Raw genomic sequence first — 273,826 nt, 5'->3', positions numbered from 1 at the left:
ATATCATGCTATAGCACCAGCCGTAAACTTTGATTTCCACAGAGAATGTATGGCCATTTTAAAAAGCCATGAAACATTTTACGATTGATATTTTCTTTAACCTAATTCACTTATTATGATACCCTTGAGCCTAGCTTTTTAAGTCGTCTTTATTGTTTTTGAGCAATAAGCCATAGCAATATTAACCACAAACAGTGCAAATCTAGTTGGAGGTAAGAGACATACGATAAAATTAGTTACAAATTAGGACACTGGCTCACATTTGCATTTTAAATCAATACTAATAAAGCAGTTCTAGACGAGATAATTGCATCAGCCCTGACGTTGTGGACTATTTTAACGATACAAGTTAACATTTCCTTTTAAAATAGCAGTACTTAAAAGTACTCTAGGCAGGTCGAGATTCACAGGAGTCCTGTTGCTATACACAATTGGGGGACACAGGACTGGACTACGCTGATATTTACTAGGGTTTTTTTGGTAAGAACCCACCTCCCATCCTTTGTTACTGGATAACCAATATCAGCCCCATTCTTGCTAATAGGTATCTGGAGCAAATCATGGCCTAGGTCTTAAATCAGTAACAAGGTGCAAGTGCGATGCTCCAAGTAAGCGGGGAAGTCTTTCAGTGGGACTACACTGAGTGGCCTGAACTAGTCTTCTCATCATACTCCAAATCGAGCAGAGATATATTGATAGATTCATGAAAATAGGGAGGGGGGGAATCATCAGTTCTGTAACATGTAGCAATGCACCTGTACTTTGTTAAAGTATAAATGCATTGCTACATGTTGACACTGAGAACAACTTAAATAAAGACACTAACCATTTACAGAGCAGAGTTTTGGTGCACAATAATAAAACACGTGTAGTGAATCGCAACCCATGGTAATGACTCACGACCCCCAATCTCACAGTCACATAGGTCGCTGAACAAATTGATTACGTGAAAACTGTGCTATGTACACTCTGTTAGAGAACACATCCAGTCTAAATGTTAAGGTATTATTGTGACATGCCTGTAATAAGATGTAATCGAGAACTCTCAAACACCTACAGTGCTTAATAAAGAGGTAACTTACAGTCAGTTGTGAAGTTTCTGCAGATGCAATGTGTGATTTAAGTTTTAACAGAGAAAAATGAATCCTTGAGCTTGGACATGGAATCAGAGGTAATTGTTGCGGGATCAGCCCAGAGAAGGTTCTATCCCAGATCAGTTAAAGACTTTTTCACAAAATATGCTCATGCATTACTGGAAAGCTTGGTAGGCTCAGATACAGCTCTTAAGTTGAAACCGCCAAATCGGTTTCTGTTCAGTCCGAGCCAATATATCGCAGGAGTATAGACATCTACAATGTGTCAAATATCATACTAAAAAAACAGAGGTGGGGGGGTGGCGGGGATTGGAGTGTAAGCGGTATCCCAGAACCTAGTTTTAGGAGCACTCCTAAAAAGTATTTTCTATGATTTTGAGCTGTTTATTATCGCTATAGTCCCATAGTTAAGCATCATAAATCGCCAGTTCAATTTCTTTCTGTGTGTGTACTTGTAGAATAACACTTGGAGAGTGACTGCCGATTTTGTTTTTGAGGCATAGGATGGAATTTGATGCACATTTTAATGTGGCAGCTGCTTTGCCCAAAATTATCATGGATGTTATTATATTTATAAGAATGCCTTCACTCTGTACTGTCTGTGTGCACTACCTAGTGAATAGCACCTTGATTTTGATAGTACTAATCAAGTAGCTGCTCTCTTTATAACAAAAAAATTATCAAAACACTAGACTCGATTATAACTGTATGATCATAAAATTCACAATTGCAGCGAATTATTAAGCATCATTTAAATCCGCATAAAACTACTATGAAGCACAACTGATTTTAAAAGCAATCCTATGGCAAGACAGACATCATAACACAATAACGTTTGTAAATAATATAATGCCAGTCTACATCTGCAAAATTTGTTTTTAAGTACTGGAATTAAGAACATTTTGCTATAATACAACTACCAAAAAAAGTAAAGTGCAAGAGCATCTGACATGGAAAATTCATTTCAAGGACATGGGTATATTAGATCTCAAGTAATAAAGCTATAGATTTGCATCCTAAATTTGAGGAAAGGTTAAACACAGCTCCTGTCGCCTAAAATAATTTTGACACCAAACTGTAAGACATGATTCCAAGAATTGACAGAATCAAACACAACCCGAAGATAAGGGAATTGTTGAACTTTCTCCAAGACTTTGCCTTTGACAAAGAAGATGTGTGATCTTGATCTTTTAGATCTACAAGACATTACATGACGTTTCATAAAATGAATCTCGATATTGTGGTACTCTATGAAAGATACAAAGGCATCAACCAGAGCTTTCAAGCCATTGGGTGTATTGGCTAGCAGGGCAGCATCATCCACATATAAGTACAAAAATAGGACTAGAAGTGACACTGATTAAGTCCCGGCCTCATTTAATAAAAACAAGAATTATGACTATTAATATAAAAGAAAACAAATCTGGACCAGAGTGCATCTCTGCCTCTCGCTCATCAAGGTGTAAGGAGCACATATACTCCTCATTATTACCATACCTGACTTTAGCGTAGTAGAGATAAGAAGCAAATTAGAGGAGTACCCTGGCCAATTTGTCTAAGCTCTTGTCATATCTTAGATCTGTTAACATATTTGAAAGCACTAGTTAAGTCATTGAAGACCAGGTACAAAAGACAGCCTTTTATATTTGCCAATAAGATGACAATCAAGGCATTGATCCATTGTATCCATGGCCTCACGGAATCCGTACTGACTTTTGCATGGGATTTTACTTTCAGTAGCTCAGTCAAAGGTTCTTTTATGTACAAGTCTGCTGATGTCTTTGACAATTAAGTCTAACAGTGGCCCAATTTATTCCCTTTTTTTTTTTAAAGACAGGAACTATGACATACGTAGCTCAAGAACTGCGCAGTGTGGATTTATAAGCATTATTTAAAACATTATAAGTAGGTGTGCTTAGAGATCTATATTAGATTTGCAGAGCTCCATGGGCACATCATCCTGCTCAAGAGCCTTGCCAGAAAGACTGCTTGCAGAGCTAAGGCAACCTAATGATGAAAATAATACACATCAAGTTCCCCATCATGTTAAGATTTGAAAAAGCAACATTAGAACAAACAGTGGATTTGGGGTGATAGAGGATATTAAATTGGCATACCCTTTGCTCAGAAGTAACCTGTGCCCCCTGAATGGCCATTGGACCTCTGTTCACTTTAATGGAATTGACCGTTCACCAGAACGATTTGGGGGCATATTTATACTCTGTTTGCACCGAATTAGTGTCATTTTATTTTTGTACTCTAATTCGGTGCAAAACTAACTCCATATTTATAATTTGGTGCTAAACACCTCTAGTGCCAAATTTATGGAGTTAGTAATTTTTTGAAAGTGGAGACCTACCTTGCCTTAATGAGATGCAAGGTAGGCATTCCTGTGCAAATAATGACTATGGCCTTAACGCTATATTTAGGGGTATATTTATACTCTGCAGCATATTTATACTCTGTTTGCACCAAATTAGCATCATTTTTTTTTTACTTTAATTCGGTGCAAATCTAACTCCATATTTATACTTTGGTGCTAGACCCATCTAGCACTGAGGCCCTGGTTTATACTTTTTTTGCGCCGCATTAACGTCATTGTTTGACGCAAAAGTGGCGCAAAAATACAAAATATTGGCCCTTATTTTTACTTTTTGCTGCAAAACTGCACTAACTCAGTTTTGCACCAAAATGTTTAGCACCGGCTTGCACCATTTCTGTGCACCAGCCAGGCACCATATTTATGGAATGGTGTAAGCCGGTGCAAAGGGTAGGCTAGAGTAAAAAAAAAGACTTTAGTCGGGTGGGGCTGGCAGTATAGAAGAAGAGTGTTTAGCACCAAAAAAATGACTTTAGGCAGGTTAAGGTAAAAAAAAAAAAAAAAATGACTAACCAGATTACCATCATTTTATGGTGCTAAACCTACCATGCCCCCAATGGCCAGTACAGAGGACAGAGGCCCCCTGGGCATGGCCATTGCACCCTGTGCCATGTATGGGGGCCCATTTCAGGGGCCCCTATAGCACTTTCAAAAATAAAATACAATCTTACCTGTACTTACCTGGGATGGAGTCCCCCATCCTCCAAGGCCCCTCTGGTGTGGGTGGGGGTGCCCCTGGGGCCTGGGGAGGCCACCATGGAAATAGGCCCACAGGTCCCCTAACACCTGCCCTGACCCAGGCTTTAAAAAATGGGGCAAAGCAAGCTTTGCCCCATTTTTTGACCCCTCCTCCCTCCCTTGCACTATTTTTGCATGGGAGTATAAATATGGCGTTAAGGCCATAGTCATTTTTTTGCACTGGAACGCTTACCTTGCATCTCATTAAGGCAAGGTAGGTTTCCACTTCCAAAAAATGACTAACTCCATTAGTTAGTTTTGCACTGAATTAGAGTTAAAAAAAATTAAAAAAAATGACCAGAGTATAAATATGCCCCTTAGCGTCAAAAAATTATGCTAATCTGGTTAGAATCATTTATTTTGACTCAAACCTGCCTAACGTCATTTTTTTAAGCTAGACTACCCTTTGCACCGGCTTGCACTATTCCATAAATATGGTGCCCAGCTGGTGCTAAAAAATGGTGCAAGCTGATGCAAAACTTTTTGGTGCAAAACTGCGTTAGTGCAGTTTTGCACCAAAAAGTATAAATAAGGCCCTTGGACTCTCAATTTACATGCAACCATTGGGGACTGCTAGGTGTATCTCTTTAGTTAGGATTTTCCATATATTAGTGTGGTCTGGCTATGATCTCTACTAGGAGCTACCTCCTCCCTATACCTTAGCTTCTTGGACAATGCAGTTTGAAGGTCCCTGTTGGGATTACAGCAAGCTTTAGCAAACCATCAGGAGCACTGGAATCTAAGTGCTGTGATTGTTTCAATAATATTCTACTGATTGTACTGCCCAGCCTAATAAAAGAATTATAAAATCCACATGGCTGGCCACAAATAACAAGCATGTTACAAAAAAAGGATAAATTATGTATTAGATGATTAGGAAAAGTGCTTGGAGCCAGAAGTTTCCAGGGTAACCTAAGCCCTTTGTCCTCAGCTAGAAACCAATGGTTATAATTAGTAAGCTTACACTTTAAGTGTATTTCACACAAAAGAGACTGTGATTATTAAGAAGAGATTTGTGATTATCATACACCTTCTCCAGCAAGATGGTCATTTTAGCCAAATTCCAGGACTAAACAATGTAGTCTATAACTGAACTACAACCATGCCCAAAGATCGTGGAAGTAATCTCACTGAAACAAGTATCAGTCTCGAGTGTTAATTGAATCACCCTGTTAAATATTTTGAAAGGGCGTGCCACGTAAATCAAAGGAACGTTAAGGTTATCCAAACTAGAGTGGGAACTAAAATTAACAAAGGACATATCAAACCTTTATCTTCATAAAAATGTTTTTAATTTTGTATGATTAGAAAATTAAGGGTTTGCCCAAAATCAAACCTCTTCAGTATATCAATACATACAATATACAGTGACTCTCAAGGGAGACATATGAAACTTCCATCAACAATAATGTACCCATTATTATTATACCAATAGTTTACTTTATTTACCGTATTTCATTTCATCAATTTGAGTTATGTCAACCAATGTTAGGGCATAAAATCAGTATTGTGTATACAACCAAATTATGTGAGGAACACAAATCGGAAAACAAATATGAAGACCTAAATCGGCATAATAAAATAAACAACTTGGTTAAAATATTTAATCCACAGCACACTAGCACACTGTCCTTATAGCCACAATTTTTTGTAGGTGACGACCACCTCATATTACTATTCGGTATGTCGAACATGTACCCCTTAATTGTGAGAGCAATTTCCTTCTGACACAAACACTATGGATTATGCTGTTGGTCTCCGTGCATATAAATATTTTAGTATTTGTTGTGGACTCCTTGTAAGAAAGTGTTGACGCGTCTCAGCCAATCTATTTCTGGCCTCTTCAGAACTATGTAAGGCGCCTGTGTCCTTTACTTGAAAAAGAAAAGATAAACATAAATTTGTGTTACACTTTGTGCACATTTATCTGGTGTGAGTAAAATACTTGGAAAAGTTTGATACAGGGAACAAGTATAGAAGTGAATTCATGCAAACGACCAAAGGTAAAGCAAACTCCTCATGCATTATATTTCATGATTTCTACATCTATTAGAACGAGGTGTACCCGGTGACAGTGTCCAGTATGTGTTGTCCTAAGTAAAGCCAAAGAATCTATGTCCTGGAACATAAACTTGCCTCATAAAAGGCTAAGTAGGTTGCAGCCCATTTGAACAAGAGCCACAACCACCTACGGACTGCATGCCCCAAGGATTAACAACCAAGAGTACGCCAGAACGACCTGTGTATAACATTTTTTTTCATAACTCTCGTATGGAAACATAACAGTTCAGGGGATGAGGCCACCCAAAGACCTCATAGTGAGACCGACCGGTTCTCACCCATAAGTGCTTGCCAACATTCCTATCGGGAGGCAGAATCACACAGTTTAAAAAGGAGGTGCAAAAGCCTTCATAATTTACAAACTATATATTGGTTCAATCATCGTGAAGTGGGGATTGGGAGACTTACTTGAAGTGAAGAGCCATCCGCTGGAACAAAGCTTCGAGTTGCAACCCAGTTGAGAACGGCAGGATCTTCCTCGAGCGCTGTCAAGTTAAGAGTATGCAGTTTAGGCAACCTAGTTCGTGTCTCAAATGTAGGAGCTCTGGACTTCCTAGGGGCAGTCCAGTCAGCAGGAAGTGACATGACAGGGACTGCCTGGTGTGGCGCTCGTGTTGCTAGACTGCCCGCCCTGGTTTGCAGCTAAACCACACTGGCCACCATGATCAGGCGGCAAAATGATACCTCTAGCATAATTCGATGTCAGGACTGGAGGCGAGGATTATACATTTCTTTCTTCACTTTTTATTACACAGCCAGTTCAAAGTTCAACAAAGAAAAAACAGAACACTACATATTCCATGGTTCATAACACTGTCTCCGTGGTAACCCCTGTCCAAGCCAACAATAGTCCGATTGTCCATATATATCCCCGTTCTCCGAGTCCTACTCTTTCTTCACTGCTCGGAGTGTCACTAAAGTCCCTCTTATCTTAACTGACTAGCCATATAACGTGTATTTATACTGTGTGCCTATTCTGCCTGATATATATATATATTTTTCCCCTACTGTATTGCTCATATTGAGAAAGTGATCGCGCAGCAAGCAGCAGCCTGAGCGCAGATTAGTTTCTTGATTACACGTCAGGTCCAACAGTGGGCGCTCTTTCATGCAACTGAGGCCCGGATCACATGGAGCGAAACGGATTGGGTTATCAAGCGACATCTGATCGATTTTGCTACACGGTAAGGGGAAGAAGCTCTGTTTAAGTGCAGTACTCCTATATTCCCCTTCCTGCCCCCGCAAGACACCGCTTTAGTGGTAAGTTAGAGCCCCTCTGAGAGCCCGACCCCATTACCGCTTAGCGGTTACATTCCTCCTAGAGCACTTGCTTTAGGCTGGCAGAGCACTGCGAGGGGCTGCCCACATTATCTACAGGACGTTTTTGGACAGGATTTTTTCCTGTTTTCCATCATCTGTGTGCTCACACCCTCTTTTCATGCAGCCCCTGCAGGACCACGAATATTCTTCCAGCATTCCTACAGAGGATAGCCCTTCTCAGCGCTGTCATCCACCAGAGATGGATGTCATCTTATCGCAGATCATCGCTAAGCACCCTAGCCCTTTTCTTTGGGGGCAGGCATGTATGGGGATACAGGGACGGGCCAGAGTGGCAATAACTCAGTAGCACCCAAGAAATTGCTTAAATGTGATGTGGGGCACCTGGACGGCTTTGAGCGTCTTATCAAAGCCTTCCATAAGAATACACGCACATTTAAGCAGGAACTCTTCTGGGGGAAACCTCCGGCCCGGAGATACTGGTGACGAGGTCAACCCCATATCCGTCCCTGACTAAGGGTTACCCGTAAAGGGAGAGTGACACAGATGGCGAGACATCCTCAGACGAGGATCGTGACTGGTCGTCCATGGCGACAGCCACGGCCACGCCAGACCCTGATGAAGGGGACTAGTCCACCTCGGACATGTTTGACCTGGAGGGTATTTATCACCTCCAGCTCTTCAGAGTGGCGACCGAACCAAAGAGTTGCGGAATACTTGGCCAGCAAGATCAGACAGCCTCTGGACAAGGAGGTTCGGGACAGACTAAGGGCGGAGTGCCCTCGCTCTACTCTGGAGGGCAAAGTGGTGACCCTAAACTGCGCTTTCTTTGGGAAGTACACTAAGGACCCTAAAAAAGGTACTGATTGTTCCTGGAGGGTGTTCCATGACAAACCTCTAGATGTGTTGGAATCCCTGACACCGATTATTCAGCTGGCTGAACAGGCGAAGCTCACAAGCAGACCCTTGCCCACCGACATAGTGGCAGGATGGGCCAGAGGGCAGTTTGTCTCCTGAGGAACGCCAATTGCACCGTATTGGCGGAGAGGCGCCACTCCCTACTCTTAAAAATATACCCTAAACTCTGGGTGCTCTCTGGTTTGGAAGAAGGGGCGGTCACCCAGGGTCACCTGTTTGGCAACCCCTTCGTGAAAGAATTGGGGAAAATCATGGCAACTTTTTTGGTGCTGGACAAGGCGCACACATCCATTAAAAAGATCTTACCCGGGAAGGTTTTTGCCAGGGCCGGAAGAGGTAGGGGTTGCTCCACCAGCCGTCCCAACCAGCAAGGCCCTGGTGGAACCTACTTCAAGAGAAACAATGATTGGCAGGATGGCTGACAAGGAACATTCTTCCCCAACTGGGAAAGAGGGAAGAATAGTGCCAATCGATGCGTCCATGGTGAAGCAAACGCTCCCGGAGGACCTAACAGTAAGCATTATCCCTTCTTCCCCTCGAACTCTGGGAGGGAGGTTGAGGAGGTTTGCGCACAGCTTGGTGGCATCACCTCCGACGCCTGAGTGTCCACAGAGTTTGGACACCACCAAAACCAATTTTTTTCTCGACAACAGACATGGCACTGATAGATTAGGTAGTGCAGGAGCTTCTAGTGAAAGGGGCCATCAGCATCTCAGTACTCCACCCCAGGGGTTTTCTGAGCAATATCTGTTTTGAAGAAGTAAATTCTATTGCACCAAAAGTGTCCTATTGGTGCAATTCTTGAGATCATGAGGTAGGAGTCAGGTAGATTAAATGAACAGACATGACCATGATAAGCCTGTCAGTACATGTGTAGTTGTTCTAACGGCAAGTATCATTGATCTTTTGGTGCAATAGAATTTACTCCTTCGAAACATTTGATACTTGGAATCTCATTTTCCATTGCCTTGAGGAACTCATGTTGACGAAACATGTGTTGGCTGTTGTTTCTCTGGATATATGATGGATATCACCTTATGGAACATATTGGATGAATAATAAACGCTACTACACATCAATTTTGAATTGGAATCTTTACTGATACACACAGAAGAGAATTGGATGTACATGGTGTGCCCTGGTATATACTTATGAACTTTCCAGCATTATATGAACTTCAAATGATGCTATCTGCATTCTCGGTGGCTGGATGCTCACCAGTTGGACACCCATTGAGTTACTTGTTAGTAACATATTGACTTCTTTGCTTTGATTACAATATACATATGTATAGGAGGTGCAAACATCGTACACAGCCACTGTTTTTTGTTACTTAAACATTTGGATCCTGTGGGGGCCCAAGATACAGATATCCTAAACTTTTTAGAAGAATTGGCTGATTCTGGCCTATCATATTGCATAGTAAACTCTTTTAGATCGGCGATCTCGGCGGGTCACCCCCCTTTTCATAATGCACCGGTGACGGAGCATCCTTGGGTTTGCAAATTACACAAAGGCATCAGGATGTCTAGACCCTCAGAACCTCGATACTCAGATATTTGGGTTGTTAATATAGAGTTGCACTTCCTGTCTACATGGCAGAATAACTAGTATTTCTCAAGGAAGGAGCTATCAGTGAGTTTAGCCATGCTGCTATGCCTAAATCCTGTAAAAGGGTATCCAATGTGAGAGCTCTGGACATCTCTGCTAGAGTGTTTTCGCCGGAGGGAGTCACCTTTACTATATCTAGAAGAACCAGTCAGTAACTTACCCTGCTTTAGGTAGTTCACCTAAATTATGTGTGGTCAGATGCCTGAAGGATTAAGAGATGACGGCAGAGTACCATCCACCAGGAGAAAGACAGCTGTTAGTCTCTATCAAGAAACCCTTTAAAGCAGTGTACTCCACCTCTATCTCAAGGTGGGTAAAGTGGATTATGGCAGAAGCGGGAATCAATGTTCAGGTCTTTGGAGTGCACTCCACAAGCCATGGCTTCTAAGGCCATATAGGTAGGTTGGAAGATATGAACGCAGCTGATTGGTTGTCTGAGTCTACCTTTAAACGGTTCTACTTTGAGACGATTCACAAAGCGACTGCGCTGGTGGTGAGTAGGCTTTGAAATACATAATCCTTGTCTCCGGTCCTGACATAGAATGAGAAATTTGCTAGCTCTCGAGAAGGGAAGTTTCAATTCTATTAAGGACACGGAGGCAAGGATATATGTGGTTTTGAATTTTAGAATAATTTTTGAATTTTAGAATAATTTTTATGTTTTCTGTACTATGGAGATCACATCCCTTATGGACTATGTTAATGTTTTATCTGACTCCAGGCCAGACTGTAACTTGTGTTATGTTTAGGAATGTGGTTTAAAGTTATGAATACAATTATTTGAGTGGAATTAGCCAGGAGGAGGTACCTTTTCTCAAAGATTACATTGCCTTTTAGGAATGGATACCACTGCAAATTGATGGTGCCTGAACTTAACCAACCACAGTGAAGTCAAGGAAGGACAGTGAGAACGGGGGATGGATATATATGGTGTTGGACCTGGCCCTTTTTGCAGGGTCATCCCCAAACTTTTTGCCTCCTTCCTCCTATTTTTCCTGACCTGTTTTTTTTGTTGGCTTTTGAACTCTGAGCACTTTACCACTGCTAACCAGTGCTAAAGTGCATATGCTCTCTGTGTAAATTGTACTGTTGATTGGTTTATCCAAGATTGGCCTATTTGATTTACTAGTAAGTCCCTAGTATAGTGCACTAGAGGTGCCCAGGGCCTGTAAATCAAATGCTACTAGTGGGCCTGCAGCACTGATTGTGCCACCCACATAAGTAGCATTGTAATCATGTCTCAGACCTGCAACTGCAGTGTCTGTGTGTGCAGTTTTAAACTGTAAATTTGACTTGGCAAGTGTACCCACTTGCCAGGCCTAACCCTTCCCTTTTCATACATGTAAGGCACCCCTACGGAAGGCCCTAGGTAGCCCCATGGGCAGGGTGCAGTGTATGGTTAAGGTAGGACATATACTATTGTGTTTTATATGTCCTGACAGTGAAATACTGCTGAATTCGGTTTTCACTGTTGCAAGGCCTATCTCTCTCATAGGTTAACCTGGGGGCTGCCTTTAAACATGATTAAAGCGTAACTTCCCTTTGGGAGCAGATGGACGTGATAAACACAATTTAGAAATACATCTTTTAGTAAAGTTCGTTTTAAGATTGTGTGTTTGAAAATGCCACTTTCAGAAGGTGGGAATTTTCTTGCTTGACCATTTTTGTGACTCTGCACATTTGTGGATTCCCTGTCTGGGTTAGTTTGACAGTTGGGCTGTTTGCACCTCTCTCTAGACAGTGACACAAAGGGGGCTTGGGTGTAGCCTGCATATTCCAGTGAGCCATCTGTGCTAGGAGGGAGGGGAGGAGTGGTCACTTGCACCTGAAAGGGCTGTACCTGCCCTCACACAATGCAGACTCCAACCCCCTAGTGTGTGTCTGAGGCTTTGCCTGGGCAAGGCAGGAGTTCACAATCAAGTGAGACTTTCCTTTGAAGTAAGCCTACTTCAAAGGCCAAAATGGGTATAAGAGGACCCAAAACCACAGACTTGAGACACTTCTTGGGGTAGACACTCTACCTCACTGACACATCCTGGAGAAGAAAACTGGAACCAGAACCTGCATCCTGCCAAGAAGAACTGCCTGGCTGCCCAAAGGACTCACCTGACTGCTTTCTGTGAAGGACAGCTGCCTTGCTGTTGCCCTGCTGCCTTGCAGCTCTCTGGCTGTGGTGAAGAAGTGCTCTCCAAGAGCTTGGATAGAGCTTACCTCCTGTTCCCTGAAGTCTCAGGACCAAAAAGACTTCATCTCTATAAGAAGGACTCCATGTGCAGCGAAATTCGACGCACAGCCTGCACCGCAGTGAAAATGTCACCACACGCCGATCCGGAACGACGCAGCCCGACTTCGCAGTGAGAAGATCGACGCAGCGCCAGTGTAGCAACCTGAAATTCGACGCACGGCCCACCAGAACGACGCACAGCCGGACTGGAATGACACAGCCCGACTTCCAGAGAGGAATCGACACAGCGCCTGTCGTGCGGTAGAACATTTGACGCAACTCCCACTGAATCGATGCAGCTCCTGTGACTTCATCCTGCCAGCGCATAAAATCCATGCATCGTCCCCGGGGCATCTGAAAGCCCTGCAACCCGAAGAGGATCCACAACCGAGCGCCAGGAATCGATGCACAGCTGTCCCTGCGTGAAAACTAAACGATGCATCGCCGTGTGCGGCATGAGAAATCACTGCACATCCCTTTGTTTCCACGCATCTCCTCCTCTGAAGCTCTTTGCAGAGATTTTTCATGCGAACCAGGTACTTTGTGCTTGAAAGAGACTTTATTTGCTTCTAAAAGACTTAAGACACTTTGTCACTTTTCAGTGAGATCTCTATATTCACTTATTGCATCTTTGATCGTTTTGACCTGCATTTCTCCAGATAAATATTATATATTTTTCAAAACACTGTGTGGTGTATTTTTGTGGTGCTATATGGTGGTATTGTATGATTTATTGCACAAATACTTTACACATTGCCTTCTAAGTTAAGCCTGACTGCTCAGTGCCAGTGGGTGGGCACAGGATAATTTGGATTGTGTGTGACACCCTGATTAGAGTGAGGGTCCTTGCTTGGACATGGGGGTAACCTGACTGCCTACCAAAAAACCCATTTCTAACATATGGACAATCGGACTGTTGTTGGATTGGACAGTGGTTATCACGGAGGCAGTGTTATGAACCACGGGAAATGTAGTGTTCTGTTTTTTCTTTGTTGAACTTTGAACTGGTAATAAAAAGTGAAGAAAGAAATGCATAATTTTCGCCTCCCTGTCCTTAATAGAATTTAAACTTTCCTTCTCGATAGCTAGGAAATTTCTCAATACCCACGGATCCAAAGACGCAGAAACAAATCTGGACTAAATAAAATGGATGGGAGAATTGAGTTAGCCTCTACCTTTTAATAAACTAAAACCTCTAAGTCCGGGAGAGTGACTAGCAAAGGAAGACCACATAAAAGCTGGACACCGCAGCTCACAAATCGGATGTCATATGTATGATGCATTATGTGATTCTCAATAATTATCCAGCAGCATTTAAACATTGCATCACAAAGAAAAGGCATTGTGCTCCCTTTTGGTAATTACCAGATCACTGGATAAAATGACACTCAAATCATAGTGCCTCGAAAAAAAATTAAATCGCTTACCAGATAATAGCAGTTCCATAAACATGGCAAGTTTACCCTTGTACATAGTCGGTGGAGCTTTTAAACATTTATCAATGCCTATATTTCATTATGTTCATTTAACCCATCCATGGCTGTGCGAAATGTGGAAATTATGCGAGCTTCTACTCTCAGTAGTCTGCTTTCAATCTGTGCTTTTTTCACTGTCCTAGGCACTACACACAGTACAGACCATACGATCTCATTTTCCATGTGCCCTGCTTCTTCAAAGTGATGTACCAGAGGGGTGGGGTGGGGGGGCCTGTGTCTTACATCTTACCCGGGACGTGTTCTGTAAAATTCTTCTTTTAATTGACTGAATCATTTGGTCGATATATGCTTTATTGCAAGGGCACCTGTAAAACACAATGTTCTTAGTGTTTTACTATTAAGGAATGCCTTTGGTGGCATGTACATCCATTGTCACTTTACTATTCGAGACATTGCATGCTGTGCAATGAGTACATTTGTAGTGGCCACTTATACAGTAGAAGGTAGTCCAAATCTTTGGTAAAGATGCTTCCTCTATTTTGTGAGTTGCTCAAACTAGATGTTGTCGAAGATTTTTGTCTTCCTTAAATGCAAACTAAAGTTTAGGGACCTTAAAAGCTCTGATTAGTCTAAGGTTTGATTTGATGATTCGTTTAATTGTATTAGCTGTTAGAGAGGAGGTCAATACCTGTATCAAAGTTTCTCTTGTGATTCAGCTTTCGGAGTGAGCAGACTCTCCCTGGAAGTGAACCATGCTCGCTTAAGGGCACTTTTCACCAGTGTTTTTGGGGTAACCTCTCTGTATCAGTTTTTTTGCACAGATTATTTTCCATTTTGAATGTAGCCCTCCTTGCGTGAACAATTATTTTTTTCGCTCCTTGTTTTTCCCAAACTGTGCTAAGGTTACTAGAAGGCAAACCCCCTTATCCACCGCCCCCCTTCTAAAATCTAAAAAGGCAAAAATCCACTCCTAAGCTGAGTGTCTTAAAGACTGCCTAACCTGTTTTGTGGCTTGAAGCTGTGTTTGTATAGTGTATGTAGCCCTCATTCATTACTAGAAAAATACGTTTTTAAGTGTGTGAAAAGCATTATTTAGTAGTTTTACATTTGGGCCTTAACTGAAGGGTTGAACAGGACCTGCAAAGTGTCTACTGGACCTGTCTGTATCCAAATAGATTCTGCGCTCAGGAGCGCCACCTGCCATGAATGCCAGTTTCTGCTTTACTGATTGGCCGTCAGGGTACCTGACGAGGCCTGTTCCCTCTTCTAACACCTTACACAGCACCTTAAGTTTAAGGTCACATACTCTTTCGTTTCTTTTGGGATAACCAAGATTATTGTAAAACACAAATGAAAGGAGAGTCAAAACAACCGTATCACAGACAGCACCACATTGCACATATATAAATCAATCAGTCATACAGACCTAGTCTGTGATTTTTCCACCATTTGCACCACATGTTCTCCGTTTCGGTGGGCAACCCTTTGCAGTGTAGACAGGATGTTCTTGTTGAGCACACCGTTCCACTCCTGCCAGTGACGCAGCCACTGAAAGAGTTTCCACCCTTGGGCAATGTCACTCTTGGCGCACAATGTGACAACCCCTATGAATGCGTGCTCCAAACTAGCCACGGCCCCTCGACCCCCAAATCTTGCAGCAAGCACAAAAGGGCAGCTCTAGGCGAGAGGTCTAAGGACTGGTCTAGGACTGATGAGAGTTCCCATTCAATCCCCCGCCAGTACTGGGTCATCACCAGCACGCCTACCTTGCATCTCATTAAGGCAAGCTAGGTTTCCACTTCCAAAAAATGAATTTAACTCCATAAATTTGGCGCTAGACGGGTCTAGCGCCAAAGTTTAAATATGGAGGTAGTTTTCCACTAAATTAGAGTTTTTAAAAAAATTACGCTAATTCAGTGCAAACAGAGTATACATATGCCCTTAGCATCAGAAAATTATGCTAATCTGGTCAGAATCATTTATTTTGACTCAAACCTGCCTAAAGTCATTTTTTTTTTTAAGCTAACCTACCCTTTGCACCGGCTTGCACCATTCCATAAATATGGTGCCCAGCTGGTGCTAAAAAATGGTGCAGGCCTGTGCAAAACCTTTTGGTGCAAAACTGCAGTTTTGCACCAAAAAGTATAAATGAGGCCCTAAATGTGGTTCCCCAACCAGACGTCACCTAGGTGTGTGATTCCTAACCTGTCTCATGTCAGGAATCCTTCCAGTTCTGCTGTGTGTTGCAGCTATGTTCCTTGCCAGAGAGGAGTCACATGCATCAGTCTACACTCCCAGCCCGTAGGTCTGACCGCTGACCACCTGTGTAATTCCTGGGAGGGATCGGGATGCCGTACAAGATGCCCATAATTCAGTCGCAATAGGGCCAACTATACACTGCAGGTCTGCTCGTCCCAGCCCTCGTTAAGACAGTCCTTAATCACTTGGGACACTATATAGTAACAATGGAAGTCTGCCATTCCTATACCACCGTCATAGACAGCTATCAAAGGCAATACAGGGGGCCCCAGCCCACAGGAAGTGACAAAGGATGGAGTTAAGGGTCACATGATCTTAAAATAGGTTTCTTATTGTTTGTTGCTTCTGGTTGTCAAGGCTAGGGTTTCTATTGGACTTGGGGTTAGGGTTTGAATTCTGATTGGCTGATAGGGCTGTGATTGGTCAGTAGGGCTAGGGTTCCAGTTAGCGCTAGGGTTAAGTTCCTTTTGGCCAAAGTTCCCGTCATCACTAGGGCTGTTTAACCCTAGGGCTCATGGTGTCTCAGCCCAGGTCGCGAGGACAAGAATGGCAATACATACCATTTTATGTAAGATACAGTTACTTTAATAAATCCTTATTGAACTATATTCTGTCTCAGTTTGAGACTAAAATAACCAAGAGAAAGGGATGAGATGTGCTCGACCACGATTACGCTGAGGAGTCTTTCTTGTCAGGCGCCTGGTTGCCACAATCATCCCTGTTCTTGGACAGAGATAAGGCAATGCTAGTTAGCCGAAAAGCCCGGATTAGGCCGACAGGTGTCACATGGTGTGGAATTGTACTTAGTACTTCACAATCTATGCGACTGTGCCGCCCAAATCCAGTAGCCTCATTAGGATAATGAGAACCTATGTGACATGGCGCTGCCAGCGTTTAGTCAGGCACTCATTTTCAGATCCTCCTAAGTATATCTGCCTCACTAAAGGCTAAAGACACATCAATACTATATATGGAGATGTCTGTGATAGTGAGGATTTCCTCCTTAGCTAGCTAGGTAGGCAGGTAGGTAGGTAGCACCTATTTAATGCTGTAGGTTGTTCAACCTTGAACCTTAAAAGGATTAATCCCCATTTGGTGTTCTTATCTCTGAACAAACATCTTTTCCCATTAACGTGGTGAATCCGCAACAGGTAGCAATTGCAGTAAATATGCGACCGCCCCTTACTGCACACTTATTGGCAAATGGCCTAACAGCCCGGGGAGGGGGGGGTCAAGTCACATTTGTTGCTGAGGCTCATCCAGCCTACAAATCAGGAACATTTTATTCTTGGGTCATCTTTCCAGCAGTTGATCGGAACACAAATACATTTTATCACTATACACCTGCACAATACAGAGCTTGATAGCGCCCTACCACATTCAGTATTACACGTTAGGTTAGGTCCTCTGAGTAATGATGGCCCGTCCTGCCTTTACTGGCCACATATACACTGCACCCTGATGCAGCAACCTTAGTGGTAGCTGAGATTTACTGCTTATATTCAGATCTTACTGGAATATGCAGACTACTGGTAAAGCTTGTAATGCAAACATTAAATACTAACCCAGCACGTGCTGCCCCAGCGCAACCACATGCAGTTACGCCAGGCATCAACCCTGCAACTCTACATTCTATCATGGGTAAAGCAGCCGCCAAGCGGGAGGAAATTCCACTTCTTTAGCTGAAAAAAATCAATGTGCTGGAAGCAGTCTTCCCTCATATGGGACTTCAGGATGAACATAGAATCCTCACTATATGCTTGACATTTGGGATGGTTCCCACGGTAGATAACTGCTCACGTGGTGCACAGTATTTGCCATGGTCTATACTACTGCACAGTACACCAACACTTGCCAATCTTCCAGTGTTAAAACAAATTCAAGATGAATACGGGGCTGCCCCAGCCCTGGATTTGGGGACGCAATTAATGGGCAATTTTGCCACTGCCTCTTCAATTATATAAGTAACCTTAAAGGGGAAGAAGTGCGCCTGCGGCTCCGGGATGTTCCGATACAGGATCAAGAACGTAAACTGCCAAAGATTATCGCTGAGACCTACTCCAGAATTGGTCGAGATAGTTTGGGGGGCCAGACCAATTAAGCCACAATTACAAGGTAGATCTAATAAAGATACAACTAAGCAAGCTCCTGAAAGTTCTAAAAAGCACTGTGTTAAAAAAACAACCACCTAAAAAAAAAAAGAAAGGGGAGAATCTGTATTCGGAGACCCCTCAAAATAGATATAATCTTAGAATAGACAATATAAAAACGCCCAACAGATATCAATATACTCATACACACCAATCTTGTTCCTTTCAGGACTCACAGGAAAAATGCAGTGATAGAGGTGGACTGTCAGAGTAGGGAACAGAGTACGTGAAACCAAGAAAGGACTCACAACGCTTGTCCAAAGTTTCTGCTAAGAAGAGAAACTTCCCTAACAAAAACCCCAGTTCAAAAAGAAAAAGGTGGCAGCAGTTGCAAAATGACATGCCACTTAGGAAGAGTGCTTTACTGAAAATAGCAAGTGGGCACTGGCACTGCTAGACAGTGTGGCGGAGGTCACAATAGTTTGTCGGGATCTTCAAGAGCATCTGGAGGTGAAAACAACTTCAGACTGCGGACATGCATGTCTCCACACCCAACAGGATGTATAAAGTAACTATACAAGTGGAGGGAAACATTGAACGCACAATCGACACTATCTTTTTGGTCACCAGGGCCCGTATTTATACTTTTTTTTGCGCCGCATTTGCGCCGCTTTTTGACGCAAAACGGCGCAAACCTACAAAATACAATGGCATTTTGCAAGTTTGCGCCGATTTTGCATCAAAAAACGACGCAAATGCGGCGCAAAAAAAGTATAAATACGGGCCCAGATTTGTCCATGATCTCCCATATGGAGAAGAGATTATTGAAAAGTCCTTCTTGCCCCTTGTTTCCAGAAAGCTTGTGGAAATACACACCATTGATTGAGCAGTGGTGCAGGAACCTGTGTTACAGAGCAACCACGTAGGGTGGGATAAAGATTCCCCCCCATCATGTAATACCAATTAAATCCCAACCTCAACCTCAACCCCAACCCCAATATCCAATAAAGCATGAAGCTAGAGCACCCGTGAGAGAAATCCTCAAACAATTAAAATACCAGGGCATCGTTGAACCCTGTGTTTCCGCAATGAACAATCCATTGTTCCCGGTCACTAAACCTGACCATTTTTACAGAATAGTCTTGGACTACAGACATTTAAAACTTCATGTACGAACACTTGCTATACAAAATGCACTCAGCACAGCACTTGTGAACAATATAGTATGCAAAAATATATAAAATGACCCTGGATATTTCCAACGGGTTCTTCTGCCAAAACACAGCACCTGAAAGTAGGGACTTAACAAGTTTCAGCGCTTTAGGCTCTCAGAAAAAATTCGGCCAACTCCCAGAGGGTACAAGAACAGTCCAGGACTGTTCTCAACTCGTGTTACATCTATTTTACACAACACTGAACGTCAGGCATTGTCATTCGTGGACGATATCTACCTTCGGATGACGAACTCATGCAAAATATAAGACGAGAAGCCCACACTGTTGTAGCATTTGCCAAATTTGGCTACAAATTTAACTTTAGAGAAAACACCCTGGTGGGTGGGTATTGTGGCCAGTGGACACAAATTGATGTAATGTGCGTTTGGTAAACTCCACAGGTTTTTTTTTTTAATTTTTTTTTTTTTTTAGAAGGAATAGACCAGACCCTCGCTATGTGTCATCAAAACATTCAGGTATAGTAACAACATACAGTGTAGGGAAATTATGTCAGATGCTGTTAAGGAACACCCCAGTCTCCTATCAAACAACACAGATTTGCAGGATTTTCTGTTAGGCCCCAGAAGACAACTTAAAAAGCGCTTCTTATATGCAGTTTATAATGAACTTTGGAAAGTTTCCCAACAAGAAGCCACTGCCCGGTTAACGCAAAAAGATCAGAAACGTTTACAGAAAGCATTAGCTACTGTAGATAATGGGATTAACACATTGTCCGACCTTATGTACACTTTAAACAACATTGTTTCATCTGCAATAGACATTTAGCAAAGTGAAATGTAATTTTTACATGGACAGAACCAACATCGGTCCATTATGCAGTTAAGTTGGACACTACAAGCACTGAAATCTGGTTGCGCTCCCTGGCCACACGTTAGCGCAAGGGACATTTTTAAGTATTTAACATGAGCAATAGTTAATGACTAAGAAGGAAGCAACTTATGTTATGCTAAACATCGAAAAGATAGAAAAGTTGCCTGTTATTGTGGCTGAAATACCATCTGCTAAATGGTTAAAACATGGGGTTATTAATCAGCCTATTTCAACACTGCAATTCACATCTTACTTAAAACACATTCCATTGGCCAGATATGAAAGGCTAGGAGATAGTTACATTCATGAGATGTGGGAGTTACCCTTTTCACACAAGTGTCTCAATGTCATGAAAGAGGTTTTTCTTAGCAGTAGTGAATCTAAGACTTCCGAGAGCCATTCAATGGTTTGTAAGCAGCTGTCCTTGCACAGGGCGTGCAATGCTTTGGCAGCAAATTTAGCTTGCTATCTGAAGGGAGTTCCAGTCCCCTTAGTGCCCTGTTTCTGGGATACAAATTATCAGATGAAGGCAAGAGCCTTGCGTCCCACTTTTTGGAAAAATGCGCACAATTACAACCTCCAAGCATAATAAAAAAGCTTCCGTCATTTTTGGGCTTTTTAAATTTTGGCACAACATACATTCCAGACTATGCGCAACGCATTATACCAATATATGACTTAAGTCCTGACTTTACCAGCAAATACTGGACAGTCAAACACACATGCATTCTAAGAGCATTACAAAAAGACATGCTTGAAGCAAAACACCTACAGACCAGGGACAACAAAAGAAACGTGATCATTTGTTTCACCTATGTAACATCCAATGAGGGTGAGACCGTCCCAATAGCATACAAATCAAATTTGTACTCTACAGCAGAATAACGCTTTGCTCCACTGAGAAAATTCTCACTGCTGTTCAAATGGCTGTCATTAAAGAGAGACCTCTAGCCCAGGGGAAACGTATCATTGTCGTTTCCCCCATTCCAGCCATTGAGGCTGTTACCAAAGCTAGCATTCTTATCCACGTTGGATCCAATGGGCAATGTCTCTGACGGCCACTGATGTTGACTATATTTTTGACTCAAAATTACAAACCCAAGAGCTTTGGCAAAAAGAACTCGAATACCCAGTTCCAGCAAACACATTGCTATTGAACAATATCAAACAATTTTGTACACTGATGGTTCAGCCCAACCAGCATTAGGCACTAAACATCAATTTTATGCCTATAGCGGAATCGTGAGTGAATACATGAAAGATGGCAAGTCCAATCCACAACATACTTACATGTAGCCCCGAGGGGACTGCACAACTTGCAGAGCTCAAGGCTCTGGAACATATGGATCCTGAGCAGATAACACTGTATGCGATTCGTACTATTGTGTCCAGTTCTTCAATGAATATCTGCATTGCTAGCACTAGAATGGGTTCAGAGATTCAAAAAGAAATACCATTCAACACAGACTTCTGTGGTGGGGGAAGTAGCGGATCTGGGGGGGAAGTAGCGGATCTGAAGGAAACACTACCCAATGTCCATGTTGTACATACACTAGGACATCAGTGTGTTGGAATACACTTTGCAGGCAACACCTTGGCTGATGAAGCAGCCAAATCAGCAGTAGCTGTGGCTTCTGTTGCTGCAGTAACTCGTTCTAGAACAAAATTGGATGATGAAACACTGGCAGCTGTGAAAGCTTCGGCTGACAGCACGCCTTTACCAAAAGCATTTCCTGCTAAATATTCCTACCGCATATTGTGCCTCAATACAGCCCTAGCAGTAATACCAGGGGTGGGTTATCATGTGATTCCCAACAAAGACCAGAATTGATCAAAGCAGCGCATGAGGGAGTTGTTTCTGTCCATGCTGGTGTGGCGGGTACAATATCATTGTTACAAGCACGGTACTAGTGGCCAGGCCTCTGTAAACAGACCAAGCAGTACGTCCTTTGTTGTGACATCTGCCAGCAAATAAAAGGATCCACCGTCAAACGTCCACTACAGACACTCATCCTAATAGCCAACAAACCATTACGATGTGTGTATTTGGACCATTGTGGTCCCCTGACACCTGATAGTGCGTAGAAATACATCTTAGTCGCTGTTGATTCATGCTCCAGATTTCTATGGGTTTAGCCACAACGCTCAGCGGACGCACAAACTGTTATTAAAGACTTGCAAGTCTTTATCGGCACATATGCTATTACAGCTTTCCACTCGGACCAGGGCCATGCTTTTGCCTTAAGGGCATTCAGGGACACCATGGCTTCATTACTTGTCTCAATTTCATACCAAGGAAAAGTGTTGTGCAGCGACAAAACCGAGATTTAAAGCAATCCTTAACAGCAACAGTATTAGGCATGGGTCGTAGTTGGTTACACACCTGTATGGAGTCCAGAGAGCACTTAACAATCTGCCAGAAGGTCCCTGGGTGGGGCGTACTTCATACGAATGTCAGTTCAGAACTCAAATGTATGTTCCAGATCTTGATGGTCCTGGGGTGGAGGCGGCAGATACACCTTTTGACATACATGAACATGTCACTGTCTTGCAGGACTTACAACAGTTCTGTGACCACTCGTCTGCAAGTGCCGCCTCCTTGGGAATTAGAGATGCACCAGTAACATCTACCGGCTGGATTTGAAAAGTTGGGGATCTAGTGCAGGAAAAGATTGCTGTGAAAAAGGAGTTTGCTCCTTCTTATCGTGCACTAGTTCCAGTCCTGGGAATACACTGTACCAGAACTGTCATTCTACCACTGCTGCCTGGTTCTAAAGAAAAATCGCTTTGTCTCCATCGACAATGTCAAGCTACAAGATACGGCCGATCCTGCACAGCAGACCTAGGGGACTCCTGGGTAGTACCTGAATCCCTGTCACTACAGACCAGGATGTTCCTCTACAGGTTTTCAGCAGCACTGCTGACACCTCTCCGAGCTTGGGGAGGGTGGAAAATGAGCTTTCATTGGTTCCATTAACTTCTACAAATAACACCAATAATATTGATCAATTGTATTCAAATTCTACACAAACGGATGGCATAGTCTACTATGAACCACCAAGGGACTCTCCTGCAAGTTCTCCTCTTCCAAACACGGGTCCAGTTTCTGCACGAACTGCTTATGTATATTTTGCTAACATTAATGACACTTTTACGGACTCATCTGCCTCTACTGCAACAGAACTGTCAAGGGCACATAAGTTGATTAATTGGCTCAAAATTAATTATCTCCTTCCATGGAACTATCTATGGCTCTTATTCACTGCACTTGCCTTTGTCCTTTGGATTGGGTTCTTACTTATTCATCATGGTCATTACCTTCCTGAACGCTCTACAGTTGAACTGGTGAATAAGGTCTTAAAACCACATTTTTCTTCACACAAAGTCCGCAGAGACTTGTCCCTAGTGAACATTCCTGCTATACCAGTCCCTGATGGGATTGTTTGGGATAAAGTATTATTTGATACGTATGGCCTGATGGAGGTCATTCAAATTCCATATGTATTCAAACTTCCCATGAACGATGTAATTACACCTGAAGTGGTGGCTGATGATTGGGGTGTGAAAACAGCAGATTCTGATTTGCAGTATCATACTGTATTTGAAAATCAGGATGTGTATCAACCCAAAAAGAATTATGGAGAAATGTGCTGTTACAATTATCATGGACATCATTTCATTCATAGAGCAAGTACCCCAAGATAATCTTTAATTTTACACAGTGGGGACACTGTCCGACTCCACTAGTGGGGCATACCAAAACATATACTAAAAAATTGCATATTTCTCTGGGCACAATATTAAAAATGCTGAGTCATATTATTCCAAATTGTCAGTGATGGAAAGTCAACATATTTTATTGGAAGACACAAAATTAATTTATTCGGATTCCTTTGTTTCTCAGTTAGCTATATAGAAGGCTATGCTTACTGGTAAAAGTCAGTAGACTTTAAGTGAGTGGAGAACTAAAAAATTGACAAATAAGGGGAACAGCAGCTTTATTTAGAGCATGCCTCATACCTGTTCAAATGATATTTTTAAATAAAACTGTTCAACAAATGAGTTGTTTAGGCTTTGCAAAGATTAAGGAACGGAATGCGCCTGATATTGCCTACCCCTGAAAAATTTTACAAATGCCAGAAGTATTTAAATGTATCTGAAGATCAGCTCGATGAACGGGTCCAGAATGGAAAAATTATCACATCACTTTCATGTGCAGGTGGATGGTTACTGTGGCCTGTAGACCTCAACGGGTGCCATATACGTTTTGTAAACTGAGCGGTGTTTTTCGAACAAATAGGCCAGACCCTCGCTGTGTGTCATCAGAACACTCAGGTATAGTGACAAAATACTGAACAGGGAAACTATACCAGCAATGGTTGGAAAGTTTCTAACTAAATGCTTTTAAAGAACACCCCAGTCTCCTGTCTAGCTATACAGATTAACAAGATTTCCTGTTAGGCCCCAGAAGACAACGCAGAAAATGCTTCTTATTTGCAGTATATAATGAGATTTGGAAACTTTCCCAACAAGATGCAGCTGCCTGGTTAAGGCAAATTGATCAGGAGAATTTACATAAAGCATTAACCATTGTAGTTAATGGGATTAACACCTGGTCCGACCAGATATACACTTTAAACAACATTGTATTCTCTGTATTAGACATAGTACAGAGTGAAATGTCATCTTTACACCATGGACAGTCAGCTAAGGTCCATTATGCAGTTAGGCTGGACACTATCAACATTGAAAGCAGGTCGCGTTCCCTGTATTTTCAACATTTAATTTAACGCGACAACAACAAATAATAGTTAAGAAGGAAGCGACATATGTCATGCTAAAAATCGAGAAATTAAAAAAGTTGCCTTTTACTGTGGCTGAAATACCATCTGCTGAATTGCTAATACACAGGGTTATCAATCTGCCTATTTCAACACTTCAATTTACCTTAATGTTTGAAACACATTCCAGTAGGCAGATATGAAAGGCTGGGGGATAGTTACATACACAAGGTGTGGGAGCTTCCCTTTTTGTACAAATGCTTCAGTGGCATGAGATAGGTCTTTCTTAGCAGAAGTGAATGTGAGACTTATGTGCGCGATTCAATGGTTTGTAAGCAGCTACCCTTGCACAGGGCATGTAACGCCTCGGCAGCGAACCTAGCTTACTAGCTGAAGTGAGTTCCAGTCCCCTTGATTAGACCTGCATTCCAGGTGCTCTCAAATGGCAGCTATGTGCTCCTTAACAGTGAGAGCTGTTGTGGAATGCAAGCCGGAATAGCTTATGTCATTTTGGTCTCCAAATTATCACATGTTGCAGGAATGTCCTTTTCCCCCCTACACAACAAAGAGTAGTAGTAGACATTTGGCCTCATATTGCTACTTCAGATGTGGATTTTGACAAGGTGAGCAAACTCAAGGCTTTATTGTTTAAAAAGCATGTGGAGCTTACATCTGCACGGGAGACATATGCGCTTCAAGTTGCGAGGTCATTCAGTCCCTTTTAAGCACAAACTTTCCGAGACACTTTGGTTAACTCATGGGACCAATTTTTGACGCGTCCAGTACTACTAGAATGGAGCATTTCTTTAAGGCTGTTTGTTCTGGTTTCTTTCACACCTTCTCCTTTATATTTGGCTTAATACCTTCAGCCATACACTCAATATTTTCAAGTGTTTTCGGGGATTTCTGATTTCTTTGGCTCCAATAGGTGGCATCTTGCTGTTGCTACCTTTCCTTCGCAATGGCTGTCCTATCATACAAAGGAGGATTGAAAGCGCTACCACCAGTGCAACTGTGTCGCGAACAAATGATGCAGTATTTTGGTGTAGTACTCCTGGAACAACTGGAGTGTGACTGGACTCTGTCAGTCAGACCGGTTTTGGATTGTGTGCAGCCCATGTTTCGATACCTTTGGTGCCTTTTGAATGCACACTGAAAGTCTATCTTTCTACGTGGCACTTACTTTCATTGGACACTAATCTGTTGATGTTCTCGATGAGGGCTCATTACCAGACATGCGCATTGAGGGTGCGTTTGCTACGGAAAGCTAAATAATGAGAACAAGATGCAGCAGGCCTAAAGAGCACGCAACAATCCCTTGAATAAACCCAGTAAAATACAATAGTTTTTTAGAAAAGTTACGGTGTGCAACTCCACCCAGGCACCTGCTGCAAAAAAGGAGCCCAAGGGACATAAAGGCCCCGACGAAACAAAAAACAAGCGGGGGGTGCACCACTCAAGAACATCCAGCGACAGTGGTAAGCAGAAAGAGTCCAATACAGTTGAAAGGACAATGATGCAAGACTTCTCTCAGTTGACTTCTGAAGATTTCTTTAATTGACATAAAGTGCTTGTTGACACAAAGTTCGTACAAAGGAAAAACAGTGAGCGCGTTTCGCCCCTTAAAGGTGGGCTTCCTCAGGGCCAAGTAGTATTCCAGAAATTGCAAAAGAAATTCTACGAAGTTTCAAAACGCAAATGTATGTGATGGACCTGTACCAGAAGAAAGTAGTATCCGAGGCCGGTAAATGTAAAGAATAACAGGGCCCGGCCATGTGCCGCCCATACCAATTTTAATTCACCTAGCTGATTCTAACATACTTAAAATTGGTACGGGCGGCACACGGCCGGGCCCTGTTATTCTTTACATTTACCGGCCTCGGATACTACTTTCTTCTGGTACAGATCCATCACATACATTTGCGTTTTGAAACTTCGTAGAATTTCTTTTACAATTTCTGGAATACTACTTGGCCCTGAGGAAGCCCACCTTTAAGGGGCGAAACGCTTTGGCTGTTTGGCTGTTTTTCCTTTGCTACGGGAAGCTGTCTATCAGTTACCCTTTGTGGATAATACGACTCAACTCAACATTGGGCAGAACACTGAATGCTGAAGCCTCTGCTGGAGCTAAGGCTTTGGAACCCAGGTGCGCTATGTTTTTCCTTGGCAATGATTTGGATACTTTACCAACTACCAAAGTGGAACATTTCCTGGCTTCAATTGTCCCTGACATAATTGGCCACTTTCAAAATGACACTGACTTTAAATTTGGTTTTCATTGGTGCCACTATTGAAGTTTAAATTGTCCTTCTTTTCCTTCTCAAGTGTCTTTTAACTTGTCATTATTGACATGTATGTTTATATGCTTTTATATATAGAATGTTATAGATTTTATCAGGCTTTATTTTATTTTATGCTTGTCAGCCACCTTTGAACCGGCAAGGGGAGGCTGTTGTACAGGGAGTGCAGAATTATTAGGCAAGTTGTATTTTTGAGGATTAATTTTATTATTGAACAACAACCATGTTCTCAATGAACCCAAAAAACTCATTAATATCAAAACTGAATATTTTTGGAAGTAGTTTTTAGTTTGTTTTTAGTTTTAGCTATGTTAGGGGGATATCTGTGTGTGCAGGTGACTATCACTGTGCATAATTATTAGGCAACTTAACAAAAAAAAATATATACCCATTTCAATTATTTATCATTACCAGTGAAACCAATATAACATCTCAACATTCACAAATATACATTTCTGACATTCAAAAACAAAACAAAAACAAATCAGTGACCAATATAGCCACCTTTCTTTGCAAGGACACTCAAAAGCCTGCCATCCATGGATTCTGTCAGTGTTTTGATCTGTTCACCATCAACATTGCGTGCAGCAGCAACCACAGCCTCCCAGACACTGTTCAGAGAGGTGTACTGTTTTCCCTCCTTGTAAATCTCACATTTGATGATGGACCACAGGTTCTCAATGGGGTTCAGATCAGGTGAACAAGGAGGCCATGTCATTAGATTTCCTTCTTTTATACCCTTTCTTGCCAGCCACGCTGTGGAGTACTTGGACACGTGTGATGGAGCATTGTCCTGCATGAAAATCATGTTTTTCTTGAAGGATGCAGACTTCTTCCTGTACCACTGCTTGAAGAAGGTGTCTTCCAGGAACTGGCAGTAGGACTGGGAGTTGAGCTTGACTCCATCCTCAACCCGAAAAGGCCCCACAAGCTCATCTTTGATGATACCAGCCCAAACCAGTACTCCACCTCCACCTTGCTGGCGTCTGAGTCGGACTGGAGCTCTCTGCCCTTTACCAATCCAGCCACGGGCCCATCCATCTGGCCCATCAAGACTCACTCTCATTTCATCAGTCCATAAAACCTTAGAAAAATCAGTCTTGAGATATTTCTTGGCCCAGTCTTGACGTTTCAGCTTGTGTGTCTTGTTCAGTGGTGGTCGTCTTTCAGCCTTTCTTACCTTGGCCATGTCTCTGAGTATTGCACACCTTGTGCTTTTGGGTACTCCAGTGATGTTGCAGCTCTGAAATATGGCCAAACTGGTGGCAAGTGGCATCGTGGCAGCTGCACGCTTGACTTTTCTCAGTTCATGGGCAGTTATTTTGCGCCTTGGTTTTTCCACACGCTTCTTGCGACCCTGTTGACTATTTTGAATGAAACGCTTGATTGTTCGATGATCACGCTTCAGAAGCTTTGCAATTTTAAGAGTGCTGCATCCCTCTGCAAGATATCTCACTATTTTTGACTTTTCTGAGCCTGTCAAGTCCTTCTTTTGACCCATTTTGCCAAAGGAAAGGAAGTTGCCTAATAATTATGCACACCTGATATAGGGTGTTGATGTCATTAGACCACACCCCTTCTCATTACAGAGATGCACATCACCTAATATGCTTAATTGGTAGTAGGCTTTCGAGCCTATACAGCTTGGAGTAAGACAACATGCATAAAGAGGATGATGTGGTCAAAATACTCATTTGCCTAATAATTCTGCACTCCCTGTATAGCTATTTTAGCCATATTTTAGACATGTTATTTTAGCAACCTAGGCCTGGCCTTGTGCACTTTAGCCCAGTTTCATTTTTATTCAGCGTCGCTTTATTTTTCTAGCAATAGCCACATTTGCGGTGTTGTTTTATTTTCTCTAATTGCTCTTTTGCCTAGGAAAGTATTACGTTCCTAGCAGGACATTCATTTCTCTTGTACTTTCCTCAAGGCTGCAGTCAGATAGGGTTGCTGGCAAAAGTGGGACACTGTCTCCAACATTCACAGAAATACATACTCCTACGTGGGGACCCTTTCTTAGAATGTCAGCTGTTTTATAATAAAAATACTACTTCGTCTGATACACGTTAGAGGGAGATTCCAGCCAGATGACCACAACTGCATGTTGAATGCTGATTGCTTCACTACAGCTGCTTGCACAGACTACCGAATCCCTGGCCTCTAAGGGGACGATGTCTTTCTAGACTACAGGCTTCTTTGTTCAGGTATGAGGGATGATATCTTCCCAGGGAGGAAACCTGAAGGGCAGATTAGGACTATACTGTGTTCTAACATAGCTTAGGTAGGAGAAATAGATACCATTCCTAGTGACACTATGGTGGGACTGTTTTTGTGTTTCACTCTTGTAGGAAGTTGGCTCTGTATGCACTATTTCAAAGTAAGGAATAGTATGCACAGAGTCCAAGGGTTCCCCTTAGAGGTAAGATAGTGGCAAAAAGAGATAATACTAATGCTCTATTTTGTGGTAGTGTGGTCGAGCAGTAGGCTTATCAAAGAAGTAGTGTTAAGCATTTGTTGTACATACACACATGCAATAAATGAGGAACACACACTCCGAGACAATTCCAGGCCAATAGGTTTTTGTATAGAAAAATATATTTTCTTAGTTTATTTTAAGAACCACAGGTTCAAATTCTACATGTAATACTTTGCATGAAAGGTATTGCAGGTAAGTACTTTAGGAACTTTGGATAATCACAATAGCATATATACTTTTCAAATAAAACACATATAGCTATTTTAAAATTAGACAGTGCAATTTTCACAGTTCCTAGGGGGAGTAAGAGTTTGTTAGTTCTTGCAGGTAAGTAAACCACCTACGGGGTTCAAGTTTGGGTCCAAGGTAGCCAACCGTTGGGGGGGTTCAGAGCAACCCCAAAGTTACCACACCAGCAGCTCAGGGACGGTCAGGTGCAGAGTTCAAAGTGGTGCCCAAAACGCATAGGCTTCAAAGGAGAAGGGGGTGCCCCGGTTCCAGTCTGCCAGCAGGTAAGTACCCGCGTCTTCGGAGGGCAGACCAGGGGGGTTTTGTAGGGCACCGGGGGGGACACAAGTTAGCACAGGAAGTACACCCTCAGCAGCACGGGGGCGGCCGGGTGCAGTGTACAAACACACGTCGGGTTTGTAATAGGAATCAATGGGAGACCAAGGGGTCTCTTCAGCGATGCAGGCAGGCAAGGGAGGGGGCTCCTCGGGGTAGCCACCACCTGGGCAAGGGAGAGAGCCTCCTGGGGGTCACTCCTGCACTGGAGTTCCGATCCTTCAGGTCCTGGGGGCTGCGGGTGCAGGGTCTTTTCCAGGCGTCGGGATCTTAGAGTCAGGCAGTCGCGGTCAGGGGGAGCCTCGGGATTCCCTCTGCAGGCGTCGCTGTGGGGGCTCAGGGGACACAACTTTGGTTACTCACAGTCTCTGAGTCGCCGGAGGGTCCTCCCTGAAGTGTTGTTTCTCCACCAGTCGAGTCGGGGGTGCAGGGTTGCAAGTCTCACGCTTCTGGCGGGAAACGCTGTTGCCTTTAAGTTGCTCCTTTAGAAACAAAGTTGCAGTCTTGGGTGAACAGGGCCGCTGTTCTCAGGAGTTTCTTGGTCCTTTTAGAGCAGGGCAGTCCTCTGAGGATTCAGAGGTCGCTGGTCCTGGGGAAAGCGTCGCTGGAGCAGTTTTCTTCTGAAGGGGGGAGACAGGCCGGTAGAGCTGGGGCCAAGGCAGTTGGTGTCTCCGTCTTCTCTGCAGGGTTTTTCAGCTCAGCAGTCCTCTTCTTCTTAGGTTGCAGGAATCTGAGTTCCTAGGTTCAGGGGAGCCCTTAAATACTAAATTTAAGGGCGTGTTTAGGTCTGGGGGGTTAGTAGCCAATGGCTACTAGCCCTGAGGGTGGGTACACCCTCTTTGTGCCTCCTCCCAAGGGGAGGGGGTCACATTCCTACCCCTATTGGGGGAATCCTCCATCTGCAAGATGGAGGATTTCTAAAAGTTAGAGTTACCTCAGCTCAGGACACCTTAGGGGCTGTCCTGACTGGCCAGTGACTCCTCCTTGTTATTCTCATTATTTCCTCCAGCCTTGCCGCCAAAAGTGGGGCCGTGGCCGGAGGGGGCGGGCAACTCCACTAGCTGGAGTGCCCTGTGGTGCTGGAACAAAGGGGGTGAGCCTTTGAGGCTCACCGCCAGGTGTTACAGCTCCTGCCTGGGGGAGGTGATAGCATCTCCACCCAGTGCAGGCTTTGTTACAAGCCACAGAGTGACAAAGGCACTCTCCCCATGTGGCCAGCAACATGTCTCGAGTGTGGCAGGCTGCTAAAACCAGTCAGCCTACACGGGTAGTTGGTTAATGTTTCAGGGGGCACCTCTAAGGTGCCCTCTGGGGTGTATTTTGCAATAAAATGTACACTGGCATCAGTGTGCATTTATTGTGCTGAGAAGTTTGATACCAAACTTCCCAGTTTTCAGTGTAGCCATTATGGTGCTGTGGACTTCGTGTTTGACAGACTCCCAGACCATATACTCTTATGGTTACCCTGCACTTACAATGTCTAAGGTTTTGCTTAGACACCGTAGGGACACAGTGCTCATGCACTGGTGCCCTCACCTATGGTATAGTGCACCCTGCCTTAGGTTTGTAAGGCCTGCTAGAGGGGTGACTTATCTATACTGCATAGGCAGTGTGAGGTTGGCATGGCACCCTGAGGGGAGTGCCATGTCGACTTACTCGTTTTGTCCTCACCAGCACACACAAGCTGGCAAGCAGTGTGTCTGTGCTGAGTGAGGGGTCCCCAGGGTGGCATAAGATATGCTGCAGCCCTTAGAGACCTTCCCTGGCATCAGGGCCCTTGGTACCAGGGGTACCAGTTACAAGGGACTTACCTGGATGCCAGGGTGTGCCAATTGTGAAAACAAAAGTATAGGTTAGGGAAAGAACACTGGTGCTGGGGCCTGGTTAGCAGGCCTCAGCACACTTTCAATTCAAAACATAGCATCAGCAAAGGCAAAAAATCAGGGGGTAACCATGCCAAGGAGGCATTTCCTTACAACTCTCCTCTTCACAAGCTTGCGTTTATTGTGTTTTATCATCCTAGTTATTACAATACATCCCATTGTATCTAAGATGCAGTTACTTCCATAAATCCTTGTTGAACTACATTCTGCCTCTGTTTGTCTTTGCCTGTGTGAGACTAATGTATCTGAGAGAAAGGGATGAGATCTGATCGACCACGATTCCCATGAGTCGTCTTTCTCGTCATGCGCCTAGTTGCCACAATCATCCCCGTTCTTGGACAGAGAGGAGGCGCTGCTAGTTAGCCGGAAAACCCGTATTAGGCTGGCAGGCGTCACCTGGTGTGGAATTGTACTTAGTACCCCACAATCTTTGTGATTCTACCATCCAAATCTAGTAGCCTCATTAGGATAATGAGAACCTATGCAACAATATGAATTAGTCAATACCCATGACTCAATGAAAAGAAATATTATAGCTCAGTTGTTTTTTGGGTATTTTGGGTTCTTTGAGAACCTACAAACCCTATAGATCCCTGAAACCAGAAGGATCTAGCAGACATAACGGTATATTGCTTTTGTAAATCGGCCAACGTGAAAAAACGGTTACTGATGAAAATGTCACAAATTGCTGGTTTTTTTACCCGACTCATTTTCAATATTTCATTATTTCAACAGTTATTTGCCTTGGGAAAACACTGAGGGATCTACATCTAGACCCCTCGCTAAATTCAGAATTTAGTCTACTTTTGAGAAATCTATAGCTTTGCTGGATCATCCACGGGTTTCATACTGGTGTCCACCGCAAACTAGAAGTAGATTGTGAGCACAAAAAAAATATGAAAAACGGGCTACTTCTTTGAAAAATGCAAAAACTGTGGTATACAATTAGGTTGTTTTATTCAGTTCTGCATGTTCCTAAAAGCTGTGAAGATGGTGTCTTTAGTACAACAAACCGTTTGTTGATGCCATTTTTAGGGGAAAAAACAGACTTATCTGGGGCACTTTTTTTGTATTTTTCTCAAAAAACTCAAAGTGTAGCTACGTTTTGCCCAAGTTCTCTGTCCCCTCCAGGGGAATCCACAAGTGTTTGATGCCGTTAAAATCCCCAGAATGTTGGAAAAAAAGGACGCAAAGTTGGTGTGGATACCTTCTGTGGGGAAAAAAGTCAAGGAGCAAACTACCCCAATTAGCGAAAAAAGGGCTCAGCACACAGGGGGAAGAGGCCCAGCATCTTAGAAGTTAACGTTGCACTCCGCTCTCCCTTCCACCTTAGGAAATGCACATTTTTCAGTTGTGCTAGAAATCACCACACATGACGCTGAGAGAAACGATTATGACTACAAAAGTGAGTCAAGAACAACTGCGATTCAGCACCCATAGTACATAACTTTAATAACAAAAGACAACACACAATTATTTACACATTTATGTAAACAAATACAAGTGTCCCAAAAGCCTGAAACAAGTAATGTTTAACAGTATGATTCCAGGATCTGAAAAGCTTGAAGCTATTTCACAGAAATTGCATTGATAACTAGAGGTCTGGTGAGATGCTATTAAATTTCTGGTCACAGTATAACAACAACAACAAAAGCACCCTTTTACTCAGTGTAAGAATTAAAACTTCACAACGATAGTCTATAAAATCTGTCACAAAACAAAATGTGAGCATGTTTTGACCCTAATGCAGTCCGAAGTAGAAATAAGACTTCTGTGTGGTAGTTGGTTGATACTTACACTGAAAGTGTAGGAAGGTCTACATCCATTTCGACTCTAGGGCATAGCTTCAAAATCGGCTGTGTTCCAACCCAGCCAGACTCTTTCAGCTATGGCTTGATTGCCTTGTTCATATGGTTTAATATATTAAACAACTTGGCAGTAATCTTTGGATCTGGCTATCGGGAGGGTTACAGTATCTCACTCATTCGTCTGAGGTAGATAATATCATAAATGTGCAACTGCAAACAAACAAAAGTTTTCTTGTTCATCAAGTAATCATATGTACTTCTTACGAGGAAAGGTGTCACGAAGCACTATAGTGACAACGGCTTCAGCTGAGTGAGGGGATGTTATGTATACAATGGTGTCTCAGTTTACATAAGTCACTATTACTACTGTTTCTATATCACATAACAGAATGGAGGAAGATAACACGAGTTACCACGTTCGAGATGGGCCTCACCCACAGCATCTCGTTCTGGATAACACTTTGAAAGGAAAAGCAGAAATAAGAGCAGGAGGAGAAATACCATGGAACTGCGAGAAATATTATAGGTGTCTGCAGCAGGAAAATATACTTCTGGAGGTCAATGTTCCTCCATAGGCAAGAACCGTAAAGCAAATGAAAGGAGAAAGAAGCAGCGCAGCATATAGCAAGAATGCAAACATACTCATTGTAGTTAAAAGGTACAATGTAAAACCTGTGCCTAATTTTTTGACTACAGCAGATACATCAAAATTGTGTAATAAACTGGAAAATAGGTTAGGTAACACATATTTGTCTGTTTTCATGGGTCTGTACATTTGAATATCTTGTTCTATACAGTTTTATCTTGCAATGTTACAAAAACAATACAAACACTCTACGTAACTTATGCAACTACCTTATTTATAGCTGCTACGTTTCCCAGGTCCATGTGTGATGTGCTGCTCCAGTTCAACTTTTTTTTTTGAATTGTGGGACTTGTTGTTCTGTTTTATAATGCAATAAACAAAATTACAAGCCCCAGGATTCAAAGAAAAAACCTAGACTGGACATCACATCACCTATGGACATAAGGAACTTGGCAGGGCTGCTTATTTACAACTAGATTTAAAAATATTCCAGAAAACAACCTTAACAGTGAGGAATTTCAGAAGCCTTAAAGAAGGTTACAAGGACGAACCACAATGGCATGAATACTGTTTGCATTTACCCTGTGTGGCAAGTTACCCGTCATGTAAAATAAAGTGTCATACTGTGAAACAGCTCAATGATGCTTAAAGAAATGCAGACTTTATGGACTGAGCTTTGGCAAAATCAAGCAAACCATCATCAAAGTGGGGTTGCCTTCCGTTCTCAAACTGCTATGAAGCGTCTGAGACCGTCATACCATCAACAATTGCTGGACATGCTCCATTAAGTGCCTGCTGTTTAATAAAGTGCTCGTGTTGCCATGCTTCCCTGAAGAGTATTATGGAGGGTTGATTACCGTATTTTCTCCCAGGCAAAGAAAAACCAGAACTGCTAACATTCTGTGTACTTTGGTTCATTGTGCAATGCATTTTTTTAATGCCATCCTACTGCAGAAGGCTAACCAGAGAACATTTTTGTGGACTCACAGTTAACATAGATTAACAGTGTCAATGGCATTTTTTGTGTTTGTTTTCATTCCTGGGAGTGAGGAGGGATACCCAGGCCTACATAAAAATGTTCTTGTATTTCTTTGGTTACAACAAATAGTTAATTCGATTTTAATTGAAACTGCATGAAAATGTCCCTGAACAGAAGCCATTTCCTGCCCATCACTGAGGCAGCAACTGTGAGAGGATAAACAATGCATGGAACACCAGTCTACGGTACACTTGGTAAGTCACATCCATTTAACACAACCAAGTTAGCCACTTAACATCAAGCATTCTATGCACATAGTGCATGCTTGCAACAGGAATGCCTTTTCAAAAGGTGCGTTAGATTCTAAAGTGCACCTTGACAGCATCTCAGTTAAGGTGTTCTCCACATGAAGGAGGACTAGATTGTCTTAAAAAGACACTATTCCAGCTTTTGGACCCAACAAAATGTCGGTACCCTCAGAATGCCACCCTGAGATATCTGGTATCTATGCCACAGTACTCGTGCTATTATTATTGAATGTCTCATATGTAAACACGCAAGTACATTTGTATATCAATTACAAGATGTTGCTGTTGTCCTCTGTGTTAAAAAAGAATTATTGTTACATTTTTAAGCACATCGCCAAACTTAACATTTCCCCTTTCCTTTCAGAGTATCAAATGTCCTTAATAGAGGAAACAAAGGGGAGTGAGCCATGTTAATAACAGGAGAGCTACTATCTATTCACAACATCAATGTATGGTTAGAAAGAGAATCACTAGAAGAGCTTGCATACCTCATTTTCTCAGGCTTTGTTGTTGAAAGTTGATCAAATGTTTTGCATACATGCATTGACAAGTGGGAGCCTCAATGCTGAGCCAGACATTGGTAGGATAGATGTGCATCCTCCAAACATCAGTGTTAAATTGCAATAAGTGTTGCATTATTTTCAACTCTAAGGCTTTCATGTTTTTGGACTTTCTCTTCCAGCTGTTAATGCAAAACTATCAAAAGAATTAACAGTATACTACTACCACAGACGGGAACCCATCAACCTGGTCTCTTTGCCATCAAGGTTCTTCCCTAAGATTTCTCCAAAATGTGCATGATAATAGGAGGGCCAGACCCATCTCATTACAAACAAAGAAATATTAACCCATATGCGGGGGGTGAAGGTCACAACTTGCTGTTCTCTTAAGCACCCCCCTTCTTAGGCGGGCCATTTACCTGAACACTGTTTGTGAAGTCTCACCCGGACGACAGAACTCAAATACTTTTAAAGTGCTACTGGCCAAGCAAAGGGTATTCTAACTCGTTAGTTCTTAACATCGCTCATTAAAAGCATAAATTACGTTTTACGTGACATTTTCCTTTTTTAGTTGTAATTATTACAAAAATGTAAAGACTAATCAAACGTCTCCATTATGCATGCTCTGACAAGTGTCCACTACTGAGGTGAGACCCAGTGGAGGTCCATGTAACTAACACACAGGAATCTGCCTTAATTTCCTTTGGATTTTAGAAGAAAAGATGGACCACATTATTTTGGTCTTTAAAGTGAAGTTTCCAAGTACCAAGTACCTCCCAAGAGGTAACAAAGTAACAGTTATCCTTAGTAAATGTCCCATTGTGTACAACGTATGACACTGTCCAAATGACTGCCTTACCTCAAGTGCAACAACTGTTGTAACAGTTGTTGAAATATGAATCTATGTTTCAGAAGAATTATAAATAAAACAGTTTTTTGAGCTGGACGTGATTAGGAGCTTTATGCGTCAGCAAAAAGAAAAGTAATAAGCAATCCATTGAGTCATATGCAAAAACCGAAGGCAGGAATGAATAAGTACATATATATCCTCAAAGCAAAGAACGCAGTGAAGACCACAACTATCTGTAAGGTAGGATGTTCAGACATGCGGACACAATATGTTTCATACAATATTTCCGTTTTAAACTGCAGCCACCTCAACCCCAACCTGAGTAAAGGAGAACCATTTTTAAATAAACATCTATACAAATTGCACATATTACAGCAAGCAGCTTGGGGGCAGGCACCTGCGAGGGTCACACAGGGAACACTGCAGAAAAAAACGCAACGTAATCCTTTTTCAAAATGAAAGCATCCCGTTAAAGTACATAAGCTCAGGGCGGTCACTGGAGTACCCTGCTGATGTGGGTGGTGGTGGGGCTGTAACTAAGCTTAAGGAGCATGTGCTTTACTCAGAAGGCGCCTGCCACAGCGAGGGCAGTTACAACTCTTGACACTCCAGTTTAAAATACTGTTCATGCGCTGATCACAGAAGTATGGCTTATCGGCTTTAGGCAGTCTCTGGGAGATGCATAACCATCATCCGTCGCTAAATTCAGCTGGGGCTTTTGATAGTCTGAACTGTCACCCACAGCAGCCATGTTCTGGATAACTTTAGGCCTGTCATATTCGCCCTCTGAGTTCTTTGTGCTCTGAAGAGATTTATAGTCCCCACCTGCGGAATCCTTTAGGCTGGAAATCCCTATGAGAGCAATGTTTAACTGAGGGCTGGTGGCAAGTACTGGCACTTTGTAGCCAGACTCACAGGTGAATGTATTTTCCCACTTGGTGTGCCGTTCTATGATAGGGGTGGCATATTCTGGCTCCTGGTTCATCAGTGGCAGGGCATACTCATGTCGACTCGCTCTGTGAGGGAAGTCGTAGTGATTCTCAATCTCCGCTCTTCCAATCTGGTCCTTCATCTCAGTGTCAAGTGGTTTGAAGGTAGAGCCTTTTCTTGTCACAGTGTCTGTTCCAACCATGAGAGGCAGCTGAAAATCTAAAGAAAAGGGAAGAGTTCACTTCAAATAGAAACAATGCAAGAATCATCCCTCCCGCATACAGTACAAAGATGCTTGTTTCCATGCAAAAATATCTGAAATTTGTTTTGCACTTATGCATGTGCCTGGTAGTTGCAGAACTTGTCAAATTGGTTTCATGACAATGATAGGATGTTTCCTATTTCTGAATTCTCAAAAACCTCCACTGACAAATAGGGAAACCACCCCAACCATTCATATAATTCTAACACTGGAGTCAGGCAACTTACCAATAAAGAAAATATGTTTATTGAACATCTACTGAATAAAATAAACCATTAAGTACATTTGCATGAATAGATTAGCCTTGGCTATAAGGCTGGAGTCCTGTGAACAGATTGTGTTAGAAATGAGTTTGCTTGACCAACCACGCATCCCAGACACCAAATTCCAACACATCAATCCCCAAAGGCCTCACTCAAACACTTCAGTAGCACAAGCCATTATTTACATGGTTATCAATGCACATAGTGCAGTTTTGCATGTTCTCGATACACCTGACAGTATAAAGGATCACAACCTAGATCAATTCTTCGTCACGGAGACATGGTTCACATCCACATACATGCTACACATCCCAGTAGGCTACAGAAACCAACACACAAACCATACACACAAGATCGAAGATGGAATAGTTGTCATCTACAATTCCTCTTGGTCCTGCACAGTTGACCAAAAAAAGGAAACAAAACTTCCGAATCTCCTTGTGGACAGTCAAAGAAGATCCCTGCAACTTGTTGTAAATTACATTCGATAGCACACTGCTTGACATCTAGAACACTGCCCTGAAAAACATGCAGAACTCAATGCATCCCTAAAACCATGAAAATCTTCACTTCTACAGACCACCCAAGAATTCTCTGACAAGTGCACCTGGAAACAACAGACAGGAATGCAGATAGACCCAAAGATCCCAACATTCCTGCTTGACCTGAAGCTCTCCACTTTGAAAGCAGAGCCCTCATCTCGTTAATCAAATCCACCTTCTCCTTATCTACCATCAACAAAGCCTTTAACGGAAACAAGGCTCTTAAAAGTAGTCAAACATTGCACATTCCAGATCCACCCATCCCTCAGTCAATTGACAAGTGCAAAACACTGAATGAGTCTTCAACAACAAACAAACAACAACATATTGCCCCACCCACAGACAACACTAAAACACCTATTATAATTCATATGCCCCACCACCAAACCCCAAGTAGACAGCCTTCAACCTCCTTTCTTATATGGAATCAAGGAACACCAGCAAGCTGAACTCACTCAAGGTCATCTCCTATGAAAACAACATCCTACTATCCTCCATCATAAAAATCTCTTCAAAAAGACACCTTCACTGAAAACAACATCTTTTATCATTACTAATCCCTTCAAGAAGGCACCTACCTTCGCTCCCTTCTTCAAAATCAATTCCTTTTAGCCAAGGAATGTCTCCAGAAGCCCTCAAGACAGAACATATTTTCCGATTAATGGAGAAACCAAGTTTGGACCCAGACAATTTCACCAACTTCTGATCCATCACCTACCTATTCTTCCTAGGAAAGAGCACTGAGAAAAAAGTCTCCACCCAACTCATAAGGAAAATCAACAAGAATGGTCTTCTAAAGTACTAACAATCTGGTTTCAGTCCACACTGTACCACAGAGACAGCTGCTATGTATCAACAATACCCTTCTTACCAATGGAAAAAATGACCACTGCCTCCAGATCCAGCATGACCACTAAAGCATTTCCCATTGTTGATCACTGTGCACAGAGTTAATTCCTGAAAGCATGCATGGATTTCTCTGAAACAGCCCGGCAATAGTTCAGCTCATGCAATACCAACAGTTTATCTAAATAGGACCCATAATATCCCAGAAGTCCCCCGTCTACTGCAAAGTTCCTCAAGGATCCCTTTTTTCTTGCATGATCTTCAACCTCAGCATGGAACCACTTAGATTCCTTCTCATCAATTATATTAAGATCCACAAACATGCAATTGACACTCATCTTTACCCTAAAATCTCTTTAGCTAATGACATTCAGTGTCCTACCCTACTCCAGAACACTATGTCAAGCACCTACATGAAGCTTGTTTCAACAAAGGCAAATTGGTTAAGGCAACTACAGATCTAATTATGACCCCCAACCGTACAAGAGTGATTGACCCCCAGCAGATCACCAGTGAAAAATCACCTAATTCATAAATGACAGCCTACCTGCGACTAATCACTTGATTCATTCTCAACAAAGAACTCCACTTCAAAGAACATATCTCTAGGAGAAAGACTGCATGGTCTCTCCCCTTCCTGAAGTACTTGAAACCCTTCAATCCTGAAAATGATTTCATAATCACAGAGTAGGCCATGATTTTCTCACATTTGGATGGCAGCAATGCTCTGCTCCATGGGTGACATGAAGCCACTAGGGCACACCTTTGACGCATCATCCACAAGTAGCCTGCCTGATCAAGGGTCTAGGAAGTAAGACCACAACATTACCACACTGAAGAAACATTCATTTATTTCCCCTCTTGGCCTGCATCATTTTCACAACCAGATACATCACATCCAAGGTAATCTGAAAAGTCAGTCCAACTTACCTGGCCTGGAAATTAACCAACTCAAGCCATGACATTAGCAGACTAGAAAATAAACTATATAATAAAGAAAAAAGAGCAGGCAGGCCTCTCAGGTCTACACTTCAAAGATATCGAACAACATAACTCTGATGATTTCAGAATCACTGCAACACTCCTACAATTTAAAAAGAAGCTGAAGGCTCAGCTTTGTAAGGTACACTACCCCTTGCACAATAGGAACTCACTCATCACCCATTACAATGCAAGTCCTAGAAATAAAACAATGGCCCTTCCAAGTTACATTAAGTTGCTAGCCAGCACAGAATGTGGTGTACGTATACCCTTATATACACAGATGTTCTAGAGAGGTAACTCAAGTACTCATTGTGCTTTAGCCTACAACCCTTTTTTTGGATGTATGGGACATCCATGTCCAGTATGTAAATGGGCTGTGCATTGCAATTCATTTGAGAAGCTCAGATGAAACACACCCATATTGGTGTTTGGGTGGAAACTCACCAGATATTTTTGCTATCACTCTGATGATCTTCAGTTATCCACAATCACCACATAGAGGCAAAAGCGTTGAGCTCCCGACCCACAGATTGCTAGAGGAAACATTCAAGTTGCACATGTGTAATGGACTGCTTGCAGTCCATCACAAATGCAACTGAGTTTTATTTCACTTGTGGTATACTACCTCTCTGAAATGGTGGATATTAGTTCTCCAGCAGAGCATGCCTATGCTCCAAAGCCAACAGAAGACCTTGAGCTCACATGTAAAATGTGACTGCACAGCACGAGGCCTGTAACACAGATAATGATCATGCACTATAAAACGCATGGTGGTTAGCCGTACTGCAGATCAGCACAGTCAATCACACTATTAGAGTTCACTCAGGGTGTGCATATGCAGGAAGCAAGGCCAGGAAGTGTTGGAGGCTGTGGGGAAATTATGATCTGGGCTAGGTGTGTTCGGATTGCGGTGGGGGCTGGGGTGTGTTTACTTTCATTTAGTTTTGTGTGCAGATGCATAGGTAAGAGGGTTTGAGAGGGAGAAAGTGGGTGCAGTGTGTTGCAGGCCAACAGCGGATTACCTTTCTGCTCTATGACCCTGTAATAAAACCTGAGTGTTTGGACGTCTAGCAAGTCACCTGTTGCTTTCCAAACATGGACGCCAGCAATTTTGAAAATCATGCAAAACTTTATTTGGTAATCAATATTTTGATTTTAGCAGTGCTAGTAAAGAACAGTAGAGCCCTTTCTCAAAACAGTAGTACTTTTACAGCCTGGAAAGTAGGATCTTAGAAACTTTGTACCATGCAGGACTGAAATAGAGTATGGGAATAAGGAAGATCAGAGAGGGGCCACAATTAAGGTGTAGATTGGACTGTAAATGAAATAACAGTGAACAAGTGGTGGCATGAGTTGTACATAGAGAAGGAGGTTCTACATGCCTCCAACGTATGATAAAGGAAATCATTATGGATAAATACCACAAATGAGAATGGGTCACACTGATTAGACCTAAGCCCCAGCATCCCTCCCAGGACAAACTCTATATTCCACATATTTTAGATGCAAGCCATGGGAGGGGTAAACAACATTTGATCCTCCATTCTGCAATGGTAGGGACCACAGATTCTTACTTATTACACTCAACGCACTCAGGGTCAACTCTAAAATTGCAAGTATACGCATTACACACAGAACAACTATTTGAAACCAATGGATCTCCCATGCTGCAGTCATCATTTCTTTCACACATGCATTCAATGAGTTGGTATTTTATTCATCAAAATATTTTCCTTCTTCAGTGGCACAATAAACAACCTACGAAATAGTGAGGGTAACAACAAATATTATAGTTACCTGCCATGTCACAAGTAACCAGATCTAACTTTTGTACGGTGTCCTTGTCATTACTATAGCTGATGGTAAACTCGGTTGATTGTTGCCTGGCAAAGGGCTGTTTTATCTGCTTCCAACAACCTATGACAGAAACAAAATAGAAGAGAGATTGGTAGTTTAAGCGCATTGCTGGCTTTCGTGATTCACACCAAAGGAAAGAGAAATATTTTTTTTACCAACCTGTTTCCTGGGCTTTGCTTAACCCAAGGGCACTTCCTTGGGTCTTTTTCCTGAAAGAAATACACATTTTTGAATTTTAGGGCGTGCGAGTTTTTGTTGTGATATATTATATGATTGTATGCTCTATCAACGAAAGTACTTTGAAGATGAACTTTATTTCCTTATTGAATTAATTAATAAATTAAGCAATTCATATTCCTTTTTAGGCCTGCCTAGAGATGGTTTTAGATGTTTTCTCAACTATGTGTAATCAGAACAATTCATAAAACTAAAGTACATATATACACTCAACTTGCATACAAAGAGGTGCTTGGGGTGCACCCACTTTACCATCCATCCAGTTCAAATGCCATTCATATTTTGCTTCCGCCCACCATAGAATACAGCATGAGGCAATGTGGTAAGCCCCCTTTAGCCATTGGCTCCCTTGCATTGAGTGACAGCATTTCACTTCCTAATTTTGTCAATACATTTTTATTCCCATTCTTTATCCTTTTTGTTTTTAATCCTTGTGTGTTTAAACTATGTTAAGGTTGCAGTAACTGAAAGCTTACAGTACCTTTTCTTTGCAACAACTCAAATCATAATTTATTGTGTTGTTCATTAACACTAAAAAGAAGTTCCATACACGTTCTATACAAACATGTTTGCTAGGGAGCACTTGTAATTTTTTATTAAAAATCTATGTAATGGTTATTATTTAAATGTAAACTTTTCATTGCAAGCATATGTTGTCCGAATTTAGGAATTCAACTTCTTGTGACTTTTCCTTTTTTTTGTTGGAAAGGCTTTTAATTTAAAAAAAATAAGGTAATGTTCGCACCAGCTTGAGAAGGCCAGACCTACTGGCTTTGCCACTGTTTGTTATTAGAATATGATTAGAATCACTTTACAAAAGGAAATAACTAGGGCTACACTCAGAAGGCCGGGTCATTGCCATTTTATTTCACTGCATGGATGTAACCTCTTCTGTTCGGGTTATAGTTAAGTAACTTTGCCTGGAAGTATTGCAGAAGACATACAGCGCGGCATCAACCATACAACCAGATCTGCTGAGTGCAATGTAATATTACCATTGTTGAGGGAGTTGAACATGTCCCCCCAGGCATTACAGGAGGTGACCATTTTACTGGCTACTAATCGCCTACAGAGGCAGACATTAACCTAGAGAAAGTTTTAGTGGGACTTTACGCCCCCAGCAAACCTTTACCCATAGGCACACTAACGGCAAGCACAGAAGAGGTCACAGAAGTAACTAGAACAAGAGAAGCTGAAGGGAGATGTAGACAAGTTAGGAATGTCCAGCCAATTAAATAGGAGGGATCTCAAGAAAATCATTCACTGCACACCTGGGGTATGGAGCACTCAAGGCAAGAAATGGAGGGAAAGGACAGCGAACCATCAAACTGCATGATGAAGAGCTGTAACAGACTGGCGTTTGAAGTCAAGTTGGAGAATTAAGCTAAACTGAAATACATCAAGTATTTAAAAGAGGATATTACTGGCAAACAATCAACCAACCAACAGCAAAAATATCATTGGTAGCAATAACCAGTAATAACGACATTAATAATCCAGGGTCATATTGTGCTGAGCACGAAATGGTTCTAAACTTACCACCCTTTGAGCTGGCCATGCTTGAGTTTGACCCTGTGTCCTGCAGATCACATCCAGTTCAACCGTGAATGCTTTAACCTTTGTCAGCGAACTACTGCCACCTTCTGAATGTAGGGTTCTAACAAAACCAGACCGAATAAGCCACAAAATTTCACGTTCCAAATATTATCTGTTAAAAAGGCACTGGGTTCTCTACGTAATAAAAGAGAGAGAGGCTATTCCTTGGGGCATTTATTCTTCTTCCAAAACCTAAGACCTGTACTTCAAATAAGCCATCCTAATATCAGAAAGGACAAGGAACCAAATGCAATGAAGACAATAGTGATCTTGCACTGATAGTCCAGTTCCACTCCTCCTCCAGGAGATATTGTTCATCGAGCACAAAGTCAGGCAACAGATAGGCCACATTTTACATCTAAAAAGAAACCGGTTATAGAGGTGCGGTTCCTTGAAGTCAAGACAAACAGTATAAGAGTCACAACAGCGGGCAACTTGTACTTATTTATACGTCAAGACCTTCCTTCTCCAGAGACGTGGGGACGTCACACACCTTACTGGGAGGCAGACCACAGTGCTGCACACAAATGAACAAAGACCGATAAAACAATACATTCATAAGAGCTGAAGTCCGAAGCCCCAAAGTGGGGCCTTTTGCAGGAATGAAGTGAAAACGGTGCTACTGCGACCCCTGCACTAACAAAAGAATAAGCTATGAGAGGGGGTAGGTGTTGTCCAAATCAAAGGGGCAACCGTGACATTTCAGGAACTAAAAAGTCACCTGGTGGCATCAACTAACATAATGCAAAAGAAGGAACACATGGGGAAAACTTTTATCAACGTGGCGCTAAAGTCGAAAAAATACTCCAGTTCCTGAAAATGATGGAAGTGTTGTATCAACAAATGAATGACCACTTATGGAGGCGAGATGTGGTTTCCATAGGAAAGCCTCTGGCTAGCCAAAAAGAAGGACATCGATTTGGGGTCAAAAGACCACAAGGACAGGTCAAACTTTCACCGCTTCACGGAGTAATCCTGAAATTCACAGGAGCTCAACTGCCACCTGCTCAAAAGTTCCGCAAACAAAAATCTGACATAAACGTGAGCTAGAACATTTAACTTTTGCTTATTTCTCCATGGGGATTTTTTTTTCCCAACACAGAGAAATAGGCACACGTTCTTCCTGCCTTTGATGGGCACTTACGCCTGTCCTTTAAAGGAGGCTAACAGTGTCTCTCCAGGGTGGGAATTTACCTTCTAAAGGTGCATGAATATCTACACACCTAAAAGTCAGTAGGCTTTCATTTACTTTTGAAGAGTGGACCTAGAAGATTTAATTTTTATTAAACAAAGGCAATCAATAGTAACACATTTACTACCAACTATGCCCTGATTTACGAACCATGTAAATAAAAAAAAATAAACTAGTGCTTCCATTAACAATTTGTTTTGTCTTTTAAAAACAAAATAGCTACTTGGAGCAACATACTTTCTTAAAGTTGCACATGCACAGATACCACCAATCAGGAGCAAGAGAGACAGGATTGCTGGAGCAACTATGATTGCAACTTTCAGTCCTAGAACAGAAAAAAAGAAAAGAAAAGTTTAAACTAAATGCAGTTTTCCATTAAATCAGATATAATTGTATCCACTTACAGAGTTGTGCTACGATTTGACGGATGAAGTTCATAATTAGATAACAATACTCAGTTTTGCAAAAATGTATTTGCTAAAAAACTGCAAGCGGTTCGATTGATTGAAATTCCTTTACTTCGATTAGAAAAAAAATCATAAAAGTACAAAACCTTACAATTTACATAATTCATATGAACAAACAATCAGACATGTTAAAAACCTTAAAACATTAAAAAGAAACAAGGCCATAACCCGACCGTAAGTTCTTAAATAAAAAATCACATATTTTACCTACAGAAGCCATAAAAATCTAAGGCCCAAAGTTTATAATCTTGATCCAACGCAAGGCATTTAAAAAAAAGTTAGAAATTGCCCCTGCAAACCATGGAATCATTCAGCAGTTGTAAATGTAGGAAAGCAGGGCAATACTGATAAAACCCTTGGTTTTAAGAATGGGTAGAAGAAATCTTCTAAGAGAATCATAAAAATTACAGAACAAGACCAAGTGTTCTAAGGTCTGGAGTGAAGCATTGTCACATGGGCAAATATTTTTTATCGCAGATGGCTCATATTGGCCAGGCGGGAAGCATAAGTTGCAACGGATGGAACCTAGGCTGAACCTGGTGAGAAGGACTCTTTCCCAGGGGTTTCTAACAAAAAAAAAGATAAGATTCTGGGCAAAGAGTAGTATTTAAAATCATCAGGGCCCTGGCTGACTTACTACCCAAGGACGCGTGTTCTCTACTCTCACTGAGCTGCATTAATAGCAGTTCCTTCACGGTCTTTTAGTCAGCCCATTTCAATGCTTCAGGATTAAAAAATAATTCTTGATGCCCCACTGATAAAGCTAAAGATCTAATATAGTTAAGCCATGGGATTTTAAGGCCTAAATCACAACTGAGGCAGTCCTCAATGACTTCCCTGTTAAAAGTTGCCATTTCCCCACTCCTGACAGATATCCACAAGAACAAAGGCACAATTTTAGCATGATCTTCCACCAAGACCAGACCCAACTCCTCATGCATAAACCGGCTTGGGCTAGCCGGTCCCACCTCTAATAGCTTTTGGCAAAAACACATTTTCTTCACGCAGAATATACAGTTGGAGTACCCCCAGATTTCTGCACCATATAATAGTACAGGTAAACATTTCAGCTTGTAGATCTGTAGCAATGGTAAAACAGGCTTTCTCCGAACTTAACAAGCAAATCCGAAGAGCGCCCCACATAACTGGTCAGAGCGCAGACAACAGTTTGCGAGACATTTGATCCACGTACAGTGCTCGTCAAAGGTGACACTCAGATACGAGAAGGAGGTTACCCTTGTTACCAACTGATCCTTAATTAAGATCGGTCTGAGTTTCATGTTCCGCTTCCCACAAACCATAAAATGTGTCTTAGAAGTAATAACATCCAGTTGCAGGTCGCCCATAAAAACATCAAACAGATCCACCAGAACTTTAAGACCATTTGGTGTGCGAGAAAGGATAACAGCGTCATCCTGCATATAGTAAAGAGGGGACAGGATTATTTTTTACTTTAAAAAAAATCTTTGCCACGGGTAACTAGATGTGAATTCAGGCCATTGATATATAACAAAAATAGGATTGGTGCCATAACACACCTCTGCCTGACTACCCCAGCTAGTTTAAAGACATCAGAGCATTCCCCAGCCTTTCCAAATCTAACTGAGGTGTTAACATCTTGATGGAGCACCAGAAGGAAATTTACCAAAGGTTGGGGCAGCCCAAGACCTTGCAGGATTGACCATAGCTTTGATCGAACAACCCTATCAAAGGCATAGCTCAGGTCCATAGAGGCCAGACAGACAGCGCCCTTCTTGGCTTCCACATATTTCCCCACCAATAGATTAAGATTAAGGCACTGTTCCATTGTCCCTATTCCCTCTCTAAAACCATATTGGGCCGGGGAGATAATATTATTAGCTTGGATCTATTCTTTGATACAAAGGAGGACAATGCGTCCCACTATTTTAACCATGGAGTCCAGCAAAGAGATGGGGCGGTAACACGCTGGGTCCTGTCTGCACCCTTTTTTAAAAACTTGCACTATTACTGCGGACTTCCATGAGCTAGGGATACCAGTTTGCGATACAGCCTTAAGAGCATTCGTCAATAGCGGAGCCCACAGGGCAATGTTTTCCATATATAAGTCCAAAGGGACGCCATCCGGGCCAGGGTCTTTGTTAGAAGAGCCTTCCATGACGGCAACTGGAACTTCTTCCAATTTAAAATCTAAGCGCAACGGAGAGGGAGCAGCCACTTCCACCTCCCCCAATTGTTCTACACTGTCCAGTGAGTAAACCCTCTCGAGGTGGGCAACCCATTTTTGGGCAGGTATGGTGGTCCCTACAAAGTCAGGGGAAGCTTGATAAGCAGGCTTCCCATTCACTATGTGCCAGAAGGATCTCACATCCCGGGCTTGCAGGCACCCACTAATTGCTCCCACCTCTCTTCTTTGAGACATGTAAGCAGCCCTAGCTTCACTGATAGAGTGGGGGTTATTAGGGTGGTCCTTAAGGACTTTGTGGAGGCGTTTACTGGCAATAGGGCAATTCTTATCAAACCATCCATCTTTATGGTCTTTTAACGGTCCTTGAAGATCCAACTAAATGTATCTGAGGCTGCTATTCAGAGACTGAAAATCACCCAGAATGGTCACTGGTGGGGACTCAAATAGTAAGAGGGAGCTAGAAAACACATTTCTGCATCTCTCAACAACCGCCACCAATAGGATGGGGATCGAAACTTTCCGCCAGCTGAGCATCCTACCTTGGTCTTTTTGGATTCAGCCCAAACACACCGACACCTGGAGTCAAGTTCATAGTCCCAGTAGCGGGAGTAACCGTTCTAGCTTCTATGGCATTATGGTCACTAAACGGTTGGTTGTGGATCAGCCCCTTGGAAAAACACTCAGCAAAACTATTAGAAATAAAAATATAATCAACTATAGTCCCTTTTCCCCAACCAACAATAGTGGGTTTGAGTAAGTCACTGATGGCCACTCCCCCAGCATATTACGACAGGCACATCTCACTTCAGTCACCAGAAGTTTACCTCTAGGGTCCGGGAGTTCTGCAGGGGGTACCTAATCATCAAAAAGGAGGGGATCTACACCCAAAGGGGCCATTCCGATCTTGGCATTAAAATCTCCCGCTAAAAGGACATTAAAATACCCCAACTTGGGGGCCATACTCTTTTCCAAGATCAGAAGTGCTTGGAATAGAGATCTGATCTGACACCCTGAGTAACAAACTGAGTTATAAAAATGTACAACAAAGAAATGAAACTTTTCAGAAACCACAACCCAAGAAATCTGTATACCACTGTGCCTAAGAGGTATTCGAACAACTCACAGCTGTGCAGTTACTCGAAATAATAGACCCAAACCACCACTAGCTCTTGACCCTTGTGAAGGAGTTGCTAATACAACGTGGGTCTCAAAACCCTCTACAGAAAACAGCTAATTTGCCCATGTTTCTTGAAGTAATATGATGTCATACTGGGAGATGAAAGTAATCCACTGAGGGTCAGATAGTTTATTCCCAAGACCTGCACAGTTCCATGAAAGGAAACTTAGTTCCCTGGATGCGCATGCGGGAATACCCTCCTGAGGAGCGCCACCATCTGTCTGAACCCCAGCCGGAACCCCCATGGGCACAGTGATAATTTGTCAATCTAATTCACCAAGATCAGACACGGGGTGAACCTATTTCTGGTGGATATCGTGAGAAGGTCTAGGATAGGACGTAAGCCCTTGTCCTTTTTTGGCACCAGAAAGAAGCAGGAATAACAACCATGACCTACTTCTGGCACAGGGACCTTCTCTATGGCTCCCTTGGCCAAGAGAGCAGCGATTTCCTGACAGAGAAGTGCCAAATGATCCTCTGGAAGTTGGCTGAGTGATGGAGGCATGGCTGGTGGGGCAGATTCGAAGAGAAGGGAATAGCCCTTTCGAACTATCTGCAAAACCCACCTGTCCGTAGTGATGGATTCCCAGTGGGGCAGGTGATGGCGAATCCTGCTGCCAACTGGATAGGAGTGAGGGGATGGACTAGGAGGGTTTGGAGGCTGCAGCAGGGGCAGGGGTGGACTTGGCAGACCTCAGGTTCCCACGCCCACATGGGATTCCGCGTTTCCGGCCATGCATCGGCTGAACAGCATGGGTGGAACGGTGGATGGGTTGGGGACACAACAGGGTGCCCCTTCCGTGGACTGTTGGGGGCGAGGGGCAGCAAAAAGTCCAAGAGACCAAGCCGTAGTCCTTGAATCTCTCCAAGGCCGAGCCCGCCTTGTCTCCAAAGAGACAGGAGCCATCAAAGGGCATGTCCATAAGAGACTGGTGGACATCCCCCGAAAAACCAGAAGTACGCAAAAAGGCGTGGCGTTTCAAGGCCGCCGTCGTAGCAACCGATCTGCCCAGAGAGTCGGTCGTGTCCAGCCCACATTGAATCTTGAACTTTGCCGCATCTCTCCCCTCATTGACAGCTTGGGAGACAATAGCATGGGCCTCCTCCGGTCTCTGCGGCAGAACTTGTGCAACCGTATCCCACAGAGAGTGGGTATAGCGGCCCAAAAGGAATGCAGTGTTCACGGCCTGCAGTGCGAGACTGGAGGAAGACAACATCTTTGTCCCAAATTGTTCCAGCCTTTTTGATTCCCTATCTGGGGGTGCAGAAGGGAATGTGCCTTAGGAAGAGGAAGCCAAGGTTGACAAGACTCTCAGCCTTCGGGTGTTGAGCCAGGAATTTAGGGTTGTTCGGGGCGGGACGATGGTGGCGTGCGATAGTCCTGTTCACAGGAGCCTCTGTGTTGGGTTTGGACCAAGTACCCAAAAGGACATCGGTGAGGGCTTCATTGAATGACAAAAGGGGCTCAGATGTGGAAGCCCCTGGCTGAAACACCTCCGTCAGGAGATTTGACCTGACCTGTACAGTAAGCAGCTCAAGGCCAAGGACCTCAGCCGCTCTACTGACCATCATAGCATAAGCCATAGCCATTGTAGGAGAAGATAGCATGCTAGCGTCTGGAGAAGTGTCCAGTCCACTGGCCTCGCCCAATTCTTGTGCCCAGTCCAAACGTGGGACATCCTGGTATTCATAAGGGGCCAGGGACCCCTCCAATCCTTCCCCGAATTCGTACCCATAAGGAAAAGGGTCCAAATCCGACCTGGGGTGAATAGGCCCCATCGAAGACAAAGGCGTCAGGGATGAGGATCGGGTCAACGTCGATGGTGGGCATCACTGGCGTCGTGAGCATCGATAATCGAACCGACGCCGGGTAAAACCTTAGTGGTACGACCGGCGTCCGTGTGGCTCTGCAAGCAGATCCGGAGGGGACCTCGGTGGCCGGAGCTGAAGTCGCCGGCACGGAACCCAAAGACCCCACCCCCGACCGAACCACTTGGGCCCCGAAGGCACCATATTGAGGTCGGCCTACCCAAAAATGAGGCACATGGCCTCATAATACACTTTTAATTGGGCAGGGGGTCGCTCTGGCTCCCGGAAACTCAGGGAAACACGGAGCGGACCCAGAAGCAGGCTCGGAAGACAGAGGCCTCGAGCGTCGACGCTCCACCTGTGTCGCATCAGCCAAACGACGGGGTGAAATCGAAGGGCAATGGGACTACTTCGACTTATTATTCTTCTTACCTGTGCCCGAAGACTTGGAGGAAGAAGAATGGTGGTGGCTCCGTGAACGGTCTCCAGACCTTCTCCTTGAGCGAGACTGGGACCTATGCGGAGTCGAGAGCCGGGCTGCCATGAGCTTGAGGGACCGCTCCCTCAAGGCTTTCGGGTGCATGGCCCGGCACTCGGAGCACGACTTCGGGTCGTGGTCGCCGACATCATGCGGTGACAGTCCTCACACTGCTTGAAACCGGTCTTCGGGGACATCTTCATGCACCAGAAACTCACCAAAATACTCAACAAAACAGTCAAACTTAGTCAAAAAGAGACCTGGGTAGCTCTCTTCGGATCAGTGCCTGGCCCGGAAAGAAAAGAACTGGCATCTATGTACTACTCCAGACGTCATCAAGGCAACTACGATGCCCACAGAGTTGACAGATGTCACCTTCCGACGTGCAAGGGTATTGCTAGAAGAAAAAAATCTCCGGATCCAGTCTGATACCTGGGGGAAATTTCTAAGGTAAGGAATCTGCAACTAGAAGTCTCTATCTGATGTGATTGCTATGTACTGCACAGTCAGGAGAGCACAGTATGTGTTGTTCTTTTTGGTGGATGCCTTATGTAACCGCAGATTCCTCACCTTTAGAATATTTCTCAGGTGCCAGTCTGGACCTGGAAAGTTTTCATTAACACAGCTAGGTGGGGTGCCACACATCTCTGCACTGATGTCGTTCCGCTCAGAATATAACAGAGCCGAGCCACCTATAAGCGCCACCCCGGTGCACCGACATCAGTTTCCTGCTTGAGTCTTTCTACACCCTCAGGCAGAAAGCACAAAAGAATTGTTGTTACCAGTATGCAGATCTCCGATATGGAACCTTTAGAGTCCACTCCACTGAATGGGGAGGTGGGAGGGCAGTGAGGAATCTGCTGCTAGTGTATCCACCACAAAGAGTGTTACCAAAGGTAATTAACGTGTTCTTTTAATGGCTACCTCCAACAGCATTTTCCTCATCTTTAGAATAGGTACCAAAGCAGTACCTCGCAAAGGTGGAGAGTTTTTGGAGTGGGATGAGATCAATAAGTCCTGCAGGGTTAAACAGGCAAAGTGCCCTTCCCGTCAGACCTGGCTGGCAAGCCAAAAGTGCATGTAAAAGGGTGCACCAAAGCCTATGTTGCAGAATGGCACATGTTACAAACCGGCAGTATGCATGCCAATGCAGTGGTTGCCTGTTGGCCCTGATGGAATTGGCTCTCATTCCCTCCTGAAGATGTTTTTTGGCTAATGAGTTGCAGATCTTAATGCAAAGGGACACCCATCTTGACAGAATCCTTTTCTATACTGCCTAACCTTTCTTTGCCACAAAGAATCTCACAAAAACCTGATCATCCACCCATTGGTTGTTGGTGTGATCGATGAAAAAGCTTAACACTCTTTTGGGGTCTAGCTGATAGAGACTCTCCTCCTCTTTCGAGGGTTGAGTGGAGCAAAGTACGTTGAAAGGGTGATGGATTGCCCAGGAAAGGCCACCCTTGTCCACAGCAGTAGTTTGTCTGTGAAAATGGTGGTGTAGGGTGGTTGCAAGAGAGCCTGCGTTCACTCATGCAATGCGGACAAGCCCACAGGATCAGAAGATGCAGCAAACAGCTGTGCATCAGCTCGGCAGGAGTATACATAAGAAAATTTAAGACCAAATTAAGGCATCATCATGGTATCACAAATAGTTTGGGAGGAAACGTGTGTCAAACCTTCAGGAAAACGCATCCCAAAAGGTGATTTAAAGGAGGGCGGTTGGTCCAGTAAGCCCATAAAGGCTAAAAAGGCCAATAAATAACTTTTACTAGTGCTCATTGCAAGGACTTGCTGGACCAAATCAAAAGACAAAATAAAATATCTCACAGACTGGCTTGCAAACAGTCTGTCTTGTCGACTGCACAGCATGCTACAAATTGTGTCCCAGGACCCAACATAAATAGGTTTTGTGGATGACATCCATTGGTTGGCAAATGAAGCAACATCAACTGCTGCTGCTCAATCTCCACACAAAGGTGTAGAGTGTGCATGTTCAGTTGGAGAACTCTGACCTACAGCTGCGACAGAAGAGTCTCTTGAAGTGGTAGCCTGATGAGAGCTGACCCACAGGCTCATACGTTCAGAGTACCACACTCTTGTGGCACAATCTGGGTCCCCTAGGATGATTTGGGCTTGGCCGTTGCTGATTTTCTTCAGAACGCTGGGCAGGAGAGGCAGAGGTGGGAAGACATATAGAATTCTAGTGTTCTACTCCAGCCAAAATGCATCTCCTAGGGAGGAACTCCAATGTTTTGACACTGGGTATTCCCAATGGTGGCAAAAAGATCTAGGTAGGGTTCTCCCCTTTGTCGAAGACGTCCTGTGACAGCCTCCATTCAAGATCCACCAGGTACCACCTACTGAGCTCATCTGTAATGGTGTTCATGGTTCCAGTCAGGGGGGTTCAGGAGATACCACCCTAACTTTTCAACTACCTTTAAAGGCACAAAGCCTCCTGGAATAGGACCCAGGTCCACCCTGCTTGTTGCAGTACCACATGGTAGCAGTGCTGTCTGTGAACACCTGAACCAGCCTCCCCTTGATGGATGGTAGGAAGTCAGACTTAAAAGTCAGACTAATGGTCCACAACTCCAACAGATTAACATGGAGCCGGGTTTCCCCAGAAGACTGGAGTCTCTGATCTCCTCTCTCAGATGACCTCCGCAACCTAGCAGTGACACATCTATCAGCACCATGAGCTGTGGGTTTGGACAGGAGTGGGGTGTGTCACTGGTCAGGATGAAGTCGAGCAGCCACTGGACAGGTTTCCTTGGTGCTGTGCCCACCAAGACTTCAGTGACCGCATATGCCACCTGACGTGGTGCACCAACAGGATGCATGAGACAACAGGATAAGAAGCCTCAGAGATTCTCTCACAACATCCAGAACCGAGGCTGAAATATCAAAACTACATCACCAATGTCCTGGACTCATGTTGAAATAAACCCCTGAGCTGCCCTATGACAGCTAATATAAAAGGAAGTCTCTGAAGGAGTCAGGTATGACTTCTGCTAAATGAGCGAGAACTCCCAGAATGTAGTGAGGTTCACCGCTATCTGAAGGTGACCTACGACTAACTGTGGTGAGTTCACCTTCAATAATCAGTCGTCCAGGCAGGGAAAAACTGGTATCCTCAGAAGACGATGGACGGTGACCACAGCCATCACTTTCGTGAACAACCGAGGTGTGCTGGGGAGGCTAAAGAGGAGCACAGCAAACTGAAAATGCTCTTCACTAACCCTGACCTGCAAGTGATGTCTGTGGGATTGCAGGCAGGCAAATTAATGTATGCAACCTGCAGGTCAAGGCTACTATCTGGTCACCTGGATCCAAGGCAGACAGAATCTGGGCAAGAGTGAGCATTTTTAATTTGTCCTTCCACAGAAAGGTATTCTAAGGGCAGAGATCTAAAGACGATGAAGTCTTTCATCCTTCTTCAGCACAAAGAAATAGCATGAGTAACAACCCTTCCTTATTTCAATGGCTCTTTTGGAAAGTAGAGCTCACACTTGTTACAGTAAGATGGACAGGACCTTCTCTGATAGGTGCACTGATGTAGGAAGCATCTGCCGTTGGTCAGACTAGAATGATCTGGAGGACCCATTTGTTGGACACAGACATGCCGGGAGAAAATGTTGGATCCTGCCTCCCATGGGGTGTCTGTCGCTTCCGACATGTTAAAGTGATTTGAAGCCTGACGTCATTAGAGAAGGTGCCTAGGAAGATCGATCCCCTGGGGACATGCATGGTGCCTGCCTGATCCTCCTTCATGGCCACTAAAGTAGGTGTGATTGCAATGAAGGGAGGAAACAGGGGGCCTGAGGATGCCTTTACACCAACCCTCAGGAGTAATCTTAGAAGGGCTGAAATTGGTGGGGAAACTGTCTGGCAGGGGTCAAGAGGCCAAAACAAAGCACCGCAGCCCATCTTTCCCTAATGCATTTTAAGGCAGGCAGCTTTTTCATAAAATAGCCTGTGGCCATGGAAAGGTATATCCATTAGGGATTCCTACACATCTCCGGAAACACTTGTGGACTGCATTCATGGAGGATACCAGAACACAACACTAGTGCCGACTGCTCGTCCCAAGAATCTGTAGTATTCAGGCCAGCAGGTATGACTTATTAGCCTACATCTTGACCATCTTGAATAGTTTAGGCCAGGAGGCCCTAACTTCTTTCAGGACGACAGGAAAGATCTTACTGGCCATGTTCCAGGGAACATGCTTATATGAGCTTAATAAGTAAACCACTTAGACCAATCTCAAGGTTAGGTTGGCCAAAGAGAACAATTGCTTTCCAAAAGTCTCAATCTTTTTTGGCTCCCTGTCCCTGGAATTCAAGGTGAATAAACTAGGATTGACCTTGCTGGCGGAACCTTGGACCACCAAACTCTCAGGAGGAGAATGCTGCATGAGAAAAACAGTGTTGCCAGGACTCATTCTGAGGCATCTGACTACATGCCTGTTTACTGGTGGGCAAGACAAATACTTTGATCAAATGCCCATAAGAGTATCCAGGGCTTCTTTCAATGGAAGGCAGGGTTTAGAGGAAGCAGTTCCAGGCTGCAAGAGGGTGCACTTAAGGCACGACGTGGAAGACACCAAACGGACACTTCGTGTAGGTCCATAACTGACATCTGTTTTTGAGAATTATAGCATGGTTTGAACACCGTAGTTTTAGTTGGGTGCAATGTACCCTTGCACACTGTTTTTTTTATTTGAAAACAATGGAAACTCATGAAAGAGGGAGCGCAGCTCTGGAGCAGTGTTTGAAGGTGTGGAAAGAAATAGACTGACATCGGCACACAAGAGTGGCGCTTATATGAGGCTTCTCTGTTACTTCTGGGGTGGAACAAAGTGAAGTCAGAGCCATGTGGCACCACCTAGCAATGCACAGCAGCACTGCTGTGAAAACGTCCAGGATCCAGTCTGTCACCTGGGGAATATTTTACAGGTGAGTAACCTGCATTTAGAAGTATTTATCCGAAATGAATGTGTATATATATATATATATATATATATATATATATATATATATATATATATATATATATGATTTTTTACAAACTTCGTAAAGCACTTCAGTGTCCTCTTGGGATCTGCTTTGATGCCCTCAATAATTAAGCATTATAGCCCTTGGCCAAGTGCTTTAACAGATGATAAAATTTCTGAACGGACTATAAAGATTGTGAAGGCCTTTAACAACATTGTAGCCCGTGGCAAAAGGGCTATAATGTAGGTGGAACATTTAACCTACAGAGGGTAAATGTTCTAAAATAAACAGCAGAAACAGAAAGACAAGGACTGGAATGGTGAAGGAGAAGGTCTAAAGCAGCTATTATTGCCGGAGTAACTTCAGTGTTTTCATAAGAGCTCCAAACATTCCATTGTTCTAATAAATATTAATAAATAGTAAACCTTTCGGAAAGCGAATCTTGCCCTTGCAGACAAAACAACGGCACACGAAAATGGATCTTGAGAAAGCTGCCTCCAGGATTCCAAAGCTGACAACTCACAAGATGGCACAAGGTTTCCCACTCAAGTGATCACCCTTCACAGTTGCGTATGGTACATAAACTGTCTTACACGGGTGTGCTGCAAGCCTTTACACAGACTGCTCTCACCCACCTCATGCCGGGATGCTATGCTCAATCTGAATCCATTTCAAAGTGCATTTAGCTGCATAAAATACACAATGGGAGCCTTTGGCGAGACCTCCCATAAATTAACACCACAACCCTGACAGGAAGGTATGGATTCATGTGGTAATCTTGCTTTAGAGTACCTGTTCCCTCAACCCAATGGACCAGATGTTTTCCTGTCCCTGCAAATTTGATAATCGATACCATGTTGGAAACCTCTCCATAGTTGGTCTGCAATTTTCTTTGTTTCTCAGAGCTCATCATCCTGCTTTTTGGCATCACTGTACTTCTACAGCTTTTCTTCCATCCCAGCTGCATCCGTCAGTCAGCTTGCTTTGTCACTGCAAAGACTTACAACCAGCTTTGGCTGAAACTATCCCAGCAAAGAGACCTGATTGTGTGTCTCTCGAATACTGCCATCCATGAAATACGTGCTCTGGATATGTGGGAAGCTTTCCCTGCTGCTGCTTGTGTGGCCCCTTTTCTGTGAGTATTACTGTAGCTACACAAAAGCCAGGTCTTTGATTTTCAGCGCTACCTAAATTCAGTGAAGTAAAAGATAATACAAATAATTGTACAAACAACATACAAGAGTCACCAAATACCCTGTAACTACATTAAAATGGTAAGCACGTCTTACCTAAATCGCTTTCTTCTGATGGAATGGGCTCTGTGAAGGTTCGGTCTTCATTTATTTCTAATGTGTTTAAAATGTGATCTGGCTTCTGGATCAGTGGGTTGGCGGAGGTAGGATTACCTATATTAAAGAAAATCCAAAAAAAGTATTATAGAACTCTGCTACGATTTCCCTATACAACTTTAGGGGAGGCCATTCACCTGCACCCTCCTTATGAGGAACAGTTTCACACTCCGGGTGAAACTTGTATTATATGTACAGCAACAAAATGGACACAATTAATTGACATTTCTCAGAGTTGTGTGTTACTACTGTTATAGTCGTGGAGTACCCGAATCTCCCCTCACCCGTATTCCGTCAACTACAACGTTCAAATCCTTCAACTTTGACCAGTCATCGCGTTAACTCCTTTCCACCTGTCAATCTGTTGCCACTCATGCTGCCATCTCACTTTCAGCTTTTCAACGCTTAATGCCCATAAAATGATCTGGGCAGTGCCTCTCAACCTATGGCCCTCACCTACCCTGATCAACTTCACCTCCGCAAGAGACTTTGACCTTCACTCATCTCTTCGTCTTCCCCTTTTTCCCAGCAACAGAACAAAAATACCCTGTAATTTATTATTGGTCACTTAACTTTCCACACCACAAAATCATCTCTTCAATGCACACCACGTTGGAGAAAGGGGGTACTGCATTAGTATCTCATCCTCAAAAAGGAAAAGACAAAGAACCTATTTGTAATGACTCCCAACAAATGCAGTGGGTACTTGTGCTTACACATTTAGGGGAAGAGATGAAGAGCATGTGGAGGGAATGTTAAGAAAGTAGCCGAGTGGAGCGGAGTCTAAATCAGTGAGGAAGCATTTGAAATGATAAAGTGAGGAGGTTTACAAGTTGAGAAAAGTGGGTACTGCTAGAGACCTAGCCTTAAGTATGACTTAACGAACTGTCTTTTCGGGTCAGTAATCTCACATGAACCTATGATCCATCACTGCCAAGAGAGCAAAGGCAAACACTGCCACATGCTGTCAACTGCTGCATGAGCCTCTAATGAACTGCAGTGGCAAAGGGCTGGGGATCACTGGGGAAATTAAAAAATGAACTCTGTAATATCCACAATGAGACTCTTCCGGTACACCTCCTGTAATGCTCTCATACCTCCCTACAACAAAATAAAACTGTGCTGTGTTAGAGTCAAAACCGCTCACTTTCACGCACTCAACAAGAGACACAAGGCTGGGATGTTGTGGTTCTGCACTAGCTCCAAAAACACACCCATCTGAACATTACCATCTGTTCAGTGCACACACGGCAAGCAAGAAGGAAAAGTGAGGCAGATGATATTTTCAAGAAGGGCAAGCGATGCAATGGGAAACGAAGGCCACAAAAGGAGGTTGGTGAGTGACAGGAAGCCAGCGTGAGATGGTGGAATATAAACAATTCAATGGTGCCACTGCAGGTTTTCTTCACTGAGGAATAAAAATAATGTGTGGGATGAATGGGGGTGGAAGTTAAAAAAAAACAAAGCATAGTACAGCAAAAATGTAGGGTCTTTTGATGGCATAACGGTCATCCACCACCCTATAATATTTGTATGCATGTCCCATAAGACATTATTTTAATTTGCCCTTTCATGTATCTTGAGAACATAAGCACAGGCATGTCAAGTGTGCATCCTATCTGCAGTGGGGGGTAGAGTATACATGTATTTCCCCAATTATCATTGTTCTTGCATCCCAGAACCTAAATTGCTCCTGCCTCCGTTGATAGGTGTGGATTTCCCCCATTGCAATGAAGGAATTGTGTGAGAGTTGATGCGAGGAGAGCAACAAGCCCCTGACAATTTCCTCCTTCAAACCCCTGTACTGGCAGTGGGCCTTTAGCACCGCTCACATTTTGTTTACATTTCTACCCTTCTTTCTATCCATGCGTCATGCGTTTACAGTCTTAACCCACTTGCTTTAAGCACTAAATCTGACCAGGCTCTAAGTTGACATCACTTTCTCACAACATTTGCGCAAATCAGTCCATGACGTCCATGCTTGATGTTTGCCTTCTGAAGATAAGTAGTAGTTGTTTAAGGAGATGTGCTTTAAACAGAACAGGATAAAAGACCAACAATGAAATGAGCAACTTTTTGCAGTCGTGTTAATCTTGTGCCAACCTGTACTATTGGTGACTCCCCCGACAAAATAGTGTCTATTTGTATAAGTTCCATTTTAATACTTCTGCTTAAATAATCTTTCATTTTTGGTCCTCTTTAAAACGAAGGGTAAATGACTGCAAGATCCACAAAGCTTGTACAGGTAAACAATTAGTTAGCAGTGGTTAACCTGAATCACTTTCGCCATATGGAATCCGGTTTCTGATAGTTTGGTCGTTATTCACTAAAGGCGTAGGTAAACGTTGGCTTGTCTTCTTAAGCAATGGATCGGCCGAAGTAGCATTACCTGTGGCAAAGAAAACAGTACCTTAGGAACCATGCAGTGGTGGGTGGGATTCAATAATGTCAGCCTCCTGCACCCTGCCAAACTAACAGTCTTGACCTAGGAGCGTTCGAGCTTCCTTAAAAAATAAATAAAAATAAAAAAAGCTCCCATTTGACTATGGTGCATAAATTTCATGGACTCCTAGTGGCGTACTGCATTAAATTCAAGGTTATGGAAATAATCCATAAAGCAAATCACCAAACTACATGACACAACAATTTCTTTCCAATGAGATCCTCTGGTAAATGACTCCCAATTCCACCTAAATGCATGAAGAAGCAGGTCACTGGTACAGCTTTTTTCGTGATAGCTTGTTTGTCGGGCAACATATTTCCAGAAGACCTTAAAAGACTGTACTGCTGCTCTTCGTGTAGGCGTTATAAACTTTACGAGTGTTACACTTGTAGTAGCAGTACACAGTGACCATGGGTTTAAATTTTAGTGCTACATAAAATGACTGACCTACATATGGCTCACCAGAGGCATTCAGTTCAACTCTCAGGACGAGTCTACTTCCATGAACAAGAGACCTCAAGCATTTCCGGCCATACCTCCTCCTCTTAACTTTTATACCCAAGGAATGTTGTGTATTCCCTTATTTAGCAGTACTCATTGGGCTCTGTTCAAATTCTCCATTGCACTTATGGCTTGTGAACAAAATCTGGTTAATCCTCATTCAATCTTCTTGCCCCTAATATCATCAAGGTGCTCTGCCTCATTAACTGTTCTACATTGTTTAACACTACACACAACTAAATCTAAATTATTACTCCTTTTCTTCATGCTTTTAAAACCTCCTCCTGAATACTGTACTGCTTTGGTACCAATTAATTTGAAGTACTAATTTCAGACAAATACATGAACAATTAACTAGTAAACTAATTTCCAAAATCTTGGAGAAAAATACTGGATAACAGCAAGTGGTTATTTACCCAAATCTCTTCCTTCTGAGGGAATGTGCTCTGTTGTGGTCCTATCTTCGTCTAGCAAGGATATTCCTGAACTGTAGGTTGGCTTCTGAAGCATGGGTTGGGCAGAGGAGGCATTGCCTATATTAGGGACAACAGACAAGAAACAATTAAAGGTCCACACAAGGTTCTTCTAGCTGTCCCTCTTTTCTGCAGCTAGCCCGGCCAACCACATGCACCTACCTTGAGTTAGTCGACAGCCCAGCAGTTCGACTTTTAGTGCAATTCTCTGGTGCCACGAATGCGGAACAATGCGCATGTAACGGGCCACAATAGGGCGGAGGAAGCTGTTTCGTGCATCACTGAGGAAGTTATCATTGCCACTGAAAACCTGCACAGCAAAAAAACAAACACAACTTTACTGTCTGCAAGGACAATATTTAAATGAAAGCACATCTGTTAATTTATATATCTTGCTTTTAAAAGACACTTTAAAAATCATTAATAACACTTTTGTGAATACATTTTTGCCATAGATTATTTCTCTTTAGACCGATCAAACAATTTACCTTCAACTAAGAATTCCCTGGGCTGAAAAGTCATTGTACAATACAGATGCAGTTTTCATCCCATGAGGTCAGCCCTGCATTTCATGCATCTAATTCTTGGTAACCTTTAATGCTGTGGATTAAATTTAGAATACCACATTGGAAGCAGGGTCCACCCTCTGCAGCACTGGAGGGAGGAGGAAGTTGGGTGAAACTGCAAGAGGACATTACTACAGCAGCAACAGATAGTAAACTCTATCAATATGGATTCAATGGCATGTGCTACATATTATACTATGCATGCTAGTGCTACTTGATGCCCTCAATCACGAGATGATTAATACATACATATATATATATATATATATATATATATATATATATATATATGTACACACACACTGGTAGTCTATACTGTGTATTGCAGTTTGTATCTAGAGTTTCCATAGTGTAAGCATTTTTTGTTTTGCTAAAAACTTTGTCGCCGTTTGATGAATATGCACAACACTTTCAAAAAAGGTTCTTAAGCTTCAGTTACTTCCTGGGAAGTTTTGCGCCGATCCATCCAGCGGGGACCAAGGAAAGGGGAGCAGGGAGTACCAAAATGTTGCTTTCCTTTGTTAATTCCTACTGCTTTTGGATATGAGAAACAACTGAATGGAATTACACCAAGTTTGGCAAAAAGGTACATTTTTACTCAGCGTACTTTTTGTGATTTGGCGTAAATCCATTCAGCTGTTTGAGAAATTTGTGTTTAAAGATGTGCTCAGGTTGGGCTTGAATGAGTTAAAAAGTTAGGTAAATCTTGACATTGTGGCCCACATAAGTCACATGGTACTGACAATTGTGAAAACAGGGTCCTCTGGTTAGCCAAGGGAGCTTTTATCCCTAACGACCATTAAAGCACTGCAGAACAGGCAGCGTAGTTCTGTGAGATCTGATTGGCTGGCTGCAAATGAGAAGAAAATATTATAGGACTAGAAAAGTCAGGCACCTTGTCCTGAAAATGTTTTTCAAATAGGGCATAAGGGGGCAGCGTAGAGAACACCTTGACACCCAGGGACAAGTGGAGTGGAACCAGAGGCATCCCCTTCCCCTGAACACTGAAAGAAAACAAATCATGTTGCAAGAACCATGATACTCCCATGGGACCCAGCATGGCCCTTTCGTAATACACCACAGTATTCCAGCGGGAGCTGCCACTCATGCTTCATCCCCATTATCTCAAATAACTATAGCTGGTGTACTAAGGTAACTATAACTCGTGCCACCGCCATGCAAAGTTTTTTTTATGAAAAAATATACTGCAAATATTACACTGATTTTATCAATGATGTTATAACAGATGTCCTGAGTGTCATAATTTGTGGGGTAATTAGCAGTGCATGGCAAGTGCTCGCGTCATTGTTAACCTAAGACCCAAGTAATAGTTACTTGAGATAACTAATTTTAACAGGTGAATTTCTATGTTTTAGTACACGGGTTAACAACCTTTTGACTCCTGAGGACCCCCATTGAATTATTACTGGAAGCCGGGGACCCCTAAACACCTTGTGCAATTTAAATTTCAAACGTTCATTTAATTCACAAAATATACACAAACAAGTACACACCAAACAAATACTCAAATTACTAAAGATACAATTATTTTATATTGAAAAAATATGCAAAAATCGAAACATTTTAATGGGAAGGTTGGTGCTGCATCTCAGTGACTAATTTTTAAATGTTTGGTTTTATTTAGGAAAGTTGAACCCTAAGGTCAGATTCTACATTTCCCAAGCGATTTCTGTATTTATTTTTATAAGTACATTAGATCTGAGAAACCTTTTTCACATAAATGTGTGATGGGGAAAGGAAGTAAAACCATAAGGGCCTCTCTCTTCTCCATAACTTCCCTGTCACATGTAACCCATTTCTTTTACAGCACTTCATATACCAGTGTAGGATGTTGGAGAACTTTACAGGGACTAAAAGGTGTAGGATTCACGTCATTCACACTGGTAGGCATTTTCTGAGAGTGCTTGGTCTGAAGAAGCAAAAACTCAGGATTCAGAACATAACAGTGGTTACCGTTGACTTTTATAATAAAAATGTATTTCCACGGAAGCAGACCTTTTTTTAGCAGCATAAGGAAAATGAAGGACTGGGGAAAAAAAACATAACTTTCTAATTTGTGCCATGCAATTTGCATGCAGCTCTGTGATGGCAGTTTATAACTCACTATGCTAGATTAAGATAGTAACTTATGAACTACTATGAACAAAAGAATCTCAGTAACAGAAGCAGTAAACCACTATGATATGCACATAAAATATTGTTCTTTGCATGATACACGTTCTTTGCAGCACGCATTTTAATCATCTGTGCTACATCAGATGAGTCAAAACTGCCACTAGACAGAACTGCCATCTCTCTCCAGCAGGTACATTAATCAGCAGTTATCTTTATGCTTTTATTTTTGCCCGAACCTGGCTTTGCAGTGCTTTTAAAAGTGATGCACAAAGGAAGTAATAAATATGTATCCACACACTTTTCTGTCAGCAGCCTTAGCTGGAGAAGGATCTTCCTGCCGGCCCAGGCCTGCAGACCCCCTGGGAATGTGTCACAGACCACAGGTTGAGAGCTGTTGCTTTAGTACATTTAAAATGTGAGCCTAACTCCTGTAACCTTTGGGTTTTTTTTAGGTGAATTTTTATGTTTTTTTAATTCTATTTCTAACTATAACGTCCCTGTAACATTTGGTCTTTTCAGTGAAATTCTATGGTTTTTTTTAACCTGTAGTCATTTTCATTACTATACGTTAATCCAAATGCGGCCAGGCCCTGAGTTCAACCCACTAAAAGCACCCAACCTTGCATTGTGCATGGTCTTTGTCTGTGCGCAGCAGCAGTTGCCCGCAGGGCCTGGCCTGTTGCCAGACCCTGCAGGCAACCCCACTAACCACCCAACCCATGCTGTGCATGGCGGGAGTTGGCTGTGGACTGTCTCTCTGGGTGTGAGAAGGTTTATTTGGGGGTGAGAGTGGGTGTGAGAGTGACTGTGTGAGAGTTGGTGTATCAGTGTCTTAGTGGGTGCGTCAGTGTTTTTGTTGGTCTGTAAATGGGTACATGAGGGTTTCAGTGGGTCTTTGAGTGGGTGTGTGAGTGTCTGAGTGGGTCTGTGAGGGTCTGAGTGAGACTGTAATTGGGTGCATGAGTATCTGAGTGGGTGCATAAGGTTTGAGTGGGTGTGTGAGTGGTAGAAAAAGATTGAAAAAGAGAAATTGAGACAGGCAGAAAGAGAGTGAGAGAGACTGCGAGTGAAAAATGTAATTGCCCCCCCCCCCCGAGACCTGGCCCATCCAGGGGCTATTGACAAAACAAGGGTGGGAGCCTTAAAGAAAGCTAACTGTTTTTCAGGGTCTCCTTTGGGGGTCTAGATCAACTTCACAATCTCCTCTGGTAATTTTACAAATCAAAAGCATTCAAAACATGAAGTAACTCCTTTCTGACCAAGCTGATAAGAAAAATCATTAATTCATTCATTATCATCTTCAAATACAACTATCATTACTCATTTCTTGCGGGCACAACTTTTCTCTACTCGAGAAACATGTCTTGCAAAACTCTCAGCTGCAGCATATCTCCAATCCTGGTAAATGTGCGGATATTTTCACCCAGATCTAAAGTCCCCACCACCATGGCCACTGGTTTGGGAAACAGACTTTCACTGAAACTGATCAAAAACATCCACAAAACAAGGCTCTGACATACATCTCCAACCCAATTCCTTTACTGACGAAACGGCTGCTACCAAACATCGGATTCGTTACCCTTTCACCTCTCACCATACATTCAGAATCTCTTCCATAGTGGGAAATGACTTGTAGTTAGCCCGTTGAGTGCGTGCGTCGGCCACAGGCCGACGCCCAAACTACCTCCCTGGTGCGGGTCACGACCGGTGGCTGACACCAGGGAGGGGGTAAGAAAATCCTCGGTTGCGTCGCACCAGAGGATTTTCCCTTTTTTTCCCCACTACCCGGGAGACACGGAAGCTTTTCTGTGTCTCCCCCACCCCCCACCCGCCCCTTTGTGACGTCAACGCGCCGCGCTGACGTCACATTGTTGTTTTCCCCATTAGAGCAGGAAGCAGCCGTAAGTTCGCTTCCTGCTCCGATGGGGAAAACAGACCCAAGCGGCCTTCCCCACGTTCGGGAAGGCCTCGTATGAAAGGGGAGACAACTGGTGGCAAATTATTATATATATATATGTTCAATGGCATGTGTAGCTGCAGATACACATGCTGTGCATTATCCTGCCATCTAGTGTTGGGCTCGGAGTGTTACAAGTTGCTTTTCTTCGAAGAAGTCTTCTTGAGTCACGGGACCGAGTGACTCCTCCCTTTCGGCTCCATCGACTCCAACTTAGATTGTTTTCTTTCCGCCATCGAATTCGGACGTGTTCCTCTTCGCTCCGTAATTTGAATCGGGTAAACTTAGGAAATCATCGAAATTCATCGGTATTGTTTGCGTTCGGGACCGGTTTAGTATCATCACATCGGCACCGACAACAAGACCTCTTCGGCGGCCCTTCAAGGCTTCCGCACTTAACCATGGCCTGGTCGGCCTGACCACACCCGTCGACAAAGAACTAATGGACCGGACCCCTTTCCGTTTTTGTCCGAAGTGCCACGCCAAGTATCCTTACACAGACCAGCATCAGGTCTGTAACCTGTGTTTATCGCCCGAACACAGAGAGGATACTTGTGAGGCCTGCAGAGCGTTTCAATCCAAAAAGGCCTTAAGAGATCGACGCGCAAGACGGTTACAGATGGCGTTGAAACAGGCTAATCAAATTACGCCGCTTAACGCCTCCATACAAAACATTGTAAGTTGTTTACTACACTTACAAAAATCAAATCTTGCTTTTTCTTCAATTAAAATCCATCTCACTGCAATACTGCTTATTTGCAGATTACGCATACAAAATCGCTTTTTAGAATCCCAGTTATCAAAGCCTTTATGGAGGGACTAAAAATAATCATACCCCCAAGGACACCACCAGTATCTTCGTGGAATCTTAATATTGTACTAACACGACTCATGGGTCCACCATTTGAACCCATGCATTCTTGTCAAATCCAATTCTTGACTTGGAAAGTAGCCTTTCTAATAGCCATCACTTCTCTACGAAGAGTTAGCGAAATACAGGCATTTACTATCCAAGAACCCTTTATACAGATACATAAACATAAAGTGGTTCTCTGTACAAATCCACAATTTTTACCAAAAGTCATATCACCGTTTCATCTAAACCAAACTGTGGAACTCCCAGTCTTCTTTCCACACCCAGAATCAGTAGAACAAAGGGCATTGCATACATTAGACATTAAAAGAGCGCTGATGTATTACATTGACAGAACAAAACAATTTCGAAAAACAAAACAATTGTTCGTAGCTTTCCAAAAACCTCATGCAGGTAACCCTATATCCAAACAGGGTATTGCCAGATGGATAGTCAAATGTATTCAGACCTGTTACCTTAAAGCTAAAAGAGAATTACCCATTACTCCAAGGGCACACTCCACTAGGAAAAAAGGCGCCACAATGGCTTTTCTTGGTAATATACCAATGACAGAGATTTGTAAGGCAGCAACCTGGTCTACGCCCCATACATTCACTAAGCATTACTGTGTAGATGTGTTAGCAACACAACAAGCCACAGTAGGACAGGCTGTACTAAGAACATTATTTCAGACAACTTCAACTCCTACAGGCTGACCACTGCTTTTTGGGAGATTACTGATTTGTAGTCTATGCACAGCATGTGTATCTGCAGCTACACATGCCATCGAACTGAAAATGTCACTTACCCAGTGTACATCTGTTTGTGGCATGTTGCGTTGCAGATTCACATGCTCCCTCCCACCTCCCCGGGAGCCTGTAGCCATTTTAGTTGCATATAGATTGTAAATATGTAAATAAATATTCCTTTAATACACACTATGTACATACATTTCTACTCCATTGCATTGGCACCTCTAGTATCCTTACTTTACCAACTCCTACCTCACCCTTTGCGGGGAAAACAATCTAAGATGGAGTCGACTACCATGCGCAATGGAGCCGAAAGGGAGGAGTCACTCGGTCCCGTGACTCGAAAAGACTTCTTCGAAGAAAAACAACTTGTAACACTCCGAGCCCAACACTAGATGGCAGGATAATGCACAGCATGTGTATCTGCAGCTACACATGCCATCGAACATATATATATAATTTGCCACCAGTTGTCTTGTAGTTGCAGCTTGCGTCTTCAAAGCAATGCACATACTTCATCTGACGCATTTGAACTGTAGCTTTTAGGCAGCAATAAAAAAAAAGTAAAGGAAGGCTTGTGATTATGTTTCTGCTACAAAAGGATCAGACTTTTCTCTAGCGGCAGTTTTAGTGCCATAGAGAAGCGCTGAAGGTTTATATGCCTACTGCAAAGAGCAAATCTGTATTTTATGTAAATAGCTGAGTACATTAGTAAAGTGTGCCATTTCCTACACTATAATACAAATGAAATGTACGCGCGGGATGGGTGGCGGCTATGTAGAGATGAAAGGCACTTTTGCTGGAGGGTAATGAGGGAATCCGACGAGGAGGACATGGGAGTGGGAGCACTAATAATGATTGTTGGACTGGGCGCAGGAGGTGCTAAAGACTGTGCTGAATGGTATGTGACAAGGTGTTTGAGTGTTTTGAAAGAACGTGCTGATTGAGGGACGAAGCGCAGGTAAGGTGGCCCCTACTGTTGCACGTATCAAACATGCACCAGCAATTTTGTGACTGTCTACGTAGGCTAGTGTTTTAGAGCAACAGTTTAGCTAATAGCAGAGATGGCATCTTGATGGATAAATGCTGCTGACGCTGTCATTCAGGTTATAAAGGACCGCTCTGACATAGGATCAGAGACTGAGACAGCAGATACTGAGAGAACATCTGAGGGATAGGACAATGGCGCAGACTCTGGGAGTGATTCTTCAGTCGGAGAAGTCCCATTGGATAACTCCTCTTCCATTAAATTATGAGGGAGGTGATGGGGACAGTCCGGCTGTCCCTTCGCAAGCATAGTCTGTGCACAGAGCAATAGTGGGTTAGCCCAACCCAGGGAGCCAAATGCGGCGGCAAGCACAGAGAGAGAGTGCTCTCTTGGGAGCTCCCCAATTTAGTTCGCACCAAATTCCACCGCCCAAATCGTATTATGGAGACATCAGAATTATCTATCACAAAACAAACTGGTTTTGTAAGGCAGGCACCTGTGTTTTTAGTCCTGAGTTCAGTGGCCATATAGGGAAACATACTAAACCCAAACATTTCTGGAAACTAGACATCCGGGGGAGTCCACAGAGGTGTGACTTGTGCGGATTCCCCAAAGTTTTCTTACCCAGAATACCCTGCAAAGCTGAAATGATGAATAAAAACTCAATTTTTCTTGCATTTCTGACACACAAACTACAGGAATATGCTGGGATCCACAAAATTCCTACCACCTAGTGATTCCTCACCTGTCCTGATAAAAACACTACCCCACTTGAGTGCCCATACCTAGTGCCTGCGTCAGGAATGGATCCCTCCAGGGTCAACAGTTACCTCATGTAAGGACCAACATTGACCATTGTGTGATCTATTCCTATCGCGGGCACTAGGCCTACCCATGCAAGTGAGGTACCATTGTTATCGGGAGACTAGGGGGAACGCTGGGTGGAAGGAAATTTGTGGCTCCTCTCAGATTCCAGAACTTTCTGTCACCGTAATGTGAGGAAAAAGTGTTTTTTTGGCCCCATTTTGAGGTCTGCAAAGGATACTGGGTAACAGAACATGGTGAGAGCCCCACAAGTCAGCCCATCCTGGGTTCCCCTAGGTGTCTAGTTTTCAGAAATGCGCAGGTTTGGTAGGTTTCCCTAGGTGCCGGCTGAGCTAGATGCCAAAATCCACAGCTAGGCACTTTGCAAAAAACACGTCAGATTTCAGTGTAAAAATGTCATGTGTCCATATTGCCTTTCCGGTCACGAGCATTAGGCCTACCCACGCAAGTGAGGTACCATTTTTATCGGGAGACTTGGGGGAACACAGAATAGTACAACAAGTGTCCTTGCCCCTTGTCTATCCCTACATTTGTTCCTTCCAAATGTAAGACAGTGTGTAAAAAAGACATCTATTTGAGAAATGGCCTGTAATGCACATGCTAGTATGGGCATCCCGGAATTCAGAGATGTGCAAATAACCACTGATTCTCAGCACCTTATCTTGTGGCCATTTTGGAAATACAAAGGTTTTCTTGATACCTATGTTTCACTCTTTATATTTCAGCAAATGAATTGCTGTATACCCGGAATAGAATGAAAACCCATTGGAAGGTGCAGCTCATATATTGGCTCTGGGTACCTAGGGATCTTGATGAACCTACAAGCCCTATATATCCCCGCAACCGGAAGAGTCCCGCACATCTAACGGTATATTGCTTTCAAAAATCTGACATTGCAGAAAAAAGTTACAGAGTAAAACGTGGAGAAAAATGGCTCTTTTTTTCAGCACAATTTAAATATTTTTTTATTTCAGCTGTTATTTTCTGTAGGAAAACCTTGTATGATCTACACAAATGACCCCTTGCTGATTTCAGAATTTTGTCTACTTTTCAGAAATGCTTAGCTGTCTGGGATCCAGTATTGGATTCACACCCATTCCTGTCACTAACTGGAAGGAGGCTGAAAGCACCAAAAATAGTAAAAATTAAGTATTTCCCAGTAAAATGCCAAAATTGTGTTGAAAAATGTGGTTTTCTGATTCAACTCTGCGTGTTCCTGAAAGATGGGAAGATGGTGATTTTAGCACCGCAAAGCCTTTGTTAGTGCCATTTTCAGGGGAAAAACCACAAGCCTTCTTCGGCAGCCCTTTTTTCCAATTTGTTTTTTTTTTTTAAACGAAATTGTAGGTGTATTTTGGCTAATTTCTTGGTCTCCTCCAGGGGAACCCAGAAACTCTGGATACCTTTAGAATCCCTAAGATGTTGGAAAAAAAGAACGCAAATTTGGCATGGATAGCTTATGTGGACAAAAGGTTATTAAGTCCTAAGCGCGAACTACCCCAAATAGCCAAAAGGGGGAGCCCAGCAGCTAAGAGGTTAGTAAAACTTTCCTGTAATAAACACAAACATCACACATCTCTCCCCCTTAAAAACAACAAAGAAACTCTACCCATCAGGAGCTTTTGACAAATCTCATTCACCTTTTCTAACCAGTCCCTGGTTTCCAATGCAAGGCACCCCAGAGCATATGCAATATACTGCACCCTAGAAATATCCAAAGAAATAAAATAAATACTTTACAAATTGATTTGCATTACCTTAAACAATAATCAGATATACGCCATCATATGTCTCATTCTAAGGACGCATAAGAATATTTTCAAGGACTGCTTTAATAATGCATAAACCAAACTTGAACAGTTGCTTGGGCTGCCAGGAGTCTGCTTTGGATGTGTGCTGCCAGCAGGCATTGTTCTAAAATCATGATAGGTTCCTTACCTTTTCAACACTGCCAGGGGCGTCTTTATAGGTCTTCCACTTCAAGCCTTCTTTACTAAACTGGACTTTATACGACTGCACGTAAAAAATAAAATCCCGTTTGGTGGATCCTTTGGTAATAATTCCTTTTAAAAAGAAGATGTTTCTAGTGTTATTTCCTGTTTTCATACAGAAGCACCCTTTATTTCATAGTTACACCAAATAGCTAGTCACAATCGCTTCCTTGATTTAGGACTGCACAATTTCACTGTGAAAAGAAAATCAACCGACTGGTATAACAGAAAACTACAGAAGCACTATGGAAAAAACACTGAATTCCACAATATTGAATACTGTATGTCCATGTATCTGGCGTTCAGCTATAACCACCAACTGAGTAAGTAGGTTCTTAAAATTGTGTAAGCAAAAAGAAAACACGTATGATAATCCACAGTCCTCAACACTGACAAGCACGCCAAACCAATCAAAGTCTAATCCTGAACCCTTGCTGTAGGAAATCTGCCTTTACTGTGTGGTCATCCTTGATTTTTCCACATTTTTCTGGACCCTATATTTTTGCTGGCTTTAGAACTCTATGCTGTTTAACCTTGCTAACCAGTGAGTAAGTGCCTATGTGACCCCCTTTCAACATGGTTGAAGTGGCATCTTCCTAATCTGTATATTTAACTATAAGTCCCTAGTATATGGTACAAACTATACCTAGGGTCTTTAAGTTAAAGGACAATAGTAGACTGCAGCAGCTAATGTGTCATCTACTGCCCTGGCAGTCTGGCAGTGTAAAATATGGCTTCAGGCCTACCATTGTAGCCTAACATTTAAATATGTATAAATCACTCCATGTAGGCCTTATCACCCACAAGGCAAGGTGTATGGTATTTAAAAACTGGACATTTAAAAATGTAATGTTAACATGCCTATACAATAAGTAGCATCTGTAGGCTATGTTCACTGTGGCAGGTCTTACTCTGAGATGCAGAAAATCAGAGTACAGATTAACAAATCCTAATACGGTATGTCAGAGATGGAACTACCTACAACTATAATTAAACAACCATTTTTAATAGTTACTAAATCCAATTCTATTGTGAAGTCATATTTGTAATAAATATTAGTGAAAAGTAACTTGACGAAATGTACCTTTTCCCTACCTGGAGGCTAATTTGCATTTGCCCTCTCACTTCTGCCAGCCTATCAGTAGCATTTGAATGGGTGTGAACCAGGTAAGAAGTGCCTCCCAGGAGCAAACAATAGGTTGACCGGAATGGGCAGAGATGAGTCCTCTGAACCTGATACCAAGTGAGTCTCTAAGTGTCGCCCATGAGGTTCTAGAGTGTTTTAGCAATGTACTCCTGCGGTGGATCAGATGTTGAGATAAATTATTTGGTGGACAACCGTAAAGGCTAGCCAGGTGAATCAAGGGAATACAAATATGGCCGACACAGAAGGTATGTACACACAAATCAGGCATGGGGAAATTGAAATAGCTATATATTGGGGAAAACCTACCTGCAAACAACTGGCCAAAACTGCTAGTGACAGCTCTGTAAAGCTGGAATAGAATAAAACCCAGACAGCCCAATTCTATGTCTCTGAGCTTCCTTTAATAGGGCTTACCAAAATTAAGGAATCAATTGTCACTTGGAAGCATCCATTGAAGGGGTGGAAGGTTGCATTCAAAAGAGGGCTGCTTGTTGGAGCAATATCCTTGTCATAAAGTCAAAAAAGTGTAGCCCTTCATAGGGTACAAGCCCAGCTGAACCATGTTGAATCACAAATAAACGAGCGGTAAAGTGATGTCCGCTAAATGTAATGACCAATCCCTAGAGATAATGAGAAAAACAAAAGCAAGACCCTAACAAAATACATGAAAATATAAAATGACCTATTCAGTCAATAAGTATTTACAGGCTCAGTTGAGACTGCCCACCTTATCTCACTAGGGAATCGGTACAATGATGAAACATGCATGAAATAACCTTCAATGCAGCAGAACATGGAACACATAAAAAAATAACCAGTAAAATAGTAGTGATACCATATAATAAGGGTGCAGTGTTGTAATGCTATCTGTATTTAACTACTGGCTCCATCCTGACCACTGACTCAATTTTGTGCTTTGCTTAGCTTAGCTTTAAGCAATGTCACATTAGTGGTGCAGACATTTTTCTGTGCCCAGCTTGTTAACATGTTTTTCGCTTCTTCTCAACAAGAACAGGCATATAACATGGAGGAGTAGAAAGGAAGAGATGTCCCAGACTGAGAATGTTTATGGTAAAGCAGGGAACAGCTCCGTCTTGGAAAAACACTGAGATTTGGCCAGTCTCTAGTGTTTTCTTTTCAACACTGACCTGGTTTGGCCAGAGTTTGACCAACAACAACTTACTCGTTGGGAGGGATTCTAGAATTCTCCTCCCAGTTTGTTTAAAGTATATAAGGGAAGAAAGCTTGACAACCAGGACTGGAAGAGACTCCTCTGACAAGGGATGTCTTGCTCAGAAAATACACCCATTGTGGGCATTCTCCCTCTTTTCAGTTGCCCGGGTTCCACAACCTGAAGTTGGCAGACAAAGGGATGATGTCGGTGTCAAGCCCCATGGTGAGGCATTTTTAATGTTTATTCTTACAACTTGCGGTGAGCATGCATGGATACTTAGTCTTATATAGATATAGATATATATATATATATATATATTATATCCATTGTTGAAGTGTTGCATTCTCTTTGTTTCTGTGATCATTATTATTCTACTGCTGTGATTATTTTTAAGAATTGCACGTGTGTTGGTGCATTTGAAATAAAAGCTCACATTCTTTCCATGTAGAAAAACTTGTGAATTGCTTTAATACATTTATTACTCAGACTAAGAGTGCTGCATTCTTAGCATTCTTTTCACTGCATTCTCTATCCATCTGAGTGAAAGCAGAACAGCTGTACTAAGTATGTTTACAAACAGTGGTCGCAAATTTGCAGACCTATTTTTAGGAACGGACTGATTTTGTGAAGTGACTCATATTATAGGCTGTATCACAAAATCACCATTCACAGGGGAGTTACAGAACAACTTGTCAAACAAATAATTATTAGGCAGTCATAATTTATGAACCCCTATGATTGGCCACTGTTAGACCCGTCAACCTAGGGGGTGTTCCCCCAAACTTTTTTTACCTTACCCCCTCCTGTTTTGCTGAAATTGTTTTGTTGGCCCCTCTCTTGCTCTTGAGGAAATCTTCGGTAAGGACAAATAAGTGCCAGTGGCCCCACCAGCAACCACCGGCTCACATTAAGCACTGGGTGAAAGCAAAACGGGGGACAAGCACTTGCGGAAGGGAGCACGGTAGACCGGTCACCCTTAGGGTGGTCTTCCACCAAACTTTCTGGTTTTCCCCCAAACATTTTGCCTTACTCCTCTACTTTTAGCTGATCTTGTTTTTGCTAGCCTTAGGACTCTGCACACTTTACCACTGTAACCAGCGCTAAAGTGCTTGTGCTCATTCTCTAAAACATGGTAAAACTGGCTTACACTTGACTGACATATTTAATTATCTTATAAGGTCCCAGTAATTTTGTATACCATACACCAAGGGATAGTAAATTAAAAGCTACTAGTAGGCCTACAGCACATATTTGCCACCCACTTACGTAGTCCTTCCAAACATAACTCAGACTTGCCATTTGTACTCTGGGTGCTGTTTTGAATTGCCAATTCGACTTCGTATAATAACCCCTTTGCCAAGCCTAAATGTTCCTTTTTAATACATGTAAGTCAACCCTAATGTAGGCGCTAAACAAACCACAGGCCAATGCGCAGTGTATCTAAAATGTCAGACATGTGCTTTTAAGCTTTACTTGTCCTGGTAGTGAAGAAGTCACAAATTTGTTTTTCACTACTGTGAGGCCTACCTCTCTCATAGGACAACAATGGGTTAACGTATTACATTTAATAACTGATAACATTTGTTTCGGAGCAGGTAGAAATTTTATGTTTGGTGTCTAAGGAATGTAATTTTAAACCCTCTTTAATGGTAAAGTCAGGTTTTAAGTAACAATTCTGAAAATGCCACTTTTAAAAGGTTTACTTTTAATTGTCCTATTTGATACCTGTTTCCTGGGTCACTTAGTTGGTCTTTGTGTATGCCTCCCAGTCAGCCACACAATAGGGGGACTGGGTGTGGGAAGGATGGCCATCTTAGTAGGATGGAGAGGGAGCAGAGCTGAGCACAGTCTCACCTGCACTTCAAAGACACTGCCTCGGCACGCAACAAAGAACTTCACACTAGAATTTTCTGACCTAGTCCTATTTGAGACTGGGCAGAGAGGAATAACATTTTGGACTCTTCTGTGGAGGTGGGGTTGCTTTTAGGCACTATACTAACCTTGAATCATTGGCAGTGCATACCTGCAGTGCTACTGATTGTTTTATTGTTGTTTGGGTATCAAATACATTTTTTTAATGTTACTCTTTTTTCTAAATGAGTGAGCTTTTTTTTACTTTCTGTCTTCACTTTATTATTATTTGAATGGTGCATACTTTAAACAGTGCTTATGAGTTAAGCCTTACTGCTTTAGTGCCATGCTACCAGAGGGTTAAGCATAGGTTAATTTGGTGACTTTACTGACTAGGATTGTGGCTGTTGCTTCAGAAGGGTGCACACCCCCATCAACTAACAACGTAATTTCTCACAGCTACTGTCACGTAGGCTCTCATTATTCTAATGAGACTACTGGATTTGAGCAGCAGAATCACCTGCGGTGTGGGAGACTGAGTCTTAACCCTCTACAGGTGACACCGGTCACCCCAATCCGGGTTTTGCTCCGGCTAACTAGCAGTGCCTCATCTCTACCCAAGAGCAGGGATGATTGGGCAGCTGAGCGCATGACACAATTGATTCCTCAGGGAAATTGTGGTTTCTCAGATTTCATCTGTTTCTCTCAGCTACATTAGTCTCACATATACAATGACAAGCAGAGGCAGTATATGGTTCAATAAGGTTTTAATTAAGCGACTGCATCTTAGACAATAGAGCCTGTACTACAATAACCAGGACGGTAATGCTTGACAAGATTAAAATTGTGACAAGGAGAATAAAGCATAGAAATAACGCTACCATATTGTCACTAAAGTGAATAGACTAATTTTTACCTAGGCTATATTAGATCAAAGCATGTTAAGCTCTAGTTCTGCCCTCCAGATTCCCCTGGGAAGACATCATCCCCCATACCTGAGCAAAGGCTTGTAGTCTGCATAAGCAACGGTAGCGAAGCATTCAGCAATCAGCATACAGTTGTGTTCATCTGGCTGGAATCTCCCTCTAACGTGTATGGGACAGGGAAGTGTTTTTATAATGAAACAACTGATGTTCTGAGAAAATGTCCCTACGTAAGGATGTGTGTGTTTCTATGAATACCAGAGACAAAACAGAGGGTTAATGATGTGCAAGAGCCAGTAGATCACCAGGCTGTGTTTGCATTCCAAAACTGAAAGCTTTTAATTTTTTATTTTTTTAAAGAAGCCCAAGTTCCTTTAAAGACCCGATGCTACTTTTAATAAATAAAAGTCTTCACTTGGGAAAATATCAGGTGGTGAAGTGAGAGGTCTCCTGGTCCACAGCCTAGTCCTCGCTATCCCTTCTGCATGCTGCTAAAACAATCCCCAAAGGGAAACGGGCCCAAAGAGGATCCCTTCCCTTTTGTGAAATAGTTACCACCTTCCTGAAGTATCAATTAACTCTCAATGGTTTGCGACTGAATCTCTGGTGACTAATCATTGATACATAGCATTCCAATTTGCTATTAGGAAAGAAGCCCGTTTTATGCCCCTTCTTGAAAGTGAGTCGATATTGTCCGCAAAGCCCATTTAAAGAGTTGGAAATACTTTTCCAACTTATAAAATGTGATTAGCATATAATCGGCATGTTGTAGTCGCAAACCTAGTAAAGCTCATAATCGCAGGGTTAGCAATTGCAAAATGTTTGCGTAAATCAGCCCACAAGAGCAATCCAGACCCAGTTAAAGGTTGGTTGACATTTTAATTAAGTTCATTAGTAGCTGGTGAATAGAAAAGAGGTAACAGCCCAAGATATAGGCATAAGTACAAAGAGTACATAGACAGAGACACTGTACTTAAAACAACCACTGGAAGAGGAAAACAAAGTCAAAATATACAGTCAATAATTTTGGTGCATAACACCTATGTAAATGTAAAATTAAACCACGTGCAATGCATTGTCAAAACACTTAAATCCATTTATGCATTGGATCAATATGCTTAATGTATACACAAATGAAAAATGGGTAACCATGCAATGCATAAAAAACAAATGATAAAGAAAGGCGTTAAAAAACTAATTCTTGCTAGGTTTGCCTCATAACTTGGAGAATTGTCCCTCAAGATATATATGATGTGAAGCGCTCTATGTACCTTAAAGCCAAAAATAGATTTAATCTGGATGACACCCATCACCTTTGAACCTGTACTCGTTTGAAGTCCTCCTCTGTCAGTTTTGTGTACAAGGCAGTTTAAGGCTCACAAGGCCAAGCTTTACACGGTTGGTCAAGACTAGCGAAGCAGTGGAGTCCACTTGACAACCCCCCTCTGTATCACAAAGAGTTGCACAAAGACATTTTAACCCTACTGTATGACCATTTAAAATGGTAGAAGGTCAGACATCTCGCACTTCCTTTTCAAGTACCCATAGATGTCAACATTTAGAGGCCTAAAACAAGTCTGTGTGCTGGCCCACTTCCTTTCAGCACGCATCTCGCTGACTGCCCACTTTCGGTAAAAGTCAAGGAGTTTCCTTCACCTCCAAGACCCAGACACACAGTTCCTGTGGTCTATCTACTCCTAGCTGTGCAGCAAGAGAACATGGCCCTAAAAAACACTGTGTTGGGCCATACATGGGATATTTTGGTCTATGGTGCACAAGGGCGGAGACTTACTCTGCTTCTTGAAAGAAAAAAATAGCTAATGCCTACCTGGGCATGGATACGAATTATACCTAACCTGGCAAGTTCAACAACTTATTACATATAATTATATACATAGCACATTTTCATTGAACACTTTATATACGCCATCAAAAAAATCATGTTTGCAGGTAGCAAAAATGTAGGGTTCAATAGCACATAGCGAGCTCAGTGACAATGAACAATACCAGGTTTTAGCAAAGCAACACATTTAGATGCTGTGCCTGAAGTTGGGATTTGCAGACTTCTAATTTCTTTAACATGGAATTATGAGGGAAATTAAGCCAATATCACTGAAACAGGTGGACAAGTGAATAGATTATACAGAATGCATCCCTATGTCGTCAATATCTGTTTTCTTGAATCCCTCACATATTGTTTCAACAATGTCACAAAAAGGCTACAAATGGGCAGGCACGGTTAGGAGCTTGAGGTCTGTTTTTAACCGAAAAGTACATTTTTGGCGGCAAGTAGACTTTTTGAAGTGCTAGTGGAGGTCCACAGAGAGACCATCTACCTTTCCTTTCATGGTGAAGAATAGTCGAACCAAAGATGTATCCTTGAGAACATTTACATTTACAGCTCCCTTACATGTCTTTCTATTAATAGGCCATAAAAGAGTGATGGTCCTTAGCCATGCTAATGCTGTATAACTTAAATCATCTACACTGCTACTATATAAAATGCCTTTATTCATGTTGCCATTGTGATAGCAACATTCCTTCTTACCAACCAAAATATTTTAGAAGAATTAAACATAACGGATCATTTGTACATCCAAACGTTAGCTATTCAATTTTCAGTTGTCCACTTTACCTGTTATTCTTTTTCTCTCCCCAAGGTCTATTTCCAGCCACTCTCCATCAGTGTTGCGACTGGAAGCCCACGATGGGCCTTGGTTCTGGAAAAGCGCTCCGGCTGGTGTCCACTTCACAACCTCCCCATTAGCATTGGTAGACTGCCAAGAAGAGGTGGCTGTAATACCGCCACTTGAATTGACTCCAAACTCCGTAAGTTGGGGTGTACTGCATCCTAAAAAAAAAAAAAAAAAAAAAAAAAACACGATAAATGAACATACACTCTTTACCAAAACCGGACATGGTTTTGAATTGCTTTCCCACTGCTATCACTGAAAATCTTTTAGGATCTATATATCTATATATCTATATCATAAGGTGTGAGTTTATCAAGTGTTCAGTTGTAAAGCATCTATTGTAAAAAAAATTCTTACCATAAGAGTTGAACATGAACCGCCTGTCCGACAGCGAACCACTGTAAAAAAAGAACAAAAGATACATTTTCTGCAACATAAGATTTGATAAATGCAATTCAGTCATTTTTTTTGCCCGCACTTAAATGTGATTCCAGGTAATCAAACGGCCCCATTCAATAATTTGCAATAGTTTGGCAAGTACAAAAGCTGATTTCTGTAAGGTGTGCAGCAGTTCTACTCCCTTAATGATCACGTCAGAAATACATCAGATTCTTCTTCATTACCATTTTGTGTATATTCACACTGCGCCCAAAGACATGTCAATAAAAAAACAACCCAATATGGAAAAAAGTCAATAAATGAAGAAACCACAAAAGCAACGAACATCTTTGACAAGCCAAGAAACATGGTAGGAAAAGGCCCAAATTATGTTTAGCAACGCAGGGGCAAGTGTGGCCATCTAGAGGTCATTTGATCTTTAATGGTGGCTGATCCAGACCGCTGCAACATTACCGGGCCAGGAAACGGGATATCTCTTTTCTCGTTAATCCAGAGATCAGAACTATTTGCTTCTATATGCTTCCAATACATTTCTCTTACTTTTACCAAAAGAAAAATATATGGGGATAATTACACAACATTTTTTAAAATATTTCACTTTATAGATACCTTTATGATACTTTACAATGATAAAGGTTGGCATGAGACATCTGTACTGTAGTAATTAATAACAGGAGTGATTTGTGGTATTTATAAACGCAAATAAGTGCAAAACATTTGTAACTCATGGTTTAAACCCTCGAGTTATGTGATCTTTCCTATGTTACTAGGGGGATACCCTAGTGTAATCAGTGTTCATACTGGCTGAACATTTTACTATCATAGTGAAAAAGGAGAGCACCCCTTGCAATCCAGTTACCTACCCTGCACAGGATCAGACTAGCTCATTGCTATGGTAGTACTGACTGGCACCCAGAAGTATGCACTGCATTATTTAGGGCACACCTTTCAAGCTAGCACTGTTCAGCTGCAGGAAGTGCTAGGATGCACTGTGCCTTGAAAACAACTCAGTATCCTAAAGGACGTAATGTGTAAAATGAAATGGTGAATAGCACACACATGTACACATCACCTCATGGTCCACTGTGACTACGCTAAGAAAGATCCTCTAATCCAGCACAGGCCGCATTCACAGGCCTGTTTCCAGAGGGCTTGATAATCTACCTTTTAACATAGGTTTGCATGATTTAAACCTCAAATGTACGATTTTATGATTATTAACTAAAAAGAAGTTTGTGTGTTCTTCCGTTTCTCAAACAGCTGCAGGGCCCAATACATTCTCAAGAAACGGAAACTGATGCAGCAGATTTTCTGAATAGTGGTAGGCAAGGTTTCTAGGAAAAGACCAATGTCAAATGTCTTGCCTAACCTCACCAGTGCTCACTCAGAGCATTTCTTACCTGCTTCCCCCAAACTTAGCCCCCCAAAAAATCAAGCATTTACCAAAGTATACTAGATTGTTTTGTTTTCGAAAAGTTTATACACTTCACTTATTTAAATTGAGCTGTTAAAGTCTTTAACATTGCAAACTATTTGTAAAATCTGCCACAAAATATTACACTTCTCAGACCTGTTCACAAAGATTTTTTTAATGCTTTCCACCCATGCTCACACAATCTAATGTCATGAATTCTCAATTTATACAGTGTCTCTTCTATTCTCTTGAATAATAAGCCAATAAGTCTGTATGTTGAACCTATTCATCTGTGCACTGACACCAAATATCCAGTGATTCTATATAACAATGCGTCCAGTTCTCAAAGCAAAGATTAAAAAATAAATAAATAAAACATCACAAATCCATTCCTGTAGGATTCCACATATTGAAGGAGTAGCTTTCTAACTTCAGGGAATCAAAAAGAATCACAGATTCCAGGAGTACATGTAGTCATCTACGTTCGTATGTCTTTATGAGAACTCCTACATCCAAAAATGTACTCGCTATATGAAAAATAAACTACACAAGTACATTATGTGAAAATGAGCTTTTGCACATTTCAATTCTTTATTGTGCACAAAGAAAATATTCGTCTACGAATAAACCCTTATCCCTGTGGCATGAAATATGGGAATATGCCCTCCCCTATTTCACCATGGAAGAGCAACTTTCCCATAAACGGAAGTAGTTTGATGTTCCTTTCGTGGAAAGGAAACCATATGCAAAACATTTGAGTGAAGGGAAGAGGCTTTGTGTTCACACCAATCAATCAGAGTTTGTAAAGTGCAACTACTCACCTGTAAGGATCTCAAGGCACTAAGGGAGTTTGTCCTCTGAGCTTCAGTTGAAGAGCCACGTTTTAAGATCCTTCCTGAATTGGGGTAGCAATGGTGACTGCTTGAGCTGCAGGGGCAGGGTGGTTTTTGATCTTTGCTGCGAGGTAGGCGAAGGATCTCCCACCAGCCAAGGTCTTCCATATGTGGGGTAAGGTGTCTAGTGCTTGTTGAGCGGAGAGGTCTGGTGGGGGAGTAGGTGATGCGGTGGTCGAAGTAGGCAGATCCTAATTCATGGAGGGCCTTGTAAGCGTCTACGAGGAGCCTGAAGTTAATTCTCGTCTCTATATGGAGCCAATGGAGCTCCTAGGTGACTGGAGATATGTTCACAGTGGGGAATGTCCAGGGTGAGTCTGGCGGAGGAGTTTTGGATGTGCTGGAATTTCTTGAGGTTCTTCTGGGTGGCATGGGTGTAGAGGGCGTTGCCACAGTCAAGTCTGCTAGTAACTATGGTGCCTTGCTTCCTGCTTAACCCCTTGGGTGCACAGGACGAGCTGGTCTCGCCCTCCGAGGACGAGATCAGCTCGTCCTGCTATAGGCCCCCCGGGGGTAGCTCTAGCGCTCCCCCCCACCCCCAAAGGGCCAAGCACCCCCCCCCCCTCCCCTGGACAGGGATGGAAGGGGAATCGCTTCCCCTTCCACTCCCCCCTCAAACCCCCATGGCGTCTGATGACGTCAGCGCGCTGACCTCATCAGAGGCCTACCCCACCACGCTGGAAGCTCATCTTCCAGCGTGGATCGGAGGAGAAAATGCTTTAGAGGCGAGAGAGGCATGAAAGGAGAGGAAGAGCCTTTCCTCTCCTTTCATGTCTCTCTCAGCATTTCTGCTGCCCGATCGCAATGCTATCGGGCGAACGCCACTAGACACCAAGGATTTATTTTTTTTAAATTATATTTATACATAAGGGGAGCGGCCCCTGGAACAAAGGCCACTCCCCAAGGGGGCAAAATATTTTTAGGTCTTTTCTGCCCCCCCCACCCCCCTCGGGGGCAGAAACCCCTAGACAGCAGGGACTTCTTGTTTTTTTGTTTCTGTTTTTATTTTTATATGTGGGGAGCGACCCCATAGGCAACGGTTATTTTGGGTCATTTCTGCCTCCCTTGGGGGCAGCTCGGCCTATTCTTATTAGGCCAATCTGCCACCAAGTGGGGCAGAAACCACTAGATACCAGGGAGGTTCGTTCCCCGGGGGGGAATTTATTTTCGGCCATTTCTGCCCCCCTTGGGGGCAGCTCGGCCTATTCCTACTAGGCCGATCTGCCCCTAGAGGGGCATAAACCACTTAGGCATCAGGGATTGGTGTGTGTGTATGTATGTGTTTTGTTTGGGGGCAGCCCCTCGGGCAAGGGTTGCTCCCCATGGGGGCACATTACTGTTGGCCGTATCTGTCCCCTTTGGGGGCAGATCAGCCTATTTTTGGAAGGCCCATCTGCCCACCAGTGGGGCAGAAAGCCCACCAGGGAAGATTTTTTCATTTTTTTTTTTACAAAGAGGATGGGAGTATGGCCATATCCCCACCCCAAATAAATGGGACCAAAGTTGTTCTACCCACCGGGGGGCAGATGCGGCAATTAGCCCCGATCCACTTCCCGGGGGAGGGGCAGAAAGCAGACTAGATGCCAGGGAATAAAAATAAAAAAAAAGTGGGGTGGTGGCTGCCAACCAGTAGGGGCATGGTTCGGCCCCCACCCCAACTGAAGGGAGGGGTACCAGTCTTTCAGCTCTCCCCCCGCACACTAAAACATTACATCCCACAGCAAGCAAGAGGACATTTGATTTTTTGGGGATTTTGGTTTTACATTTGGACCATGAGAGCTTGTTTAACTCTTAAAATTGTCCCACTTGGAATGGTGAGGGCTGCACTATTTGGACTCTGGGAAGCTACCATGTAGAAAAGTCCACAAGACCTAGACTCATCTGAAAACTAAACATCTGGGTGAGTCCAGGCTGGTGCGCTTCACATGTACCCCGCACCATTTTCTTACCCATAATGCCCTGCAAACTTCCAACTTTGCTGGAATTCACATATTTTTACCTAATTTTTGTGATGGAACCTTCCGGAATCTGCAGCAATCCACAAAATTCCTACCACACAGCATTGTCTCATCTATACCAATAACAAATCTGCCCCACTTGTCAGTCTAAAAATGTTTTTTTTCCAAACTGCCCTTTTGGACTCGCTTTGGTTCCCCCTCAATTTCGTCATGTTTTTGGCTCTTCTCTGTCACAGGCACTTGGCCCACCTACACAAGTGAGGCATCATTTCTACCAGGAGACTGAGGGGAACGTTAGATGGAAGGAAATTTATCCTGGTGCGGTGATCCCACACAGAAATGTGGGAAAATGTGATTTTTGTTTGCTAAATTTGAGGTTTGCTGAGGATTCTGGGAAAGAAAACACTGGGGGATTCACGCACATCACCCCCTCCTGGACTCCTTCGGGTGTCTAGTTTTCAGAAATGTCTGGGTTTGGTAGATTTCCCTATATGGCTGCTGAGCCCAGGAACAAAAATGCAGGTGCCCCCGCAAAAACAGGTAGTTTTGTATTTGATAATTTTGATGTGTCCACATACTGTTTTGGGGCATTTCCTTTCGCGGGCACTAGGCCTACCCACACAAGTGGAGTACCGGTTTTAACGGGAGACTTGGGTGGGAACGCTGGGTGGAAGGAAACTTGTGGCTCCTCTCAGATTCCAGAACTTTCTTCACCGAAATGCGAGGAAAAAGTGTTTTTTTGGCCAAATTTTGAGGTTTGCAAAAGATTCTGGGTAACACAACCTGGTCAGAGCCCCACAAGTCACCCCATCTTGGATTCCCCTAGGTCTCTAGTTTTAAAAAATGCACAGATTTGGTAGGTTTTCCTAGGTGACGGCTGAGCTAGAGGCCAAAATCCACAGCTAGGAACTTTGCAAAAAACAGCTCTGTTTTCTTTGGGAAAATGTGATGTGTCCACGTTGGGTTTTGGGGCATTTCCTGTCGTGGGCACTAGGTCTACGCACACAAGAAAGGTATAATTTTTATTGGGAGACTTGGGATAATTCTGGGTGGAAGGAAATTTGTGGCTCCTCTCACATTCCAGGACTTTCTGTCACCGAAATGTGCTGTATACCCGCTATAGAATGAAAACCCACTGCAAGGTGCAGCTCCTTTATTGGCTCTGGTTCCCTAGGGTTCTTGATGAACCTACAAGCCCTCTATATCCCCGCAACCATAAGAGTCCAGCAGACATAGCGGTTTATTGCTTTCAAAAATCTGACATCGCAGGAAAAAGTTAGAGTAAAACGTGGAGAAAAATTGCTGTTTTTTTCACCTCAATTTCAATATATTTTTTATTTCTTCTGTTATATTCTGTAGGGAAACCTTGTAGGATCTACACAAATGACCTCTTGCTGAATTCATAATTTTGTCTATTTTTCTAAAATGTTTAGCTTTCAAGGATCCAGCATTGGTGTCACACCCATTTCTGTCACTAACTGGAAGAAGGCTGAAAGCACAAAAATAGTAAAAATGGGGTATGTCCCAGTAAAATGCCAAAATTGTGTTGAAAAATGTGGTTTTCTGAATCAAGTCTGCCTGTTCCTGAAAGCTAGTGATTTTAGCACTGCAAACCCTTTGTTGATGCCAATTTCAGGGGAAAAACCACAAGCCTTCTTCTGCAGCCCTTTTTTCCAATTTAAAAAAAGAAGAAAAAAAAAAATTTGCTGTATTTTGGCTAATTTCTTGGTCTCCTTCAGGGGAACCCACAAAGTCTGGGTACCTCTAGAATCCCTAGGATGTTGGGAAAAAAAGGCTGCAAATTTGGCGTGGGTAGCTTATGTGGACAAAAAGTTAAGAGGGCCTAAGCGAGAACTATTCCAAATAGGCAAAAAAAGGCCTGGCACAGGAGGGGGAAAAGGCCTGGCAGTGAAGGGGTTAAAGGCAGACTAACAGTGATCACTGCCTAACTGGGTACCGTGATGAATCAGTAAGCAACATTTTTAGTCCAAGTAGGCGAACAGATCAACAGTTCATCCTAAATTACACCTCATAGGATATGGTCAAAAGTGTGCTCAATAACTGGGACGTTGCTCTTTACAATCGTGCCATTCACAAGATTATTGATTGTGCACTCTGCATTATTTTCTGTCTCTCGCTGGAAAACTAAGAACTGCCCAACTGGAAGACGATTTAGATAAATTCTATCGAAAACGTTCCTCGATCTGCCACTAGGTGGCTGGGTCAATTCACGTCTCTCCCCGTTCTTTCCTCGTACTGGCTGCGCACGTGGCATCAATCACTCGCAATGCACAAAGCACGTCGTTCACATTCCCGGGATGGTAATTTACAAGGTTGCTGACCGGGAAGATGGTAATTTACAGTGCTGAAGAAGATAATTTACTGGGCTGCTGTACAGGAGAGAACGAGCCCACATCTTGCCTGCCAAAGTATCGCTTAGGCTGTCACTTTACATTGTCTCGTCGCATCGCTAGTGACAGCTACAGTTACAGTGACATATTACAGTTATCAACTTAAAAACATAAATACACCTTCATGGGCGTAACTTTAGAGGGCTGTTTGAGGTGTTACACTCCTCTAATAAATGTACTTTCTGGTTAATAGTTGGGCACGGGGGCTTTCAGCTGAGTATGGTGAGGTGTCTGTCGGATTTCATCAGGACTTTTTACATGCACAGAGACAAAAAAGCACACACACTTTACTTTTTACTGCTTTTACTGTTTTTAAAGTCTTCACAAATGTTTATAAGTTTACAAAATACAGTTTTTACCCTCTCATATACCCTGCCCCTGTATAAAGCCTTTTTACATTATATGTCCGCGTGATTATTGGAAACTCTGTAGCTCACTCCCCCTCTTCCCCCCCATCTTACTGACCAAGCTACGCCCCTGTACCTCTTATCCCTGGCAACAATCACCAATAAACGTTTATAAACGCTGGATGTTTGGCTGTTTGGACACTAGCTTTGACATGGTGTGCACATGTTAACCCTGGTCTTGCAGTTAAGTACCCCTATAACTTAAGGAGTTATTATCTAATTCAGAAGTACTTACTAGGCCAAAATTCCACGAAGGCTTCAATGAGACCTGAACTTCCATCATTCGCCCATAAATGTCATTAACATGAACATTAAATTACTGAGCAGTCCAGGGCTTTAAGTGGCATGAAAAAACTGTGCAATTAAAGGCGTGGCTTAAAAATATGTAAGCTAAATATCTGAAAGTGTGCAGCCCAATTGGTATTTTGCTGCTTCTTTCTGTCATTGCATCCAGATATACAATACAACAATTACCATTGCACCTAAAACAAGCCAGGACCGTTGGCTATGTCAATGGTTGTTATTTGCATAAGATAAACAAGTACGGAGTTATGTGTGGCTAAGCGAGTCATCATGGCTGCCGCAGACTGAGGGAGCTCCCGCTCCTCAGTACTAAACGATCCTGCCTGACAGCATATCGCCCCCACCAGGATACTAGAGTGGGGGCAACCCAGGAAGACTGAAAGAGGCCCGCTGGGTCCTGTGGCGGGCAGGAATGGCCGCAGGAGAGTGAGCAGAGGGCCAAGTCCGGGGCCGGCCGTGCGGGCCGTGGCATCAACGCACGCGGAAAGCCAGGGGAGCAGTGGCAAGGCCTGAGATGAGCTGTGGCCAGTGGCTGAAGGGGTCCGGAGGAGGACCTTCTGGAGAGAGGGCTCTGTCGACTAGCATGAGAAGGAAGGCATGGCGCTATGGCCCAGTGGTGGGAAGCGCCGGGCCGCTGCCATCTGGAGTTGCCCTGCTGGCCCCTGTCCCTCCCCTCCCTACTGAGTGCTCCTGACTATGCCTGCCTGGGGCCTGGTAAGCCTTGTATCGGGACTTGAGACATGGTGTGTAGGAGGCGAACAGAGGGAGCTTGAAGTCTGTGGATCCGGGGGCGGATGCTGCGTTGGGCTGCACGGGGGTCCGGGGGCACAGGGGAGGGTCCTCTGGGCGTCCCTGATTGCTAACGGTGCCGCGGTGTGGAAAGTCGCGTACCGCTACAAAGATGGCAGAGAAGGGGCTTGTGATGGGCCGCGCAGCGGTGCAGCCTGCTGTCTCAGAGGGCCGCTGGTAGATGTGAAGGGTCCAGAGAACTGCCCCCCTCCAGCAGTTCCTTACTTCAGGAGACGTGCAGCGGCCCTTTGGACACGCCGGGGGCAATGGTTCAATTGATGAATGCTGCCCTACGACCAACTGGGGTGCCTGGCCTAGGTGCGCAGCGAAGACTGGCTGCTGATCGAGGGGGCCCTAGAATCGGGGCTGTTTCGTGGCCCGGGCCTGTGATGCTGTGGGGCCGTCTCCGATTGTGGCGAACCATCACGGGGTCTGGGCTGGAGCCCGTCTGGGCCTCGGGCCGACACCACTGGAGATAATTGGCAGACTGCCCATGTGAAGGACAAAGCATCTCCTGCCGGGGCCCTGCACCTGTCAAACTCCAAGGTGAAACACAGTCGCTTTGGGGCCCTCCGATCCGAGGGGGACACGTTGGAGATGGATGTAAGAGGGCTGCCGAACTGAGTGCTGGTACGACCACTGGTCTCCTGGTCCCTGACCCTGATCCTCAGAGAGACTATGCGTCGCGAGGGGACAGGCGGGCGAAAAGATCCCGAATATGGGTTGGACAAACCCCCAGACTATGGCGGCACAAACTAAAATGGATCATTACACAGTGCCCAGGGACTCTGGAGCCAGTCGGGTTGGGGTAGGGGAGGGTTTGACGTGGCACCTGCATCCCCCCTGGACATGGCAACGCTTCTGAAGGCAATCCAATACACAAGGGAAGCGTGGAGTCAAAGGTGGATGGGGTCTGCCTCTCCCTGGTGCGTCAAGATCTGTGGTGAGTGGCTGAGAGGGTGACTGAGACTGAGGCCAGAATTTCTACAGTGGGGGACGTAGTGTCTGCATTTCAGACACGGATTACTCAACTCACCTCAAAGGTGGCCGGATTGGAAGAGAGGACTGAGGATGCCGAAAACCAGTTGCAGAGGAACAATCTCCATCTGGTGGGGCTGCCGGAAGAAATAACAGGAGGCAGAATGGAGTACCTCATGGAGACTTGGTTACAATCATGGGTCCCCGAGGACAAGCTCTCAAGGTGCTTTGTGGTGGAGAGGGCGCATCGGGCACTTGCCAAGCACCCTCCACCGGGGGCTCCTCCCTGGCCGGTGGTGCTCAGACTCCTTAACTACAGAGACTGACACTATTCTGCAGGAGGATCGCTCCCAAGTGGAGTTACGCTACTCAAATTCCAAAATTCTGATTTTTTCCCAGACTATACTCATGCTGCGCAACAACGCAGGCAATCATATAAGGAAGTTAAGCAAAAACTACGGGCGTTGAACTTATGTTACATGCTCCTCTTTCCGGCTAAATTGAAGGTGATCTACAGTGCTTCTTCCCTGTTCTTTGAAAAGCCACACCACACAGAGCAGAGAGAGCTGCATCCCAAAAGTGAGTTGGTAGCGGATTGTACAAACAGTGCCGAGACTCGGCCGCCGAGGCCTAACATGGAGGCTTGCGAGCCCCAGCAAAGTTCAGGTGGAGGCGCCCCTAGTGCTGGGGAGGAAGACACACCTCGGAGAGCCCATGACTGGATCTGAAGCAGGCGGAGACCCGTGACTCATCTCTATCGGATACTCCGGCCATTTTCGACTCCAGTGGGTGTCCACCTTGACTCTAAATTGTGCCAGGGCTTCGAGCTATGGAACTGTGAAGGCCATTGTAGCTAGTACTGGAATATGTTTGAACTGAGTTACTGTGGTCTTGAGTCCTCCCCGCGGCGATAGGGCTGGAGGATAGCAGGGGGTATATATTCGGGGGTGGGGCTGCAGGTGTGGGGTAACGTCTCTCATTACATGCTTAGTATCATTGTCTTCAAGATGTAAAACAGATTATCCGTACATGAGCTGGGGGTATCCAGCTGTAGATCACCTAACACCTCCACAAGTTTCTTCAGGTTAGGATGTTCAAGGGGGTGACAGATGCTTATTGGGGGGAAGTGTGGGGCGGACTGAGTTGGGGGGGAAGGGCACTGTTCCTGTTACAGTAATTCATATTGCATGCGGTTTTCATATTTACATGCAGGTTTTGTACACTACAGCTCTTCTACACACTTATGCCTTCAGACACGGCAATAGACTGGGCGATGGAGTGCTAGTGTCTGGTTGCGTGGTCTGCTGCCCCCACATGGTTTTCCCTGCTTGCCGGGATGTTTTGTGGGTCAGATATCCATATTCTCGTGCACAAGATAATTTTGATCATTTCATGGACGTTATAATGGGCTCCTGGACCACATTAAAAGGACCGCAGTACTTAGATATATCAAGAGACATGCCCTGGGGAGTTGTACTACTGCAGGAGATGCACCTACTGGGAACTCGTTGCTCCTTTTTGAAGCGCTTCAGATATGATAGGGTCTACCACTCGGGGTTTATGCGAGGGTCTCGTGGAGTGGCCCTGATGCTTCGTATGTCGTTACTATTGACCATTACGAAGGTTCATGAGGATCCACTGGGGAGGTATATTGGAGCAGAAAGTCAGATGGAGGCCAAGCAGTATAACTTGGTTTCCTGCTACATTCCCCCACATCTGTTGCAGGCCACCTGTTCGGCAGTTGGATCGCTGTTGGAGTCGCTTCCGGACGGCTTCATACTGGTAGGGGGTGACTTTAATGCAGTACCAGACCCAAGTTTCTGGGATGTCTGATGCACCCGATCGATAAGCCTTAAGAACTGGGCGGACTTGTGTGGACTTTGTGATGTACGGAGGATGTGGCACCCACGTGAGCGTTCCTACAACCATCGGTCTGCCGCCCACCACACTGAGGCCCGAACTGACCTTGTGTGGGCCTCAGCTGCGGATGTAATGAATCTGAGGTCTGTTCGGATCCTTCCCAGGGGTATATCCGACCATGCCCCATTGTTTGCCGATTGGGGGGATGTGTATCGGACACATCGTCTGATCTGGAGGCTCAATGCTTGGCACCTGAAGTCCCTGGAGTTTTGTAGGAGGGGAACTTGAGGCTTTCTTTCAACGTAATGTGGGCTTTGTGGCCTTCGGGCGACGGTGTGTGTGGGCTGCAAGCAAACAATGAGGGGTGTTATCAAAAGTTAAATGTGCGAGCAGGAACAACGCCAGCGGGCGCACTGTGAATAACTTGAAGTTAAGATATTGGAGCTGGAGGGGCAATCTAGACACACCAGTGGTGCAATGCCAACTAGTCCTGGCGCGGTGAGAACTACGCCAAATATCTCTGGAGGAGGCCAAACACTGCTGTCATGCATTGACCAGAAGAGTGTACGAGATGGGGGATAAGTCCGGTAAACTGCTCTATTGGTTGGTGACTCAGGGGGCAGTGGTCAGAATAGTGCCTGCCATACGGGATAGAGAGGGAAACACCCAAGTGGAGTTGGAAGCGATTGCCCAGGCTTTCGCAGCCAATTACCAAGGCTTGTATGCTAAGGAGCCCCTCCCGCATTTGGTGGAGGAGGGTTCCCCAGTTTGGGACCTCCTGGTACTTACTATTCCATCTACTCTTGCCCAAGACTTGGCTCAGCCACTAACGGCAGAAGAGGTGGATGCCACCATTTCGGAGCTTAGCAGGGCTAAATCCACCAGGCCTGACGGTTATCCAATAGGGTACTATAAAAAGTTCTGTTCACTGTTGGTACCTCATCTCCTGAATCTTTACGGTGTGGCCCGGTCGACGGGGGCTTTTCCCTGTGAACTTGACTGTGCCACTATTGTGGTCCTGCCCAAGGAGGGGCAGGCTCCAGACCACTGTGCGTCATATCTACTGATATTTCCTTGTCAACACTGATATAAAAATATATGCCAAGGCTCTGTCTTTGCGTCTCACACGTACGCTGAGCCACCTCACTCATCCAGACCATTGCAGCTTTATGCCCAGCAGGAGCTAGCAGCATTGTATCCGACGAGTTCAGGTGGCCTTATCCCCTCCAAAGGTCCCCTGGCCTTTCTCATAGATTTTTGTAAGGCATTTGACACAGTTTCATGGAAATATATGGAGGTAATTTTGGCAGGTATGGGGTTGGGGACATTGCTCCGCTGGATGATCCGTCTCTTGTATCAACACCTCACAGCCCAGGTTCGGGTCAATGGAGTGCTCTCCCAGACAAGGCTGCCCCCTGTCTCCTCTGCTCTTTGTGCTGGCGATTGAGCCCCTGACGTGCTTATTGTGGAGCGATCCTCTGATGTGGGGCTTGAGATGGAGTGGAGGATAGAGTGGCGCTGTATGCGGACGACGTAGTGGTGTTTCTCAGTGATCCGCCCCCATCGGGACCCAGATGCGTGGAACTGCTAGAACAATTTGGGTAGGTGTCCGGGCTCCGGGTCAATGCCCAAAAGTCTGCATTGGTGGAGTTTGGGGGGGATATGGATAGTCGACGGTGGTGTCCCCTGGTCCCAGTGTGTAGAAACGTGTTTAAGTATTTGGGAGTCCACATCTCCCTTATGCCTGATTTAGCAGGGGTACTAAATTTTTTAGATTTGTCGGCGTGTCTGGACAGGGACCGGCAGCATTGGAAGGTTCTCTCCATAAACCCCTTTAGGCACTCTGCCCTCCTCAAAACGATGTGGCTCCCTCGATACCTGTACACCCTTACAAACTATCCTTACCAAATACCAAGGGCGTGGTTTCGCACTCTCATCTCAAACTTAATTTGTAATGAAAGGCAGCACAAGGTGGCTTTTAATACCATGCGGAACTTCCCGTATGAGGTGGGCATGGGAGTCCCAGATCTATGTATGTACTATTTGGCCACCCAGGTGGTGCTCATAAATGATTGGTTTGTGGGAGGCTGGGTTGACCCGGCGTATCGACTTGAGATCCATGAGGTGGGCTTTGGAGGCCTTTTGGGTATACTTTATGGGAGCGGGGTTCCTGTCCAGACTGTGTCTTGCACCCAGGTGGTAGTGGGATGCTGGAGGGCGGCCCTAAAACGAATAAAGTGGGCCCAGCGTCTTACTCGAATGACCCCACTGTGGTACAGAGACAGGTTGCACCAACTCAACGCATTAAAGGGCTTTCAGCACTAGGACTTAATAGGGGTTACTTATTTAGGTGACGTTTACACTGGGGATAACCTTATGTTGTTCATAAAACAACACTATGGGCTGCACCAGACACAGTTCTTCCAATATCTGCAGTTGCAACACGCCTTGGGTGCCCACGTTTCAGAGAATACCCGGCTCCCTGATTATAGCCCGCTCAAGGTAAAATTGTTAACTGGGAGCCTGGTGAAGAAAGCAGTGTCCCAAGTTTATAAATCTCTGCTTACTAACGCCCCGGATGGGTTTGAACACCTGCGCCAGAGGTGGGCAGGCTGGGTGAGGGAGCTGGATGACAACTGCAGGGAGGCTCCTGGGAATTAGCTATGACGGCTAGCTTGTAAATGGTACAGTTCAACTTTCTCCACGCATCTTACTTAACCCCTACAATAATGTCCAGGATGTCCAACAGAGCGGGGTCTACCTGTGCTAGGTGTGGTCTTCCAGGGGAAGACTTCCTCCATATGATTGGACCTGCCCCCAGTTACAACCCTTTTGGGAGGAGGTTGGCTAGGAAATGGCAGAGGAATGATTTGAGCACGTCAAAATGTAGCAAAAAAATTACAGGAGTGATACTTGGCCCTACAATACAAACCCGGTGAGGGAGGTTTAAGAGGACAAATGCAGAAAAGGACAATAAAAGTTCCATTTTAGATTTCAAAGGTGGGGCTGCACCTCCAAAGAAGGAATACTTAAAGGGACGAGCTTGCATAAACAAGTAATATCCGTTGCAGGCATCCTCCCTGCACACAAGGTGCACACATCCACATTCACCAAAACGAAATATTTAAGCCTTTAATTACCTGTGCCTCATTTTATTCAAAGCTCAGAAACATTTACTAAATGAAGACATCCTAGAAAAAGTAAGAAGCCTTTGTTTGCATACTCTAGGTATCTAAACATTCAGGGCCTGCTTCACAAATCCATTTCCACATCCAGGGCGAAATTAGATCTAAAAACAGCGCTTTTTTAGGAGTTTAACATCACGCTTTGGGAATTAAAAACGAGCACTGGCAAAGCCAATAGGTCTTGCCTTTTGTGAGTTTAGCAGATGGTGAACAGCATTAGAAAAAAAATAAAAAAAATGATTTTGCTATATCAGCGATACTGAATTGCACTGGCAAAAATAATTTTAAAAAGTGACACCAAGCATATGGGTGCAAGTTTCATCGTGCACGTACACATATAAAATGAGGGTGTTAGATGTGACCTAACAGCGAGAGCAGACGACTTTGGAACTGGGAAAGTAGGCTTCAGTCCCAGTCTCAGCTCAACATCTTGTGATTCTGGGCAAATCACTTAATTTTCCTGTGCCTAAAAAAAAATGTGTAATGTAATCTGGTGCCCTAGGGCCAAGGTCGCACTAAATAATACTGCAAAAATAAATGTGCACTGTGATGCTACAAAGGCCCACGAGTCACCTAGCATGTAGAAGCCAATTTGTTTTTTGTTTTTTTGACTGAATGCAAAGTTCTGGGCAACAAAACGGGAGGGTGTCATATAGTGTAAACATAGGAATTAAGGTGTCTGGTTCAATCAAAGGTGACTGGATCAGTTTCCACCCTGAATCATCATAGGCAAACCACAAGGTCAAGTACTCCTCACTAACCAATGACTGCGGAGCCACCAACAGGCTTCCCAGCAGCTAAGCTCTAATCCTTACATTTTCCAGAGGGGTCATATCGATCTGCATTAAATAGGATGCACTGGCAGTCAATCATTCTTTAATGGTAAGGCAAAATGTAAAGCGTGCTGTACCTGACTAACCCATAACTGTAACAGTGATACAGTGCTTTTGTGATGCAAGGGCAGTGAATGACTATTGCAAGGAAAATGGAAAGGGGATGACGGATGTAAGAGAGAGACCGGGGGGAATCGTTCAATGAGATCAGTATAAGGGAGTGCATATGTATAGCGTACCAGGTAGGTAATCGGCACTCTTCAGGAACTTCTAATGGCCATAAAAGCTTAGCAAAGTAAGAGGGATTATTGATTTTGGTGGGTTCTTCCATTTGAGCTACCTCCGACCACTTAAATCTGGGGATGTGCAGGTATTTATACTGAATGGCATGGTACTGATCATTAGCGAATCCTACGGTGTGAAGTTGCTCCACTTAGACTTGTTCTCCTGTGTTTTAAGTACTCTAATGCATGATCTCCAAACTAGGGTGTGGGGAATTTAGATTTCCCCCTAAAGTGTTGAAAAATGTATTTCATACAAAGTTTATCACCCTATTAAGAAAAGTATTTGCAGAAATTCTGTTTCTCCAAAATGGATCCTTTGAAACAAATGCAGGTTTTGAAAAATTGCAATCAACATGTTTTCTCCCCAAAATTAGCAACCTACGGAAAGGTTTCAAAGTTTTGAGAAAACATTATGAAGTTTGGGGATAAAAAAAACGTTCGCAATTTTCTGCACCCTATTGCGGACCAGAAGATGATGGCCCTTGAAAACAAAACAGGTTTCTAAAAATGTTATCCTTTTCTTGTTTATGCATAGTTTGGGGGTTAGATCTGTTTATTTCTTCGCATTGCTGTAGTTGCGGCTGCCATGTGTGAGAAAAAGAAGCAAACAGCGATGATTAGGTGTCTTGTGAGATGGTGCCGGCTACTGACCAGGGGGCTTTGCCTGTGTTCGGCTTCAGTTCAGTCCCCATCATAGCACCCAAGTCAGCCCTTTCACTGCGACACGTTCATCCTTGCACACCCTTGTTGCTGTAAGAACGGGGTTGATTAGAGCTCTATGGGTGTTTTTTTTTATTTATTTCCACTAGGGTGGAGCCTGGCCAGATGATTTATCCGCGGTGTCATGTTTGACGAACTCAGTAGGCTGCGCAGCTCAGCATAAGGAAAGCCATAATTGTAATGACCTGTTCTTACTCCAAAACCCCGTCCTAGACTCGCTCACAGCTACTGTTACGGAACCTCATGGAAATATGAATATATGTCCACGACCACAAGCAGCTTATCATGGGAGACTGTACAAAGGGGGGAGGTGGGGGGGGGGGCTGGGGGTGCAGCAAGCATTCACAGTCACTTTAGTGGAATGTTGTAAAACAGTGGTTCCCAACCTTTTGACTTCTGTGGACCCCTCCTTTATCATTACTGGAACCCGGGGACCCCCATTGAATCTTTATTGGTATCCGGGGACCCCCCAATTAGTCATTACTGAAAGCCGGGGACCTAATTTGTTAGTATTATATCATTTTTCTAAACAGTTGTGGACCCCCTGAGGAGGCTTTGCGGACCCCCTTGGGTCCCCGGACCACAGGTTGGGAACCACTGTTGTAAAATGAAAATAATAGAGGGACAGGGGATCAAGCTACTACAGACACGCTTATTGAGTGTTGCAAATTGCAAATAGAAAACATACCAGAACAACCATGATAAGGGAAGAAAAAAAGTACCTAAATCCCAGGAAGGACCCGAATCTAAAAGAAGGTATCAGTACTTGGTTCATGCTCCACGGAAGAAGGAAATGGACATAGATGCCACGCACTGGCCATACAGGGGCTAAGAAATAAGAGTGAAAACCAAGCCATGAAATGGAAAGTAGTGGGCGGGCTGCAAGGCCTTGTTATATACAATTATTTTTCAAGCGAGACCGCATGCAGCGCAAGCAGCACCTGCGCGGTCACCGGCGAGACCTAAAAAGTGCTTTTACACAAATAAAACTTTTCAATACACACCTGTAAATTTATTAACTCAAGCATGCAGCACAATTGTAAATCTGAGTGAATCGCCTGTAAGAGGTCAGCGTGGGTTCGCCGGGCAGGGGATGCCTTGAAAAGCAGATGGACACTCACATGCCTATTACTTTATGGGTAATCACAGACCTTTGCAAGGCACCTTCCCACATGGGATACCGCTGGAGGACTAATCCTCTCAAGAGCACGAGGAAGCCCCTCTGCAGAATGGGATTAGGGACCACACATACAATTCGTTTTGGTGTTGGGGAAGGATATTCTCCAGTGGTAGAAGAAGAAAAAAAAAATCTGAAGTTAACGAATTTCCACAATGTATTTCCACGTGCATAAGAGTAAGCCCAGAGTTACAAATGTATAATTTAATTTTTTATAAACATGTTTCCAAATACTGAGCTGGCTTCTTATAAGGGCCTTCCACTGAAAGATGCAACAATACATTTCAAATCTCCAGATGACATAATCAAGTAAAGCACCATTCTATAATGCCTATTGCTGATGAATGCTAAAGAGTTAGGGCAGGTTAAAAAGCACCGTTTTTTTCTCTGCACTGCATGGCCCATTTAACATTAATCTTTGATTTGGGTTTTATTTTTTTCTATTCTTACAAATAAAAACGTCTGATCTCTGAAAAACAAAAGCAAGTGCAAATTCCAGCTCATGGTCTGCAAGACAGCAGGAACGCCCTCTAACCCACCCTCAAACATAAATGTCGACAGGGGCCGTTACACCTTCATGAATGCACAAACGAGTCTCGGGCGACAGACTCACCGCGAAAACTGCAAATCACAGATAACCGAGCGCGACAAATGTGCTTTAAGTGAGTTAGGCAGGGCAAGGTCACGTCAGCGGAGAGGGGCGGGGAGCGCTCTGTATCACACAAACACATTCAGGGGTAAACATTAAAGGGATCGATACGCCGCAGTAGCGTTTGATGAGCTTAGGGCACGAGGGACCCCCACGGCGAAATAGACTGATCCAATCGGATAGAAGGACGTTTGCAGCTCCAAAATGGCAGCTGTTTTAGGAATGTGCTGAGGTTCAGGCTGCGTTTTTGGAAAGGTTACAACGGCTTCAATCAATTAATGGAAACCACCTGCAGTGCGCAAACGAAGGTGACCTTCAAGGCCTAGTCTGCAAAACAATTCCAGTGTGTGGACTTAATCAAATGGAAACAGGACTAAGTACAATGCTCAAGGCAGAGACAACCGAAGAACGCCGGTTCCCACAAATACACACCGGCTGGAACGCCAATATAATGCGCTTACAAGACGCTTTTCAACATTCAAGTATTCGTCATGTATTGAATCCAACTGAGTTTGCACCCTACAACGCACACTATTTAAATTAAGGCCGATATGAACTCTATCTTCCTGCGGTAGGAACCGAAATACATGGGTATGCCAGTAAAATGCAGTGCTTAATTTGTGCTTGTTGTTTCCGGTGCAGAGCACCGGCCCTTATTGTTGCGGACCGGCGCTTATTTTTCTGCCTCAAGCATTTACTGTGAGCAAAAGACACATATGGGAAAAACGGAGGAAGAGAAAAAAGAAAAAGAGTAACAATGGGAGAAAGCAGAAAGCTGCAAGAGTGAGCTGAAGGGGCAGGGAGTGGCTGTAAATGGATTGAAAAGGCCAAAGATGGCTTCAGGATTCGTCTGCCTCATTATTCCGTGTTTGCACATTTAATTGCAGCAGCTGCGTGTTTAAAAGGAGGGCTTTGTGCACCGGCACCTTTTTATTTACAAATTAAGCACTAGGGAAATGGCAGGTTTCGCTCTTGGCGGGCGACCATTGCTCCCATATTTTAAACAGGTCAGGATGTTTCGGTGACGTTTCCTTTGATCATTACTGCAAATGTACTCCGGATGCGTGTGGGCCACGCTGGGATTGTTCAACGAGTCGAAAGGAGGTGTAGAGTATTAACACAACAGCCGCTGGTAATTTCTGTAAAGATGTTTGCTCCAGAGTACAAAATGGTCAGGGAACCAAATTTCGAGTTATTTTTCCGTCTCTGAAGCAATACAGAAAGGTGTATGAACTGACCTTTGAGAAATCAGAGCTTAGGGTACCCATGGATATAACATATGCATACTCGACAATGCTCCCGAATAAAGTAGGTGTCTTCAATTTTTTCCATAAAAAATAAGACATTATACCCTTCAAAGGTTCAAAACTTTGTTGACTCCGAAGGAAGTGAGGGAAATACATTTTGTATGAGTTTTTTTTTGGCTCTTAGTTTACCTCTTTTATATTCCCAAACGTTGACACCTATGCATCAGAGGTTAGGATTTTCCCTAAAAGCATCTGTTTTACAACACAAAGTGGCCCTATTGCAAACTCAGGAAAGACAAAACAAGGGTAGAGTAGGAACACATAATGTACAGTACCCACCACTAGCCTTTCGAGACAGTTCAAATGGAGGGTCCATCTCTGAAGCACACAGAACAGTAATCCCCTACAGCTGTAACATGCAAGGTCTTCGTTTATTTCATTGTAAGAGATCCTCCATTTACATGACGGAATGTTTCTTTTGAGATCTGCCTGTTTTAGGATTACCACCCTGCTGTCTGCACCATGCGTGGCCTCTGCACTTGTAATTCACTAAAATGGGGGGCCCCTTTCACAAATCAGTATCCACCACAGTGCTACACATAGGAATAATTTGGCTGGTAGTGCACATTGTTTTAGGCTGAATTAATTTACCTTGACCTTAATATTGTTCTGTGACAGGGCCCCATTGAAGTTACTGAAAAAAACTTTCAAAGTACCTTTAGTTGTGTGAGGGTTGCAATTAGTTATGAACTGCATCGACAAATTAAAACACAGAGGACTGTTTCAATCAGGAGCCTTAAGGCTTCTAATTGGTACTAATTATTAAATGATTAACTTTTTGTATAATTTGAAAAATTACAGACGCTCTGGGGGACAAGCTGGGGCATTCATTAAAACATCATTAGATGTACGTCTTCCTAGGGATTACCTGTTCCAGTTCTTCAGAGGAGAATCTATATGCTGTCCACCTTGCTCTGCACATGGCTTGTATCTGATAGTAGATTTTTATTGCTGTCAAAAAACAACAACAGGAGGGGCAGTAAGAGGGATATTTGGAGGATAGACTCCTGGTCCAGTGTGTGGAGCTCCCAATACTGTATAAACCAAAAAATTGCACACACAGTTCCAAAAGGCGGGAAATAGTATCTACCGGTTTCTGCAAATCAGGGAAACCAAAAGGTTGTAAGCACGAGCCCTCACTCACCTTTCGGTGACATGCTTCATCATAGGGCTGTGCTCCTCGTCAAGCCGGCGCTGCAATGCCTGACGGGCCCCACACGGGGGCTCTTTGCCGGAGATCTTTTAGAGTGAAAATGCGTACCGGTCAAAAGTAGAAAACGAGGATTGGAATAGGAAAGGTTAAAAATGTCTAGAGGTAAAAACTGTTAAATTCTTTAATTAAATGTTAGTACCTCTGGCAAGATTAAAAACAAAAAACTAGGGATATAGTAAAATAATGTCTACACTCCCCATAAAACATCAAAAAATGCTATTTATAGCTACCGCCTCTCATACTAGGGAGTGGTATGAATGAAATGAGGTAAACACAGGGTCCCCTGTGTTACTCTACATCACTGGTCAACATGTTTCTCGCTATGCGATTCGTCAGGACCTCAAAAACGTACCTAATCCTTCAAATACTTGGGCTGCCCATACTAGGGAAAGCAGAACCTAAAAAGTGCCTTTTGGATTATTACTGCTGGCCTGTGCTCGTTCCAGAAATTATTTATATATGGAAAATGTCACTTACCCAGTGTACATCTGTTCGTGGCATTAGTCGCTGCAGATTCACATGCTGTGCACAGTCCGCCATTTGGTGTTGGGCTCGGAGTGTTACAAGTTGTTTTTCTTCGAAGAAGTCTTTTCGAGTCACGAGACCGAGGGACTCCTCCCATTTCGAGTCCATTGCGCATGGGCGTCGACTCCATCTTAGATTGTTTTGCCCGCAGAGGGTGAGGTAGGAGTTGTGTATGCTAGTAATAGTGCCCATGCAATGGAGTGAGTGCGTATGTACATAATAAAGTTTTAAGTAATATATTTACAAATGTACAAATGTTTAAGATCTACTTCTAAACGGCTACAGGCTCCCGGGGAGGCGGGTGGGCGCATGTGAATCTGCAGCGACTAATGCCACGAACAGATGTACACTGGGTAAGTGACATTTTCCGTTCGATGGCATGTGTAGCTGCAGATACACATGCTGTGCATAGACTAGTAAGCAGTTATCTCCCCAAAAGCGGTGGTTCAGCCTGTAGGAGTTGAAGTAGTTTGAAATAATGTTCTTAATACAGCTTGACCTACTGTTGCTTGTTGTGCAGGTAGCACATCTACACAGTAGTGCTTGGTAAATGTATGAGGCGTAGACCATGTTGCTGCCTTACATATTTCGTTCATTGGAATATTTCCTAGAAAGGCCATGGTAGCACCTTTCTTTCTGGTTGAGTGTGCCTTTGGTGTAATAGGCAGTTCTCTTTTAGCTTTAAGATAGCAGGTTTGAATGCATTTAACTATCCATCTAGCAATGCCTTGTTTTGAAATTGGATTTCCTGTATGAGGTTTTTGAAAGGCGATAAATAATTGTTTTGTCTTTCAAATTAGTTTTGTTCTGTCAATGTAGTACATTAGTGCTCTTTTGATGTCTAATGTATGTAGTGCTCTTTCGGCTACCGAATCTGGTTGTGGGAAGAACACTGGTAATTCTACCGTTTGATTTAGGTGGAACAGTGAGATTACTTTTGGTAAAAATTTAGGATTGGTCCGTAGAACAACTTTATTTTTGTGTATTTGAATAAATGGTTCTTGAATGGTAAATGCTTCAATCTCACTCACTCTTCTTAGAGATGTGATGGCAATTAAAAATGCAACTTTCCACGTTAAGTATTGCATTTCACAAGAGTGCATGGGCTCAAAAGGTGGACCCATGAGTTGTGTTAGGACAATGTTGAGGTTCCATGAAGGAACTGGTGGTGTTCTTGGTGGTATAATTCTCTTTAGGCCTTCCATAAACGCCTTTATGACTGGTATCCTAAACAATGAAATTGAGTGCGTAATTTGTAGGTAAGCAGAAATTGCCGTAAGATGTATTTTAATGGAAGAGAAAGCTAGGTTCGATTTTTGCAAATGTAGTAAGTATCCTAATATTTCTTTTGCAGATGCGTGTAAAGGTTGAATTTGATTATTATGGCAGTAATAAACAAATCTTTTCCACTTATTTGCATAGCAGTGTCTAGTGGTAGGTTTTCTAGCTTGTTTTATGACCTTCATACATTCCTGTGTGAGGTCTAAGTGCCCGAATTCTAGGATTTCAGGAGCCAAATTGCTAGATTCAACGATGCTGGATTTGGATGTCGGATCTGTTGTTTGTGTTGTGTTAACAGATCTGGTCTGTTGGGTAGTTTGACATGAGGTACTACTGAAAGGTCTAGTAGTGTTGTGTACCAAGGTTGCCTTGCCCATGTTGGTGCTATTAGTATGAGTTTGAGTTTGTTTTGACTCAACCTGTTTACTAGATATGGAGGGAGAGGGGGAAAAGCGTACGCAAATATCCCTGACCAGTTCATCCATAGAGCATTGCCTTGGGATTGATCTTGTGGGTACCTGGATGCGAAGTTTTGGCATTTTGAGTTTTCTTTTGTTGCAAATAGATCTATTTGAGGTGTTCCCCAAATTTGAAAGTAATTGTTTAGTATTTGGGGGTGAATTTCCCATTCGTGGGTTTGTTGGTGATCTCGAGAGAGATTGTCTGCCAACTGGTTCTGAATCCCTGGAATAAATTGTGCTATTAGGCGAATGTGGTTGTGAATCGCCCAATGCCATATTTTTTGTGTTAGGAGGCACAACTGTGTCGAGTGTGTCCCTCCTTGTTTGTTTAGATAATACATTGTTTCATGTTGTCTGTTTTGACAAGAATGTATTTTTGGGTTATTATGGGTTGAAATGCTTTCAGCGCTAGAAATACTGCTAACAGTTCTAAGTGATTTATGTGAAACTGCCTCTGATGTATGTCCCATTGTCCTTGGATGCTGTGTTGATTGAGGTGTGCTCCCCACCCTGTCATGGAAGCATCCGTCGTTATGACGTATTGTGGCACTGGGTCTTGGAAAGGCCGCCCTCTGTTTAAATTTGTACTGTTCCACCATAGAAGCGAGATGTATGTTTGGCGGTCTGTCAACACCAGATCTAGAAGTTGACCCTGTGCTTGTGACCATTGTGATGCTAGGCACTGTTGTAAGGGCCGCATGTGCAATCTTGCGTTTGGGACAATGGCTATGCATGAAGACATCATGCCTAGGAGTTTCATTACCATTTTGACTTGTATCTTTTGTGTTGAATACATGGCCTGTATTACCTTGTGAAATGTTTGAACCCTTTGTGGACTTGGAGTGGCAATCCCTTTTGCTGTGTTGATTGTCGCTCCTAAGTATTGCTGTGTTTGACACGGCAAAAGGTGTGACTTCGCGTAGTTGATCGAGAAACCTAGCCTGTGAAGTGTCTGTATGACGTAGTTTGTGTGCTGTGAACATTGTCTTAGCGTGTTGGTTTTGATTAACCAGTCGTCTAAGTACGGGAACACATGTATTTGCTGCCTTCTGATATGTGCAGCTACTACTGCCAGGCATTTTGTAAAAACTCTTGGTGCAGTTGTTATTCCGAATGGCAACACTTTGAATTGGTAATGTATTCCTTGGAATACGAACCTTAGGTATTTCCTGTGTGAAGGATGTATTGGTATATGGAAATATGCATCTTTTAGATCTAATGTTGTCATGTAGTCTTGCTGTTTGAGCAGTGGAATTACGTCTTGTAACGTGACCATGTGAAAGTGGTATGATTTGATGTAGGTATTTAGTGTTCTGAGATCTAGTATTGGTCTCAGAGTTTTGTCCTTTTTGGGTATTAGAAAGTACAGTGAGTAAACTCCTGTGTTTTTCTGTTGAATTGGAACTAATTGTATTGCGCCCTTTTGTAGCAATGCTTGAACTTCTAGTCCTAGAAGATCTATATGTTGTTTTGACATATTGTGTGTTTTCGGTGGGACGTTTGGAGGGAATTGGCGAAATTCTATGCAATAACCATGCTGGATAATTGCTAAGACCCAAGTGTCTGTTGTTATTTCCTCCCAAAGTTTGTAAAATTGGCTTAGTCTTCCCCCCACAGGTGTTATGTGAAGGGGGTGTGTGACTTGTGAGTCACTGCTTATTTTGAGGGGTTTTGGGGCCTTGGAATTTTCCTCTATTTTTTGGGAATTGGCCCCCTCTAAATTGCCCCCGAAAACCTCCCCTTTGATATTGACCCTGGTAGTTAGGCCTTGTTTGTGAGGTTGTGGTTTCTGTGGGTTGACCTCGAAACCCTCCTATAAAAGGCATCTTCCGAAATGTGCCTCTGCTCTGCAGGGAGTAGAGTGCGCCCATGGCTTTGGTTGTATCGGTGTCCTTTTTGAGTTTTTCGATGGCAGTGTCTACCTCCGGCCCAAACAATTGCTGTTCATTAAACAGCATATTGAGCACAGCCCGCTGGATTTCCGGTTTGAACCCAGAAGTGCGCAGCCATGCGTGCCTTCGTATTGTGACTGCAGTGTTTATTGTCCTTGCAGCTGTATCTGCTGCATCCATGGAAGACCGTATCTGATTATTTGAGATACTTTGTCCCTCTTCCACCACCTGTTGCGCTCTTTTTTGGAACTCCTTGGGTAAGTGTTCGATGAAATGTTGCATTTCATCCCAGTGAGCCCTGTCGTATCTTGCCAAAAGTGCTTGTGAATTGGCAATACGCCACTGATTTGCTGCTTGTGCTGCAACCCTTTTTCCTGCAGCATCAAATTTGCGGCTCTCCTTGTCTGGAGGTGGTGCGTCGCCTGAGGTATGAGAGTTGGCTCTCTTACGAGCTGCCCCCACAACTACTGAGTCTGGTGTTAGTTGTGTTGTAATATATATTGGATCTGTGGGCGGTGGCTTATATTTTTTCTCCACCCTTGGAGTTATGGCTCTGCCTTTAACTGGATCCTGAAAAATTTGTTTTGAATGTCTTAGCATTCCTGGGAGCATGGGAAGGCATTGCTACTGGCTATGGGTGGAGGATAGGGTGTTAAAGAGAAAGTCATCCTCAATTGGTTCCGAATGTAAGGAGACATTGTGAAACTCGGCTGCCCTTGCGACCACCTGTGTATAGGATGTACTGTCCTCAGGTGGTGACGGTTTTGTAGGATAAGAGTCTGGGCTATTGTCAGACACTGGAGCATCGTAGAGGTCCCATGCATCGGGATCATCCTGACTCATTGTGGTATGAGCTGGTGAGTGCATCAGTGGTGGAGTTGTTGCTGGTGATGCATGTATTGATGGTGGTGGAGACGGTGGTGGGGTTGTTTTCCTTGCCACCTTTGCTTGTGGTTGCTTGTCCTTTTGTTGAAAGGCAAGTTTCCTTTTTATTTTGATTGGGGGAAGAGTGGTTATCTTCCCTGTGTCCTCATGAATATGAAGCCTTCTTTGCGTGTAGTCAGGCTCTACAGCTTGAAGCTCCTCTCCAAATCTGTGTAATTGGGAGGTTAATCCTTGTTCCTCTGTATAGGAACTAGTTTTCGGCTCCGAGGCTGGCTGTTTCGGAACCGAAACCTTTTCGGAAGTCTTTTTAGGCTCCGAAGAAACCTTCTTTGTTTTCGGCGTGGTGTCTCGGTGCCGAAATTCTTCGGTGCCGCTGTCTCTGTGCCGAAGTTTCTCGGAGCCGCTGTCTCGGCTCCGAGGTTGCTGTGTGGCGGTATCTCGACCGGAGTCGGATGACTTCGACACCAGCATGCCCTTTTTCGGTGCCTTGGATCGGTCACCTAGTTTTCGGGTTAAGCCATGGCCTGTTGGCGGTGGCGTCCCCTGGGCTTTTGTGGACTTCTCATGAGTCTTGATTTTCGACATCTTACTCACGGTTTGGTGTGTTTCTTCGGCGTCGAGTTCTTCAGAATCCGACTCGCGGATGGAGAAAGCTTCTTCTTCCTCCTCGAAACGATCTTGACCTGTCGGCGTGGACGCCATTTGTAGTCTCCTGGCTCTTCGGTCTCTCAGCGTCTTCCTCGACCGAAACGCTCGACAGGCTCCACAAGTATCCTCCTTGTGCTCGGGGGACAAGCACAAGTTACAGACCAGATGGTGATCCGTATACGGATACTTGTGATGGCATTTTGGGCAGAAGCGGAATGGGGTCCGTTCCATGAGCCTTGAAGTCGCACGTGGCCGGGCCGACCAGGCCCCGACGGGGGATCGCAAAAACCCCGAAGGGCCACCGGAGCTCTTCAAAATTCGGTGTCGATTTGTTCTAACTAACCCGATACCGAACGCAAACAATACTGACGTTTTTTCCGAGATTCTAACTAACTTTCCGACCCGAAACACGGAGCGAAAAAGAACACGTCCGAACCCAATGGCGGAAAAAAAACAATCTAAGATGGAGTCGACGCCCATGCGCAATGGACTCGAAATGGGAGGAGTCCCTCGGTCTCGTGACTCGAAAAGACTTCTTCGAAGAAAAACAACTTGTAACACTCCGAGCCCAACACCAAATGTCGGACTGTGCACAGCATGTGTATCTGCAGCTACACATGCCATCGAACATATATATATATATATATATATATATATAGGCAATTCTAGGCCCCAGTCGTATCCTCTAATTAGTGAGAAGTCACTATTAATTTCAGCTCTCTGTAACTATATTCAATTCTTTTATTTAATCATGTTGTGTCCGAATTTCGAAACCAAAACATCAATATCCTAAATAGCCACTTATACCCAATGCATGTCAAGACTAAGTAACAGTGAAAGCCGCAGATGAATGGTACATGATTATCGGAACATAATAGCCAGCCCCCAGTGAAGGGACGGAAAGGCCTTGAAATGCAAAGGGCACAAGCGGCTACATATAACCACTTCTGTCCTACATACAATATAAACATGGGTAAAGTGGGGTCGGTCCAATTCGCTGCACTGTCCATTTATGTTGCTATAGTTCCTGGGGGCCATGCTCCCTAAAACACGTGGGCCCGAATAAACCATGTGAAAACTTCTCTGGAAAAATATTTTAGGCTCAGCATTACTAAAAAGATGTAAAACAGTGATTGAAAACTATGTATGAGTGGGCTGATGAATATATATTTTTTAGCCGTTTTACGGACAGAACAGAAGGCGGAGAACATTATTCAAGATGTTGATGATGCAAGCAAGAGTTTCGTGAAGTGCTGCCATAAACTGAAGCTCTACAGAATTCGAATAACGGTGTGGGGAAAATTACTGACAACACACTTACAAAAGACTATTCTGGGGCGAGGGGGCCTGTGGGAAGAGAATTAATTTGGCCATCACAGAAGGGAATCTGTACTAACAACTTAATGCAAACTGGCCCTTTTGAATAAGTTCCATTTCTTGCTGGGACAAAACAGACACCTAAAAGAAGCATCTCTATTACAACGAAATACAGGCGAACACAACAGACTCAAGAGCCTGCAATTAAAGGTTGCAATTGGACTAATTGATTTGGAGAATTTACAAGCAATACAGCCACGTCTCTCTCACTCCGATGCAGCACCTCACCCGTCACTTTCTCCTCTCCAAGACAACCACCTTCAACTCCGTCCCAGCCAAGCCTGGAACCTATCATTTATCAAGGAAATCAGCAGCCTCAACCACTCATCCTACCAAAACATATTTCTAAGACTTCGGCCATCCTGGTAACTCTTTCAATGCTTTGCTTCCACATTCACCATGTAGCACCTCCTAGGGGTATACAAGTGAGACTGCATGTATCCCCAGGATGCTGGACACCAGGTCTGAGGCACCACTCCGACCGTCAAAGCCTCCTGGGCTCTATAAAGTACACTGGACAAGCAGTTAACACCTACAACACAGGGGGTGGCTTTTACAATCCGACTATAGATGGAATGTCCAGTCAGCATTGCTACGGGTGAAAAGCACAATACTTTACTATAAAATACCTCGAAATATACACACAGTAGAAAATAAACCAAACAGTAAGAAATCACAGCACAAACATAGAAACCATCAGCAATGAATACAAAGTAGCAACTCGGGGTATATACCATGTTTACCATCATTGCAATGATCACGAGTCGCAGTGCTTTTCTGAATGAAGTGTTTAGCAACTACAATGTTGTAATCCTATTTCATAGGAAAAGAATAAGTTAGTCCTATTGTACGCTATTCAACTGCAGTTTCCCTGCTAAAAATGACTCACTATGCTCTTTGAAATAACTCTCTGTATAATAAACTGTGTTTTATGTTCAGAGACCACAACATTCTCTCAAAGGGAACAATGAACTAATGCTATCCGGCAGGAGTGGCTCTGAATATCAAGCCAGCCTGCCACAATCTGTCTTCAATAAGACAGTAATATGCACGTTGCTGCCTGCAAGTTTTTGCAAAAGTAACCTGCTTGATCTCTGGGTTTAGGCTTCGTGTCTCCGTGTACCTTCTAAGATGGACGCTGTGTGAACCAAAAGAGCACATTTACAGTTCGGGTATCCCCTAGATTAGAGGCCAATGAAACACAGACATAAGTGGATTACATAGGACTTTTGAGGAACACAAAATAATTGGATCTAGCTGGGGCTATGAGTCCTTACACTCAATCATGAAAACAAATAAAATGCGCTGCGATCGCCTCTATACACACTAAACCTATTTAACCTCTAAGAGCTATCCCACATCGTAGGCGGCATTCTCATGCTAGTCTTTAAGGGCATGCCATCACGAAAACGCCATTCAAGGACACAAGTAAACTAGACAGACCACACTGTCAGCCTAAACACCCTTCATAAGGGTCAACCTAATCACAGAAGTGCAAGAGTTTCACTACTTAAAACTCTTCTTGAATGCCAGTGGCAAACAAGATAGTCAGCAGCAACCACAACCCAACGCAAAATATCAACACACTCTGCAACCCAGTAAACGTAACACTGAAACATGGCATTGGGACATATTCACCAACAAAAAAATAGCAGTGCTTCTCTGAAGCGGAACCATCTTTATCTAGGCAAAAAGGAACCAGCTCGTCCTATAGTGCCACACTTAACAATCTCATTAACTCATTTTTCGCTTAAAGGGTTTGACAAAACTAGACACCATACAGTATTGGTGGCCAATGCAAACTACCGTCATGTTTCCCATCTCTTCATGCAAGACTCCTAAGTTAAAAAACACCCTTTCTAGAGAAGCACTCGGACCTGTCCTCCACCAGGTAACAGTATGTCAAGCTAACAGCGAGATGCACTCCTGTAAGTGAAGGTGACGAAGTGTGAGGTGTTGTGTTAGTAGAAGAGGATAATGCAGACAAGGTAAACGAATTTGAGGAGTGTGTCCAACAGGCCTTTATGTGGGCCGGATCCTGGCGGCGCTGAGTAGGGGCAGTTTTAAAAAGGGGGCATCGAATCTGGTCCCTTTCGGACTTGTTTTGATGCCCTAGTCTTTTTATGCTTTGTCTTTGCATGGCCAAACTGTAGGACAGGCCTTACAAAACTGGCTCACACAGCACTACGTGGGCCACACGTAACACATCATCATTTGGCGTTTCTTTGCTCGATTAGAGCAATGTCGCTAAAGTAACTTTGGAGCCTCCTGGAGATACCCCGCGCGATATCCAGTGAACCTGACTTTTCCTGCTGGATGTGGTGTTGTATACAACCAGCTAGAATCATCTCTGGGCAGACAGCACAAGGAAGAAGGTGAGCCAGGGTAGGCACTTGGAAGGGACAGCCCCTAGATGCAGTCTTCAATCTAAGAGCTGGTTTGGAGATACCTGGGTACTTCAGTGTGATTTTCATTACTTTTAAGAAAAGTGCTGCTGCAGTTCTAGGGATCTGCCCCCTTAAAACACAAAAAGGCAAACAGACAAAGAGAATCGAGTTCTCTTTATAATTAGAGCATAATAAACACTGCACAACCCATCGGAGTAAGCTTGTGAAAACCATGGTCCTCGAAATCCAGTAACAGGAATATGACAAATGTGTGCCTAGTGTTTTTGGCCAAAGTTTACACCTTGCTCTATACGTGATCAAAGGTCAGCCAGAATCCACAGCAGATATTTTTGTGATGGGTTTTAGTTTGGCAGTAACCTATTCGCATTCCTTGGAATCTCGAACTACAATAAAACATATGGGACTTTTTATCATGAAGACAATGTCCATTACCTGATGGCCTGCAAATCTTCTTTCTCCTATTAAGTCGAGTCTCATAGCTCCGATAAAGAACTTAATTTTTCATCAATGCCTTAATGTCAATTTGATACCACTCAGCATGTAATACCAGTTTGTCCAAAGCAGAACCAAACAGTTGAACCAGGAACTAGAGTTAGATCCTAATCTATCCCTAGAGTTTCCTCCTCCATAAGTGTTTTGAAGATGCCTTTAGTTTTCTATGGAGCCTGTTACTAGTGGATAGCTCTTGACCCAAAACAAAAACAGATTGCTTTTGATGATACAACTGTAAGCAAATGTGGGTGTGGGAATCGAAAGAGGAAGGCTGCAGAAAACGTAAGAAATTGGGCCAAATAATAGTTTACCAGTGAAGGCAGTATGGACTCAAAAAAGGCTACCATCAATTTAGCTCTGATCAGAAAAAAACAGGCACCCCAGCATGGCTGCCAGTTAACCATAAAAATATCTTAATGCATCACTTAGATTACTAGATTTGTATATGCTTTGTTGTTTTTGTTGCTTATGGTAAATAAATACATTTTAACCATTTTATTACCCCTTGCTGAGTGCGACGTCATCAATTTCTTCAGCACACAATTCCAGTTCTCATGTTTTAGGCCATGCCCCTAACTCTAATTGGCTACGCCCCTTTATCAGGTTTGCTATGGTCATTTTAGAGACCCACCCTCCCCAGTTTTTCACCACACTTAAAGCTCTGGTGACCAACATTCCGGACAGAATTTCCCCATAACCCCACCATCCTAGTTGTGCCACACAAATCCCAACATACTGGATCTACAATGAAGAGCTCCTGCGTGCACCCAAGACGTTTGCCATGATACAGTTCTACACAAAACACAAATGTATATTTTTCTTTGGTATTTGAGATGCTAATGGGCTAATCCATTACATTTTTAACTGGCTACATGGTTGGGAAGGTTTTTTCCCCGCATTAAGTACAGCACAGGTTTTGTAACAGAGTTGTGTGATTATTCGAGACCTTTTGTTTCAGGACGTGTCTAAAATATTTGAAAAAAGGGAACTGGGATACAACAGTGCCCAGACCTCCTCTACTAGAAGTTACATACGTACCAGAATAACTCGTCACATACTAACTACAGTTAAGATAGGGTACAGAGAACAATACTAATTAGGCAATCTGAATATTGTGTACAACGCTTTGTAATGCTGCAAAAAAGATGGACGAAGGTCGTGCCATGGGACATTCACAGACATACCACACATATTAGCTCACAAAACACTTTTCAAAGCAGGCCTTCAACATCGGTGTAGCTGACAGTTCACTTTTGTTGCACAACATTCCTTCTCATGCAAATTAGTCTTTTCCTATCTCCTTTTAGTAGGACTTTCATTCAACTTAAGGCAAATAACTGTGAAAAACATCTGACATGTGCCGACACCTTAACAGAGAGACTACCCCAAGACAATTCAAATTTACACTGACTATCCCAAGATAATTTAAATTTAGATAACCACAGTGTATATTACAAATACACCATTCACTGCTCACAGCTGGCTAAGCTTGTGTTAAAGCAAGTTCACTGTTTAAATTAAAAGAAGCACATAACACAGTAAACATATTCCAAAGCTGCTTATTCTGACACAGGGGCTGAATGCTGGCAGTCCGGGACTGGCTACTTACTCCACAGACAGAATGCCGTTGGCCAGGACTCCCTCGTATCGGCCTATCCCCTTGTGCTGCGTCACGTTGATCCGTCCACCCTGCTCGTCTGCAATGACCCCTGCATGGATAGCGGCTTTGCACAAGAGTGAGGTCTAGAATGCAATATGACATAACTCTTTTAGAGATTCAGTGTCAAATAACAGTCCTTTGTTGATAAGGGAGGGAATTACAACATTAAAAAATACTCATATAAGGAAACACTGCATGGAAGGCATATCGAGGAACCAGTGTGAAAATTAACATATATAGGTCAATCACTTGGAATGCTTCATGTAAATAACAATTATACAACATGTGGTTGAAAAATGGGAGTTATAAAGCACTGGTAATTTTCAAGTGATATTAAGTTTGACATTTATTTCACAGCCTGACATTGTGTGTGTCTGCAGATTTCTGCCTGTTTTCAGGTATCTCCCACCAGACAGTGGAAGCTCACTAGTTGCGAAATACCTATTGGGGGCTTATCAAGATGCTACAGTAGGCTTAAACCATTCCCATTGCTTACCACCAATTGGTGTTACTGTCACTCTTATCTGTTTGCTTCTTATTTGTTGGTTTACTTTCCTCTTGTTGTGTTTGTCCGTCTCCTGATGTATAGCCTCCAAACAATCGCTTTGATTGGCTGACCTGTTTTTTTTTGGTTAAGCTTTTCATGAGAGTTAATGTATTTTTCAACTCTCTCCCTCCTGTGCGCCCCATGCTGTCTTGTTCTCTTCCTTCTCAGCTATCACTCCTCCTTTATCATGTGTTTTTCCCCCTGCCAAATTCGCCGCCATGTGCTCCAGGTTGGTCTGTAATAAACTGGGTTAATGGTTGAGGGGAAGTTGAAACTGTTTTCAAGCAGCAAACACAATTCTTCTCAGGGTGTTGGAAAGGAAATGAAATTTGAAGACATTTTGCCACATCAGACATCGGTAGAAAACAATATGAAATCATATGTGGTGAAAGAGCAGTGCAGGCCTAAAATGTGTGCTGGTGCCAGAGAGGTGAAGAGTTCACTTGAAAATAGAATGCATGGCCAGCAAGGTCTTAGTTAAAGGAAAACCTGTGTTTGCAAGCTTTAAGGAATGTATGGACTTGGCACACAGGCATGTATTCTGATGCCACACTAAATTAAAAACATAATTGAAGAATGGGAGCAGAAGACTGAATTAGCCAAGGATACACAGAATCTAATAAGATATCATGGGAGCAGAGTAATAGAACACACACACGCAAATACACATGCATTCAAAAGCAGTGAATAGTTAGTTTGTTAAGCACTGTTAGAACTATACTACAGAATGTGTAAGAAAAAGGTTAAAGGTTTAGGGACATCGGTGTTGTGACGCTTTGTAACAAACCTATAACTGCTAAGCAACATATTATTTGACCTCTCTTGGGCCCTTAGTATCCAACTCTCAGTGGCCCCTCGTGTGCCTCTTTTTATCAGGGCCTCTTTTGGATCTCCAGTGTCAGACTCTCAGTGGGCCCTGATGTGTTTCCTTTTATCAGGGGCTCTCTTAGCCCCACCCCCAGTCTCATTCTTGGTGGATTTGGGTGTGCCGCTTTTTCAAGTGCTTCTCTTCTGGGCCCATGAGGCCACATGCGTCTTCTTGGTCCGTCTCGCCAGTCACTACCGCATCTCAAGGGCACTCTGGTTTCTTTTATGTTTTTTCCATTCCTGCCACCATTATTCCTAAGCGCCCTTCTTTTGGGGTTCTGACTGCTACTCTCCCCATTGAACCTCTTTATATACTGCAATCTCTACCATTAACCTCTTTACAAATATATATATCACCTTCTATGTAGTCATATAGCTATATATGTATTACTTTATTCCTACTGTAGAAAAGAGACAGTGCAAAAAATATGACTTTTACTTTCTCCAATGCACTACTGTCTCATCCTATACCTCTCTCAATCTACCCTCCATCTACACTCTCTTGACTCATCCCAGAACTCATTCTACTACTATGATCTCCAGAAATAGCCCTTTCTAGGCTCTTCCCTCCGGCTCACCTCAATCCTCAGGTTTTACCACTGTGATCTCACTAACAAAACTCTCTAAACTCTTCCCTTATGTATTTCTCCTTTGACTCATCCCAAACCTCATTTTACTATTATGATCTCCCTATCCCCTTTCTGCAGACCCTTCCCTCTATCTCTCCTTCTACACATCCCAAACCTCACCTTACTACTATGATCCCCATTTCTAAACTCATCCCTCTTCTATGTCTCTATTATCCTATGCAATCTAACTAGCAGACTTGCATGTCCACCACTCAAGTTAACTCATATTTCCCTAAACTAATCCATTAATAATCCTTTTGGGTTCTGGAGTAGTGTACTACTCACTGAAAAGTGCTTCAATGACTCTTCAGGGATAGTAAGCTCTATATAAATGCAATTACAATTGTAATAAGCATTGTTCAAAAGAAAAAAAATCCAACAAATGCCTTCCCTGTCCTGGCTTCAGATTAACTACAAGGGGTATGCAACCCTTTGTGTGGAGACAGGCCACAGCCTAAGAAGGGCTGTGCCCAGCTCCGCCCTCACATTCTGCCAGTGATTGCCCATTTAGGCACACCTAAGCTCTCTACTGTGTGTGGTTGCCCAGGATGAATACACAAAGCCCAAATGTCAGCTACATCCAGTCATGTGACCCATAGACAGTCTACAGGCACTAAATGGCTAAGACAGGAAAATGCCAACTTTCTAAAAGAGGCATTTTCAAATTTGTTATTTAACACTGTTTACCATAAGAGATGATTTTAAATTAGGATTCCAGGGACACAAGACATGAACTGATTACTGCTTCCTATTTGGAAGGTACACTTATAAAATGCAATAAGGCAACTACAATGTTATCCTATGAGAGAGATAGGCCTTGAAATAGTGAAAAAATAATTTAAGACTTTTTCACTAACAGGACATCTAAAACGTAAACTTACATGTCCTCCTTGTAAAATTAATGGAACACTGCCTTTAAGGCTTTTTAGGGGTGACTATTGTATAAAGAAGGAAGATTTGGGCCTGGCAATTTTTTTTTGTTGCTAGGTTGAAGTGGAGGTTAAAAAATGCACACACAGGCTGTGATGACAGGCCTGAGACACAGTTAAAGGGCTACTTAAGTGGGTGGCACAATAAGTGCTGAAGGTCCCTTTAATAGCATTTACTTTACGGGCCCTGTGTGCGTGTAGTACCACTTTACCAGGGTCTTGAGGATGAGCCAATGTTACCACATTTTAAGGAGGGAGTACATGCACTTTGGCACTGGTTAACATTGGTAAAGTGTGCAGAGTCCTAAGACCAGCAAAAAGAAGATCGGCAAAAAGTAGAGGAGGAAGGCAAAATGTTTGTGAGATGACCAAAATGTTTTGGGGGAAACCAGAGTATTTGGGGGAAGATCTCCCTAATGCTGAAGGGTCTAACATGCCCCTTCCCTGGTGCGCTTCTTCCTTTACCCCTCCATGTTACTTTTTCCCAGTGCTTAATTTGAGCCGGTGGTTGCAGGTGGGGCTCAGACACTAATTTTTCCTTATCAGATATTTCCTCAAGAGCAAGAGAGGTGAAAACATACAAACGGGAAGGAAGACAAAAAAATGTCAACAAGGGGGAAAGCAGGAGCCTGCAAGAGGGAGATAAAGGAGCAGGGAAGAGTGTCTGGCAGTGGATTAGAGATGCATAAGGTTGACTCAGGACTACATAGTCTTTTTGTTCCACACTGGAATATTTAATGCGTAAGCCATGGGCTTCTGAGCAGAGCTCTGGCACCAGCACTCATTATGTTACAAATTAAGCACTGCTCCCACCATTATGTGCTTATCCCCTCCACTGTTGTGTTTTCTTTAGTTTTTTCTCTCTCTCTTCTTTTCCCCTCCTACCCCCACCCAGCTTTATCTTTATTTTATTGTTCCTGCCATCTGCTCCTACATTGACTGTAGTCTAATGCAGTCCCTCAGGACTCTCACAATACATGTTCAGTTCTCTTTTGCGCCATGATCGTTAATGGGCTACATCTACCTCATCTAGGTGAGAGGAATAACAGCTTGTGCCTACCACCCGATTCAACAAAAAAGGATGAAAGAAAATGTCAGAGTAAAGTCAGCAACAGGAAAAAGTGAGCAATTTGGGCCAACATGCTGTAAAAAGGTATGTACTGTCCCGATTGTGTTCATTTTTGTTCTTTAATGTGGAAATCCAATGCTGTCATTTCATCTCTAAACCAATTCATGTAGAAATTTTTTTTTTACCTCCATTTGTCACATAATATTACACCATGATGCAATTCCTTCCACTGGTGGGAGGATGACAATGCTCCATTATGAGCCTTTCTAAACAATGGTGCAGAATTGTGAAGGAAAATGTGGAGAGATTACATTGCAAACTCAAACATACGTAGGTGCCTGTTCATCTTTTGCTTTATCTTGTTTGATTTATTTTGGATTGGAAGGGTGCCCCAAGCAAAACATTTTGTACCACTTTTCTCATGAACTATGTTGACTGCGCCCAGACAATATAGCTAGGACACACGTTGAGGGTACATGCGGGTAGATGCCCTCTACCCACTCTTTTCACAAGATGGATGTTGTCCACCCTGCCAAGAAATTGGGCCCCACAAAAAAAACACTGAACTCGTCCACGTGTAATTTTCAGACACCAGTACACATCCAGCAGCAGTTATTTTAAATTGCAGCTCCGCCAAACGCTAAGGCTGAATTTCAGAGGCCATTAGGCATTCTTTTGATGGAGTCACCTGGTTGGGAGCTATGTGGAGCCTCATGCTTTTGATATTTTCAGGCCTTGTTTATTAGAGATATGCATGTAGTGTAAGAATGTCAGATATGTTGGCCCATCCCAGTATTTACACAAATAGCAATTTAAAAAACACTATTTAGTTTTATTTCTTTTACAGTTCAGCTCATCCTAATGCAGGGTGTCAAGGCATTTACATCACACACACACAATTTATTGGCAGTGTATAATGTATGTGTGTGTGTGTGTGTGTACACATCAATGCATAGGATGTGTTACAGAAGACAGTGAGGGTTACAAAGTGTAGGAGCCACATGCCTTTCATATCTCGCTGTGCTATACTAGAAGAATTACAATTTATGAACTGCAAGTAATAAAAGGATCTCTGTGTTAAAAACAGTGAACCCACATACCCATCTACATAAAATAAAGATGTCATCAGCTTGTTAAACAATGTGCTTTGCATGAGACAAATTAACCCTATGTGCTATTTTGATTCAAAACTAGGACAAGACAAAAAACAGGTGTCTCCAGCAAATATGTTAACCTCCAGATTTATCTTGCCGCTATTATTACTCCCTGAGATTTACTGGGCACATAAAGATCTCTGCAGCAGGTGCCTTAACCTCATAAAATATTTAAAAATGCAAACTATGCAAAAAAATAAGTCGAGCAGTTTTACTGCCACATTTCTCCTTGTTGCCAATTTCTTTCTGGAAGAGTTTTAAAATATAGATGTAAAAGTTGAGGCCCAGATTTTGTGTTAGCATTGAGTCACGTTTTTGGCTTAACCCAGACACAAAATCTAATTAGCTAAAAATTGAAATGTACTCAACATACCTCTGCTAAACACATATGTGGGGTATTCAAGTCTGATGTGACCTCCTGTGGGGTCCTCGGTTGTGAGGCCACTTCCTGTGATACCATGTGCGATATCTTGCACTGTGATGTCACGTGCTGTCACTTGCATACTGCCTAACTTGGTTGGTCACCCCTCCACTTTTTTTTTTTTTTTTTTTTTTTTTTTTTTTAGGTCTTGCGTCTCGTATATAGGGCTTCGAGCCCAAGAAATGTTTCAGTCACCCTCAAGCTCCCAACCACAAAATACACGCCTTGCTTGTTGGACAAGGTATTATTAAGTTAAACACCATCTTATGACGAATCACATGTCGTAAAGGAGGCGCAGCGGTTTGTAAATAAATAAATACATAAATAAATAAGAAAAATAAACGCAATGCAATAAAAATAAAATTCGGCACAAAGTCCAGAGTTGTTGAATAGGCTGCTTTTATCTCAAAGAGACAACCAACATCGCAGTTCAAATATGGCCATAGGCAAACGCTTACTGACTTTACTGAACACAATGCGGTCACACTTAGGCTGTTTAGGAAAGGTGCCTAAAACAATCTAGTACGTTGATTAAAAAGGCGCGTGATGTTTCTTTCAGATAAACTCTCCAGCGGTGCACCGAAAATAAGCAACAGAGGGCGTGTTCCTCTCACTAACACCGAGTAAACGCTTATCTGATAGAGACTTCTAGTTTCAGATTCCTTACCTTAGAATTTTCCCCCAGGCGTCAGACTGGATCCGGAGATTTTTTCTTCGAGCAATACCCTTGCGCGTCGGTAGGTGGCGTCAGTCGACGTCGTAGTCGCCGTGATGACGTCGAGTAGTGCATAGATGCCGCCCTCGCGCAGTGACGTCAGTTCTTTTCTTTTTGCGCCCCTCGCTGATCCGACAGAGAGCTACCTTCGGCTATTTTTGGTCCGAATTCGACAGTTTTGTTGAACTTTATTGGTGCGACCTTTGGTGCGTCACGGATGTCCACGAAGACCGGGTTCAAGCCGTGCGAGGACTGCCACCGCATGATGTTGGTGACGGACCCTCATCATGTCTGCCTGTGGTGCCTCGAGCACGACCACGAACCGAGATCGTGCTCAGAGTGCCAGGCAATGCATCCAAAGGCTTTGAGGGAGTGGTCCCTAAAGCTGATGGCAGCCCAGCACTCGACTCCGCGCAGATCCCGATCTCGCTCGAGAGGAAGGTCTTGAGATCGGTCGCAGAGCCATCACCACTCGTCTTCTTCTAAATCTTCAGGTCAAGGTAAGAAGAAGTCTAAGAAGTCCCATCGCTCTCTGACTTCACCCCATCGCTCGGCCGACGCAACGCGGGACGAGCGTCCACGAACTAGGCCTTCGTCCTCGGAGCCTACATCTGGGTCGACTCCGCGCTTCCCCGAGTTTCCCGGAGCCAGAGCGACCCCCACCCAACTCAAGGAGTTCTACGAGGCCATGCGCCTCATCTTTGGGCGTGCCGACCCCGATACGGTGCCTTCGAGCCCAAGGGGCTTGGCTGAGGGGCCTTCGGGTTCTGCTTGGCGGCTTCAGCCCTGGCCACCGAGGTCGCCTCCAGATCCGTGCGTGGATCCGCACCGACACCGACGCACAGTTGAGACCTTCCCCGACGCCGGGTTGTTTAGCGATGCTCCCGACGTCAGTAGTGGCCACTATCGACGTTGTCCCGATTCTCATTCCTGATCACTCGGAGTCGGAGCGGCGTCGGCCGACGCCACCATCGGTGGGCCCCATTTGCCCGAGGTCGGATTCTGACCCATTTTCCTATGGGTACGAATATGGGGAGGAATTGAAGGGTCCCTGGACCCTTATGAATACCAGGAAGATCCTACTATGGATTGGGCACAGGACTTGGGCGAAGCCAGTGGTCTTGATACTTCTCCTGACACTGGCATGCTGTCTCCTCCTACCGTGGCTACGGCGGAGGGAGCTACCGATGGTATGGCGGTTAGTAGGGCAGCTGAGGTCCTTGGCCTTGTGCTACCTACTGTCGAAGTCAGGTCTAACCTCCTGCCGGAGGTGCTTCAGCCTGGGGCTTCTACGTCTGAACCCCTTCTCCCATTTAACAAAGCCCTCACTGATGTCCTTTTGGGTACATGGTCCAAACCCAACACAGAGGCTCCTGTGAACAGGACTATTGCTCGCCGCCATCGGCCTGCACCGAACGACCCGAAGTTCCTGTCCCAAAATCCTACGCCTGAGAGTCTTGTTATCCAGGCGTCCTTCTAGCGCGTCCCCTTCCGCACCCCCAGATAGGGAATCCAAAAGGCTGGAACAATTTGGTAAGAAGTTATTTTCTTCCTCCAGCCTCACACTGCGGTCCGTGAACACTGCATGCCTTTTGGCCCATTATTCCCACTCGCTGTGGGATACGGTTGTGCAAGTCCTGCCGCAGATACCGGAGGAGGCCCGTGCTATCGTCTCACAAGCAGTCAAAGATGGGAGAGACGCAGCAAAGTTCACGATCCGTTGTGGGCTGGATACGACCGACTCTCTGGGCAGATCGGTTGCAGCAACAGTGGCCTTACGGTGCCATGCCTGGTTACGTACTTCTGGCTTCTCGGGGGATGTCCAACAGTCACTTATGGACATGCCCTTTGATGGCACCCGTCTCTTCGGAGACAAAGCAGACTCGGCCTTGTAGAGATTCAAGGAGTCCCGGGCTGCTGCTCAGTCCCTTGGCCTTTCTGCCGCCACACGCCCACCACAGTCCGCTTTTCGTCCCTTTCGTGGCCACGGAGGGGCGCCTTGTCGTGTCCTCAACCCAGACACCGGGCCATGCACGCTGGACAGCCTATGCATGGCCGGGGGCGCGGAATCCCACGTGGTCGTGGAACAGGGAACCAGAGGTCTGTCCAGTCCACCTATGCCCCGCAGCAGCCTCCAAACCTTCCTAGTCCGTCCCCTCACTCCCACCCAGTAGGTGGCAGAATCCTCCATCACCTGCCCCACAGGGAACATATAACCACGGATGGGTGGGTTTTGCAAATAATTCGGAAGGGCTACTCCCTCCCTTTCAAATCTGCACAACCACACATGCCACCATCCTTCCATCCACTTTTGGAGGATCATTTGGTGCTTCTCCGCCAGGAAGTCGCGGCTCTCTTGGCCAAGGGAGCTATAGAAAGGGCCCCTGTGCCAGAAGTAGGTCGTGGTTGTTATTCCTAATACTTTCTGATACCAAAGAAGGACAATGGCTTGCGCCCTATCCTAGATCTTCGGGACCTGAACTACTTCCTCAAGAAGGAGAAGTTCAAAATGCTCACCCTGGCTCAGGTTCAGTCTGCCTTAGACCCAGGAGACTGGATGGTAGCGTTGGACTTGCAGGATGCTTATTTCCACATCCCCATCCTGCCTGCCCACAGACGTTACCTACAATTTGTGGTAGGACACTAGCACTTTCAATTTACCGTGCTCCCTTTCGGCCTTACCAGTGCCCCTCGGGTGTTCACGAAAGTGATGGCGGTGGTTGCAGCTCATCTGTGCAGGTTAGGGGTCTCAGTCTTCCCCTACCTAGACGACTAGCTGTTTAAGGCGCCTTCGCCCCAGACAGTGGTCTCATACCTCCAGACTACGGCGAACCTCCTGCACCAGCTGGGGTTCACTATCAACGTGCCGAAGTCACACCTGACTCCCTCTCAGAAGCTCCCTTTCATCGGAGCAGTTCTGGACACAGTGCGGCTTCGGGCTTATCCTCCCCAAAAGCGAGTCCAAGACATTTAGGCTATGATTCCGATCTTTCAGCCTTGGTCTTGGGTTTTGGTGAGACAGACTGAGGCTGCTGGGCCTCCTGGCCTCCTGCATCCTGCTAGTAACACATGCCAGGTGGCATATGCGGGCTCTGCAGTGGGACTTGAAGTTCCAGAGGGGGCAGCATCAGGGGAATCTCTCCGACATGGTCCAGATCTCGGAGGGGACTGCGAAAGACCTGCAGTGGTGGCTTTTGAATCCCAATTGGGTCACTGGCAGATCCCTCTCCCTTCCCCACCCAGATCTCTTTATAGTGACAGATGCGTCGCTTCTGGGTTGGGGCGGCCACATGGGAGAGGCGGAGATCAGAGGTCTCTGGTGGAGTCGGGACGCCACATAAATTTGCTGGAGCTCTGAGCGATCAGACTTGCATTAAAAGCATTCCTTCCCTCTTTCACAGGGAAAGTAGTGCAGGTGTTCACGGACAACACTACCGCCATGTGGTACTCCAACAAACAAGGTGGGGTAGGGTCCTGGACCCTTTTTTTGGAGGCACTACGCCTCTGGACATGGCTGGAACATCAGAACATTACCCTGATGGTTCAACATCTGGCGGGCTCTCTCAACGCCAGAGCAGACGTACTCAGCCGCCGACACACTGTCGATCACGAATGGCGTCTCCATCCAGAGGCGGCGCAAGGTCTCTTTCTCAAGTGGGGAGAGCCTTGGTTAGATCTGTTCGCCTCCGCAGAGAATGCGCAATGTCAGCTATTTTGCATGTTGGAGTTTCCAAGGCGGCACTCGCTCAGAGACGCTTTTCGTCGCGAGTGGAACTCCGGCCTTCTTTATGCCTTCCCACCTATCCCTCTTCTGCCCAGAGTTCTCAAGAAAATCAAGAGCGACCGGGCCCAAGTTATCTTGGTGGCTCCGGACTGGGCTCGAAGAGTATGGTATCCAGAGCTATTGAGCATGTCCATCGATCCTCCACTCAGACTACCTCTTTGGGCGGATCTTCTGTCGTAGCAGCAGGGGACGGTCCTCCACCCGAACCTGTCCAACCTCCGCCTTCATGCGTGGAGATTGAGCGGCAACAGTTGACAGCATTTGCCCTTCCACCCAAAGTCTGCAATGTTATCTTGGCAGCCAGGCGTCCATCGACTAAAACTGTATACGCCTGTTGGAATAAATTTGTGGTATGGTGCACCAACAAATCTGTTGACCCCTTTTCTGCCCCTCTTTCAGAGGTTCTTCTATTCATTCTTTCCTTAGCCCAGCAGGGCTCTGCATTGGGCACCCTTAAGTGGTATCTGTCTGCCATTTCTGCCTTTCTTAGGCTTCCTGATCAGCCCTCACTCTTTAAATCTCCTCTTGTGAGTAGGTTCTTAAAGGGGCTCACCCACTTATTTCCTCCCACTCCCTTCATCATGCCGCAGTCGGATATTAATCTTGTGCTTACTTACTTGATGTGTACCCCCTTTGAGCCTATGCATAATTGTCCCTTACGGCTCCTCACATTCAGAACTGTCTTTCTCATCGCCATCACCTCTGCTCGCAGGGTGAGTGAGCTTCAGACCCTTTCTTCAAAGCCTCCATACTTGTCCATGCACCCCGACAAAGTGGTGTTACGCACTAGGGCTTCCTTCCTTTCTAAGGTGGTTACACCGTTTCATGTAGGCCAGGCCATCACTTTGCCTACCTTCTACGCACCCCCACATCCTTCCCATGAGGAGGAGAGACTCTACCGTCTGGACCCAAAAAGAGCATTGGCGTTCTATCTCAATCGTATTAAAGACATTCAGGTGGACGATCAACTCTTTGTTGGCTATGCGGGTGCGAGGAAAGGGAAGGCGGTGCAGAAACGTACCATCTCTCGATGGGTGCTTCTTTGCATCAAAATGTGCTACGCTTTGGCAAAAAAGCAACCTCCTGACAGCTTGCGGGCTCATTCTACCAGGGCCACTGCTGCATCCACTGCGTTAGCACGCGGAGTTCCTGTCCTGGATATCTATCAGGCAGCTACGTGGGCGTCTCTGCACACGTTTGCTAAGCATTACTACCTGGACAGTCAGGTCCGTCGGGACGGCTACTTTGGTCGTTCGGTGCTGCAGGACTTTCTAGTATGATCTTAGTTCGCAGCCCACCACCGAGGATGGCATTGCACTATTCTAAAGTAAGGAATCTGCAACTATAAGTCTCTATCTGATGTTCAAGTTACTTACCTTCGGTAATGAAATATCTGGTAGAGACATATTCTAGTTGCAGATTCCTTACCGCCCACCCATCCTCCCCGCTTGCGAACTGATTTCTAGGGACAGGGATTCCCCCTTTCAGGTCCTTAGCTCTGGCGCACCAATATCAGGGTTCTTAGCGGCTCTACGCTCTGGCGTGGAAAGTCGTTAAAAGAAACTGACATCACTGCGCGAGGGCAGCGTCTATGTACTATTCCCAACGTCATCACAGCGACCACGACCCCTACGATGCCTGTGGAGTCGACTGACGCCACCTACCGACGCGCAAGGGTATTGCTCGAAGAAAAAATCTCCGGATCTAGTCTGACGCCTGGGGGAAAATTCTAAGGTAAGGAATCTACAACTAGAATATGTCTCTACCAGATATTTAGTTACCGAAGGTAAGTAACTTGTACTTCAGTGTTAAAGATTGCAATCATGCCTCCGAAATCCAACAGCTGACTGTTGGACTAATACACTGTGGTAACATATCTGATGGAAAAACAAAACCTAAACGTTTCATAAACTGATTCACAATCATTCAAGGTCAAGTCACATTTCAAGCTCAGCGGGATATTATTAGGTCTAAAGAACAGACTCTGAGGCAAACACGTCCAAGACCTTGGACTGAAATGGCACATGATGTCTGTGTTTTGAGAATCCCCCTCCTGCCCCCTTCTCCATCCCAACAATGGGACTCGACCTCTCATATGCACAGAGAGGTCATTTTAATCATACATGAATTCACACTAAAATTACTGTTATATCCCTCCACCAAAATCACAAGTGCACAGAACGTGAAACTTCCTATCATTTAAAATTAGAGCCACCCATGGCCTTGACGCGAGGAAGCACAAAGAACATAATTCACAAAACTCAAAAAGTGTGCATAAGTTATTTGAAGTGCAATTAACGAAATCATAAGAATTAGGAAAAAGCCTGACCCTGATCCCCCTTCTAGAAACAACAACTTTTAGGAAAATCTAAACCCAAAACTCAAAATAGCCAAATCTGATCCGCCTACTGGGAACTGGGATCTCAACTGTTAAGTAGACGACTAAAAATGCATCCCAGATGTGTCTCACAGTGCCCGTTGCAACAGTGTAGACGATACCCCGGACCAACAAATTGTGCTGGAATGGTTCATGCCAATATTAACTTCAGTATTTGCTGCACTGAACCTTTAACAACTTACATTAAAATTGAATATTGATTTATAGTTCTGTATTTACGTCCAAGGTGTCATACAATCGTGATGTATTTTGTAGCTCTTCAATGTCACGGTCTAAAATAGAAACCACGCCGGGAATGGGCAGAATGGCCTGAAAACTTGAGCGACCTTGACAAATCCAACAGGTCTGACATTTTAATAGAAAACAAAGCTTTTCTTGGTCAAAGGACGTGAAGACACGGGTTTAGGGACAGTACGAAAGGGGGTTTGGGGGGGGGGGGGGGGGGTGTTACGGGCTTTGTTGAGAGCAGCTTGTGGCCGGCTGACACCTGGTGGTGCAGGGGGAATGAAGCGCCAATGAGCTGACAAAGGACAAAGCAGGCTCAGTTTGGCAGACTGGTAACCCCGGCTGAATAGGAAAGGGGTGATGCGGCCTTGGGTAGAGTGAAGGAGAAGAGGAAACATGTACAGGTGGCGCGGGCGTCGCAATGTTGGCCCCAAATAAAAGAAGCAGGCGCGAAAGCAGCGGCCTACACTGCCACCTATGGCCGGAGTAAACCTTTTTTAATGCCGCTCGATGAACAAGGCCTGCTCGACACTCCTCCCGGTCCATGATACAACAGCCAGCGACATCGGTGCTGCAGGTGCAGTGGCACGAGGGACCAAAGTCCTGGGGGGGTCTCTGAAACCCTGATAAATGGATTATATTGCTACCCCAGCAGCAGCCACAGGCGGCCGGTTTCCTTGACTGCACCAGGGCTCGTGGCACCCTTCTACGCTACTGACAACAGTGTCATTATTACAGTAAACAACCAAGCTACCTCCAAATAGTTTCTAGTAATTACCGATAATCACAGCACAGAACGTTCCAGTGCCATCATGAGGAGGTCGGCTGCCAGCGCTAAGTGGTACCCATGACCAAACTGGCATATACGACAGACAACTTCTGACGTGCTCGTATGCCCAGCAGTGGGAGAGTAAACAGCCACACTGAAACCTGAGAGACACGCCTCGAGTAATGTCCATGAATACCCAAGGCCCGCTCAACCAACAGTGCGCTCCTAATGGTGCCAGTGTGCCACTGCACACAAAGCAAAAAAACAAACAAACAAAAAAATGCAGTTGCTGTCAGCAGAAAAAGATTTTCAGGAGATAAGATCACCACCATCTGTTTGCTACACATTCAAGCTTGGAAAATGAAAACAGAACGCTGTTGACGTTTCTCTTGTTACGAGCTTACTCTGCACTGCTTTAAGGACTTGTTTAAATGAAATAAACACGTTCCGTGACGTCAAGAGAAACAGTCCTCCCCTACTTAGATAATCTAAATTTTTCTTGTATTAGCTGCACAGGGAGCACACACTTCATGAATAAAAACTGTTTTACAATTCTTGTACTTACATCTCTGTAGCCTTCAAGATGGTCTCCAGAAATAGTACCCACTACGTCTCTGCACCCAGCAGGGCAGTATCGGCTGAAAAGATAACGATGACTAATGTAAACGACTGCATTTTTTTAAATCATACTTCATTAAATACTTGTCAAACTTTGTTTTGTTTTTGCTGTTTACTAATTAACAATTTAGCACACCACACAAGAAAAATCATTCTTCACTGCTTGTGGTTTAGCAGCTGACCTTGGAGCCCAGGGATCTAGCTTTTAATCTCAGTTTGCAAGCTCACCACAGGTTGTGTCCTCTTATTGGACAGACACCTCTATTACCACAAGCCCTTTCTCTCTCTCTGTCCTGGAGGGCATTGGCAGAGAGTGTTTTGATGAACAGGCTCATCCGGAGGAGGGGGAGGTAGGAGATTCACTACAGTGAGTTACTGGCTCTGACTGCAGTACCTCGACCCCTCCCCTCGCAAACTCAGGGGGAAGAGTGAAAAGGCTGATTTGGAAGTGAAGTTGAGTAAACAGGCCAATCTGAGAATGATCAAAAACAGGAAATGTTTGCTAAAGATAGGTTGTCACTGTTTACTTTTATTGAATTATTTGTTTTGCACAGTGCGCACTACGGAACTCAAATCCTCGCTGGTGTTTGTGAGAATATGCGTTTGGAAGCTAGGAAATGGGCGGCAGTGTGTAAGATATAGCAATACTTTTTTTGTACTTTTTTCTGAAGGGCAAAAGATATGAGTGCTGGTGTTCGTCTGGAAGAGGTCTTCCCATAGGTGAGTGCCAGCTACTGGCATTACTAGTCCCTTCCACTCTTGTAGTTTCATTTACGTCCACCAAGGTAGAATATGCTGAGTGGAGGTCTGTGTAGGCTTGGTATCATTTGATTTTGTTCCACTGATATATCAGTGCATTGTCTTCTCAGTATCTGAAGTCTAGGCAGAATATTTTGAAGGGATACTGGATTTCTCTAGGCGCCACTGGACGTTGCTGTGGGTTTGGGTGAAATTCTTATTTTTGTGTAGTCTGTTAATTAGGAAGATTGTGCATTTAGTTGATTTGTCCTGGCATCGAGCAGCAGTATATAGAATTGCAGTGTTCAGGAAAAGATTTAACAAGTGCCCCGATTGCCATGAAGGTTTTCTGGAGAAATGAAAACAATGTCATTTAGAGTACCTTTCATTTTTGCTCTTTTTAGCTGTGATCAGTGACTTAGTTGGTACCTAGGTTTTTGACCTTGGTTTTGATTTGGGAAATTTCTCTTGAGGTCAGAGGAGAGCAGGTCAAGTATTTTTTTTAAGCAGGTGTGGTCTCAGTGCCAGGATTTCAGTCTTGGAGTGTTCCAGTTTATAGCTGTTTTGATTCATCCAGATTTGTAGTGCCTTAAGGCCATTTGTGAGATAATCCTCCCTGTCCTTTGTGGCTTGCTGGTTCGTTTGCATGACATCAGCCTAAGAGTGGAAGGAGACCGAGAACTTAGAAAGTCCATCACAAGTTTTATATGTGTGTGGAAGAGGAGGACTGAAGGAAGTGTCTGAGAGTATGGGGGCTGTAGGGACGGTATGCTAAGTCTCTCTAATGTGTTTCTTTGTAGCTGCGTATGAAGAAAGTTTTAAACCACTTTAGTGCGTGGTCAGTCACTGATGTGCGCTACAGACTGGAGATGGTGTAGCTGTGTGGAGTGATACACCATTTCAAAGGAACGAAAGATGTCAAAGATTATCAGCATGCCGAATCAGTCTTGGCAACCATGTCTTGATGTTGTTCCAGATGATGATATGGTTTCTATCCTGTGTTTGGCATAAAAGCCTGGTTAGGTAGGGTCAATGATGTTTTTGAGTCTAAGTGGGTGTAAAGGCGATTGCTTTCTCCGTGATTCTGGAAAGCCAGAGAGGCCTGCGAAAGAACAGAAATTGTTAAGCTCTGCAGGCTCAATTGTGGCAGCTTTTAGAAGCTGGACGGTCCTAAGGTGTTTAAGAAGGGAGGAGACCACTTGTTTTGTTGATAATTGCTGATAAGAAGGGGCCTAGATCTTCTACTAGTTTTGAAGAGATGGTGGCAGGTCAGGAGCCTCTTGCAGCATCATGCTGAAGTTGGTTGGGGTACATATGTGCAGGAGGAGCTCTGAGGTGGTGTTTGACTGGTTTGGAGGATGTAATGTTGAAAAGAATTGGGCAGCTTAGGGCAATGTAGAATGTGATTAGGGGGTGCCACAGCTCTTGGGATGGTTGCTGTTGCACACTTTAGGTTTGTGCATCTTTTAACCACTTTTAAAAGATCATAAGGGTAGGCGACTGGTTCCAGGACTAGTCCTATGGAGGGTGTTTTTTTTCCCCACAGAAAAGGGAGCCTTGTGATGATTGACTCATGGGCCTCATGGACAGAGAGCACTAGAAATGTAAATGTTACCACACAGATTTTAAGTTGCGACACAGTCTTTTTTAGCGAAATGTATTAGAATCAGGGGTTGTGTGTTTGACTCAGGATTGGTTTCTAGATGGGGCATATTTATTTACAATTTAAGACATGGCCAAGAAGAAGGATTTAAGAACGAGAGAGCTTTTATTGTGGATACAGGCAGAGCAAGCTGATCACAACAGTATTCATACTATTAACTCCTCTTTTTAAAAGTAAGCAAAGATAAACATTGTGTGCAACTGTACGGCCCCTGTGCTTGGCCCCTGGTCGTGGTTCATTCTTTTGTGTTAAGAAAGAACATTGTGAGGGTGGACTGAAATTAACAATGAACTATAAGCACTGCTGAGCATGCAGAAGTTACTGATCTCGGAGGAGCCCACTCGGAAAACAGATGCAATTTAATTTCTATAACTAATCGTTGTGCAAGCTATTGCACAAATGCACAAGGCACTCAAACCTAAAATGCCATGGAGTCACCAGATTGTGAAAATCAAGCAAAATCCTGCGAGGGATTGAATGCTCTCTGAAGGAGGCAGTGCCATAGCTTGGATCCAGAATTGTTTTGAGGGCCTAAAACACTGGTGCCGATCATATGACGGATATCCACTTCTTAACGGGAAACAGATTATAAAGGGTTGAAACAGTGTCTCAAAGTTAGTAGGGAGGAGGCCAGCATGTATGATGGCACCAGCACTGGTCAATCTTGCTACGTAATCAAAGGTTTCAGTGACGGATCGGATGCAACTTTGGACCCAGCTGGAAGCTTTGTGTACAGCTTTTACCCTGCCCACACTAACTACTTATTTGGGGGAGGTAGCAGAAACCATGAAAGCAAATAACAGAGCTGGAGTCTTAAATCGCTCACAGATGAGCCACAAGGAGCAAGAGAGGATGTATAAAAACTACATTAGCCAAAGGCTCTTCTCTGATTGGAACTTCAGTGCTGCGATGCTAGAGAAAATGTCAGTCATAAGAAGGCTGCCACACGAAGGCTGAGAAAAGACTTCAAAAGTGCGGATTCAGAAAGGTCCTACTAGTTAAACTATAAGTAGGTTCAAGGGCAGCAAGTACTGATAGGAGTACATTTGCTCTTTAATGAGGATCATTCAGTTTATCCAGGTAATCTTCCTACCAAGTTAACTCAGCAAAGTCAATTGCAGGCAGCATATTACATGATGGATATCAAGGAGTAAAATGTGTTTTTCTCTTTACGAAATGAAAGCTTTTCTCTAATGACAGAATGTAGTACTCCAACTATCTATCGTTAGATATCTAAAGAAACAAGTCATCTGCGTTTCTGTTCTCCAAGGACTACATCAATTCTTCCCAGCCGTGGATGATCTTTTAAGCCTATAGGTACCTTCTGGCTTTCCACATCCAGTATTCTGTTTTGAAGATCCCCCAGTTTAGTACATCTCTTTCATACTTACTGGTTGTAGGTGCACCAGTTGCCTTCCACATTTCTGCTATACCTCTCTTAGCCACGACTAACACAAAAGCTAGAAACTTAGTGCTTGTTCTCATCCTTTTGGGTCTGGGGATGACACGCCTGGCCACCCAGTCCCATTCCCCATAAGCAACGAAACCTCCTCAAACAATTTAGCTGTGTGTGAACAGGACCACATAACGTGGTAAATCCCACTTCTCCTATGCCACATCTCAGGCAGGAGCTGACTGAATCATGGCTAATCTCGCACAGCCTCTATGTACTATGATACACTGTAAATAATTACAACACATTTCTCGAGAACTTGGGTGTTATTTCAGTTTTATTTTGCACTTTTCCTCCTCCAAATTCCCTCCTGAATCCCTGGACCAAATCACGGACAATCCTTCCAACTTGTTGTTATATACTCTCAAAATGATTGATATAGTATTGTGATTAGCGATAATTGAGACTATAAATTAACAGCGAACCACGGATGGGCTTTGGCAGGGACATCTTAAGGGTTTTGGGGGCCCTGGGCCAAACGTGTTTTGGGGCACCTGTTTGGAGCAGCTTTGAATTTAAGATCCAATTGCATCTTTTTCATGCCCTCTTTGGCCAGGTCACCGGTACTGCACAGGCACATTCCTCCAAATTCTAAATGTGTTTCCAACTAATATTCAGGGATAGTGATGTGTGTTTTCAATATTGTAATATAGCAATAGCTCACTAATATTACTGCAAATAATCTCTGCAACCGATTTACATTTCCCATGTGTGAGGTCCATTTTTGATATAAAAGGAACTTTTTTTAAAATGATGTTGCATAGTGATGAAAAACAAACATTTCTTTGCAAAATGTCTATAATGGACTCCCACACTTCACTGGTATAACTCGTATATTCAAAATAAATTAATGGAAAATTGCATTTACAACAATCTATGTTTAAGAACTATTCAATATTGATGAGAGCAGGACTGTGTGGAGAACAAAGCTAGATCTATCAGGGGGGCCCTCTGACAGCTTGGGGCCCTGTCCCAGAGTCCACTTAGACCACTTCTTTAAATGGGGTTCAGACTCTAGGAGCTCACCCATGAGCTGAACACTGAAAATATTTGGCATGTAAATCATTTAACAAACAGCACGTTAGAATATAGTAAAATGTTTTCAGAATTCAAAAAAGCATAATTCTTTTGACAAGGCCAAACTTTTCAGGTTAGTACACCAGATAGGATCTCTGCATTAACTATGTATTAATAGCGAGAGCCTTCAAAAAGAAATTGAACAACATTCCTGCGGCCACCATGATGACAATGCTATTGGTGAACTAAGAGGCAAGTCGGTTATCATGGGTACCCTGAATGTGGTCTAGATTTGTATTATACAAAGAGCAACATTATGACATACTAAATGAAGAGCAAGCGAGTTCAGTGCACAATCTGAACTCATGTATCTGAAGGAGCCTCGATGTATGATAATGAGCAACAAGGAGACTGTGCAATAAAGTGTTTCACACAATTTAAGCAGGGAATGTGGAAATGATCCCATATCTTCTAGTTTCATGCAGTGCATTTCAGTCACGATATGGGTATCTCTTTCTGACGTTAAAGTTTAATGCTTTGACCCTTATTGTTTTGAGACTAGATTAGCACAATCGTGCCAGGCAGAATTGACATTTTAGTTTTGGCATTTTCACATGGTGCTAACCTTGCCCAGTGACATCTGTGAGCTTCTCAACAACCACAGACTACTTCACACCTTTATTAATATTTTTTTAGTGACACAGAGATTTGGCGGATTTACAAGATGCAGGACTGAGGTCGGTTCACCATTTTACATGGTTGGCATTTGTGGCTATTAAGCAACATGGCATCCCATGAAAGTGTGGCTCGTTTCGGGCTCCAAGTTCTAAGAGGACCTCGAACTTAACCAGAGCCAAGCATGTGGCTCGAGCTTTCAGTTGCTCACCTACACCTAATCGTGATGGCTTTTTTCCATTTCCCAATGACAGTATCATCTGCTGTACCACATTTGTAGGCCATTTTGCGATTTAGTGCCCTATAATGTTGATGGACCCATTGATAAAATTCCATGCATTAAAAAAACAGTCCTTTTGGGATATTGTAGAACATGTTGAATCTTGACATATCATAAGCATAACTCCTACATACAGAAACCGTGGCGTCTAAGCTCTTGCCTCTTTTCATATTTGTATATCAAGCTTACTTGCAAGTGTTGTTATTCCTTTAATGCCAATGCTTGGGGCTTATGTTGCCTTCACATCTAATGTTATTAGCCATCAATAATAACAGTATTCAGTGGGTGCTGCTTGTTGATTCTATCTCCATGCACATCATTCCTTTAATAGAAAGATGGCCAATAACTCCTGTCTTTGGGTGTCTTCCAAGATTTAGCTTACTTCTGATGAGGTGGTGGCAAAGCACGATCCAGCAACCCACTGCAATTGTGCTGCCAGGTAACAGAATTCAAAGCTGGGTAGCCCTAGTCCACCTTTGCTCCATGGGAGCTGGAGCTTACAATGAGAAACTATCGGTCAGAACCCCATAACAAACACCAGTATACGCTAGTTCAAGGAACAACCTACTTGGTACTCAAATGGGTAGGTTTTCAAAATGAAAATGTCAAAAACAATCATCAGTTTCACAAACACAAACCTTCCTTCATAGACAACAGAGGTGAAATAAAAATATATACAATCGCATCCCTCTCATGGTTGCCAAAACCCTCAAATTTTGACTTCAAATATATAAAAATTCACTATTCAAAAGGTAATGAAAGGTATCTGTTTCCACACTGAGGCAATCGAGGTGATGAGGGGTGCATACCAGCTTATACCGAACACATCAAGAATACCTAGGGCTCTCCCAAAGTACACAGAGCCTAGACACCATCCCAAATTGTTCTATTTTATCTACGAGCGGTTTTTACCCTCTGTTAATATCACCTGTCTCCCTGCTACTTTTCTGATTAATCAGAGAGAGAACCATTGCACCACCCCACTCACCAGATGCCATCCTGTGCAGAAGAGTATATTGTCACAAGTGGTTCTCTTGCATACCTCACTATATCAAATCTTTGTATGACCCTCATGATCAGGATGTTAATGTCATGATCACACTGTTGTACTTGGACATCTGTAGGGATGATGGCTTTAGCTAAAGGTACAGATCTCATGCAAGTAAAGAATGCAGGTTCTAGTCTCCACTCTGAAATTCATATATTGTTTTCTTCAGAGCTAGGTGATGCTTGCATGGGAACGTGAATTTAAGAATCTGCCCATCAATGAACGTATAACGGAATGGTACTCTGCCCTACTGTCGCAAAATGTCAGGCGGTCCATTCTGTAATGCAAAGATTTCTATCGGACATTAATTTTAAGAACTAAGTCTCTGGATGCCTTTTGTCATGGTGTTGGTAATGTGGAAAAACGTCAGCCCCAAACTGGTCCATTCTGATTTCACTACTTGTTTTTTCCTTTTAAACTTCTTTTGACAAATAAATATTTTCTAACCCTAGTGGTGCCTTGTATTATGCATCTCCTATTTTTCTAGCAGTTTCACCTGTTTTCGTTACTGTAGGAAGTTGGCTCTGTATGTGCTATTTCAAAGTAAGGAATAGCATGCACAGAGTCCAAGGGTTCCCCTTAGAGGTAAGATAGTGGCAAAAAGAGATAATACTAATGCTCTATTTTGTGGTAGTGTGGTCGAGCAGTAGGCTTATCAAATGAGTAGTGTTAAGCATTTGTTGTACATACACACAGGCAATAAATGAGGAACACACACTCAGAGACAAATCCAGCCAATAGGTTTTATTATAGAAAAATATCTTTTCTTAGTTTATTTTAAGAACCACAGGTTCAAATTCTACATGTAATATCTCATTTGAAAGGTATTGCAGGTAAGTACTTCAGGAACTTTAAATCATTACATTTGCATGTATACTTTTTACATAAAACACAATAAGCTGTTTTAAAAGTGGACACAGTGCAATTTTCACAGTTCCTGGGGGAGGTAAGTTTTTGTTAGTTTTCACAGGTAAGTAAGTCACTTACGGGTTTCAGTTTTTGGTCCAAGGTAGCCCACCGTTGGGGGTTCAGAACAACCCCAAAGTTATCACACCAGCAGCTCAGGGCCGGTCAGGTGCAAAGGTCAAAGAGGTGCCCAAAACACATAGGCTATAATGGAGAGAAGGGGGTGCCCCGGTTCCAGTCTGCCAGCAGGTAAGTACCCGCGTCTTCGGAGGGCAGACCAGGGGGGTTTTGTAGGGCACCGGGGGGGGGACACAAGTCCACACAGAAAGTACACCCTCAGCAGCGCGGGGGCGGCCGGGTGCAGTGTGCAAACAAGCGTCAGGTTTCCTTTACTTTTCAATGGGAGACCAAGGGGTCTCTTCAGCGATGCAGGCAGGCAAGGGGGGGGGGCTCCTCGGGGTAGCCACCACCTGGGCAAGGGAGAGGGCCTCCTGGGGGTCACTCCTGCACAGAAGTTCCGTTTCTTTAGGGGCTGGGGGCTGCGGGTGCAGGGTCTTTTCCAGCCGTCGGGAAATGGAGTTCAGACAGTCGCGGTCAGGGGGAGCCTGGGGATTCCCTCTGCAGGCGTCGCTGTGGGGGCTCAGGGGGGACAACTTTGGTTACTCACAGTCGTAGAGTCGCCGGAGGGTCCTCCCTGAGTTGGTTGTTCTCCACCAGTCGAGTCGGGGTCGCCGGGTGCAGTGTTGCAAGTCTTACGCTTCTTGCGGGGAGTTGCAGGGGTCTTTAAATCTGCTACTTGAAACAAATTTGCAGTTCTTTTGGAGCAGTGCCGCTGTCCTCTGGAGTTTCTTGGTCTCTTGGAAGTAGGGCAGTCCTCTGAGGATTCAGAGGTCGCTGGTCCTGGAGAAAGCGTCGCTGGAGCAGGGTTCTTTAGAAGGCAGGAGACGGGCCGGTAGGACTGGGGCCAAAGCAGTTGGTGTCTTCTTTCTTCTTCTGCAGGGGTTTTCAGCTCAGCAGTCTTCTTCTTCGGTAAGTTGCAGGAATCTAAAATCTTAGGTTCAGGGAAGCCCTTAAATACTAAATTTAAGGGCGTGTTTAGGTCTGGGGGGTTAGTAGCCAATGGCTACTAGCCCTGAGGGTGGGTACACCCTCTTTGTGCCCCCTCCCAAGGGGAGGGGGTCACATCCCTAATCCTATTGGGGGAATCCTCCATCTGCAAGATGGAGGATTTCTAAAAGTTAGAGTCACTTCAGCTCAGGACACCTTAGGGGCTGTCCTGACTGGCCAGTGACGACTCCTTGTTGTTTTCTTTGTTTCCTCCAGCCTTGCCGCCAAAAGTGGGGGCCGCGGCCGGAGAGGGCGGGCAACTCCACTAAGCTGGAGTGTCCTGCGGTGCTGTGACAAAGGGGTGAGCCTTTGAGGCTCACCGCCAGGTGTTACAGCTCCTGCCTGGGGGAGGTGTTAGCATCTCCACCCAGTGCAGGCTTTGTTACTGGCCTCAGAGTGACAAAGGCACTCTCCCCATGGGGCCAGCAACATGTCTCTAGTGTGGCAGGCTGCTGGAACCAGTCAGCCTACACAGATAGTCGGTTAAGTTTCAGGGGGCACCTCTAAGGTGCCCTCTGTGGTGTATTTTACAATAAAATGTACACTGGCATCAGTGTGCATTTATTGTGCTGAGAAGTTTGATACCAAACTTCCCAGTTTTCAGTGTAGCCATTATGGTGCTGTGGAGTTCGTGTAAAACAGACTCCCAGACCATATACTCTTATGGCTACCCTGCACTTACAATGTCTAAGGTATTGCTTAGACACTGTAGGGGCACAGTGCTCATGCACTGGTGCCCTCACCTATGGTATAGTGCACCCTGCCTTAGGGCTGTAAGGCCTACTAGAGGGGTGACTCATCTATACCTGCATAGGCAGTGAGAGGCTGGCATGGCACCCTGAGGGGAGTGCCATGTCGACTTACTCGTTTTGTTCTCACCAGCACACACAAGCTGGCAAGCAGTGTGTCTGTGCTGAGTGAGGGGTCTCCAGGGTGGCATAAGACATGCTGCAGCCCTTAGACACCTTCCCTGGCATCAGGGCCCTTGATACCAGAGGTACCAGTTACAAGGGACTTATCTGGATGCCAGGGTGTGCCAATTGTGGAATCAAAAGTACAGGTTAGGGAAAGAACACTGGTGCTGGGGCCTGGTTAGCAGGCCTCAGCACACTTCCAATTCAAAACATAGCATCAGCAAAGGCAAAAAGTCAGGGAGTAACCATGCCAAGGAGGCATTTCCTTACAGTTACTATGGAGGAACATGTGACGCACGGCCCTTCATCAAATTAGGTGAGTATTAATAACATGAACATAAGCATCACAGTCATGCACTCTACTTTTCAAAAGCTAACAAAAACGGATAAAAAAAGGTTCTCAGGATTGGAATAAACATGGCGGGTACGCTTACAGATGTTACTTAAAGGACATGGCCAAATGGGGAATCAGCACAGCAAAGTTAGATGGAAGCCACTCACAGTACACAATGTAGCTAATGATTGCAGGAAACTTAAACCGGCATCACACTGAACGTACCATGCCAGCAGCAATACCTCTGAAAAGCAACTCCATCCTCAGCTACGTTCGGAAGCCATTACACTAGCTAGTGGCTGTGGCCACATTTGGGAGATATAAGAAATGAAGCTCACAACTGCGGTCGAGATTCCACGGTACGAACACACCTGTGCTATTGGTCTATGAAGATGGACCTGATCTTCCACAGACTGGTAATCCACATATGATCAAGAAAATGATTCTTCGCAAGGACAGTAAGGAGGAGTCTCTCAAAGAGTATAATGAAAGAGTATAATGGTGTGCAGTACTGGGTCATCAAACCTTTGCACTAGACAGATGCTATATAGAAACAGACGAAACAAAACAGCAAGGAACTCGTATCAAGAACTTCTTGAAAATCAGCTGGAAGGGTGGTGCTGAACTGGTTCTAAAAGGGAAATTCCTTTATTAAATTTAACTCCAGAGAATGGCATAATAGAATCAAGAGGTTTGGAATACTTCAGGAGTTACTTTTGCCAAGGATCTGAATTTATTTTTTCGCCCCATACAGTTAAATGAATCAAAGAGGAGCCACACAAAGTTTTTGGTCCAAGTCTCAATGCTGATGACTTTGCCTCTGGTGCGGAAACCTTGTTAGAGCATATCGTCAAGTTAACCTCATAAAATTGTAGTTTTCAAACAGGACACACCACCAACTTGCAATTGATGATGCTAAATGGTGATCAAATATTGTGGTTAACGGCAGCTCGAGGTTGAACATTGCTTGGTGCAGGGACAAATCACTCCTTATTGAGCTATTCATGTTTTGGTAGATGTGAACATCCTGCTTGCCACAGCACTCTGTTGCTGATCAAAATAAAACAGGTAACAGTTGAAATTCAGATGTGTGCAGAAAAGAAACTGACAAAGCTGACAATACCCATATTCTACCACTATCCTACTGTACCCACCGCTTCTCTACCAATTCCATCACTCCATCACTGAATACTCAGATGAGTTCTCCAACCCCAAGATAGCCAGGAAATTGTTCTCCTGAGCACCCAATTGAATCTACTGGGCTTTCAAATCATGTCTTGACAAGAAATGAACAAACAAGATACCTAGGTAAATGAGCCCTGAAGATTAGGAGAATATTTAGTCAGACATAGCAGTACTTAAAGTATGAAAAGGAATTCGGTCACATATTTACCTGAACTCTGACTCAGCAAAATGGTTTGATTTTTCCAAACATGTGACTAGATCTATTGAAAAAAAAAAAAGGTTAGCTGGATCAGAAATAATGGGAGCGTGAAATATTTAAATACCAATGGTAAAAATGGCATGGAATTAAACGCCACATGCTTACAATAAGGAAATTATATTTAGGTGAGGAGCACACCATTATAATTTGCAGTGCATTACTAGAATGCACGTAACAGTAAAAAATGGCTGATTGGTCTCTCGTGCTGGCAAAATAATTAAATGTGACTATTGATAAAAAATAATTACGCCCCAGACACCACTTCAAAGTTCACTGTACACCCTATCGCCACTTCAGATTCATCATATAACTTTTAAAATCAGTGCTCCAAAATTGGGTACATTACTGCTCCACAGTTTTCACAAATTGGCGCTGTACAGTCTTATTTCTATGAAAGGTGATACATCCTGATAGATGAAGAACATCGGAAAAGAAACTTACCTTTAAAATGTTTGGAAGGAGACAAGGACGATCAAGTTGACCTTTCTCCTGGTTGCTTTAGAAGAACCTATTTATGTAAGGCGCTTCATAGAAACGAAGAATGCAAAACACTCGCAAAAAGCCCATGCTAAACCTTGCCCACATTTGTTGTAAGAAAGACAAGAATATTTTGTGACAAAAATCCTATATCACAAGAAACAAACAAGAGTATTTGTTTTACCACTATTAGGAGCAAAGTAGTTATTACTCACCAATGAATGCAAACCGCTCCTCCACCTGTCTATCAGCAACACAGTGAGGCAGTAAGGGAACTTATCCCACAATTTAGAAATAAATCGAATTGATAACTACACTTAATAGCCCTGCGTTCTCCATGGTTCTCTGACTGGACAGGTTCACTGCCAACTATGACTGAGCCATAAACCCAAGAAGGCAAATCTAATTGCCTCCTATTCTCTGCTTCACAAATGAGAATTACACAAAATAGACAAGCATCCACTCTTAAAACGTTGATAAAACAGATGAAATGGTCGATTTTTCTTCATCAAATCAATAACTTTATTACCTATTTTAATTGCTTCTGTGACCGAACCCAATATTCAACGTGTGATCTTAGCAGATTTTTCAATGCTGGTTAGTTAAATGGCTTCTCTAGCCTAGAATTTATGCAGATTAGGTGTCTGATCAACAGAGCCGAACAAAGCTACACAATAACTAGCAAATCCTCCAGGAAAAAAGAGGGTGGGTGTTACAGGATAGGTGTCTAAAACAAGAAGGGATACATTGGAGAAGAGGATCCTAGAGGGTTTGGAAGTCGGGAGGGGTGGCCAGGGGAAAGATATGAGGAAATGTCAATATGCTTTGCGGAGAAGAGATTCTTCTTTGAAAGGGGGAGGAAGGTGTCGGATTTGAACTGTAAGGATTACAGGTCCTATATTCTTGGGGAGCAGCAGAGGGGTTGCTGTCTGGTTTTCTCCTTCTTCCAACTCTTGCCTTCCAATCTTCCAATATAGCAGCTCAGAAAGAGGCTGGACCCGTCAGAGATTCCGATCCTTTGAGGCCGGGCAAGAAAAGATCTACGGTTGACAGTATGTAAATGATAGTTTGTCTTGAAGGTAATGTGGGCTGGCAGGTAGAGCCAGTGGTGTGTAGCAAGTGGGTATGATCCTGTCAAACCTCTGGAAACCCAATATTAGGTAGGCTGCAACGTGGAGGACACACTTTGAGTGGTGAAATAGATTTTCTGAATTCATAGCAGCAGGACATTGCATCCATGAAGGTACTACGCATTTGAAGTCTGGTTCCAGAATGAAAGACTTTACTTTCTGAAGCCCCAATAGTTTGTGTCAAATGTTTTTCAGCTTTGAGCAATGTTAAGCGAGAAGCTAAGGAAGTTGTCAATGGGGAATCCAACTGACGTGGCATTGCTGCAAAGACGAATTACCTTTCGATCACTTATGATCCAATCCATTATTTTGAATGTATTTTCTAAAAGAGTCAGTGGGATGGAAGGTCCCTTCTACTAAGGATGCAGGACTCTCACTGACACTAAAGTACATGTAATAGATCCAAATAGGATTGTGTCATGAGTGAGCCACCGAGGACAGGGATGCGTTAGGTAAATTTGTCACATGACTGAAAAGATACAGACCTACAGTCCTGCAACAGGTGCAAACACATCTGGAGACATCTACAATAGTATGCATAACGAGTGTGTAACTACAGTGTAGAATGAAAATGTCACTTACCCAGTGTACATCTGTTCGTGGCATCAGTCGCTGAGATTCACATGGTATGCATGAGCTCGCCATCTGGTGTTGGGTCGGAGTGTTACAAGTTGTTTTTCTTCGAAGAAGTGTTTTCGAGTCACGGGACCGAGTGACTCCTCCTTCTGTGCTCATTGCGCATGGGCGTCGACTCCATCTTCGATTGTTTTCCCCGCAGAGGGTGAGGTAGGAGTTGTACTATAGTAATAGTGCCCGCGCAATGAAAAATGTAAGTATGTACCTATTAAAGGATTAAGTAATATATATACAAATGTACAAAATTGAAGGTAACTTCTGAACTGCTACAGGCTTCCGGGGAGGTGGGTGGGTCCATGTGAATCTCAGCGACTGATGCCACGAACAGATGTACACTGGGTAAGTGACATTTTCAGTTCGATGGCATCTGTCGCTGTAGATACACATGGTATGCATAGACTAGTAAGCAGTTAGTTCCCCATAAGCGGTGGTTTAGCCTGTAGGAGTAGAAGTTGTCTGAAATAGAGTTCTTAATACAGCTTGACCTACTGTAGCTTGTTGTGCGGATAGCACATCTATACAGTAGTGTTTGGTGAATGTGTGAGGCGTAGACCAAGTGGCTGCCTTACATATTTCCTGCATTGGGATGTTTCCTAAAAAGGCCATTGAAGCACCTTTTTTCCTTGTTGAATGTGCCCTGGGAGTAATGGGCAGTTGTCTTTTTGCTTTAAGGTAGCAGATTTGGATGCATTTAACTATCCATCTGGCTATACCTTGTTTTGATATTGGGTTACCTGCATGAGGTTTTTGGAATGCAATAAATAGCTGTTTAGTTTTTCTGATGTTCTTTGTTCTGTCAATGTAGTACATTAATGCTCTTTTGACATCTAATGTATGTAGTGCTCTTTCAGCCACAGAATCTGGCTGTGGGAAAAATACTGGTAGTTCTACCGTTTGATTTAGATGGAATGGTGAAATAACTTTTGGTAAAAATTTTGGATTAGGTCGTAGGACGACCTTATTTTTATGTATTTGTATAAAAGGCTCTTGTGTTGTGAACGCTTGAATTTCACTTACTCTTCTTAGAGATGTAATGGCGATGAGAAAGGCAACTTTCCAGGTTAGGAATTGTATTCCGCAAGAGTGCATGGGTTCGAAAGGTGGGCCCATGAGTCTTGTTAGAACCACGTTTAGGTTCCATGAAGGAACAGGTGGTGTTCTTGGTGGTATAATTCTTTTAAGCCCTTCTATAAATGCTTTGATAACTGGTATCCTATACAAGGAAGTTGAATAGGTAGTTTGCAGGTATGCAGATATTGCTGCAAGGTGTATTTTAATAGAAGAGAAGGCTAGCTTTGCTTTTTGTAAATGGAGCAAGTAATTTACTATATGTTTTGGAGTTGCATCTAGCGGTTGTATCTGATTATGATGGCAGTACCAAACAAATCTTTTCCACTTACTTGCGTAGCAGTGTCTAGTGGATGGCCTTCTGGCCTGCTTTATGACTTCCATACACTCTTGGCTAAGTTGTAAGTGTCCGAATTCTAGGATTTCAGGAGCCAGATTGCTAGATTCAGCGATGCTGGGTCCGGGTGTCTGATCTGTTGGTTGTGTTGCGTTAACAGATCTGGTTTGTTGGGCAGTTTGATGTGTGGTACTACAGACAGATCTAGCAGTGTTGTGTACCAGGGTTGTCTTGCCCAAGTCGGTGCTATTAAAATGAGTTTGAGTTTGTTTTGACTCAATTTGTTTACTAGGTAAGGAAGGAGAGGGAGAGGAGGAAAAGCGTAAGCAAATATTCCTGACCAGTTCATCCATAGGGCATTGCCTTGGGATTGCTTGTGTGGGTATCTGGACGCGAAGTTTTGGCATTTTGCGTTCTCTTTTGTTGCAAATAAGTCTATTTGTGGTGTTCCCCAGAGTGTGAAGTAGGTGTACAGAATCTGTGGGTGGATTTCCCATTCGTGGACTTGCTGGTGATCTCGAGAGAGATTGTCTGCCAGCTGATTCTGGATCCCCGGAATAAACTGTGCTATTAGACCAATCTGATGGTGGATTGCCCACTTCCATATTTTTTGAGCTAACAAGCTTAACTGCGTTGAATGTGTTCCTCCTTGTTTGTTTAGATAATACATCGTTGTCATGTTGTCTGTTTTGACAAGGATGTATTTGTGGGTTATGATTGGTTGGAAAGCTTTTAGTGCTTGAAAAACTGCTAATAATTCTAGATGATTTATATGCAGTTTTGTTTGATGTATGTTCCATTGTCCTCTTATGTTGTGTTGATTGAGATGTGCTCCCCACCCTGTCATGGAAGCATCTGTTGTTATTACGTACTCTGGCACTGGGTCTTGGAAAGGCCGCCCTATGTTTAAATTTATACTGTTCCACCATAGAAGCGAGAGGTAAGTTTGGCGGTCTAGCAACACCAGATCTAGAAGGTGACCCTGTGCTTGAGACCACTGTGAGGCTAGGCACTGTTGTAAGGGCCTCATGTGCAGTCTTGCGTTTGGGACAATGGCTATGCATGAGGACATCATGCCTAGGAGCTGTAGTATTGTTCTTGCTTGTATTGTTTGGTTTGGAGACATGTGTTGAATGACCCTGTTGAAATTGTGGATCCTTTGTGGAGTTGGCGTTGCTACTCCTTTTGTCGTGTCTATTATGGCTCCTAGATATTGCTGTACTTTGCTTGGCAGAATGTTTGATTTTGCAAAGTTGACGGTGAACCCTAGTTTGTAGAGGGTTTGTATGACTTGATTTGTGTGGTTTGAGCATTGTGTGAGCGAACTGGTTTTGATTAGCCAGTCGTCTAGATACGGGAACACATGTATTTGCTGCCTTCTGATGTGTGCAGCGACTACTGCTAGGCATTTTGTGAATACTCTTGGAGCGGTTGTTAAACCAAAAGGCAATACTTTGAATTGGTAATGTATTCCTTTGAATACAAACCTTAGATATTTCCTGTGTGATTGATGTATTGGTATATGGAAATATGCGTCCTTGAGGTCTAGGGTTGTCATGTAGTTGTGTTTTTTGAGCAATGGTAACACTTCTTGTAGTGTGACCATGTGAAAGTGGTCTGATTTGATGAATGTGTTTACTACTCTGAGGTCTAGAATTGGTCTCAGTGTTTCGTCCTTTTTTGGTATCAAGAAGTACAGTGAATAAACTCCTGTGTTTATTTGTGTGCTTGGTACTAATTCTATTGCATTTTTTTGCAGTAGTGCTTGAACTTCTATCTCTAGAAGCTGTGAATGGTATTTTGTTAAATTTTGTGATTTTGGTGGTATGTCTGGAGGGAATTGCAGGAATTCTATGCAATAACCATGCTGGATAATTGCTAGGACCCATGTGTCTGTAGTTATTTTGTCCCATGCTTCGTAATATTGACGTATCCTCCCCCCCACTGGTGTTGTGTGGGAGGGGTGTGTGACATGTGAGTCACTGCTTGTTGGTAGTGGTTTTGGGGCTTTGAAATCTTCCCCTATTCCTAGGGAATTGCCCCCCTCTATACTGGCCCCGAAAACCTCCCCTGTACTGTCCCTGGTAGGTGGGCGGTGCGGACTGTGAGGTGCTAGCTTGTGTGGCCTGACCCCGAAACCCTCCTCTAAAAGGTGTTTTGCGGAAGGTGTTATAAGATCCTCTGCTCTGCGGGGAATAGAGTGCGCCCATGGCCTTGGCAGTGTCAGTGTCTTTCTTGAGCTTTTCTATGGCTGTGTCGACCTCCGGACCGAACAGAAGTTTTTCGTTTACTGGCATGTTAAGCACTGCCTGCTGAATTTCTGGCTTGAATCCAGACGTCCTGAGCCATGCGTGCCTACGGATGGTAACCGACGTATTAATGGTTCTTGCGGCCGTGTCTGCTGCATCCATGGAGGAGCGTATTTGATTGTTGGAAATGTTTTGACCCTCCTCAACAACCTGTTTTGCTCTTTTTTGCAGATCTTTTGGGAGATGTTCAATGAGATGCTGCATCTCATCCCAGTGGGCTCTGTCGTATCGCGCTAGCAGCGCTTGTGAATTTGCGATGCGCCACTGGTTTGCTGCTTGGACAGCAACCCTCTTCCCGGCTGCATCGAACTTCCTACTTTCTTTATCTGGGGGAGGTGCATCCCCAGAAGTGTGTGAGTTTGCCCGTTTTCTGGCAGCCCCTACCACCACAGAGTCTGGTGGCAGCTGAGAGGTGATGAATACAGGGTCCGTAGGAGGCGCCTTATACTTTTTGTCCACCCTAGGCGTCACTGCCCTACTTTTAACTGGCTCCTTGAAAATGTCCTTTGCATGGCGTAGCATGCCTGGGAGCATCGGCAGGCTTTGGTAGGAGCTGTGGGTTGAAGAGAGGGTGTTAAATAAAAAATCATCCTCTACTTGTTCCGAGTGTAGTTCCACATTATGGAATAGTGCTGCTCTAGCCACCACTTGTGAGTAGGCTGTGCTGTCTTCCGGTGGTGATGGCCTAGTTGGGTATGTGTCTGGGCTGTTATCAGACACTGGTGCGTCGTACAAGTCCCACGCATCCTGATCTTGTTCATCGTGGCTCATGGCGGTGTGAGCTGGCGAATGTGACGGGGTGTAAGTTGGCGAAGCCGGAGTTACAGGTGGAGGCGAGGGAGGAGGTGTTACCTTTTGTGCTGTTTGTTGCTGAGGAGTAAACTGAAGCGTTCTCTTTCGTTTGACAGGTGGAAGGGTACTGATCTTCCCAGTCCCCTGCTGAATAAAGATACGCTTTTGCGTGTGATCCACGTCAGTGGATTGCAGTTCTTGTTCAAATCTATGTTTCTTCATTTGAGAAGACATAGAATGCTCTTCAGTGTAGGAGCCAGAAACAGGGTCTGATGTCGCTTTTTTCGGCTCCGAAAACCCTGTCGATTGTTTTTTCGGCTCCGAGGTAACCTTCCTCTTTTTCTGTGCCGAAAATTCTTGGCCTCTATGGTCTTCGGCGCCACTGTCTCGGCGTCGATCCGTGTCGACACCGAACTCTCGGTGTCGATGCTTCTGTTTAGCACTCTCTCGGTCTCGAGGAGGCTGCGTGCCGGTGTCTCGACCGGAGTCGGACGATCTCGACACTGAATGGGCCTTTTTCGGTGCCGATTGTTGGTCACCGAGAATTTGGGTGGAGCCATGGCCGGTTGGCAGTGGCGTCCCCTGGGCCTTCTTTCCTTTTTTAAGGTTTGATCTCGACGTCTTACTCACAGTTCTTGTAGAGTGTAGCTCGTCGGAGTCTGAATCCTGGATGGAAAAGGATTCCTCCTGTTCCTCTTCTGTCTCGAACTGTCGACGCTCTTTTGGCGTGGACGCCATCTGCAGTCTTCTCGCTCGACGGTCGCGCAGAGTTTTTCGGGACCGGAACGCCCGACAGGCCTCACAGGATTCTTCGCTGTGCTCGGGTGACAGGCACAGATTACAGACCGAGTGTAGGTCCGTATAAGGATATTTGTTGTGGCATTCGGGGCAGAATCGAAACGGGGTCCGTTCCATCGGCGTTGTCCTCCACGCGGTCGGGCCGACTAGGCCCCGACGGGGTGCCGAAATCTACCCCGAAGGGCACCGAAGCGCTTCGATGTTCAACGCGTCGTCGTATGTGTCTATCCCTAACCGGATCGCAACGATACCGTCGAAAATCTTCCGTTTTCAGCTATCTTTCCGTTCCGAAACTCGGAGCGACAGGAACACGTCCGAACCCGATGGCGGAAAGAAAACAATCGAAGATGGAGTCGACGCCCATGCGCAATGAGCACAGAAGGAGGAGTCACTCGGTCCCGTGACTCGAAAACACTTCTTCGAAGAAAAACAACTTGTAACACTCCGACCCAACACCAGATGGCGAGCTCATGCATACCATGTGTATCTACAGCGACAGATGCCATCGAACACAAGAATTTATCTTAATTTGTTGTCTAAAAATAGTCTCAAATCTTTTCTATGGTCGCACTTTGAAACATTTCCAGTTTGAGTTTTAACAGTGTAGTACTGCAGCTTAAACTGTAGCTATCAACTCATTTGTCTCTTTGTCAGTTCAAGAGGAAATAGGCACTGGCAAACCAGTCTTTTGGTTTTGCCAATGTTTTTGTTTTATCGTGGCTTTTGAAACACGTTACTGTTGGGGAAGCTATCTGGCCCTCATCAATCTACAAAAACACTGACTAAAAGCAATTGTTAGTCTTAAAAAGTACTCATTGTCATAGAAGGCCCTGGCACTTAATGAAACTGTGTGTGTAGATGAGCTCTTTCTGAAAGGGCGAAATGCTGCCACTCATAATCATACTAGCCAATCAAAGCAGTGGGGTGACTAATTGCTAAAAAATAAAGTAAATGATACATTTACAGGCCAATTGAGGAGTGGCGATGGATAAAAGCACCTTTAAGAATGCTATACATATAATGGCAGTAAAATCAGAAGGTCTTGGCTAACGCCAGACCTAAACGTGTCCAAACATTAGGCTTATTGTACAATAAAAGGCATGCTATCCAAGTAAGAGCTAAAAGCCACTGCTTCGCCACTCCCACTTATGTCCATTTCATTAAGTCAGTAAGAAAAGGAGCTTACACCGGTCTTTGAAATGCAGGTACAACTAACAGGATGGAATGGAGGTTGAGGCTCCCTCTACAGCGCAAAAAGTGAACATTCAGAGACTTAGCATTTTTTTCCCTATACCTTGGCTTTTGGAACTACACACAGAGGCTGTTCATGAACACAGAGTCAGTCATGTACATACCTCAATTCTTAAATAATCAATATGTGCATTAACCTCACACGATTTAGGATAGGGATTACACACAATCTGATAAACTACTTTCGCTAACATGGTGCAGAATTCCACTCTCTTTTTTGGTACATATGGGCACAGTTTTGTTACCCTGAAAAGTATTTTTTTTTCATAGCTCTATGTTATTTTCAAAACATATTATAGTTGAACATTTGTATCACAGATATGTTAATAGGTGCCGCTGTCCGTAGTATAATTGGTCATACATGCTTTGGTTACATGTAATACCAGAGCCAGGATTTACTGAAGAACATATGCTTAATAAAATATATTGAACCGAATCCATAGACACCCGTCCTCACATCCACATTCTTCTCCATGTTACGACCACTGCTGTCGCTCGCATGGTGCTGCAATGCACATAACACCCATGCTGCATAGAGCCGATTTCATGTCTCTAATACACTTATTGTCCATTTGTTGTTCTTTACTACCCATAGTAATTTATGAACTGCATATACCCCTCAGTTGGTGCATCAATAATGACCCGTGCTCATGTGTGTTGATTATGTCCTGTGTAAGTTATAATCAGGGGGGTATATCGTCAGGCTTGGCTTGGCGAGCCAAGAATAGTGTGTCCCATTCAATAATGACAGATCCTCCCTGCGCTGATATATAAGCATCATTATACGTATCTCTGCCTCACTCCATTTAAGTAGCCCTTGCATCCAATGTGTCCTGGATGGAGGGAGGTCTGCAGTCTTCCAGTGCACGGATATCACTCGCCTACCTAGAAGCAGGGCCAGCTGTAGGAATCTGGAAGCATGTCTGAGCGACTTCGGTCTTGAGACCCTTCCCAGCAGACATACAGCAGCTGTGTTTGGCAGCGGACCGCCAGTTAAGTCAGTAGGCAAGGTAATGATGGTGGACCTTAAGGGGATAATGTGTAGACAATCCCACACCATGAGGAAAAAATCTGCCACTTTGGCACCACATCAGGAGCACTCTGATGGAAGCTGTGGACAAACAGTGGCCAGACGTGTCGGGGACAGGTATGTACAATGTAGATAGCTGAGTTGGGTATATTTGAATCGTAGGTTTATATTCACGTTTCGGTATATTCCAATGTTCCCCCCACACTTTGTCTAATATATCCTGCTCAAGTGCTTGTGCCTATTTAATCTTAGGGTTCCTGTTGGCCTAAGAATGTGGAAGCCAGAGCACAATGCATACGCCCTTCCCTTCACTGGATCCCATGCATCAGCAACACGGTTAGAGCCTCTGAGTGTGGGGGCCCCAAAGAAATTCAATCGAGCAACACTCTTCTCCAAGGGTTAGTAACTGTCCCCTGTACAGGCCATAATCATCTACTAGCCCTTCAAATCTGAGTAGAATCAGAATAAATGTGTCCCAGTGTGTGTCGATGCCCCTCAGTGTCCATTCTGCATATCATGTCTTCCCCATTCGGACCCTTGTGCTCACATTAAGCATACCAGTGGCTCCAACGCAAGGATATACAAGAGCAGAAACAAGGGGCATCCCTGTCTGGTGCCCCTCTGCAATTGCCACCTATCTGGGTAAACCCTGACTGTATGAACTCTAGCCAAGAGATGGCATATAGTAGATGAATCCATTTCAGGGAGCCCCCCCTGTGCTCCATCGCAGACAGCTCCTCGACTAGATACAGTGAAGGTAGACTATCAAGGCCTTTTCGATAACCATCAGGGGCCTGCAGCCATCTGTTCCATTACATGCAGCAGGCAGAGAATACTGACATGTGTGTTACGTCCTGGGATGAACCCACACAGAACTGGGTGCATTAACTGTGTTAGGTTAGGTAACAGACTGTTAAAAATAATTTTCTCCATTATCTTATACTTTGTGGTCAGCAACAAAAGCTGACATTTCCTGAAATTTGGGGGGGGGGGGGGGGGGGGGGGGTTTCGAGCAGTGCATCTGGCTGTAATCGCCATGTGGGCACAGTCGTCTGTGTGTTACTCAAGATTAGCGTCGCCAGAAGGGGATTGTGATCCAAGTCACTATGGCAAAGATATTCCATATTGCTCGAGTATGGTATCAGAGCGCTGAATCCCAGTACCATATCCAGTCGCATATGTCACATACTGCTGAGTGCTAAGAGTACTTTCTTGTCATAGGTTGCTGTTTGTGCCATAAATATGCCAGTACCCACCTCACCATCCATTGCCTGAATCCATAAGCCAGTGGCGTGGTTGGGGCAGAAGGTAGGGAGGGGCGGAGTGGAGCAGTTCAGGGCACCATCTAAGACCAAATTATAGTCACCTCCCCAGATCCTAAGTATATCTATATTATTGGCAAGCTGAGGAGATAATGTATCCAAAAACTGTAGCTTCTCGGTGTTAGACACATATACAGTGGCTATGGAAAGATCAGTTCCATCTAGGGTTCCCTCTAATACTGTGTACCTATCCTCTTTGTCCAGCACAGTCCGATGCACCAGGAGAGGTACTCCAGGTGCCACCCATATCATTGTGCCTTGTGCATATGCAGAGTACGTAATCCCATATACCTGGGCTCCCCATCACCTTCCCAGTTTGTACAGCTCACCTCAGTCAAATGTGCCTCCTACAGTAGGTTTGTGTGTGCGTGCCAGCATGTAAAAAAAGGCATGTACCCTATAGCATTTTGTCGGAGAACCCAGCCCCCTCACATTCCATGTGATCAGATATTTTTGTGCCACTGTTGTGCATTATTGTGTATAAGCTCTTGTTGTGGTGCTCCTCATAGTGTAGAGCAATACAGTGGTCTTCAAACTTTTTTATGCTACACCCCCCCCACCCCTCAACCCCAGTGAGAGGGGAGTGGAATCATCTGGCCTCCTTTGAATTTTTCACAATTATTCTATTAAGTTGGCTATGTTTAAATATGTCTATCTAGGCTTATTTAAACATTGCAGTTAAGTTTTGTCATCTTTTTAAAAACACAATCAAATACATGTTAGACAAACATACAATTCTGGGGAGGCAGGCCTTACTAACATATAAAGGTATCCACTGTGTGATTATTTGAAGTGGGGTGTGGGGGTTTTGAAGAGTATTTGGAGCCCCTTTCCTTTTGACACATACTCCCTGCTAGGATATAAAAGGCAAAAGATGTTAGTAATGGCCCATTAGAGTGGTTTACTGACACTCATTTTTCCCCACTTAAAATAAAGTCTTGTTATCACCATAATGCTTATTTTGGCAAAAAAGAGCCTGACGCCCCTGCTGGGATCACTTGAGGCCCCTCTAGGGGGCCTTCCCCCCAGTTTGAAGACCCCTGGAGTAGAGGGATAAGAGGAGTGGGAGATGGCTACTGTGATGTGAACTTTGGGTTAGAGGGTATATCATGTGGTTGTGAATGGGTGCGTTGCCAATCCCCGATCCAAGCAGAATGTGCTCCAGCAACTGGATACCCAATAGTAGTTAAATATAAACAACATACATCAACTGAATCACAAAATGCATTCTCTTGCGCATTGGTATCTCGTTGAAGGGCATGTACTAGTAGGTGGTCCTCGTAAGCTGGTCTGCACCACATTGTCATTGACTGCGTAACAGTGCTGTATTAAGAGTCGGCTTGTGTCCATCAGGATTCTCCAGAACCGCCCGCCTCAGTCTTAAGCTGTGACAAATCAGTTCATCTGCTGTCCGTATGTGACTGCCCCTCGACCCCAGCCATCCTCCCCCGTCACTAGATCCAGGTCACCTATTAGCAATGTTTCCGCTATACCTTCCACAATGCTGGATATTGGTGGGTGGTCCTTTTCCCTCCTCATGTAGACGTCTGTCATCAGAGATTCCTGCTCTGTCACTGCTCTCTCTTTTGCGGGTACTCCAGTGGGCATGTCCTGTCTTCGTTGCCTGATCTGGCATCTCCATTTTGGGACTGCTGCAGTAGTATAGCAGAGGTAAGAGCTGTTGTGTCCCTCCTTTTCGAGCCATGCCCACATGTCTAGTGTGATGAAAAAATGTGTCTTAATAGACTTGTCATTTTTGCGGGATATAATAGTCAATCTAGGGTATTCCTAGGCCCCTTATCACCTGTTTGACGGGATGGAAGACCAAGCACTGCTTCTGCACCACAGTCATATAGTTCAGAAAAATGTGTTATTTCTGTCCATTTATGTCCCATGGCCCGACAGAATGTTGTCAAAGTACTTTATAATTCAACAGTCTGACCACCATCGGTCTCGGTAGGGGAGACCTGGCCGGCACCCGATGTGTTCTCTCTACCATAAAGAATTCAAACTTGGTATCTGTAAACACGGATTGAAGTAGCCAGTCCTCCATAAGCAGTTCACCTGAGTGGCCCTCTGTGCGTTCCTGCATGCCTATCAGTTTCATGTTATTGTGGCGGCCCTGCCTTCCGCATCGTTCGCTCTTTCCTGCAACCTGTGTAGTTCTCCCCGCAGTTTATAAACCTGATACTGCAGTTTGGTTATCGTAGGTCTCAAAATGTCAAGGGTGGATTTGGTTTCCTCCATATTATCTGCAAGGTTCCTGTGATCAGCATACAATTGGCCCACGTCTATGGCCACTGCATCTATTTTCTGCTCCAAGGCAGAAAGGGAATTGAGTATGGGGAGCGGCCAGTCCCCAGCAGCCGTCTCAGATAAATGAAGCCACTGCAGTACTACACACAAGGGGCAGGAAGGCTTCCTTTCCCCTCTGCCCCCAGGAACGCCTTGCACTCAGTGGCCTCCTGGGCTCCATCAAGCCTCACTTCAGGTAACAGGGGAATGGGGGAGAAGGCGGGGGCAGGCGTGCTATGGCATCTCTCTGTGGGGCAGCCGTTAAAGCATCCTGCCACAGTACCACGAGGGTTAGGAGGAGGGAGTGCAGGCCAAAATGGTTTGTTGCTCATAAGGGTTTGGGACGGCCCCAAACGCCTCCTCCCCCGAGGCCCATAGACCGGTGGCGGCCCACGCTCCTCTCTTCTCACTTAGATCCAGGCAGATGTTGGACCAGGGCCCCAGCAACCCGGCTGCTCCTGCGTTTTCTTCATCCCCTGGGTTCCTGGACAATGCAACTCAACAGCGGGAGCCAGTTTGCCCACCCTAGGCTCCTAGCCACGCCCGCAGCAGAGCACACTGTGATTCTTTCCCCAGGCCGCTAGCTCACACCACTCGCTTGGGTGAACTCAACAGTGTAGGTATGTCCTCAAGGCTACTAGGCACATCTGCTGCCAAAGTCTATGTGGCAGTCGGGCACATCACTACACCGCCACTACTCTACTGCTCACGTCACCGCTGATGGCACCATTACCTGCAAGGGGGTCTGAGCCCTTGCTGGTTTTCACTGATGGAAGCTCCAGATGATGATATTGAGGCAGGATTAATAGGGTGGGCCACGAGTTCCTTACTCATGTCCCCCACATCTTGCTCAGCGAAGCCATGGCCCCAAGTGAAAAGTCACCTTAATCCATGAAAATGTCATAGCATCTGCAACAGATAGTACTTCACAAGGTGCAAAATTGCTGCAGGTTGTAATAATGACAAACGATGAGAGACAACAAAAAAAACACATTTGTTACTTTGCTCTACAATACCTGGATGGTCACTAGAAGTAAAACTTAAAAGGAATCCACGTCCAGATACATGGGACCCACTCTTAAAACGGATGGTTGCTTCATTAGACTTCAAGTAGATTTCACTCGGTGAATTGGCCAGTACTCCACAGTGGTTGACTGGAAGAAAGATTGCGAATAAGTGGTTATGTTTTTGGCTGGCTGAATTGTATCAACATTACCCTAATATCAAATATGACACAATAATTGTGTGTAAATCAAAGATCTATCTCTAAGCCTTTAAAGCAAGTAGGCCTCTTTGGAGTAAGAGATTGGCCAGCATGCCAAAGAAGAATCTGGTCTTCACACACTTGGATTTCTTGCTATTAATTAAAAAATCCTGAGACTGAGGTGAACACAACAGGACTTTAGGGCCTCTGACAGTTTTAAGGCTTCTGTCTTAGTGTGCTACTTCTTCAAACAGCAAACCACTAGCTAGAGATGTTCATGTAGTCAAAATTATATCTGAAAGGGGACTGGTTAGTTATTGCGCTGGTAATCCAAGAAAGAATCCTGTACGATGGAGCCTTATATGTCTTTTATTGACTGAAAGAGACTACAAAGATGGCTTAGTGCTTTTGGTTTCAAGAGGAAGCAAACCTCCCCAACAGAGCGAACAGGGGGTAACTAAGCATGCAGGTAGAAACAAGTCCAATTCTGCACCAAGTGACAAAAGAGTCTTTCTTTACTTTAAAAAAAGATCAAATAAAAAAACATCAGTCATACATGGGTGAAGGGTTACATAGAAACTATCTTACTGCAGCTAACCAGTAGGATGGGGGATCTTGATCCAAAATGAGGTAAGTGTTTAACGACAAGGCAAATAGGACGTAAGCACTTAGACTACAAAGCACAATCAATCAATAAACTTGTTCAAGATTTAAAAAATAAAAATCAAAATAAAAGTCGTAAAAAGGGAAAAAACTATTAATCATGTGTCCTGATTTAGTTACATGATAATACAATCGGATTATCTACATGTAATCAGAAAAGAGGCTCTAACGTGTTTATCTCAATTTACTTACTTCGTATTAACTTTACTGTAAGCAACCAATGTACATGTATACCATTAAAGGGATACAAATTTGAAAGATGTAAGATACAACCCATCTTATACAATAGGCTTACATTCAAGCTCATAAAGAAGAAGAATCAGAAGACCTCCCCATCAATATGTTATAAACGAAAAAAATCAAGTAGTAGACATCTAAGCAGATGGAAGGGAATTTTACACCAAAACAGACTAAAATTACCAGAAACTTTCCGCGGCTGCTAAGATTATGAACAGTCTTGTGGGCAAGGCAAATTGAGAGTCTATCAAATGTTTATTGTTGTTGTCTTCTGCACATATTTTTACAATAGTGCAATCATAAAGCTAAAAAAAACACTTTTTCTATAGTCGTTGAACTATTTTAAATTCATTAGCTTTCTCTGAAGAGCACCAAGTCATTTTATAGTAAAATATAATGAAGAACGTGATGTTGCAGATGCTGACACTGACGCACGACAAGGGACCATATTATGGTGTGTAATTCTAAGACTCCCGCTCCAAAGGCACAGGTGCCTACGCCCTCGGACTGCGACTCCTTGCCTGCAGGAGTCTGTAATGCAAATTTAGTTAATACCACATGAAGAGAAGCTCCTTTCTGTGCGGAATAGTACCCAATTTTCCTTTTGTTGTCATACTGTTACTGGACAGTAGCTTCACAGAATAAATCCCTTGAATCCCAACCAATCGGGATATCAAGTCCCTAACGCTCATTTAACTTTTCAATCCATTTTAAAAATTAGATTCACCAAAGGCATTGACTTTAATTATGTGGCATGACTACCCAATGAAGTATTGTGTGACTAGCAATCGAGGCAATAAGTATGTTTTTTAGCCTCTTCCTGAATTTACCAGAGGGTCCACGTGGAAAACTGAAGGGAAGAGAGTTCCAAATATTTGGAGCCCGGACAGCTGAAGACTGGCCACCCTTTGCAATGAATCTGTGTCTGTCAATTTGCAGTAAAGACTTGGTATACATGGAGCAATCCAGAAGCTAAGGTATTCATGAGCCACGTGGCACAGGCATTTATAGATAAAACAAGCTACTTTGAACTGAATATGTTTAAGCACAGGAATTTAGACCAACGATCTCCTCTTTTCACAGAGTCTCATCTTCTAAACATAAGGCTAGCCCCAGTAGCAGTATTTTGAGCCCTTTGGAGCATTAAGACTTTAAAAAAAAAAATACGTGACAGTAGTCCTGATGTGAATTCATGGTAGCGCCAATACACGGAGCCCAGTGAGCTCTGTATAAGAGGAAGAATAGAACTTATCCTCCCTAACTGAAATGACACAGCTCTTGTCTACAGCCTTCAACCAGGGGAGATACGGCCGCTTCAGGTTCAGATCAAGCACTGGCAAAGCTACTAGGTCTTGCTTTAGGGATCTAATGCCTTTGGTAACACCTTTTGACCATACTCCAAGCTGTTGAGCTTTTTCCCAGTGCTGTGCAGCGCTGTCAAAACAAAACAAAAAAAAATGGTGCAATGACAACTGTTACTAGTGGTCACGTCATTCCACTGTGGGGCACATGGGTGATCATGTATGAGCATGTGCTCACTAGCAGAATGGCGCTGGCACCATTTGCTTTCATTTTTTATTGATCCAGGATGACAGGTACCACTTGGCTCAGTGTTAAAGCTTTTTTAAGTAAGAAAGCACAAATTTTCAAAGAAACAATGGATCTCATGGGTGGAGGGGTGACAGAGGAGCGCATGCTGGGAGCAGATGTGGGGAGGAAGGGAAAGCATTCCACAACTGAGACAGCAACAACAGGCAGGAGAGTGGCACAAATCCACACATGAAGAGGTTGAGACACAAGCACAGATTGTGTGTGGGGAGGGGTTGAAGGCGGGGGGTGGGAGGGAGAAGAACAAGGGGACGAGAAAGGGAAGCATATAAGACAGTGAGAAGCTCAAAAAAGTGACACCACACAGGGCACAGAGGAGAAGCACATATGGGTGAGAACAAAAAGCATGAGGCACAGAGAAGTGCACAGAGATAGCGACAGAGTGCACGGCTGGGTATTTTTGGAGAGCACAGAGTGCTCAACGAAAAAAAAAAGAAATTCTCTAAAAGTTTAGACTTGAAGGACAGAAGCCACCCAATCAGAGAGATGGTTAAGAGGCTACGTTTCAGAGGTGGGCTAAGCACAAGACGGACACGTTGGTAGAAGGAAAGCCATCAAATAAGAAGCAAGCAAATAAGAGTGAAAGTAAGGCCAACCAATTGTAAGCAATGGGAGGGCTGTAAGTTCATAGTAAGCGCACAATAGGTCTTTTGAAATGAAACAGCTTGCATTGTGTCAGGCAGACTCGACCTAAAAATGCCACAGACTTTTCACTGTATTGTTGTACTACTCCAGAGGACAGAACATATAGAAGCTTAGTTTTGGAGTCATCAAGTTGTAGAGGGCGTGCCATGATCCATAGTTAAACTTTCTAAAGAAAAAAAGTTACAACATTTCACAGTAGACTAATTCCTGTTTATCATTGAACAAATAAAAGAGGGTGGTGAAATCAACGTTAAAGAAAGCCAGCGGTAATGGTTAATTCTAAGGAACACCAAAGAGAAAAATGATTTGATCATCATCTGTCGTGCCCTGTACTATGAAAAGTGGCCAAACTACTCCTTTGTTCCTCTTTGGCACCTGCCACAGTGAAAAGCAATTCTAAATACTTCAGCAAACACCATGAATTTGCACCGAGCTCCAATGTGGACCAATCCGAGGCCTGCAATCTTTTCTGTATTATGATTTTGTGTTTTGTCCCCACATTACACCGCTCTTACGAATGTATGGGTCTATCCTTCATGGAGTTGTCAGAAGAAAAGCTCTGCAAGATCTGCAAACAACTGCAATTGCCACATGTTTCAGGCCCTGTTCACCAGTTTCCAGGAAGGTTTTATGGATTCCAGGAAATCAAAATGAAGCGACAGAGGGGTGAGGGCCATTCAGGGGCAGTACTTGTCAGCTATCATACATCCAATACTGTATTTATCCACCATCAGTCCAAAAGGTTCCCTCAGCATACTAGGTTCTAGATTATTTTCAATACTTTTAGTCATTATTGATCATCAAACGGAGCACACTACTGCAGCCACGACAACGTGGCAATGATGGCAGATAGATAATCTACAGCTGCGGACTACATATTCAAATCAACTGCAAAATAGAGAAAATATACGCTCATTTGCTTGATATGCACATTTGTAAATCTTCCCATGGCCACATTTGGGATACAAATTTAACCCAGGGTGGGAAGAAGATGTGCTGTGCAGTGGAACACTGCGCCTCCACGATAAGGCGCAAAGTGGCAGAAATGTATCTACCTGGTTTGTGTTCGATATGACAGCCAGCCTTGCGGTTCGAGCTGCACGGCATCCCTCTGTAGTGGAATTAAACATACAGCAGGGCTTCTCTGGCAAGAGTTAAGGAGGGATCCAAAAACAGTGATTCATCGCCTGCAGCTTCAAAGGAGTAAGCCAAGTAATGTATGGTAACTGCATTTACACAGCACTGACCAGGCGCTGGAGGGCTTTACAAAGGGCAGCAGGCTGCTCCAGAACCCAAGGTTAATGGTTAGTCAGGTGTTGTTGGTGAAGTAGAATTCTGTGCTTTGAAAGTCCATAAATAGGGCCAAAATAGTGGCAAAGAATAACCATGATCAGCAGGCAGAAAGATATTTATTATTTAACGGGTTATGAAACGCCATCATCCTGGACCGCAAGCAGGAAAACAATTCACAAGTGAAATAAGCAGCGCCGTGGCTGGTTGCCATCACTGCCCTTAGAACTTCAACTGTTCTACGGGATAATCCTGGTTGAATGTTGTACATTTTTTTAAAAAATAAGCCAGGATATACGTAGTCAGGAGAGCTCCGAGAAGGGGTCACGAACTCTGCCACCTACATATGGGTATTAATGCATGATGTATGAGTGGGTACTTGTGAAGCGTGAACCTGGCTAAACAGAGATAGAGCGCAGCACCTGCGTAAGAGTCACACCTTGACGGGAGCCTATGGATACTATTGGAGACAGGCATAGCATTCAAGTGTGGGTTCCTCTTTTTAAAGGTGTGGCATTCTCCTCTTCAGCTACAATCTTCACCCCCGAGGAAGGCAACTCTGCTTACGCACTTCAGCACACTAGAATCTCCCTTTCCCCCCCCCCAAACATAACTGAAGACTAACAAAGAATAATGAGCATTGCTTTGCAAAACCTCTCTATATATTTAAAAACAAAAAAATAAACTAACCGCCTTCTCTTTGCCGGATCTGAACTCTAGAGCACTTGACAAGTTGGACAGGTTTTCAACAGTTAAACCATATATCAACCTAATCTTGTTGAAACACGGCTTACTGTACTTGTCAGCAACGATTAGAAGATCTTCCTCTTAGCTAAATGACTTTTGCTGAGTTGGCAAGGTATACCATGACGGGGCGTGCTGGGGCGGGGGACACACAAATCAACAGCCAGTGAAAGAATGCAGCGCTTCAGCATTGGGAGATTGGCAAGCTGCTGAAACAGACAACCCTCTTCACGCAAATAAAAGAAAGTTTTTCCCTCTGAAAAACGTATTAAAAAAAATATTTGATGGTCGGCTCTGTTTGGCTACAAATAGTCACCAATGCCCCCCCTCCCCCAACCTCTTCTGAAAAATAATAATCTAAATCATGGGTACTCACACCCATTTTCCTATGGGCCAAACAGTTTTTTTTGGTGGTGTGACCGAGGCATGTGCCGATCCGAGGATGGTGGATGAGGGGAAATGTAAGGTGAGCATAGAAGAAGCGAAGCTTGTATACGGTGACGACTCTGAGCCTTGGAGTTAATTTCAGGGTTTCACTCCATACTGCTGTCTAAATGAAGTCCCTAGTCGAGACACAGATTTGACAATATTGTTATGCTGCATCTGAGGTGCTATCTATTTACCACACCTGGAGTAATCCTTTTCAGCTTGCTAACTCTACATTTGGCGAGTCAAGTATACAAACAAACTTGATTATTGAACTGGAACGAAATAGAAACTTTGACCTTACAATGTCCTCATGCCTTTAGTTTCCTATCCGTAAATATTGTAAGTGCTTAGAAGTAGGCTCAGTTAAGATAGTAAATTATATAAAAATCCTTGTTACAGACGCCCAGCCCCAACAGTGCAGTTCACTTGTGTAGACACAACACTCAACATCCACCACTAGTTCTAGCCCTGGCTCTAATAGACTTGATGTTTAACCCTGGTTTTACCACTTTGTCTAAATATGCTGGTTGTTCACTCTGAATTAAAAGTCTGCGCAGATTTAACAACACAGTGGCATTTCTCTAGTGAGAGTAGGGTCACAACATCACACAGACTTCATTCATCATGTTGTAAACATTTAGTTCAACATTACGAACCTTATTCAGTTTTTGTAATGTTGCGACATCTCAACCCTAAGCAACATATACACAATATATACTTAAATATATTCATGAATGCACTTATAGAACGAAAGACAAAAATGTAGTTCTGGCACATCAGTGAATCTATGATTAATGGTGAGCGAGGGTACCTTATGTTATGGTTAATATGTTTGGATCCCGACCTTCACGTTCCTCAATAGGGTTAATCTCCTTATTTGGAACATGAATTTAGGGTCAGCACAAAAACTGCACTCTGAATTGACCCTACTGGAGCTTGTGGTAGTACTGATCGGACAACCATCAGCAAGGTCTGCAGGGCAGAAGATGAGGTACTGCCTGGTGCAGGAAAATAATGACTTCACACGTGGCCAGTCGGTGACAGGGGCAGACCTATCAGTGGAAATTCAACTGGGATTTCTAAACGGCTGGGGCGGTGGGCAGAAAGACACACCAGATGGAGCAATACCAAAGTCAAGGATCTGAAGCACAGACTCCTTGAAGGCTGAAATGTGCTACCACGGGCACTCCAGGCACATCAGCATTGGATACGAGCAAGATGACAAAGCTGGAGTTGGGTTCCTAGAATGCAGATTGTGCCTCTCACTGCAGTGGGACCGTCTGGATGTTGAAAAGCTACACTTGTGCTCCTTTTGATTTTTCTTGAACCTATCCTTCAAATTAATTTTCAACTCACCTGATGAAAGCGCCCTGAATGATGAACAACTTAATTTCTTGTATTCAACAATGTAAAATTTTGCTTCCCACTCCCTGATCGCCTTTGGGAGCATTTGTCACAGGACTTGGTATCACGTTTGGTACCAAGACACCACAGACAGGCATCATGCAGGACCATTATCAACATCTGTCTGTGACACATGCAACACAATATGAATCCTGTGGCCTTGTTCACACACTGCCAAACTTTTTTTGTTGAAAATCAAAACCATGGTTAAAACGGAAATCCAAAGTAGAGCTCTGGACTGAGTTGAATGGTGAGGATAAACTGGAGTGGATGGAGGCTCACATATGCCCCTCAGTGCCGTCAACTCCAGAGGCTAGACGGAGTTCTATGATAGCACCTGCCAGCTTGAAGGCTCTATTGCAGCTGCAAACATGTTTACATTCATAATCGTGGAATTATGATACAGGAACTATATTAGTTCCTTCTGAGGTCAACCTCCACAGAGGAAGCTTTTAAACAAACACTACCTTGTACTAGACGTCAAGTACAATCTACATGTGCCGGAACTCTTGGATACACTAAAGCTTATCCTCTGTCAATATGGTAAACTGGTTTAACAGACAAGTAGTCAATCAGAGGGCACATCACCAATGCCCTCTTCCTCATTTTGGAGTTTTCAAGAACCAGCATTTAATACCAGGTGCATGACTGCAGAGTTTGTTTTCCTCAGTTTTCTTATACACTACCCCACGAGAGATCCCTTCCTCTGAAGCGGAGAACGCACTCCACGGCCAGCTCTTTCTTTTCTTACTGGCTGCTTCAAATCTTTGCCCCTAAGGCAAAAGAGAGGCGCCTGGCGTTTGCAGCTTCCTTGCACTCCATCCACCTAAATGGCACGCAAGCGTTAAAAAAAGGGTTCTCAGGTCTGCTGATCATTACGCGGCCTTTGCCTCAGGTGGATGATGCGTCAAGTTCTTCCTGAATAAGACTCCCTAAAACAGATTGCAAATCCCTTTACCTTTCCACGCCCCTAAACATAATCAAATAGTAAGCGTACATACACCCCATATGTTTAACTAAAATTAAAAAATAAATAAAAAAATAAAAAGCTGTGTTGTGCACTGATTAATTAGGTAAAAATACTGACACACATCTAATTAAGCCAGCAGTGTGTAGTCTAAAAATACAAAATAAATACAATCCATGTCGTCCACAATCAAACCTTATCTTTACACTTGCATATTTCTGCAGAAATGGCAGACTGTTCAGCATACACTCGCAGGTAGCCTTACTGGAATGCTAAGATATTTAAGGACTGAGGAAGATAATGAAAACACATGGTTAACAAATCACCCACATTCCAAGCATTCCAACAAGCAGCAAAGGCCTCGACTCCAACCTGTACGGCAGGTTTAACCACCTGTAACAATTTATGGCTCTCCTCCCGTGTGTGGTTTCTTTTCTTTGCAGTTTTTTAGTCCCTCGTTTGGCATTTGCTTTGTTAGCAGGTATTTTCTTGGTATTTTACTTTCAGTAATGTGCCAATTCTTTTTCCATTCTTGTTTGAGTTTGTTGTACTGGTTAGGTCTTTCTAAGAGAAAACTTCTTCCAGTTCCCATGTATCTTTTCTCGCAGATTTATTTTTGTAATTCTGCTTTCCTCCATTTACCCCAACAGCTCTTCTCCAACTTAATGATTTGCAATGTAATTACTGGTTTTATAATACATCTTAGCGCCACTTTGCATTCTCCCCCCAGCACCTAGAAGCAGTAAGGCTATTCGCATCGAGTTTCAAGTTGCATAATGTCGCTATTTATGGCAGAGAACCGCAGCTAGCCAATCACAATTCATATGCCATGACAAGAAGCATACAATCTACCAAAGTTAAAACAGTTTATGGAGCATGAGAGATTATTAAGACAATTGACAGCGTTAGTCCCCATTTACAATATATCCAGTGGTCAGTCTTGCAATATGATGCCCATATGGGCAGACAGTGCGTCTCCACCCAACATAGATAAAGATAACTAAGTCCTTTCAGAATGTGGGATTGGTTCTAATATGTGTCATCCTGTGCTGAAAAATAGAGAGCTGGTCAAATTAAATGGAAATGTCACGGTCTTTGTTTGGTCCACCCTTCGCCTTAATGTCCACCATATCTGTTGAGTGCTGAAGATTCAGTCATTGAGGTGCTACTTCTACAAGCATGTCTGTCACACTCAATTCAAAAGAAAAGCTTGTGTATCATTCAAGTATTTTATGTGCTGTCCTTTCGAACAGACATGCGATTTCCACGAACCACACAATGGCCTGTTCTATGAAAAAGTTAGGAAGGGTTAATATAGGCTATGTCAGCTATAGTGACTGCATGTTATGGAACGGGACCCCAAGTTTGGTGAGCAACGTGCACTACTGGTGCAGGAACTGGAAAGGTTAGTGCAAAATCAAAAGTACTCTACGTCCCCCCCCCCCCCCACGTCCCTTACCATAGCACCCATGCACCCGAACAATAAAGCTGTGTTAAAATCCGGGGGAATGGGAGAGCCAGTATCACTGCATGCGCCACTAATAACCGCAATAAAGTATTCCTTGGCAGGAGAGAGAACTTTTGTACATAAATTGAAAATAGCTTCTTAATAGGCTTTTTAGCACATGACAAAGTTGGCCATCTCAGAGAAGAAGAGAGCACACAATGGATTGTAAGCCATACCATGTACTAAATTGACGCTCATATACCAATCACTGGGCACAGGTGAAACATTTAAGACTACTACAGAAGTAAGGGTCACCATGCATTGCATCTACCATGATGCACTGGGGCAAACAGAGTCCTGGGGTGTGAGGCAGTGTACTCCTACTCTCCTGTTTGAAAAAGCCCCCTTGAGCTACTGTGCTGAAGAGCTTGTGTTGACGCACCTGCATCCCGTGAGTGATAGAGACCTGAAAAGACTCTGAGCAGCATTTCCAGCACTCCCAAAACAACTTTTTGCTCTCTGCTGATGAAGGAATGTATCCAGAAACACGTATCTAGAGTTACACAGCACAGGCTGCACCAACAAGTGTGAACAATTAAAGACTGCTACATAAGTAAACATTATTATGCATTGCATTTACTATGATGCTTTGGGGCAAACTGAGTGCTGGGATGTTCGACACTGTGCTCCAATACACATAATATCTGTCTATTGTTTTATTGTGCCTAGTTACTAGGTAAAGCTGAGGCACTTACTGTAACAGGCAGAATAATGTCTCTGTTATATCGAACTATTTGTGAGTGTATTGGGGAATGATCATGTGGTTTTGATGCACCTCTGACCAATTTAATTGAAAAGGCCCAGGTCGACTAACCCTTGGGTGACCCCGAAAGAGAGAGGGAGTCCTTCTTGTTGTAATCGAGAGCAGTTCCCGAAGAGAAAAGTAGAGTGGAAGAGTAGAGATTGCTGTACACACGAAAGCGTTCCAGAAGTAGAGTGCCCCCTGGATGGGGTAGGGAAGGCCTGCTGCAAGTAATGTGAGCCAGCGTGTTTCCATAAACCCTCGATTATTCCTTGATTTAAAACATGAACAGTTCACCAGTCAGTAAAAATACTCCGGCCATATCTTATTGAAGAGAAGATGCTTAATACAGTATCCACCAGAATGTGGATGACTGGGGCAGGCAGAAAAAGACTGACCAAATGCTTGTTTTGATTCCACAGCTATCAGTCATACATAGAACGTGGCTATCGAATAAAGAAGAACTGAAGCATAGACACAGCTTATAATAAAAAAAAAGTATAATTTACTATCACAGGTAAATTTAGGGGCAAAAGTGATACTATTTGATCATTTATTAATTATTAAAGTTATTACTCTATAAATGATATTCTGCGCTGCATTAAAACTACACAAGTATTACCCAGTGAACGTTACTATTGAACTACTTTCGAGAACTATACAAAACTTCCAGCAAAAGGAAAACAAATATTCCAGAACGAGAATATTAAATTAGATGCCATATTAGAACACAGCAAAGGTTCAAGGATGTACTGTCTACTGTGCAGAAAAACTACTACACAATTAACAACTGAATCCAAAATTCGCACACCATGCAAGTCTTTTGGGTCAGAGCGCCCTAAAAAGGATAACCTTGGATTGCAAGCAGCAAATCTTGGTAACTCTTCATCTTAACCAAAGTTTCAAGGATGACAACAACTAATATCAACCCCCAATTGCCCGACTGTGAGAGACAAAGATCACGACAGTCTGTACCAGAAACAAAGGAGCTCATGATATCGCAATACAAACTGAACCGGTTTAAAAAGAATAAACACTCAAGGACCAAAGGAAGACAGTCACCACTAACAAGCCACCACTGGTGGCATTCCATGCCACTTCAGAGCACAATAACGTTTTGCTTACTAAAGCAAAAAATATTTTTAAAAAACTAAAATAGGGAGACAATTTATAAGCACATAAGGCATAAAATGCACAGCTGAACTTTTATCCCGTAAGAAACAAAAAACATTGGGCAACCGTGATCAATAATCCTAGGAATGGAGCTGGCAAGAGAAACTGTGTCTAATTACACAGAGTACCCAATATTATTTTGTTCTGATGCAATGAATGAAAGTGTAAACTAACGAGAAAATGACATCTGTACATACATGCATGAGTAGAAGGTGGTAGCAGAAAATAAACCTAGGTCCACATTTTAAGAACACATTTCTCGGTATTTGAGGTCTTTTCAGATTTCGTTCAAAAAACGTTCACAGTACCTACATTAAGCTCAAATTACATTTTATGTGCCTTTGTCAGCTCTTACACAAATGAAATACTTCTTCCTGGTCAATGCATAAATGATTGTCATAATTTACACCAAGCCAGAAAGGCTGTTTATTAAACATTAGCTTATTTAAAGAAAAACACACACACACACGCACACAACCATTATATATGTATGTATATATTTACTGAAATAAACAAAGGTTACAGGGTTGTTATAGTTAGTTGGATGTTTTATCCATACAAAACCATAACAATTCAGCAGTTGTAGTTAAACATATAGTTATGTCTATGTTAAGAAACTATAACTTGTGGCCTAAAGTTACTCAAGGGCTCAAGCTATAGTTTCTTCAGATAAGTAGAACTATACGTACACCTATAACTGCTGAATTTCTATGGTTTGTAGGGTTAAAATGTCTACCTAACTATAACGTCTCTGTAACCTTGGGCTTTTTCCGTGAATTTCTATGTTTTTTGTTAACGTAAAGTAATATATAATTACTGTACGTTAATAAAACTATAGCCGCGCACAGCCTTTGGCCAGTCCCTCAATGCACCTAACCTCATGCTGCACACAGCCTTTAGCAATGCGCAGCAGGAGTTTGGCGTGCAAGTGGGTGTCATTTCTTTTCCTTAGTCTTTGAATCAGAGGATCCATTGCAGATTTACTCTGGGGGGGCTGTACTGCGAGCTGTGGTGGATCTGCGGTTCGCCCAAGAAAGAAACTGGGCTATTGTTTGCCCGTGAGGGGTCCCTCAGAGACCCCCTCCATCTGTCCTATGAGGTCAGGATACCTCTATCCTGAACCCTTATATTATGTTATTTTCCACTTTTGTCCCCCCTGCCCCACTGAGAAACAAAACAGTGGTCGCAACTTTCCTTTCAAGTTGAGGTCAGCCAATCAAAGGCTTGCTTTTGCTCCAGATCCGTGGTTCCCCCTGCGGGTGGTTTTTGGAAGTGTGATCGTTCGAGTTCACCAATTAAGTCTTTGGAGCACCTATCTTGTTAGGTTTGAGGGCTGGAAGCTGGCATCACCAGTGGTGACATGACGAAAGCAGCAGCCTCACTAACTTCTGCCAAACACATGCTTGTCGTGGAACACTGGAGGATTTAAAGAGCAAAGCAGGATCATCTGCAAGGGACAGAACGTCATGGGACTGATCAGGATTCTGTGCGCATCTACTGCAGATCTTGATCTGTGGACCCTGTCTAATTGACGGAAGTTTTTTTTTTTTACAAAAAAGACATGTTGAGCATTGAAGAAAATAAATTAAATGTTTCAAATTCACCCTTTTTGCTTAAGTTGGAGCATTTACAACTGCTATTAGATTTTTTAAGTGCAACACAGACCATTAGAAATAATGTTCGAGCTTTTGCTGGTGATTTCTCAACAAAAAACTCATTTATTTTTTTATTATTGATAATCGTGTTATAAATTAAGCTGTGCCAAAAACGTTCAACATGGTGGTTTGTTAGAATTTCCCTAATTATCACGCTTCATCCGTTGAGTTGGATGGCAGACCCACAGGCCAGAAAAGAATATTCACCAAGACATGTTTCCTGTGGCTATACAGTGAGTGCGCTGGTACACTGGCAGTTGTGGTGGCAGGCAATGTTAAATTTATCTTCACAAAATGGTGGCTGGTAAAGTGAAATCTATCTTCACAAAATGCCCAGAAGTAAAGTCATCCTGTGAAACAGTATTCCTCTACAAACCTGAGACCACACTGTTCGAAGAAGACATTGCATCGGCAATGAATAATTTCTTCCACCATGAAGGTCTAGTTAGATAATTGTTACCATTTCTAATGAGTAGTGTTTAGAATGGTCTCATGTAGACAGAAGTAACAGATTACAGGGAGGTACTAGCTCCAGTGCTTCCTGTTTTACGAAAATGCTGAATGCCGGGAGACAAGATTCCAATAGGTAAGTCGGCAGTATTCAGCTTAGAAGGGACAGTGGCACCTGCAACCAGAATGCATATGAATGGTGCACTTGCTCACAATGTCTGACTTTTCCATGGATTAAAAACAGAGAAAACAGCCTATGTAGGAGTGTGTGTTCCTGATTCTCCAGCGGCGGGTGGAGGATCCAAAAGTTGCATCTTAGAGGTTGAAGTGGTTTCTGATTAAAGTCTGAAAATCTCCCTGCAACCGGAAGCAGTGAGATTCTACATGCGTCGCATCAATTTCACTGCTTTATGCAGTCCTGACAAAGGTGATACCATGCATTTGGGGCTGCAAGGTTGTGAGGCCCAAGTGGAAGTTTCTCAAGTGGGAACTGGAGTTATTAATCATCAAAGTAGTCAATCGATCAGGATTAAGTAGCGTAGGCTAGAAGAGAAGGAGGGTGTCAAAGGAATAACTATGGGGTCTCCACCGTAATCTACAAAGAGAACTATTTCAGAAACATTCCCGAGCTGCCATGATATATAATCAGTGTTACATTATGGACCTAATCGATGAAATTACAACAAAAGAGATTCCCACATGCATAATTAAAATAGCACCCACCGGAAAGCATCAGTCAAAGTAGCATCATAAAAGGCTTTATCAATATGAAATGTCTCCAGACAAGTAATGAAATAAAAGCAATAGCTGCATGTGTCTGTGTACCAGCGAGCATAACATGTCACTCTAACTTATGACTTGTCATTCAAATAACAGCTTTACGTATACTTCATATATTACATATGTATTGGATCATTTCTTAACATCATTTAATCTATTTCTGAAAAGAAACATATTTAGCATCAAATAAAATCTTTTTATATTGGCATAAACACATTTCAATTTCCATAATTAAATACTAGTCATTTTCTGAAAAATATCTGTTTTAATTTTCAGTAAATACATGTTTGGTCCCCAAACATTAGTGTGTCATTTTCATTAAGTATAACATGTCATTTTCATCATGTACTCATGTACAACTGTCTCGCGTGCTCATGTATTATCATCACACAAGATGAATCTCCATAACATAATAAAGGCTGGTCACCACAAAATCCGAGGTGGACACCCCAATGTAGAGGAAACCAACACAAATGCAAAGGATGGTCACTAATGGACCACAGTATCTCTGTTCCAGAGATGGATGTAATAATGCACAGATACCCATAACATATTAACAATGGACACCGTTATGCTAGTATGCCGACCGCTATGCCAAAGATGCTATCCTTATGCATCATAATACCAAGACTGACAGAGGAACATCATGTCTGGTCATATTATGTCAAGGCTGACCACCATTATGCCAGCAACTGCCATAGTTTGGCTATGAATACTCACAATGTACCCAGGATGGCCATCATTGAAGTAGGGGTGATTAGGTCAGTGATATATAACACAGGTTAGGAAGGATCTCCATCAGCATTCTTGAACTACTGGAATATTTCTACAATCCACGTCTATCCCCAAACTTCCAAGCCCACATCGGTGCACACTCACCTCTCTGCTGCTGGCATTCCTCCTGACAGGCCCTGAAAATAAAAAAACACACACACACACACGCCCACCCACACCATTAGTACAACTGAATAGATCAGGTCATCGTTGATTTGGCACTATGCAGGCCCTCCTGTAGGTATGGAGACTGTGGTGTGGTATAGTATGGCTTGGGTTGGCCATGCCACTGATTTGGCTGGCTGCCACAATGATAGTCTAGAGCTGAGTGACTCTGCCTCCTGCAACGAACAGAAGGTGGAACAACTCACTTCAAGTCCATGTGAACGATGTCTGTAAACGGCTGTGAAGGATGAGACCCCCCCTGGAATAAGGGAAAGGAATTCAGCCAGACCAGGGGTAAAATTATCTCTGCCCTCTCGATTGCTTGGCTGCACTGCCTCACTAAAGGAATAGAGTGGCATGATGGCGTGATGACATTGTTGTGCACCTACAGAGAGCAGCTTTCCACCTGGAAATAAAGGGCCGTGCTTTTTCACCATTCCCGATATAGAACCCCATCTCGCCAACAGCAGAACTCTTGAGTAGGGAAAGACAGGATACTATTTTGGAGCAACATAAGTAACATCACACGGAAAGAACCAACGTAGAGAATATATAAGCATACAATTGTGCATTAAGAAAAACAACCAAACAGCAGAACGGCCATTGTCCTCTTCATCGCTCTAGAAGTGGAAGCACAAAAAATTAAGCAGGATGCCTAAATGGGTTCCAAAACACATTGAAGGACTGCCGCTGACTGCGAAAAGGATTCTCAAGAGAAGGACCTGATCGGTTGTGTCAAAGGTTCTGGCGATGTGGGAAGTCTAAAGAAGATCTGTGGTTCAACTCTACATGCCCACATCATCTCAAAACCATCGTCAATTACTATTACCACAAAAAACATATCATGTTTTGAATGACAGGGTTGGCAAAATAATAATTGCAGACAGCCATGACCTCCAGCAGTTATCTTTATTTCCTTAGAAATTAACACATCAGTAACACTCACAACGTGTGTGATGGCAGAGTTTTACCAAGTTGAAGACATATGAATTATAGAATAAAACATGCATCACATTGCTCTAATCACCTGGTGATATTTGCATTGGGCAATGTACTCAATGCCTCACAGTGCACACTGGACTGGATTACTCAAAATCAGCTACACCTGGAGTTCTTAACGAGATGGAGCTCAACATCTCACATAAATTCTCTCAGCGCAGTATATATAACCAGAGGCTTCATCAAATCAACAATTCCTAGAAAATGCTCTGCCTCTTGCAGAGATCGGTTTATGATGAACCTCCAGCAATCTAGGCAAGTACTATAGAACAAGAAGGAGTTGTAAGAGCTGCGTCAATTTAGCACATATTTATTTTTTCAAAAATGGTAAAGGATATGGCAACAGCCTTATCTGAATAAAGGTTTTGTTGCAGGATAAGAAACACTTGCTTCAACATCAAGGCAGAGGCACTTTTCATGTGTTTGCTTTGTGGGCGTGAAATATTGATGCACTCTGATAATGGACACCGCTGGCGACCTTTGGATAGAAGCCTGCTGCTTGGATCTAACAGGTGCCACTTAGAGGAACTTCATTACCGATTGTTAGAAGCTTAATGAAAAGCTCTATTAGTTATTTATTTTAGGTACCTGGGATATAGCAGATTTTACTCCCTCCTACACCCCCCACCCCCACACACACACACACACATCTGAGCTCGTGATCATCCACCACTTACCTCCATTCGTCCCATCCTCTACACTACCTGACCTATTTCTATCTTTACATATTTGTTCCTCCCACTGTACCTCTCTAACCCACCCCACCTGTCATCCCCTACCTCTCTTTTTTCTCTCTCCCTCGACTAAGGAAGGTGGGATGTAACTGGAGGGGAAAAGAAAATAATGGGACAATACCAGCCACTAGATCATTTTTTATTTCATATTGCCCATAATTACAATTCAAGGCACAAGGAGGTGAAATGAACCATACATTTTCTTTTGCCAAATGCCAGAGTTTGGATTACAACATATATATATATATATATATATATATATATATATATATATACACACACACACACACACACACACACACACACAACTTTACCACTAGATTTTCTCTCCTCCTCAGGAGAGTGTCAGCATTACCTTTACGATGCCAGGTTCATACCCTACGCTACCCTACATTTTAATTCCAGCTTTTTCAAACTGCATTTGCACTGGACAGCCAATTCAGCGTTCTCCCACGGCTCCCACTAAAACCTTTCCATGAGACATCTCCTCTTTCTCGTCTCATGATTTCCACCTTCAACTCGCACTTATTAAATCAGCAACTGCCCCTAAACTGTTTCCCATCACTTCCTTTACCACAAAACTGTTGCTCAGTTTCTTGTCACTGTATCACATTTGAGAAGGCCCGTCATGTGCACAAATGCTATGTGCCTTGGGTTGCATATTTAAATCTATCCAAGGCATGATAGATAAGGACCTGCTTGTCTTGTAAGTACTGCCTTCAGAATCCAATGCAAGTAAACACGCTGGAAAAACTGATGTGCTACAGAGGCAGATGGATCATCAGGCAAAAAAAAACAAAAAACTTCTGGGTGGTTCACTATCTATTCCCTAGCATCTGCCTTCGAAGTAAGAACTGCCCATTTACTGTATTTTCATTTTTTAAAAGTGTTGCAGCTTCCCTACAACGACGGTATTATGCCACCAAAAAGAACAGAAACAGACTCTCCTCAAATCTAGGGCAAAGAGCACTTCTACTATCCATAGGGTGTTAACACTTCCATTTCCCCATTGTGACGACTTGTCAAGAACTTTAAGCATCGGCAGGGAGGCAGGTGGTTGGAGTGGTTATAAATTTAGAGAGCGATTGCACAGAGGCAATCGCCCTCTAAAACCAGCAGCGTGTAGAGAAAAATACAAGCAGGCAGGAAGATGCTCAGATTTAAAAAAAAAAAAAAAAAAACAGGAAGAGAGACCACTCCCTTCCGGTGAATTTCGCGGGAATCACTGAGCAATGCAGAAGAAAATGAAAGGGGCCCAATGACCCGCATTACACATAATAGGCGGCGAATTGGACGCCGTTTCGGTTTAACATGCGAGCTGCTGTATTGGGGCTGCACATGTGCGAGGTCATCGATTTTACTGCTAAACACAAGTTTATTTAGTTGGGCACTCAGATTCCTCATAGAAAATGGTTGCAATAATTTCCGTAGGCCAACTACTCATCTTCAACGCAGGCATCAATATAAAGCCACACCAAACTCCCTTTAGGAGGGCCTCGACGTCTCTCTTCCATACGATAACTCCCACGCACATGCATCCCACAATGCAGTAGGTCGCGCCACAGTGAGAAATGTTGAACGAATGAGCAATGACTGCAGCGCGGAACCGATTAGCACGTTAATGGTAAACTATGGCTGGGAAGGCATCACGGTAGAGTTGTGTAGGAAACACGGCACAAAGCTATTGTTAGCACGCCCTATTTTAAGAGGCGTCGTGTCTGAATAGGCTTCCTGCAGGGCCGGTGTGCGGCACAGAGCTCGGAGAGAAGCCCCACGGACTCTTCAGCACATCACACCAGTCCAGCAGGGAACCCCCTTAAAGCCTCTCAAGCGAGACTCAAAAGTATAAAGGGACGTAATCCCAGTCCACAAGATTCGTGCATAATAAAGAAGATTTGACTTCTAAAGAGTCCTTTCTTTTAAGTTTATATTGGAGGTGTATATATGCTGATATTTTTTTAATCGTGATAGCAGTGAAGTGTCTACCCCCGCCTGTTGTTCACGTTTGTTCTCCAGTTCACTCTTGTAGATTTCGGGGTCAGTGTTGCTGCTTCAGACACATTTTTACTCCCGCTGGATAAAGATCAATGCTTATGCTATCACCGGAAATGGAGGGCATTTTACTTTGAGATGCGAATAGAGTGGTGGATGATCCACTGCAAAGCACATTGCCATTACAGGCATACGTTTCCTTTTTACAGTGCAACCATAAAGAAATCAGATTAAATTCTAAAATCTTTAAAAAAAAAAAAAATACTGATCAAGAAAATTAATACAAAGGATGAGTCCTCGATCACCGGGAACTACGCAGGCAAGGGTGCATTAAAGGACGAACACGTACATGCAGAGCACAAGTGCATACATACAAGGTCTGGCATACTAATCCACAGAGAAAGGTCTTATATAAAAATACATAACTAAAGCAGCATACCTAGAGAAAAGTGCACAGAGCGTATGCACTCTAGCTATATATACAGTACACGGTGCATGCAAAAGACCAGGGGTCGTAAATAAATTGTAAAGGGCACATATATGCATTTGGAATTGTACACAAATACAAAAGGAAGGAAAAAAGCATATACAGGTGTGGCAGGATGAATACATATATAGGGAAACCGTACAAATACATACATGAACAGCACCAGACCCCACAAAGTTAGAACACTTCTGGACTGAGGACATTCTGCCAGGAAGAAGAGCTATATACCATAGGAGGGACTGCTACTCTGCCTGTTGCTTTGTTGTGCTGGCATGCTGCTTTTGTCCTGGGAGTGAAAGGACTGGACTTGCTTTCCAAGTTTCTCCAAGGGCTTGAACTGAGCTTGCCTCCTGTTGGAAGTCTCAGGGACATCAACAAATCCATCTGGCAGTGCCTGGACTCTTCTGCTGAGGGTCCTGACTTGCTAAGAGATGCCAACTCCAGTCCCTGGGCCCTTGGAAGTATAAGCTGGTGACTTGAAGGAGACAATCAGTGCATGCTGTGCCGCGGCAGAAAAACCAATGCAGGGCCTGTCTCGTGGCTGCAGAATCGAAGCAGCGCCGCGCCTGTTTCCCCGCGGCTCGATCAGCACAGCGCATCTTCATTTTCCACGCAACGTCCCCGGGGCATCAAGTGCTCATCCACCCCACACTGCAGTATGCAACCGAGGCTGTGTGTCGTGAAATCAAAGCATTGCGTAACCTCCCCTGCAAAGAAAGAGTTGATGCATCATCTTCCCTGAGCAGTAAGGAACAGACACGTCGCTTTGCGTTTCGGCTCCTCACCTCCCCTGCAGCCCGGAACCTTCTTTGCTTTTGACCCATCCTATTTACTTTGTGCTAGAAAGATACATCCATTGATTTCTATGGATTAAATATCATTGAAACCTTTAAAAGTGATATCTTTACTTGGAGGGGGGGGGGGGGGAGGGGGGTGGTGGTAGTTGTGTGGGTGGGTATGTGTGTGTACACAAATACTTTACACATTTCCTCTGAGATTAGCCTGACTGCTCATGCGAAGCTACCAAGGGGTTATTATAGCTGTGTGGCTCCCTTACTCTGGCTAGAGTGAAGGTCCCTACTTGGACAGGGTTCAAACCACTGTCAACTAGAGACCCCATTTCTAACACTAATGAATCACTACATATAACACACATCAAGAAATGAGATACTACAAGTGGTGAATGGACTATTACCCCTCCACCACTGGGACAAAACAGCTTGGTTCACCTCTAAATCGATCATTCCAAGTATAGAATTTAGGGGCAATATTGACTGTTAAATTCTACCATTATGCCCCCAGAATATCAAGTTACCAGTGGATCCTTTATGATGAGGACATTCTGTGTGGAATTTTCCCTTTGCTTAACGATTTCTTTCAAAGGGTGTGAGTGACAATTAACCTTGTACTTGTCAGTCTAGACTAAAATGAAGGTATTTATCTTTGATCCTTTCTCAATGAATTTGAGGCTACAAAGAATCCAGAATACAGCTGTTAGATAATTCCTCTACCTGAGTATCTCACTGTTTTTTTTCCTGGGGCCAGGGCTTTAAGTGGGACGGGCCTTGCCGGGTTCAGAGCCAGCAGTAAATAAAAACGGACTTTCAAACAGTTCCCTAACTGGCCCTATTTTCTTGTCTTTAAGTTCACAGACATAAACGATGTTTGAGTTACCAAAAATCACAGTAAAAACCCTTCAGATAATGCAACCCATTGATGAAGTCTCTATTTACATTTTTTGCATTCCCTCAAATATTTTTCCCCAACACGGTTTCTGTAGTTTTTTGTCCAAGTGACATATGGCTGCTATATAGTGCATACTGTGTCCTGAGTTGCCGCCAGATCTCTGGGTTTGTGCACTTTGTGGGTGGGTATTTATGATGGGAAAGACTGAAAGCTCTGCAGCAGAGCCTGAAGGCAGTGTGTATTTCACTGTGCCTGTCAATGGGTCATAAAGGTCTTCAAACTACACTCACTTACAAATATTGGTCTCTCTGCAATGCGATAGCCACACACGTACAATTTTGATTCTATGGTAAAATGTATGACGGAGGTACACAGTTACTGAAATACTGGCTGTGCCGCAGGAAGAAAAAAATGCAGTGCTCCCAGGTTTTCTCCCCCTGCAACGGAAAGAGAACCTTGGAAGTTCGTGCTTTCTAATACCTAAATTCAACTACATACAGCCATATAAATGAGGTTCTACTTGTCTCCTTTCTTCTACCTTCTCTCTTTCTGTGGATTAACCAGATTTAACCTGGAGGTCCAATATTTTATATTCCATGATTTACTCTGAAAAAGGTGGCTGTTGAATCATACTTTTGCCCACCGAAACACGCGTGGGCATATAGGTTTAAAAATGGCGCATAAGAGTTAATTGACAAGGCACAAAGGTGGACTATTGTTAATTATAAGAGGTAACTGACAACAAACATAAGGTGAAATATGTAGATCATTAAAACTAATTTTTGAAGAACAATATGAACTAAGAAACAGCGTATTTACTTCTGTTAAGATAAAACGCAGACAATCGGCTACAAAACACAATGTTGTTGAATGGAATTAAAAGCATGGTGAAGAACTTTGATCACTAGCATATTTTTGGCTGTTTAATACACAAGGACGAATCAACAACCTTGTCTAAACTATAGGTTCTAGTATAATAAGTGTGAAATTTGAAGTGACGCTATTTTTGAGTTACAACCTGCAATAAACAATTGATTTAGTATTCTTTAGTATACGAAAATACTATTTGTTTTCTAGAATTTATGTTTAGATTGTCTGTATAACTGTGGTGTTTATGCCTTTAAGCTATTACAACTGGTGTCAATTGGTTTCTATGTTAGGAGTTTTTATGAATGGTTTTTCAGTATGTATGTAGCCCTGTATGAGTGACGGAGTGATTGTAGTGCCTTCTACCATGCACCTTCAGAAGTTTTCGTTAGTATATTATCTTTATTTAATTTCTATTCAATTATTTGCGAATAGGAGATATTTTGATACGTCTATAATAAAGCTACGCATTTTGATTTATATCTAATGTATTTTGTTTGAATTTTTGGCTTTAAGAATACTTTATTTAAATTGGGTTACGAGGTACATGTACCCATATTAATAATTTTGGAGAGAATAGTTAGTTACATTATTTTTGTGTTTCCCTGGGTGCGCTCTCCTTATTTTTCATGGGGCCCTTTGTGTATGTTTCGGTGCTTCCAGGTGAGCACATAGGGGGGGGGGGGCTGGGGATGGGTGTGTGTGTGTGTGTGTGTGTGTGTGTGGATTATGATGAAAGCACGCACAGAAGTAGAGAATGAGAATATGGGCCCATATGTACGAAGGCATTTTGCATTTCCTAATGGTGGCATTTGCAATTAGGAAATGCAAAATGCCATTTTGGGATGCACAAAAGGTATTTGCTGTGGTGCAAAATGTGATTTATACCTAGCAGAAATCGCATTTTGGAAATCCAAAAATAGGAAATCCCAAATTGGGATTTCCTATATGTGAATCGCTAACTGCATGTACAAAGAATTTCCTAATTGTGACAAGTTGCAAAATGGCCATTTAGGAAATGCAATTACCATTTATTCAGCACTGGTGGGAACCAGATGCAAACTATAAAAAGGCACCCAAAATGCATCTGGCTCTTTCACGTATGCGGCATTATACGTTCTGCCAAGAAAGATGAGGACTTAGGCAGTGAGGCAGAGACGGAGAAGGAGACAGGAGAGGATACTTCTCTGCCTGTTTGGACAGGCAAAGAAGGAGATTCAGGAGAGGTACAGACTCAACAGTCAGGTGATACTTGATTTAGTTGCTGAATTACAACTTCAGCTACTGGCCCCAACACTCAGAAGCAACACAATCCCACCACGTGTGCAGGAATTGTGTTGCTTACACCTCTTAGCCTCAAGTAATTACCAGGGGGTCACAGCAGTTGGAGGGTGACACAAAGTGCCCTATCCAGGTTCTTTTACAGTTTCCTGGACATCATGGTGAGCAAAATCAACCACTATATAACATTTCCCAGTAAGCCCCTCCCCAAAGCATTGCAACAAACAAAACTGATGTTCTACCGGGTAGCGCAGTTTCCCCAGTGTTATAGTTTGTGTTGATGGCACACATGTTGCTATATGCTCCCCCCAGCTAATGAATTCATTTAGAGGAAGAGCTCACACTCACTCAATGTGCAGGTAGTGTGTGATGTCACCTATATCATAACAGACCTTGTGGCCAAATTCCCAGGCAGCACCCATGACTCATTTATGTTCCACCACGGTGGAATACATATCTGAGCAGCACAGGGTGAATTTGGCGATAGCTTCCTACTAAGTAAGAGATTCACAGACACAATGCATGGGGGCAGGAATGTGTGTGTGCCAAGTAATCTAATGGTGTACCTTCTTATACCCTTAAGGTGATAGTATATATGCCTTACGTCTCTGGATCCTCACACACCCCCCTCTGACTTCACGCACAAGAAAAGAAAGGCAGCACAACAGAGCACAAAGGACAACATGCTCCATCATAGAGAGGACCCTGGGGACCATGAAGTCCCACGTATGCTGCCTACACAAGTCCCGTGGGGCTCTACTGTACAGATTGTATACATGCTGCAAGATCATCACCACATGTGCCATACTGCACAACAATGCAATGAGGAAGGGTCTGCACGATATCCCAATAGAGCCTGGGACTAAATCTAATGATGAATTACCAACACTACAGGTGCAGCAGGAGGGTACACATGCAGCAGAGAGACGTGCATGATGCACGGCGATAACCAACAACTATTTCTGGGTAAGAGATTTGAAAACCTCCTAAAAAAATGAGAAACAAATAATAGTCGTTTTGGTGCACAACTGAGTGACCACCTTTCATTCAGGAGGCTACAACATTGTTCCAAGCAAAATCAACTGCATCCTTGAGGATGATACATTGTTAACCTAAGAACAACAAAGTAAGGTGAAAAAAAGGCAAATCATCCCACTGAGTATCTAGAGAGTCGCTTCTTACGGCCCCATGGGTTGGGTACTTTATCATCAGCAGTGGCTTGTGGGACTGACAATGAGTCATTGCCAGACGTGTGGCAGTATGAACGCCAGGTACTGCTTGGCTCGGGAACAGATATGCCACTGATGCTAGAACCCTCCTGGCTCTCAGGATGGGCTGGGATGTTGGAGATGCAGAGGTTGTGGTCTAGATGTTCTCACATGCAGTGGTGACCTGCATAAGCCCACAGGTGATGTCCTGGCTGCAGTGTGCCATGTCAATCTGGATACTGACAGGCCACCTTGCCAGCACTGATGTTGAGGTTGCTAGCTGGTTGACAGAGCGGGTGAATGTGTCACTATGTGCTAGGTCCTGTCTGTGCCTCTGACGCTGCACACAGTGCTCCCTCTCAATTGCTGCTAGCCACCGTTCCTGCCCTTTCTTTATGTTGTTCAGCGACTTTGACATGTGTTGCAGCTGCCTACTGACTGTGCGTATCTGCAGGCACTGTGTGGAGATGATTGACCTTCCCAGGCCAGCATGCACAGGATGGGCATTAGAAATGTCATCTGATTTAGTCTTTGGACTGTCTGCTAAGGTATAGCCTATGCGCATTCGCTATGTCCTGGTCTCTGATGTAGTGTGGGCCTTGCTTTGCAACTGTCCCTCATCTCTGACCTGAAACTCTGGCAGTGCTGAGATGGTGTTGGGACCTCAAGGACCACCTCACTGTCAGTTGCCCATTCAGCTGCCACGTCCGGGCTGGGATCTGTGAAAATCATGTATTTAATTTATGTAAATAAATGTGTATAGTTTGGGCACAATATTGTTGGGACTCTGCTGCATTGCCTATGACATGTTTGTGTTGTACAGATATGTTTTGTGTGGTCATCAACACTCAGCACAGCATGTTAATGATGTGTACTACAACTTCCATGATGCATTGCCTGGTTTGGCCAAGCATCTCAACTGCGTAATTTAGGCTTTGAAATATGATATGTGGATTTGCTAACATTATGTCATGTATGGTAAATAAAGGGGAGATTACCTACCATGGCTGAGGTCTGCTGGATTGGAGGTTTCAATGGCTTCTACTCATGCCACACTCTTGGGTTCCAGGGTCCCCTCTATGAGGCTCCTAGGGAGTTGACCTTCTCCAGGATGGTGTTCCAGGTCTGCGTTTTTGTGTGCCTCAGGTACTGTGAAGGAGGCCTTCCTAAAGAGTTGGTCGATGTGGGGGAGACATTCCTCAGTCAGGACCTCAAGTTCCCTCTCAGAGAACTTGACCTTTCTCTTTCTACTTCCTGAGTCCCTCTCCCCATCTTCTCTCAACATGAGGATGTTCAGGAATTGCCAAACACACTGCAGGTAGTAAGCCAGGTGATCTCTTCACTTCCAGCAGCATTTTCTAAGACTTAAGGGTGCGGGCCACACCCTATATTTATAAATTTTCTGCTCTGACATCATTCAGCAACAAAAATGTAACATTTCTTATTTATTTCAATTTTGTGTTTTTCAGTTTTTGCAGTTTCCTAATAGCAAATGCAAATCCATATGAATCGCAGGTTACATACATTCTGTTTTAAAATTCCCAAATAGCGATTTCTACAGATTTGCAATTTGGCAATAGCCATTTCAGAATTTCGTACATATGGGCCATGGTGCTGAAGAGCAAAGAGGTGAAATGTACACAACTGAAGAGGATTTCAGGCTGATATGAATAGAAAAAAGGAGTATCTAGCAGCATGAGAGATTGCAGAGGAAAGTGGTGGGAAGGGGGGGAACAAGCATGATTGAGATACTTCGACGATGACCACCCTTCCCACAGACCATAGACGTTAATAATTCATGGTCCAGTTTTCTGAACTGAAACACTTTCAATGTAAATTATTCAAAACAAATTAATTGTTATTCATTTATTTTATACTGCTAACAAGCACTGGCAAAGCCAACAGATTTTTGTTTTGGGTATATGGCAGTTGCTATGGTACATGTCTTGATGGAATAACAGAACGAAAGGCACCCAAATATTGGTCAGGTGCAAACTTTGTGATGCACTTATTTTAGATTTCATGTGTTAAGGCACACTCCTAGTTATACAGGCCTCTCCTCTTAAAAAGGACTGTAATTACGCTTCTTTGACCAAACCACTTTTAGCGAACCCACACCTTTTTCATCATACTGAAAGCACTGCCTGTGGCAGTTCTTTTTTTTACCTCACTGTGATTTGAGTTCTGTAGCCTACAAAAATGTCAGTGTCTCTATGTGTGCATCAGTGAGTGTAAGGACATTCCACTGTACCTGTCTGTGAGCATATCTGTGTAGGCATGTTTGCACTTATGATAAAAGAAAATCTCTGTCATGTTACTGAAACCTTCGACTGGTTAAAAAAAAAAAAGTGATCCAATGTGCACCCTTTTGCTGCTTGAATAATGTGGAATGGAGATAACAACTTTTGCACCACCCACGTTAAAGAAATGTTTGTCCATCAGGTAGAAATTGAGAATATTGATTGTAAAACCACTGCTAAACTTGCACAAAAGGCTATTTTTTGTTTATAAAATAATTTCAGATGTTTAATAGAGATGTCAAAACAAAAATGACGTATCAGCTTCTTAGTACACTATCTGTGCTACTTTTGTAACAATAAAAATAGAACGTTTTTATTTAAACAACTCGATGTTTTGACATTTGAAAGCGGAGAATAGAATAATAGTGAAAAGTACGGTGGTCCATATTGTGCCCTTCTGCACATACTGTTTAATCCATTCCCTATTAAACAACAAAAATTGTGCTAGTGGATTTGCCCTCCTTCATTGCACACGTGCAAAGTTTCTCTAACGTGGACCCAAAAGTATCAAGTCACTATCTTCTAGGGCAGATCCTGTAATACAAAGATTTAGCCCAGAAGCGCATGCAACAATGAGACATTTGTTACATATACTCATGGGAATGGACGCTGCCCAGAAGCACGAACACACTTTGTTGAACTGATTATATGACCAGATTGAGCACTACTGTTCATCCCCTGTATAATTTCACAGCACAACATCTCTCACAGATGATCTGAGACACACCTTATTTATATGAAAGCCTTAAAAAGCTTGTGAAGTCTTCTTTTGATAACTTCAGACGGAAGAAAAGCATTGAAGCAGATATAAGGAACATTAGAGTGTAATTCTTCAATCGAAACCCTCTTTCTGAGTGGGGTTAATTTAATGGGAAATCAGAAAGAACAATTCTATTTTCAAATGTTTTTCATAGTATGTAACTGGGTTCCGCTCTTGGATTTGGGCTGAGAGCATTCAATATGTTAGGACCTGTTATGAACAATGATTTGCCACATGGTACATTGTTTTAAAAGATCACTGGTTAATCCAGTTGGCGGACGTTTTTGTCAGTGCTCTGGACAAGGTTTAGCAAGGTGCCATTTTCTGCAGAAAGTAGGGCCTCTGGCCCACTCAGTATGCTTCAATGGTAGTGCATTAAGGCTAAAATATTGTAGGGCAAATAACTAGAGTTGGCTGCAGTCAGATCTTCCGTGCAGGAAATTTGTCTTACTGGTATATTTCATGTCCCAAATATAACTAAATGGGAGAATTTCAAATTAATTCAGAGGGAAACGATTAGGGGATGCTATTCTGCAAGACTACCTCGAAGATTTTTTTTTATTAATATAAAAGCATCTCAACCATAAAATCATGTACACTGAAAATAAGGAATGGGTTAAGAGTCTCTTTATTGCTCTTCCTCTTGCTCTTGCCTTCCTGTATACCACCTCTGTCTTTCTCTCTCACCAGCCTTCCCTCTTCCCACGCCACCTCTCTGCCTCCGCCTTCCTCAATCCCAGTCTCCTCCTCCATGACTCATTGTCCATGTCCATGTCCCTCACCTCCTTGTATTGCAGAAACTTGGATGAGCTGGGAGGGGAGGGAATGAGTAAATAAACTATGAGCTAATCAGATGTTTAGAGGGTAAGTAAAGACTTGTATTCATCGGACACAAACGCCACTTCAGAAATTCTCTGCTAGGTCAAGCAGAACGTAAGCAGCGCAGAGGCGGGCACTCACTGCAGCACACACTTTTAAGACTGAAGGATTCACACAACAGGTCTGTTTAGACTGACTGGTAGCTACAACTAATAGAACTATGAATTTGTATTTGTTCTACCCTCCCACCCCCTTGCACCCATATTAACATGCTAGTGAGTAAGTTTGGATGTACTGTAGGGCAGTGGTTCCCAACCTGTGGTCTGGGGACCCCTGGTGGTCCACGAAGCCTCATAAGGGTTTCCGTGACTGCTTAGAAAAATAACTAATATTAACAGATCAATAAAGTGGATATAAATAAAGTGGCTAAATGTTACAATTGACATTTTTAAAATGTACTGTAAATGTCAAGGACTTTGAAATTGGAGGCTAAACATTAAATTAGTATCCTCAGATTTGTTTGTGTGAGCAGTGCAGGCACATCAAACAGAATATAGTATGGGCGAAGTGTGGCTTCCATTGAATTTAGCAGTTCCAACTTTCCAATTAAAATTCAACATTTTTCTTTTCTTTTATTTGTTTGCAAACTAAATAAATCATGTTATTGTTTGTGTATGTGTTTTATGAATGCTTGTTTTTGTATTTTGTGTCTATTGTATTTCCGTTCAAATCATTGACAATGTTTATGCCAGGGTACCCTGCTTCCTTCCAGTAATGCTTCTGTTGGGGGCGGGAGGTCCCCTGATTCCAATAATGATTCAGTGGGGCTCCCAGTAACAATAAAGTGGGGGTCCACACAAGTCAAAAGGTTGGGAGGTTGGGAACCACTGCTGTAGGGGAAATGAAACATGGCAAAAGTATTGGCCCAATTACAGTGCAAGGCATGCCCAGTGCTGCAAAGAAGAGGGGTCCTGCTGGATCCCAGTTCCAGCAGATATTTCGGGGCCAGATCTAGCTGACTCAGGGAAACAAGCAGAATTTGTCTTGATGTCAGTTTCTAACACTGGAACATGATTCATCAGCGGCCGCACCTTAGATGCTTTCTGTTCTGAGCAGCACTATTTAGGAGGTGATAGTGTTTTCTTATTTTTTACATCCAGCTGGGCCCAAAACAAACACCCAATTTAAAAGGCCATCAGCCCATTTTTATTCAAGTATCACTTGGCTGGGATCCATCTCGAGCCAGACACCTAGATGTCAGTGCAATGGAAGAAAACAAAGCACACAGCTTGTTGCCACTTCACAAGTACTTTAGAGAATCTATGACTTAGAGGAAAATGTCTGACTTTGTTGAACCCCACCATGTAAGAGATGTGCATGCATTATAATAAAAAAAGATGTGTGTGTGTGTGAGTAATTACACTAATAATGGATCACTATACATCACACATTTGGATACAATAAATCATACATGTGTGTAAATCAAGGTTTAGGAAACGTTAAATTAGTTATTGAGAGTTATAACATGTAGAAATCACATATTGTCCACACCTCTAAACATACAAAGTCAGGATATAAAACGTAATGCAGTGATTGGTGTGGTCTGTACTAACACCACTTTATTAATTTCGAGTGGACTCCTTCTTTGCAATCTTAGAAAAACAGACTAGGAAAAATACAATAAGGATCTGAACTAATGATTTAAGAGTTTGTGTTCAGGTCTTTGATGCTGGTAAATAGATCACTGTGCTATATTAAAAGGACTGCAACGTATGAATTGGAAGTAATAAAATGATCCTTGTGTTCAAAGCGGTAGCCCCCTTACTACATAAAATACAAATGTGTGATCTGCATGCTCCACGACAGGCAGCAGTAGGCAGGTTAATCATCTGTGCTACTTAATGAGTCAAAACTGTGATTGGACCAAACACACTCTCCAAGAACTGCACTAACCACCAGAGTTATCTTATCATTACCATTATCCCCTCAAAATTGTTGGGCCTCCAAAGATCTCTACAGCAGGTGTCTAACCCCATGCAAGTTATTATAAAAAAACAGCTTCTTTGTGACCATTTAAATAAGCTATACCCAATCTACTGTCAAGGTACATTTGCTGACAATTACTTTACAGCAAATTTGTTTCAATAAATGTATAACTTGACTGTCAGGCTCTGATTTTTAAGTCCCCCCCCCCCCTCGTGATTGCACCCCCTTTCTTCTGCTACACTTAACACCCACATGTATTGGTTCCCGGAGTAAACGGTTTCCAATTCCAGCACTTGCTATGCCATCATCGGGCTTGTATTTTTGCAGTGCTATATCTGCTTAATATGTGCTTGGTGTATCTGGTGCGCAGCACCGGCACTTATTTTTAAGGGCCGGTATTTATTTTTCTGCATCAGGCATTTACTGCGAGCAAAACACACATAAGGGAAAGACGGAGGAAGAGAAAAACTAGAAGGCGTCACAAAGGAAGGAAACAGAAAGCTGCAGGAGCTAACTGAAGGGGCATGGGTGGCAGTAAAGGATTGAAGAGGCCCGGGATGGCTTCAGGATTACGCTGCATCAGTATTCTATGCTGGCACATTTAACAGTAGTGGCCGCGTGTTTCAGAGGAGAGCTTTGGGCACCGGCACGTTTTTATTTACAAATTAAGCATTGTTGTATCTACAACGCCACAAAAAGGCCCTGCGGTGGACAGACTCTGGGCACTAGTGTTTGAGTAATGTAGCTCACAACCAACCCGCTGACAGCTCCTAAGAGCAACGCACACTTGACGAGTGTGCCACAATGGGCTGCGTATGCCAGTCATGCCTGCTTGGAGATTACCCCACAGCCGGGAGGATGTGGTCCAACGCTACGTCAGCAAGGTTCCCGCTGCTCTGAGCAGGTGGCGCGCGCTGAAAGGACCGTGACGTCACCACGCCACCATTTTAAGCAAACCATTCATGCATTCCAGTGCGCCGCCTTAGCATGGAAGACCGTCGCATGCACGGGCAGAGCACAATGGAATTACCCCACTGCCGGTCATTTGCAACTAAAGAATAGTAACAAAAGACCACTGCAAGTTGTCCTTTGACTCTTGTCATTGTGTGAACCCGCTTCTTAGCACCACTGCAAAGATGAACAAAAGAGGTCACGGCGGAGAGCTAGCCTCAGTCACCCGAAAACACTGAAGGACCCGACCCCCCCTTCAAATCCCAAGGGAGTGAAAGGGTTGAAATACTCGAAGTTTGCACATTCATTACAACTCCGTGCCTGCTGTATATGCAAGCTTGCCAAGACGCCAGCCGAGCTTCTAAGAAATACTTGCAGTTCGCTTGGTGCCCGGACAAGCTTCATATCAACTATATTAAGCACTGCGTCCCCCCAAAAAAAGGACAACTTGCTGGGGTTGATTTCTGGTTTATTTCACCGTAATATGGCTTGTTCTCCTTTTTATATTTAACACCTCTCAAAGATTCTAGACCTGAAAATAATTGAGAATGTGAATTTGTGTTAACTCAGCAACTGTCCTTACACGTAAATCTAATTCTAACTGGACTAATGCTGAGGGATGTAATCGGTTATGCAACTTGGTATTTGCCATGCAAAAACCCAAACTACGGTTATAAAATAAAATAAATAAAGTACGAACGCTAGCACCGTTGTGCAGCGTAAGGGCCCCTGCGTTTTTATCATCGCCTCAGCTTGCATCCTTTTATCAAAGCTCACTTTCATCACTACAAGTAGCACCACAGAGCTCACAAGTTTCCCAGACCGTGCTTAAATATTCTTTGCACTCTGGGACTAGTCGCCCGGATCATATAATGGGGTCATGACTTCAAGTTCCAGAATGCATTTTTTTTAAAGGCAAATTATAAAATACTCGGGTATGGCATTGGGAAACCTGAGAGGTAGGACCCCACTCAGCTGTGGAGTTGTAAGTCAGGCCTCATTTACATTCTTGCAGAATTTCAACCACAGCAGCATACATCTGCCCCTTTCTGCATTCACATAGAATAAATTAAAGTCTGCCTTGTGGTAATGAGAGTGAGGGTTAATGAATGGAAGGATTCGTGTGACCGCTGTCACTATACCAGCGCTGCAAAACACTTGTGGAGATATCCACGGAGTGGCCCCATAAATTGCTTAATTTGTTATAGATCATCAGGGTATGACAACTGGTGCGCTGAGAGAGCACCTGCACTGGGTCAATTTCTCCTCGAATAACCTGGCAGTTATACCAGCAAATCCAGACGGAGCATGTAAGCTTAGTGACTAACGCTAGCCGACACTTCCTGTGATCTACCAGACATGATTTTCAATGTTGACAAGGTTCAGGGGTAGTAAGCGCTATATAAATACGATTACAATTACAACTGCGCCTTTCATCTTCCTAAGGTTAATAAATGAGTACTATTGAAATGAATAACACCTGTTCTTTACAGTTCCTAGAAAAAACAAATATGAGGTATAAAGCGCTTTAAATACAAGCATTTTTACTGTGCAGAACTCTCATGCAGCATTGCAGGGTACTGCTTTATAGATAGCAAAATCTGCATTCTCGGATCAGTCATACAAATAACACTTCCATCCGCCGAGCTTTTCACGAATGTACATCAATGAAGATTTACCACACAAACAGATTTAAAACAAACCACATTCTGTTGATAAATGTTTTAGCCGCTATAAACACAATGGCACATCGAAAAGGATGCCAAGCTGATCCAGAAAACTCAACCAAGAAGCAGCAGCGTTATGTTTGGGTTAACTCGTGTGCCTCTGGAAGGGCAGCTGCTCAGGTGGGGTGAGTCTATATAAGTTTCCAGGTGAGTGTTAACAGTACGCACGAGTGAGCCCTCTGTCTGCAAAGTAAGAACTCCGACAAACGGCCACAAAAATGGCTCTTTTTACATGACCTCGGAAATGGCACAAATATTCCCAGGTAAGCAGCATACTGTCCACTTTTACTTCTTATAACAAGGCCCAAACTCTCAACAATAAATAATGGAGTGTAAGGGGTACAAGCAAGGCCCGCGAAGGCTTGCATCCACACTGCCTGCCCGCAGATGAGTGATATCTGCAGTGAGTGACATGCAACGAGAAGGCGCTCAACCAGCCTTGTTAGATGAACATTTTTATGTCCACGTGCAATGCTCATGTCAAGAAATAAGGACTCCCTTTTAACTCCATAATGATAACCATTAAATCAAAAACAGAGTAAAATACTCTGTTTTCAGAACCTTATCCTGGACCTCCGATGACAGTAGAGGCCACTTTTTATCTGTTGAGCAGTGATCTATAAAAGTGCGAGCTCAGTGGGGGCGCTAGACTCACTGCCAGCAAGTAGCATCACATGCAGACAATGTCACAGGCCTCCCAAAACTTATAATTTTCTTTTCTTTTTTTTTAAATCTGACTTTTATTCCTTGAATGTGGTTCCTACTTAACTTGGTACACAAGGCAACCACCTAGTTCACCTTTATGGAGCGGTCGCCCCTAGTGGACTTGTAAAAACTGAAGAATATGTGATGAGGGTAATTACCAGATTCCAATTCCGACGAGCCGTCAAAGACTTTGAGGTAACTCGATTCACATTCATGGGATTCAATGTCCAGGTCTCCAAATTTGATGTGCAGTTTTTTCCCTTCGGGTACTTTGATACGCCTTTCACAGAAAGTGTCATTCGGGTAGGTCCCGGGGTAGTTCTTGGATGTTAATGTGCCGCTCTCCTTACCAATCACCACGTGCCCGCACCCATCTGTTGAAACAGAAGAAGGCACATGTTAAGCACCAATCAATACACAACTTCTGCTTAAAGTGAACGCACGCACATATTTGAATGAATGCACTTCATTTTTTCCTTTTTTTGCTGCTTTGAAACACTAAAACCACGCACATATCTTCAGTATTTAAAAAAAAAAAACTACATACACCCAAGCTAAGACAAAAGTTTTTTAATTTCAAGGGTTTGAATAAATCTCAACCAAACACTGCCTGCAGTTTCCAAGTGTGGAATAACCTTGAACAAGTCCATCAGTAGAGAGAGACTCTTTAGAAATATAACAAATATGTTGGTTCTTAGCTCCTAGGCAAATGGTGAGAAGGAACCCTTGTAAGTGACTTTTCAAATTCTACCAGGTGCACATTCATCAACAACACTGGACCAAAGTGTTTTAAAATTAACCATGTGCAACTAATTTCTCTAAAACTACAGTGGGGGAGGGAACTGGCAAATTCTATTAAATCTTAAGCAGTGCTGCAGACCCACTTTGCCTTAAGGTAAACTACAAGTCTCAGTATACTGGGGAATATTTTTGTAAGGGGTATTCCTTTGCTTTTGCCTTTGTAAAGAAATAAACAGAGTGCCAATTAGGCGGTGTTATATTAGTTAATTACTGCTAATAAAGGCATGCGGTAAGAGAACTGCTTTTCATAATTACTTATGAACTTCCATAGTAACAGAAACTTTAGTTTCTTTTCGGCAAACTTTATTTCAGTGGAGATGAAGTTGTTTACTCTTTATTTTTTTACCTTAAAATAATCATATGTTAAATGGAAAAACAGTCCTAAGGGGCCATGCATTGTAGAGGGGAAAAGGGAGTGCTCTTTCCCCAGTCCTACCTTTCTAACAATCACCAATAATAGACACTCGATAACGTTCCTTTGTTTGATGACCTCAGCTTGGGTTTTGAAACCTACTGTGACATCATTTCCCTAATGACACCTTACGAAAATGTGTATTATTCGGTGATCCAGATCAACATAAAATGCATCCGTTTTGTATTTCCACTACATACAAGAGCCTTTGTGAGTAATTCCACAAAAGTGTCCATGTAACAGAGTATTTCTTAGTTGTATACCCATGGCCATAGGCGATGGAGTGGAGAAGTGGAGCGGACTACGAAGATCTCCATTTTAGATGGATTAAGCTTTAGCAAACTAAAGCACATGCTCACATCTAAAGCCAAGATGCATTCCCAAAGGTTTAGTCCGAATAAGAAAACTAGGATGGACTTAATTTCTCTAATTTGAATACCAGATGCATAATTTTAAAACACAAAAGAAAATGGTCTGTAGATTTTTCTTTTAGTTTCCATACCAAATGTTAAAAGCTACACCAGAGCAGCTGTGTTGGCAGAAACAGTTACTGGTAGCAGAGGGATTCTGAAATTTAGCAATCATCCTAAATCATTTTTTCGACAGGTTGGGTGCCTCTCGGATTTCCAATGATCAAATATGTAAAGGGTTCAAGCAGGTTAGTAGTGTTGCAAGGACATGAGCACACCTCCACTGCCTCTCAATGTATAGTCTTATAGCATTCAGACCCCACTACTTACTTGTGGAACAAACCAAGCAAGGACATGAGTGATTTCAAGTGTACAGGTGCTGGTCTTTGAAAGGAATGAGTCTCTGACTAGGACCGTCAGAGGAAGACACTGGTAGAGAATGCACTCTTCAAATCATCAGTATAGTACCAAGCAAATCTTCTCTACCTCTAGTAGGTGCTTGGTACGTGGGCCTTACTCGAAGCACCCACAGGAAAGTTAAAACAAAGGAACAGGTAAAATCAGCAAGTAAACATGTAACTCTTAGAAGACTTAAGAGGTCATAAAAGCCAGCACCCTAAATAAACCGCAAGTTGGTATTGTGAATTTACTTGGAAAAACTCAATCATTGTCTTGAGGGCCAGAACCATCACTGGATGAAGGTACAATTCACCAGGCCCTATAAAACCTATGCACCAAGTGGTCATAAATATAGATGTCTCTAGGCTTACATGAACGCCTCAGCAGAACACAGCTGTCCAGGTGTCTTCTAGGTTGGTTCAGTCACTTTCAATGAGGGTTCTAAAATGCAGCAAGTCTGCAACCGAAGCCAGGTGGTATACAACAAGAGTGCCTAGAGACTAGAATAGTCTGTTATGGTTTACATCTTGGGAGAGTGCAAAAAACGCAAAACTACTATGTGCTTCTGACAGGGGAAGACTACCACCACTTAATAAAGGCCAGAGCCAACATCTTGGAAGTGGGCCTTACCACATTTATCTGAGGCAAAACCTCCTCACCTGACTGATGATGCATCAACAAAGAAATCAAAGGCGAAACCAATCTGCTCCACCATTAGACACTACATACAATTTCGAGACAATGTAGATTAGATACAGTCCAGAGGACAGAAGGTATATTAGGAAAACAAAATAAGAGCTTGACGTTACGTCTCAGCCATATTAACTAAAGACCAACAGTGGTAGTAACCACCTTAATCAGAGAGGCTAAGGCGAAAAGTACGAAGTTGGCCTGTGAATCCTTAATTAACTACTTTCATGCCAGAACTAAAGGACACACAAAACACACACCCAGTGCCACAAGCCTTAGAACCACCACACCCACACTGGCAAGAAATCTATTTTTGCACAAAATAATTCAATCACAAAAGGCGTAAGAGTCCCGGAGGTGCAGCAGAAACAAAAACAAACAAAAAAATCTAAATATTGACAAGTGGTACCTGAGATCTGTAATCTCCCTGGGAAACCGTGATGCTATAATCAGTCATCACATTCCAGAAAATCCAGGCAACTCAACCCTGGGCACTGCTCTAAATGAGAGGCATTATCCTGAATTTCAGAACACCTGAAGCCCAGGCTCCAATAGAAGGCAGAAAATAATTATTTGGCGGTATGTCAGAGTGCAGAAATAGGCTTGGCTTTTTGCTTCTCCAAGTGAATCAGATTAAGCTGTATATCCAGAACGACCAGAGAGCGTATTACTACAACAGTGGTTCCCAAACTTTTTCGATCCCCGGCTCCTTTGACCTATTGGCCGTGTTGGCCACGGCTCCCCATTATGTTACTTTTTTTTGGCGGGTGGGGGAACGTAATCCCAGCCTGTACCTGTACCTACACTATTTACAGTTTGACTTCTTAATTCTCTCGTTCAGGTTCCTGAAAACCATTTATTTTAAACTATTTCTTTTCTTTTGTCATACCCAAGACTGGCTGCAGTCCAATCTAACAAGAGAGACTTCCTCTTCCCCACCCAAAATAATAAACTATCTGTGAACTTAAAATAACAATGCTTTTGATTCCACAGGGTGTACGCCCTATATAGGCGTACGCTGTTTTACCTGAGGGCTTATTATGTCAGAGCTTGTAATTGCTTTGTTTTCGAGTGGACCTGAATAGTAAAAGAGAACTGCATTTTCAGCACAGATTTTTCTCTTTCTGCCAGTTTATGTCCTAGAAGAGGTAATTTCAGGGGGGGATTTGAAAGATTACATTTGAGTGTTAAAGGTAAATGAAAGTTTTGCTCATGGAACAGAAAGAGGGCATCAGGGACTCTTCACACACATACCACACTGGCACGTTGCGACTGGTCCCCAAAACCCCACCACATTCTGATTGGGGCACAAGTTACAAGTATGTTGCTGTCACACCCTGCCTGATACTTGAAGGATACACACAGCCTATCTACAGCAGGGCAGTATGAATTTCTTCCATCACACCTGTCCTCAATGCACTCAACACCGTGACAGTCAGCACTGCCAGTTACATGTGCTTTGATGGCATGAACAGAGCGGACAAGGCTGCCCCAGGCTCTCAGCTTGGCAGACTGCTCTTATATGCCAAGGACCCGGCACACGTAGTGTCATTCTGTCACAAATGCCGAGCTTTGTGGCATTAATTGACGTTTCTGACCTTCACCCTCTTCAGTAAATAGCAACACAATTAAAGACTGCATGTATGTGTACACAATGTTCAGTATCGATGGAGTGAAACTGTTGAGTACAGGTGGAGCCAGACAGCTCTCCTTATCTGAAACCCATATAAATGATCCAACGTATAGGGGATAGACATCAAAAATCACTGGGACACGTCGGGAGCACACAACGCGAGTATTGTTCAGCAGGCATAATTATGCCACCCAGATGCCAAGTTGGGCACCAATACACCCCACTGACTGGATTTTGCGTCTGTGCAAGTCATGACAAAAAGTACAGAAAGGTTTAAGCTTTCCTCCAAGCAGTATGGTTGTTCTAGGTTAAAAAAAAAAAAAAGCATCATCCTTAGACACGCATGCTTAAGTTTTGCCTCGACCAGAAGCACTCACTTTTCCAATCACAAAATCCCACTTATGCCACTCGTGCCATCTTTCTCGTTCTATGTTGGCAGCAAATTGCTGGTACAGCAACCACAAACCTTTACATCACAAAATACTTAACTTCCCACCGCCAACATGAACGTAGTAATCATGTATCCTGGATGGATTATAACCGTACTGCATGCAGCCCTCCACCCTTCAACAACTACTCTCCTCTCACACTAGCATGCAAAATACAACCGTAGACTGACCCACCACACAGCTAGTTAAACGAAAGACACAAGTCACAGACCAGGAGTTCTGGAATTTTGCGAATGTTATTTTTGTGAAATTGCACTCATTACAAGGAATTTATTTCGCTGGTACCTGGAGTAAGCTTCCTCTATGAAGGTATACTCCACACAAAAATGTCATGTGAAATACCCCCGGGGCCCTGGTGTTAACATAAAATGTCTCAGATAGGGGAATTTCATACTCCAGCCGGTCTCATACAGGGGAATGGCTTGCACATATATTCAGTATGCAACATAGTAAACATTTATACATTTCACATAATGCGAAATACAGGAATTTTAGAAGAATAACTCAGCACTGAGGCATAGCTGGCACCTCTTCATTCAGAACCTCTCCAAGTGCAATGCACACCACATTTTTGATACAGACCACCACCTACTTCACTTATCCGGGCTTAATCATCCAACCTACAGACACACACATCTCTGCACTGGCCACAGGACTTCCATGTTTGCAGCCACAAAAGAGAGCCAAAGTAAATAAATACATATGTTCAAATAAAATGGAGAACATTTGTCGGAAGGATCTGAAGAAACACGGGTTCAGGAGCAAGTGAATAAACATTGTACTAGGGCTTTTTGGCAGGGATTGAAGCAGAATCTCAAACTACTGCACCAATGCAAAATGGCATTTCAGATAACATTTCTAAACATGGCCTGCAGGAAGTTTAATAGTGCTGAAACATCAAAAGGACTTCCTTGCATTGCACTAAGTGTCATGAAAAGAGATAATGCGATCACCAACAAGATGGGGGAGGTATATTTCGAAGTCCGTATGGCAAGAAGATCGAGGGATTGACATATTCATTTCTGCCTCCGGCTGAGGTTCGGATCACAAAGGGTGAAACCTGTAAAACATGCATAGCAAAGAGCCCTTGGAAAGAACGGAAGCGTATTCTAGGCCAACGTCTGTTTTATAATGCGCGAGGGATTTATGACCCGTCTGCACTGCCTGTTAAATATTAACAAGCATATGGACTGCAGCAAACAGCTCCAGTGCCCTCTTCTGAGTTCACCGCAAAGGTGTTTTTTGTTTTGTTTACATAAAGATACGCAACTCCAACATTAAGTGAAACAAAACCAGAGGTACTAGGATGGCAAACTTTTGGGTTTTTTTTGGGGCGGGGGCGGGGGCGTGAGTTGGGGGCAGAAAAATAAATGTTTCCCATTTTCGGTACTTTCTATGCGTCACCTGAATCACCAAACGCAAACAAACTTGTCAGTTCTTACCTTGTATTTGAAAAAGCGCTGGGCTCCAAAGATTTTCATGGGCGCCTGTGGCTTGTGCTGCCAAGTGCCAAAGTTTCCAAATACCTCGGCTGCCTAGCCTCGAATCCTCCATTATCCATGTCCACCATCACCACACACTTCCTGTCTCTATCTCCCTCCTGCAGGTTCTTATTCATTCACTCACCCGACCAAGAGTTCCTGTTTGAAGCTGAGAAGTGCATGTGCATTCCCATTAAAAGCAGTGGGAAAGTGGTAAAAAGAATAACTGGTACAACCCCTTCCAAATTAAAGAAGTGCAGGTACTGAGGGCCCGATAGTAACATGATAGTACCAGCCCATTTAAAAGGACTGATATCAATATAAAAGTAGCTCTAAATAAAACTCGTTAACATATCCATTGTTTACCCTAAACTGGAAACCTATTTTTTGATATTTGGTGTACCTATTTGCCTCAATTCATATTACAATATGCCTCATCATTATTAACAATATTACAATGGGCCTCAATTCAATGACAATATGCTCCTCTGTTCATAGCAGTACGAAGAACTGGCTACTTAATTACAAACATTCCTGCAAAAGTCGTGATCCCGACTGAGACAGGTTTAAATGAAGTATTGGCAATGCCAATTGATCAATCTTATGAATGCACTGCCAAGCCAGACCTAAAAAATCATGTATGTTCATGATTGCCTCCACCCATTTGCTCTGTTGCCAGAGAAAACCACCATAGATTCTCTAGTTATCTTAGACACTTTTAACAGCATTAAAATGTGCCCCTTAAAAGGGCGTGCACAGGGAGCTGGATGAATAAACAAAATGGTCACAGCTGTAGGGAGTGCAAACACTTTTTTTGTGGAAGCACACAACTTCTGTCCAACCAAAATATGTACTCCTGGCTCCCAGCTTGTGGGCGGTGCCAAAGCTCCTCTTCTGGTGGTTCTCACATAATTGTCCGGCAGCAGCTGTGCTTTCAAGTCAGGCAATGAAAACTGTCTTACAAGGCAGAACCCAAGAACCCATAAAGAAATATAAAAAATAAAGGAGTTTACACAAACCTAGAGCATCCCTAGCACAAGTGGCCATCGTGCCGCAGGGTCAGTGACCTCTTAAGTATATCTGGGGGGCCCGGCAAGACAGATTTTGGGGGCCCCTGCTCGGGACAACTATACATTTTATTACCTATTTTCTAATAATTCAAGGCTTCTGGAGGTCAAACAAAACTGAATTGCCCTGAACTCAAAAATACATAAAATGGTGCTGGGAAGAGAAAGAAAGAGATTCAGAGATAGAGGCAGGAAGAGAGGATGTGATCAAGAAGTCAATAAAAGTGTGAGAGAGAGAAACTGCGATAGATCAGTTTGCCAGGGGTCCCTTAGAAGGTGGGGGCCCTGGGATATTGCCCACTTTGCCCATGCTGTGAAACACTTCTGAGTAGGATGTATATTCCTCTTTTTCTGGCACTGAAGTCACGCTTTCAAGCCTAGATATCAGATACAAACTGATTAGCCACACGAATCCGCAGAACACTAACCCTAAGGGGAAGAAAGAGTTGCTTACATGTCACACCGGCTCAATGGTATTGGGGCCTGCAACAGAAATATTACCTGCTGCTCCGACCTCTGAGTTTTACAATAGGTGGAGAAAGCAGATATTGGTTAAGTCTGCCCAAAGATCCAGGAAGTCTCTCGTTCTCAAACAGCATCACGAGCTGATTGTTCTAGTTCGACTTTATTTGCCTTCGCTTCACTCACTACACAGAAGCTCTACAGGCTTTCATCAGGATAGTTTGATCAAACGTGTACCAAGCCGATGGCTACTCCTTTCTTACCTGCAGTCAATGCCTGGGTACCAACATTCCCCAGCCATCTGTCTTTGTGAGGTATGTTTACATGTTTTGCTATCCAGTGCTGGGAGACCCTGGGCGAACAAGCGCTTTATAAGCAATCTAGACGTAACGACCTGTAGTTCTCTCCAAGGACTCACATGGCAAAAAATAAAGGAGCAACATCACCCAAAAGGAAAGGCAGGAAACAAAGCACAGAAATTCACTGGGCAAAGGGAAGGGACCTTCAATAGAAACTGACCAAGCTGGCCATTATTCGTGGGTTTATTAAGATCGGGAATTTCAGTCAGTGCTGTTTCAATGAATTAACTGGTGAATTTTTAGCAACTTCAAGAGATCACGTGTTCAGCACCCTCTTCCTAGCCAATGGCAGGTTCGTTTTGTTTTCATTTTTCTCTTGGCAGGGTGCCAGTATTCGTACAATAAGCTTAGCTGCTTGCCTGGCACAACACTGGCAGCGTATTCAGGGAAGCCTCTCTCTGCAGGCTCCCACCAAACTACCTGTAGGTTGCTTACATGTACTCCTGGCTGATCACTTTCACATCCTCAACCTTCTAAAGCGGCTCACTGCGTTCATCTACTGATGAATCTTGTCGCAGAAACTACATACATAACCTCACTGAATGTCTCCCAGCCAGTGCTTGAAATGAAAATATAGAGGTGTAGGTACTCACTATCCTAGGGTACCTTTTTGCAACCGAGAAGTGCTGGTGCTTCCCCATTAAAATTATAGGACTTCTGCAGAGAAGTGCAGGTATTCTTTTAAAAGTAAACAAACGCATGTGTTTGTACCAGACAGTACCTGCCCATTTAAAGCTTTGCTCCCAGCCCACACAACGAAATGTACAATCATGGCAAATGTCAACAGTTTAACTTGAGTTGTTTTCATGCCAGTGAAGATTTCTTTGGCAACACTTGAAATGTAAATGTTGCATTAGAGCCAGGATTGTATTTACCCAGTAGAAGGCACCGAAATGAATAATACTGAACGAGGTTGATTTCAAGACAATAAAACTAGATGAATAATATTTTTATCTAAAGTAAGCGTTGTCACCCTCTTTACTACTGGGTTCCTGGGATCTGCCTTACCATGGCTCTGCAAACTGGGCCAAGTACACCCTTTCCGCACTTGAGTCTTAGGGTAATAAATGAGAGCAGTTAATGGCTTCTCTGGGAGGTAGTGGGGTGCAGGCGGGAAGGGGGTAAAGAACTCAGCACTCAAGATTCGACAAACCCACCATAACAAATTGACTAGCCATAAGCTTAATTGTTTGGTTAGGAGAGGAACCCCAATCACACAACATAATGCCATACAGCACAATTTGGAGGACTCTCAGACACAGAGTAGCAATCCTGTTTGTGCTCATCAGTGAGGTGCTACAGTCTTTCAATTCAATTCAGTTTTCTAGTGTCTTCAATGTCCTCTGGGTAACACAGGAGCATGCACAGATAAGGCACAGGTGCAGTTCTTTCAATCCCACAATGCATAGATGCACACAACAGCCCAGTTTGCTTTCACCAATTCAAGATCACCTAGTAAAAGTTATTAGTTCATTTTTCCTCAGTTTCACGTCCCACTTCACTTTAGGCCGGGTTAGGCCCTGGGTTGCCCGAGTTCAGGCAGTGCAGGACAGGTGCATGCAGTGGTCTCATTTCTGCAGCGGTGGCTCTTGGACTGCGGAGGCCGCAACTGCAATATTAATCACAATGTTACAATTGGGCGAAATTAACAAGGTGGCTTCAGCTAGCAGCATCTTAGGGGCCTCTTGATTGTTAAATATTTCTGTGAACTTTATTATGTTTCAGCTGTCTGGCCCTAGTAAACCCAACAATAGAGGATGGTTTGGTAAACACTGTATGGCTGCAAATAAACAATTGCATGATGCCCTAAATGCCATCCTCAGAGACCCGCGGGCTATTTGGCTAGAATCGCCTATAAGAAAGCCATTAGGGCCAGGAAGATGTCCCTGAAAGAGGATCGGTGGTAGCGCCTTATATCTACCAGCTGCTCCAGGTATGCCAAGTGTTTCTGGGAAATTGTAAACAGCAAACAGGCTTCCTTATGCCCCAGTGATGATATTGGTTTTACCATTACCCACTTTCAGTGGGTGGCACACTACACTAAGGTATATGCTCTTGGAACAAGTAGTGGCTCGCCTGATCCTGTGGTGGTGTCTGTGCCCACTTTAAATATTTTGTAAGAGTTAGAGGAAGTCTGTTTAGCCATTTTGGCTAGTCCCTGTAATAAGGCACCCAGGCCAGACTGTGTCCCTATTGACCTCTATAAGTCAGATATTATAACTTGGGCCCCGATTTTAACTAATATTTTTAATGCCATTTCAGCAGTAAATATTCCCAGTTCGTAGAAGTCAGCAATAATAGTCACTCTCTTGAAAAAGGGCAATAGACAGTACCAGGCATGTTTCCAACCTATTTCTTTACTTGATTCCACGGTCAAAATTGTGTGTCGGGTCATCCTGCAATGTATAGCGGACTGGGTGCAAACTAATATTATTCAATGTCCAGCCCAGTATGGGTTCTCAGAAACACTATGGAGCAATGCCTGAACCTGACAATTGGTAAACATGTGGTTGCCAAGAAGGGAGTGCCTTACTTGGCATTCATGGACCTGAGCTGTGTCTCTGACCAGGTTAACCAGCCCAAATTATGGGGTATCTTGGCCACCCTTGGTTTGCCGCAGCCACTGGTGGATTTTTTTGAGGGCCTTCTATAGTGATGTTAATGCATGTGGTGTCCAATGCAGGGAGGAGAATGTACAGATTCTTTCAGTATTCTTAGGGGGTAGGTTTGGGAGAGAGGGGGTGTCAGCAGGGATGAGTATTAGTGCGCATTCTTTTTCTTCCTCACATTAATGGACTAAGCTCCTTTTTGGTAGAGAATGAGAGAGACATGCCTAGGGTAAAATCGTCACCTGTACCATCCCTATTGTATGCCGATGATGCGGTCCTTCTTTCCCGCACCCCTAAAGGGGTCAAGTGCTTGGTCGATATATTTGTCGAGTTCATGGACAATATGAAATTAGATATGAACATTGGAAAAACTCATTACATGGTATGTGGGAAACATTCTGTTAAGCCAAGACCTACTACCGTTAAAGGGAAGTCCATTGCAAGAGTTGCCACCTTTCCTTATTTAGGGATAACTTCTGAGCATGTTAATACACAGGATCCCTGCCATGCAAACCAATGTTTACAGTTCAGCCAAGCCTGGGGCTCCCTTCTTAGATCTGCCACTACAGTGGGCAGTAAACCCATTAAGTCCCTTTTGCAAATCTATAAAATTAAGTGCCGACCCATGCTGATGTACGGTGCTGCAATACAGGGGTATAGGGACTGTTTGGGAATTCAGTGGGAGGAGAACCACTTCTGCAGGAGGTTGCTAAGTGTGGGTCCTGCTGCAGCTACCCATTTTGTGCATGAAGAGTTGAGCCAGGATTTTGCCACTGATTAAGCTCTTGTAGCCCCGTTGCTTTTGTGTGTTGCCTATGGTGTGGAGAGTCCACAGAATTTAATAGGGATGTGATCAAGGACTGTTTGGGTTACGACAACGGCCATAGAATTCCGTGGCTTAGTCACGTCAAGAACGTGGCGGAGATCCTGGGCCTGCCTGAACTGTTTACAATCCCGTGCCTGCTTAGCAAAGGAAATGGCAAAAGGGTCAAGGATTGTTTTGCCTATGTAAGGGAAAGGAGAGAAAAAATGTCTTTAGGTAGGCCAGTCTTGTCAGTACTCCCACTTCTGAAAACTTCGTTTGGCCTTGTACCTCACCCCACCAAGGTTAGACGGCCTTGGGAGAGATCGCTCTTTAAGAGCTTTTGCCTGGGCTCTATCCGTTCATGTCTTTGTTTTCCACCCAATTAGCATGCTCGATCTTCCATAGACGCATGTCAATGTAACAGTCACTCCCCTTCAGACCTTGGCAAACCTGGTCCTCTTTTGTGAGTTTTATGATCCCCCTGCCATAGGTTTTTGCTGCCCATTCTCAAGGCAAGGGGGTTTTATCAATATAGACCAGCACTTCTTCATCTCTAATTGTTGGGTGACCAAGTAGTGACCTATGCGGTTTGCTCTTTTTTAAAAAGTGCCTTATTTTAGAATAAGGTTATGAATTCTTACCCTGTTTGGGGCCCTTGCCTATGTATTTATATGAATTATGTATTTTCTTTTGTTTTTATTGTTTGCGATATTTTATGCTGGTTTTATTCTTTTATGATTATATATTTATAATCGAAACAAATATATTAATCAATCAAAAACAAGATGGCTTAGATGGTGGCACTTGTCTTCGGTAGTAGCGGCCACACTAGCAGGGTGTAGATGGGTCGCTTCACTGCCTGGTGTGGCCTCTGGGCTGGTGAAGGGCAGGTTGGTGTCTTCAGCAGTAAAGACCTCGCGGCTGATTACAGCTTCAGTCTAGGCCATGATGAGGAATATCTGATGTCAGCCTTGACACACAAGTTTGTCAGGCACAAGATAAGATGCCAAGCACATGCAGTGTTTGACATTTTCAAATTCTTGAAGACTATCAGACCACTTTATAGAGGGGTCGCTCCTAGCTTTGCTCCCTTATAGTCACTTGATTTCACTGATGTTCCCTCATGCTGGAAAAACAATGGCTTCTCCTTCTGCAGGTTTGCTCCTCAGGTGGGGCACATCTTCCCTCTCCCACCAGTCAGGCAGCTAGGCAGACTAGCAGAAAGTGCAGACTTTAGGTGATGTTCCCTCATCTCAGGGAGACTGGTTACCTTGCAGACATCAGGCCGTGGTTACACAAGAGTCCTTTGAGTTCTCTGCATAGCATTCCCTTCCTTGGTTATTATGAACTTGGAAAAGGACTAAAGTGGGGTGTTTTATTATACAAATGTTGCAGATGGGGGATGTGGGTCTACTATCTTTAATTTGAAAATCAGTTTTGATTGGTTCCCTTTCAAGTATCTCTTTCTGGATATTCTTTAGACAATGTCTTTGCCCATGGTGAGGATTCTCCCAGCTGGTAGCAATGATGCTCGCTCCAAGCAGGAGTTTCCAAAACAAGGACACAATAAAATGAATATGGATTTCATTGACCTTCCCGAAGCAGTAATCAAAGACAGACAAAAGGCCAGGCCTTGCCAAGATGCATAATCACTTTGAACAACTGAAACCACAGTTTCACCTCTCACCCCTACCAATCACCAGGTGACAGTATTCAGGAAGAACTAGTCATCAGCCCTCTACTAAGAAGGATCTCACGGAATTTTTTTAAGGTAGCCTATTCTCCTCTATCTTTCACCTCAGTGCCTTAGATTCCACTCTCCAGGTACAGGAACACAGTCAAATCACTTCCTCCTTTAGGGAAAGCTTTATTCACCCTCCATCTTGTGCCATGCTAAACTAAAATTGATGCCACTGATACCAGTACTCAGACTCTCACCACACAGAGTCCTATACCATACATGTGCCATTCACTGCACATCCATGTACTAGGAAAGCACAAAGAATGTTAACGTAGGGGTCCAGCGTCCATTTAACAGGAGAACTTTAAACAACAGGAGTCAGTAGACCAGACTCACCACCAGCAATGTGGACAGGCTTTCTGTGCCCTGCATTCCCATGGACAAGCCTAAGCCTCTGTGCATATGTTAGATTAGTCTAGTGTGAGGGCCAAATAGAAAAAGTCGCCATACCTGTTTCACATGCAGTCAATCGCACTGGGCAGGGGCACACGTCCTTTCACCAATTAGGGGGCATTTTCGTCCCAGACACCATATCAACTATTCAGAACCTTAGTCCACCACTGGAGAAATCTAGCAATCAGAGTGACAAACCAGAGCATAAGGCACAAATGTCCATTTGCATTCTAATTCTTCCTTCTTGCTGTGTGCTCCACCATGGTATCTAAGCTCTGTAATGAGATCGACCATCTCAACAAATTGGGACACTCACCCTTCACTGCCATCAGCCCCTTGAATGGTATGCAATCTGTGTGGAGCACGAACTCGACACAAAGAAAATAAGGCAAAAAACTCATCAAGGCAAACATTATTGCAAAACATACATTTTCAATGGCCACCCAGTTCCTTGCTCTACGATGCAGTCTGTGGCTCATGAACGCTACTTTAGTTATCAAGCTGTTATTACTGCTCAAAAACATTTATCCAATGAAGGGCTAACCATAGTCTAGAAAATACAATACTGGGGCACTCCATAGTGCTGCCTTCCGGGCCTTGAAGGACTTCTTACACACCATATTAACACATGCAGAACCAACACCCAGGCTCTCATCACCAGCAAACTGGACTACTGCAATTCACTTTACATCAACAGCACCACTCGGCAAACCAGGAAACTTCTTATTACTGCAGTAAGACGACTACATTCGTTATTATTCATTTGCACTAGTACATATTTCGCTATTACAATAAACATTCAGTGCAAAGTGCTCAACACTTTAATCAATTAATTGCAACATGGATGGAGGACAAGCAATTATTCAACCACCTTACTTCTCGCCACAGCCAGGACCACCTACAACTGAATAGGAAGGATCAAAATATTTCAGTTATTTAGTAGCATTAGATGGTTCATATTTCACCTCTAATATGATAAAATATATTACCGGTTAGTGTAGTGGGCAAAGAAGGCCAGCACACATTCATGCATCTCCTTGCCTGATAGATAAACAAGGAGGGCAGACTTCTGATGCTTACAAGGAAGCAAAAACTTGATTGGAAACTAGAATTGCCAAGTCGGTCACAAAAGCCATTAAATATCACAAATTTTATTCTCAACCACAAAGACCCAATTAAAAAACAGAGGAATAGTTCACTCGCTTAAGAGGATTCGCTATAAAATGGCAGTTTGGAGAAATGACTGATGAACGGATTCAAAGTAAATTAATAGCAGCTGTGCTAGGGAAAAGGATATCCAGTGCTCAAAGGCAACAGCCATTGGAAAAAAAAAGGTTGAAGAATCTAATACTTATATAAGGATGATGAAGAAAATGGTAATTGGGTAAACTGAAATAGCTGCGACACTTTCCTGCAAACAGAAACCGAATTTGCTCTGGAGCCTCACAGATTAAGGTTTCTGCTAAATGTCCACGGTCACTACATTCAAAATCATGAGCCTCTAATACGGACAATCTGCTCTGTGACTCTCTGCTTTAGTCCTCTTTGCAAAGATCACCGCATTCAATCGAGCTTGTAGACACCTGTTATTTCTGCAAACAGCAATCCTAAACCCTATCATTTTTACATAAAGGGTCTGATGTATAAATGTTCCGTTACATTTTTGCCTATGTGCTTCGCAACGTTTTAGCAAGAGTCAGCACAGCATCACAAAATGTTGACACTCTGCAGAAGGACCTCCCCTAGTTCCTGTGTGATGTAACCAAGCAGGACAGTCCCTTAGGCATCTAGGCACTAGAGGGAAAGGTTTTACACAGCCAGTGTGTCCCTGCAAGAACTACAGCCCAATATCACTTTGATTGGGACGTTCCAAGACGGCCTGGGAGCGTTAGTCTCCCCAAATAACGTTATATAAAGGAAATGCAGCCAGATCACTGGATAAACCCCTCTCACTTCTCAATTCGGAATATGACACTGGGCCACCCTTAACTAGACAATACCTGGGAGGTAAATATGGTGGTGCTCTCTGCATCATTTTTATTTGAGATTCTGGTACAGCAGTCATATTGTTAATGAGCACACACATGATTTACCCACATCGATAGGAAACCGGCCCTCGTTGCAATTCTGTAAGCGTGGACTAGTAAATTCCAGAAATAGCCACCAAAAGCGCAGTTCTGGGATGGACAATGACATTGTAAATAGGTTACCAATGACTGAAGGAAATTTGATTAATTATTTGCTCGGACGTTACATTTGAGATCTAAAAAGGCCAAACAAATATCAATTTGAAGCTCTGTTTTGTTTTGGACCAAATACTTTTTACGATACCCTGACTGAATCCTGTGTGTGAGAAACGATTTAAATATGTAAGAGCAGAAGCCGCGACTAAGGAGAAGGAGAACGAGAGAGAAAGAGAGAGAGAGATGGCTGTGATGTGTACTCATGACAACATAGGATAATTCTTCTAAATAGGGGCAAATACTAATGCTGGCCAGTTTTAAGGAACATTGGGACAATGCAAATAGTATCCCAGATTATGCAATTCTGATCATTGAGAAGAATACATTGTACCAGACAATGAATGTCCTACAAAAATGTTAATTCGTTCTCATTTAGATATGGGACTGAACCAGTACTGTGATATTGTATGAATAAATCGGTCAGCTGATTTGTATAGCTCACTTGTCACCCGTGAGGGTATCCAAGCGCTGGGCAGCTGCTGTGCTCTAGTCAAATAGCCAGATCATGATGCCCTTTATGAAGTCCTGGAGGGACAGAGATGTTCTAAGGAGGGTCGGGAGGCTGTCCCAAGCTTTGGCTGCGATGGAAGAGAAAGTACAGCTTCCATAGGAGCTGCGACAGATGTGGGGGTGTGAGTGAGGGACAATGCTGCGGAGCAAAGGTGTCTGGAGGGTAGGTAGAAGTTCAGTCAATGGTTGAGGCAGGTGGGTCCTGGGTTGTGCAGGGCCTTGTATGCGTGTGTCAGGATCTTGTACTGGCAGTGCTTGTGTAGAAGCAGCCAGTAAAAGTTCTTTAGCCAGGAGGAGATGTGGGTCCATTTAAGGGATGAGTTTGATGCCCAAGTTCTGGATATCTTGGAGTTGTTTTGTTAGGTATGCTGATATTCCTGCGTAGAGAGCACTGCCTTTGTCTAAGCGGCTGGTGATGAGTGCCTGCGTGACTGTTCTAGTGGTGACTGGGAGACACCTAAAGATTTTCCAAAGCATTCGGAGGGTGAGGAAAATCTAAGGTGTGCAGCCTTCGACAGTGGGTATCCCTGGTGTATTTTTGTTTGTCCCTCTTCTGTGAAAAACTAATATTTCAAAAAGTTTAATCGTTACATGCAAGTAATGCTGTGACTAAAATGGGTGAGTTGCAATATTAGTTCAAACATTTTTAAATTAGAGAATAGAATTTGTTTCACAGGATTACTTCATATATTTATGATGTTGACTAGCTACACATTACATTATTATAATATTTACAATAACTTAAGAAAAATGACACGGCATGTATAATTAAAAATGAAAATCAAATAATAAATGAAGTGCAAATGTATAGATAGACGGTGACCTTCACTCAACGATCAACACTGAAAGATACAATACATTAGCAAAAATTAAAGACAGTAAGAAATAATGAAAAAGAAAAAAGATATGCAACTTTTGATAGTAATCTTTAGTCAATGATTGTTTTGTCCTATTGTTTGTCATCTGCTATTTTCACACAATTTTTATAGGAGTAAATATATTTCGAATTTTACCATATTCTCATAACCGATTTACTGCTGCATTGCAGTAGAGAGGAGAATCCCAGGCTGGGGGTGGGGTGAATGGTTGGCGACGAGAGTGGTGGGTGCATGTGTGTGCTTGGGAGATGGACTGTCTCTGCATGCTTGCAAGCATTTGGTGCTTAAAAGTAGTACTCCACTTGTAGTAGGGTCACTTCCAGGGGCAGCTCCTCCATGAGAGAGGAGGAGCGACGACCCCGCCAGCAGCAGCAAAACCTTTCAAGAAAACAATAATAAACAGAGTTTATTAATGTTTTCTTGAAAAGAGGTGGGCCACAGGCTGAGACAAGCACTTGAAAGGAGTGCACAGAGCACTCCCCTCAGAGTGCATGTGTGTTTGGCCAGTCGTTCCAGGACGGCCAAACACACATGCGCAGTAGGCTCTCTCCAGCCCAGCAACACAGTTGCTGGGCTGGAGAGAGCCTGCACAGGCTCCCAGTCTGCCTGGGGGCGCTCCCAGCCAATCCTGACACTGCTTTGAATAGCGTCAGCATTGGCACAGGGCAGGCTGGGAGCCTGTGCCTGCAGAAGAGCGGATGGAGTGGCGGTGGCAAACTTAAAAAAATTGTATTTAATTTCTATTCCCGACCACCACCCTCTTCCCCCCTCCCGCACGCTGCCCGCCCCTTCTGCAGGGCTCGAATCGCAAATGACCTCTTCCTAGCGCGGATGAACCTCTTATGGTTGTAGCCAGAGAACAAGCTCAGTTGGAATTTAGGGTCCCAATGCACCTTTGTAACTCTGGTGAGATCTGCAGAAAATGGATGGCTCCCATGTCCCCTTCTTATATAGATTGGCTTAATGCTTTGATGGGTATCTCAAAATTGGATGTGGGAGCGAGTAAATTGAACAAGAGGGGAAAAAAAATCAAGATGTGGTCACGTTTATGGGAGTGGCGGGGCACTTTAGTATAATATACCACCTGTATATGCTGATATCGGTCCTATGATTATATATATATCTACTCCTGTGTCCTTGACAACAACAGTGGTTTAAGGATTAATGAGGGAGTTTTATTCTCCCTGGCGTTAGACTTCTCTACGATGGCCAAACACTACTGGGGCAATATGAGTAGTCTTTAAGGCCAGAGATGTATGAGGACCAAAAAAAAAAAAAAAACAACAACCTTTGTAACTCTGACCTTCGCTAAAGATGGCCCGGCTAGACATCAATATGCAGTGTTTATAGTGAGAAAATTACTTTATTTCGTACTAATAATAAAATCAAAGAAAAAGAATACGAATCACAAAATGTAAAAAACAAGGGTTTACATAAAACTTTAATTAAACTCAGCTTTGAAGTATAAAAATAAACAATAAATTCATCACCCTTCTCAAAACGATACAACATGATACCTGGAAGCTGTTTCCTTCTCTCCTGCTCTTATTTAATTTTGTGCATGAGTACTCAAGGGGCCAAATATAATAAGCCACCATGGAGTAGATGGATACTTGTTTGGTAGCATCTGGAAGTAGTCTGGAAGTAATGTTAACTTCCCAAATAAAGGAGGCAAAAATAATATTAATAGTATTACTCCTTAGGATCACAGCATATGCTGCGCATTCACTGAGGGCTTAGTCACCCTGCACACAGTATGAGAGAGATCGATTTCAGACACGTAGGGGGTCATTATGAGTTTGGCGGACGGAAAAGGCTTACCGTCAAACCGCCACGGTCAGGTTACCACCAGTGCGGTCTCCTTCCCACAGGCACCCTGCACTCCATCTCCACCAGCCTTTACATGGTGGGACTACCACCATGTAATCGCCCACAGAGAAGGGACTCATAATCCCCAGGGCAGCGCTGCTTGCCCATGCGGATTAGGACAGCCAGCATACCAGACCGACGAAAAGTTGTGATCTGGCGGTGCTGGCAGTCCAACCGTGACGCGACAGCCACGGTCGTAATGTGGCTGCCGGACCGCCACCGCGACCCTGGCAGTCTCACGACCCCCAGGGTCGTAATGATGCCCATATTGTGTATGAATAGGCCTCCTTCCTGAATGGCACCAGTCCAATACAAAGAATAGCTCCTTCATTCTCTAGGACGAGAATATATGATCTAGCAATTTGAGCATTAAAACTATGGAATCATCTGACCTTCCCAGTGTTAAACAAATTCATTTCCCAAGGAACCCACAATTTGGTTAATCCCTTTATGCCTCACTTCCCTTCTGTGAAAAAATAGGGTATTCTTATGGACTAGTGTAATATACATTTATTCAGACCTGTCTGGGAACAAAGGTGTCCCAGGCCTACAGAGAGACTGTTAAAGTCGCCTTTGAAATCAGCTGTTCTTTTAGAGTATTCTCAAAGTCTACAACAGAGGACTGAGCTGTGCAATACAGTATGATGGATCTAGAATACAAGAATATGGGCTTGGACTCTGCGTTTTCATCTTTTTGCAATACTTCTTTGCTTGTGGCCACTGAGGAGATGTACATGCACAACAGCAGAATCCTTTTAAGGTCTGCACCACACAGATTCACATGTCTGAAACAACTAATAAGTATAGGGGGTGTGCACACTCGGGCCAGCCCCCTTAAGCCACTGCCTTTCATGCTTTTTAAGGTCGAGCCCTCAAGCGCTTTGACCTGTTGTAAGTAGCATGGGCTTTTATCCATGCCCACCTCACGCCCATCACATTCACCTCTTTGTGGGCTTGCCTTTCAAAAATACCTTGATTGGTGATTGCTTTACATTTGTCCCGCCTTGGGACGGTTTTGTTAGTGCCTTGCAGACTGACCCTGTTACATGGATAACTGCACAATTGCCAAAACGTCAGCGTGGATAAACTATTTTTTTTCTTTTGTCTCTCCTCTTCGTGCTCCATGGTAACCATTCCCCCCACAGTGCCAACTTCATGGGCAGTATTGGAGCGCTGGTTACATTGTTCACACTGTTACCTAATCATAATAATTTCTTTTGGCTCTCCCCTTCACGCTCCATAGCTTTCCTAAAAACACATAATTGATAAATGTTTTACTAGAAAACACAGAAATCCAACAAACACAGAAATCCGCAATGGTGCTCCTGGCACAGTGGAGGTGCCAAAACAACAATTTTCACTGCACTTCGGAAAAGTCACCCCAAAATGCCTTGCAAGCATTCTTTTTCAAAACATATTTGCCCATAACTCAGCCTGTGGTGGTCCTATGACAATGGGACCACCACAAAAACGTACAGCATGATGCACTTTTTCTGTTTAGGTCATCTCTGGGTCCCCACACTAGGTTAGTTGGGACCGTAAAATAAAAAACCCTCCCACAATTCAGTCCATTTTTAAGTTCTCTTGTGGCTGGAACTTTTGTTTTACAGCTTGTAGTAGTTTGTGTTCTAAGGGCCTTAGTGCAGTAGGCCTGCTAGGTTTGAAAATGTAAAATGCACTACTCTCTAGGGGCTAAATATATGGTTCCATTACAATACTTTCAGCCGTTTTCTTTTCATGTGGTTATGCCCTATAGGGGCTATCTATGTGGTAACAGGTCCATGTTTCGTACAAATGCTTTTTTAATTGCAGTGTCCTCTAGGGGCTGTTCTGAGCATTACAGTCTACTGCCAAACATTTATTTCGGATAAAGGTTTTTATTGGACTTATATGATAATTGTATATGGTTTGTTAATCTCTCCTTATTGCAACTATGACCATGATTCAGGCCAACTTAACATCCTTATTACACTATGACTGCTTGAACACTCTTGATATATTTGGGTGACCCTTCTAGTTTATTTCTCTCATTACTCCTTTGTGGTGTCTTGTTGTGGGAATTGTGTTAGCCAGTCAGCAACTCTGATGGTGGTGTGGTGAAACTGGTATTCTATTGGAATTAACATGGCACATATAAATTAGGATGCAAAATGGCAACATTTTCATTTTTGGCTGCAAATAGAAAAATAAGGTAAATGGAAGTGCTTTAGTTATATGCATGTCACTGGAATTATGTGGCAGGAAAAGACCACATTAGGAGGCAGGGTTGACCAATTTATGTGGCAAGAAAAGTCCAGTTGTGATTTTACAACACCGATAGCTCTAACTCAAGCAAATGCGTGACCCATTGCATTGCAAATGCTTGTCATTATTTGCCATTGCTTGGATGAGCTGTCCATCAAACCCGTACCATTTGGAGGAATGTTCACTGTCCCATTTCTATTCTCCTTATGTAATGGGGCATTAAGATGTGCTTTTGTTACAGCTGCAGGTGACACAAGACTGTAGGTTTCTATTGGTAAAGGGCATGTGTTCTGAGATGCATTTACTTTGCTGAAGCAACAACATTAATTTAATTGGTTATTTATGTTTTTTGTTTAGGAATCCTTGCCATTTGGGTGCCTTAGCCTAACAAGAGAACTGTTTACCAACCGCTCTCGTATGTTCATTTGTTTCGCTATGCGGTCATGATCACAAGTTGAATTTACAGCTTTTTTGTCCATTAGTAAACATGCTTTCTAAAAATTGCAATTAAAATACTGTTCATTTGCCAAAACGTATCTACTGTACAATTTTTACTTTGTATGCCTTTTAAGTTTACCACTTACAAGCAACACAAATGCCACCTTATGACAACTTTGCAAAATACTCACCTTTGGGGCAACATCTTTACTCTGCCAGTGAAATTTTTTCACCAAAGGTGCCTACAATCAGTTTCTATATTTTTGTAGCCCAATTTGTTGCTGAATTGTTATTTTTTTGTTTTGTTTCCAAGACAGCGGAGAATAACATATACAAAGTCACCCATCTATTATCAAAAAATTCCCATTTTTAAAAAAAAACATAAATTGAGTTGCATAGACTTACCATAGCTTGCTACACCTGCTGTGATACTGTTCTCCAGAAAAGTGGCAAATCCAAATCTACTTTTATTATTTCAAATGCGATACAGTTTGGCAGCGTTTTCTAAATAGAATACGTTCTCGGCTCCAGCCATACCCACTGCATGAGTAGTAAATCTTTGAATTTACAAAGATTAACAGACTTCTGATTGATAAAATGGCTATTTCCGTTTTAGAACATTTAGGGACAGATGTACGGACCATTTCATTTTGCAAGTCTCTAATTGCGAATTGCAATTAGAGACTCACAAAATAAAATGTACAAATGTGTCTCAGACACATTCAGCGATTCCCAATGGGGTTGCAAATTACCTACCCCGTTGATATTCGTGAGGTATGTCGCAATTTGTGACCCCACTGGGAATGGCTGCATTCACAGGGATGGTGGGCTGCTGAGCTCCTTGAAGGAAAACGGGCTGCATTTCAAAAAGAAAAATTTAAAGTTTTCTTTTCATTTTCCCAGAGTAGACAGTGGACATGGGACTACTACCTGCTCTGAAAAAATATTTTCGCATGCATTCACAAAGGCGGTCTCGTGTGGACCCCTTCCCTTTTGTAAATGGGTTAACACCAATTTGAAATTGGTATCAACTGTGGTTGTTTTGCAACCACATTCACAGTCGCAAAACAATCATACATCCCCCTGCGAGTTGTAATTAGAAGGGACGCCCTGGGGACACCCCTTCCTAATTGCAAGTTGCAATCCCTATTTTGAGAGTCGGCAACTGCATACAGACTTGCAAAAAAGGGATGATTCCATCAAACTTGGACTTTTTGTGGTCACAAACGGCAATGTTCGCCTTTTGCAACCACAAAAAGCCATCGTACATCGGGCCCTTATTCTTTTGCATTCCATTTCATGCACTATTGTATCGCACTTTCATCACAACCACCATAGTAAGCGGAACAAACAAATACGGTGAACACTGACATTTTTATGTGACTTTAAACGTACAGCGTGCCACCACAAAACAAAGCACTAAGGTCGTTTTCACTTTGAACAGCGCCTCAGTCAGTTGCTGAGGATGTTAAAAACTGAGATTTCTTACATCAGTGTAATCTGATACAGAAAGGGCGTGTAGTCACTATTTGCCTCATTTTCACATTTGCACAAAACTAAATTATGGTAAAAGAAGCAAAGGTTTTTTGCATCACCTTTGCCTGAAATTACACCACAAAATGGAGCTTTTGTTCCAACTCAGCCAGAGCAGACGTTAGAAACTTTGCATACATGTGCTTGTTTTTTCTACACTTTGAATGTGCTGGCCCTTGAAAGCCCTAGTTTATCTGGAAACAGTTGACAAGTGGGATTTGAAGAAGCCATATGGAACTGATGCTCATCACTGTTCGCTCATTGGACGCACCTGGCTGCAAAGCAAGACATGCGTACTGTGGTGTATGTAACACTAATTTAAGCCACTCCCTCTATGAAAAGTGACAAGGACTCAGGCAACACAACCCGGTGTTGATGCAAGAGCTGTATTTTATCCAAACTAGCAGTAAGAGGAAGGAAAAATATATATATATATTGCAACAAAATGTTCTCCGCAGGAGCCAAATCACAGCAGGGCGGCCTTGGCGTTGCGGGGACGGAGCACCCCTGCTATAAATCCAACCCAAACTTCTACTTATGAAGAGAAACGCCGTACGCCTGTTGTTAGAAGCTGTTAAGGCATTTATTCATCATATTGAACTGCAGAAACCGATGTTCTTTTATTTCCTGACACGTTTCGGCTTGAAACATAAGCCTTAATCATAGGTGCTAGGTTTCCAGTTTGAAAATAACCACGTGGTGAGACTAATTACCCATATAGACTGTGGTTCTTGAAGTCACATCAACTTATTGCAATAGTATCTCAAACGCATTTTAAAATACACTTGTTTAACTTTTATAGTGTTGTAAACCACACAATATACTGCAAATAAATAGTTCTTTCTATTGTGCCATTGCAGAGATGAAATAACATCTTCCCATGGACTGCTTGCTCGTTATACCAATAATAGAGTAGCCGTTAGCTGTCTCATTTCTCATACTTGCAAAGCGTCTTTCATGTTTCAAAATTCCTCTGCAATAAACCATACTCATATTCAAAGCAGTGTTATGGTGTTTCATTTCATTTCATATATACACATACACACACACACGTGTAGTTACATTTCTGGAGGTGTACACCCTTTGCTAAACTCGGACACAAGCATGTTTATCATCAAAGTTAAAGCATATTAGAGACTGTACATGAAACATACTTAACTGGATATTGACAATTATGTTAGAATAGTGTTGCTAGTGGCACATTTTAACAAGCATTTGCAATGCAACAGGTTTTGCATTTACTTAAGCTGGAGCTAATGGCTTTGTAAATGCATAACTGGACTTTTTTGCCACATTAATCGGTCAACCTTGCTGCATATTTTGGTCCTTTCTGCCACATAATTCCAGTGGCTCTGCACATAACTAGAGGGCTAGTAGGCCTAATGGAATATTTTTGTTTAAACAAGGCCCTTAAAATACAAACTCCTCCCAGGTACAAAACATATTTACTTGGCAGTTTGTACAGGCGGCATTGCCTGCGGGACAATGAATAAATAATTGTACTCTATGAATGCATGCTTACTGGATCACTGTCCCTTTACTGTAGTTTGGGGAGTCAAACAAAATGCAGATGCTTTTTCACACTCTTGAGGAGAGCCACCTCACATAATATTAATGATCCTCAGTCAGCCTTGAACTGAAATATTAGTAATAAAATGTTGACCACTGCACAGCATTATCAACTGTAAGCTCTCCTCGAGGTTAGTTTTATAAATACACACACAGCTCATGTTTCACAGACTCAAATGTGTGTAGTTCATCTAGTCAGATTTCTGCTTTGTATTCTCAGCATCTACCACGTTATCAAAATAAAACTGCAAGTCCCAGAATGCAAAGCTGAAACAAACTAAATGAGCAAATCATGCATCAATCTAGGGAGTGGAACAACTCTACAAATACTACTCCAAGGGCTGTTTCCAGCTTGTATCACATTATAAAAATAAAACTACAAGTCCCAGAATGAATATGTGTGGTGCAAAGAATGTGTACTAAGCAGATCAGAGTCCATATATTGTAAAAATTTCTAAATAACTCTGGTGACTAGTGTCTTTTTTTGGAAAGCGAACATACATGTGTAGTGGAAGTTTGGACTCCTTATAAGGTAGTACAGATGGTTAATGTTCTTTCTGGAGAGAGGTGGAAGCTTGGAGTCAATACAAGGTAGCACACAGGGTTAAATGTGCCTGTTGCAAAGAACATGCACTAAGCAAATGACAAAGTGCTTGTAATGTAAATATGTCAAAATAACTCTGGCGATTTATGTTCTTTCTGGAGAGAGAACCTACTTTTTTCTAGTGGAAGCCTGGAGTCATCATAAATTAGCACACATGGGTAATATGCATGCTGCAAAGACCGTGTACTTTGTAGATCAGAGTGCATATAATGTAAAAACCATACCGCCGATCGAGTTCACGTTCTGAGCACTGTGAGCACCGTGGCAGCCAAGTGAACGTACTTTGTCTAGTCTTGGAGTCACCATAAGGTAGCGCACAGGGTTAATGTGCCTGCTGAAAAGAACGTGTACAGGGCAAATCACAAAGTGAATGTAATGTACAAAAGTCAAAATAACTGACGATTTATGTTCTTTCTGGAGAGAGAACGTACTTTTGTCTAGAGTCATGATGAATTAGCACACAGGGTTAATATGCATGCTGCAAAGAATGTGTACTAAGCAGATCAGAGTGCATATATTTTTTTAATGATACAGCCAATCGAGTTTGTGCTCAAAGCACTGTGAGTGCAATGGCAGCCAAGAGAACACACTTCTGTCTACTGGAAGCTTGCAGTCATAATAAGGTAGCGCACAGGGTTAACATGCCTGCTGCAAAGGATCTCACAGGGTCGATGTCCAAGGCGGTAACCAAACCGCCACAAGGTAGGACAAACGTAAACCATTTACCAATTACAGCAAGTGATTTTTGAAAGGCAAGCCCATGAACAAATGAAAGTGATGGGCGTGAGGTGGGCGAGATTAAAAGCCCACAGTACTTACAATAGGTCAAAGCTCTTACTTGCTCCTCCTAAAAATTGGGCTGTGTGGATTAGGATTCTGACCAAATTTACAGTCCTTGGCTTGACCTTGGGCAGACATGCTTTCCTTTTGGTGACCCCTAATAACAGATGACAGAGCGTGTTCTACAGTTGCATTCAATGGACCTGGCTCACTCAGTACTGGAGGAGTTGTGTGTTCACCATCCTGTTAACCTTGATACATGGTGTCATGTGTGTACCAGATCCTTGACCATACTACCTGATAAAGGCCACAGCATAAGCATTCAACAAATGTCTAAAACGTTGATGGTTTTGGTCACCTTCTATGCGTTAAGAGTCTGTTTCTCTAAAAATGAAAGTCCTATAGCCACTTGTAAAAGACGAGCGGAACCAGGGAACTTTTTGGGGATGGAGTTGAATTACACTTGCTAAAACCAGAGCAGAGCCCCGTTGAGGGGGGGTTGGTAGTGCTTAAGATACACAAGTACCATTAATGCAGGTTTAGGAAGGATGAATATGAAAAAGTCATCAATTTCACTTGAGATCCGGTCAACGGGCTCTTCTGAAAACCCTAGTGCATCACGCTGCATTTGGCAGCCAGGATTAATACCACTGTGTAATTTCCTCATGTAGCAGCAGGAGCAATGATTTCCAAAGCCCATAGTCACAAAAGTTACTAGAGAGGCATTCTGTTAAAACGGGAGGCAACATTATCACATTGTGCCTGTGGGGAGTCACACAGTGTGCTCGGATTTGTAACTATTTAGCTTTTTTATGAGAGGTGCTATAAAATGGTATGTACAGTAAACAAAAAGTGCTTCGTTTCAAGAAATAAGTTGGAGCAGTATACTGTGCACAGCAGATAGCACGAGGAAGGCCAAACATGAGCAAGTCTCATTACATGCAAAATGTGCACTGGAATCGATAGTACACACTGTCAAAGTGAATGCTGGTTTGTCATTGATGAACACGCCACCAATGCCAGGCGGGAAAATATCTCAACTATGAAAGCTATGTAACTCGAGTATTCGATGGTAAATAATCAATTCTTCGTGTTCCCCACCACCACGAACAATGGAGCTCTGAATCTACACTCTACTCTTGTACTCATTATGCAGGTGGGGTGTGTGGGTTTTCATGAGTGGTTATTACTGCGGGCGGCTTCTGTCATGTTCTTTTACTCGCCCCTACCACAGAACGCATTCCATTTCAGTCAACAAGGGCAGCTCCTCCTAACGTCTATCCGAGGTTCAAGTTGACGATCGTGTAGGCTCTCCGCTAACAGGTACTCTTTTCCGCTCGACTTGGGCCTTTTAGAGATCATTCTGGGCACCACCTAACCACCGACAGTGTCTGTGTTCAGAAACCACACAAACACGTCATAAGTAGGCCGCGCCGTCCCAACGGTGGTCTGTAGGGCCCCACAGACGCTGTGGCAGGGGAAGGCTGTACAAGCAGACCTTCGGTTTATTTGTTGGCACAGCAACAACAAAACTAGGACTGCTTGCAAGCAAACCGTCGCAGCTCCCGGGCAGAAGAATATGACACGTCTGCAAAAAATGCTCGCAAGTCTCAACAAATTCCAACCTTGTAGGCAAGCCGCAGACTCCGGTGCACAATAATTACAGCAGCCAGTGTATGCAGATCAGCGACAACATTCTTCAACTGGCACAACAGGCACCACCAGTCTGCTGCGTGAAAACGGAAGTGGGGTTTTTGGCGCGTAATCACCTCTGGAGTATTTGGCCTGACGTGTCTGGAAGTGCAGATTTAAATTTAAATATCTCAATCTCTCTCTCGGAAGGTATTGGAGCGCTTTACACGTTACACCACACAAGGGCGCATTTGTATTTTTTAAGGCACTAGACTAGGAGGTTTGTGTTTTTAAGGCACTAGACTAGGAGGTGAAGTGATTTGCATAGAATACATGATGCTGAGCCGGCGCCGACACTCGAACCTGGTTCATCTGGTTCCAAAGTCGGCAGCTTTGACCGTGCCGCCTCTCTGGTGCAGAAGTTGAAGACATAAACAAAAATATGGGAACTATGATGAGTGCAATGGGGATTGGGTCAGCAATTTGGGGCGAAGCAACAATTAGTATGGGAACTGTTAGTGATTTTTTTTTAAAGCTTGAGAACTACGTTTCCAATGGATTCAGTATCTTCACCCAGTGCTCTGGTGGGATTGAGGGCAGCGCGGCGAGAGGCGCATTGAGACCAGGCTCGTTGTGATCAGGGCCTCTGAGATTTCCACTTCGAACACGCTCGCGGGCTGGGCCCACTACAATACCCTAATCATACCAACAAAGGATCCAGCGCAATAAATGTCCCCTTTCGTGTCGCAGTTATTTCCCGCTATTTAAAAACAGCGGGAGAACAAAGAGGGCAGGCCGGCATCAAAAGTGTTAACAAGATCACAGGCTCTCAGATTTTCGAAGACCAGAAAAAAAGCTTTTCGAAAGAACGCCTCACAACGCTGCATACTAGAAAACTCTTTAATATGTGGTTTCCTACTGTCGCAGAACCTTCCATCGGGCATTCAGACAAGGATGGGAAGAAAGGGCTAATTAACACCCAAGACAAATATTATTTTCTCGCAAATTAAGAAAACAGGTGAGGATAATTTCCAAACAAGTAATACAAATGAAATATGTTAGGAACTTTCACACAAACAAGTCTCCAAGTTAAAATCCTCGCGTGTGCTTGGAACAAAAGGCCCCCTCTGCAGGACTCACGAGCCCACTACACCGGGGCTTGGAAAGCAATTGTCTGCAACGCCCATGGCTCTGCGTTACACCTGAAGCCTGGGCAATCAAAAGCAGAGCCCCATCCTCTAATGTATGTATTTAAAGTTTTTTCCAAGTGCTCGTGGGTACTTCACAGTGATTGCGTGAACTTGTCGGAGGACGGCCACGGTCAGGCAGTAGAGAGAATGACATGGCCCGTGAAAGGTTCTACTCGGTGTCAATGGGGCTGCTTCTTCGTATGCTGGATGGCTTTGATGTGACAAACCTGCAAGACGGCGCTGGTAAAACCTCCATCTGGGGAAAAGAGATAGGATTATGCTAGTCCCATCCATCAGGTTACTGCAGGTTGCAAATACAGGTTTTAAGTGTTACGCCGCCTGTTTTGGGTAGGAAAGGACCCTTGGCTATGATGCCAGGTAAATGTGACATGGATGCCATTGTGCAGCATGCCCATCTTTGGGCAATTCTTACTGTTTCTTTGACTTGCTTCTGCTCTGTTCGGATCACTTTAGACGGCATGTAACCCTCTGGGCACACTTGCATCCACTGCTCTTCTGCATGTAAATTTCTGGACTTGAATAATAACCATTTGTAGGGATCTGAGAGAGGGAGCTTCACCTCCTCAGTATCATGGTGGCAGTTGCAGTCTACTGCCCTTAGCATACATGTGTGGGTGGGTGCCATCTATAACACGGTGGGCTGTCTGATCAGTGTGTTATGCTGAACTTCGGAGGTCACAAAATGGGTTACTTGCATGTTGAGGAATCTGGATGATGTTGTACTCTGTGGTACAAGTGAGGCCATTTGCCAAAGAAGAGGGCCAGTCAAGGATGCTGCACACAGCTAGACCGCTCGCAGGATGTATGTGAAGTACACTGGTAAGTTGGGATCAGTTAAAACGAATACAGCTACCAATACCAAAGAGCACATCACTGCAGAACAGCACCGATGCTACGGCAACAGGCACAGGAGCATCACACAGTTCGTCCTGTAAACTAAGCACAACCCTCACCAGGCACAGGGAGAAAGAAGGAGCCCTTAAATCCTGTTCACCTCCTTAATTTGTGTACTTTAACTGATTCTTACAGTTCAAATTGAGACCAACAAAGCATGAAATGTTGGTCGAAAATTCAAAAATCTCCTCAAATGAGGGATCTGAAGCCACAGATCTCTACACCAGCAAACAATAGGCAGTCCAGTCTGTGACGCTCCTCTGGCAGTGGAAGCTCCTTCATTAAAGCTGCATTGGACACAAGCTGCATGAGAACAATGACACGTCAATATAGTTCACTTCACCAGTTGGGGGGATTCCCCATGCCTGGACCTGGTGAAATGGTTAATTCCAAGCTAGGATCTGCAAAGATGTATTTTTCCTTAATGAATCTGCTAGAGGCGCAATATGCTTTACAACGTACAGAAAACAAGGCAGACAGTATGCTGGGTTATCTCAGTGCGATTAGCTGGTTCCATCGCCCGAGAGAGAATTGAAAAGAAAACGTGGGAAGTTTCTCTCCCATTCGGACCTCTTGTCCTGTATTATACATGGTTTGTCCCAGGGGAAAGCGCAATCAAAGGAGACCTATCGATCACAAAATATAAAGGGTTAAAAAAATGTTTTTTTTAAAAGACAAATGCGCTTGCTTCAAGAATCTTCTCTAGGGGACAGGTATCGATGTAAATCGAGGATTGATGTACACACCCATTTTTATGGTTTAGGAAAATGCACATGTTTTTTGCCCACACAAAGAAACATAAAACAGGCAATAAAAAAAAAAAAAAATCTTGGATTTTCTTTATGCAAGGATAAACCTACACAGCATAACAACAAAACCAGTTTATACCGAAACACCTTTCCAGAAGATTCACTACTCATCAGACTCATTGCTCATCACATCGTAGAAATGCAAACACGTGGAATTCAGGAGACTCAGCCCTTCTTAGCACTCCACCTGTCTGGATTGACTAAGCCTCAGTCACCTATGCATCAGTCGCACACGTACTGGACATGAACCCGTGGGTGTGGGAAAAAGAACCATGAGCCAGAGAGGCATAGTTTGGTAACTACTTTCGCCAAAACCTTATGATAGCTAATCAAAAGAAGAACCGGTTTCATATTTAGGACAAGCATTGCTAAATCTGCAGTAAAGAAATAGAATAGCTTAAGCAGACATTAAAAGAGATGCGCACGTGTCCTGAATGGTAAATCAATTTATGCCAGCAATGGACAGAGGGACATGGCTCCGAATAAAAAGGCCAGAACAATGTATCTCTCCAAGATTTCTACCAGAACGTGGCTGTGGACGGTATTAAAAAATACATGTGCAGCAAATGGGAAGTTCCAGGCAGCTTTTTACAATGTAATATCCACATAAACTCTCTTTTCGCAAACAATTTTCCTTTGAACTTGGTATGGTAGACTTGCAGCAGTGTGATAGACCTACTGAGTAAATTCACCTCATAATAGTATTTGAAAATTCATCCCTCCTCGAACATGTAGTAAAAACATTATCACCAAATACACAAAAAGGTATCAAAAAGAAAGATCAGATTTTGGCAATCATGAAGTGGTTCCCCATCTTCAGGTAAGAAAGGACCTACATGACAGTAGAATGAAATCCTTCCAGTATGCACTGCTCCTCGCGGAAAGATTCTGCTTGGCTAGTAATGATGCTATGGCCACACCCGAACCCCCACCTAAACGATAGAAACCAACCAAGCAGAGCATACTAATAGTATAAGCTTCAATATTAAGATGTAGGTTTTATACAGAACACTCAGTGCGGATACTTCTAGCAATGGGAGCTATATTTGCAAACGTTCTAACAGAGTTCAAATAAGTTTATTCTTACTATAAGAAATAGTTGCCTAGAGTGAAGCTGTTGCCTTTACAAGGATAAGGTGCACAGACAGCTTCACAAGGAGGAAAGTGTGCAGGATGTACCTAAATTACGCAAGTTAATCAACATCCCACATCAATAATAAAAGCGCTAGTTCTTGATTTAATCGCTCAGAGTTTCATTGTCCTGTAGTGGAATTTCTTCATCATGAGTGCACCATTCTCTCTGATGACATGGTCTTGGGCGAGGCTTCCGATCACCACCCATGAAGTCCTGTGACAGAAGAGATCTTTCTGGTCCACACCTGTGCGTGACTGCAGCTGTCCATGGCCTACACTCTGGGGCAGGGAGAGGCCCAAAGTCGCTTACTGAGTATCTCTAGGAGCTCAGTTTCACCCTGTGACTCAGAGTTCTGAGACCAAAATTAAAGACTCTTTTTGTACAGGGTTATCACTTTCCCATAAGCTAGGTAGGATCTTCTAAGGCTATACTCGAAGATCAAATCATATTAACCTTTTTTTTCTTTTTCTTTAAAGTACAGCTGTTCTCACAGCCACCCCAGTCCTTGCAACACTCTCCGCCGTATCCTGCACACAATGAGCACAGTTCTTAAGAGGTTGTACATTTGTACTTCTAGCTTTATTCTTCCATTTGAAGGTAATTCACATTTTTTGCAATTCACAATAATTTCAAAGAGCGCTCCTACGAGGCTGCAAAACCACAGCTTTCCTGGAGTACTTACAAGCACGAGTATTTATGCATCAATAAAAGAAGTGGTTGTACATTTAGACAGTTGTAAAGGCTTGAATAAATTTAGTCTCCTGTTAAAACAAACAATCGAAAAACGTTCTTTTGATTTCTAAAAGAGGAAAACTATTTTCAATGTGAAACACACTCCCCCATGCAACCCATTAATGTTGGGGATTTTGCCCTCCTCGATGTAATTTTAGCTGAAGGTTTAGTCTTTATATTGATAGGATTAATTGTCCGACAATATCCAGGGCAGGAATGTGTCTTAGAAATGTTTGTGAATGCCCACAATCTCACATGTTTGAGGGTGTTCATCTACTTTCAAGGATACATCTATGTTGAAACAACCACTCCTTCCCCTTGCAAGATTTGCCTGTAGGCAAAGTTACATTATTCTAGTACAGTGGTTCTTAAGCTTTTGACTTATTTGGGCTCCACTTTCTCACTAGTGGATCCCAGGGACCCCCACTAAATCATTTCCTTAGATCCCTGGAGCCCCACCGAACCCTTTCTGGACGGTCTACGCATTTTCAGTCATTTGAACCACAAAGTACACTAAAAATACAGATACAAGCAGTGATCAAACAAGTACACAAATTATGACATTTTATTTAATTCACAAACATAAAAAGTCTACACATAAATGAACATTTTGGAGCTTTTCTAAATTCAATTGAGGCCACTCATCATCTGTATCTCATCACCCATACTATATCTTGTTTAATGCACTCGCACTGCTACCACGATTCAATCTGAGGATAGTAATTTAATTTTTAGCTTTCAATTTTACATTTTGCTTCTCTATTTATTAATCTGTTAATATAATTTAATTTTCTACGCAGTCATAGCCCCTCCCACGTCCCAGTACCACGTTGGGAACACTGAAAATTTGATGTGCAAACAAATCCATCTAGGAGGGTAAATTTCATGGTATGAATCAAAAACAGGAATTTACGCTTGTAGAAGAGAGTCTGCATGGCTAGGTTTAACTTCGCTGCAGAAATGGTTTCGGCAATTGGGCCAGACATGCCCAGTACTGGTCATAGCTCTCAATGAACAACTTTCATTACACCTTTCACTTAAAGATCTGTTGAGGAATGGAACAGGACAGGCCCTTTCAATCTTTTAAGTTACCTAGTTTGGAAAAATCAAATACAGCAACTTGACAGCAATTGCCTTGGAATAAGCATTGGTCCCTCCAGAGGGGAAAATAACTGAGAAAGAATACACGGATGATTACTGTTTAACGCACTTTCATATAGTCATTATCAATCCCATGAGGGGAGGCCTGAAAATGTCCCTCCTGACAATGTCCAAAAACTGTGGCAGTGTATGTGCTGAACCAGCACAGAAGATGCCTCCCTCCTGGCCCCGGCACGTGCAGTCTCCGTGATTGGCCTCCGTCACTCCAATTTGTGAGTGGTTGACGTTCAGCTCACTGGGCCAACCTCCAGGATGGACAGGTTATAAAATTAACAACACTACTACAAATAAGGTTCAGAAAGAGTGCTCCGAATTCACCGGATCTCTTCCCATGCCATTGTCCTCTCAATTGCAGGGACCTAATGTGCTAAACGACCTCTGCATTTGTGGTCATCATCATCATTCAGACCTCACTTCCTGCAGTAGCACCGCCCTTTCTCAACGCTGCAAATCCCTGGGTGATTCTCAAGGCTTAAGACCAAGATAGTGCGGTTTAACTGCCAGAGGCAGCTGTACAGAACCCTGCTGACGTCAGTGACAGCTTCATCACATTCTCAGATGCTTGCCAGAGCTGCACGGGGGCTGCTAACTTTCCTGATGACCTCTCACAGTTCAAACGCAGCAACCATGCTTACTGCAATAATCCAAGATCACCACACTGCTATAGAAGTATGCTTTTGTCTGGCTTTTAATGCATGGCAGCCATATTGCCGTAACAACTGAAGATACCTAGTGATGGTGACACGAGGCACAGAATTTAGGGGAACAGAAATGCCCTGGGATGGTTGGGTCCACCAAGATGCATTCTACTACTCTTGCGTCAAGGATAAATCAGATAATTCCATTACAGAGCCTGAACCATGTCACAAGAAAATATGATTTAAGGACAGGTGGAAATCTACCTACACAATTCACCAAACTTCCACTAATTCCTGGGAAAAAGTCTCAAAGGAAACACTACAGAACTCCACTCACCAGGTATTGTGTTACAACAGCAGGAATGTTATGCAGCAAAGAATAGTAGCAAACACTGTAGCAGGTATAGCCAGGTTAGTGAACCAGGCTTGTACAATCACACAATCAACCCCCAATTACATAGCACACATCTCGAATGCACCAAAGTATGGTACTAAAAAAAAATTAAATGACCAACAGACTCCAAGCCTTGCCTGTGTGCATTTCAAGCCCCTCCCGGAGCACTTATTGAACCAGAGAATCAATGCTTTCAATAATGTAAGGAATGATGCACCAAGTGCTCGCACAAATAGATGCAGATACAACCAGCACCAATCAAGGGAGAGAGCAGAAGGAAATTTATTAGGCTTTATATGATGTGAACACAAACTGGTCAGGGAGCAAGAGGGGGGCTTTGAAATTGTGAAAAACAAATTTAAGAGTTTTTCACTGTCTGACATAAAACCTAGAAGTGCATGTCCAAATTTTTACACACAACGCACTGTGTCCTATAGGCTGTTTAGGGCCTACCTTGGAAGTGACATATGTATTAAAAAAGGGTTGGCCCGGAAAAAGGTTTATTTTGCCAGGTCGAAATGACAGTTTAAAACAACACACTAGATCTGCAATGGCGGGCCTGAGACATGTTTTTCAAAGGCTAATTAAGTGGATGGCACAATCACTGCTGCACGCTCACTTGTAGAATTTTATTTACCAGCCCTGGGGGCATGGCATACTTCTTTAATAGGGATGTGTAAGTACATTAAATATGCCATTGCTTACCATTGGTTGGCTTCACTGTCACACTCATTTGCATGCTTCTTATTGGTCAGTTGCTGTAGGCGTCTTTCCTCAGTGTATACATACAGATATTTGTCCAGTTTCAATCCTACAGTATATTTCCTTCTCAATTTTGAGGATACACTGAACGCTAGTTTTCTTCAATTTTGGAAACTCACAGTTTTTTACCACACTACAAACGTCCGTACTGAAATATTCTATTTTTGATATAGGACGACTTGGTTTGAAATTCAACAGAAGCATTTTTCGGGCAGCTTTTGTCCTTACCATAGTTTCTGAGCCTTGAAAAAGTCCGATAGGACGAAACACGTGTTGGCTGTTTTCTGTTGTGTCATTTATGGACGTTTATACTTATTGAACACTATTTCCTTTTGCCGTCTACAAAGGAATAAAATATCTCCGGCAACTTGACTTACATGGACTTATTATTGACTTTGGAGTGCCCTGGTCTTGCTTTTCTTCCCCTGCATTTTGTATCTATAGCACGTAACATAGGTGGTTCCGCGTGTTCCACTTGTGTTCTTGTGTACTTCTAAAACCCGTGGTGGTTGGGTTTTCGTACCAGGATGGCACCATTTGCACTAATTAACAGATGATATAAGACTTCCGAGTGTTTTTAGATGTGCAACAAGTAGCATCAACCACCACCCTTCTTTTAAGTAACGTTGACTCTTTCCTCTGTGTGTTTGTCCCTCCCCTAAACCTTGGACACATTACTTGTGCCCTTCCGCTGACAATTCTTTTTTCCATGCATTTAAGTACTCCACCAGAGTGCGTCTTTGTCAGCTGGCTCCCTCATATGCTTCTTCCCTTAGCCCTACCTACTTTCCTAGTCCATGTAGCTTGCCTTCACCCACCCTCCCTTCCTCCATTCCTCGTCGGTGTTGCTTGGCCCCACTTGACCTCTTTCCACTGACTATACTGCATTCCACAACCCAGCCTTCTTCCTTCGTTTGAGCTGCTTGCTCTAAGCTACCCTCCCTCCTTCCGTTGTCCGTGATGCTGCTTGCCTACTCCCCCCACACCCCCAGTGCCATAACATACTACTGGCTGCATCATGGTGCTTTTTCCTCCACTCCCTCTGATGTCCATGTTGACCCCTCATTTGCTCTTCGTGTTACTCCTATCTGGCACTCCCCCACTTTTATCAATGCTGCACGGCTGCCGCACTGCTGTACAACATGACTAAAAATCACCGACAAAGCCAATAGCTCTTGTTTCGTGGGCGAGACCTATTGACTGCCATTTTTGTTTATTTTCCTTTTACCTTTCTTTGTGTCTACCAATGACTGCTGCAGAATTTGCCAAATGTAAAGATAGATATTTATTCTTCTGTTTGCAGTCTTTGCTATGGGCTAAGGACAAGGGCCCTTTTACATGATGCAGCAGGCATGAATGCACTGACTAAAATAATTGATCATCTCTGGATGCCTTATACATACTGCTTATGTAGATACCTTACTGGTTCAAAATTTGCACCTTCTGATATACAAGTACATTCCATAGAGCTGCACCTTAATGAACCAAACAGTGTAAGGAGGAATGTGCAACATGAAATCACGCCTTGTGCTTGCCTATGTTGAGGCGCAGGAAGCAAGTGACAGCCCAGATCTAGGGAAGTGTATGCAGGTGTTTTATAAGCAGAGTGAGTAAAGGAACCTATGTAACCTTAAGTCTGGCAAGCTTACATCTTATCAAGGTCTTTCAGTTTTTACAAAACAAGGTGCCCAATAGCCAAATGGGCAAATCTAAGCACTTAAATGCAAAGGGACTACAGGTTTCAAGCAGCCAGCTCTTGGTGGCGATTTTGGCTTGGGTCTCATATGAAGTAGACAAGGCCTCTTTTGTTAGGTTGCTCCTCATCTGCACCACCTCAGTAACTACTAGCACAATGAACAAACTAGATACTAGAACCATGTCAACACACATGTCCAACGAGTGGAGGCATAGGCCAACAAATTAGGTCTTTAAAAAGTGAACTGGATTTCTAACCTTGACTGGTGCCATTAACAAAGGGGATACACATTAACTGCACAGGATGGGACAGATGGGTCTGAATAGAAGGACACGGAAGCCCTGTACCAGTCTGGCATTTCTTTCATCTTTTATGAAGCAGTTTCCGGTCCAACCTTCAGGGGATGGAAATGAGCCTGATGCAGGACCAATATTGGTGATACCTCCTTATGTCCCTGTTGTAATTTTCAACATCTGTCAAGATGCACAATACTCACACATGATAATGCACAAGATGGCTCAATGCACTAAAAAGTGAGCTTACATTAAAAAGTGATACCTTTAAGCACAACAGCATTTTTTTTTTTTTTATGAGAGCTAGAGGTAAGGTTTCCAAGCATTCGGATGACCTCAGAGTTTTTGGTACAAGAAAATAGTGGAACCACCAGCAATTTAGGCTGAAAACCTCGTGTAACAAGATGTATGAAAAATTATTCAGTCCTACATATTTATGGAACAAACATGGCCAAAGCTTGATCATAAACATTCAGGAATGTTTGTAATCAAAATGGATATCTAGAAGAGAATTTCATCCCCCCTCCTCACTACTGTTTGCTTTATTTTAAAAATTTGTTGTTGCAGTGTTTGGATACCCTGCCATCTGATCTAGTTTCCGGAGATTGGAGGCCACCTCGTGGCAGAGAGACTGAAAAAGGGGCATCATGGGGTGCAATAGCCGCACCATCCAGTTGCCCACTGTAATGCAGGCACAGTGGACAGGAAAATACATGCTTGCAGCTAGTTCCTGACTGGGTACAGAGCTGCCCCCCCAGCTCATACTTTCCATATTGGACGATAGCTTCACATTCACTTGTAAATTCCCTGTATGTTGGTGAAACCACAGTGTTGCCATCCGAGCTTCCCTGGTGCTACCAACATGCCGGTAGTCTACTCTCCTACGACTGTATATACATGCAGACTCTCATTCACAACAACACAGGGCCATATGTACAGAGGCCCCACAAGGAAGCTGCAGCATCACCATGGTCCACTAGGATGAGCCTCTATTTCACTCACATAAAACCCCATGTTAGGTCTACTGAGACAGTTGGACAAGTTACTCCTCATATTCACTAAATGGTAGAGCCAGTGTACAGATCCATCGTCACGAGTGAGTAAACCCTCCCAAGGTCACCTAGCCTTATGTTTACATATAGAAATGTTTTGTTCTAAAGGTACCAATGTTTATACTTCTATCAGAGTGGTGCAAGTCTCCCGTGCATTATCATCTAAGGTCACAAAGTACTTTGGAGTAGAGCCAACTGTTAATTTTCCAAGAAACGATGTTAATCTCAGACCCCTGCAGCCTAAAAAATGTCCAATTCAAAAAACACCTTGCACTAGCCACTGAACTATTTGCAAAAAACGCACCTTCCTTGCCTTTGCCAAAGGTGTTGAAATTAGATGCTACTACTCCAGTAGGAGCTTATTAAAACATAATTCTTTAATGGTAGTTCTGTCCATACCTGGCTAGTACAGAAAAAGCTTTTTGACAATGAAGATGGGTGGTCTTTCTTCTCTTGGTTATGAGATCCTCCTACACAGAGTCCATTGCATTCCATTCCCAAAGCGCACATTAAGGTGATGAATGCTTTTCTTGCTCCTGGTTGACAACTACATCAGAGTCCACTATGAGATGTCTACAAACTTAAACAAGGGAACTGTTAATGCATGTGCAGGGATTGTCCTTTCAATGTCTTCCCTAGTCTTTGACATGTAGGTGGAGCACGTACTTGACAACCTAGGTTTACAAAGAAAAACTTCTCTTTACCAAATACACACAAGCAACAACAGAGCAGTCACCCAGATACACAGTTGACTTTCAGTCACCTCCAGATTGTCAGCACGTAACACTAATTCTGTACCATTGTTGTCCTTCTACTCATGTTAAATAGCACTGCCCCGTAAATATCCACAACCTGGTCATACAATTAATAGTATAAGTCTGACACAGAGACAAAGAAAGACATTACAAATTTGGTTTGGATGCAAAGATGGCACCAACAGAGCCTTCATTTGAAAAAGTAACCAGGAGAAAAATAGTTGTAGAATGGCCCTTGCCTGAGTGCACTTCTTAAAACCGGATATCATTATGGTGACTGTGCACCTTACCAATATATTGGTACTTCTGAAACCAAGAGACTTGCCTACAGGTATTTTTCTTCCTGTCACCTTCATGTACCATTGACATGATTGGAAATTTACCCGGCTCCACTTTTCCCTCAAGCTTCCTTCTCTAGGAAGCCAGCCTTTAATCTTACCTACATGTAGGCTTGACAATGTGGTCATTTACATTTGAACATCTACCTTTTGGGGGTCAAACCTGGGTGCCGACATCACTTCAGTTGGTACAACTGGGTTGGTGGTGGGTTGGGAGTCCACTGGTAATGCATCTGCTGATCATGTTCGCAAAAACAACCATACAGAGTTGTGGGTGGGTCAAAGGCTGGTGGGTGACATTCTCAGAGGCAGCCACAAGCTTGGCCGAGGTAAATACTTCCCAGGTGATGCAGCACAGGCCCTTGAGAAAAATACAATTTTTTTTAAAAACACTGGCACACTCATTAAAAGAGTCAGGGTCAACTGCATAACGAGGGTGTTTGTGGAGGGGCGTCTAGGGGTTGGCCACCCATTTGTGTAGGTCCACCATCACTCCACCCTAATTCTCCCAAGGCTTAATGCCTTCTCCTGGATAGAAATGTTACACTTTTTTACGAATAGACAGTAGCAATAGGCCATCACATCTGGTCAAGAAACACTTCTGAACCCAGTAAAGGAGCTGTACCTCCAACAGCCACTATGGACAGGCCACAAAAAAATCTGGGTGGGGCCAGTTAGGTTGACCAAGAGCTGCATATTGGCTGTATGGTGAGATCGGTCTTAAGTATCTGATGTCACTGAGTGCTGGGTTGAGTTTTTAGGACTAGAGGAAAGAGGGATAATACACCGTTTTATGTTCAATCCAGGTGATGTGGTACAAGTGGGCCCTGCAGTGATGCAACATTATACACCTTCATGATTTGGAGTGTGTTACCTGTACAGCACCCCTTAGACAAATATGCTGCATTGGATGCCAGGAAACAAAAGCTACAGTAGAACAAAGTTAAGCGGTGCATAGAACTGAGAAATTCATAAGAGGAGAGGAACACTGACATCTAAAACTAAAGTACAAACAATAACGGTCCAGTGAGAGAACAGTGTCAACAATATCAAACTATGATTCACAACCACTAGAACAGCTGCATTCCCCACTTTGTAGCAATAAAGTTTATCAGTTACAGCTAAACATGAGCACATATAATCACAGAACCATTTCTCAATAGTAGGCGTAAATTATGAATTAATGTGGCTACATTATATCAAACTGATTTAATTTTGTGAGCTAAATTTGAAATGCAGGGCATCCTGCAATGAGTGATTTACTTTCAGGGTTTATATGTGCAGAGTAAGAAAGCAATTTAAAAAAAAAAAGTGGCTCTGACTAAAGAGGTGATTGAGGAATCAATGCTCCTCTATAATAATAAATACTGTACCATACTATCGGACAAATATTGGTAAATCCAATGGGTCTGGCATTGGCAGGTGCATTTTTTTTATTTATTATTTACCTTTTGTTAACAACCGCAAAAACATAACATTTTTAAAAACAAAAAAGTGATCCAGCAGCCCAGGTACACCAGCCCAGACACAGAAGTGCACTTTTTTCAGGTACCTGTGCAAATGTGATCAGACTAAAAGCCATCTGACATAATGCAAGACAGCCAGTGGATGACGTGGGCTCACAAATTGCCTGTTATGTATCTGGTACTGAGTGGAAAATGCCAATGAGATTATTGTATTATTTCTCATTTAACAGGCACTGACAACACCTGTTTTGAGAGCAAATTACTAATATTTCATTTTCTGATTTAGGATTTGAAACAATACTCAAAAGGCCTTTGTCTTGAAGCAATGACTGAGCTCCAAAAAAGGGAGCTAAAGAGAAACAGCACTAGCAAGACATCACACATTAAAATGAGGCTTAGCGAAAATTTGAAATACTCAGAGGGAAGTAGATTATTCGTGAACAGAATGGATAACTATACGCAGAATATTAGAGAAACCGTCATTTAACCAAATATTAACTGATATAACATCAAACATGTCCTAACGAGAATAGTCAGATTTTCTTCGGGCAAGGCTGCAGCCTTCAAAAATGCATATGGCTGAGCAGGAAGGAAATGCTCATACATATTCACTTTTTTACAACAAAGTATTATCTGTATTCAGATAGCTTCTCAACTTACAATCACAGTAGACTTGATTGTATGAGACAATATGGGGTTTGGTTGTCAAACCAGAAATCAAACCGGCTCCCGAGTACTGCCTTACCAGCAATTTGTGAAGACCGTGGCTCCAAACAGAACTATGAGACGTAGTCCCAATAGTAGTACAAAAAAACTATGAGCCTCCATCACTTTGTAAAAGGGAGAGCCATCTGATTATATCTTCTGTACAAATTAAACGATTAAAAACCAAGAGATCACAAGGTTAATTTGAGTTAAAAAATAAATTAGCAACCAGAAGCGTTTCACTTTGAATTAAGAGACGATGCTTTGGTCTGCATTCTTCATCTTATTTAGAGGGAGCTTTGTGTCAATTATTTAAAAAAAAAGTCATTTTAATTAAATGAGAGCTGTTAAATCTCTTTTGTAGAGCTAACAGCCTGGTACCAGAAGATACACTTTTTCATTCTCAATTTAGCGCACGGCATACCCAACCTCAGAAAAACTCCACATACCAAAGTTACAAGAATTATTTTTTTCCTTTCAAGTGGTCCATGTATCATGGTTGCAATCCAATGCGTGATGGGAATCAGTGCCTTGAATATCGGTCCACATCAATATGCAACCAATGGAATACCCCAAAAACGTCAGAAACACAGACAGGATAAACAGAATGAAGTCTCAGTCACAACTCTATGGACAATTTAAAAGGGCATTAAGTAAACTGCAGACAAGGGTCGCAAAGAAACAAATGGGATCTTAAGGCACTGGCCTTTCTCATCAGTCACTTCAACTACCTGACTGAACATTATGGAAGAATGTAGACAGTGCGACAATCCACTTGCTCCCTAGCTCCCATCTTTAGACATATCACAGTCCCCTCTTTACACATTTACATGCATTTCTTCTCAGCTACCCGCACCTATTTTGCACATCCCTTACTAGCTACTGTTCGACTTTCCTCCCTTTTCTATTATCTTATTTTGCTTGACTTAGTTACTCCTCTCACCTGTTCACTGCCTCTCCTTCTCTTTTCCACCACCATTGTGCAGCACCTTCTCTTCCACCACTTGCCTTTGGTTCCTTGTCTTTATCCCCTTAAAAAGAACCATTCAGTCTTCTTCCACTTCACCCTCTCTAACCATCTTCCTCTGTTCCAATTTCCTCTTCTTGCTATATCAGTATACCTATCTATTTTATTCAATTACTTAATTCCCTTTATCGTGTCATTACAACGCAAGGGTCACAATCCTCAAACAGGTAAGGGCATACGTGGACCTCTTTCGGTCAATGGCTTCAAAAAGTACATGACAAAAGTTTTGCATCTTGTAGATGTAGTCACTACGTTAACACACTTATATTCCAATTACTACTGCATTAGATCATAGCAAAATGTAAACGCAATGGACTAAATCCTTTGCAAGCCTCTAACTGAACTTTAGAACACAAAGATGAATTTGCTAATGTGAATGCTTTGAATCTGGAGAGGGACATGTGCAAACCCAGATGGATTTTAATAGCATTCTACTAACATACCAGATTTTTGCAGGATCCTATTTTGGGGTTAGAAGAGGTTTTGCATAGCGTGTCAATGTGAGAAAAAATATGTAAAATGTTTTGAATACTGTTTCCCGCCTAATAACCACAAGAAATCTCTCCTACTACAAACCTCAAGACACGAGCAGGTGTCTTTTATGGTGATAAAAGTTAAGGAACACAGCCATACATCCCAACTGTAGAAGTATTTCTTCATAGGAAAAAGTATTTTTCTCAAGCAGAAAATGTTCCTATGCAAAGCATTTACTAAATGACTGCAATAATAGAATACAACATTTATAAAATTAAATTAAATACAAATGGTTTAAAGATTATACAGAATAAGTTTGCGTACAATGCGGGGTTATGTGAAATGGAGAACAAATGAAAAGTTTTTTTATAAAACTACCAACAGAAAGGTTTTGAAGAAGTACAAATCGATATTTTTTTTTGCCCTGAATGTTTCAGGCGGCTGCAACCCATCAATGCGCTTTATTCATGTGTGCACTAGCCTTGACTCCAATATAAACGTTTCCATTGGCTCAAAGGAAACACAGTATCTAACAAGCTGTCCAATATACTAACACTCAAAAAGACCCATCCAACCAATGGCAAGCACAACACTTCGAGAGTGTCTCCTAAAATAAGCAAAACAAGTACTGGCATGAAACCTGCACATTCAAATTGTGGACAAAAACCCCTCAGATAATTTCAGAAAGACACAAATGCATCAGTGGGTTGTAATTTAGCACCATGAACATTTCCTGAGAGAGAAATTCAACGGTATTTGTTTGTATTTTTATCAACCCAAAGTAAAAGGTAAATCTCCAATGAACATCCTACAGATTTCACTCCAGAATGAGGAGTGCAAGCAGTAGCAGCAGTGATGCGCAGACTCCTTGGAGGGGAACAATTTTTTAACATTAAAGATTCTGACCAAACATTCGAATAAAAGATCATATGCAGGCAATGACGTGATACTTGGCTGTGATGACCAAATAAATGCAATTTTGAAATAAGCGCATTACACTGTAGTGTTTGATTCCCATTTTTATTCCATCTTCTCAACAAATTACCATTACTATTTCATCATAGTAAGCCCTTCCTGTTCCATTCTGTGCTACTACAACTCGGAATTCAAATCACTTCACTAAATTCCTCAAAAAAAGATGAGTGTTGGAAGGAATCCCGGCAAAGCTTTCAGGGTGTGAATTTCTTAGCCTGCTTAGGTCAAGAGGAAACCAACAATCTTTGACCTTCTCCACAGATACTCCAATGGTTAGCACAAAACATCAAGGAGCGCTTCAGGCCATTGTTCAGAAATGTTTTTACTGAGCATAGACAATCAATGTAAGGAACAGTGATAACTCCTACTTCCTCTACAAAGAAAGTCTAAATTGTGTAGATTACATCCTTCACTGTGAGCATGTGACTTAAAAGTGGAACCGGCAATAGCTTTACAATGGTTCTTATCCGAAGGGTGCCGCTGGGTAGCAAACACGTGTTAAATATGGACAGCAACACTTTCTGAACTATGAAAGAAAAGACGTATGCTCAATGCATTAGTATCACATGGCTCAATAGGATGCTGCAGAGGTAACGGGACACGTCCCGTCAGTATAGAGTAATGGTGATTATACACCGTGAAAACACCATGGATCACAGCGCCTTTCAATAGCCACTTAACAGAGACCTGCCTCAGTGTCAAACATAAAGCCCATAGATTGCCAAAACGTCTTTCCCATTAGAATATTAGGTGCAATGTAAACATCTTAAATGCTGAGAAGTATTTTCTGCTGGGGTGCCCAAAATAACTCTTACTGGGTCAAGAAAAGACTAAAACTTTAAGGATGAAAAGGGCTTTAGGTCTTTTGTTTAAAGAAGGAGCTCACAAACAGGTGTACAGCACAAGAAAGTTATCAGTGACCGCAGGAAAACAGTGGTTGATCTCGACCAGTGCCTGTCTGCCCAAGTATACTGATCATATAAGCGGTAAATATTATTCAATTTGAGATAGCTCTGATCGATTGTCGCAGCTAGTTTCACTGCATGGTGCAACTAGCAGAAAAACTACATATACTGCAAAAAGTCAAGTTGATGAATATGTCTGCCTTGGGGCCAGCAGATCCCTCTGAACACAGTACCTTTGCCATTTGATACTGAGCAAGCTGTGGCTTGCCTTTCAGTCTTCACATAAGCAGAGAAAAGGGTAGAAACCAATCAAATATTGCTTTTAATTAAAGTTTGAGCATGTACTACATAGTAGATACCCCTGTGCTCAGAAATGGGCCCTTGGAAGAAGAGCGGGGTTTAATTATCACCCTTGTTCTAAACAATGTTCCTCAACATGGCTGAGAGGCACGTCACATATGTTGACAGCCATTTGCAATCTCAAGGCATTGCTTTACAAAATTTGACGTTGGCTTTAAGGAGAGAGAGGCCTGTGGACTTGTATGATCAGCTGTGGACTGCTGACAGCAAAGCAAGTGGACAGAAATCACGGTTAGTCACACAATGAGTTAGAAATTGATTCCTTAATGGTTCACCATTTCTAAACGACGCCAAGTCAATAGAGAACACGACTGTGACTTCCCCCAGCATGACAGTAACGCCCCTGTATTACTTTGAAGCAAACCTCAAAACCAACCAATGTTGTTGCGCAGAGTGGAAGCACTTAAGAGGACCTTGACCAAGAAGGTGAAAGGGGCAAAGGAAAGACGTGAAGCCATTACACAATCTCATTCCCATCACAGACTCTCAACTAACACTAGCCATTTTAGAGCAGCGTTTTTCAGTCACCAAACTATCCACCGCCTCCACTATTTGTTATCTGACATACAAGCCAACTACTCTCTTGGCAGGAGAGGCAGACGTCCCTATCAGCAAGGAGAAATTAAGTCAGGCATATTGAATTTGCATGTTTATTGTTAGGGGGTGATGTCAAACTACTGGGATATTTTCTCAGGCAAAATCGAAAAGCTTGGTCACTTCTGCTTACATCAATGTTAACTGCAATATTATGTTTGGAATATAGTTAGGTAAAAGCGAGTGACTACTTATTGGGGTTAAAAGAGCAACGCACGTGGCTTCTAAGTGTTGCTTTACTGAATCCCCACAATGCCACAGGGTTGTATAGTTTAATCATAAAAGACTAGCTCTCCGATAGCCTCGCCGTTCGTCTGTTGAGCATGTTTGACACCCACAAGGGGCCACCAAAAAATCGTGGTTTGATATATCTGCTGCATAAGCTTTTGCTGAACAACCCGATATGAAACATTTGACTTGACTAAGTCCTTCAAAGACAAATATTTGCAAGAAATATTAACAACAGTTTTGCATTCCACTCATTTTCCAGATGATGAACATTTTTATAAACATATCTATCAGGATCTGATGCTTTAATTCTTTAGGAGATTTTGTTATTTTATATAGATTTCGATATAAACGATGATGTACCATCTTATGTTCGCTTCAGGCGTTACCTCGAAAAGCAATCCTTGGAGTAACTTACAGTCACAAATGGCAGTCTTAAAGACAGGCAAGTCGCGAGAGTTACCCTCCTTTGGAGGAAGGTGTTGTCTTTATCAAGTCTCGCAACAGAACATGTTTTCCTGTATTTAAGCCTAAACCGGAGTGGTGTCACCTTTTAGTCACAGCACATAAATGCGAGGAACCCTAAAACAATTAAACAAACTCCATGAAGTCTTGCAGAAAAGTTACACTCTTCTAAGAGCAAGGCTCTATGACACAATGCAGTCCTAGCAGTAACCAAGCAGACAGGTGGGCTTTATAAAAAGAAGTGGCATTCTTTGACATAGCAATGTTGGGAAACCACTTAAGGTATATAACTACAGTAGTGGAAGAGAAGGTTCCTACAGATTCCCCGAGTGTCACTCAAGACAACGTGCAAATATAAATGTCACATTTTTCATATACTGGGCAATATCAGAGTTAACATGATTCTTTGGCACTCAAACCAAGGCAGGGTGTGATCAAATGATTGATGGAGGATCAGAAAATGTTGGTACGTTGAGAATCAAGAGTTACAACTCAGGACAAATAGGCCAAAAAATTCTAATCACGCCTTCTCGCAAGTCAGACTGGCTCAACGCAACAAACCATCATCAACCTCACTTAGGCCAAACAGACTAACAACCTACCCAGAACTACAGTATGGGCAAATGGGCTCTCAGCCAGTAATCCATCTACAATACCATTAAGTCATACAGTCCATCACCCTAGCCACACCACCACTCCAGTTTGAACAGCTCAGAGTAAACAACCGAGCCACCTGTGATTCTGGGCAAATCACTTAATCTCCCTGTACCCAGGGACAGCGCCATGAGACCCTCACGGATGGTACATCGCTCTATATAAATCAACATTTCAATTCATTTGACCTGAGTCAGGTGGATTTTTAACCAGGCGACAGCATGATTCTGAGTCAGAAAGGTCAACAGCCAACAACCTGGCCACATCACCATTCAGGCCAGGCGGCCCTACAAAAAGCTCCACAAAAGGTCAGATAGCACAAAAACCTATCCACAAGATCACTCAGGCAGACAAGCCCACATCCAAATGTGGAAACAATGCTTCTCTGGTCATACATGCTACATGGACAACAACAGACAACTTAAATGAGGCACAACCAGCAACCTAACCACAACATCTCACTTACCAGGTTGCCCAGGACACACAATAAAACATTGTTTCTTTAAGAGACGCGCATGAAGTCGTCGCTTATCCATGAATATTTGAGAGAACGGGAAATGCGGTGTCCAAAGCATCTGTCTTTAGAACACAACTGACTTAGAAGTGGAAGTCCATTTCCACAGCACAGTCTCCAACTACAAGAAAATGCAAGAGGATGACCTTAGCATAATACGCTGATGTGCAACTGCTAAAATATGAATAGTTTTAACAACACAACTGTTCAGACAAACTTATCCACCTTTCTTTTAAGGTGCTGATATTTTCAAAGCACCTTGGTTAGATGTAAAACCATGAGACAGGAAAATGCAATAATCCATGTACAAATCACTCACAAACCTTCAGCATTTGTCAAAAGGAAGACAGCAGCACTCATTCAAATATAGGATTGAGGTAGGAAACTATAACCATAAAAGCACACAACTGTAATTATGGCAGCATTTCTGTATAATTAAAATAAGCATAAACAGCTATCTAACTTACAGAACTGCAGTAGAGTTGTGCTCGCTTTTCTGAAAACAAGTTGGTGCAAAGCTTCATCTAAATCATTGGTAGATCTGTATTGAAACACTAATGTTGTCATAAGATTTCTATAATTGTCATTGCTTTGACATAATGACCAAATTAAGGGCTATATGAACAGAACTAAAAAAGCTGGAGCCATTTCACCACACACATCCCACGAGTACGGAAAAACAGATCTGGCGGGCTGTTTCTCCTGCATGGCTCCTAAAGCGTGGACGGCCTGCCTCTGCATACAAGAGCCTCCTCCTCACTTCTTGAATTCCACAAGAAGCTGAATACCTGGGTTTTTGAGTAGTCCCACTAAGCTCTTGGACTGGCTAGACACACACCTGCTCAGTGCCAGGATCTCCTCCGGGTTGATAGAGCGCTCTCCAAACCTGCGTAACATAACATTTCCGAATAATAATATGTGCGGCACTCCACTCACAGGAATAGTACATTACCTTAAGTTCAAAACGTAGTCTTGAAAAGAACATACACTTTTAATTCAAGTTTACATTATCCAATCACAACAAACATGAATTAAAAATCTACATAAATTAGAAAACCCTCCGTAGTAATACAATTATAACCAAATTAAATTATCCAATCTAGTACAGCCAAACATCAAAGATCTGTGGAAAATTGAGAACCATCCGTGGTAATAAAGTTACAGCCAACACGTGTTTCGTCAAGGGAAATTCTTATAAAATCCCGAGCGACTTCTTCAGGGCTGAAAAAATGTGTAAACATATTAATGAAGTTAGGAACCAAAATGCTCAAACCAATAATTACATAATATATTCGATAGAGCCCCAATTAAAGACACCAATGTAAAGGAATCATATACAGAAACCTTTTGTGATGATTCTGGTGAATATTAATTAAACCGAAAAGTCAAAGAAACAAGAGGTGAAAGACCCCAGACAAAAATATTTTGAAGTGCTCCCCCCCAAAAAAAACATTTCCGAATAGTACGCAACATCTGAACTGAATCCTGAATTATTATCAAAAGTGCAAATGATTTAAGCTACCCGACGCCTCGTCAGGGGTTGTAAGCGCTATATTAAATACAACGACAAAAGGTGACAATAAGAAATCTTCATGAAATGGGGCTCCCAAAGCCTCCAATGATGTTCTCAACTAGGTTTGAATGTATTCCACACAAAATGGGCATTCTAAGTTTAGAAGGCAGCCCTTTTCTGCCAACAATTCTAACATGGGAAGGGGGTGGAAGAGAAAATAAACGTTTAAGTGGCAATTTAGAAAAACATTTAGGTTCGTGGTGAAAACGTTAACTGGAGACAAATGCAAACTCCTAACATGAGGAGTCGTCTTAAGACACCCTGTGATGAATGGCAGCATGTACTCATGTGCTAAGAGAGCATACAATACTCCCTGAAGATACCGAAGTGGGCTTTCAGCGAGGGCTAAATGTGTAGAATGTGCCATGCATCACATTCTGGAAGTTTCGGCATTTTCCACATTCACCTAATGATGACAGTTCTCCCTTGGGTAACGTCCGCTAAGATCTATGCATTATGCACGTGCCCTATTTAGAGGCCATTAGGGCAATCTGCTATAGTTTCCGCCCAGGGCCTTTAATTTCTTTTTTTTAAAATTACTCTAGTAAAGTTGTGCACAACTCGTTGTACTCTAAATAAAGTCACCAGCTGCCGTTGCCTTTTTAAAAAAAAAAAAAAAAAAAAAAAAAAAAAAACGTCGAGCCAAATGAAAAACAAATGTTAGCCTAGACATGTTAGTCAAGCATGTTCAAACGCAGTTCTTTCCTTGGAAAAAAAAAACACACCTGCCAAAAACACAGTGATACAAAAAAAAGTTCGCAGACAGATCTGCAAGCCACAAAATAGATACTATGTTTAAGATAAGACAATTTAACCATGCTCTCCCTCCCTGGGTTTCCTGTATGTTGCCTGGCGTGGGGTCCAGACGTGCTGCTTTGGCACCACAGTGTAAGATCGCCTGCGCCCGGAAGTGTCACTTGTGTTACATTAAACAGTAACACGTTCAACGGCCCGGGGGTGAAACACGGTCCAATTGATCTGGATGCGCTGTTCGAGTTAAAACAATTAATGTACCTAACGAACACACGCGTTTTACACCCGGGGGCAGTTTGCTCCATTATCTGGTAATTTAAATAAAATTAAAAACACAAGCGTTGTTAATACGAGCAGGTTTCAGTGCAGCACTGAAAACAAAGCATGGACTTTGCAACACTAGTGGGCTCGACGCATGCATGGCGCTTTGCACATTCTACAAATACACTGCTCTATAACAACAAAAAAGTCTGCGCCTGTACTTTATCGTACTACTCCCGCTTACACCTAGTATTAGGAAAATAAGGAAACAATATAATTTCTTAAACAGGCACTTGAAAGGCACTTGAATAACGAGCCCTTTGGACAGCATTATGAATTTAAAACGTGTCTCGGCTTCATTATTTATTGATTGAACAGTATGTAGCAAACAGCATGGCTGCTGTGTGTACTCCCAGGGCGAGTAGTTCCCGTGTGCAGTAAACTACCCCTCCGCCGCCCGCCCCCCAATATGTGATCCCCTCTACCATAAAATAAATTCTGTGAGTCTGTCAGGCCATGTGAGAGGCGCCTTCTGATCCTTCGGATGCACGTGCTTCATTTCCGTGACTAGACTTATTCTATTAAATTGCTACATGTTGAATAACTTGTTCTCAAATAACAGAAATTGTTTTACTGGGGTTTGGATCTACCTCATAGATCTCTCTGAAAGTGGTATGACGGAGCAACTGAACAACGGCGGCGAATGCCCGCTGAATCGTTATACAGAGGAACTGTCAATCTCTCTCCGAGTAGAACATCTGATGGGCTCAAGACTGAACGAGGGAAAACTTTGCAGGGTTCGCCCTGTTAATTATGACCTTACTGCCTCGGCTCAGATACAACAAAAGTCTGCATCAGACGTCCAAGCACATTGGGGTTGGGGGGTTATGGGCAGAGATGGTGGATAGTAACTAATGTGTAACTTGTCACCTGCAGCACGGAGCACAGCGCACGTGTAAATTGTCTATGACGACGTGGTTTCTACTTCCCCCAAACATGCCAAAAAATCCGGATAAAGAAACATCACACTAAAAGCATGTGAAGTAAATACATATCATGGAACGAACTCAACAAAAACCTGCTTCTTCTTCGTCAATATGTTAATTTCAGAGAGGGATTCCGTGCATCTTTCTGTTGCATCGAAGACAGGTCGGAATACTGGATACTGGCCGCTCACAACCCTTCTCTATCAGTTTTCCTCAGTTCCCTGTCTCGGGCACTTTTTTGCTGACTTTGGAAACATAACAATAAACAGCCTGTGCAAGGCTAAAGCGCCGTCCTCGCTAGAGCAACAACCCACCCTGCCTCACAACATAGCGCCTGCCCCAAGACATTAACCAGAACAGGTCCGGGCATCACACCCACCGCTGCCAGCACCCACTTCCATCAGGCACTTGATGCATGCACTTACACGAGCACCTTGGACACTGTATCTGCCCCCAGCGAGGCGTGCTTTGCCACTGCACCAACACTTCAGGCGCCCTCAACACCTCTGGCGCGACAAGTGCACCCAGAACATGGTACTCACCGCCTTCAGTGCCACGAACACGGTGCCCCCGGGGAGCGCTTTGCAGTACTTCGCGCTCTAACCGCACTTTGCTCCAGCGACACACGTACTGCACCCCCCCCCCTCCCCCGCGCCCCCTACCAGGGAACTTGGATGGACTCACCTAAGGTGTCAGCCAGCAGGCAGTGCAGAGGCAGCACGCCCAGGACCAGAAGCAGGCAGGGGCCCCGTCCGCCTTCCGCGCTTCCCCGTGGCAGCATGTTCCTCAAGCGCAGGCTCCTTCCTCCTCCCAGGCTCCAGCAGTGTTTAACTTTCCGCCGGCCCTTGTTTCTGTGCCTGTCAGCCTTCCTCCCGTGCCCGCTGCTCCCTCCTTCCAGGGGACTGACGGCGGACCCTGGTGGCAGCGCCGGAGCAGGCCAGTCCCGCTTTGGACCCGGGTGCAGCGGGAGTTCAGCTCTGGGTTCCCCGTTTGCTGTCACCCGGGAGCAGCGCAGACTTCCAGCGTCTCCCGAGGCTCCTCCTTTCGCACTGTGGGCGGGAAACACAAGCAAGGGGGCGGTCCTGAGCGGATACTGCACGACTCTGAGCACAGGACTGAGAATGAGAATAAAGGAGCCCCTGCGTACCTCGCCGCCACCTGGATCCTCCACGAGTTCACCCACTTCACTCATTAGGACTGATTCATACTCCCTGGAAAGGCAGTCTCTCCCACCCATGATCTGGACGTGTGAACCAAAACCACACTCGTTTTAGACAAGAATATGGCAAGGATGTCTCACTCTCTCTGTGTTCCGGTGCTGCTACATCAATAGTTGCTACGCTCCTGAGAGAAATTAGAAATTTGTACTGTTTCTTTGTAAATGATCGCATTTGTATGCATAACTTCAACATGTTTTATAAATTACACCTTTCTATGTTTTAATCTACATTGCGGTGACCACCAAAATAATAAACAGCTTGCACCTCCCAACACTTGTGTTTGATCACAAGTCTCATACTGTTCTGTGTTTTCCACCATCATCTGCCAGGCACCTACTGGAAAGGTGCCAAAACAGCAGATACCCCTTAGTGTTTGTAGAACATGTTCCCTTAGAGCTGAAGGCTGCACTTCTAAAAATGCATAATACCTGGTTCCATCACTTTTACAGAGAATCTTAAGAAACTATCCACTTTTGTGTCCTGCTGGACACATTCCAGTGTTTCCGCCAGCCACTCTGCTGAGGGCTGGCTTCTACACTTACCCCACACCCATCTATCACAGTCGTCACCAGTCAGGTGACTGAAAATAAAACAAGCATTTGCAATGCAATGGGTCTCGCGTTTTCTCGTGTTAGAGCTGATAGCGTTGTAAACTCCTAACCCGACTTTTTTACTGGTAATGAAACCTATCGGCAAAAGTGCATTTATGTACGTAACCCAAAAAAATGCAATTAACTGTGTAACAGGGCCAATATTATGTAAAGCGCTCGACTTCTGCCAAGGGAGATCGTGCTGGGAAAATAGAGAAAAAGTAGCCCACGAGCCGGACAGAAAACAGCGAGCCTCGCATGTTTTCTGTACTTGGTCGATGCGCTCGAGGAGGGCTATCCACCGGAAAAGGCATGACATGTGCATGCCTTCAACTAATGAAATCAAGCACATTCTAACAGGCAAGCCCAAAAGCCAATGACAGACATTGACGTGACGTGGACAGGGCTCCGAGCCCTTTTTAATTACTAAAGCGTCTCACTTAGCGAAATGCATGCGCAACCGCATTCGACGCAGGCTCAACCCTAAAAAAGAGGCCGGGCGCGCGTGCCTGAGGCCAGGTGTACCAAGCTTATCATGTGTCCGTGTCATGCAGTGAGTAGCATGAGCGCATAGGGCCCCCAGTACTACAATGGCGACAAGTGAGTTGGACTACACCGGCCGTGTTGCCCTAAGAAGGGTTGCAATGGAAGGAGAGGTTGTCGCCATAGCGACAGACTGCCAGGGGATATGTGCAAAGGAGCCCAAAGAGAGGGAAACCTCTCCTTCGCAGGAGGAAGACAGCAGAGACTAGTCATCTCCAACAAGCCGCCTGGGAGAGGTAAATGGCAGCGCACAGGACAGAGTACCAATAGAGGACATGCTCATTAGTTAACCGCCTCTGGAGTTTAACCCACCTGCTGAGTGCCGCAGGGTGTACGGAGACCGCTGATGCCTCAGCATGCACCTGCTAGTCAGAGAGAGCAGCCGCTGTCAGGCTTGGTGGGCCACATCTCAGCCCCAGGAGTGTGGTGTCCAGTCTGCCCATCCTCCAAAGCTGCGCTGAACGCTCCTAGGAGCAGCCTGCAAGTGTGTGCTGAGCGCTGATGAAGAGGGTGTCACAGCGCCACCTAGCAGCTGCCCTCCCACACTGCACCCCACCCAGGGAACAGCACTGCTGCGATGGAGAGAGAAGCAGCTAGAGAAGAGTGTGCCCTTGACACCTCCCTGCTGACACAGAGACCGGTATGCCTCGTATGCCACAGTCACAGTGCCCTGGGGAGAGACATGCAACGCCCGTATGAGAGCTTCAATGCCTGCATTTCAAGAAAGCTGCCAGGGTCTCCTGCAATGCCTGCGAAGGGCGGCACAGCCCCGCACCACCAGGAAGGCTGCTGGGACTCATAATAAAGGAAGACTTTGAGTGACACCTGTGGAACAACAATAAATAAATAAACTCACCTAAGCACATGCATTTTGCAGTCCCCTGCACAAACGGAGCCACTCTCCCACCTCCCATGTTTTAGAGGAGACTGTACCTGAGCCTGATACAGAGAATGTGGCACACCCCTGGGGTGAATGGCTGTCACCACATGCTGCAACAATGGGGAGAAATAAAGACCCTTTCTTCCACCTAGAGGACTTTTAGGAGTATTGGTGGAGTGGAGAGGCCACACATGGAGAAGAGACATGTTGACCTTTGTCACCCTGACAAAGGGAAGAGAACCACCAGCAACAGAGACTGACCACCCTTGCAGAGATCGGAGCCAGATTCACCAATCTACCTGAGCACAGCCAAGAAATGAGACCAAAGGCAGCCAAAACCAACAGGCCTCACGCCCTGTTAGTCCGCCTCAAGTCTTCTCGAGAGATGAGGAGAATTATGGGCTGTGCAGGCCCCCAGTAGCTGTCGGACATCAGCGCAAAGTGAAGCTTAGCAGCACATGCACACAGTGGCGAAGGACACCACCTCATGGCTGGAGAATGGGCATGACCAGTGCCAGCAAAAAAGGGCGCCCAGGAAGAAGGACAGAGCACTATGTCAGAGGTTCAATGAGGGCCACATGGGCGAACCTGACAGCACGAACAGGAGCCCGAGAGAAAGACAGAGCCCTCTGACAGCGAGATGCAACACCAGTGAGAAGCGGTCGCACCAGCCTGCCACACCGCAGCACCAGATGGCCACAGTTGGCCCATCGTGGAGAGGATCAGGAGAGGTGACCAACTGCAAAGCAAACCGTCCGGAGGCAGGAGCAAGCGCTGCAACTGCGCTGTCTCGAGGCAAAAGGGCTGCGCCCTCAAGTGACGATAGGAGGAAGGAAGAGATGACCCTCCAGTCAGGGAGCCAATCACCAAGAAGATCCCAGAGAGGAGAGAGGAAAGTGGCACAACGCCACAATGGGAAAGACCAAAGAAGAAAGGGTGTGACAGAGAAGATCCAGAACACCACAGGTGTGCAAGAGAAAGGGAGAAGAGAGATAGGATCGAGGACTCGTAGCTTTACCAGAGAGGGCATCCATCACCACGAGCCAGCCACCGGGGTGAACAAACATCACTGAAGACAGCTCAGCGGGTGGACCAACTGTATCCGCCAGCATGCGTGAACCACGTCCAGGCCCCACGGTTCTCAGTGCGACTATCTTGCACCTGTCACTGGCCGCTTGACATCAATGGCATCCCTGTTGCCAACTGCACATGCCAAGCAAAAACTGCACGTGGCAACGAAGTCCCTCACGTCATCCCTTCTCCAGGAAAGACACTGCCACCTGTTAATCTGAACAAATATATGGAAGGCTTTTCAACAATACCAGGTGCATCAGCCGAACCACCCAAGGAGCACTCCACAACCAGAGTAGAGCCAAAGCCAGTGAAAAGACCAGAAGTTGACAAGGCATCCCTGGCACCGCGGGAGGCTCACCACCCAGAAACCTGCTGTGAGCCTCTGTGAACCTGAGACCTGCTGTGGCTGTTCCTCAGCGACACCTTCGATTGGCCTGCGATAGGTCTGGCACAGTCCACATGCATTAGTAATTTAAAATCCATCTTAATGGCAAAGGCAGGTTTTATATCACTATTTTGGAAATTACAGTTTTAGAAAGTTGTCATTTTCCTGCCTAAACCTGAAAGGTTGTTCTACCAGTGTCAAGTTATGTTATGTTAAGTGTACATACACAGCAACAGGACTTTCCAGTGCTATGCCATTAACATGAGACACAACGCAACACTAGATCAACAAAGAAGGGGAGAGCACAGTATATGCAGCAGCATGCGGTCTAAACTGCAAATAACTAAGTTTGAGCTGTTCCTAAAACTAAGATGATTCTGTGTTTTCCTTAAATGTAGGGGCAGGTTGTTCCATAAGGGAAGGGCCAGGGCACGGAAGGAGCTGCCTCCCGATCTTATGCTTTTGGTCCACGGGATGAGGGCCAGATTTAAGTCAGCTGAACCAAGAGATTTTGTGGATGAGTAAGGTTGCATAAGTCCAGAGAGAATAGGTGCTCCTAGCGCATACATGATCTTGTGAGCTGTGCTCAAGTCCTTTTTCTTTATGCGTTTCTCAATAGGCAGCCAATACATTTTATAGAGGAGACCAGAGGTGGAACAGAATTTGGGGAGAGAAAAGAGTGATCTGGCAGCAGCATTTTAGACTATCTGTAGCCACTTTTTAACCAATAATTTGGCCCACAATAGAGAATATTTCAGTAGTCCAGGTGCAACAAGATTAGGGATTGGATTATCATCTGCTGTATTTGAGGTTGGAAGAAACCAATGATAGGTTTGAGTCCTCTCAAGAGGCCGAAGGAAGTGTCAGCTAGTGTTCTAACTTAGGTCTCGAAGGAGAGTGTGTCATCTAACAATATACCTAAGTTCACCATACCCCTGATAGCTCCCCTTTGAATAATAGGCCTATTGCTCCCAGATAGTGGACACAGGACACTGGAGTGGGAAGGGGGACTTGTCCCTTGACTGGTTGGTCTAGGATACTGCTCCCAGCCCCTTCCTGAGCTTCAATGGATGCCTACTTTGTCACTGGCAGATGGAGCTCATGCCCAGGTTTGTGCCCCCTCTTTCTCTCCAGTCAGAGTGGCACCAAAACCAGTGAGAATAGAGGAACTGACTAGCATTGGCTTAGGTATTGGACAAGGGCTTGCTCTCCCCCATCCAAAGGCTGGCTTTGGGCATAAAAGTGGACCTCGCAGCCCTCTTATCAGAACACTCTTGGACCTGTGGAGAATCAGAAGAAGGACTGTCCTGCTGTCCGAAGAACCTGAAGGAAGACTGGGCATACTTGCATCAAACCCAGAAGTGACTTAAAGAATCAGTTGGCTGACCTCCTGTTTCAGCTACAGGGTCACAGCAAGCTTCCAGAGGCCCCTTTCTCTGCAACTGCTTGCTGACCAGTTCCAACCACACCTACATTGGATCCTGCTGCTGGCCTCTGTTGGAGTGAGCAATAAATGGCAAACGGTGTCCCCTAGGACCAGGACCATTGGTTGGTGTTAGAGTGTACTCTTTGTGGCCCAAACTGCAAACAATGTCACTTAGAAACTTTCTGCTAACATTTGCTCTAGAGAACCAATGGGAAGCTGGGACTACCATCGATAACAAACCGCAGGTCAGATTCAACTTTCTAGTTTGACGCTGTGCAGGAGATCTGACTTCCAAAAAAGTTTCTAAGTCCACAGGTAGATGTCTTCGTTGGGACAGATGCTGAGAAGCCATTAACATGGAGACCTTCCTAGATTCAGACTTTAAACTTAATCCGCTCCGATCTTTCCCTTTCATTAATGACCACACCGGGACTCCACTCTTCACCATCCTGCCTTCATCAAAACCTGCATTAGATCCAACTTGCCCCTCCAACAACATGTTGGTGACCAATTTTCCTCCAGAAACATTTCTAAGTCCAAAAGTAAACTTTCCCTTGGGACAAATCTGGTCCCTATACCAACCCACGCTCCATCACAGTCAGCTTTAACTTTAGGCTTTGACCAGATATCGGATGGCCAGATAATCATTGTTGTCCCTTTGTGCATTTTGGCACTGTTTATAATTCAAACCCTAAAGGTTCATATCTCTAGTTCTACTTACTGGATTTTTGTCATGTCAGTGTAATTATATTTATTACATTTTAATCTATTTCCCTAAATTAGTTTATTATTTTTCTTGTGTGGTGTTTTCACCTTACTACTGTTTGAGTGCTGCATAAATACTTTCCACATTGCAAAAGTTAAGCCTAACTGCTTTGTGCCAAGCTACCACAGGATTAATCACAGGTTTATTTATTGACATTTATGGTTCTCCCTTACATGAACTGTGATTATTATTTGAGCTGGGTTCTCATCCTGCCAAATAACTCCAATTCCTTACAGGACAATATTTATGTGGTTTAAAAAAATGCATTAAAGTTTTTTCTTTGAAAAGCGTAAGCACGTTTTGGCATTGGCTTCCATGTGTCCACAGTGGTGCAGCTATGATGGCCACACCACACTGATGATCAAACTACTCCTTGTTGCACAACTATACCTTCTGTGTTAGAATGGTTACATTAATTGGAACCATAGCTGTGGCTGTTGTAACTAATCCGAAGACCAAACTCAAAATCACCCCCCAAAATCAGTACACCCTCCTGGTCTGTCTAACCAGACTAACCAACTAATCCTGTGTTTGAGGCTTTCCACATCAACACTGCTTGTTTCTTTTTCACCCTTGCGCACCCCACAAAGCAGCAGGTAAACGGATGCTTTACTTCACACCTGGCCTTACCATGCTTTTGCGAATGAACTGTTTTCAAGCATTCGCCTCTGCTAAAAACCCATTACTCATTGCTTTTCTGAAATTCTGACCCAAAAAGATCAGACACCTTGTAAAGTGCAGGCACAACACTCACTGTATGTAATAGATGGTGCCTTCCATTTGAACTGTGTCAAGATTAAGCACACCCCTCAGGATCTTTTTCAAATTCCCCCATTCTATCTCCGACTTCCTCAACCTAACCATGACAGGCAGATCCCTTGAAGGTCTGGGTATTCTGTGTAATATTTATGTAGATTAAATTAAGCAAGTTACTGCTTGTGTTACTGAAGACGTTTAAAATGTGGAGAAATAATGCTTAAAATACGTTCAAAACGAATGTTTAAAATCTGTGTTAAATGCGAAAATGTAATAGAAAATCATACTTAGAAGTGCTAGACCAGAAAAATGAAGACACAGATTTATTATAGCTAACTAAAGTAAAAGAATATTAGAATCAGCGTGTGACTTCACCTTAACCTTTTGAAAGACTTGTTTTGCACAAAATGTTTTTTTTCATTTATACCAATATTTCTAATGCTATAAAGACTACTGTTAGCTAATGGATAGACTTATTATTCAGGAAGATAGATATGAAGGTTCACACACTGGGACGAGGACTCGAATGGGAGGATGAATCATGAGAAACTAGACAAAATAGTTACACGATAAGACAGTTACAGCTTTAGAAGTTGCTGCTGAGGTTTTTTGTGTTCCTGTGAAAAGATGGGAAGTGAGCATGTTCCATGGGCCCATTGGAAGCTGATTGGTCAACTGAAGAAAGAAGAAACAACAAGTTGTAATACTAGTTTTGTATGCCTATACTAGTGCGTGTTCCTAGCATAGGATACAAGGCACACACATTCTCTTCCATTCTCCTTCCCATGCTCTCGTTAGCACACTGCTTAGAAACTGTAATGAGTTTCTTGAACACCTCTCCATTACAAATTCTACTTTGATTGATATTTTAATTATTGAGCTGAACTTTGATGCAGAAGCTTTATGCTTAACTTCTCATTAATCAGAACTTTATGGGTTTCTGAAAGTGATCCACCATCCTTTTCATTTTTAGGAGAGGGATTCTTTCCTTTAGGAAACCTACTTAATGCATTTTGTCTGTGCTTTATTGATTACTTATTAGATTATAGATTTCTAACTAAAATTCTAATGACTGAGATTAATTAATTTATCTTGTGATTTTAATAAAGATGAAGACTAAACCCTTTAACTCATACCAAAACTCTCTTTATTGACTACTATAGATTTAGAAATTGATATGATAAACAAATATGATGTACAGTTCTGGATTAATTTCCATCAACACCAAAGATCCATCAGTCTTAGTTGAAGGCAGCAGGGGTTTCCATAATGAATTGTCTGATTTGTGGTTAACCAAATTTTGACTGAAAGAGCCCCGCAGCATTAATCACAACACACAATTGCATAAATAAAAGAAGAATGATGTAATGTGCTCAGTATTCATCAAAACCTTAAACAGTCTTACCAATTTTTACCCACTTCTTTGAATCCCACCTTTGCTGTTAATTCTTGGCACACTTGGACACCTCCACCCAAAATAACAGAGACATGTGCCAATCCACACCTTATTCGTTTTCTGGAATCTCGTGCCCTCCTCAGCTCACAACAACCAGGTTTTTGTTCCAGATGAAGTACTGAGACCATATTGATCAGGGCCACCAATGACATCAGTCTTGCTTTGGACGAGGGGTGGCGCACCACCCTCATCCTTCTTGACCTTTCTGCTGTTGTTGATATGTTCTCCAATGCCATCTTGCTTACGAAGATGAAGGAGGTAGACATAGGGGAAACTGTGTTACTGCTTTAGCTTTTTTTCTGGGCAAACTAATGCAAGCTGTTTCATTGGCCTCCTCTCACTCCACCTTTAAACTAATCACATGCAGTGTCCCTCAGGGATCTTCCCTCAATCCCACCCTTTTGGACCCATATGTTGGCTCTCTTGCTAACGTGGTAGCATCTTTTTGATTGTCGTTCTTCATTTACGCAGATGGCACACACATTATTTTTAAGGTCAAAGGCTCCCTTCGAGAGGCAAAGACACAAGAACAATTCTGCCCGGTAGCACTGGACACCTGGATGAGGATCAACTTACTCTGCTTAAACACAGAGAAGAAGGAAGTGCTTCTGCTAATACTCTGCTTAAACACAGAGAAGAAGGAAGTGCTGGTCTTCAGTAAACCTGACCTGCGGTCCTCTTGTTGATGGCTGAGTTTCTTTGGCTCTCCCTCCCACTTAAGCTGAATCAACTCAAAATCAGGGAGTGATTTGAGATTTGAGTCGTTATTTCAGAATTTATAGTTCAAAACTCACATCAACCCGTTTTTTATGTTAAAAGTACATGAAGAAAATCACTTCACTTTTACTTCTTGATTCAAGCAAAATCTGAGTCCAGTCCTTGATATTAAGTGGACTGGACCACTTCAAATCCACGTTTTTAACACAGTACTCTGTACTTTGAGTCACCTACAACCCAATACCTCCCCCATACAAAAACAATCTGTGAGTTAATGGTTTGCCCTTCCATCTAGTCCCCACGGCACCTCTGCACTTGCGAAAGGCCCTCCAAAGGCAAGCCCCCAAAGCTATATCACACTGTCACTGTTATGCCACAATCCTTGCTCTTTAATCAAGAAAACAGACCGTCGATCTTATGTGAGTTGTGTGATCTCTAAAAAATCATGAAGGAGGCAGGCTCACCTCAGAGCAACTCTATCTACCCTACCAGGGGTGCCCTTCACTCTGTTGGAAAGCCAGTCTGGGCAACTGGGCCGTGGTTTGGACCCCTGGGGCAGACTACATTCTTCAACACCCAAAGGGTTAATGTCCTGAAGTGGCAATGCTAATATGAGAGAAAAGTGAATTATTATTTGGGGTAGTTGTGAGACCTTCCCAAATAATAATGTCACTAATCCGTATCAGGTCCAGTTAGGTTTCTTTAAATCAAACCTTAGCTAAGTTCTGGGAGATGTGGCACATGTTTGAGCCTTTGAGCAGGCCTAACTCAAAGGGAAAACAAGTGTAAAGCTTTTATCAGCATCAAAACAGTCATTAAGTAAGAAACATGAAACAAACAAAAAAAAAATCCACATTAAATTTTTACAAATTAAGTATATTTTTTATCTTCAAATAGACACCAAAACAATAATAATTGGTTGACAAAATAGAGTTATGATTTTTGTAATATTTTTTGAAATCACTGCTTTTCATGTTTAAAAAATTCAGAAAAGTTTTAAAAAGTTTATAATTCAACAATTTTCACTCTTCGCAGTAGTCTATGAGCCTCGAATGTAAGGATCTATGGCAAAGGTAAAGTTTCAGGCTGACGGCAATGGAAGTCTGGGTGGGATATGGGCACCAGGTTTGTCCAGGTCAAGATTGTATGTTTGCACTTAGAATCTTTTGTGGTTCTTTTTCTCACCATTAATGAGGTTGGCGAGGCCCTCTGCAGCTCGAGTCCAGAATGGGTTTGATGTCAATGGTTTGGCGAAGTCCACTGGTCCAATGAAGAGCCCTTGGTCTTGACAGCGTTCAAGGCTACCAATGAACCGGCAAGTAGTGGAAGTCTATGATGCCCCAGATGCCCAGCCAGGGGAATGACATGGGCTACTTTGAAGCAGATGGCCATGTACTGTTGAAGGAACACCATTTTCCTAGTGGCTCTAGATTTGTGGCCTCTTGCCTAACTATACAGCCCACCATCCTCCCAATAGACCCTGTGGGGTCCACTGACATTCCCTTTTTCTTGGTCCTTAGCCTGCTGTCTAAAAATTAGGACACATCCTCTGACCTTGGCAGAACTCCTTCCTGGATGGTCCCTCTGCCACCTCCAGCTCTGCAAGCTCTGGCAGATCACTCATGGGGGTGCTTCCCCTTCAGGCTCCAGGTCCTTCATCTGAGGGTCAGACTCCCTCTGGGCCTTGGGAAACTCCTTAGCTGGCTACTCAGGCGTCCGCCGTTCCTCTTGTTTGCAGGGGCCTGGTCAATTATTCCAGGCTCCAAGGGCCTGTGATCACCCTGGCATGCTATTTGGGCCCTGGTGGCCAAATAGATCCACCCAAAGAGACCCAGCATTTCTGCATGAGTCGCCCTCTTACATCTGACCAAACAGAGGTATCCAAATGATCTTCCAGAAGACAGTCCACTAGGATGACAGGGGACATAGCTGCCCTTTTCAGACCTGTAACCCCTTCCCAATCAAAGGTTATCATAGCCATGGGTTGAAACATTACCTCACTGTCATGTTTACAACCCTGTGTAAGAGATCTGTGATTATCTGCTTAAGGGACACAAACCAGTCTACTACAGTAGTCATGGTGGCTGCTGTGTCCCTCAGAGCCTCTAGCTTAGTACCTTTGATGCTTGGCCATTGGCTATACTTTATCATGCTAGGACGTAAGGCAGCTAGGGTCTCAACATCCTCCCCACCCACAGATACTAAGGTGACTTGAGTGTCCCCCTTGGTTTGCCTTGATCAAATGTCTATCCCAGTCGCTACACTATCAATCCCTGAGCATTGCCTACCTATCTTTAAAGGTTAATAAGTCTTTTCCTGATACACCCTCACCTTAGACTTGGATGCATCATGGGACCCCCCCACTCTGTGGCAAACATCTGCAGTAATTTAGAAAATTTCATCTTTTTGTCTTTAGTGCCCCTCTTTTTGCCCTGTTGGGTGCCTGACACCATTTTTTAGGATCATCCATTGGACGTATTGGGCACGCTAGTGTGTACCTACCTATCAGCTATCTTGCCCAGTTCACTGGGACTGAACAGCTTAGCGTTCACTAGATGCAGGTGCAGTTTTTTTGAAGAACAGTTGGTTAAAATGTGCTCTTTTACAGTTCACAATTACACTGTGGCACCCATCATAGGTTTTAACTTCACTGTCCTTCAACAAACCTTCTAGTGACTTTACTGATATATCTACAAAGTCCACCAAGAACTGATGTGCTTCTTTGTGGGTATTCTTAAACTTATTTCTGTAAAGTTCTGGGGTAAGACCAAACTTCTTGACTAGGGCATCCTTTGTATGGGTGTAAGACTTTGCTACTTACTCATGTGCTGCAACAGAAGCGTCAGGAAATAAGGGCGGTGACATGAAGGAAACAAAGGAAATCATCAGCAGGTGCCCCAGGGGCATGATGGAGAGGCCAAGTGACACTCAAGCTACTCCATAGGTCACACCCTGTAACCACTCATAGAAGGAATGAGCAGGTCATGGAGGGACGCGTAGAAAAGAAGAAGGAAGAAGACGAGCAGGAGTGAAATGGGAAGAACCAGTGGGAGGAGACGAGGATCAGAGGAGTGGGGCCACCGAATCTACAGCACCAGGAGGCCACCTACACAGCGAGAAGTTCCACCACGTTCCTAGATGAACGTTGCTATCTCAGGTACGGGCTCGCATACCCTGGCACTGTGGGTGGTTGGGTGAAGGTGTGAGCGGGACAGGTTAGTATAAAACATTGCCTGTGAATGATTGGGCTTGGTAACACCTACTTCCACCTGGCCCTGATGCCTGCCAGAGCCTGAGGGTAACACATGGTATTGACATTCGAAGCATAAGGAACTTGAACACAATATGGTGACGACTGCACTGGTGATATCTGCACACAGCCTGTTAACCCCTTTTTCCCCTCACCATAACTCCCTGCTAAAGCAGCTGTAGCCATAAAGAAGACTTACCTGAGTTCTTCCATCTCTGATTTTTCGAAGCGCCTATCCCAGGAGGTGGTCCAGAAAGACCAAGGAGATCCGAGTACCTAAGGGAAGAAACAAGAAGAAAAAAGAAGAACAAAGGCATGGTGTGGAGTAACACCTGTTATCATCTCAGTTATACACTGCATGACAATAATAGAAAGAAAGAAAGAAAACTTCATGAGACTACTACCTGACTCTGTCCTGTGATACCCCCGCAATGTCCCTATCTAAGGGTATCCCTTATCCAGGCCTCCCCACACTCCCAATTACTGGAATAAATTCCGACAACAAGGATCCCCATTGTTGCGTGTCCACCTTCCTCATCCAGAGAGACCCCTCAAAGGAGGAAAACCACTTGTCTACTTCGCCCTAAACCACATAGCTCGTGCAATCCCTTTGGTTAACCTAGGGTCATATGACCCCCTGCTCCAGTCCTAGTCTGGACCTCTTCCTTTCCAGGGGCAGTCTCTTTTCTTCAAGGGCTAATTTATTTTCTTCCAGAGCCAGTATGGCCATTTGCTTCCTACCTCTCTGAGAGCATTGTCAGACTGGCTGATCCTGGCTGAGCTTCCCTCACTGCCAATAATGGAGGAGGGCCTTGCAAGATTGCCCTGGGTCAGAATGGCCTCCTCATTATCCAGCTCCAATGGAGGGATGTTGTCATCATTCCCCTTTGCAGCTTCTGCTGTTTCAGAAGTGGCCTTGACTAACTTGACTTTTTCAAAAGCCCTAAGTACTTTCTGGAAATCAGCTTTGGTGTCCTTGCTGCCTAACCTGAGCTCCCTTTCCTTGCACAGGGCTCATAGCTTCCACAGGGACAGGTTGTGTATGTTAGCAGGGTCTAGCTTTATGATTCCCACAACTTTATAAAAGGAGCAAAAATCGAAATGATCCAATCAGACTTAGGCCCAATTGAAAATCAAAAGGAGCTTTTGCCATGTGACAATTTCAGGATATTTAATTTCTTATCTTACTAGCTGAGTGGCAAAGCTAGCCACAAGTTCTGGGTCCCACAGCTGAAACACTAATGTGAGAAAAGTGTATTATTAGTTGGGATGGTTGTGAGACCTCACCAAGTAAAAATGTCACTAATCAGGTCTAGTTCGGATTCTTTAAATCAAACCTTAGCTAAGTCCTGGATTGCTCTGGCACAGACCCCACAGGTGTAAACAACAAGTGTAAACAATGTAGCAATATCAAAACAGTCAATAAGAAAAAAACATGCCACAATAAAAACACCACTTCAATTTATAAAAGTAGAGCATATCTTTATCTTCAAACAGACACCAAAACAACAAAAATTGGACAAGGGAATAAGAAGTATGATATTTGTAAGATTTTCATAAATCATTGCTTTTCAATCCAAACAGTTTGGAAGCATTTTAAAAAGTTTGCAATTCACTGCTTTTTACTCTTTGCTGTAGTCTATGAGCCTCGAATGCAAAGGTCAGGGGCAAAGTAAACATTTTAGGCCAACTGCGATGGAATTTGGGGTTGGATGTGGCCGCTGGCTTGGTCTCGGTCACGATTTTACCCTTACACTTTTAAACATTTCTGTTTTTTTTTCTTGTCAACACTGAGGTAGATGAGGTCCTCTACAGTTTGACCCCGGCATTTTGTTTGACATTGACAGATCAGCGAAGTCCTGGTTCTCAATGTCACTCAAGTCTACCAATGAACTGGCATGTAGTGGTAGTCCATGAGCTTTGAACTTGGCGTTCAAAAACATTACTGTTTTCGATCACAAGTTGCAGCTCTGTGGCTAGAAAGAGCCCACTCCAGCACTAACCAAGAGACCACAACCTGAAAATGACCCCTGGGGGTTTAGAACATGATATCATGGGCTACAATAGTGGAACCCAGTGCAAGTCCAGGGTGAACTGGTCAGCTGGGCACGTTGCAGGTGCAGGGCTTCTTTAGCTTTTGTGTCCCTGAAGCTTAACAGGATGCTGGCCAACTAGTCCTTGGAGTCCACTCAGTGGTTCTTAGCACAAGTGGGAGAAAGTCCAGCCCTGGTAGTCTGCTCACTACAGGTTCAACAGTAGGAACATCCCTTCTCTTTCTGAAGTACTGTCTTGGCTCAGCAGGTGCAGCAGATGAGGTCTTCCTTGGTGCAGCCTTTCTGTCTGAGGTACACAGGTTCAGCAAATGCAGTCTTTCTTCTGTTCTTTCCGTGTTTAATGGTATTCCAAGGTTGAAAGCCAGGGGTGCCACTTTTATGCCAATTTTGAGCTTGTTAGTGGGGAAGACTCACAAGCCAATGGGGCTGCAAACCTACCCATGTTTACATCATTTCTCATGGGACTGGCACTAAACAATCCCACAGTCTACTACTCTGCTCAAATCCAAGATGTCAGGATGCTTCTTCCCTGGGATAGAGCATTGGTCATACCCCTGCATACCTGTATACCTACCGTATAATTAGCCACCTCTCCTGGAAAACTGGTTCTGCAACTGGTTTACCCCTTCTGGAAAAAAATATAGTTTGTCTACCTACACAAAGGGAAGGACAGGCTGTGGTGTGACTTGTGTTTGTCTGTCAGAGGCAGTAACCCGTCTGAAGTTGGGCCATCTGTGGCCACAGACCTCTGGCCATCATGGCATTTGTGAAAGCACTTCACACCTCTTAGCAAGAGGGCAGCAGGCTGTCTCGGGTGACACCTGATGTAGTCAATTGGAAATGGCTACTAGAAGTTTGTGGCAAGTTAGTGGTCCCGTCTAAAGTCACCTTAAAATTAAAAGTTACTTGAAGTCTGACTTCAGCATAAATCAGGTTTAATGCAACAATTAATTTGATATCTTGGGGTGCTATGTTAGGTGGTCTCAAAAAGTTCGCGTTAGCACTTAGCGTGTGGGCTATTGAAACTTCGTGTTAGCTAATGGGACTACCGGCCTTCCTACAGTGAAATGAACAATTTTAACTTTTCACTATCAGGACATGTAAAGCTTAAATTCAACATGGGCTTCTTTTTAATATTCAGCACCCTACTTTCTGGGCTACCACGGCCTGCCTTAGGGGTGACTTATACATTTTAAACATGAACGTTTTGAACATGCAAAATGGGTTATTTTGCCATGCTGAGTTGGTAGATTAAAAACTGTTTGACTAGGCTGCAATTGCAGACCTAGAGCCATGTTGTCTGCTCAGCAGGACGCAGTGCACTTCAGAGACAAAAACCAACAGCATCAGTCCAAAAATTGAGAGGTGATCAGAGAATAAAAATCCCTTTTCTTACAGCATGCAGAAAGGTGGATGAAGGGGCATGGAAAGCGACTGACTCAAACCATACATTTAGAAACAAAACTTCTAACTTATTGGGCTGGATGTACAGAGATCCCTGTATATAATCAAAAAGGAACAACGTGTTTATATCATATTATATTATGCAATATTATATTATATTATATTATATTATATTATATTATATTATATTATATTACATTATATTATATTATATTATATTAATGTTGGAAAATGGTCCTCTCTGAAGGGTCACCCCAAACCTTTGCCTTCCTCCCTCCATTTTTCTGATCTCCTTTTTATTGGCTTTAGGTCTCTGGACACATTGCCACTGGTAACCAGCTCTGAAGAGCATGTGCCCCCTCCCCAAAAAGTGGTAACATTGGCTCATACTCAATTGGCATATTCAATTTACTTGTAAGTCCCTAGTAAAGTGCACTGCATGTGCCCAGGGCCTGTAAATTAAATGCTACTAGTGGGCCTGCAGTACTGATTGTGCCACCCACATAAGTAGCCCCTTAACCATGTCTCAGGTCTGCCATTGCCAGGTCTATGTGTGCAGTTTCACTGCCACTTCGTCTTGGCATTTAAAAGTAATTTCCAAGACTTAAATTCCCCTTTAATTACACATCAGTCACCCTTAAGGTAGGCCCTAGATAACCCATAGGGCAGGGCCCTATGTAAGTAAAAAGCAGGAGATGTACTTATAAGTTTAACATGTCCTGGTTGTGAAAAACTCCCAAAGTCATTTTTTGCTACTGTGAAGCCTGCTCCTCTCATAGGCTAGCATTAGAAATCCCTTATATGCTTTTAAGTGGTGATCTCTGATCTAAGAGGAATCTTGCCATATTTGGTCTGATTTGGATGGTAGTAAGAAATCCTACTTACTGGTGAAGCTGGATTTTACATTACTATTTCAGAAATGCCACTTTTAGAAAGTAGGCATTTCTCTGCACTTACTGCCATCTGTGCCTTCCGGCCTGTCTCCAATCTGTCTGGTCTGTGCTGGTTGACAGCTCCCCTTGTGCAACCCACATAGACAGCCATAAACACAGGAAACTCAGCTGCATCTGCATTCATCTGCACACAGATAGGTTTCCCTGGGTAGGAAGGGTGGAGGGGCTGTACCTTACACTTCAAAGGCCAGTAGCCGCCCTCACACAAGGGACTGTTAACCCCCCACATGGCTCCTGGCAGACGGGACGGGGTTTAAAGGGGAACTTGTGCACTTCAAAACCACTCTTTGAAGTTTCCTCCACTTCAAAGGCACTTTTGGGTATATACTGGGTCTGTGACCCCACCAAATCAGACACTTCTGGACCTGAAACTGGACTATGTCAGAGGGACTGCCTGGCTGCCCAAAGGACTCATCTGGGCTGGCTTGCTGAAAGGACTGCTCTCCTGCTTGTTGCCCTGCAGCCTGCAGGCCCCTGACCCTGCTGGAAGGAATCTGCCTTCCCCAACAAGTGCTCTCCATGGGCTTGGATTGAGCTTGCCTCCTGTTCTGCAGTCTCAGGGCCAACAAAGACTTCACCAAAGAGAAGAAAATCCCAGTGCGTCAAAAAATCGACACAGCGTCTGCAGAAATCGACACAGCACCTGCCTTGCGGCTGGAAAATTGTTGCAAGTCAACCGGATCAATACAGCACCTGCTCCTTCATACCAGCTCATTCTGGATTTTCAACGCATCGTCCCTGAGCGTCAAAATATTCCTGCATTGCAGTCAGGACCAAGGCTGCGCTCCTGAAAATCGACGCATACCCTTGCAGCATGGAAAGAAATGCTGCATCGTCCATGCCGTACTGGAAAATCAGATGCATCGCCTTACTTTTCAATACATCTCCTCTGTGGCCCCTTTGCGTCATTATTTTTAATGCGCCTCAGGTACTGTGTGTTAAATGGATGCAGCACTAATTCTTAAGGATTGAGACTCATTTAAACCTTTAAAAAGTGATATCTTGACTTGTGCATATTGCATTTATGTTGTTTTGGTCTTATTTTATTCAGATAAATGTTATCTATTTTCCTGAACTGGTTTGGATTACTTTTTGTGGTATTATCACTTTGTTGCTGTATGAGTTGTTGCACAAATACTTTACACATTGCCTTCTATGTTAAGCTTGCCTGCTCCGTGCCAAGCCACCAAAAGGGTGAGCACAGGATAATTTACGTTGTGTAGTGACTTATCCTGACTAGGATTGTGGTCCTTACTTGGACAAGAGTGTATACCTCTGTCAGCTAGAGACCCAATTTCTAACTATTATATTATATTATATTATATTATATTATATTATATTCAAGCTGGTTTTTCTATAGCACATGGCCAAGCTACCGGGCCTCCCAGAGTTTATTGACAAGCAATCCAAACTGCCAGAATGGACTCCAAGTAAACTCAAGCTTTGAGCTGGTGAGTATTAAGACGTTTTCTAAAAACAGATTCAGATTGATTTCTGTTGGAGGCAAGGACGGTATTCCATAGCCTGGGATTCGAGAAGGGCACTGACAAAAGCCACTGACTGTGCGACCAAAGAGGCCTTCCTGGAATATAGGAGGTAAGCAGCAATGCACATGGCTTTGAAACAAATTATTTTTTCCACTGGTAGTCAATGAAGGGCTCATAGGGCATGTCTAGTGGATTGGTGCTTCAGTATATCGTAAAGGGTTCTAGCTACTCCATTCTGAACTACTTGAAGGCAATTTGTCACATATGTTGGGCCTACCAGATACAGGGAGTTTCCATAGTCCAGGCGAGAGTTTATTAGTCCCTGCACCAAGATTATTCTAGTATAGTGTGGTAGCATATGTAGAAACATTTTAAGTTATATCATATCATATCATATCATATATATCATATCATATATCACATCATATTATAATAAATTATACTAATAAAATGTTGCATTAGAAGAGTGGCAACACCTTGAATTCACCACTGGTGCCCTTGCCTCTAAACATTCCATTAAATGCTCACCACCCTTCCTATTTTGTTATTGGGCATTTCTGGTAACAAGACACTCGAAGTTTAGCCATTTGCAATACACAGTGCTCCAATATTGCATCATTGAGTGATTCATTGTCATCATTATTACACTAGTAGTGTGTTTTGCAATAATGTTGGAAATCTCTTTTGATATCTTTTTGTGGTACCAGCCTAGTTCCCATCTCAGTTACTATTTTTTGAGCCATGGAGTGTTCAACCTCGCTTTTGGCCTGCAAGGCCAATGTATACCCCTTGTTAACGTAATGTTGTTTTTATCAGTTGGGTGAAACATGTCCAGTGTATCAACCATAAGCTTGTAATTATTAATCCTTCTGTGATGTCAATCATGTGCTCTCTTTATGAAGCAGGGCAGTAATAACTCCACTGTACCTACTTCTAATTATAGAGGCATCAAATTCATACACAGGTTTTTTTGATATCCTCTCCTCGGTGGAGCGCTCCTGTCCCTCAATATACAGTTTAAAGGCATCCCACAAAGATGAGAAGGGATCCCATATTAGCTTTAAAAAGCATTTCCACAAGTGCACTCATGTTTTCCCTAAGGCTTCAACTGTTGCATGTGGACGTAAAGGGCACATCATTGTAGATGGTGCAGGAAAATGTATATGGAATTATCATATTAGCCCAGATCCATCTCCTGTAGGAACCCATGTTCCTTCAAAGATAATACACTTCATAGTTCCCACCTCAGTTCCTAACTCCAGCACAGGAACTAAGCAAATGAACGGGGTCAACTAAGCATGGTGCACTCTTGTGGAAGTTGTTCAGCATGTATCTTGCGGTGGTGGGGGACAGTGGTGGTCACCTCATTACCAGTGTCTCATTCAAAGGCAGCAGTAGCAAAGTAGAGAAAGAGGGTACCACGTTCACAAATAAGGGGACGAGCTTCCAGTATAGATAAACAGTGCTTCCATATTTTGTTTGCCTGAGGCACAGCATGTTTTCAGAGGTAATGCACACCACACAAACCATAGTACTCAAAGGTGGTGGGCAAAGCAGTGAGGCTGGCAGAAAAACTATTGATAGTGATGATGAATGAAAAGGAGCCAAAGATACTACTGAACAGCATGAGCAGGATAACAATGATCTGGTGGATGTTCACTAGATCATGGAGTTACAGAGCAGTGAAAAGTACGGCATAGGCAAAGTCTTATCATGTAAGGCAGTTTGCAGGTGACTTGGTGAAGAGGGCCACGAAGAGGTTCTTAGAAAGGCCAAGGTCTGCAACAATCTATACTTCCCATGCATCACCGGCATGAACCTGTTGTGTAAGCTGCGTAAATGATCATCCTAATGACAAAGAGACACCTATCTTATTATGGTGACATCCATGGCTCTTCAGGGCTTGAGCACTATGGCTGTGAGGAAAGATAAACTCTTGCTCCGTGTCTTTGTGGAGCTCAGGAGCTTTGCAGCTTGTAAGTGTCCAGATAACTCTCTAAGAGAACCTGCTGTGATCTAAAGTAAGGGTGGGGTTTGAAGCTCATCTGGATGACTCTATACTGTGCAATTATCATCTCTCTTTTTTCAAGGTTTGCAGGAATTTCAGTGTGACCTCAGGTCCCTCGACCCTACATTTCAGAGGTGTAACAAAGGACATGACTGTTCAGAATGGGGATGTATGGCCGGCTGGATGCTGGGCTAAAGATGTCACATCAAGCTGGAAACTATTCCTAACTAAAAGAGACAAAAAAGTGGCCTTCATATTTTTTCATAAAACTTTTTTTTTATTTGATTTTATTTGTGTTTTTTAGTCTCCCTCCAACAAACAATAGCAGAGGGAACAACACATATAAAATATCCATTGCATCACTAGTTACATGGATAACCTCAGGGCAACCCAGTTATTTCCATTGTTAAAAGGCAAGAAATTCATCTCTTCCTAATGAACACACCTACATATGGGAGTGAAGACCCTTTTTCTCTTCTCAAATGACTCCTTCTCCAGAAAGACCACATCTTCTTGTATTTCCCTTGGTAGCCTCTAGCATTATAAACATGTTCGTCTGCCACTGCATATTGGTTCATCCCTCTCATTCAGTTTCTTCACATGGAAGGATCATGGGATCCCCACTTATGTGCAATATAAGATTTTGCATTCAGGAGATCAATCCCCACTAAGGTACGTGAACCCGTCCCACCATCCTAACTATTCATTATTCCTAGCATTTCTATTTTAGGGTCAACTGGGATGCCATGAGCCACTACTTCCTCTAAGTGTCTGTGTATCTGGGTTCAGTACTACATTATCACCGGACAACTCCAAATGGAACTCATGAATGTACCCCTTGCTCTCTCGCATTGTCTGTGCTAGACAATAAGGAAATGGTACCCTGCCCATCTGCCACAATCTGAATTGAATTAGCCTAAGGTTAGCTGGGATAGCTAAGACACATGAGCCCTCATTACAACCCTGGCAGTCGGTGATATAGTGGCGGTAATACTGCCAACAGGCCGGAGGTAATTACAATACAATTTTGAGCACGGCGGAAACTGCTCAGCCAGCCACTTTAACACACCGACCGCCAGGGCGAAATCAACAGGTACCACAGCGCTAACCGCCTACAGCCAGGTGGAAGACAATGGTCCACCCACCGTCTTATGATAGTCCAATCCGCCACCTTTTCCAGGGCAGTACCAACAACATCAAAAGCCTGGCGGAAACACTGCACATAATGGAAACGACTCACCTCTGCAGACTCAAGGAAGAACCACGCTGCCATGGAGCCGAGTTGCATGTGTTCCCTATGCTCTTCTACGTTCTGCTCTACTACGAACACCAACGCCGGCAAAGACGACCACGGTGAGTAGTGCCACCTAGCACACAGGGGAGGGGGGAGGAAAAAGAGAGTGACACACACACGCAACACTCCCACCCCCAACACCATGGACACAAGCAGATGCAGTAACATTACCTATTCACCCCGTACCCCTCAGGAATAATGCAAGGACAAAAGGAATTGATTAAAGTGAGTGTAATAAGATAAAATAGGATAAATATGTGCATCCAAATCAACAAGTATATACATATTTACAAATGTAGGGACACTGCCCAGTCCTCAATGTCCGTGGGCCACAGGGCCACATCACAAAGTCCAAGGCCCCACCTCACTCCTGCAACAACAAAGAGAGAACACTGCAGGGGCATCAGGTCAAAAATAGCCAGGCACCTTAGGGGGACGGGGAACGGGGGCACCTCAGCCGGAAGATGGTACAACGCCACTGGTCCTGGAGGGGGCAACATGCCCTGTGCTCTGTCCTGGGGAGTGCAAAGCCACAGTCTCTCAAGTGGGTGACTCGACCACATCCTCTGGAGGGGGCAACATGCCCTGTGCCTGTTCCTGGGGAGTGCAAGGCCACAGTCTCTTAAGTGGGTGACTTGCCCACTGCTTGGTCCTGGGGGGGGGTGCATGGCCACAGTCTCTCAAGTGGGTGACTTGCCCACTGCTTGGTCCTGGGGAGTGCAAGGCCACAGTCTCTCAAGTGGGTGACTTGACCACTGGCTCTGGAGGGGTCAACAAGCCCTGTGCCTGATCCTGGAGAGTGATAGGCCACAGTCTCTCAAGTGGATGGCTTCTCCACTGGTTCTGGAGGGGGCATTGTGTCCAGTGATCTTCATCCTGTGGAGGATGGGGTGAGTGGGTGGCTTCTTCCACTGGTTCTGGAGGAGGCATTGTGCCTAGCGATCTTCATCCTCTGGAGGATGGGGTGAGTGGATGGCTTCTCCACTGGTTCTGGAGGTGGCTTTGTGCCCAGTGATCTTCATCCTGTGGAAGATGGGGTAAGTGGATGACTTCTTCCACTGGTTCTGGAAGGGGCATTGTGCCCAGTGATCTTCATCCTGTGGAGGATCGGGTGAGTGGATGGCTTCTTCCAATGGTTCTAGAGGGGGCATTGTACCCAGTGATCTTCATCCTGTGGAGGATGGGGTGAGTGGATGGCTTCTTCCACTGGTTCTGGAGGGGGCATTGTGCCCTGTGATCTTCATCTTGTGGAGGATGGGGTGAGTAGATGGCTTCTCCACTTGTTCTGGAGGGGGCATTGTGCCCAGTGATGCAGATCTTGGGGACTGCAAGGTCACAGTCTCTCACCTGGGTGTCAGACCCACAGGATTTGCAGTGGCCAGGCTGCACAGCAGACCATGGACGCAGGACTACATACTGTTCGCCGGAAGAGACAGCTGCTCAGTGGTGGCAGTGGTGCTGCTAATGGTGGAGCTGGCAGTGGTGGGGGGAGGCTCCAGCCCATCCCCTGCAGCCTCTGAAGGCTGCCCACTGGGGCTGCTGCTCCTGGTGGCGGTTATGGCAGTGGTGGTGGGAGGCTCCAACCCATCCCCTGCAGCCTCGGATGGCTGTCCACTGGTGCTGCTGCTGGTGGCGGTGCTGGCAGTGGTGGGAGGAGGCTCCAGCCCATCCCCTGCAGCCTTGGACGGCTGCCCACTGGGGCTGCTGCTGCTGCTGGTGGTGCTGGTGGCGGTGCTGGCAGTGGTGGGGGAAGGCTCCAGCCCATCCCCCCAGCCTCGGACGGCTGCCCACTGGGGCTGCTGCTGCTGGTGGCGGTGCTGGCAGTGGTCGGGGAAGGCTCCAGCCCATCCCCTGCAGCCTCGGATGGCTGCCCACTGGTGCTGCTGCTGCTGGTGGCGGTGCTGGCAGTGCTGGGGGGAGGCTCCAGCCCATCCCCTGCAGCCTCGGACAGCTGCACCACCATGGTTGGTGGTGGGTGCTCCGACTGAGTCCTTGCACCAGGCCCGTTGTCTCTACTGCCTGCTGTTACAGGCCCCTTTCCCCTCCTTCCTGCAGCTGGGGCTGCCTGCTTGCCCTTCCTACCTGCAGCTGGGGCTGCCTCCTTGCCCTTCCTTCTTGCAGCTGGGGCTTCCTCCTTGCCCTTCTTTGATGCACTTGGGGCTGGCACCCTGTCTGCCTGGCTGGCTGGTGGCCGGGATCCTTTCTTACCTGGAGTAGTTGGGGACACTACTGTGCCCATGGACTGGGTGGCGGAGGTGCTTGGCTGGGTTTTAACCACCCTGGCATGACGTGAGGGAGGGAAGAGGTCAATGGTGGCGAGGAAAACCTTCTTAGGGACATTGGGGCGGGAAGAGGGAGATGGTTTGGGAGTGGAGGAAGAGGGAGTGGTGGTAGAAGGTGTCAGTCTGCTGTGTTTGGGTGCAGGTGCATGGGCTGGATGCTGTTGTGAGGTGGATGGCTGTTGGGTGTCTGAGTGTTTGCGTTTGTGTACTTTGGGAGGAGGGGGCACAGACACAGTGGGAGAGGACACAGGGGACGTGTGCATGGATGTGGGGGTGGTGACTGCAAATGAGGGTGTGTACTGATAGGTGTGCTGGTGATGGTGGTAATGGATGAGGATGTAGTGCATGCAGGTGTGAGTGTAGACGCAACTGGGAGGGAGATGGACGACGAGGAGGAGGGGGCCACAGTGGAGGCAGTGGATGTTGGTATGTCTGATTCTGTATGGTGTTTGTGTGAGTGCCTGTGGGATGAAGTGTGGTGCTTGTGTTTGCGATGTCCACTCTTGCGTGTTGTCCTGGGTGCCTGCTTGTCTGCCTGTGTGCTTGGGATAGGTTTGGGTTGAGGGGAATGGGATTGGGAAGAGGAAGTTGGAGGGTGGAAACAGGGACAAACGGCTGTCATCAGAGAGGAGGCCAGAGCCTGGTTTGATCTCTGTTGGGCCACCTTGCCAGTGTGAATGCCCTCCAGGAATGCATTTGTCTGTTGCATTTGGGCTGCCAGCCCCTGGATGGCATTCACAATGGTTGACTGCCCAACAGAGATAGTTAGCAGGAGGTCAATAGCCTCCTCACTCAGGGCAGCAGGGCTAACTGGGGCAGGGACGGAGGTGCCTGGGGCGAAGGAGATGCCCCACCTCCTGTGTGAGCGGGCACGGGAAACTCACTGAGGGGCTGCTGGGAGGGTGATGCTTGTATGGGGGTGGCGGCTGTACCTGTAGCTGGGGTGGGCACAGAGGTGTCCACCACCACCAGGGAGCTCACATCGGAGGAGATATCCGTGTCCGAACTGTCCCCTCCTGTCTCTGCCATGTTGCTCCCCTCTCCCAATGTCCCACTGGTGCCCTCGCCGTCGGTGGATTCGGCCTCCTGGGTCCGTGGGATGCAGCTCCCTCCGTCGCCGGTGCCTCTGCTCCTCTGCCAGATGATGCTAATGCACCTAAGGACATGGTGACAAAACAAAAAGGGGGGGAACAGACAAAGGATACACTTGGTCAGTGGCAGCAACAACACCACCGTTGGCATACACAACACACTCACACACAGGGAACAGCCCTACACACTAGGCAATGCACTACCAGTCACAATGGTAGTCACCAGCCCATGGATAGGGACAACTAATGCCAATTGCACCATACCTGAGACCCACAGACCCCTGCCCAGTAGTGGATGCCTACTAGCTTGGTTGGAGTACTTTCACATCAGAACCCTGCCCAACATGGGACCTACTCTGCAATGCCAGGCCTGGGCTAGAGGCACCCACAGGGCCCACACCTCCCACCCGGATACCATCCCACCAGGCGTAAGTTGTATATTAGGGCACTGTACTCACCCCCTTGTGGCTGCTGTGATGCCCCCAAGCGCCCATCTAGCTCCGGATAGGCCACCGCCAGTATGCGGGCCATCAGGGGGGTCAGGGTTCGACAGGCACCCCTTCCTCGTTGGGAGGCCATCCCCAGCTGGGCCCCGAGCCGTCTTCGGTACCCAGCGTCTCAGGTCCTCCCATAGTTTCCGACAGTGGGTGCTCCATCTGCCGTAGACCCCCAGGGTCCGCACATCCTTGGCGATGGCACGCCATATACCCTTCTTTTGATGGGCGCTGACCTGCAGGGAAATGGACACAGGGAAAGGTATTAGTTTGACCATCCTGCCTGTTACACTCATGGCCCACCATGCCCCTTCCCATACCCATTAGCACACACATGGCCCACCACACATGCTGTACGCTGCCCAGGGGCAAACCACCACCCCCCCCACATGAGGGGGGTTGGTGGATCCATGCATTCACACCCCATGCATCGTACTCACGGTGTACTCACCTGTTGGTCTGGAGGCCCATACAGCAATTGGTACTGGGGTAGAACCCCATCCTCCAGTCGCTCCAACTCCGCTGAGGTGGAGGCAGGGGTCCTTTCCCCAGTAACATGAGCCATGGTCGGTTTCAGACACAGGTCACAGCAGCACATGCAGTGTAGGTTCTCTCCTGTTGAAGGTCAGGTAGTAAGTGAGGAATCAGATAGAAAATGGCGGTCACGTCCGCGGCGGTGTGTACCGTCACAGCCGGCGTACATCAACATTGGCCACTGTACCCCATAGGGCCCAATGTTAACCAATGAGGAGTTGCACAGTGGTTCTCGACCGCCTTCCGCAACGGCACACACATCAGCGGAATTACCTCATTTCCACCTGTCCCTCCATACAGGACAGGCGGATGCCATTTCAGGGGGGGAAGGAGCAGTCCATGGCTCCTAACTGCGTCACAGTACACAAATGCACCATTTGGACATCTCCAACAAAATACTGTTACAATCACAACATGCATTGAACTGTAGTGGTTGGAATATAGAGGTAATGACCAGCTGCTTACTGTTTTGGCCCATAGATTGCAACCCCTGCGGATGAATAAGAGATGGAGACATCCCCCCGGGTACAGACCCCTGGTGGACTTGGCAACAATGGAGGACAGGCACATTATCCTGACCTATAGACTTGACAGGGCCGCAATCACTGAGCTGTGTGCCCAATTGGAGTCTGACCCAATATTTGCTATCCGTCACCCCACCGGGATCCCCCCTCTTGTGCAAGGCTATCAGTGCTCCATTTCTTGACAACTGGCTCTTTCCAAGTGACAGTGGGCTTGGCAGCAGGATGTTCTCAATAGTGCTGACCAGAGTGTTGTCTGCCCTGATTAAACACATGTGCAGCTACATCGTTTTCCCCCAGGTGGAGGATTTGGCCACAGTGAAAGCTGACTTCTATGCAATGGGACATATCCCCAACATTACTGGGGCTATTGATGGAACACATATTGCATTTGTTCCCCCCTGGCAAAATGAACAGGTGTTCAGAAATCAAAAGAGTTTTCACTCTATGAATGTGCAGATGGTGTGCCTGGCGGACCAGTACATCTCCCACGTCAATGCAAAGTATCCTGGGTCTGTGCATGATGCCTTTATCCTGAGGAATAGCAGCATCCCAAATGTGATGTCCCAACTACAGAGGCACAGGGTGTGGCTAATAGGTGAACCCTGGTTTCCACCCAGTATATGTTGGTGTATGGGTATGGTGTGGGCCCTAAGGGTTAGTGTGTGTCTAACAGTTGTCCCTCGATATTTGCGGGTGACTCTGGTTACCCCAACTTCTCATGGCTACTGACCCCTGTGAGGAATGCCAGGACAAGGGCAGAAGAACGTTACAATGTGGCACATGGGCGAACAAGAAGGACTATAGAGTGGACCTTTGGCCTCCTGAAGGCCAGGTTTCATTGACTTCATCTAACAGGTGGAGCCCTGTGCTACTCACCCAAGAAGGTCTGCAGATCATCGTAGCATGCTGTATGTTGCACAACCTTGCCGTGCGCCGCCAGGTGCCTTTTCTGCAGGAGGGGGAGGCTGGAGATGGCCGTGTGGCAGCAGTGGACCCTGTGGACAGTGAAGATGAGGAGGCAGAGGATGAGGATGACGACAACAGAAGTGCAATTATTCGTCAATACTTCCAATGAGACACAGGTAAGACAGTGTTGATACACATATAATTGACAGTTTGATGTGTGACATTGTCACTGGCAGGCTGTGTATTCCTACTTCTATGCCCACTCACTGTAACCTTTAGCATCTATTTTTGTAGATGTTGGTGCCCCACTATTTCTCCTGGTGTGTTCAGTGCAGCCAACTATAGGTCTTTTCAATGTAACCATTACTGTACAGTTGAATTGCATGTTTGAACTTTTGTTAAACGAATACCTTTTGAAAACATCTGACATACGCCATACTTGTATTTGATCAAAGTGTGTTTAATGCAGTGCTCTGAAGAAGAGGGGGTAGTGCAATGGGCTGGGGTGATGATGGAGGAAAGTCCAGGGTAGAGTCCGGTCTAGTTGTATCACAGGTGCATTGTCCATGGGGGCATAGGAAGCGGAGCAATGGCAGTTCAAGGTGGACACGGTGGGACACAAGGATGACAATCAGGGGAGTCTTATTTCCTGGCGGGGACTTGGCAATAGTCTCTGGCTTCTGCCTGGATCGCAGGGAACGTTTGCGGGGTGGTTCTCCTTCTGCAGGGAGAGGGGTGCTGGTGGCCTGTTGTTCCTGTGGTAGGGCCTCCTGTCCACTAGCGGCAGCGGCGGTGGAGGGCTGTTCGATGGTTTGGCTAGTGTCAGGGGCCCGGTGGCATGCCACTGCCTCCCTCATACTGTTGGCCATGTCTGCCAGCACCCCTGTAATGGAGACCAGGGTGGTGTTGATGTCCTTCAAGTCCTCCCTGATCCCAAGGTACTGTCCCTCCTGCAGCCGCATGTTCTCCTGCAACTTATCCAGTATCTGGCCCAGCGTATCCTGGGAATGTTGGTATGCTCCCAGGATCGTGGTGAGTGCCTCCTGGAGAATTGGTTCCCTGGGCCTGTCCTCCCCCTGTCACACAGCAGTCCTTCTAGCATCCCTGTTGCCCTGTGCCTCTGTCCCCTGAACGGTGTGCCCACTGCCACTGACCGCAGGTCCCTCATTGTCTTGGGTTTGTGGGGTGGCCTGAGGTCCCTGTAGTGTTGGATATGTGATGGCATGCAGGTCGGGGTGATAGTAATAGAGATTTGACTTACCAGAGTCCAGTCCTCCTCCTACTCCTGCCAGGCCCTCAGAATGCATGATTGCCAAGACTTGCTCCTCCCATGTTGTAAGTTGTGGGGTAGGAGGTAGGGGTCCACCGCCAGTCCTCTGTACTGCGAGCTGGTGTCATGCTGCAATGGAACGCACCTTCCTCTGTAGGTCGTTCCACTTCTTCCTAATGTCATCTATTGTTCTTGGGTGCTGTCCCACGGCGTTGACCCTGTCCACGATTCTCCGCCATAGCCCCGTCTTCCTAGCAATGGATATCTGCTGCACCTGTGATCCAAATAGCTGTGGCTCTACCCGGATGATTTCCTCCACCATGACCCTTAGCTCCTCCTCAGAGAACCTGGGGTGTCATTGTGGTGCCATGAGTGTGGTGTGGGTGCTATGGGTGAGGGTGTGTAGGGTGATGTGTTGGGGTGCGTTTTGTGAGGTGCGTGTGTGGTGTATAGGTGATGGTGGTATGTGGCTCTGGTTGTGTGGGTAATCTTGATGTCTCTCTCTGCTTGCAATGGTTTGTATTCGTAAAGTGTTGTGGGTAGTGTGGGTGTGTGTTTTATAGTGTGGTGGGTGTGGTGTTTTTATAGGTGTCAGGTGTGTGTAGTTTGAATTCTCCAATGTGGTGTTGTTTTGTTTGAGTGTGTGTATTTTGAGCGCGGCGGTATGTATCACCAATAGTTTACCGCCTTTGAATGTCTGCCGCTGTGATTCATGGGTCGTAATGTTGTGGGCGTAGTTCATTTGGCGTAACAGTGTGGGTTTTGCTACCGCCAGTTTATCACTGACGTTTGGGCTGGCGGACTTGTGTGTGTGGCTGCATAGTGACGGATTGGTATGTGTGTGTCAAAATATGGTTGGCGTTTATTCTCCGCCGCGGCGTTATGTTGGCGGCAGTCGGCATGGTGGTAAGTGGGATTTACCGCCAATGTCATAATGAGGGCCATGGTGCCATTTTTGCCTCAGTCCACTCAGTCCACTCCTCCTCCTCTAAATTTCCCACAGTAGATTAACATTTACCTCTTAACTTCAGGGGTCTTGCACATTGAGTCTCATGGACCTATAGATCTTTGACATATCCTTCTTCCCCAGCTGCTCAATAGTTATCTCAGCCACCAGGCAGCACCAGAAGTTAACCCCTATAGTTTCCCAGTGCTTGCCGCAGATAGAGGCACATAATAAATTGGGATTTATGGAGAAAAAACTCTGAGGTGAGTTGCTCTAATTATCTCAGATGACTAGACGCATATAAATCACAGAACCTCAAATTGCTCCCATGCACAAAATCCCTGAAGGTTAGTTACATGGGCAAGAATTGATCTACGAGTGAGATTCAGCTGTTAACATGCCTTGACATTTTAAATGCCTCAAAGCTGCTTTTCAGCACACCAGCAGGTTTCATGTGATTGAAGCACCATAAAGCATGGAAAGCAGATTGACTCGAGTGAGTCTAGTTACACCTGAATAGCTGTGCCCCCTCTATCACAGAGGCTGGTAATCACATCGTATCTACATTTTAGCTACTCTGCCTTGCATCTGAGGTGTTCTGGAAGGGTGTTTCAAAATTAGGAGCTTTAGTGTACAGAAAACCCATAATGAATATTTTGTATCTAGTAGGACAGATAATCACTAAGATCATGATCATTAATCACAGATGCCCCGTTGGTTAATAGAGTTGAAAGGACTCTTTAATAGCCTGGAGTGCGCCACCTAGTGACTTGTGAATAAGGAAGAAGGATGTGAATTTGGCACTCTGTTTATTTGTGGCCACTAAACAATTTCAGCACTAGAGTGCGATTATTGAATTAATTCATTCTGAATGTGAACCAGATGGCATGGTATGGGCTCCTTTGAAAGTTTGTGGTGTCATTTTTGGCAGCTGTTATGAACGGAATAGTGGTAGTCTAGCAGAGATAAAACTGGACTGAGCACCAATTGAGAAATTATGGGATATTTAAGACCAGGGAGGACTCCTCAGAGTAGGCATAACTGCTCAAATGTACTACCTGGGGGCAGATCGGCCTATTATTAGGCCGATCTGCCCCCAGGGGGGGCAGAAACCTCTAGGCGCCAGGGGAAAAATTTTTTTTGGTTTTTTGTTTGTTTGTTTTTTTAGAGATGGGGAGCGACCCATCAGGCAAGGGTCGCTGCCCTGGGGGGCAAATTGTATTTAGGCCATTTCTGCACCCCTTGGGGGCAGATTGGCTGATTTTAGGTCAATCTGCCCCCAAGGGGGCAGAAACGAATAGGCACCTGGGATTTGTTTTTTGGCGCCAATGTCACGCAGGGGGAGCGACCCCGTAGGCAAGGGTCGCTCCCGGGGTCGGTGGGTGGGTGTTAGGGGGGCAAATTTATTTCAGGCTATTTCTGCCCCGGGGGGGCAGAAACCTCTAGGCACCAGGGCATTTCTCAAATAGATGTCTTTTTTACACACTCTCCTATATTTGGAAGGAAAAAATGTAGAGAAAGACAAGGGGCAATAACACTTGTTTTGCTAATCTATGTTCCCCCAAGTCTCCCGATAAAAATGATACCTCACTTGGGTGGGTAGGCCTAGCGCCCGCGACAGGAAATGCCCCAAAGCGCAACGTGGACACATCCAAATTTTTGAAAGAAAACAGAGGTGTTTTTTGCGAAGTGCCTACCTGTAGATTTTGGCCTCTAGCTCAGCCGGCACCTAGGGAAACCTACCAAACCTGTGCATTTCTGAAAACTAGAGACCTAGGGGAATCCAAGGAGGGGTGACTTGCGGGGCTCGGACCAGGTTCTGTTACCCAGAATCCTTTGCAAACCTCAAAATTTGGCTAAAAAAACACCTGTTTCTCACATTTCTGTGGCAGAAAGTTCTGGAATCTGAGAGGAGCCACAAATTTCCTTCCACCCAGCGTTCCCCCAAGTCTCCCGATAAAAATGATACCTCACTTGTGTGGGTAGGACTAGCGCCCACAAAAGGAAAGGGCCCAAAACACAACGTGGACACATCACATTTTTTTATAAAAAGCAGTGCCTACCTGTGGATTTTGGCCTGTAGCTCAGCCGGCACCTGGGGAAACCTAGCAAACCAGCGCATTTTTGAAAACTAGAAACCCAGGGGAATCCAAGATGGGGTGACTTGCGGGGCTCTGACCAGGTTATGTTACCCAGAATCCTTTGCAAACATCAAAATGTGGCCAAAAAAACACTTTTTCCTCTCATTTCGGTGACAGAAAGTGCTGGAATCTGAGAGGAGCCACAAATTTCCTTCCACCCAGCGTTCCCCTAAGTCTCTCGATAAAAATGGTACCTCACTTCTGTGGGTAGGCCTAGCGCCCACGAAAGGAAATGGCCCAAAACACAACGTGGACACAACATATTTTTTCACAGAAAACAGAGGTGTTTTTTGCAAGGTGCCTACCTGTGGAGTTTGGCCTGTAGCTCAGCCGGCCCGGGGGGGGGGGGGGGGGCAGAAATGCCCTAAAATAAATTTGCCCCCCACGGGAGTGACCCTTGCCTACGGGGTCGCTCCCCCTGCGTGACATTGGCGCCAAAAAACAAATCCCCAGTGCCTAGTGGTTTCTGCCCCCTTGGGGGCAGATTGACCTAAACTCGGCCAATCTGCCCCCAGGGGGGCAGAAATGATCTAAATAAAAATTGCCCCCCTGGGGAGCTACCCTTGCCTGATGGGTCGCTCCCCATCTCTAAAAAACCAAACAAACAAAAAATAATAATTGCCCTGGCGCCTAGAGGTTTCTGCCCCCCCGGGGGCAGATCGGCCTAATAATAGGCCGATCTGCCCCCAGGGGGGGCAGAAATGGCCTGAAATAAATTTGCCCCCCTAACACCCCCCCTCCCCGTGAGCGACCCTTGCCTACGGGGTCGCTCACCCTGCATGACATTGGCGCCAAAAAACAAATCCCAGGTGCCTATTCGTTTCTGCCCCCTTGGGGGCAGATTGACCTAAAATCAGCCAATCTGCCCCCAAGGGGGGCAGAAATGGCGTAAATAAAATTTGCCCCCCAGGGCAGCGACCCTTGCCTGATGGGTCGCTCCCCATCTCTAAAAAAACAAAAACAAAAAACAAAAAAAACACACACAAAAAATTTCCCCTGGCGCCTAGAGGTTTCTGCCCCCCCGGGGGCAGATCGGCCTAATAATAGGCCGATCTGCCCCCAGGGGGGGCAGAAATGGCCTGAAATAAATTTGCCCCCCTAACACCCCCCCCCCTCCCCGTGAGCGACCCTTGCCTACGGGGTCGCTCCCCCTGCGTGACATTGGCGCCAAAAAACAAATCCCAGGTGCCTAGTCGTTTCTGCCCCCTTGGGGGCAGATTTACCTAAACTCGGCCAATCTGCCCCCAGGGGGGCAGAAATGGTCTAAATACAATTTGCCCCCCTGGGGAGCGACCCTTGCCTGATGGGTCGCTCCCCATCTCTAAAAAAACAAACAAACAAAAAAAAAAAACACACATTTTTTTTTTGCCCTGGCGCCTAGAGGTTTCTGCCCCCCCTGGGGGCAGATGGGCCTAATAATAGGCCGATCTGCACCGGGGGGGCAGAAATGGCCTAAAATAAATTTGCCCCCCCAGGGAGCGACCCTTGCCTAAGGGGTCGCTCCCCTTGCGTGAAATTCACGCAAAGAAAAAACTCCCTGGTGTCTAGTGGTTTCTGCCCCCCTTGGGGGCAGATTGGCCTCATCAATATAGGCCAATCTGCCCCCAAAGGGGGCAGAAATGGCCTAAATATAATTTTCCCCCAAGGGGAGCGACCCTTGCCTAAGGGGTCGCTCCCCACCTAAAAAAAAAAAATGAAACATAAAAAAAAAATAAAAAAAAAATATGGTCCTTGGTGCCTAGAGGTTTCTGCCCCCAGGGGGGGCAGAAAAGGCCTTCCCGAAAAAATGCCCCCCATGGGAGCGACCCTTGCCCAAGGGGTCGCTCCCTCATGTGAATTTCAGTAAAAAAAAAAAAAAATCCCTGGTGTCTAGTGGGGTTTGAAAAGCCGGATTGCAAGAAATCCGGCTTTTGAAACCCTCGGAGAGACTTCAAAGGGAAGGAAATACTTTTGCTTCCCTTTGAAGCCCCTTAGGGCCTCCCCCAGTGATTGAAAGAGAAATGCTTTTGCATTTCTCTTTCAATCGCGCTGGAAGCAGAGCTTCCAGCACGATGGGGGAGGCCCCTGTGACAAATCAGCGCGCGCTCGCGCGCTGACGTCACAGTGGGGGTTGGGGTGGAAGGGGAAGGTGTTCCCCTTCCATCCCCGCCTTGGGGGGGAGAGGGGTGCACGTGGGGGCGCGCTAGCGCTCCCCCAAGTTCCCCTGTGCCTTGGACGAGATGATCTCGTCCAAGGCACAGGGGAACTGTAGCCTTGGACGAGATCATCTCGTCCAAGGCATAGAAGCGGTTAAGTAACCCAATTTTTTTTATAAAAATAAAAATCAATTAAACAATTAACATAATTAGTAAACAAGTTAATAATGAATTATCATTTTAAAAAAATAATGTATTTATTGTTTAATGAACTTACCACATTATATCCCCACAAACCTACCAGCCCACACTTGAATTATAACTAAAATAAATAAATGTAAAACAATTATTTACTTAAACTTAATTACCTTCCTACCTTATACAACATATCATAATCAATTGAAAAATAATTAAAATATTGGCTAATTATTATTTAATGAAATTTAAGAACCCCCCTGCCCCCCACAAACCCAGCAACCCGCACCTAAGATATAACTGATTTTGTTAACGTAATTAACATAATTAATAATCAAGTAAATAATTAATAATAATTAATAAAAATATCAAATAATTATTATTTAATTCTACTTAATTAACTTCCCACCTTATACCCCTACAAACCTTACAGCCCACTACAACACTATTAATATTAACAATTAAATAAAAAAATCGACATAACTAAAAATGACAAACTATATTTAAAAATATTGTTAACAACTATACACACAATATTTAATATATAAAATTAATATATTACAAAAACACAATCAAATAATTTAAAAACAATATTATTTACAACTATGTTTTTGAAAAAGATATTAAGAACACAGATAATTTTACAAACGATATTACTTATCTAAAAAGTAAATATTAAGGTCAATGATTTTTCTGCACAACAATATTTTTGTTTCACAATATTTGTTTTCAACATTTCTGCATCTCAATATTTTTTAATGTATTTTATATCCAAACATCCTCCATGCCAATGCAAATATTAACTTGGAATATTTACATGGGTAGCCCAGAAAATAAGTTCTAGCTATCCCAAGAGCCCCTATAATTTGAGTGTTAAGTGCAGAATCAATAATTGAGGGGGCCCAAAGCCTTTTTTAGGAGTCTCCTGCAAATGTTGCTGAATGCAGAGAATGCAGAATACCAAGACTGGTTCATCTTGATTTCCCTTCACCCTTCTTTCTTTCACTCTCATGCCTACCTCTTTATCTCACTCTTGAAGGTTCTTTTTTCCACCATGCTTTCTCTTTTTCTCCCTGTTTTCATGTCTTTCTTTTAATTCTTCCGTTTATGTCTTTTTCTCTCAGGCTCT

At 43.8% G+C, this 273,826-nt stretch overlaps 1 protein-coding gene across 1 annotated transcript; it reads right to left on the bottom strand.

Moving 5' to 3' along the window:
• Positions 1 to 33,567: 33,567 nt before the first annotated feature.
• DCBLD1 (discoidin, CUB and LCCL domain containing 1) lies at positions 33,568 to 239,139 on the bottom strand. The gene is made up of 17 exons (XM_069235368.1): positions 238,601 to 239,139; positions 186,254 to 186,469; positions 152,173 to 152,310; positions 137,661 to 137,712; positions 126,080 to 126,152; positions 111,957 to 112,090; positions 79,956 to 79,996; positions 79,541 to 79,756; positions 71,758 to 71,882; positions 61,905 to 62,052; positions 61,686 to 61,802; positions 60,598 to 60,714; positions 58,266 to 58,382; positions 46,119 to 46,206; positions 43,016 to 43,065; positions 42,797 to 42,916; positions 33,568 to 38,321 (listed from the first exon to the last, which is right to left on the bottom strand). The coding sequence occupies exons 1-17, from the start codon at positions 239,106 to 239,108 to the stop codon at positions 37,798 to 37,800; spliced, it is 2,784 nt and encodes a 927-aa protein (XP_069091469.1). The 5' UTR covers positions 239,109 to 239,139; the 3' UTR covers positions 33,568 to 37,797.
• Between the last annotated feature and the right edge of the window lie 34,687 nt (positions 239,140 to 273,826).

Source organism: Pleurodeles waltl, chromosome 5 (genome assembly GCF_031143425.1).
Source record: "Pleurodeles waltl isolate 20211129_DDA chromosome 5, aPleWal1.hap1.20221129, whole genome shotgun sequence".
Lineage (NCBI taxonomy): Eukaryota > Metazoa > Chordata > Amphibia > Caudata > Salamandridae > Pleurodeles > Pleurodeles waltl.
Note: the sequence above shows the minus strand (reverse complement) of the source record. Positions and strands in the feature narration are given on the sequence as shown.

Coding starts and splice junctions, on each gene's coding strand:
- DCBLD1 (XM_069235368.1), bottom strand. CDS start 239,108: ATGAGTGAAGTGGGTGAACTCGTGGAGGATCCAGGTGGCGGCGAGGTA. Junction 71,883..79,540: donor GGAGAGAAAAAGAATAACAG/GTAAAGTGGACA, acceptor TCTTTTTAAAAG/GAATTATTACCAAAGGATCC. Junction 61,803..61,904: donor GGGCTGTCGACTAACTCAAG/GTAGGTGCATGT, acceptor TCCCTAATATAG/GCAATGCCTCCTCTGCCCAA.